Source organism: Maylandia zebra, linkage group LG14 (assembly GCF_041146795.1).
Source record: "Maylandia zebra isolate NMK-2024a linkage group LG14, Mzebra_GT3a, whole genome shotgun sequence".
Classification (NCBI taxonomy): Eukaryota; Metazoa; Chordata; class Actinopteri; order Cichliformes; family Cichlidae; genus Maylandia; species Maylandia zebra.
The window spans coordinates 12723894-12994793 of NC_135180.1; the positions used below are offsets into that span (position 1 = coordinate 12723894).

General features: G+C 41.8%; 10 protein-coding genes and 1 long non-coding RNA gene across 20 annotated transcripts in view; 5 read left to right on the forward strand and 6 right to left on the reverse strand.

Annotated features, from left to right (window-relative positions):
* Window positions 1-5069: 5069 nt before the first annotated feature.
* Window positions 5070-7896, reverse strand: fzd9b (frizzled class receptor 9b). Its single transcript, XM_004561415.5, has one exon. It carries the CDS (start codon window positions 7335-7337, stop codon window positions 5580-5582), a length of 1758 nt encoding a protein of 585 aa, XP_004561472.1. The 5' UTR covers window positions 7338-7896; the 3' UTR covers window positions 5070-5579.
* Window positions 7897-41038: 33142 nt separating this feature from the next.
* Window positions 41039-43682, forward strand: LOC143422036 (uncharacterized). The gene is made up of 3 exons (XR_013101637.1): window positions 41039-43335; window positions 43418-43494; window positions 43596-43682. It is a non-coding gene; the product is annotated as an uncharacterized LOC143422036 (long non-coding RNA).
* Window positions 43683-63281: 19599 nt separating this feature from the next.
* grk7b (G protein-coupled receptor kinase 7b) lies at window positions 63282-71825 on the reverse strand. Its single transcript, XM_004561414.3, has 4 exons — window positions 71036-71825; window positions 70123-70560; window positions 67180-67451; window positions 63282-65663 (listed from the first exon to the last, which is right to left on the reverse strand). The coding sequence occupies exons 1-4, from the start codon at window positions 71633-71635 to the stop codon at window positions 65336-65338; spliced, it is 1638 nt and encodes a 545-aa protein (XP_004561471.3). The 5' UTR covers window positions 71636-71825; the 3' UTR covers window positions 63282-65335.
* A 959-nt stretch (window positions 71826-72784) lies between these two features.
* rnf7 (ring finger protein 7) lies at window positions 72785-78169 on the reverse strand. 2 transcript variants are annotated; one of them, XM_076892241.1, is made up of 4 exons: window positions 78152-78169; window positions 73812-73987; window positions 73663-73710; window positions 72785-73287 (listed from the first exon to the last, which is right to left on the reverse strand). In XM_076892241.1, exons 2-4 carry the CDS (start codon window positions 73975-73977, stop codon window positions 73169-73171), a joined length of 333 nt encoding a protein of 110 aa, XP_076748356.1. In that variant the 5' UTR covers window positions 73978-73987; window positions 78152-78169; the 3' UTR covers window positions 72785-73168. The 2 variants fall into 2 exon arrangements, with proteins under 2 accessions (XP_076748356.1, XP_076748355.1); XM_076892240.1 differs by lacking the exon at window positions 78152-78169 and adding an exon at window positions 77959-78002.
* On the forward strand, window positions 77002-90609 carry LOC101475975 (transmembrane protein 255B). The gene is made up of 11 exons (XM_024804817.2): window positions 77002-77047; window positions 77181-77350; window positions 78514-78616; window positions 79432-79571; window positions 79871-79933; window positions 81667-81756; window positions 81997-82077; window positions 82223-82308; window positions 82986-83145; window positions 87793-87903; window positions 90180-90609. The coding sequence occupies exons 2-11, from the start codon at window positions 77279-77281 to the stop codon at window positions 90279-90281; spliced, it is 1008 nt and encodes a 335-aa protein (XP_024660585.2). The 5' UTR covers window positions 77002-77047; window positions 77181-77278; the 3' UTR covers window positions 90282-90609.
* Window positions 90610-91915: 1306 nt separating this feature from the next.
* Window positions 91916-123950, reverse strand: rasa2 (RAS p21 protein activator 2). Of its 3 annotated transcripts, none has more exons than XM_004561409.5 (25): window positions 123602-123950; window positions 120650-120773; window positions 113280-113383; window positions 113084-113178; window positions 111159-111235; window positions 109282-109365; window positions 107602-107674; window positions 107432-107502; window positions 106747-106848; window positions 102770-102923; window positions 102503-102651; window positions 102085-102199; window positions 101409-101483; window positions 101120-101243; window positions 100564-100670; window positions 100374-100457; window positions 100157-100234; window positions 99999-100072; window positions 99637-99743; window positions 98863-98945; window positions 98372-98580; window positions 97619-97722; window positions 97349-97384; window positions 96077-96254; window positions 91916-95394 (listed from the first exon to the last, which is right to left on the reverse strand). In XM_004561409.5, the coding sequence occupies exons 1-25, from the start codon at window positions 123657-123659 to the stop codon at window positions 95364-95366; spliced, it is 2496 nt and encodes an 831-aa protein (XP_004561466.1). In that variant the 5' UTR covers window positions 123660-123950; the 3' UTR covers window positions 91916-95363. The 3 variants fall into 3 exon arrangements, with proteins under 3 accessions (XP_004561466.1, XP_076748357.1, XP_004561467.1); XM_076892242.1 differs by having other exon boundaries at window positions 97334-97384; XM_004561410.5 differs by lacking the exon at window positions 97349-97384 and having other exon boundaries at window positions 123602-123949.
* Window positions 123951-125846: 1896 nt separating this feature from the next.
* Window positions 125847-137417, reverse strand: zbtb38 (zinc finger and BTB domain containing 38). 2 transcript variants are annotated; one of them, XM_004561406.5, is made up of 3 exons: window positions 137270-137417; window positions 136457-136722; window positions 125847-130205 (listed from the first exon to the last, which is right to left on the reverse strand). In XM_004561406.5, the coding sequence occupies exon 3, from the start codon at window positions 130203-130205 to the stop codon at window positions 126549-126551; it is 3657 nt and encodes a 1218-aa protein (XP_004561463.2). In that variant the 5' UTR covers window positions 136457-136722; window positions 137270-137417; the 3' UTR covers window positions 125847-126548. The 2 variants fall into 2 exon arrangements, with proteins under 2 accessions (XP_004561463.2, XP_004561465.2); XM_004561408.4 differs by lacking the exons at window positions 136457-136722; window positions 137270-137417 and adding an exon at window positions 132871-136389.
* A 546-nt stretch (window positions 137418-137963) lies between these two features.
* On the reverse strand, window positions 137964-139278 carry fbxo36a (F-box protein 36a). Of its 2 annotated transcripts, none has more exons than XM_076892245.1 (4): window positions 139063-139278; window positions 138659-138767; window positions 138347-138519; window positions 137964-138210 (listed from the first exon to the last, which is right to left on the reverse strand). In XM_076892245.1, exons 1-4 carry the CDS (start codon window positions 139180-139182, stop codon window positions 138064-138066), a joined length of 549 nt encoding a protein of 182 aa, XP_076748360.1. In that variant the 5' UTR covers window positions 139183-139278; the 3' UTR covers window positions 137964-138063. The 2 variants fall into 2 exon arrangements, with proteins under 2 accessions (XP_076748360.1, XP_076748359.1); XM_076892244.1 differs by having other exon boundaries at window positions 138335-138519.
* Window positions 139245-167934, forward strand: trip12 (thyroid hormone receptor interactor 12). Of its 5 annotated transcripts, none has more exons than XM_014408664.4 (42): window positions 139245-139259; window positions 142799-142945; window positions 143362-143487; window positions 143678-144462; window positions 149574-149679; window positions 151695-151831; window positions 152581-152664; window positions 152748-152843; window positions 152935-153086; window positions 153300-153335; window positions 153444-153539; window positions 153634-153726; window positions 153823-153984; window positions 154126-154194; window positions 154319-154484; window positions 155019-155136; window positions 155437-155593; window positions 155837-155990; window positions 156727-156955; window positions 157118-157236; window positions 157680-157887; window positions 158250-158350; window positions 160038-160212; window positions 160334-160475; window positions 160674-160865; window positions 161051-161202; window positions 161316-161473; window positions 161631-161704; window positions 161813-162012; window positions 162641-162768; window positions 163031-163182; window positions 163373-163515; window positions 163626-163782; window positions 163902-164000; window positions 164087-164201; window positions 164502-164656; window positions 164769-164933; window positions 165150-165314; window positions 165400-165513; window positions 165753-165847; window positions 166123-166226; window positions 166356-167934. In XM_014408664.4, the coding sequence occupies exons 2-42, from the start codon at window positions 142848-142850 to the stop codon at window positions 166550-166552; spliced, it is 6174 nt and encodes a 2057-aa protein (XP_014264150.1). In that variant the 5' UTR covers window positions 139245-139259; window positions 142799-142847; the 3' UTR covers window positions 166553-167934. The 5 variants fall into 5 exon arrangements, with proteins under 5 accessions (XP_014264150.1, XP_014264148.1, XP_014264147.1 ...); XM_014408662.4 differs by lacking the exon at window positions 139245-139259 and adding an exon at window positions 139410-139696; XM_014408661.4 differs by lacking the exon at window positions 139245-139259 and adding an exon at window positions 139410-139675.
* A 2388-nt stretch (window positions 167935-170322) lies between these two features.
* Window positions 170323-242463, forward strand: dner (delta/notch-like EGF repeat containing). Its single transcript, XM_004561402.5, has 13 exons — window positions 170323-170941; window positions 208971-209315; window positions 209402-209499; window positions 215556-215719; window positions 218666-218814; window positions 219598-219751; window positions 222477-222590; window positions 232257-232490; window positions 236512-236634; window positions 236729-236842; window positions 237012-237143; window positions 240174-240420; window positions 241137-242463. The coding sequence occupies exons 1-13, from the start codon at window positions 170597-170599 to the stop codon at window positions 241246-241248; spliced, it is 2331 nt and encodes a 776-aa protein (XP_004561459.3). The 5' UTR covers window positions 170323-170596; the 3' UTR covers window positions 241249-242463.
* A 3515-nt stretch (window positions 242464-245978) lies between these two features.
* pid1 (phosphotyrosine interaction domain containing 1) overlaps window positions 245979-270900 on the forward strand; it is a 34835-nt gene continuing 9913 nt past the window's right edge. Inside the window, exons 1-2 of the mRNA XM_004561401.6 lie at window positions 245979-246190; window positions 260080-260226. Of these exons, the coding sequence (XP_004561458.1) occupies window positions 246161-246190; window positions 260080-260226 (177 nt within the window). The 5' untranslated portion in view covers window positions 245979-246160. The remainder of the gene's footprint in view (window positions 246191-260079; window positions 260227-270900) is intronic.

Sequence of the window (270900 nt, forward strand, 5' to 3'; positions counted from 1 at the left end):
CAAACTTTCACTTCCTGTAAAGTGCTCCTACTCCCATCCGTACCTCTTATGTTTTTATTTGTTCTGACCTACAGCGCTGTTTTCCCTGCACTTTTGACATCTTTAACTTAATTTGTCCCAAAGTAACTTCACAATTAGAACCATATCCTCTCGGTAATGCCACTTGCTCAAACCATCTTTTGTCTTTGGTGTCTTGAATATTTCAGATAGAGGTCCCGCTCTAGAGACCTGTGGCAAAACTGGCAGTTTTATAAACCAGGAGATCACGTACTGGTTCACTCTAGTAGAAGATCATAGGGTGAGTTAAAATACACCCTTTCAGAACAGCAACACGTTTGAGAATAATGATTGTAGCTCTCACTAATTCTATAACTCTGAACATCACAAAGAGTGGATTTTACAAAACATTGTCATTTTTTCATCCCTGGACTTGGAACAACCCGAAGGTCCAATGTGGTCGGATTGGATATTAAGCACTAGGGAAACAATGGACTTGTAGTCTTGTTGCATTTGAAATGATTGCTTCACAGACGGAGACCAGGTCTGCGATCATTCAGTTGTCCTCCTCGAAGCCACTTGGATGCATCAGGAAGATGATAAAAGATGAAGTCTGCGATCAGTTTGTGTTTGAATGGGGTCAAGTTGATAATAGCATGCAGTCTGTTTGTGATAATACAGCAGTGTGTCTGTAATAAATCACTGAAAGTTGCAAATCTGATGTCTACATACATAGAAGATCCCAATAAACAGAAATTCACATGAACTACTTCAGCGTCCAACCAGAAACTTGCAGACCGGGAACAGACAATTCAGAAATCCTCCACAAATAACAACATAGTTAATGCAGGAATGGGCTTAAACAGTAGTCTTGGTAACCTTGCTTTCCTATGGGAGTAAAACCAGAAAACAACCAGTTGGCAACCAGTTGAACCGAGTTTCCTATTGCAAAGAGATGAGCTGCCATTGGACAGACTAACTCCAATTGATGTGTTGCCAGTCTCTCTTAATTTATAATTTAGATATGCTGTAGTTATCTGAGTGACTGCAGTCACTCCTGGATGGACTGTGATTGGCTGCAGAAGAGTTCTCTCCTAGAGGTTGTGGCTGTTCATTGGTTTCCAGGTGTCTGAAAGGTGCAGTCACTTCCTGTTTCTTGTGCACTCTTTAGTGTCAGTGGATGACGCTAAAGAGTGAAGTAAGGGCATTATTAATTATGATTTCAATACAACAATAGTCACCCATTTTTACTTTTTTCCTTACCGTGAGCTTTCCTCACTCACTGCTCCTTATTATATTTAACTCCTCTTATATCTCGGCGCGAGTCGACACTCCTTGTTAAGGTCCTGAAACAAAACTTTAGCTTCTTTCTGTAATTTTGCCATCTCAACAACGCCACAAACGTGTGCACCCGCTTGTAAGCCGTGCTGCAGATTGTTGCTGTGCCTGCGTGCTCTTCATTGAAGTTTTAAATGTTGATTTGAGTCCCTTTTGGACGATGTTTAATTCATAGTTCATTCTGATTTTAATTCAAAGGAACACTTCCTCCTGTTCGTGTCTCTACCCTCGTTAGATGAAGATGAAAGGATGAAGACTGAAGGTACGTGTCCTTGAGCTCACATCAAGCACAGTTACAGCTGAGACTGCGATCCACAGAGTAATAAATATCAGGTCAGTGTGATATGGATATTTAATATCTGACTTGTTAAAACTGACCAAACCTTCTAGGTAATGGATAATATTTTAAATACAAACTGACTTTCTTTCCTTTACTGAAGTGAGGCAGATGGGCCTTTTTCCCCCAGACAGCAGCACTGAAAATATTGACGTGAACTTGGACGAGCAACAGCTGGACTTTATCCTTAAAAATATCTCTCAAACAACACAGAGAGGTAACTGGAGATGGACTTTCAGTACCTGTATACAAACCTCCAACAGATGTATGTATGACACAGTAATTTTGAATGGTGAAAACACCTTTAAGCATTCCCTCTGTGCTACATTAGAGGTTCTTAAACAATAAGAAACCCTCTGCAAAATGGCTTTTCATCTCTCAGTCTGCCTGCTTTCATTAAACCGGCTGGAAAACCTCAGCCCCTCAATCTCTTCCTCTGCCACTTGACACTGAAATCCTCATTTTAGACAAAAAGTCACCATCAAACTTGCCTCAGAGGTCGCCGCGCGGGCCGTGATATCAGCATGCGCGCGCGGTCGCGTTGTGTGGTTTTTGTGCGTGTACTGGGCGTCTGATTGGAGTCCGGTTGCGAGGACTGGTGAGCTGTGTGAACTTTGGTGCTCTCTGACTGCCGCATTTTCATGGAAAGCATCTCTTTGGGGGCCTGCAGGTTTTCAATGCGCTCATTTACACATCAAAACAGCACAGGAAAGGGATAGTGCTCAAGGGGGGTGAGGGGCTGCAGAAGGGAGGGAGGGCAGGGTAATGAAGGATGCTTTATTTTCTCTTTTTACCCTCAGGGTTGGGCAGGGGTTTTAAGTCTATGAGGGAGGCGTACTGATGCCATAATGATCGCCTTTAATCAGACCCATGACCAGATGGAGGGATTTCTCCTCAGCAGACAAAAACACAGTGTCAGCAGCTAAAGCGGGATAACCGCTGAGGTGTTTTTACGCCTTTTAGTCGAAAACAAATTGTACAAATCCCGGATAAACAGAATCAATAAATACTCTGTAAAGCTCTCAGCGCACACAATGAAATTTCCCTGAGAAACCTATAAGGGAAAAGTGTTGCCTTTTCTGGGAGTAGCCTCACTCTTGGCCCAGACAAACTTGGTGCTCAGTGCGACTGACTCTGACACTATTTAACCTCCTGAGCCAGAGGAGAAGAAAAACAGTGCCGAGCCTCAGCCAAACTAAATCTTTCGAGCGAGACCGGGCTTACTTACTCCTGAAATTGGACATTACTGGAGATGGGGTGGGGTCTTCTTCAAAACAAGCCTGCTGCTGATTGGCTGGCGCTCCTCCAGCCCCGCAGACCTCAGGTGTGTGCGCGTTTGTATGCGTGTGTGAAGGCAAGGTGTTCCCGGCAGCCACATATCTGGCGCCAAAAGAACCACAGCTCAAACAAACTGTTTTTGGAATGAACCTTTCTTTCGTTCGTGCCTCTATCTGAAGCGCTGTGCTGTGTGATTCCTTTCCTCTGTGAAAGAAAAGAGCTAAAAATAGCTCTCAGTGACCTGGAAATGCAGCGATAGACTTCATACTTGTGGAAAAGAAACACATTAAAGACATCCTGTCGCTGTTGCTGGCCCCACTTTTTTATTTTAAAAAAGAGGCTTTTTATTCAGCACTACATGGAAAAATATATTTAAAAAAAGCTCAAGAGGGGCTTAACCCTCTGCAGCTCCTATCTAATCAGAGCAGCTCAGCGCAGGTGGGACAAGCTGGTTTGTGTCTCACACGGCAAGTGTTTGGCCTCTCTGGGTCATGTCACTGGAGTGTGAACCGGGGAGGAAGCACGCGCCCCCGATCAGTCGCTCGTGAACTGGAACATGTGGCCTAAAAACACCACCAGCCGAGCCTCGGGCCGCGAGGGCTCTCCAAGCAAAACAGCTCTTTTTAATAGTTAAATGTGATCCACACAGTGTCAGAGTCCAGGACTCGCAGCGCTCGCCTGCCAAAACCGTGGACAACATCTACAATGGCTGAGCAATGAAAACAAAAGAGGGGAGGATATTGGTAGTTAACCCACATCTTCTTCCAACGAAGGAAGGAATAAGTAATTTAAGTTAACTCATGCGTTGCACAAATCCACGACAACACCACCACGCCAAGTGGAAATGTGGTTAATTTACTGCAGAGACACAACTTGCCTTTGATTTTAAAAATGCTGTGCGTGTCATAACTGAACAGTGGAACAAGCTGTATTACATCCTTAATGACTCGGCTGAAATTCAAGCGGTGGAGAAAAAAAATGCAAACGACACAACTTTTAGATGTGCGGAGATGGTCAGCGAGCTCACCCCTGCTTCACCCAGCTCACATCCCGGTAACGTTCCTGGTCATCCCACTTTTACCAAACTATCACTCCCACAAGCTGCTCCTGCTGCTGCTGGTGATTGTGGTGACACAGCACACAATTACACACAAACATAATAAACTCCACCGCTGTCAAACACTAATTTCCACACAACTCGCTGTGTGTGTGTGTGTGTGTGTGTGTGTGTGTGTGTGTGTGTGTGTGTGTGTGTGTGTGTGTGTGTGTGTGTGTGTGTGGTTGCAGTTTACGTTTGCGCTTACACTGTTAAAGTCCAGTAATGTAAAAGCTATTTATTTTCACTTTTTTATGGACCGTGTGAGGAGATGGTAGCGCTCATGCACAGTTAAAATCAGGTTTATTACTGAAAAGTTAGCTGCAGAGGACCAACTTAGAGTATTTGTTCAATGAAAAATAATGCTATGCATACCTTCTCTCTGAATCAGCCAGTGATCATTTATACCTCGTGTCAGTTTCTGAGAGCACGTCGTTGCTTTAGCCAAACAAAATGCACTGCTTAGCGGAATTCCTTAATTCATATCACAAGCGCAGGCTCCAAGAGACACAAGCCGCATATAAACTCGAATATTAAGTTAATAATCCATCTACTCGATGAGCAACCACAGTTTTGGCCGCGTGCGCTAAGCTTCAATCTGTCAGTGAAACCATGCAATAAGGCTGAAATCCACTTCAGGTCTGTCCTCTCACATCAAAGTGCCGAGTGTTTGCACGGGGATCAAATAGAGCAGCGAGAGGGCAACAACAGCGATTCGGCGGAAGGATTAAAACAGCTATTAATTAAATATATTCCTCTGATGATGCAAACATTAATACTTGCCACGGTTTGTCACTCTATTCATCAGCAATTCTCTTTGAGGATTATTGTCGGGGACGCCTCTGGGATGTAGCCTGCGCTTTGGAAGACAACACACGCGGCAGCAGTCCTGCTGTAAAAAAAAAAATCCCTGAAGAAGAAAAGCTACGAAATCTATTCAAACAATCATCTGTAGCCACGAAAACTTATTAAAGCTTGCTGAAACTGTTAAACGGTCATCAAAACAACAAGAAGACAAGAAAGTTGAGGATGAGTTCCGCAAATTTATTATCCTTCAAAAGGCCAGAACCAGAGGTCTTAGAAAAGGCACTTGATTTCCCACGACCTTTTTAATAAATGTATCTAAACAACAAATCCTGTAAGAGCCAAGGTGAACTTTAAATTAAATATATTGACAATAAATAACACATTTATACACATTTATACAGTTAATCATGCCACTTTCAGGGAGGAGAATACGCTAATATTTCCCAACATACCTCCCCTACGAGTCTCTTTTTCCCTCTCTTTGCAACACCGGGCATGTCTACTGCACAGAACACTATGAACAGGAAACATATGGATAGCAATACTGAACATTTTTCCCTTTATGCACTGAATACTGTTTATAGTTTCTCATGGTGTAGCTTCGTGTCCCTTGGCAGCAGCACAGAAGTAAGTGACAGTTCAATTCAATGCCTCATCTTCATATTAAGTCTTTTAGCAGCTCCTTACACAGGGCAAAGGTGTGTGAGTGTGTGTGTGTGCTCAATCTCAGACGTGTGTGGGGTTGTCTGAGTGCAGGTCAGTCTTGGCCATGTGCAGAACCACAGCAGGAGATTTGTAGTGGCAGTGTGTGCTGCCGCAGCTGACACCGCTGCAGGGTTTCCTACTACTAGTCCTGTCTGCCAGCTTCCTGCTGCACAGGCCCTGCCAGGTCTGCAGGGTCTTGGAGCTCCAAACCCACACCCCGCTGGTGATACCGACCACCAGCGACATGAAGATCTTCAGCATGAACACGGCCACTGTGGGCACGGATGTCTGAAGCGAGCAGTCGCTGCCGGGTCCGTTGAAAGATCCGCACTTCATCTGCAGCCCCCTCAGCTTCCAGTAGTCCATGTTGAGCCTCTCGTAGAAGTAGCAGACTATGACGCAGGTGGCCGGCACGGTGTAGAGGATGGAGTAGATGCCGATTTTCACCATGAGCTTCTCCAGCTTCTCCGTGTTGGTGCCCTCGGTTTTCATCACTTTCCGGATGTGGAAGAGCGCCACGAAGCCCGTGAGAATAAAGGAGGTGCCGATGATGAGGTAACATGACAGAGGGATCAGGACGAAGCCCGTGAGGGCGCCCGAGTCCATGCTTCCTACGTAGCACAGCCCCGTCAGCTCGTCTCCAGCCACCTTCCTCATAGTGAGGATGACGATAGTTTTGAGAGCAGGGATCCCCCAAGCAGCCATGTGGAAGTAGTTGCTGTGAGCTTCGATAGCCTCGTGGCCCCACTTCTTCCCTGCAGCCAGGAACCAGGTGAGGGTGAGGATGACCCACCAGATAGACGAGGCCATGCCAAAGTAGTAGAGGATGAGGAAGACGATGGTGCAGCCGGTGGACTCCAGCCCCTCTTGGATGATGTACAGCTCGCCGTGCTCACGGTCGCAGGCGATGTTCTCGGGCCCAGCCACTGAGCGGATGATGAAGGCCACGGAGTAGACATTGTAACACATGGAGAGGAAGATAATGGGTCGCTCTGGGTACTGGAAGCGGTGAGGCTCCAGGAGGAAGGTCAGGACGGTGAAAGCGGTGGAGACGAAGCACAGGATGGACCACACAGTCATCCAAATGAAAGCAAAGTCTTTGTCCTGCCTAGACCAGAAGACATCCACAGCAGGGGAACAGCGTGGAGCGCAAGACTGGCTCTTCTCCACAAACTGGAACTTGTCTGGGTTCTCGCAGGAACCCACGCTGCCCGGAGAGCGGTTGTTGCCCGTGCCCGGCTGCCTGGGGCGAGGGGGCACTGGAAGCATGCCCTCCCCTTTCTTCCCCTCCGTCCTGGTTTCGTTCTCCGGGGCTTCCATGCACAGAGCGTTGGGGTCATTCCTGGTAGGCAGCTTTTCGCAATTAAGTGACTCCGGCCAGGTGTAGCTGAACTTCTTCATGACGGGAGCGCACTTCTCCTTGGCCTGCTCGCACATGGGTCTGCATGCGGGGATGGAGGTGGACACTTTGTCCGTGCACATGGGGGCGAAGAGGGAGCAGAGGAAGAAGCGGAGGTGCACATGGCAGCCGTAATGCACCAGGGGGGCAAACTCTTGCAGTTTGATGGCAGCCTCCTTCTGGTCGTCGTGGGCCATGAAGTTGGGCATCCGGGTCAGGTTGTAGCCGATCCCCTGGCACATGGGGATCGTGATGAGCTCGCACTTGGCCGGTCTGCCACGCTCCAGGTCGTAGGAGCCAATCTCAAAGCTGGAACCCGAAATCACCAGCAGACACCACAAAAAAATAACCACCTTCAGCGGACAGCCGTCCATACTCATCGTTTCGGCCAAAAAGAAAAGAAAAAAAAAGGGGTCTCTGTCTTTCAGAAGACACACGGGGTCGGGTAGAGAAGATCCCCGCTATTTCCCCATGTCGAGGGCAGGTCGAAATTCAGCCAGCTCTCCGTTAGAAAACCTCCCCAGCTGCACTCGGAGCGGCTCGCTGTTATGATTTAGTCCTGAATTAAAGCGGTTACTCCCACAGTCTGCCGAGATAAAGGTCCGTGACTAAAACGTGACAGAAACTTCGATACAAGATTGAGGAACGAAAACAAAAACAAAAATCGTAAAATCAAACGCCGGGGAGCTGTGCGTAAATCCTCAAAGTGGACCGAGCGAAGAGAAAAAGAGAGGCAGCGATCACAGCGGCTGTTTGAGCTGCTGTGAGGCTGTTTGTCGGCTCCAGCTCTTCCTCCTCCGCTTTCAGGCTCGACACTGAAGTTTGAAAGCCGCTCAGTGGGACTTCACTGAGGGAGAGACGGAGAAGAGGAGGAGGAGGGTGGGCGCTCCGTGACGCTCACATTTCAGCCCGAGCACTACACAAGGAAAATTATCAGACAGATGCTGGAGGATGGTCAAATACCTCTGACATTTCTGCCCTGAATAGTATGCCTACCCTTTCAGGCGCTTTGCCTGGAGGGTGGGGGGAAGCTGCAATGTCACGACGAATATAGTCGTTTGCACACTCGAGTAAAAAACAAAATTATCGATGTGACAGAAAAGCTGCTGCACTTATTTGGCAACTTTTCAAAACACGACGTAGGGCAGCAGTTAAAAAAGGCAAAAAATCTCACTCAGGAACAGCTATAATAATAAAAACTTACATGCAGTAATGAGGATACCATGGATTTCTTTTTCTTTTTCTTTTTTTTTACAGCAGGCTATTCTACATGTTTGCAGTGTGAAAATACATAAAAGGTATTCATGCATTTGGTCATTCATTAGTAATGTGCCAAGTAAACCTGCAGAGGCCCCCTTACCTGGGACTAGAAGTGCTGCTGTGTTGCCCAGCTTGTAGAATAATTAAATGCAGCATTTAACACATTTAATATAACAGGAAAGTGGGTCACAGAGCAGATAGTTCTGTGCCATTCTGCAAATTTTGGTGTTGATCGATACCAAATTAATACAGGGTCAATATTTCGCAGACCAGTATCGATACGTTTTACTTATAGAGGCAGCTTATGTAGGGGAAGAGCAGTGCGTCATGACGTATGAGATCAATTTGAAAATTCTGATCATATTTTAATAATCACCAAATCACACCTTTCAGCTTTTCATGTATTTTGAAACCTTTTTGTAGACCCTGAATGTAAACACAAAAAAGTTAAGACATTTTTCATAGCGCATGTTTGGGGTATATTTTTTCACTCCCAAAAATATAATTAACTCAACAAAAATCATTGGCCTAAATACTGAGGATCAGATGGTATGATACTAGTGATATCTGGATAGATCCGCCCAGCTTTAGTACCAGGTTTAGACAAAGGAAGCTTCAGGATTTGGTAAAAGCTAAGGTCTGTCTTTTCTAGAAGTATCACATTTACAGCAGATACTTTCAAGCAGTTGGTTAGTATTAAATATTAGTTACAAACTAGCATTCCAATGAGGACGTGAAGTCATATAAAATGCAGACCATACAGTCGGATATGAAAACAAGGGGAGCTGGAATGGTGGTTATGTGTTAATAAGTAATTTTGAGGACTCCATAAAAATGACATATGTGAGGCAGGAACGTTCCCCCTCTGGATCCCTAATAAGGAACCTGCTACTACTGCTCCTTAGAGTTTATTTTTCTCCAGCGGAGTTGTAGAAAATAACCCGCTCCTATGGTAAAGTGATAGTCCCAGTGGCGTTTCACTGTTGCTGACTCACAAATTACTCTGTCACCATTTCTGCTAATGTGTTCATGCAATATAATGTGAAACTTTATTAAGCTCTGCGGGCCAGTTTCTATAAAAGCAAAGCAGTTCTGCAGCTGTTTTTTTTCTTTCCTTTTTCTTGCTGCCTTGCTAAAAGATGCTTCAGAAGAGGCAGGTGCTTGTATGCAGACCAGTTGAAGGATCTACAAACACAAGACCCATGCATACCCAGAATACATAAACAGGATGATTTCACGGGCATGATGAGACGAGACAAAGCGGTGCACGGAATCAGGCATAACAGGCAATAAACGAATGCAGTGGTGGTTGTGCAGAGCAGGCTATTGTTTCCATCTAGTGGCTGATTGGGAAGAGCCTGCAGCTCCACAGCTGTCGCTCTGAGCATTTGATCTTTTCTCAAACAGGGCTGGAACTCAAGGATTTTGGCCCCTCGCCCTGCGGGACTGAATGGGTTGTCAACTGCATACTGTCTCTATTAGCCCCTGTATTAAAAGTCTGTCTGCTGCAGCGAGATGCGTTCATGCCTCGTCCTGCCCCTTTCTGAAGGGTTAACATTCAGGGCACTGCACAGCAGGTTAAATACATTGAAAAATTAGAAAGATGCCGTGGAAGTTCATGGAGCGTTCTTATTTGCTTCAATAGAGCTGATAAGAGTTATATGAAATACCACTCCCATATCTAATGTTAAATAAAGGGTTACCAGCAGCAGCAGCAGCTGGTAGCTAAGCAGCATGATAAAATAAAAAACTTTTTTTTGCTTGAGTTATATTTATGTATTTATTTATTTTATTTAGGACAGTGCATGTTAATGAACATAAATATAAAAAAAAATTACATGAATGTAAACATACCAGATTATAGCCAAGGGCTATAAAACTGAAAAGCAAACCACGCTTGGTTAGGCCAAAACAAAATCTGCAGCTGCTAGCTTTGCTTAAAACTCATATGTGCAGCTCGATTTCAGTAGTTAAAATGTTTTAAAATCATAACCAAGAGGCAAACTTATAGGCTGAAAAATGAAGACAACCCAGAAGCACCAAAAAAAATGCCATTTATTCAAAATGTGTGCAGTGCAACCCTTACAGTTTACTAATGCAGGACCCTCTCATATGAACATGGTTACTTCCAGCCATCGTTTACAAGCTGAGCTTTAGCCACTACAGGTCAGACGGATATAATCTTTGATGTAAACAATAAACCAGAATGTCAGTGAGTTAGCAGCTCATCCAGCCCACGATCCTTCACAGTTCACCTGCCACGGGCTACAAATGAAAATTAGCTTGTGGGTCTAAATCTGGCATTGTTTACACGGTGTATTAAAGTGCTCATGTGAATTAATATGCATCGTCCCTTTCTGATAAACATAAATATAAACACAAGGTACTGTATTTCATGAGATGCAGGAAGAAAGTGATAAGTTTTCTTGTCATCGGGTGGCTGTATTGCACAGAATAATTAGACTTAAACTCCTTTGAGAAGTTGAGGAGACACAAAAAAATTCAAATCTAAGACAGAATAACCTCATTTACTACCAAATCAAAGTGTCTGAGTTCAAGCGTATTTAGGAATATTTATATTATTATATATTTCCACAGTGGCCATAAATCATCTGCTATAATTAACTTTAACCTGTAGTTTTTCAACTCTTGATGATCTGGTTTCTTATTATAATACCAAACATCAAAACCTTCTTAATACATTCGCTCCACTCAAACGCAGATCTGTCTCCTTTTCTCAGCACCTTGGTTTACATCCACCTTGCGCCTTCTCAAAGCTAAGGGGCGCCAACTGGAATGCCTCTTTAAGAAAACTGGACTAACCATACACAAAGAAATGTATAATAATCACATTTTGTTTTACAAGAACTGTATTGCCTCAGCCAAATCTGCATAATATTCTTGTTTAATCTGTTCTAGTGCATGTAAAGTTTCTTTTCTTGTTTAACAACATTACTTGGCCTCTGGACTCTTTTCCTTCTCATATGTATGTGCTGGCTTTTGTAACTCTCTCATGTCCTTCTTCACAATCAAAATTTCTAATATTCACCAGAAACCTAATTCTGCAGGAGGTGAAGTCTTTGAAGCTGACTTCCTGCTCCACTCTTTGTTTACCATTTGTCATTTTCGAGTTTCACTCTCCCCTCAGTATCTGATGTATCAATAATGGTTCAAAAGTCTAAATTAAAGCCTATCTTACCTCACTGGTCCCCCTTATTACCACCATTAGTCACTCTTCCCTCAGTACTGACGTTATTGAGAACTACTTCCGTTACTCACATTGTTAAAAACCTGGTACAGATCTCCATAATTTCAGTAACCTTTGACCACAGCACAGAAACAGCATTATTAAAAATCACCAGCTGATGGCAGCTGATGCTGGTTCTCTCACCATCCTCATCCTTCTTGATCTGAGCTATCCTTCTGAAAAAACTTGCATCCATCGGTATTAATCATAACTCCCTTGCCTGGTTCACCTCATATCTCTTGGATCACACTCAGTTCATTTTCTGTTTCTGCTGGTGTGCCCCAGGGTTCAGTATTGGGGCCTCTTTTATTCATTATTTACATGCTTCCACTCAGTCACATATTTCGGAAATACAATATTAATTTTCACCGTTATGTGGATGACACTCACTTGTATATTTCTTCCAAACCCAATTTCACCCTTCCACCCATCTCCCCTTGTGACTGTCTCATGGAGGTTAAATAATGGTTCTCCTTCAATTTTCTCAAACTCAATATTAATAAAACTGAAGTTCTTGCACAGATTTCACTCCAACTGCATCCCACACATTTTCCATTAATATTGACAAACCCATCTTTCCCTCCCCTCAGGCTAAGATTTTGAGTGTCATCCTCAACATTTCTTTATCATTTCAGTCTCTTATTAATCACATCACCTGATCCGCCTACTTCCACTTATGCATTACCAATTCCTCACCCCCCATGCTGTAACTATACTTCTCACTTCTAGGATTGATTATTGTAATTCTCTTCTCTTTGGTCTCCTAACAAGTCCCTTTACAAACTCCTCCAGAATTCTGCAGCCTGGATCATAACTCGCACCCCTTTTCTTCAGCGGCTTCACTGGCTACCCGTAGATTCTAAAATCACTTTCAAAATCTTGTTTCTCACTTCCAAATGCATCCATAACCTTGCCCCTCCCTACTTGTGTTATTTACTCCACATTACTACTCCCTCTCGTTCCAGGTCACCTTATTGTTCCCTCTGCCCATCTCACAACTATAGAGAATTCACTTTCTCCTGATATCAGAAATACTTGCTCTATTCCCTTATTCAAGTCAAAACTCAAAACCCATCTTTTAAAACATGGACTCTAATTGTTTTCTAATGCTGTTTTTTTAAAAAATCATTTTTTCTGTGATCCTGGCTTTTAGAAAGGTGCCAACAAATAAAATGTATTATTATATCATTATTATTAAAAATAAAGAATATTTATGTATAATATATGAGAATCAGCATGTCATTGCACTGACCGTATTACTGATATCAGCATAATGGTTGATAAGCAGGCCCAAATCACACCTTCATAAACCAGGAGGACCACTTACTCCATCATCACCACCAGTAAGATGATGTTCATCACCATCTGCATGTAGCAACAAGTATGGTGATTTTAATCCAATAATAATACTGTTCAGTACATCAGGAGCGAAGATTAGATGAATCTGTAAGTAGAGTGCGTTAAAGTCACGCTTTAAAAATGGAAATGTTGCCATAAAAAACACAAATGTGACCTTGAGCAGAATTTGAATGAAGACCTTTAAGGTGAACACTTGTGTGCAAGTTTCAGTAAAATTGGAGCAAACTCCAAAACGAGCTTCGATTTTTGTGAACCTCTCTATGTCATGAACTCATCGGTCCTTCAAGCTGGATAAGCTAAAAATAACTTTAGTAGGCTTAACTTTACTAACTCAGTTTTGGTGAGTCGTATTTTATAAGTATCCTGGACTACTCGGACTAATACCAATACCAATACAGATACTTAAATACACAAACTATAACCCCCGTCCCCCGAATCATAGCTGTTATACTTTTAAAACGTTTCTCTTTATCCAGCTTTAGAGCTGAAGTACTGCTTCTGTTTTTTCCTGTCTCATGCCTGCTAAGGGAGTGACTTCAGGCCTCTCTGAACAGTAAAGCAAATTTCCCCCAGTTTCAAACTATTTCTTTAAGATAACTGCAAAGCCTGATATTTTCATCTTGTCCAGTGAAGTGTGAAAATCAAACACTGCACTTTGTAGTATCAGACGTATTTTACCTTTGCTTTATGAAAGGAAATTTACTCCTGTGCTTCTATTTGACAAATCGGGCTAGAAGACGGTTTTATCAGATCTGGCTTCAGGTAGGAAAAAAAGGCTCCGACTTTAAATTAAGCCTGATCGAGCAGGGGAGGAAATGCATTCCAGACTCCGAGATGATATCTTATTGTACATCAGCACCCAGACCTCGGTGTATCAAAAAGAGAAGCTTTGACTGAAGTTCCATTACCACTCTCCACTTTAACGTTTTTTAAGTTCACACTTCAAAGACAGTGGGTCATCGGAGAGGGCCAGACTGAAGGCTGAGTATGCCCCCTGAAGGCTTCAGTTTATTGTTGGAGAGATTTCTCTCTGTAAGCTAAGCAACACATATCAGGATGCATTAGCAGGTCTATGCAAGGCACAAGGCCTCTCACGGTGGGAGCGCTGGTGGATCACGGTTAGAGTGGAGCAGTAGCCTGGATGATAGTTACTTGGCCCTCAGTCTGCATCAATCAGGATTGACCTTTTTAAAACAAATAAGGAGTCGTTCAACATTTTAAATGAGACGATTCATGATGCTCTCATGTATAACTTAGTTTAGCAAATGCAAACTAGATGTAAGCTATCAAACAAATGCGAGCATTGCTGTAGGGAGTTTTAGAGGAGCTGTTAGGTGGATTTTTGATTCATATCGGTTGTTTGTCTGAAATAACCCACATAAGGGTTCCTGAAGTAAAGTGAAAGCTCTTTCAGAGACTGAAAAACTCAAGCTTTTAAGTTTGGGTTCATTCCCTGGTTAGAGCCAGACAAAAGAATAGCAACTGCTTGGTATGGTCCCCTCACATAAGTAATTAAGTAAGTAAAATAAAAAAACACCTTTCAAGACAAGGATCACAAAGTGTTTCATAACAAAAAACAGAGAATAACAAAAGTTAACTAAATGCAAGTTACATAGAAAGCAGTACGCACTACATTGACTGTTGGTTTGAGCATGAAATAGCCCAAAACTTGTGTTGTGCTCTACCCATAATGTCTTTTTTTGTTGCACCTTTTCACAGCTTTAGTGGCCAGTCCAGGCTGTCCTAAAAACTTCTGTTAAGTCTTCAGTTAATCCAAAATACTGCAGCAAGAGTTCTGACAGGGACTAGAAATAGAGAGCATATTTCTCCCATACGTTGGCTTCCCTTCATTGGCTGCCTGTTAAATCCAGAATAAAATTTGTATTCCACTTTGTATTTGGGAGACAGACACTATGTCTACTTTTAAGATTGCAATCAAAACTTTCCTTTTTGATAAAGCACATATTTAGGGCTCGATCACATGACCCTGAATCCTCCCTTAGTTACGCTGCAATACTCCTAGGCTGCTGGGGTCTTCCCATGACACACTGCTTCTTGTTCACACACCTTTTTCACTCCACTCTATGTGTTTATACACCGATCTCTGTTCATCTCTGGTTCTCTTCCACAGTGTTTCTTTTGTCATGTTTCCCACCCCTCACCCCCACGTCGCAGCAGATGGCTGCAGGTTTTTTCCTATTAAAAGAGAGTTTTTCCTTCCCACTGTCGCCAAGTGCTTGCTCTGATTGTTGGGGTTTTCGCTATTTTATTATTGTCTTTATCTTACCATATAAAGTGCCTTCAGGCAAACGAGTATTTACCTGTCAGATCACCAGTTGTCTGTTAATTTTCCATGGTGAAAACCAGAAACCTCCAGCAACCACTCACTAACCTGTCAGGTGAGGACTAACAGGTGAGAAATTTCCTCAGAAAGTCCTCGTAACATCTTGTCCACGTAACATCTTGAACACACGGCCTTTGGGTTGGTTTCTAGGCATGTTAGTTTTGGATTTTCTGCTTTAACCAAGGTGCTATCCTAACCGACCATATTTGTAGGCTTTATGCTAGGCTAAGCTAGCTAGCTCAAGCTCTGTGTTTAACACAGAAAAATCCAGAAACTGATATTAATCTTCTCATTAAGAAAGTGCATTTCCTAAACTGCCTATTTGGAATGAACCACATCTTTAAATAAAACAATGCTGCAGCTAGCCTGTCTTTCAAAAGGCTGATTAATGGTTTCTGTGACTGTGTGGTCATTTACTATTATATCTCAGGACATCACTGAGCCAGAAATAGCTGCTTGGTGAACGGATGTCGCTTTATTTTTACTACAGAGTGCTATTAATCTTCTCAGCTAACTCCTGGCACAAATAAGCCGAGTGTGATGCAACTTACTGGGTTAATTTGCAAATTAACAAATGGGTCCTCTGAGTTTGGCTGTTGCACCTCCTTGGTATTCCTGCTGCGACTTGCATAAAGAATAAATGGCACTGTGCCGCTGATTAGCTTTGGAGCCACACGGTCTGACCACACTGCTGCTGTGTGTCCCGGGCCCTACAATAGGATACTATTGTGCTTTCTTTGTATGTTTTTATTTCTTTTAATCATGTTATTCCTTCCTGACCTGAACAGAAGACTGGAATAGAGTCGGAATGTGTGCAATTGAGTATTTTGATTTGGGCATTTTCTGGCTTGCGGCTGATTTGTTTTAAGAAGGTCAATGCTATTTACTTTGCTATTTGGTGGAAATGGGTATACGCTATTTATACCCCCCTTTGCCTGCTCATAATACTGCCGTATGTCAAGTCTCTGTATGTCTTTGTAATAACAAGCCTCCACAAAGAACCCCCATCTTTTATTTCATGCATTCATCAGGCGATCCGCTGGAGTGTGGGCCTTGTAATTACTACTTCTCACTTATTGGTTATCATATATCAGGCACAAAGCTATAAACAACCTGTGGAGAACAATGGGAGAGCCTTGCCAAAGCCCAGCATGACATTACTATCCCAGAGACACGGGCTGTCTGAGATTGTTATGGGTGTAATAAGAGGCACTTCACATGTAAAGCAATACATCTGGATGAGTGCGCTGCCTTTGACAGGGAGTATAATGGCAAATTGTTAAGGCTCGGATCGTCTAATTACCTCTTTGTTCACGTTGTGTAGCACTAATCTGAAATTTATGCAGTGTTGAAGGGTAAAGAAAAAGCATGCGGAGCAAAAGTCAGCATCAGCTGGGGCCGTCTTGTTTTGCAATCACGACTGCAGGATTTTGACGTCCACATTCGCCTCTTTTTGAACGCTCCTTTTGAAACAATCATTTGCTGTAATGAGAGGACAGCGTGCACAAAGTGTCTCAGTTTCACTGTTATGCAATTTTATGTAGTGCTATTAGGTGACTGAGTGAATGGGCCTGATTCTTCACCTCAGTCCATCTGCGTTCCTCATCCTGTTTTGAAATGAGATAATGTTCTTCACAGCCTGCGGCAGGTAGCATGAATGACGCCGCTGCCATATCCTCTGAATGTCAGCATTACTGGAATTAAACGAGCAGATAACTGAGCTGCTAAACAATCAAAATGTTGTGATTGTGATCCAAGTTCTCTTGAAATGCATTTATGGAAGCACGTTTTAATAGAAACGCATCTAAGAGGCAGCTAAGTCTTACTGTCCACACTTGAAAAATTTCCAGGGCTTTTGAAATGCCAGCATGGATATTAGAATCACTTGCTTTATGACTGCTCTGTAGAAATGTCGAAGTTTTCCATATGCATGCCTTAAATTTCCTTCTCTTTCTTCTTCTTGTGCCTTACAAACAGCCGATCCGTCTCATCCGACGGTAAAAACAGAGCTGCACAGCCACTGCTGCTTCCTGCAGCTGCCATCCTTCCTAAAACTGGCGTTCAACCCTTAAGCAAATAATTTGTTTAAACACTGATTATAGAAACTGTTATCTGTCTTGCTACCAGCTGACTACATGCAACACTGTGGCAACGTTGCCAGCTCTTTTTTCAAGGACAGTGGGTACTTGTTGCTAAAAACGTTTCCACAAGTTGGCTCTTATAAATAGGATATATTTTCTACAGTTCCCTGTTTGGAGTAAGAGAAGTGCACTACCCCTGAAGAGCCTGAGTGGTTCATGATAACACCGCTTGGGTTATGACTAGTATGTGACTGGCTTGCCAAACTGAAAGGTTGGGTTTAGACATAAGCTTAACACTGGTTATGTTTAGGTGGGAGCCTGAGATGCTTAAGTTTGGGTGCAGAGTTGGACGTTGTTCTGGTAGAGATCTTAGTTGACCTTTTCTGTCTAGTTAAAGCTGCTCTGATGCATGGTCATCTGTTCTTTTGTTTTTACTTGTTTTACATCACTTGCTCTTATTGCGGTTCCTGAGCTTCCATATCAGTCATTTCTATACGCAGGTATCTGCAGAAGAATATTCAGAATCTTAGAGTTAACCTGACTTGTCTTGTTTGAGCAGACATATTGATGTCTCTGCTGAAACTCAATCTCAAAATTATCTGCATTATAAGCAAAGTCTGGTGGAAACAGCAGGAAGTGTTGAATCTGATATCGTGGCTGCAGTGGAAGCCCTTAAAAGCTGGCCACTGTCTCCAGAGGCAGACTATCTGACGGGTTCACAGACTGTCTTATCATCACCTGCCTGCACACCTGTCCCACATTGCCTTGTTTTTATACCAGCCCACTGTCTTGTCAAAAATCCTGCTCCGTCAGTTTGACGGAGTTTGACTGCCTGACTACTTGCTGTTTGGTCTTGTTTGCTTTGCTGGCATCTTATCTGTTGTGTCTGACTGCATACGTCTGTACTTACACTTGCTTTTCTCATGCAAACGGGTGCTCACACTGACAAGTACAGTCATGTAATGAAAGATTTTATAGGACTCTCTGAAGTCCTGTGAAAAACTACATACACCCTTACTACTTCCATAGGAATTATGAGGGTCAGTAGCAGAAGCATCAAATGTGCTTGATAAACTGATCATCAGCAGGTGTGAGCACCTCCCATTGTTTGATTATAATGCATAGCACCTCGTTTGCAGAAAACCAAACACAGTATATCAGCACAAACACCTCATATTTACTCTCAGGACAGTGGAGCAGGGGTGAGTCCAGCATGAGTCCACCTGTCTAACAGCTAAAGCTTGACTCAGACTAAATCATGCAACAGGACAATGATCTCAAGCACAGCAGCAAATCTACAACAGAATGTCTGAAAAAGAAAAGAATGAAGGTGTTGCAATGACCAAGTCAAACTTCAGACCTCAGCAAGACTAAAATGCTGTGACCTTATAAGAGCTAAGCATGAAGAAATGTCTGCAAACCTCAACGAAATGAAACAACGTGCAAAGATAAGTGGGCCAAAATTCCTCCACAACATTGGGTCGTGCAGACTTTGTTGTTGCTAAAGGTGGTATTCGCCAAATATGTTCTCACCAGAGTACCAAATGGCAATCTAACAATTGTCAAAAGGTTTGGTGTGGAATACTTTAGACTTTACATCATCCATGGTCACCAGCATGTCTAGTTAGTGGAAGGGGGAGCACCAAACAATTTTCAGCCAATAGGTGGAAGATGCTTTTTTAACACAGCTACCAAATGGTTGCATAGTTATCAAACACTGTTGTGTAAAAGCTTTTTCATTGTAGAAGAATTTAGAATTAGCTGTGGCTCTTTTTCTGAGCACTTTCTGAGTCTCTAAATTGAGACAAAGTGCATGCAACCTTACAGTCTGTGCATACTGCGTTTGCGATGTCACAACAACTTAATGAAGCTAATGTAAAGTCATTATACATAAAAAAAAACCCTGATGTGAAATAAAACATACATAAAAGTTGTTGGTTATGTAAAATAAAGTTAGTGTCCTGGGAAATATGGACTAGTCCTGCACAGGCCTCATCTTTTTGCAGCCGTCCGTATTAACTCCTATCCTCCCGTTGCTGGTTTGTGTAGATTTACAAAGGAACTATTACAAAATGTAATTTTTTTAAAAACTCAGGTTTGTTCATTAAAACAAAGCTTTTTGTGACCCAAATGTATTTCTTACTTAGAAATCAGAGAAACGGGTCTACAGCACAATTATAACCGTTATAACAACAGCCAGCTGTGCTTCTGAACCATTCCACCCCAACTTTGACCTGAGTTCAAACCAGCCTCTGTGGGAAGCAAATTCATAGCAGCTCTGCAGCTGAATCATTAAGAAATATAAAAATAGATGCAAATACAAGAAAATAGACAGCAGCTCTGATTAGCGACCTCAAACATCCCGAAACAATGTCCGAATTAGGGCCTTTTTTTGATGAACATGTAAACATTTAGTTAAAAAAAATATGTTTCAGGCACAGGATGTTTATCCATCACGAGACATCACAAAGTCTCTCTCAGACTCAGGAGGACACACACAGCCACCATAAATGTGCCAGCGAGAGCAAAACATTTTTGAGATATTACAAAATAAATTGGGCCTGTATATTCATATGAGAGGGATTTGTGAAAGTATAAACATTGCCCCAAAAGTTTGCATTAGCTAAGAAGAATGAGATGGATTATAGTCTTCTTTCGTTCAGCTTTGTCAAACACATGAAATAAACGTATGATTCACTGGTGTATTAACAGGACGTCTGCATGCGGTGCGTGCATTCGTGCGTGTTTGCACAGGAGGGCTAATGCTGAATGGCTCAATTTGCAAACAGTGAAAAGTCTCTGCTTTGTTTTTAAAGGCTGGAGTTTCTGGGCATACACTTGGACACTCTCAGATGTCCTTGGGGAGCAATGCAGTTGAAAGCAATACCAGTGCATGGTCATACAGACGTAGTGGAGAGGGGTGGGGGTGTGTGTTTTGAATGGCTAAGGATTTGCACAGAGAGAAAGAAGGGTTGGAGGATTTAGGAATGTTTCAAGATAAAGTTTTTAGGGGAGGTGAGCCAAAACAATGATATTATGTTATTGAGATTGTTAGAATTTCTGTGGGAGGAGAAACAACAATGCCAGTTTGCCACAGTTGTATAACAGGAGATGATCGTATATTATTCTTCTTTCCCAGAATATGAATGCTCTAAAGGCATCCTGCTTGGGGATTGATTGTGTTTCACTACAGGTCGTAGTGCAGCTAGTGACCGACACAGGCTGTCAGCCAGCCCGGCATGGAAAGACTAAAAATGGACTGAGGGGTGTTGGGGTGAGCAAGGTTAAAGGAACAAGTAGCATATCTGACTTGAAATAACACATGCAGTTGGTGTTTATTATGTCAGGAGCCGTCAGTCAGCTTCAGAAACTTTCCTTACACAATGAACAAATCTTAGATGTGTTTATTCTTTAAGGTCGGCTTGAAATGTGTTTCGTAAACTGTCTGCTTTGTTGGCATTTTTAACACCATGCTGCAAGAGGCAACAACCCAAATGGACGCTCTTTAAGGGGCATCCGCACAAAAGCATTTATGTTATTGGCTCAGTTTACTTTCACACCTTGCTAAAACCTTGCTAACTAGGCAACTGGAGCCTGGAGTGTCCAAGAAAGCCATGATTATACTTTTACACAAACTGACACGAACAGACCCGATGCTGAGTACTCATTATCAAGTCCACTTGAGGTCCACTCAGGTCCGAGTGACAAGAATCAACTGTCAGGTAAAAAGCGATGTGCAATCTGAATCAGATGCTAAGGTAACCCTCAGTGTACTGTATTTACCTGCAAATGTCAGTCAGCTGTATTCTTCACTCTCATTGGTAGCTGCTTTCATTGCTCGACTCAAAGTTGAGACGAGTCTTAACTGGGACCCACCCACTTCACATGCTGTCCATCTACACCAAGCGGTGCAAGTCCAAAGCTAGGAAGATTATGATGGACCTCTCCCATCCCAACAATGGACTCTTCTCACTGTTGAGGTCTGGGAAGTGCTTCCGCTCCCTTAAGGCCAAAACAGAGAGAATGAGGAGGAGCTTCTTCCCCCAGGCTATTCGGGCCCTGAACCAGGTGTAGGACTGGACTCTCCCAAACACGTCACTATAAGACTGGACTCTCACACACGTCACCACACGCACCACCACACATTTCCTATAATCCTATAATTCCTATAATTTATAATCCTTATCTTTATAATCTCTTCTGCTATTTGCACATTCTTTACTGTAAATTCCTAAGTTAATTTGTAAATTTTTGTAGTAAACTGTAAATATTGTAAAACTTTTCTTTTGTCATTTAATGGTCGGGCATTGTACAGCTACAAGCATTTCACCCCCATGTCATACTGTGTATGGTTGTGTGTGTGTGACAAATAAAATTTGAATTTGAATTCAGCTTGTGGCCATTTCGTCCATCGCTGACATCACTGCCATGCCTTCGACTTTCTATAGTTGCTGCTAGTTGCTTTTATGTGGATGCCCTTAAGGGGTCAGGCTTGTTGGGCGTGAAGAAGGTGGAAATATGAAGCAAAACTTGCAAAAAAACTAAAGAGCTAAAAAGCTATGCTAAAGTGAAAAATATTGAGGATTGTCATGTGAATTTTGCTCAAAAGTTGTCCAACATATTGGATGTCTTAAAAACACCTATTCCCGGGCTGGTGGGCAGTGGTGGTTGCTGGTGGAAGTTGCTGCTTCTACCTGGATGAAACTGGCTGCAAAGAATGTACTGCACCAAAACCTCGCTTTTGGTTGCTTGCAGATTGCCACAGTCACCTGTAGTTTTTATCCCTCAGCTATAAAACACTGACATCATCCACCCAACTTTGTGAACATGATAACTCGAGAACGATACAACATAGGACTTTTAAATTGTTACCATAGGTGCATAAAAATAATCTTGGACAAGTTAGAATCTTGGTGGCAATGATCTCAAGCGCAAAGTTTTCTGAAAAGCTTGTGAATGCAATAACTCAAGAAGGATGTCGCCTACGATGTTCAAACTTATCAGTGCATCCACTGGGAGGCTGAGGGGTAGCACTGGCAGCATTTTTCATGTTTGTTTAGCAGATACTTGCTAACTGCTAGCCCAGCGATAGTAAAACTTGAAAAACTGCATTGCAAACAGAAAATGTAGACTGTTCACCTTCAAAATAAAAGTTGTTAGCAGTGCAGCAAACATGTTTCAAAAACCTTTACTTTGAAGGCTTTCATTTCTAATTTATGTCACACTGTTCCCAGTTTCACTACAGCTCGGAGAGTAGACATACAGTGTTTGTACCACTTCCATTGAAACTATGACTGAGCAATGTGATAGCAAACAAAACAACCACATGGAAGTTTCTGCCAACCAGCTGGACAATAACGTTTTTTCCATAGCGACAGCTGGATGCCAGGAAGTCACTGACTCATCTGGAGACCTGTGTGATGCGGGCGTTAGCAGTCAGTTTCCCAGCAATTACAATCAACCTCCAGCAATAGATAGACTGTTACTTAGAACTAATCAGCAGATATGGATACAGCTTGATGACATTTGCTGAAAACTCCCTTCTTTTCCTCCAAATATGGTAACACCAATAAACTTCACACCATCTACCAATAAACCAACATAGTGGCTTATGCTGAGACTTCGAAATAAAAATTCAACACTAATGGGTGACATCATGAAGGCTACATCCATGTTCAAAAGCGTCTGTAGTCTGGGGGCTAGCACGAGAGAAAGGAAGATGTTTTGCGCTGTTGGCATTGTTGTTTCCAGGAAATCTGACCAATACTGGATAAATTATTAATGCTAAACAAATAAATAACGCATCCAAGTTTAATTAGAAATTAAATCCAGTCGAATAATTAGCTCTGAACGTAGTTAAAGAAACCTTTCCCTCTAAATGGTGAAATCTGGTCCTGGTATGTGATTAGCTCTGTGAGTTTAACTAGTGCTCCAGTCTGTAAAACCCTCCCTGGTGTTCAGGTTCAAGGCCCTGTGGACGGCCCTCGGATTTCTCTCCTCTCCTTCTCTGTACTGATGGAAAACTAATAAAATACTGAAGGAGGGTGCATTGCTCGCTCTTCTTTGAAGAAAAAAAAGGAGGGAGGGGATTATTTCTCACAGCTGTGCAGTCCTCGGGCTATATCTAAGGAGCCGCCACCATAGATGTCAGCTCTGTCTCACACTAGCTTAAATCAATCACATGTCAAGGCTGTGAATAGCAGCCCAATAAGCTCAATTAACACTAAAATACTCCGAATCCATGCCCCTCTGCCACCCGTCACCACCTCCTGGGCGAGGCCTCTCAGATCTCGGGACATGAGAAGACGCCGACATCCCTGACTCACCATAGCTCCGGCCCAGCAGTGGCCCCCGTAGCCACGCACAGCCCCTATCAAGCTATAGCCGCATAACTTAAGCCTGCATTCACACACAGACAGCTCAGTGCCTATTTATACACCACATCCTGGCAACGCACACGAGAAAACAAAACTCCTGCAGTATCAGTGTATCCAGTGTTGTCTCCCTCTCAATGCTCAGTTCCCATCTGATGTCGGAGGGGGCACAGAGACATAGCTGCTTAGGATAACTGAAAGATGGCTGCTTTAGATAGCTGGAGGTACCAAAACAACCTGATTATGCATTTGGCTGATATTCCAATTGTATTCCCTGCATGTAATGCATTCCTGGCCATGTAACTGTCATTACCGACATTGTTAGCTACAATAAAACAGCAGGTAGGCGTGTGATTTAACTCCCACGTTCTGCTGTGAAAATAAAGACAGACACCTTTAACTTTACTAAAAAAGAAACTCACAACTGGGACATGAGGTTGGTAACATATCCAGACCTCACAGTATAATCACAACTATAGCTTTAGTTGTTGTGAGTGAACCAATATTCTGTGAACTTAATAAAAAAGATGTTAAAGATGCTGAGCACTTTCCTGGTTTGAGTTTAAAACAAAATACCTCCAAACTACTTCAAAAATGTTTCTTATGATGTGGATTTATTTTTATATTTACCAAAAAAACCACACCACAACAAAAAAAAAGGCTTACACGTGATTAGGTGAACATCAAATGGGAAAAAATAGACTCCTCAGATCAGAAAAAATGAAAGATCACAAAGAAGCACTCTTTATTATTCAATTTTATTTATATAGCGGAAAATCACAACAACAGTTGCCTCAACGCGCTTTATGTTTTAAGATAAAAACTCTACAATAGGACAGAGAAAACCCCAACAATCAAACAACCTCCTGTCAGCAAGCGGTTTGGCGACAGTACAAGGAAAAAACTCCCTTTTAACAGGAAGAAACCTCCAGCAGAACCAGACTCAGGGAGGGCGGCCATCTGCCGAGACCAGTTGGGGGTGAGGAAAAGAAAAGAGGACTTCTGCATAACGCAACTGATGCTCCCAACCCCATTAAGAAAGAAGAAATCCCATGAATGACCCCTGATAAGGCACACTGTGAAGTGGAAACCATTTCAGGTGACTACATCATTAAGAGAAGGCCAAGGGTTTGCAGCGCTGTCAAAAAAGCAAAGGGTGACTACTTTCAGGAATCAAAGATAAAAAACAAAACAACTTTTACATATCAATTTTATCTTTGTTAAATAACTTTACATCTTGCTTCATATATTTGATGTCTTCAGTTTGTATCTACAATATAGAGAGTAGTGAACAAAGAAAAACCATTAAATAAGGAGGTTTCTCCAAACTTGACTGGTAGTGTATATATAGCAGCATAGTGATGGTGGGTTTGAATCCACTGTCCAGCTCACGTCTTTCTGTGTGGAGTTTACATGTTCTCCTCATCCTTGCGTGGGGTTCTCTCCGGTGCTCTGGTGTACTCTTACAGTCCAAACACATGCATGTCGCTGGTGGCTCGAAATTGACTGCCAGTGTGAATGTTTGTCTGCCTCTCAGTGTTAGAACTGTGAAAGACTGGTGACCTCTCCAGGATCCCAACAGCTTGGTTGGTCTCTAGCCCCTGAGCTCACTTTGACCAGAGACTTGAAACAGAGACAAACAATAGCTTGTCCTCATATAATTTGTCTTTTAAAGGCATAAGCCTCTGAACCTTGGGCAGAAGCACTTCCCACCTTACGCTTAAAGACAAAAGTGTTTGCTGGTTGTGGAATAACCTGCCAGAGGAAATATGGTTCACCTCATTAGCATCTTTTATATCCCCCAAGTCTCATGTATACTATATACTATGAATTCAAGAGTCAAAAATATTAGGATTACGATTTAAGGATTAGCCTCCCTTGTTGTGCCAAGTAATGATATTTAGTATTTCTACTTTATTTTTTTAAACTAACATCTTTACTTATATTGACAAATAGTCTGTAGTGAGCATGATTTATGAAGGGGTTAAATATAAAATTAATAAATTACCTGATTAAGTCATTATGACTTAACCTAGCCATGTTTTGGTTCCTTGAAGTAGGGTTATAGAATAGTGATGTTATCTAAAATTTCTGCTGCCCTCTCGGCCAGATCTCTCTTGAAAAAAAACATTTTTGTTAATGAGATTTTTTTTTTTTTTTTTTTTTTTTTACCCAAGGGGGGAGGGGGGGAGAAAAAAAAAAAAAAGAAAAAAAAAAGAAAAAAAAAAAAAAAAGGGAAATATCAAAGTTACTTTGCCACAAACTCATTGCAGCTTCTACCTTCTCTTTGGGATGTTTTATTATGGATCAACAAGTCACTCATAACAGTTTAAATTCCTGGAGCAAGTTTTTGGCACAACACTGTTAAGGAGGAAAAGGGCAGATACAGACATTTATGCTGCAATCATTATAGTAAGATTATTATTGATCATTGTGTCACGGTGTGCAAAGGTGAATCGTGCGGAGAGAATGAAGGAGGGACCCAAACGCAGACAATGGAAATGAAGATGAAACTGAAAACGAGCCTTTATTTGTGGCTGAATGAACACTACAAAAAAAAAAAAAAAAAAAATTTAAATTGGGGACAGCCAAGCATGAAACTGGAACTAAACAACCTGAAACCTGGAAACATGGCACAGACTTTCAAAGTAACAGAGCACAGAGTAGACATAACACAGGACACAGGGGAGGCACATAAACAAAACCTAAAGACTAGAAATCATGAAATACTAAGAAACTAGGGAGCTAGAAATACTGAAACTGAGACTAACAGTGAAAACTTATGATAAAATCAAAGATTAATAATAACACAAACTCAAAACACTGGTTTGCAGTGAAAGTACCCACACCTCAAGGGCTGGCTCCAGACAGCCCAAACCAGAAGAGCATAACAATAACAACCCAACCAGGGCGGATGGTGGTGGTCCAAAACAAAAAGCACTAGAGCTCATGAAATAGTCGAAAACAGAATATCCACAACAAGCACTGGAACTCCAGAAACAGCCTAACCCTAACCCGGCCTGGAGGATGAAAGCGCAGGAGCCCAGGCCTAAAAAGTTCAGGGGGCCAAACTGCACGGAAAGCGGCGGCGCAGACACAGTTCAGGAGGCTGTCCGTGGAGCCAGCAGCAGCGAAGAAACAGTCCAGGGTGCCTGCCGTGAAGAAAGCGGCAGCGGCGCCAGTGTAACAAGTCCAGACGCTGACCACATGGGAAGCAGCTTTGGCAACACAGTTCAGGAGGCCGTTAATGATGTCAAAGATGCTCAGCTGATGGCCTGGAAAGTGGCTGGCGACAGTGTGGTGCTGGACGTGGACAAGCAGGCTGTGGACAGCTGGATGGACTCTCCAGAGCCCCCAGCGGGAGCAGATCCAGAGCTAGCAGTTGCGGAGACCTCTGGCTGAGATGAAGCAGGGCCAGCAGGTGTGGAGACCCCTGGCTGAATCGGTGGCCGAGCAGATATCTGAGCTAATACCTGAACTAATAACTGAGCTAGCGAGTAAGCTAGTGATAGAAGTTGATGTTGTTGTAATGGTGGATGAAGTGGTGGATTAGCAGGTGGCTGAACTAGTTCTCCTAAGCCTCCAAAAAACGAGGGAAACGGCTGGACAGGCTCACCTAAGCCTCCAGCGGAAACAGGAACGGATGCAGGCACCTGCTGGACACTAGCCGCTCCCACTCGAGGAGTGGGTATGGGTGCAGAGGTGGGCTGTGTCCTGGCTAGCATCGCCCTGGGAACTGGTATGGTTGCCGGGGCAGACCGGACACCAGTCACTCCCACCCGAGGGGTAGGTATGGGTGTAGCAGGTTGCTGGTTCATGGCCACCCTCACCCTGGGAGCCGGAATAGGTACCGGCAACGGCTGGGCAGCTGCTGTCCCCACCCGAGGAGCTGGTACAGATGCAGACACTAGCAGAGCTTCACCTGGCCTTGAATCCGGAGCAGGGACCAACCGGGCCCCAGCCCCCCTCACCCGGGAAACTGATACAGGTGCAGGGGACGGCCGGACCACAGCTGCCCTGGAAACAGGGGCACAGAGAGGCAGAGGAGAAGGCTCGGAAAAAACAGTCTCAGCAAAAATAGGTTTAAAACCTTTTTGTTCACTCAACCTTTTGGTTGAGTGAACAAACTGTGACTTGACAGAACCTGACTTGGTAACATGGCTTACAGTTTTTGATTTAACAGCGTTAACAGTCCTTGAAAAATGATTGTCTTTTACCTCCTCTGGAGGAGCAGAACGAAAGGAATCCTCCAAGTCCAACTCCTCATCAAAAAAAGAAATCCCAAAGCTTTCCTGGGTGAGTTCATAGTTTCTTATGTTTGTGGGTTCTGAAGGCGCGTAAGAAAAGGAGTCACTTTTACTCACCACTGAAGGTTGCTCAGCTGGTGTAGAGTGACGGCGCCGTGAGCGCCGCTTCCTCCGGGAAGAGGAAGCCGGTGATCCAGGCAACTTGGCCTCCAGCGCGCAGAATGGCAGCACCGAGGCTGGGGAGCGCAGGCATGAAGGCTTGGGTGCTGGTTTAGCAGCAAGTGAAGCAGCACGGCATCTCCGGGGTCCCCCCAGAGCTAAACGAGTCCCTTGAAATATGCTTTCGTAGTCAGGGGTGAGCCATGGCTTCCACCTGAGCTCGTCTTCCAGCTGGGCGAGAACAGCCTGCTGTCGCTCATGCATTTCGAAGGCTGCTGCGTCCATTATTTGTCAGAGCTTCCAAAGGCAAATTGTGTGGTGAGAATGAGGAGTGGACCCAAACACAGACGATGGAGATGCTTAACTGAAAGCGAGCCTTTATTTGTGGCTGAATGTAATACTACAAACTAACAAAAACCTTAACTGGGGACAGCTAAACTGGAACCCTAGCTAGCAAGAAACTGGGGAACATGAACAGAATGATGAGACACAGTCTGATGAAGAACAGAGGTAAATATACACACAAGGTAACGAGGGGAATGCACAACAGGAGGGAGACACAGCTGAACCTAATTAGACGTGAGGAGACAGGGAGGAAGCAAAACAGAATACATTGCCATAGGACACAGACTTTCAAAGTAAAACAGGAAACACACGAACACGGACGCAAGGATGAAGAAGACACAGAGAAAAGAGACGTGGAGCAGGAAGGCACAGGGGAGGCACATAAACAAAACCCAAAGACTAGAAATCATGAAATACTAAGGAGCTAGGGAGCTAGAAATACTGGAAACTGAAACCAAGAGACTAGCAGTGAAAAATTATGATAAAATAAAGATCAATAATAGTACAATCTTAGGACCGTGACACATTATTTTTAATATTTTTGCAATTATATAACTTTAAAGTTGTTTTTAAAGTGTGCTACTAAGTTTAGCAAGAAAGTCGTGATCTAAACTTAACCTTAAGAAACTGCAGAAAAAATACAAATAACCCGAAACAAGACTTGAATGTGCGTGTGTTGTCCCTCCTGCACCCCGCTTTCACCCTAATGTGGCCGTTTTTGGTCTTTTAAAGTGGAAACACACGTATACGGCATTTGTTTCAGGAACGCATGCATAGCTATTTTTTTTAAAACCTCATACATTGGTCAGACTTCAGTCTTCTTATGATATTTTACGTATTAGCCGCTCGAAGTTCCAAACTGCTGCCAGAACGGCTAAAGCGGCTTTTCTCTCTAAAATTATTACCACTAATGGTGATAATCCACGAATTCTATTTAAAATTTTTAACTCTGTGGTGAACCCCCGTCCCTCTATGCCACTGCTGTCTTCCCCGGGTCTTTGTGGAAAATTCTCAAACTATTTTTTTAGATAAAGTTTTATCCCTTAGATCTACTCTTCCTCTGGTGACTGATTGTATGTCTACTCCTGATTGTTCGGCCACTTTTTATCAATTTGAACCCGTTTCTCTCTCCACTCTGAAGCGTCTAATTGATAAATTGAACAATACTAACTGTGTACATGATGCTCTCCCATCCCATATTGTTAAGGATTGTTTCAGTGTAATTGGACCTTGTTTATTGTCCATATTGAACTTCTCCTTGCTTTCTGGCTATGTACCTTCAGCTCTCAAGCATGCCATAATCCAACCTGTTCTAAAAAAAAGGAACCTTGAGCTTAGTGATTTTGCCAATTTTAGGCCAATTTCTAAGCTTCCCTTTCTGGCTAAAATACTTGAGAAGGTGGTTCTGCTCCAACTGCAGACCTACCTTGATGAGAATAATATAAATGATAAATTTCAATCGGCCTTCAAACAACATCACAGCACAGAATCAGCATTGCTTCGTGTTTTCAATGATCTCCTACTAATGGCTGACAACGGACGCCCCTCAGTCTTAGTGCTTTTGGATCTATCATCGGCATTTGACATGGTTGACCATAATATCTTATTAGCGAGACTTGAGCACACTGTAGGCATCAAGGGCGCTGCCCTGGATTGGTTTAAATCCTATCTCTCCAATCGGCTCTCTACGGTACATCTGGCTACATCCTCTTCCTCGGCTGTACCTGTTTGCTGTGGTGTCCCCCAGGGATCTGTGCTGGGCCCTACCCTTTTCTCATTATACTTGCTTCCTTTAAGTGCCATCTTTGAGAAATACCATATTGCTTATCACTATTATGCAGATGATATCCAGCTCTATTTTGAGCTAAACGACGATCTTGCTCTGTCTCTGAATAGCCTCCGAGAATGCATGTCTGAGGCCAAGAAGTGGTTGTTGTCGAATTCTCTTATCCTTAATGAGAAGAAAACCGAGATTATGATTTTTGGTAGTAATGCCCTTCGTGCCAAACTCCGGGATGCCTTTGGTTTTCTTAGTTGTTCTCTCTCTGATACTGTCAGGAATCTGGGTGTCTTATTTGACAGCTCCTTTTCACTTGACAAACAAGTGTCTGCTGTTGTCAGATCTAGTTTTTACCAGCTTCGTCTTATCTCTAAGGCTAGGCGCTATATCCCGCATAAAGATCTCGAAAAGCTCATCCACGCCTTTGTAACATCGAGGCTAGACTATTGTAATTCACTTTATTGTGGTCTCCACTCTTCCCTTTTACAGAGATTACAGACAGTTCAGAATGCTGCAGCTCGCATTCTAACCAAAACCAGCAAGTTTGCCCACATTACTCCTGTCCTTGCCGATCTGCACTGGTTGCCTGTCAAATATCGTATTCAATTTAAAATTTTGTTGTTTACTTTTAAAATTACTAACAACACTGCACCCAGCTACCTTAAGGACCTTTTAAACCCTTATGCTCCTGCTAGGGCTTTAAGGTCATCGTCACAGTTACTGCTGGCTCAGCCCAGATCTCGACTTAAGACTAGAGGTGATCGATCGTTTGCTCTTGTTGCACCTGTGCTGTGGAACAATCTCCCGATTGGCATCCGGGCATCTGATTCTATTCATTCTTTTAAATCACAGCTTAAAACATATCTTTTTAAACTTGCCTTCTCCACCTTTTAATTGCTGGTTTGTTTGTTTGTTTGTTTGGTTGCTGTGACCTATTGACCTCTTGTATTAATTCCCTCCTATCTTTCTACTGGTGTCTTTTATTATGGTGGTACAGCTTTTATCTTGCTATTACCCATGTGCTGTAGTCATTCTTATTGGTAGCTTTTATCTATGAACATAACTCGTTATTTTTATTTATCCGTTATCAATGTTTGAACCTTTTATTGTTTTATGTAAAGCACTTTGGTATGCCCAAGGCTTTTAAATGTGCTCTATAAATAAAGATTGTTGATTGTTGTTGGTCGTTTCCTGCAGCAGGAACAAGCTGGCCTGATGGTACAAAGCTTCTCCAATTCATGCTTCCCAAAAGCTGAGCTATTCCTTTAATTCAAGGTCAACACTGCTAGTTTAGCTAAAATGCTGGGGGTAAGTATCTAATGGCATTTGTGGTTGACATGAGGGACACCGAGTGCCCAAACCAAACATATGTTATCAGTGTATGGTGATATACTGTCAGAGCTGCTGATCAGACCCAGGTCAGTGGCTCAGCATGGTTCCCCCTCTCTTTTCCTAATTACTTCTTTATCTCTGTTTTCTTAGTGGAGGAATCCTCCGACACGGCACCAGGAAGTTTGATTCTCCAGGCTTTCTTTTCCTTAAGATTAAAAGTGCTTCAGAAGTGGATAAACAGTGATCACACAATCTGAGCCAAAAACTATACGCTGGGATTTAAAACGGGTTTAAAATCAATTTGTTGTTCTCCACTTACTCAGGCATCACATTTAATCTGGTTGATCATCTTTAATCTCGTTAAGCTGCACATCCCGTTTCTCAGGGACTCTCTGTTGGGAAGTACAACATGTGCAGGCTAAATAGTCACAGGTCATATTTTAACACATGTTGACTCATTCTGCGCTGCAGCCAAGTGTGTAGGTCCTGCTGGAGGGGAGGAGGGAGTTTGGGGCCCGTTATAATTATGATGATGAAGCACAAATCTCCTCTCAGTCGCCTCACCATTTGCCGTGTTGCCCATGCAGTTTGGCTGCAAGCTGTCAACTGAGCTGCAGCTGAACGAAGTGCAAAGGAGAGACCGCTCAGCAGCAGCAGCAGCGATGCTGATGATGGTGCACAAATACCTCCTTGCCATTTGTCATGTTTTCATGCGTTTGACCATTTCAATTACATGCTGTCAGCTGGGAGGGACGGAAAGCTAGAGAGAGCATGAGAGACGGAGCACATGCCGGAGAGAGTGCGAGTGACACATGTTGCACAGAGTGAGTGAGGAAGGACACATGGCGGGCCGAGCACACAGACAAGAGCACAGGGAAGAGAGGAGGGGGGAGGCAGACGTGCATGTGAGAGAAAGCTGGCAGCAGAGACAGGAGGGGGTTTATAGAGTGGTTAGGGGACAAGCACAGGGATATCAACTATCTCTGACCCCACACCCACCCCTGCCTCATCTGCCCACCCTGTAGGCCTCTGCCCTGGTACGTCAAACGAGTCCTATTTATAACCTGTGGATGGATGAGAGAATCAGGTGGACTCTCCTCTGGAAACTGTCCACGTCTGAAGGGTGAATGTATGTGTTAATGTTGACGCGCCTGCGAGTGCGTGTGTGCAGGGATGGGATGCTGGCATATGTCCATTTGCTGCAATATATGTGCACAGGAATGTATCCTAAGTCTCACTGATCTGCAGTGCTAATGTGCTATAAATGTTTTGTTTTGTTTTCTCCATATTAAAAGTGAATTAAAGGTAAAATAGTAAAACAATTTAATTTTCCCTTATCTGCACTATGGGTGAACATAAATACAGACGAGTCTTTAAGGCTATCCAAAGGTTTACAGATGTGTCGCACACCATCAGACGTCAGCATGGTTTGGAAGTAGCTGCAAACTTAATTCAACTTAAATTTAGCTAATAGGCATCCAATAAATAGATTTGAACTATCACATTGTCTTCATCAAGCTCTAATGACACTGGACAAATTCCAGCTGACACTGGGTGAGAGGCAGGATACATGCTGGGCAGGTTGCTGCTCTGTAACGGGGGGGAAAGGACCACTTGGTCAGTATTGTTTGTATATAACAGCATAATGAAATAATAAAGGCATAAGGAGTGCTCCTTGGTTGTAGTAAATGCAGGATTAAAGAGACTGTTAATTTTTTAACTCTCTGTCACAGCTTACAAGCTTGTAAAGTCTGATCTCCCCGCTCTGTGGTGGTTTCTATCAGTAAATCATGATACATAAAAATAAGATGGCTTCAAATAATTCCATTTATATTCTTGTCGATGTTCAAGAAGAAAGGAAATTTCATTAAAATGCAGGATGTTACCCAAAGAGGAATGACATAGTATTGATGATAATAATGCTCTCATAGAGCAGGTGCTCCATACTCTGTGGTTCAAATCCACTTTGGGCTGTTTGCTGTGTGTCTTCTCCAATGATTTTGGTCCATGTTGACATGACAGCATCACACAGCTGCTGCAGATTTGGCGACTGCGCATACATGATGTGAATCCCCTGCTCCGCCACATCCCAAAGGTGCTCTATCGAATGAGATCTGGTGACTGTGGACGCCATTGTCGTGTTCAAGAAACCAGTTTGAGAAGCAGGGTTCAAAGATGGGTATGGTGTGGTCATAAAGGGATGGCTATGGTCAGCAAGGCAGGCTGTGGTGTTTAAACGTCTATACTAAGAGGCTCAAAGTGTGCTAAGAAAATATCCCCCAGGATGGATCCAAGCTTTCACGATGTTTACACCAATCATCTGAATGTTGCTGCAGAAATTTAGACTCATCAGACCAGGAAGCATTTTTCCAAACTTCTGTTGCCTACTTTTGGAGAGCCTGTATAAACGTTATCCTCAGTTTCCTGTTCTTAGCTGACAGGAATGGCACCTGGAGAGGTCTTCTGCTGCTTCATGTTGTACATGTTGCATAGTCAGACCTCTAGCAAGTGGTTAGTTGAGTTATTGTTGCCTTCCATTTTGGCCATTCTCCTCTGACTTCTAACACCAGTAAGACATTTTCTCCCAGAGAACTGCTGCTCACTAGAACTTTTTCAGACCTTTCTTTGTATTTAAGGTTATGTAGCAGTGGATCAGCAGTTTCTGAAATACTCAGACCAGCCTGTCTGGCACCAACGACAATGCCTTCAGAGTTTCTTAAATCACCTTTCTTCCTCATTCTAATGCTCAGCTTGAACTTCAACAGGCTGTCTTAACCATGTCTAAATACTTAAATACACTGAGTTGCTGCCACATGACTAGATATCTGTGTTCTGCACGTTCATGTTTATATATATTTACATTGGTGCAGCTGAGCAGGTGTACCTAAGTAAGGGGGCACATTCAGGTGGATTAGAAATACCATACAACAAACTCCAACTATGGAAACAAACAATTTTCCTTTGGTTTTAATTCTTTGTTTCTCCAAGTTGTTCTTTTTAGTGACGTGCAGCATGCACAGGTCATCTGAGAAGTACAATGTGGCCATTCGTTAAATTAAACATGACTGCCAATCGTTTGCAGGAGCAGATGTCGATTCAAGCATACCCCAAACGCGATATCATCATTTCATCCCGCTCCCTCTCCCTTTGGTTGCTGTAATCGCCCGTGGTGTGCCATGAGGCGAGCGCCGCCGAGCTGTAAAGCTAAACCTGTGCCAACACTGGGCAGCTAATAGGCTCATCCATCATGGAGGGAATGAGACAGCCCCCCCACGCTCGCTCCCTCTCTCTACCCTCTGTGTAAGCCAACTCTCGAGCCCAGACATACTCTCACACACTTACAGGCAAAATTACTCCAAGGTTCTCCACCAGGGTATCCTTTCTTTATTATTCTTTAGTGAACAAGGGGGCCCTTCATAGTCAGCGCAATTTATCCCCTGTCTCGTTTCGAAATAAAAAAGTTTAAAACGAGGCAAACGGAGTGAGAAGGTCATTGTGGTTTCAAACCTCCAAGCCGCAGGCCTTCCTGAGCGTCCTGAATGTGGAAGCGAGGCCAGAGGGTCATGAAGAGGCCCGTTCAGTCCCAGCTCTGTTTGCCACAAAAACAAACCCATCAGTAGAAATGTTTCTCAACTCTCACATTTCCACAATTTACAATTTCTTAATAATTTGCTAGTTTGTAGTTTCAGTATTTTTTAAATTTCACAACTTTAAGGGAGTCGGTGATTGATAATCGGACAGGACTGCAAATATATTAGACGCCTTCCAGGCGTGTTTTGTGTTTTGAAGCTGACACCTAAAAATCAGTTTGAATGTTTCAGGTTCATTAAATTCAGCTTGTTTAATATTTCATTATCAGTGAGGAGAGTAAACATTTTGATGTGTCCTTACTTTTAAAAGGCCAACCATCTGTACGTGGAGATGGACGCCGAGCGGTGACGTCGGCTTTAGAGAACGATATTAACTGACTAGTTTGTGTACGGTGGTACTGTGATTTATGTTTAATATCCTGCTTAAATGTTTTTTTTAAAAAGTAACTTGCCAAACTGTAACAATTTTTAAAAAGGAATATATTTTCTAATTTCACCATATTATTAGGTATTTTCAGATAAATGCAAAATATATGATGACTTAAGGATGGATTAGCAACATGTGTGTGAGATCATTCGCTGTTTTAACAAATTGCTTCATTTTTTTCCCTTCTGTCAATTAATTCCCATAAAATCTGGTATTCCATGGCAAAATTCCATCACAGGAAAACTGTAATGCCCTCTTTATCAAAAACCTTGATTTCAACAATGAAGAGATTGTGCGGCTGACACGTAGTGTAGCTGACATTCGGTGGTTAATGGATGATGGTTATATAATAAATCCCAAAAGTTCTACCACATTAGTTAATGCTGGTTCTCACATTTCAGTCCAGTGTTGTGGTGGTAAACAACCCCCCTCACACAGGTTTTCTGTTGACATAAAACAAACATTTTTCCTCTTCTGAAAAACTTTATATTTACTTGAGAACATCGGAAGAACTTAAACCTACATTTGTGTGGTGATTGGTTCACCGTAGCCACACACACACACCTTCTCATGGTAAAAGATGCCTTTGATATGGTCCCAAGTGCTATACCCCGAAGTCTGTATGTTTTCCCAAAAGGAGGAAAGTCATAAAAAGTCCAGGTTCCCAAATTACTGTCACTCAAAGAGTTTCTTTCTCCTTCTCTCTCTCTCTCCCCCGTCTCCATTCACCTCTCCTCTCGCCAGCCCCGCAGTCTCCAACCTTTTCCTGCTTCCACCACTACCAATGGGGGCTTTCTCTTGTTTCCTGGTGCTCGAGCTGCTGGATAAACACACAAGCTGCCCCTCGTATAAAGGCTCAATTCTTCTCCATCATGTTTTAAATATGGATACAAAGAGAAACTTGTATGATAATTTTTGGCATATGGTGGTGGGGGTCAGCGGGTGGGGTGTGTGTGCATAGAGGGTGTGGGGGGCGGGCTAGACAAAGTTGTGCCTTGTTCTGATACTTGTCTAAGATTTCGGGGTTTTTGTTTTATGCAAGACCAGACCGATGCCATCTGATGGAGTGAACGGCAGTTTGTGTTTTAACGTGCCCGAAAATGCGAGGTTGAACAAACGTTTGGCTCCCTTCAGTCTTTGGCTGATGTGATAAGTGTTGGCAGGGTGTGCTGCAGCATAAGGCAGCACTGTTATGGAATTCGGGTGGCGTGTGGAAACACTGAGGAGCCAGAGATTAAACAAAGACGTAATTGCAAATCTCAATCTAAGAAGATCAGGCGCTCCTCTCCGACGGCGAGCTGTCGAAAGGCTGGCAGCTATCTTTGATCTTTGATTTCGTGATGCAGGAGTGGAAATGGAAAGAGAATCTGGCTCCTGGGTTGGAACATGCCAGAAATGACACAGATACCCGAGATGATACCGATGGCCCGCTGATAGCCTGAGGATCACCTTACTGCCCCTGTGCCAGCAGCACTGCAGCTGGGCAAGTACAGGCCTCTGAGGAGAGTGACGTTACCCTCCGATGATGCTTTAAACACATTATTACGTTAATACAGAGAAGGAGATGAGGGTGGTTGTATTTTCAAATAAGTACATTTTTACACTTATGGTTTCTTAGTTAAAAAATAGAAATGAAAGTTTGAAACTAAGAGCATCAGGATGATTAACTTTGCTTTCATTTTAAACTTGCTTGTTGTTGTTTGTTTTGGAAAGCAAGTCATTTGTAAAGGGTCATTATACAGGAAGTAATTTTACATAAAAATAATAAAGTGCTTTGTTTTAAAAAGTACCGCTTTTACAGCAGTGTCTGCAGTTTTGTTCTGCGATGATTGAAGAAAGCTTACTCCAGTCACACCTGGGAAAACAGTAGTGGGAGTCCACAGCACGACCTACATTTTTATCTCTTTTTCAGTGGTTGCCCTGAAGACGGGGACCAGATCTGCAACCAATCACAGTCAGTTGCTGTCTTCAGTGCAACTTTGGTGCGATGAGACAGTGACAAAAGCTGGATAAGACGGAGTCAGACTGCTGTCTGCTATCAGTTTGTGAATGAATGGGGTTAAGCTGACAATTACATGCAATCTGTTTGTGATAAAGTGGCAATCACCTGTGATGGTTTGGAAAAAAAACACAAGTCTGTTGCCACTTGTCGCACGTCTGTTACCGTATCATTACAGTCAGAGTCCAAACAGAACCTCAGAGATTCCTCCAGAAATAGTGACGTAGTTTCTAGGGGGCAACAATTTAACTGCAAAAGGACATATGCACTCAGCAGCCTCACGTTTATATAGGAATATAATGAGGATACAACCAGCTTAGACAAAGCCCTATTAGAAAGGGACAGGTTGCAGATGAGCTGCACTCATACGCACAGACTGATTGCAGTGTGTTGGCAAACTGCCTGCATTTAGAAATTAGACAGATGGTAATTATCTGCAAACCTTTGCCAATCTGCCTTGGCGAAGGTTTGCAGATAATCGCCGCTGGTGAAAGACGATTGTTTCGCCTTCGATCAGGCAACCGGTGCGGTCACCTGGTTATCAAAAGCAGTCACAGCAACTACTTGCAATCATTTTGCGAATGCAGAAAATTGAAATGCGATGCCTGTGCAACCAACCAAATGTTTCCTAGTTGCAAGGAGGATCCCGTCATATTTTTACTCCAGTGACTGAGCCATAAATAAAATCATCTAGCGGTGTAGACGTGCCTGGATTAAATTCATTACTGATGAGTCACATTCATAACCTCCTCAGACAAGCCTGTGTGTGCTTGTGGTAAACTGTGTTTTTTACAGTCAGTGTACAGCGTAAATATCTAAATGTCTGGATTTGCTACCTTGTGTCATGCCTTGTTTTGGCAATGAAAGGGCCACGGGCTCTGCAAAATAACACTACTGATTAGGGCTGCTCGATTATGGCAAAAATGATAATCATGATTGTTTTCACTGAAATTGAGATCTCGATTATTTGACGATATTTATTTAACCCTTTAAGACCTACTATAGAACCAAGTCCGCCAGAGCTTATATTATATTTTTACATGCTGTAGTGCCATTTGTGGGAGCATTTCAAGTTGCTATACAACTGTTATAGCCCATATTTTAATAATATGTATGCATTAAGTCCATAGCAACTACATTAATTGCAAAAAAGTGCAATAAACTACAAAAAAATTGAAAATCGTTTGGGTTTTTTTAACATATATTTCTACTTGGAGAAATTTAAGAGGTTTATCCCTCGAAACTTTAAATACAAAAAAGTTGCAAAAAATAGTTTACAACAACAGGAAATTTATTTTGAGTGTCTTCATAGTTTTATTTTGGAGATACACCAATTTTTATATACTGCAGAAAAAATGAAAAAACAATCCTATGATGCAAATTTGCAACGAAAACAGCAGGTGCATCAAAATAAACTATTTCCAGCAGTGCAATTTGAGTTCTAAACATCCCAGCAACTATTCAGAAAGGTCAAACATGACCAGTATAGGCTTTTAAGGCCTACAAGTAAAAAACTACATTTTTCGCGAAAATGACGTCACTTCCGGTTTCGGGCAGGAAATGGCGGACATGCGATAGTTCGGGCTGATGTCTGTTTCACTGTGGGAAGTGTTACGAACAGCTGATCAGATCGGCAAAGCGTGTTTCTGGAATATTATGTTTTTGTTCCTGCAAGCGCTTTTTATGCAATTTTTGCAAAGCTTTATGTGGAAGGAAACCGTGACCGAGGACAAGCTGATGGCATAAGATGTAAGTACAACTCCTCCGGTTTCATATGCAAAACAAATTATTGCGCTAGCTTACGCGGTTCGGGTTCTACAGGGATTTAAAAATAGTTACACAAAACGGAGCGTGCTGCTCTGACCGGCTTTAAAGGGTTAACAATGACTTTAAAAAATAATATAAAATAGTGTGCAACACCACTGAAGTTTTTTTTTACCTCTCTTTTCAACCAACAGCAGTCACTCTCCTCGCCAAATAACTTCTGCTTAGCTTTCCGAGCTTCCCTCGGGTCCTCTTAATCAGTGGTCTCCAACCTTTTTTGCGCCACGGACCGGTTTATGCCCGACAATATTTTCACGGACCGGCCTTTAAGGTGTCGCGGATAAATGAGGGAGGGGCTAATAATCGGCTCAGTCATTTTTAATGATCGTTGAAAGCCCAGATCGTAATCGTGATTAAAATTCGATTAATTGAGCAGCCCTACTACTGATCAACATGCATTAAAAATGGCTTCACACCTTAATGTAACAAGTGTCACCTGGCAGTTTGTTGCTCTCTGCCAGGTGATTGGCTGAAGAGCTGTGAAAAGGTAGTGGGTGTGTGGGGTGAAGTCAGCGCTCTTCTGTGGAAAAAACCAGAGGCAATTAATTCACTCAGGTGCGAGTGGGTATACTGTCGGTAAGAGACTTTTGCCATTTTTTGTTTGGATCTTTTGCTATTGCATGTGCCTATTTTTTAATGTGTCAGTCTTGAGGAGAGCGAGAAACGGCAAGCAAAAGTTTTATTGCAGAAGTATAGCGGCGTGTTTGCCAAGAATGAGTTGGATCTTGGTTGTAGTAAATTGATCACTCATGAAATTCCTTTGATAGATGAAACACCAGTGCGACAACCATACAGGCGAATCCCTCCGTCTCAGTATGAACTGGCAAGGGATCATATCAAACAGCTGCTGCAAGCTCGCATCATCAGAGAAAGTAGTAGTCCGTACTCATCCCCAATAGTTCTTGTTCAAAAGAAGGATGGAAGTCTACGCATGTGTGTCGATTATAGACAGTTAAACGCCAAGACCAGAAAGGATGCATTTCCTCTGCCAAGGATTGAAGAATCCTTGGATGCTTTGACTGGTGCTCAGTGGTTTTCCACTTTGGACCTGGCTAGTGGTTATAATCAGGTGGAAATGGCTGAGAAGGATAAGATTAAAACTGCATTTTGTACCCCATTTGGTTTGTTTGAGTTCAACCGCATGCCGTTTGGTTTGTGTAATGCACCCAGTACATTTCAGCGCCTGATGGAGCGTTTGTTTGGAGATTGCAGACATCAGTCGGTGCTTTTGTATTTGGATGATGTGATTGTTTTTTCATCCTCCGTGCAACAGCATTTGGAGCGGTTGGAAGAAATCTTCTCTCGTCTGGATAAAGAGGGGCTTAAAGTGAAACTCTCCAAGTGCCAGTTTTTCCAGAGGCAAGTGAAATATTTGGGGCATGTGGTGTCTGCCGAAGGAGTTTCTACTGATCCAGATAAAATAGCTGCAGTGCGGGATTGGAAAACGCCCAGCAATCTAGCAGAACTGCGTTCCTTTTTAGGATTTGCTAGTTATTATAGGAGATTCATAGCTGGTTTTTCACGCATGGCTGCTCCCTTGCATAGATTGGTCTCTGCACTCCTCCCTCCAGGTAGAAAAGGTAGGACCCCCCCAAAACCGTTATTGGATTCTTGGGATTTGGAGTGTGAACAAAGTTTTCATCAGCTCAAGGCTGCTCTGGTTTCTGCACCAGTGCTTGCTTTTGCTGATTTTCAGAATCCATTTACATTGGAAGTAGATGCAAGCTATGGGGGTCTAGGGGCAGTGCTTTCCCAGGAGTATGAGGGTAAATTGCGGCCAATAGCTTTTGCCAGTCGGAGCTTAAAGCCTACAGAGAGGAATATGAGAAATTATAGTTCCATGAAGCTTGAGCTTGTAGCTCTCAAGTGGGCCGTCACTGAAAAGTTTAGGGAGTATCTTTTGGGTCATCGTTGCACTGTATTTACAGATAATAACCCACTAAGCCATCTGTCCACGGCAAAGCTAGGTGCCACAGAACAGAGGTGGGCATCAGAGCTGGCCGCTTTTGATTTGACCATAAAATATCGGCCTGGGGCTCAGAATGCTAATGCAGACGCATTGTCCCGCCTACATGGAACTGTAATGGAATTGGATGGTCCATTATCTAATGATATTGGAGTGCAGTGTGAGATGATTCCCAGTGTTCAGGCAGAGATAAGTGTTTTACCTGGTTGTTCTTTCTCTGATCTCTGTACGTTACAGAAACAAGACCCTGTGATTGGTCCCTTCTTAAAGTATTGGGAGGTGGCCAGGTTGCCAGATTCAAAGGAAAGAGATGGTCTTGGTAAGGGTTCGAGGGAATTGGTCCGTCAATGGGGGCGGATGAAACAAAGGGAGTCTGTGTTGTATCGCTGCACTCATACTCCTGATGGAGTGGGGGAGGTTGACCAGCTGGTGCTGCCACAGTGTTTACAGGGCCGCGTCCTTCGTTTACTCCACGATGAGCATGGCCATCAAGGGGTTGAGCGTACACTGCAGTTGGTGCGCTCGCGATATTATTGGCCGCACATGTATGCAGATATTGAGAGATGGTGCAGAGATTGTGAAAGGTGTGTTCTTTCTAAGGCTGTTGTGCCAAAGATTAAAACCTTTATGGGTAGTATTTCTGCATCTCGGCCTCATGAAATTTTGGCAATTGATTTTACAGTACTTGAACCCTCAACTGATGGTAAAGAGAATATTTTGGTAATGACTGACATCTTTTCTAAATATACTCAGACTGTCCCTACAAAAGATCAGCGAGCCAGTACAGTGGCAGAGGCTTTAGTGAAGCATTGGTTTCATTTATTTGGGCCTCCAAGCCGTATACATTCTGATCAGGGGCGAAATTTTGAAAGCGCTTTGGTGCAACAGCTGTGTAAAATTTATAAGATAGAGAAGAGTCGGACGACACCCTATCATCCACAAGGTAATGGTCAATGTGAACGATTTAATCGTACACTTCATGACTTGCTGCGTGCCCTACCTCCTGAACAAAAGCGCCGGTGGCCGCGGCATCTCTCCCAAGTCACATATGCGTATAACACCACAGTACATCAGTCAACTGGTATGACTCCATATTATTTGATGTTCGGGCGAGAGCCACGGTTGCCAGTGGATTTTTGGTTGGGTGCTGGCAGTGAAGTTGATGAGGACGTCACTCTTGAAGAGTGGGTACAGGAACACCAAAAGTCCTTGGCTGCTGCATATGATGTTGTGCAGCAACGGTTAGAAAGGAGAAGGGTTCAGAGAGATTTGAATTCCTCTAAATGTGCTAGTCCTGATTTGGAGCAGGGCGATTTGGTGTATATGAGAAACCACTCTGTAAGAGGTCGCAATAAGATTCAAGATTTTTGGGATCCCACGCCCTTTCAAGTAGTGCGACCTCCTCCTGGTCATGGCGTAGTATATTCAGTCGCTCCTGCTGGGCACACTGGTCCACTTCGACAAGTACATCGAACTGAGTTGAGAAACATTCCAATCAGGGAATTGGATGGAGACCAAGATAGTGGCCTACAAATGTCAAAACAGGATGATCTAACCGGAATGTTGGCCACAAATAACAGTATGGTTGATGAAGTGGAACAGATGTTTACAGAACAGGGAGATGGAGGCGATTCTGCAGTGTTGGAGGAAGGGACGTTGAGTCCCACACATGTGGGGGTGCCCCATTTGGATTGTTCTGGGGACCTAGAACCTGGGGAGGAAGATGTTGCCAGCTTGACGCAAGGGTCTCGTAGGTCAATGAGGAAGACTGCTGGACAGCACTCAAACCCATTTAAATTGCCACAATCCATTATAAAATGAGCAAAATTTTAAGTGTGCTCTCTTTTCAGCTCATCGTCGGGTCGCCGATGCCCTTTGAAGGGGAGGGTTGTAACAAGTGTCACCTGGCAGTTTGTTGCTCTCTGCCAGGTGATTGGCTGAAGAGCTGTGAAAAGGTAGTGGGTGTGTGGGGTGAAGTCAGCGCTCTTCTGTGGAAAAAACCAGAGGCAATTAATTCACTCAGGTGCGAGTGGGTATACTGTCGGTAAGAGACTTTTGCCATTTTTTGTTTGGATCTTTTGCTATTGCATGTGCCTATTTTTTAATGTGTCATTGGACTTTTTTAGTGTGACCACGAATTTTAATAGAAGAATTGATCAAGCCCTAGATCGACTGCGCGCAGGGAAACTGATCAATATTGCAGGTATATTGAGTGTTTGTTTTAGTTTCATGATTTTGAATGGTTTTATAAAATTGCTATTTTATTGGGTAATATTTTAATTGATAATGTTGTTTGTTTTTCAGCTGTGCTGTCTCTGCTGTCCTTTTTTTTTTTTTTTTTTTTTTTTTTTTTTGTTCTTTTGATTGATTTGTAATTTTGTTTTGGTTAGTCCATCCAGCCGTAGAGGCGGTTATTGATTGAGAGTAAGTTTTGTAAGGGCGGACTAACCTCTCTTTTGTTTTTTTTTTATTTTAATTGTTTGTGCCACTTCCCTTTATCTCTTAGATCACAGGCCATACATAGCACTGATTCCCAGCTGCGCTGAGACCCGAATTGTTTGCAGTGTGTGCCACGATTGCAGTGTCACTAAGCGGGGTGTGACGGGTTGTAGTGTTATTTCGCACAGTTTGTGTGGTAAGTCTCATGTGCAGCTGGGATATCAGCAGGATGTGTTGTAAGTCCTGTCTGGAAACGACTGGGAATTTGTATGTTTAACTCATGTAATAAATAAATGATCAATTATTTCTTTGCCCCGTTTACTCATCCCTTGTCCTCGGTTACATTAATAATTTAACAATAAGCAAGTTCTATATGTCATTCAGTCATTCACCCTGCATGACCCTGCTGTCTCTGATCACTCACCATTGTCTAAATACAGTGAAGTATTGGTTAATGGTATGTTGCTTATTGAGCCCTCAGTATTCAGTGAGCATCCGGATGGACACCATAGTCTTAAGCCAGTACTTAAAAAGTACTATGAATGAAATCCTAACAAAGCAGAGAGCTTGAACGCTAACAGATCCATCTTAGAGTCACCTTAGCAACTCCATCCGCTGATAAGGCCACAGAGATAATGACAGGGTCATTTTGGTTGGCTCTCATGATCTGTTTTGTTGCGTACATACATTTAAAATTTGATGCTCATCAACAATGAAAATCAAGGAAGGCAGCAACTAAAACCATCAGATACGAGCTTTCTCCATCGCAGTGCGTTTCTTCTGACAGAGCGGGATCAGCAGGATGAAGCAGGGAGCGTGACTCCAGGAGTCGGCGTAGTGTGGAAACGGCTGAATTCTCACTGAAAAAGTGAAAGAGACGTGATTTGATGCGAGATAAAATGAGGGCGGTGCGCTGTAAGGTCAAGATTAAGAAATCCCGCCTGTGTTTGGGGCTTTTGTATCCATTGCAGGATCACTGTATGCAGTAAAGGTCATTATATTAGTAAAACACTGAATATCTGTTCAAATGGAAATATATATTTTAATACATTATACTCCATTTGTTTTTGCACTAGTGTGAGGGGATACCCGCCGTATGATGATTGGCAGCCCTGCGCAGAGGTAATAAAGCAGCTCATTCTTCTGTCTGTCAGGACATAGAGCGCGCATTCACCGGCAGCCAACGGACACAGCTTACTCTGGTTTGCTGAAGAGGACGTATAAAAACCCTGTTTCTTTTGTAATGAGCCCAAAAGCCTATTTAATATTTTAATCCTGTCTCACCTTACCCCCGTCTCTCAAAATTCAAGCCTCCAGAAATCTGGAAAAACAACACATTAAGTTTACATTTGACCATGTCCTTTCCATTTTGACCCGTTCCAGTCAGAAAGTTTGTATTTTTGTGGAATGGCTAAAAAGTCCGCATCAAATGGTTATAATTACTCTTGCGTGGTTCAAAGGGAACTACTGACAGTCACAGTTGGATGATAAACTAGATTTCCAACCAGATAACTACAGAAAATCTTCATTCATGCATTTATTTTCTCTGGACTGTTGATGTTTGTATATTAAAAACTCACAAACTGGCTCAGGATCGTACCTTTTCACCCCGTGACCCCACGCCCACATCTAAAGCGGAGACTTGCTGTGAGATTAGGAGACTTGATCCGGTGAGGACGATGTGAGATAAAGTGCCTCTATGCCAAACTGTAGACTAGAAAACCGATCTCAGAGATAATAAAGATTTCAAACACTGAAGTTTCGACCTGGTAATTCTGACTCATAACAGCCGCCTCACTGGAGCGGGCATGAAAGAAAAACCTTGAATGGATCTGACGTGTGGGGGAGTGAGAGATACGATTAGCAAAAAATAGCAGGAAGAAAAGCAGACAAGGCTTTTAGTGTTTCCACTGCAACTCGTCTGTAATCTTATGTTGTCTTTTTGATAGAGACAAATCTCTCTAAACAAATAGATACATGACTGTCTGAACAGCATATTAAGTTACTAAAGTTTTATTTTTTGCCCATGTGATCACTTGATAGTTACAAAGGCCTTGTCATCCATAAAGAATGAACAAACATTTGATATAAGGCTTTTTTTGCTTGTTTTTGTTTATGTATGCTTAAATAAATCTCCTGCTGCTGGTGTTGGCTGTGCGACTGTATTATATTTATTTATATTATATTTAGGTTTACAGTAAGTCACTGCTTAGTAAATGTTAGAATGCTAAAACACTGCTAAGTACACACATTCATAACTTAAGCAGAAGTACTGATACTTGTGTTAAAAGTACCTTGGTAAAAGTTGAAGTATTAATTCTTTACTTAATTAAAAGTAAAATTAAAAAAACATACAGACTCTGAAATGAATTTTAAAAAGTATGAGAGTAAAAAAAGGCTCTTTGAGATACCTTGTCAGATGTACAGTGACAAAGACGGAAATGCAATAGTCAATGGCATTAAAAGATTTGAATGGAATACAATCTTTATTTAAATTATAATTATAACGAAAGTCTTCAGCTTGTACATCGGTTTGCTAGAACATCAGCAGAGAAAAACAAAGCATTATTAGCTGTTGCCTACATTGTAGATAGGTAGATACTGTGGTTATACTGGTGTATACTCAGGGGTTAGAATGGGATGTTTTAACTTCATTCATGGGGCAACTCTAAGATTGGTTGTAGTGGTGCAGCGTGGGGGGAAACAATCCCTCAGGAATAGTAACAAGATATAAGCAGCAACCCTTAGACATTATAAAGCTAGCATCCAGTGCGTGACTCTATTCAGCATCATTAGCTAAAATTTAAATGGTAGCTGACATCAACCAGCTAACACTGACCATGAACGCCACAGCTTCTCTGCACCGGTGCATCGTAGTTGCAGTACTACAAACAAACCTGCATTAAAGTTCTTACTATTCATACAACCTTTGAATTCCACTAAATTATTATACTTGAATTTGTTTTTTTAAGACTTCCCACAGTATGAAATCTTTCTGACATCTTTCTCAATTTCTGAGAGTGAATTGATCACACATTAACGTTTCTTTTGTCCTTAAGGTAAATACAGAAACTGTACATTTAACATGCACCTTTACTGACAAACTGCACAGAAATAGTTTGTATGATTGCTCATATTAGCTTGGGTCATAAGGGAGGTTAGCCTCATAGCTAAATATATATTTAAACCCAGCTAAGGCTACTGTTAGCCTGCTATACTCGGGTGGTCTTGTAGAAATAATATTTGGACAACTTGAGCAGTAGCTGTAGCCACAATCCAGAGGTCAGGAAGTGGATTAGTCACCTGAAAGTTGCCATTTTAAGACCAGAAACTTGGCATTTTGTTTCCGCTTTGATACCATAAAACACCAGATTTATTCCATACAGAGTTTATGCGTGTCTGAGTGTGTAGTGTTTCATTAGTGGTCGGACAGTTTGTGAGCCATTAAACATCATCCCGTTCAGTGGAAGTGTCTTTGAACACAGCAACAGAGCTCGGCAGTGACCGTGAATTTCCTATTCATTTTATCCACTGATGGTTCAGAACACGTTATATGCGTGTGTTCTGAACCATCGGTATAAAAAGAGTTTTAAGCTTTGAACCAGCTGCAGGATGAGTCCTGATCCTAAAAAATATTTGATTTGGTTTAACAAAAATAAAAGAAACTGGAAAAAAGGGTTTATGATTGAGGATAGACGTGACCTCCGCCGAGGAGGTTATGTTTTTGGTAGCGTTTGTGTGCATGTCCTTCTGCTTGTAAACACGATAGCTCAAAAAGTCTCGAATGAATTCTGTGGAAACTTTGTAAAGTGGAGAGTGTGGTCGTTATAAATCTGTTAAAATTTAGCTTACGTCCATCGAGGTCTTTAAGGTGAACTCTGTAATTTATTGGTCAAAAATGGACAAAAAACCTTATAACTTAAAGACTATGATTTGTAAATGGGTCTTGTGAATTGTCAACATATATAATTTATAGTATAATAAAGTATAAAACAATACAAGGTTGGTATCATACTGACTTGGAGCTCCAACAGGAGCAGCTGCCATCATTTCACCAGGTTGTAGCTCGTAGTAGGTCTACTTTCTATGGTTTTAACTTGATTATGACTCATTATCAAAATCCCTGTGGAGAATATGAGAGTTTTACTTCATCATTGAGCTCTTTAAGAGGGGAAGGGCAGTGGGCGATATTGGCGGTAATCTCTAGGTTTTCCATCTAATCAGATGTTAGGAATCGTTCCAGTATTTCTTCTGATATTTTTCCTTTGGGTAAAGAAATGTATTCTTTGTCATGGTCATCGGCCAGTTGACCCAGTTTTATGGAGACTTTCTAGATCCCGGTGTTGTGTTATGTTTATGTTATTTCTTATATTCATTATCTTTGTGTATTTACTCTGTTCTAAATTCCTCCCTAGTGTTCCTCCCTCCTCTTTCAAGTCTCTCGTATTAAATTAATTCATGTCTTTGTCTTCCTGATTTAATGATCACTTCCTGTTTTCTGAGTTTGCAGTCCCGATTCTTTGCTTTTAGTTTTACGTCGTTGGTCTCGTCGCTGTGATTTGGTTCACCTGTGTCTTTTTCTCTGTCTCCAGCTGTCTCTCCTCCCCGAATCACCCTTTTGTGTGCATATAGTTGCTGTCTTCCCCTTTGCCTTTGTCACAGTGTCTGTTCACCTTCCCCAGTGCTCCTGGTTGCTAGCGCTTTTCCTTAGTCTAGGTTTCTGTTAGTTGATGTTTTTTAGTTACCCTTGTTAGTTTTTGTTTAATCTGGGTTCCCCTCTTCACTAAATATGACATTCTTTTGATTGGGCGGGCAAGATGCACATCCAGGTGGCCTGAGTCTCCTCCATCCATGGTTACCACTATGCCAGGCTAAGTGTGAATAACCAAACAAATGGTACCAATGAGAGTTTTGTGAAGGTTGTGATAAGCAGGTACCCGATCGGTCTGTTGACTATGTGCACAGGCAGTCCGGTTGTGATTGATGAATGTGGCTTCTCGTGAAATACGGCAGAACTTATTGGCTCATTAATGTCAGATCTGCAGTCAGTTTCCCGTGCTACAATACTGGGATTTAAAGAGTTATCAGAATGGTTCCAGATCAGTTCCATTTTCCAGCTTTTTGATCCAACTGAAACAAATAGGATCATAAATAGGGAATAGGCAATAAATAATTTATAGATACATTTGTGCCAGTTAAACAACATCTCCTACAAGCATGCAGGTACATGTGTATATATACTCTGTCCTCTTCATCGTGTTTGTTTTGTACAAATACGCCAGTGTACCTATTTGATTTTAGGAGAGCTGCCACTGTGCAGGTCATTCATCAAGCAGAGCTTAGCCTGTAAACATTCAATAATGTACTTTACTGAGCCCTGATCTTACAAAGCTCCAGCCAGCATAGAAAACTGTCTATTTTCCACAACCGGCTACACGATGGGCTGAAATATTGATTGCACTTACGTCTCCTCATAAATCCCGTTAACAAGAACGCTTCATCTATCACAGCTGCTGGATGGAGAACCTTGTGTGTTCAGGAGAAAAAAAACATGAATATTGCATGTGAATCTCAGCCATAAATTCTGAATGCAACATATTTCACACTGCCGATGAGATACTGAGGCCATAACAGGCTTAGTTAGTTAGTGCATATAAGGTAATGAAACTTCTCAGCTTGGCTCAGGCGTTCACTCCCGTTCGGATCAGCACCTCGTGTCTTCCCAGGTTAAGCAGGTGTGAGTTATGGTGCGCGTTCACCATCAGGAGAGTTTAGCTTCCTCAGGTGTCATTGTTCTGGCCTGCTGATTTTACAGCACATGCCTCAACTGTTTCCCCTGAACTAAGAGAGTCCTGACCCAGGGCTTTTAAGCCAATCATGTAGTGGAGCGATCCAGGTCAGGCTAGGCAATGTGGTCCAGAGGGAGTCTAATAAAACATGTCAGGGAGCGGAGAGGCCCCAGTCCATAGGGGGGACTCAATCTGTCATGGCCCGTCAGCACAGCCTTAAAGCACAGCGATGGCTGTGTTGCTAACAGTAATGAAGTTACCTGAGTTTATTACTGGGCAGGCCAGAACTGCTACTGCCTGGATAATACTGGATGAAGTCTGTCTCATGAAGGTGGCTGTAGGTGGCTGACTGTGCACTGCAGGTCACATGAATGGACTGGTACTAACATTGTGCTTTCCTGCTCCATTTGAGCACTCAAAGTACTTTCTTACTACAACCCTCATTCACACAACCATCTTTCTGGTTGAAGTTCTTGCAACCTATGTAACACACGCAGCCCGACAGATGCATCGGGGTAACACAGGGTTCAGTATCTTTCCTAATGATACTTGGACATGTAGACTACAGAAGCACCAACTTTCCAATGTTTGTATTTATCAACCACTTTGCATGCAATCATAATCATCCCCTCGCCCCCAACCGGTCACAGCAGATGGCTGCCTCTCCCTGGGCCATGCTTTGCCAGAGATTTCCTTCTTGAAGGCAAAAAGGGACTTCTTCCCACCGTCGCCAAGTGCTCCCTCATAGGGGGTCGTTTAATTGTTGTGGTTTTCTCTGTATAGTTGCAGGGTATTTACCTTAAAATATAAAGCACTCTATCTTCTGAGCCACAGCCCCACACCAGGCCGAATAACAGCGCATAACAACATATTCAATTTTTATGTGATTTTAGCAATTTCTTTTCTTTTTTGTATATCTAACGTCGTAAATTATGGTTTTTGAAACTTTTTAAACAGGTTGGAGTTAGCTGACCCATTTAAAAAGTTTCAAAAACTTTATAAATGGGCATTTGGGTTTAGTCCAAAAAGTCACAGCAAGCAATGAGAGAATTTGTACAGTCTGTCAGGGCAGTGAAGGGTACAAACAGTATGAACACAATCAGTTACAGACATCAGGTAGCTTGCACAAGAGCTTTCCTGTTTGAAAAGTACAGAGAGACTTCAGGAAACCAAATCCTCAAACGTAATTCTTCATTTTTTTAATTGTATAAACACAGAGTGACCGTCTGCTGTCCAGAAAAATTTAAAATGAATTTCAGAGACTTAGTGAGATGTTAGTACATTTAAAGCTTTAATCACAGTTACAGGTAGCGGTGGGGAATAACACATAATTGGTCTTTTCTGCGTTTAATGGATCCGTGTGCTACACTGTATGATTTATACACCAGTGCTGAGGAAATGCAAAGCAGAGACTCAGACAGCTTTTTCCAGGACACTGCATCACATGTAAGCCTCCACAAATGGACAGGTAGTGTTTTTACTCCAGCTGCTCTCATCTGCCAAAACAAACCAAGACTCTAAACTGCAGGTTTAGAGGAACAGAAACAAGAGGCCAGCTAGTTCAGTTTAAGTGTTTCTGTTGAAAACTCCTTTTTAAAACTCTTTATAACATCTCAGACTATCTGCTAAAATCTGCCAGTGTGTGTTTTACCCTCTCCTCCCTGGTCACAGTAAACTTATTGTTCAGTTACATGTAGTCTGCACTGTGCACGCTACGCTTGACTTGTTTGCACTGTGTCAGGTGAACGGAAACGTTTTTTTAGCACGTCTGATAAGACACGTATGCAAACAGCAGACCACCTGTGAACTGTGACTGGATTTCATGTTACCAGCTCTAAACACCATCTCTCTCCACACATGGAAGAGATTATCTCTTCATTAAGTAAAATTTAGTATTATTTGCGTGATTACCCATGATTCTGCATGCTACCGCTGGTATCACCTGACTTTCTTTTTATGCTGTGTTTGGGAATAAAGCTAGCAGTGGACATCCCAGTAAATTCACCCCGAGATCAAACCCTGCAATGCTCAGAGAAACTGCAAAAAAACAGAAAGAGCTTCATCTCAGACTCTACAGGCCTCAGTTAGCATGTTAAATGATAAAGTTCATGACATAATAATTAGAAAACAACTGAACAAATCTGACTTGTTCAGAAAGGTTTTCATTACAAAGCTCTTCTCTCAAAAAAGAACATGACAGGATGACTTAGACTCGCATAGCTGGATATGAACACAAGACCTAAGTGGAGATGTTTTGACCACAATGCACGGCATCACATATTGAAAACACCATACCAGCACTAACAGCTCATGAAAAGCCCGTCGGTGAGGGGGTGGTGATTTGGACCTGTTTTAGGCTCCTTGCAGTCATTGAATCGACCATGAACCAAACAGCACAATGAGTCTGAATGACTGGAAAAGAAGAGAACCAATTTGTTGCAACGGCCCAGTCAGACCTCACCCTGATCTAAATGCCATGTTGGGACCTTAAGAGAGCTGTGCACAAATGAACGCCCTCAAACCTAAATGGACTGAAGCACGTTGTGTAAAGACTGCAGCAATTTCTGTTGTTTTCTTTTTTCTGATATCATTATGTTTACATATTATATTTGGCAAATTAAAGGAATTGCACATGCCAGGTTTTTTCCTGCATTTTTTTGCTCTTACTAAACTTTGGTATAGTTTTGTATTTGCTTAAAGTGGGGGAGAAAGTTGTTTTCCTATTTTAGCACAGCTGATAGCGAGCAAGCTCAGACTTTGCACCTCTCCTACCACTACACTGCTGTCCACTATGTTTTCAGCATACTGAGGAATGCTAGCTCGGGTCACTCGATGTGAGATCTTCCCCTCTGGCTATAAAGCCCACTTTATACTGCTGCACATCTGTGCCCCCCGCTCGTGGAAATATCACATTTGGCTGTTTGTGACTTGTGTGCTCTTGCTGGCGTGTGGGACACATGCACAGCTCACTTACACCCTTTTACCCGTGGATGCCAGGCCAGGCTTCTCTAATACATGCTAATGCATTCGGGGTGGAACATGTGCTGTATTTCCTAAGGTTTAATCCAAGCTAATGTTTAAAACATTTGACCTTCATGTGTTGATATCACTGCACAGCCAAATGAGTTCATTCCGGCTTCAGTCACTGCGACTGCTTCAGCGACCTCGCGTAGCATACTTGCGAGGGATTACATCGATGATCTGTGATAAAGTGCTCGACTGTTTTCCACATGCTGCTCTCATGGCCACGAGGGCATTAGAGATGGATAGAGACACAGAGAGCGCAAGAGAGAATGAGGGAGGGAGACGGAAATAGCAAGCGAGTTAAAAGGACACAAAGAGGGACAGAGCGATACTGAGAGCGAGAAACACAGGAAGACAGAAGGCCGGGTTAGAGGGAGGAATGAGCAGAAGCAACGGACTGCGAGCATGAGAGGGAGAGGGAGTGAAAGAGGGGAACAAAGAGCATATTGTCAGTGCTGGGCGCTAATCGTCTCCTCTTAGGCTGCCAGAGACAACAGGTGAGAGCAGTTTGACTCCCTGCAGGCTCCATGAGGCCTTCATGGCTCTGTGTGTGTGTGTGTGTGTGTGTGTGTGTGTGTGTGTGTGTGTGTGTGTGTGTGTGTGTGCCGTGGCCAGGGGACCACGGGAGAACTCACTCAATGCCAACTCAAACGGCAAATGAGGGCCGCACCATCAAAGTGTTCTTTTCAGACATGCCAGGGCCTCGGCCGTTTGTGTTTGTGTGTACGGGCGAGTATGCACATTGTGCGAGCGTCCCCATTTGCATCATGTGCAGTATCTCCTCCCACCAGCCGTAATAATTGTATATGTGTTCAAAGCAACAACGGAAAAGGACATTGCACCGGCTGGAAAAAAATATATATATGAGAGAGGAGCGCCTTTGATGTTTACAAGAGTGCGTGGGCTTATTATGTGTTAACAATCTGACAAAGCATGCGACCCAGAGCAGCTGTTTGAAAAAGTCTCACCTTCAGGAGGATGGAAGTGACTGCAGAATATCAAGCAGGAGTGATTAAGCAAGGAGAGCAGCTGTAAGTGATGCGGGTTTAAAAGCAAATTTCTCAGGAAGGGGAGAGCTCATGTTAGTGTTGCATTTCAGTGAAGTGACTAGCAGACCTCGCCGCGTAGATGCTTCTCAGAGGTGAAAATTTGAAGGTGAGTATTTTTTCGGAGTTCATGTGTATCAGGACTGGACCTGGAGTTAAATCACATGAAGAGGAACAGATCACAGGGGAGGGGGGAAACTGATGTAGAAGTCTCAAAAATGTTCATTTTGTCACAAAATTGTTTTCCTTTCTCCTCCAAAAGTCGAGTTTTTAGGTTAGTTTTAGTTTACTATAATAACCTTGGTATGGACTTTGTGACAGTAGGAAGGAAAAACTCGCTTTTAGCAGGAAGAAAAGTCTGGCAGAACCAGGCTCACGCCCACACATGTGGCCCACACATGGGCCAGCACAAGGCCAGTTGCAGACACACTGGTGGTCCTGTGCTGGCCCATGTGTGGATTACCTCTGGCAAACCAGATCTGGGCCACCAAAGGGCCGTCATTCTTTGCGGTATGTGGGCCTCGTGTAAGTTGCGTGCAGCCACGGGCCAGTTGCAGACACACTGCTGGCCCAGTGCTGGCACAGATGTCAGCCTAATGCGTACCTTAGTGAAGCCATGTAATAACAACATGTACCGGAACATATTAGCGCAAAAGAAACATGACAAAACTCTGTTCAGACAGTGAACGGACTGATTCTTATATACTGTAGCACTTTTCTACTCTCCCAGATTACTCAAAGTGCTCCATACAACATGACACATTCACCGAATCACACACTTTCTCTAAACTGAGAACTTCCTAACTACATTCGTACACATCAAAACAGTTGACATGCAGACTGGAGGAGCCAGGGATGGAACCACCAACCTTTCAATCAGTAGATGACCCACGCTACCTCCTGAGCTACAGCCACCGGGTGGTAACTGTAAGTAAATCGTCACTAGGTTTTGGATAAAGTGTACACTCACAAACCTGTCAAACCTGCATTTGAAACGTTGGATACTACAGCAGTATAGTATTGTAACATGGCATTTGGGTCTTCTAACTAAAATAGGAAAATAAATAGCACCATTATTGCCAGACCTGGTTGACATACACCCCGCCATGACACTGGTCAGTCAGAAGTGCCAGATTGATGCTGGACCTGGACCAGACCTGTCTTCATTGAGCCTGGGCCACATACACCAAACTACAATCTGGCCAGATGTGGCATGCCATCACATAAACAGTGCCATCTACACCAGGCTTGGCCCATATCTGCTTGACACCAGGTCCGGGCCTGACCTGTCTGCTATGTGGGTAGGATTGGGTAATTGGGTAAACATATCCAATTTTGGGGGAAGTGATTGGGGTATTTTTCTACTTCAAACCATTAACTGAGTAAAAAAATGAACTTGTAAAGCACAAAAGCTGAAGAGTGTACAGACGTGCATCTCTCCTTTTCACTGTGTTGTACAGACGTTGAAAGATCTGGTAAGACCTGGTATTGTATGCGGACTGCAGACTTACATGAGTCATTAAAAAAAGTTGAAATAAACCAGAATTTTCCATTAAAATGAATAATTTCTGTGTCCTGAGAATTCACTGGTGTTGTGGCTGGTGTGATCTGTCTAGTTTGGCATACAACAGGTAAAACTCTGACTTCCAGAAAGCTTCAAAATGATGTAACATTTCTGAATGCTTATTTGGCCCTTTAGCTACAGCACTTTTGATAATGCAGTTATGGAAATATAATCACAGTGACAAGTTCTGGCAATACACAGGCATCCGAGATGACGTCACTTGTTTCAGCCTCATTTTAAGCCCTTTGTGATAAAATCATTTGACTTCCAAATAGAAGAAAAACAGCCATCAGTACCATTTTAGGTGTACTAGCCATTGTGTTGGTCACTCTGAGAATGGAAAAGAGCTGCAGTGGAAAACAAAAAGCAGTGTAAGCTCTGTTGTGCAGGGCATGTAGCATTAACTATGCATGCAGGGATAAACAAATGTACCGGAGTCACAGCAGACCATGTCGGGAAACATCTGGGGGGAGTGTGTGCGTGTATTTATGCTGGCATATTTATGTGTGCGTGTGCATTTGTGTGTGTGTGTGTGTGTGTGTGTAAGCCGGCAGACCACAACCTCCTGATCATCACAAGATAAAGCCCGGCCCTTTAATCCATCGAACATGGGAGTACAAAACGTCATTCACTGAAGATAAAAATAAGCACGATAAGGTTACAGTGTGGAGTTTTTAGATTTGAGGCGTGTCACCACTGAAAGCACTCTCAGCAGAAGTTGTGGTCGGCGTTAGTGAACCTGCAACTCGAGCTCAGTTTTCTTTTAAATGCCAAAAAGATTGCCGGCAAACAAGAAAGAGCCAAAAGTAGAACCTCCTAAATTAGCCCATCAGTCAAAACAAGTGGTAGTACCTCCGAGGACGCCAGCGTCCAGAGAGTGTTTAAAACTGGATGTTTCATGTGGGAACTAAGATCAATCTTTTTTAAATTTTTTTATTTTTTATCACACACAGTTTTCAGTTTTCAGGATAAATAAATATCTAGTTTTTCTGGTACTGTTGGACTGTAGTCCTTTATGTGGAAGACACCGCTACAATATAGTTGTAACATTTTGATCATTCCTGAATCCTGATTTATCTTTTTTTAACTATTTCTTTTGCATGCAAACAGCTTTTTTTTGTCAGTTTAAGGGGAATTTTTCCAAGAGTTGACTGATTTTAGCTACCCTAACAAAACACGGCTTCAATAAATCTGTACTAAAGGCTGCAAACTCCTTTGTGGTTGTCTGGCCTGTAGCATTTAGCCCGGAGTGAATGTCACACACACCTTCTGTGGGTCAGCAGTGTACTTTAGTACAGATATCCCCTTTTCTATTTGTAGCTAAAAAAAAATGTAAGGTGTGGTTTACAACTGCTCCGTCTGTCTCAACAAACATTAGGCTAAGAAACAAGGCTGGAATAAACTAAACAGTGTGGGCACAATGGCCTTATTCAGGCCTGCAAGTCTTGGTTAATTGATTGATTAGAGCATATAAAATACATGTGACTCTTCACATCACATTTTAAACTTAATGCATTTTTTCAAAAATATAAACTAGAACACAAACATATTATATTTGCATTTATTACAAATGTTACCAGCCAATTTATCAGGTACAGCTGTGGTCACAACTGTGCCACTCTGGTCAGCTAAGAGCAGGAAACTGAAATACAGTTTTGCACAGGCCCTTTAGTACCAACATTTAGACACCACAGTCTACCTGAGCATATTGCTGCCCCTTCAATGCCTTTATCACCACAGTGTACCCACCTACTGATGGCTGCTTCCAGCAGGATAAAATGCACCGTGTCACAAAGCTTAAATCATCTCAAATGCTTTCTTGAACTTGACAATGAGTTCAGTGTACTTAAAAGGCCTTCACGGTCACCAGATCTCACTCCAACAGAGCACCTTCAAGATGTGGCGCAACGGGAAATTCTCATTATGGATGTGGAGCCGACAAATCTGCAGCAACTGTTTGACGCTGTCATGTCAACGTGGACCAAAAACTCTGAGGAAAGTTTCCAGCACCTTGTTGGATCAGTGCCATGAACAATTAAAGCATCTCTGAAGGCAAAAAGATGTCCAACCAAGTACTACCCTAATAACATGGCCACTGAACTATTTTTGTGCACCAAGATTGAATGTGTCTGAATACTTTCTAAAGCAACTGCCTAATGAGAAGGCATGAGGAAGTTAGGCCTCGTTCTCTGGCCTAACTTCTTGAGGCCAGAGAACAAGTTCTTGATGTAGATAAGCTCAAAGTGGACAATGCCCAGACCTCGCCTGCTCAGCGACATCTCCCCCACAGTCAGTACAAAGTGCATTCCTGTAAGAGTCTAAACATTTCGCCAAATATCCGAGTGTACCTCATCTTCTTTCTTTCCTGCTCGTGTGGAGTCACTGTGTGAGAAGTACCTGTGAGGAAATTCCACAGAGTTTGGTCATAATAGTATAGGAGCAGTTTAATTATCTTTTTTTTTTCCCCCAGCTCTGTACTTTATATAAACAGACTTCATATTTCAACAGAATCCACACATCGGCCTCTTTCTTTGTTACAGTCGCACTATCCATTAGCAGCATCAACACACCCCAGATGTCCAAGGACGGCCGCAGAGGAGTGAATTTAGCCACACACACACATGCCAAGTGATATTGACAGACTGGAAGAGGTAGATTAGAGAGTCTGGGAACACACACACACACACACACACACACACACACGCACGCACACGCACGCACACTTAAAGCAGAAAAAGACTTGGACTGAGTCCAGACTGCCTGTCGCGCCAACTGTCAGTCATATTACACTGCTAACAAAGAATGCAAGAAATACCAGCAAATTAAATCAAACTGGATACACTCTTAGAAACTAACACCGCCTCACAGATTACATTTCTGGTTCTCTGTCACCATTACCCAACGCCGTGATGACTTTTGTACCTGCTCCTGAGCACACACACATACACACGAGCAGCATATCTGTCCACACAAACACAGATGCCAGCAGTCCCCCCACAGTCGGTGACCCCTGAGGCAGCACGGTGCACTGCAATTAAAGTACATTAACACATGCACCACAACTGTTTCTTTCCTTCACTGTTTAAGATGAGGAGTTGTAAAGTGTTTCCCCGATACAGTATTCTGTATCATTATATCCCTCTCCCTTCGTTTGATGTGCTGATCTTCAATCACCCTGCACTGGAGGGGTGAAGGAACATCAGAAAGCTTAACGCTCTGGCCAACTCCGGTTTCAGGATGCTATAACTTTTTGAACTTTAAGCTGTTTCCTTGGGATTTTCTACTTGTGGGAGAGAACTTTATTCCTAGTGACAGGTGACCAGAGAGATGTGGCAGACTGCTGAACAAGGAAATGGCTGAACTGTGAAAGTTAAGAAGCAGGATAACAGCTTAAAAATTTACTGAGGCCAACATTAAAAGTAAAGGATTTAAGATAGAAACAGCTAAGAGTGCTGTATGAAGTGGTGAAAAAATACACTGTTTACTAATTTGTTCACTTTAAATAGATGTAGATGCAGGTCCTCTTTGAGAGGACCCAGAAATAATGAAGGACACCTTTTGATTGTCAACAATCCTGAAATTAATCATTTATGGAGAATATAATGTATTCAGTAGCCTAAACTAGGGGATTCCTGATGTGTCACTGATGTTGTTTTGTCCGGCCTTCCTCCCCTCACCCCCAGCTGGTCGTGGCAGATTGCTGCCCCTCTCTGAGCCTGGTTCTGCCTGAGATTCCTTCCTGTTAAAAGGGTGATTTTCATTCCCACTGTCGCCAGGTGCTTGCATGTACACTGAAAACAAAAGAACATGTTGGATTTACTTAATTCAACAGTGGAAATTTTTTGCACACAATTGTTTTGCTTTGGAAGAAACTTAAACAACTGAGTTAAATCAACACAACTTATTCATATTCAATAAAGCTGTGCATTTTGTGTTGATGAAATGTGGTTGAAACATGTTTAAATGAAGTAAGTTGAGCTCTTGGAACATTTTAATTCTTCACAATTTTGTCACTTTATTCCAACACTATTCAATAACTTTTACCCAAATACTACTTGGTCATGTAAATACTACATGTTGTCTTCATATTACATAATGTTCAACAAAGTCTAGATAACGTGAAAAGTTAATGGATTCACAACAACTTCCACTGTATCCATCCTACTATCTTTATCCGGGAGCTGGGGCATAACCCAGAAGTGATAGGGTAAGAGGCTGGGTACACCCTGGACAGGTCACCAGTCTCTCACAGAGAGACAACAACTATTTGCACTCACATTCACACTTATAGGTAATTTTGAATCGCCAATTAACCTAACTCAAATAACTGCATGACTTTTAACAGTGGGAGGAAACCAGATTACCCAGAGAGAACCCACTGCAAACTATCTAGATTGGGGATTTGAACGCATGCCCTTCTTGCTGTGAGGCAACGGTGTTAACCACCACGCCACCAAACTGTCAAACCAGGCTTAACAAAAGTAGGAAAGCTATGATTACAAGGCTTCATGCAGAGTTTTTGTCCTTGACAGGTTAAACCACAATAAATAGCGATAGCGTAAATGTGGTGTGTGTGTGTGTAGTTGTCTGCCTCTTATAAACCCAGTGACTTTCCTTTTCCCCTTGTGAATTTCAGTCCAGCAACTAATAATAATAATAATGGATTGGATTTATATAGCGCTTTTCAAGGCACCCAAAGGCACCCAAAGCGCTTTACAATGTCACTATTCATTCATTATTCATGCCCTGGGGCAGACTGACAGAAGCGAGGCTGCCGTATCGCACCATCGGCCCCTCTGGCCAACACCAGTAGGCGGTAGGGTAAAGTGTCTTGCCCAAGGACACAACGACAAGGACAGAGAGCCCAGGGATCGAACCGGCGACCTTCCGGTTACAGATGCGATTCCCAACCCCCTGAGCCACAGTCGGGCGTATATAACTACTCTTACTAGATCCTATCGTGTCATCTTAACAAGAACAAATTAAGTTGTTGAATATTATGCAGATCCTACATGATTTAATTACGTTCACCATAGAAACATGAAATAATTTGTTCAAATTACAAGTTATACTTTTGAAAATGCAACAACCGCCCAATTTCCTTTTTATGAGTGTAGGGAACTGTCTGATTGTTGAGCTTTGTTCTGTGTTATTGTAGATTCTTTACATTATAAAGTGCCTTGAGGCAGCTGTTATTGTCAATTTGCATTATATGAATAAAATGAAATTAATTGTTGGCATTTATTTAAAAACAAAAACCTTTGTTGACAAATAGGCAGCCAATGATAAATGGACTACTCTACCTGAGCACTCTTTACATTCACACAAGCAGGTTTTTGGTTTTTTTACTATACTTTACTGGAGCAGTCTGAGATCAAACCATCAACCTTACAATTAATAGATGACCTGCTCTACCTCCTGAGCTACAGCCATTAAAGAAAACCATTAAAACCACCTTTGGAACTCCTCCTGCCTTTATGCCACCACCACTGTCATGGCAAAATGATGGTTGTTAGATAATTTCTGTGCTGTTGCAATGACACGAAGACTCAGTACATCCATCTGTTCCTCCGTCCGTCCATCCATCCATCAATCCATCAATCCACCTGGATGGGCTTGCAGAGGTAGTAGTGCAGAGAATCTCTGGACCAATATCCTCTTGATCCTCTAGTTCTTCTGGAGGGGACACATCAAGCCATTCAAGAGATGATCCCCTCTGTGTGTCCTGGGTCTGAACCACAAACACTGCTTGCTCTAATGTCTACGTATCGCCGATATGACAGAAGGTAAGGATGATTGCTGGAGGATTTCTGTGCTGTAGCAATAACACAAAGACTCAATCCGTCCATCTTTCCATCCATTTATCTGCCGATATAACATTAGGTAAGACTTACATACTATACCAAAGCTTAGGATCCAGACACATCAATGAGTGAGTAAAGTCTTCTACATATGTGCTCCTGTAAGTAATTTTTATCCACTTCTAAACCTTAAGTGGCCTTTTTTCCAATCACCTGACACTGATATGTTAACCCTTTGAGGTCAGAACCTTAACCCTAGCTCTATGTGTTGGGGAAAAGCAAAAAGAACTTTTGCGGACAATATTTAAATAGCGTTTGATGAGTCAGAATAATTATTTGTTTTGTCCTCTAGTTGACAAGATTTTGGAGTAATCACATGGGCTTGACAGGGTTGATGTCTTGGGGTAATTTTCGCTGCTTTCGATATAGCTGTGCAGTCATGGTTCAAGACACTTTCCCAAGACGTGAGTTTGGAAACCGGTGCCATCATTTGGTCTCACTGGCAGCTTTTTTTGTTTGTTGTTGGAACATGAGATTAAATCACATAAACAGATGATTCTTGCAGTAAAGGGACCAAACATGGTGCAGAGATAGGATGAAGGCTAAGACTGTTTATAAATGTGTGTGTGTGTGTGTGTGTGTGTGTGTGTGTGTGTGTGTGTGTGTGTGTGTGTGTGTGTGTGTGTGTGTGTGTGTGTGTGTGTGTGCCTTGTCCATGACGTTGTCCACCCCCTGGCACTGGAAGGGGTCTGAGGTCTGGGCACCATGGAAACTACCCACTGGGCCTCAGTGGGGAAGAACATCATGCACACACACGCTCTGTTTCTGTTGGACCGCCAAGCACGAATTCACTTATTTGTGGAAATGTTAAGAATTCAAGCAATGAAGCTTAGAAAATTGAACGTTAACCAAAAGAGCAAAAGACTTTCTGGGCTGTAGCAGTGAGGCTCACACTGGCAGCTCAGCGGGATGAGGATCTCAGTCTTGATCTGGTGCTCGATTCTCGGTTCAAATTTTTCTATATTTTTGTTACGCTGAATGGCGTGAAATTTGCCTAGAAGGAAGAAAAAGAAAAGATTTCAACCATTTAAAAACAGACTTTAATCCTAAAAATATAGACCTCACACCAGCTTTGAGTACGAGACAGCTCTCTTCCTTCTTCATTCTCTCCCTCATGGCTGGCTCTCGCTTTCCTTCAGCAGACAATGGCCTCTCTGTCTCTACTATTTAACCATTTTCTCACCTATCCCAAACACTCACACGCACACACACATAGAGGTGCGTATATAAACATCGCTCGGTGTAATTTTCATGTTTACGCCTTTTGAAGAACACGCACACATACGCACGCAGAGCCAAAAAAGGGGAAAAAGCAGCGATATCAGTGGTGTGATACCATCCCGAGGATGCCAGGGCAGAACTGAAGTGTGGCACATGCCTTTGATGTGAATCCAGAGCATGGGCATGTAACAAACGCAGATACCAAATTACACCCTGTCCTGCTTTGATCTCTAAAACCCCACACCTGCTTCTACAGAGGTAATAAGATTGTGTGTGTGTGTGTATGTGTGTGTGGATCAGAGAGAGAGTGCGTGAAAGTCTTCTGTGGGATCTGTGCACATCTTCTTCTGCACAATCGGTGCTACAGATGCAGAAAGGTGCGTGCACCAGTGTGTATCTGCATGCCTGAGTGCAAATGTTTTATAGTACATGTTGTGTGTGTGTTGCAGAGTTGTTTGTGCTGTTTGTGAATTGGAGGGCAGCATTACAGCGCTGGGCCGTGGGGAACTAAACCCTGGCAGCAGCTTGTACGCGCCTGGTAAAAACATGTTCCTGGCGACCTTCTGCCGAGTTTGCCTTGTCGTCACGTCGTCCACAGTGGACTCCCCACTCTGCCTTCACAGCCACAATGATCAGGTTGCGTCTTGGATTTCCATCTTGAAGCACCCTCTAATCTTGTGACAGTGGAGCGTGAAGGGGGGGCCACTCCTCCGCCCTGTAAGGTTGCCTCTCCCCTGCGGGGTTTGTTTTTTGTTTTGGAGGGTTACGCTGACAGTGACAGATGAAGCAATCCGAATCAAATATTGAAGCAACATGATGTAACTGAAGACAAGCTCTGTTTTTCAGATCGACACCGGGCTGCTTGGATAAATGATGACAGATGAGATCTGCAACCGTGAGATGAGCAACAAGAGGATAATCACAATGACTGCGTAGCTTTCGACCTGTAACTTCACATGTCATCGCTCTTGTGACTCACTTGTTTGCAGAAATCATCAGCGGCAGGAGGACAGGGAAATAACTTTATTTCACTCAAGCTTTTTGGAAATTTGCTTTTATTTTCTTTCATCACAGCTTGTTAAAAAAAAGGTTTGCCAGCATCAGTAGCAAAAAAGATGATCCATAAAATCCTTGCAAACCAAAATATGTTGTTGAAAGTACAAGAGCATATCATCTAAACTGCAAGAAAAGCACATTTCTGTGTTCAGAAATGCATTACAAAACATGATTGGCATTGTTTGGCACTAAGGTACGGTGGCCCTGAGAGGTCAAATGCACTGCAACTTAAGAAAACAGAAGCAGATAGAAAAACACAACGGAAATGTTTTCGGGGACAGAATAACGTGACAGATGAGCTGTGATGCGTGTCAATTTTAGTCACATGATTCATGTAATGCTGTAGAAACATGTTTGGTATTAGCTATTTACTGTTAGCTTGTCACATCCGCGTCTGGTCCATCACCTTATTGTCTCCCCAAAAACTGTTCCGTTGTGCTTTGTGAAACTTTTTGTTTTGTTTTTGTTTAGTTATTGTGATGTTTTTTCTATTTGCTGGTGTGCGATACTGCAGTAGTAGTATGTACTGATCCAATACTAAGTATATACTAATACCAAGTACCAATACTTTTAACCTATAAAGCCAGCTTCTGTAGGGGAGCAGCGTGCCATTATTAATGAGAACAATCAGCATCAATTTGGAAATTCTGAGCACATTTTAATGACCACTAAATCACTGTGATTTTTACTTTCCACAATAATTATTTTACACAACAAAACACAACTTTTAGCTTTTTATGTATTTTAAATCTGAATGTTTTTGGAGACTGTCTTGTGCCTGTCTTTAAAGCAGTTTGGGTCAACTTCTGTTGGTTATTACATTCACAGACATTTTTGGAATTTATTTTTTCATTTTCAAAAACTAAAGTATCGATTCTATAGTGCCAGTATCGGTCGGATACCAATACCAGCATTGGTATCTAGAATATCGATATCTGGATCGATCTGCCCACCACTTTTCTTAAGTTGCAGTTGTTTAAAAGTTTATAAGTAAAAATAAGTCAAAAATAAGACACCTAGGGGATTCTGGTAGCCTAAAGGCCAAACCTGCCCCCCTGAAATCTGCTGTTTTCCAAGCAGAAGCTACAGTAGACTCTGCAACGATTGATTAGCAGTAACAGTCCGTTGATTTACTTCAACCTGAGTCTTCAGTCATGAATCAGAAGAAACTATGGATCCTTAAAGGCAACTTGTGTGTGAAAGGTTTTCTCAAACAGCCTACTTTTTGTTGTTGTTGTTGCTGTGCACTGAGCACAGTAACAAGGGGTTTGTGCATAAACAAAGGGTGATTTGAGGGGGCTGTAAAGGGGTTTGGCGTTGGCTCGATGGTGCCAGAAAATCTATGTTAACATGTTCTCAAGTGGAAAAAACTTTGTGCATGTACGACAATTTGTCTCCCTCGGTCGTTAAAATTAGTGAACGAGTCATCCAGTGCTTGTAAATACCAAAGCAGCGCGGGATAATGGGGATGATGATGATGAGTGCCGCGGGAGGTTGAGCGAACTCCGTGAGTGTCTGGCGGCGCTCAGTGGTGCGCTGAGAGACTTCATCAGCGCGACCCTGAGCAGGAGCTCATCAGAGGGGGAAAGAAGAAGGGCTCTTCAGAGGTCCCGTGTGAAACGTGGGCCACTAATAGAAAGGTGGCGCATTAGTGTGATGACACAGCCATTATGGAGCTTGTTTACAAACACACGTAAACAGCTGCCTGCCAAAAATTGCCAAGTGATGTAATGGAAACTATGAAGGTGCTGGGATCTGCTGTCTCACCGGGAACAGAGGGCAAAGTATAAAGCCGCAGCTGCAGTACAATGTCAGCATGTTTTCCATCTGGGCATTAATACTGCAAGTTTATTTTACTGCAGCTACTAATGTCCTATTATGTTTGGCTGTGGCTGCATAATGAAATTATTTATGTGGGGAAATGTACTGAGGTTAAGGAAAAAGGGCACGCGTAAAAAGGTTTCCGAGGCACATAATTGAAGGCACTTCGATTTAAGGACATCTGTGCATATTCAAGTGTCCAAAATTCCTCCTGTGAGTGTGCTTAGAAAAGGACGCACAGCCTGGTTTTCCACGCAGTCTCTCGGTCGCGTTGGATGACCGCGGCGCTGTTCAGCTCGTCAAACACGCCGCTGTCAATCATCTCCTTCTGCCACTGCATGGACACTGCGCCCGTGCTGAACTCCCTGAAGAACTTCTCATCCTTGGTGTCAAACGTGACGTCCTTGATGTCAGAGTTGTCCTTGAACTCGTCCGCGTCTTTGGCGTAGACCACGTTGGGCTTTGGCACCCAGGGGGCCTCCAGCAGGCCCGCCTCCAGTCGGTGGAAGTTGATGCTGTTGAAGAACTCGTGGCTTCGTGGGTCATCGCCTCTAAAGGTGATGGATTAAGAGGAAGTGTTACTTTGAGGCATTCAGAGAAATGCCTTGTCCATTAACACAAAACATGTCAGAAATATGTGACGAGAAGTTATTGCCACGCATTCAGAATCATCTGCCTCGCTTCCCCTTCTGTTGATTTTTTATTTTTACACCCATATTCTACACCACTCCATCCAGCTTCAACCTTTCTGCACTTATCTTGACTCAGAGGTTATAATGAAGGTGACACATTACTGAGGAGTTTAAATAATTGAAATTATTGAAAACACGTAACTCCAGTGACCTAAAGTTTCACTGTCAATACAATAAACACATGTTCTTCTTGCATTTATGTAATTACAGAGCCGCTATGAAGCTATACCTATAAGCGGCTCTGTAAGTTTGTGCAAATGAAGCGAATTAAAAATAGCCTTCTTTGCTAACAAATAAAACTCAGAGCAGCTGAATGGCTTTAAAAATAGTAAAAGTAGAAAAATAAATGGGTCCAGCTGCAGATCAGCCAGCTGTGTTGGCAGGAAAAGCAAAAAAATCTGTTCGTGCTCTGTTGTTAAATTTTCTCATTGGCTCCTTGGGAAACTCAGGACTGACCATGAACGTTTATGCATCCAATATATAAATATAAACATATGAAATTTGTTTCATAGGCTACAAATTTTTATAATTGGAGAATGTAAAGAATCACACAAAGTACATTTTTGTCACATGGAGCTGCTGGAGAGGACCAAAAGCAGAGCTGATGGTCACAAAGTTCCTCTGAAAGGCTTCGAGGACACACCCTCCCTTTGTTGTGATGCTTGGAGAGAACTTAAGACGACAAGTTAAAAATATAAAAATAAACTGAAGCAGAGAAGTTTGAAAGTCACAAAATAAAAATCAAAGCACATTCAAGTCGGTGCCTTCGTTTTCGCTCAGGTAATAATTTCCTTTTTGAACAAATTTAGCGCCCCCTTGTGTTGGTGTGGTTGTAGTACTTCATCAGTGTTCACGTTGATGCTTTTTTCTATCATTTGTGGTCGAAATCGAGCAATCTCTACTCAGGATTGTCTTAAGTGCTTCTTATGAAGGCCCCTTTGGTTCGTGGAGATGTTTCACCTCTCATTCAAGAGACTTCCTCAGTTCTGTAAACTGACTGGATTTGGTGTTGGATAAGTGAGCGCAGGAAAATCTACAAGCAGGGGTTAAATATGTCGGACAGTTCTTAGAACTGAGGAAGCCTGTTTGATGAGAGGGGACAAAGCAAAAAGCAAAAAGAAATCCAGCTGCATTCGTTTCAAGCGCTTAAGACAAACATGAGCTGAGAACCCACACTACACTGTTTCTCCTCAGAATGCTGAAATATTTATTTCTGTTTATTAAAGACTTCCTGGTCCCATTTCTTGTAAAAACCACACCAAGAGCCATGGCATGTTTTCATAAGTAAAAAAAAAAGGAAGTGAGACTTTTTCTGCTGCCGGGCGACTTCGCTCCATTACATCTAGACCATTCAAACTTTCAGTGTTTTTCTTACTGGCACCCAAAGCGACGCGCCACCCTCTTCTTGAGGAAGCGGCTGATAATATCTTTGGTGGGAGCATCGAAGGATTTGTGTTCAAACTTGCACTCGTCCTCCAGGGTGCGGCGAGTCACCTCATCGTTCTGCACCTTCTCCCTGAAGTCTCTGAAAGGCAAGCGGGCGGCCACCATCTCATAAATGCTGCATCCCAGGGACCACCAGTCCACAGAGTAGCGGTAGTACTCCTGCTTCAGAACCTCAGGGGCCATGTAGCCAGTCGTACCAGCCTGACCACACACAGAGGGCACAAGAAGAGAATTTAGGTTTTCATTGTTTACAGGTTTTTGGGTTATTTTGTTGTGGCATTCAACTAAATTAAGCTCCAAAGAATTGTCAGTCATTTGCTGAGGTGTGTGAATGTAGTATGGGGTGGGAGAAATGGGGGGAAATGGATAATCACAGTAGGAAATTAACAAAAGGCGACAAAACATTGCTGCTTCCTTAGCAATTTATGATTCTGATAGGCACCTAAAGGCCCAAAGTGTACAAGCTGTTCAAGAGTGATTCAATATCAAAACATGACGTTGTTTCAATATTAAAAAAGGGTGCAAGAGTGACGTTCGGTCAACATCCGATTTCATCGTTGATTCAATGGAATCACCTGATATTGACTAAACATTGAAACCACGTCTCCTTGCTATCTGGGTTGATACAAGCCAGGATGGATCCAGGCTTCATGTCCTTCACACCAAAGTCTGTCGCAGCAGAACTCCACACTCATCAGACCAGGAAATGTTTTTCTCGTCTGATGCAAATTGTAGCCCCAGTTTCCTGGTCTCAGCTGACAGGAGGGGCACTCTGACATCATCAAAGTATTTTCACCCAGAGAACTGAGAACAGGATGTTTTCTCTTTTCAGACCATGCTCTGCAAACCCTGCAGATGTTTGAGTGGGGAAAATCCCAGCAGATCCAACAGCCTTTGAAACACTCAGACCAGCCTGTTTGGCACCAACAACCACACCACATTCAAATTTATTTACATCACCTCTCTTGTTCATTCTGGTGCTCAGTTTGAACTTCACTAGGTCACATTGACTCTCTCTCTGTGTCTAAATGCATTAATGATCGGCTAATGAGATATTTGCATCACTGACGGTCTTGTCAGGTGTTACAATTTTGTCAAAGGCTTCTGTGGGTCTGACTTCCTTTGCATACAGAGGAGTTGCCCCCTGCTGGCCATTGAACAGAATGCAGGTTTAGGGCACTTAAGTATTTATTATTTTGCTCAAGAGCTGGTTGTGGAGCTGACAGACAGCAGTCTCTGATAGCCAGAAATACTAAAGTCCGAGATTCAAAAGACACAACTGTTAAAAAAAAGACCTTTTTCTGAAACCATTATAAAGCAGGGAATGAACGTCAACATGATAATCTACTCCAACAAATCATTTATAGTTTGAATAATTATTTCAGTTATCTGCAACAAGAAGAAGCTGGATAAGATATACAGCTTCTGTTTAATTGAATGTAACAAAAAACAATAAAACATCAAGATAAAAATGAAGATGCTAGAATGCACCAAAACAAGATAAAGAGAAAATGATGATCCTTTAAAGCGGGGGTGTCAAATGTAAGGCCCAAGGACCAGAATCGGCCTGGTAAACACTACAATCTGGCCCACTGGATGGCTTTGGAAAATTTGGAAAAAGGGTATAAATTTGCAATCTTTACTGCAGAAATGTAATTAAATAATCGATAAATAACTGAATTTCTGAATTTCCCGGAGGAACCCACCCGAGGGATTAATAAAGTTTCATCTAATCTAAATTATTAAATGACAGCTGTTTTTTCAATATCTGCTCTATAGATTGTAGTTTTTTTTTATTCAGTCCACAGTAAATAAAGAAAGAAAATGAGATTTTTTTTTGTAAATGAACTAAAGCTTTGAATTTTAAAATTACAAGACTGTCTGAAAAATTAAACAACCACACAGTTTTCTGTAATCTTACACATTTCTTACAAATTTAAGCCCAAAGAGAGATTTCATTTCCTACAGCAGCGTTTCTTTTTCAGGTAGAAAAACCAAGACATGTGATTGAAGTTGAACTTCTCTACTTATATTGAAACGAAATAAATAAACGAGTAGTTAAACTCTCTGGTCAGCAGATCGAATGCTTCTGCTCAGACGACCCCACTCAGACGAGACCGGGTGTTCTCTTTGGTTGCTCCCAAACTGTGGAACAGCGTTCCCCTCACAGTCAAATCTGCTTCCTCCACTCAGTCCTTTAAAACTAGACCTAAAACCTCTTTTTACACACTGGCATTTGAGTCCTCCTGTACCTGCACCTGCCAACATATATTTCTTGCTTATTACTTTCCCTTTTTTTTTCATTTTACATTTTGTACAACACAAGTTGTACACCTCAGATCAAAGTGGGCTGTATGTGACCATGCCTGCTTTAATAGGCACTTGTGAGACTCATCCAGTGAGTGGAGGCCTGCTGTGAATCCTCTGACTGTGTTCCTGGACTGGCAAAGCAAAGATTAGCCAGCGAATGCTAACAGGCTCTGGTCAATCTACCTTACATTTCTCAGGCTACGCAGCGTCCAACCGTGGATGAGGTCAGGCACCTTTTAATGAGATTCATTTGGGTTACACAGGGCTGTGCACTTATTCGTTGTTGGCCTGAGCAGGACTGGGAGTCAATAAATCTATTCCTGGTAAGCTCCTTGGAATGGCAGGTGAACACACTGTGAGAGAATTCAGTGTTAATGTCAGTGAGGATTTCCTTAGTGAAGCAGAAAAATAATACAAAGCATTGGGTGGCCATGCAGGACAATAAAACAAGAGATTCTCTGGTATGGAGAGTAGAATTTCTTACTCTTGCACAAACCACAGAGAGCCTCTGATCCTGCACATATCTGACACTGAAAGTCAAGGCTAATCTAGAGACACTCACCTTCTGGCAGATCATTTTGCCCTTGGACAGCTCCACAGCCAATCCGAGGTCTGACAGGCGACATTGTCCTTTACCATCCAGCAGCACATTTTCAGGCTTCATATCACGGTACACGATGCCCATGTTGTGCAAGTGCAGGAGGCCACTGGTTATCTGGGCTGTGTAGTAAACCACACGCTCCATCCGTATGCCTCTCTTCCCTAAGTCGTATATGTGGAACCTGAGGTCTCCTCCAGTCATCAGGTCCATTACCAGGCACAGGTGGTGTCTGCTGTTGTAAGCGTAAGCCAGGTTTACGATAAAAAGGCTGTTGACCTTTTCCAGAATCTGCTTCTCCACGAGAGCCATTCTCTCACCGCCTTTCTTCTTCAAACGCCTCTTATCCAGCTTCTTGCAGGCGTACATCTGGCCCGTGTGCTTCACCTGCACCGCGCACACCTGACGGACAAATTTATGACAAATCAATATGAAACATGTTTGAGCTACTTTCTGCTCTAAAGGACAAACTAGCCATGTTGCTATCACAACAGCCTAAAGGTGCTTTATGTTGCAAGATAAAGACAATATCATAGAGAAAACCAACAATCAGATGATTCCCTATGAGCAAGCACTTGGAGACAGTGGGAAGGAAAAACTCCCTCTTAACAGGAAGAAACCTCCAGAACAAGCCTCGGGGAGCGGCAGCCACCATTTAGGATTAAAGTGAGGAAGACAAGACAAAGGATACAATATAATACACAATAATAAATTGTACGACATAACATTATTCTGTAGAGGTGATTTAGGGGGATTATTTAAGTTAGTAGCCTGCCTCACTAATGTGAGTCGCACTTTCGTGCTATTGGGCTGTAGCAGGAAAATCCGTTGACTGTCCAAACACTTTTATTCTGACATTAATGTTTTTGGCACTCACCTCACCAAAGCCACCTTTTCCAAGAGTCCTGAACTCATAAAAGTATTTGTCAGTGATCTTCTGCCTCTCGTACTCCTTCCACTGCAGAAACCTGTAGAAGAACTGGCTTTTCAGGTACTCTGAGAAAGGTCTTCCCTTCAGGAACTCTCTAGTGGCTTCTCTCAGCTGGTCCAAAATCACCTCATCAAAGTTACTGTCTGATAAGTCCTTGCATGTTTCAGCATCCTCTTCGGTGAAGTAGGACAGGAATCCCGTAGACTGAGACTGGCAGAACTTGGCGAGGATCGTCTGTTTGGCTTTTTCTCTTTTTTCATCTTCGGCAAAGCTCCACTTGCTCAGCTCATCCAGAAACTCAGCAGCAGCCGCGTACTGGTCGTTAGAGGTCAGGAGAAACTGCTGGAACAGCTTGCTCCCGATAGGCTGTTGCTCGCAGAGTGACTCGTACATCTCTCCCTCTGCTGCCTGGAGAGCAGAGGTCTTCTTCAGCTTGGGCAGCGTCAGGGAGAGTCTCCGTTTCCTCAGCTCGTTGCGATCGATCTGCTGGGCCTTCAGGTAGGTGGTGTTGGCCACCAAGTTGTCCAATCCTAGCAGGTCACCCATGCTGGATGGATCCTGTGGCACACCAGCGGGCAGTGGATGAACTTAAAACGCTGACGTTAACCCATCTGCAAGTTCTACGCTCAACTGAGCACCTGCATCCTGAGCATCCCTCACTTCTTGGGCCATGCATGTTTGAGTCCTTAAAAGCACCACCGTCCTTAGGGATTTGTTGGTGGCTAAGGGTTTATTCGTATGTGGCACACGGGGAAAGCAACTTATGTGGTTTGAACTTAAGAGGCTTTATCCTGGTCTATTCATAGGAGTTACAAAGTGACTGTGTGCAGTAATTGGGCTGCCAGTATAACACGATGAGGTGGCTGATAAGGACCCTAACAAGTTATTGTAGAGTTAATGAACTCTTCATGAGAGTATAATGCCACTGACAAGGCTATATGTGCATGCAATTTGGTATGCACACTTGGTTTATTATAACTTTATTATAGTCTTCACTAAATGAGTCATAATTGGCTCAGGAATTGATTTTTCCCAACAGCTAACAAAGCGTCTAAAGACTTAAACGCCACCTTGACTCACTTTAATATCTTTGCTTGTTTTAAAACAACCAACATGTGTACTAATTCTGAATATAATTTTTTTAAAACCTCAGATTATACATGACTGGATTTTCTGTTTCCTCTTTTACTTTATGGACAGAATAGCATGAAAAACTGGATGAATACAGTTTATAATTTATACCAAATTCTAACCCTACCATCGGAATGTTCGCAGCAGAAATTGAGACTCATCTGAACAGGGGACTTTTTTTCCCCCAACATTTTGTCATCACCCAGTTTGAACTGGAGCCTCAGCTTCCTGTTCTTAGCTGACAGAAGGTGGTGGTGGTCTTCTGCCGCTGTAGCCCATCTGCTTTAAGGTTCAGCACCTGCATTCAGAGATGCTCTTCTGCATACTCTGCAGTCTGACCAAACTCCTCTGACATCAAGAAATCTTCCCAGAATATTAGCATTTTGTGAAATACTCAGATTACCTTGTTTGCCACCAATAATCATGAGACATTCAAAATCACTTCACCTTTCTTCCTCATTCTGATGCTGTTTGAATTTCTGTAGATCACAGACTACACCTACATGCCTAGATATGATGATGATAACAAGCATCTAAACCTAATAAAGTGTTCAGTGAGTCATATCATATCATACAGAGTTTATTCAAACTTCTTACTGAAAACCCCCCACATATTACAGATCTTCAGTCTTTTTTTTTTTTTTTAAAAGAGAAAAGGGTCACATATTCAAGGTGTGCCAAACACCACCACAGACACCAATGTAAAGCTAACAAGTGACCAAACAATTCAACATATTTCATCCATCTTCTTCAGGGCTCCATGAGTAACCAGTCTGTGCAGCTTTCATTTTGTCCTTCCTCTGGTACCGGGACTACTGAAAACATGCAATCAATAAGCAGGAGGACAACTGCGGTGTCAGCGGCTCCGCACAAGGCTCTGCAGTGATCACTGCCAAGTCTGTCACCGCTTTGGGGTGCACGCAGGTGTAATCCACCTGGATGTGCAGCTTATTTGCCGATTCTCTGAACCACCCAGTCCTGCTGGCAGAGGGGGCAGCGGTTGTTCTGCTTCACCCACAGGGACATGCAGCAGTTATGGAAGGAGTGGTTGCATTCTCCCCACACAACTGAAACACAAAGGCAGAGCATAAGTGGCACATATTGAAAAACCATTTACAATAAGCTAAAAACAAAACACGACAGTCCTATTCATTAAAGGCATTTACCATGCAAAAATAGCACCCCAAGGATTAGATTAGGTGCCCTTTGATACCTTATATTTATATCAAAATGCTAATAAATTGTCATATAAAATCTCTGCTTTATATTTTAAAAGAAAGAAGTAAAAGGTTATTATCTTGTATTTTGCCTGGCTCAACGAGTTTGTCTAACAGCTCCAACTAGCTACTGTTAGCTTCTTCTTTTTTTCCCCTTTTTTCTATAGATTAACCTGCCGAGTGTCTGTGCTGCTAATAAATATGTCAGTGCTGGCAGGGTCTTACCAACACAGTCCTCCTGTTTATTTTCCGCCTGGCATCGTAGACACGCATCTGAAAATGAAGAACAATGTTAGAGTACCTCCACACGCCGGGCCGTTCGGGTTTTAAAGGTACAAGTAGCCAAGTTAGCTCCGTTAGCTCCTTGGACTCACCCATTACTTGTACTCGGCAAATGGCACAAGTGTCACACTCAACGTCCCAGCTCCACATAGCTACAGCATTCCACTTCTTCAGGGAAAACATCTTGTCCCCACCCGACTTGGAGCCCGACGAAGTATTGTGAGAGAGGACTAAACCTGGCTCGTCGCCGTCATCCATCTCTGCCGCACTGTAAATACACGCAGCTTAGCTAGGCTAAACAAAATGGATGAAACAGCTGGGTGATGCTAGCGCCAATGCTAGCAGGTTTAGCATGTGTCTTGTCTCCATAGAGACAGAAGAGGGCACTGTTTACCAGGAATTATCCACGTCCCAAAGGAACCGCACACTGACTAGTCTCTGCTTCACTTTCTCATTTTGCAGGAAAAAGTTTAATCTTTGAAATACTGAATGTCCTCAATACTTTATGGTAACATAAAATAATTAAATCTTAAGAAGTATATTTAAAATACTGTGTAAAAGTCTTGAGGCGCTCCCATTTTTTATGTTTCTCAAGAAAATACATTTGAAAAAACAGCATATAAGACAAAAACAGAATTAGTACAGTTCTAGCGAGTTTAAAAGTCAACCTTTATTTCTCAACACATTCTGAACTCTCTTAGGCAAACTTTCTTTTAATTTCTTTAAGCAGTCTTCAGGAATAGTTCTGCAGGCTTCTTGAAGGACATTCAAATCTCTTCTTTGGATGTTGGCTGCCTGTGTGTAGTGTTCTCGGTTAAAATGATCCCACATTGCCTCAATAATGTTGAGGTTCGGGCTCTGGGGAGGCCCATCCATGACTGATGGTCTTACAATGAGTGAGTCCAATATGTTTTTTGTCAACTAGATGTTTTCCACGTGGTACTGAATAGTGGATCAAAACATGATGGTATTTTCTGAGTTCATAATTACACCTATTTTGGTGAGATTACCAACACTACTGGCTGAAATGCAACCCCAGTTCAACAGTCGTAAACACTCACTGTTATGCCTCTCTCCTGACCTCCCTGTTTCACTTCCTTAACAATGGCTTCCTGACAGCCATTGTTAAGGCACACACACATTGGCAAGCTACATTGTAGCCACAGCTGCCCTGGGGCACACTGACAGAGGCAAGGCTGCCGGACACTGGCGCCACCGGGCCCTCTGACCACCACCGGTAGGCAAACATGGGGTTAGTATCTTGCCCAAGGATATTTGGCATGCAGCCAGGAGGCAGCCTGGGATCGAACCACCGACCTTCTGCCACCTGAGCTACAGCCACCCCACTGTAGCTCACCCCACTACCCAACAGTAGGATCAGCTGAAGGGCCAGTTGTCAGGTCTTGGTTGAATTTCATTGTTTATACATTTAACTAAAGACGTGTTTAAAAATGTTCAGGTACCAGGATTGGACTAAAAATAAATAAATAAATAAATAAATAAATAAATAAATAAATAAATAAGGGATAAGCAAGAAGCTGTTTGATATTTTTGCTAAACTGTGTTTGTGATTGTTTTTTTTTATAGATCTCTGCAATAACCAAGAAGAAACTATAAAAATCTGTAGCCTACATATTCCGGGAGCTTTGAACCTTCCATTTAGACCCATATACTGATCAGTAAAGTGTATACTTAGGTCACAGAGCAACAATTTCAAGGATCATTTTGTGCAGCAAGGTGTGCAGAAACTGTCAGTTTTTCACCAAGAGATTAAATACACACCAATCAGGTCATTATGACCACTGTCATGAATTACACTAATCATCTCTTCAACACGGCACCTGACGGTGGTTGGGATAGATCAGTGAGTAAACACTTTGTCTTCAAAGTTGATGTGTTGGAAGAAGGAAAAATGGGCGAGTGTAAGGATTTGAGCGAGTTTGACAAGGGCCAAATTGTGGGAGCTAGACAACTACGTGAGAGCATCCCCATAACTGCAGCTCTTGTGGGGTGTTCCCAGTCTGCAGTGCTAAGTATCCTTCAAAAGTGGTCCAAGGAAAGGATAGTGGTGAACCATCGACAGGGTCGCCCGAACCAACAGATAACCTACTGCTAAACTGCTGAAAAAGTTAATGCTGGTTTTGATGGAACACAGTCAGAATACACATTTTGTTGTGTAGTGGGCTGTGTAGCTTCAGACCGGTCAGGATGCCCATACTGACTCCTTTCTACTGCCAAAAGCATGAACAATGAGCCTGTGAGAATCAGAACTGGACCAAGGAGGAGTGGAAGAAGGTGGTCTGGTCTAATGAATCACGTTTTCCTTTACTTTACGTGGATGGCTGGTGCATGTGTTGCTCACCTGGAGATCACCTGGCACCAGGATGCGCTATGGGAAAAAAGCAAGAGCCAGTGTGATGCTTCAAGCACAGTTTTGCTAGGAAACCTCAGGACCTGCCATCCATGTGGATGATAATTTGACACACACCACCAATATTGTTGCAGACTGCGTACACTGATTCATGGAAACGGTACTCCCTGATAGCTGTGGCCTCTAGAAGCACAACAATGAGTTTGAGGTGTTGACTTGGCCTCCAAATTCCACAGTTCCTCAATGCAATCGAGGAACTGTGGGATGTGCTGGAAAAACAAGTCTGATCTGTGGAGGCCTCACCTCATGACTTACAGAACTTAAAGGTTCTGTTGTTAACATCTTGGTGCCAGATACCACAGCACGCCTTCAGTGGAGTCCATGCCTCAATGGCTCAGTGCTGTTTTGGCAGCAAAATGGGGGCTGCCACAATATTAGGCAGGCGCTTATAATGCTATAAATGATTGGTGTATATACCTCTGTCAGAAAGATTTTTCTGTGTTCTGAATGCATGTTTTACAGCTGCAAACGCCTTTCACAAGCCTCCAACAACTAAACGCAGATAACGTTTACCAAACAAAGATGGACTATGTTTAACATATGACTATACAACCTCCAATACACCAGTGCAAACACGCAAATGAAGAGAAGCAGTGAAATCATATAGTTCCTTTCCCATCCTCTTCTCAACTCAAAATTTAAAAGCAAGCAGACAAATGCTCCTGAAGGATTACATGTTTAAAGAATTTGAGGTGAAGCTGGAGCTTTGTCTGATGTCAACACTAGAAGGTCTTTAAATCACTTAAGATACTGCTTTTACCTCCTTATGTCACCTCATGTGACATCTCCATAAAATACGTTTGTTTCCTATATCCAGCTAACTGCTGGGATTTCTTTAACCACCGCTAATCAAACTCAGGTCGGTGGGGGACTGGAGCCTATCCCAGGCGTTACTAGGTGAGAGGCGGGGTACATTCTGGACAACTCAGCAGTCTATTATGAGCTAACAAGGAGAGGCAATCAGTCATGCTCACACTTACAAGTATGACCAACTTATAATCAGCAATTAACCTAACATGCATGTCTTTAGACTGTGGCAGGAAGTCGGGGTACTCGGGGAGAACCTGTGCAGACACAGAGGGAAGTATGCAAACTCCACACAGAAGTATCTGAACTGAAGACATCATAATGAGGTCAAGGGAGAGTGTGCTATCTGTGAGGTTCAATAGGACCCCAAGTATGAGACTGCTGCTCATCAGAGTGAGTAAAAACTCTGCAATCACAATTAGTGCATATACATACAGAGATTCCTTGATTTGTCAGTCAGATGTCACCTTGTTTGTGATCATTTTTTTTGAAAGTTAGTTTAGGATTATGAACCTGAAAGGACCACATCAGCAGACAGGTCAGGCTCTTTATTGGTTCAGCAGCAAATCTACTGTCCTGTCTTGAAGAGGAATCCCCAGTTAAAATCTAGAATTAAAAGCTTATTGGCCTAATTAAAAGACAAACTGTTGTTCATTGAAGTAATCTTTCCTCCAGGGCTATGACTCAAAACGGGTAACTTCTGATTTTAAGTAGAACTTTTTATATATATATATTTTAAGATACAGAGATCAATAAATTTAGAAATACGAATTAATTACCTTGTATTTAAACCATGGATTTTAAACACTGATTCCACACTCTGTGGTTGTATTTAAATGGCTGTATGATTGATATGATTAAAAAAGACCATAAGCCCCCCACATCTTTTAAAAGACCCGCAGTCTTTCTGTGCAAGATTTTCCAACAGGTACCCTGCGCAATAGTGAGCACGCCACTGTAAACGTGAGAACAAAACTGAACCACATCGATATCAAACTCACTCTGAACTGCTCTTCATTTTAAATCCTGATGCATGCTCGATCATCCATTCAGCACCAAGCTAGCCAGCGCATGGCTTTAGCTTGCTATTTAAAAGCAGATGATAGATTTTAAAGGACTAATAATGTGTGACTTTTTAATACAACAACACATATAATTGCTCTGATCTATAAAAATGACAAAATACCTCCTCACCTCAAAGTTTTTGACCGCGGTAAAGTGAGCCGTATGAGCGCAAAATGTACACATAGTTAATAAAACCACGCCTACGCGTGCAAAGAAAATATGTGACATTAATACATTAGACATGCACCAGCTCTCGGGCAGCCACGTGCTTTTATTTGATTTACAACTCGGGATTGTAAAGGGTCCCAGTGTTATTACCTAATTTAACTGTCAAGTGACTTTCCAGCTGAAGTTCACGGTTCCGACCGTGCTTGAACGCATCGGACGCAGGAGCTCTCCTCTCTCACTGAAGTTGAGCTGCTACACTCATGCAGCTGATGCTTGTGCAGCTCAAACGACTGTTCAAGTGAACGGCTGTTTGCATTCATCAGAAGCTGTCGGAGGGAAATCTGTGTTTCAAAGGAGGATTTATGGTCTGGATTCAGGGAACAGCACCGGGTCGGGACAAACGGAGCCCACAGAGCCGAGCAACAGGTAAGAGAGCGGTGGTGGCATCACAGCTGGATGGGACAGGAGTATTAAACTTGACTGATCATAATAATTCAAATCCCCTTGGATCCAGTTTACTTAATTGTTTTGTTGCTTTTAATCCAATCACGTTTTTGATAAGGCAGGTGAAGTGTTATTTGTTGCAGCACAGTTTGGGGTTTTCACAGAAGCTCAGTGATAAAGGCTGTCAGTAAAACTGATGGTGGTGTTGTAATCATGTCCATAAAGTGTGAAGGTCACGGGAGGAGATGAATCTCACTGCTCCTGTGCTTTTAATGTCACATAAACAAGGAAAGAGACAGGAAGCTACATGAACCCTTTCTGCTGTGTTTGTGTGAGCTTTAACTTTTGTCAGTAAACTTCACTAAAGTTTATCTTTCCTGCTTCCTTATAAGAGCTAAAAGATGCTGAACTTTGCATTGTTACACGTTCTAATGTTGTGCTCCAGTGTAACCCTGATATTGTTCCCTAAATTGTGTTTTAAAGTGCACAGATGTTTCCTTTGTTGGCTGCCACTGATATTGTGCGCGCTTTCATGGTTTCTTTGTCCAGTGTTCAGAAACCGTGGATTCAAGTCCATTTCCATGCCTCATTTTATTGAGCTGTAAATATTTCATGGCATGTGAACTAAACAAGATGGGTGTCTGTGGTTGGGTAATAGTTTTCGCAATAAAAGTCAAATAAATGAAATCCAGATAAACAAAATAAACTAAGTTGGGCAGCTGTCGAGATTTGAACCGGCACTGTAACGTTTTAATATGACTGAAACTATGTTTATTTCTTTGTTTGCTGGCTGGCAGACATCATGGTGAAAGTCAGGCGAGCTCTACGGCTGGTGCTGGGCATGCTCAGTCTGTCCCTGCTGCTAGTGGTGCTGGGGGTCTACACAACGACCCGAACAGAGAGCCTGAATGTGACTGGCTATGCATCTGGAGTTATTGTAAGCTGTTTTTTAAAAAAAAAAATCATATTTGATTTTATTTAGTGAGACATCTGGTTGATACGACTAAAGAAATGTAAAAAGTTGTCAGGAGGAACAGGAAAGCATCTCAAGCTGCAGTAGCCAAAGGTTTTGCCTCACTCGGTGCAGATTTGGTAACCTTCATCTGAGTGTGAAATTAATTATGGACGGCTGTATTGATTTATATATATTGATTGATCATTTTAAACTCTTTGCATCTGTTTGGTTTGTAACAAACCGTATGCTTTTAAATTTGGTCCTTTGGATGATTTCTTCAGCTCACCCTTGGATCCTTCCTGGGACTTCTGGGACTCTGGCTGGAAGAAAACCGCAGGCAGCTGGTATGTTCAGCCCTCCCTGCGTCTCTTTAATAGGAATAAATGCAACACGTACATTAAAACAAAAAGCTCTGAAGACGTCTCACTAGTGACAGCACATTATTTTACAGTAACAATGTAACCAATTATAAGACACTGTCATTGGGCTGTTTTCAGTAAGTAAAAAGAAAAAAAATGTATTTTTTTAGGAAAGCGGCACTGATCTGCCTTTATCCAATGGGTGTAGAGTGAGCTAATCCTGGTTTTGTCTGCAGTTATTTGAACTTGTGTGTGTTTCTCTGATAGAAATTCTAATATAAAAAATCCTAAACTGTGAAAAACACCATTAAAAAACTGAGTGTAGCACAAAAGTTGGTTTAAAAAAAGGCAAAATAATGTGAATATCGTCACATGACCTAGACTTTACTACTCAAATGAGGAGAAATAATGTGAAACAGACAATAGATGTTTTTCTGGTTTCTTTCAGTTTAAGTATTCATCACCCACACTTTACGATATATCAAAGGAAGCTTTCAAAACACTTCTAGGTTATGTGAAAACCAGCAGCTTATCCTGTCAACAAAGAGAAAAAAGGCGTTGACGACTTTCACTCTGCTTGGATTTGGTCCAGTTTGGATTTTGATCATATCATCTTAGCTGGTGAGCCGCCACAGAAACAGAAACATCATTTGATCCTATTTTGCGTTGAATCGGTGAAAAATGCCAAAGATAAACACAGTTTGACAGCCTTAAACAGACAAGTGGAGGACAAAAGAAGAAGTGGCAGGTCTAAAAACAACTATCTGAAAATCGTGTTTTTAAGAAATAGGGAAAAGAAAATCCAGCAAAGAGCTGACACATGACCTGAGAGACCTTAAGCTGATCCGTCCACTGTTCACTGAAGCCTTGGCAGTAATGATCTCAGTGGAAGTTTGAAATTTCTGGTCCAAATCATCTTCAAGAAAAAGTCAGAAGAGGTACAAAAGTGAGTGTCTACAGCCATCTGTTAAACATGGTGGAGAAAATAGTAAAATCATACTTGGATAGAAAAAGCACACAGTGGAACACCATCAGTCATGGACTGGCCTCCACAGAACCCACAGCTCAACATCACTGAAGCAGAGTGGGATCATCTTGACAGAGAACAGAACAAAAGGCTGCCAACATCCAAAGAAGAGCTTTGAATGTCCTTCAACAAGCCTGGAGAACTGTTCCTGAAGACTGCTTAAAGAAATGACAAGAAAGCTGCCTGAGAGAGTTCAGCCTGTGTTAAGAATAAAGGTGGTCATACCAAAGACTGACTTCAAAAGCTCATTGGAATTATCCACATGCTGTTTTTGCCTCATATGCTGTATTTCCACGTCTGTTTCCAAATGTTTCAGTAAATCGATGCAGCTATTTCCCATTTTCCTGGCAAAATATAAAGAAATTAAGTTTGGCTCAAGACTTTTGCACAGTACTGTTTATATAATTAACAGGTTCCACCTTTAAAAAAATGTCTTTCATAATATTTTACGCCTCTCAAAGTTCGGTTTTTCAAAAAACACGGTTTTAAGTGCTTTGTGAGGAAACCTAATAGCTTCACACCTACGATACATGATCCACATGAAAAAACGCTTATGTGTTGGAGAGAAAGAAAAAAACTTTTCCTCAGCTTTTCTCTGCATTCCTGTCAGGCTTCCCTCCAGCCTTTCATCTGGCACAAATCTTACATTATAGCGCTCTCATTTGTGTTTTCACCTTTGCTTCTCCTCCAGCTGACCGCTGCCATTGTCTTTCTCAGTTTCGGGATCGTCGTCTCTTCTGTGTGCTTGGTGATCGACGGCGTCTGCATTGCCTTAAATATGGTGAGATACCTACACTTGCTTGTAACCTCAGCAGATGGCTGCACAGTTAACTGAAGACTGTGAAGCAATAATAAAGGACCATGCTGACCTCGTGTTACAGTTTCAAATCGGACTGAGTGAATTTTGGAAGAGACCGTTTTATTCGACTTCAAACTTACCACTGTTTGCACCGAATAAAGATTGATTTGAATGGTTCTGGGTGAAATGTTGTGGATTGTTTCTCATGTTAACTTTTGCCAGGACATGCGGCCACTGAAAGCAGGGAAATGTCAGTATTACAGCAGCGGCAACTGCTACATCTATGAGAATTTCTACACTTCTGTGAGTAGAGACACGCTGAAGGAAAACATTATCCTGTGACTAATTCAGATACATAGTCACAACCAGTCTGGATAGATTCGAATGTGCAGGATAAACCTCCAGTTGTGTTGTCTGTATGTTTGTGAGCTTGTGGTTCGCTGCCCAGGTGTTGTGTTGGAGTCTAAAGGAGTCTTGTACCATGACGGTAAGAAGTGGAACCTGTTACTGCTGCGACCTGTATGACTGCGCCAAGTGAGACATTTAATCATTAGTATTCAGTAATCTATGTCATATGTGATCACAGATTGAACAAAATGATAGACACGTTCATATACATCCATACGTTTTGGGGCAAAAACACCTTTTTTTGCATTTTCTCTGTTCACCATCACAGTGGACTTTAAATCAAACTATTAAAGTGTAAATTTGCAGCTTTAATTCAAGGGGTTTAACCAAAGTACTGCATTAACTCTTTATGCATTATAGTCGTTTTTGTACAGTCCCCATTGTGAAATGCCCAAAAGTAATCACATAGTTGTGTGACGAGCAGGTTTATGGTCAGGTGAAGCCTGTTTCCTTATTAATTCATGACAAAATCAGCAAACATCTGAAGTTGATTCAAATTCTTGAAATTGCATTTGGTTGCTGTTCAGTGGAGAGCTCGACATCCAATGAGTTGTCAGCAGAGATAAGTTAGGTCATCATTAAAAAACTAAATAAACCTACAAGACAGAGAGATGGGAGTGACCAAATCATTGTTAAAATGAATTGGATTGGATTGAGCAGCTCAGCGACACCATAAGGCTTTAACCCCTTCAGTTAAAGCTGAAAGTCTGAACTTCAGTCACAAATATCCTGATCATCCGACTTTTATGTGTTTTGTCTTACAAATCATTGGAACTAACCTGCTCTGTGGCTTTGTTATGCAGTGGAGGCTACCTCAGCAACTACTATGAATTTGTTGGAGTAGAAAGCTGTGAGGAAGTCTTTACAGTGTACATTTTAATTTGGACCCTCGCCGGCCTCAACCTCGTGGCCTTCTTCACAGGAATACTCACCACAGCAGTGCTGGGCAGCATTAGAGAGTTGGTAAGACATTCACAGCAACCTGTGTGTCATCTACATAACAGTGAACCTAAATGTTATATTTCCTGAAAATACTGCAGAGAGGAAGGAGAAAGAAAATAAAGAGCAGAGGTCCCGGGACTGAACCCTGTGGCACACCACAATTAATTGTAGTAGATTGTGATCTGTGTGCATGTATTTACACAAACTACCTTGAACAAAAAAGTGCAACAACACAAAATGTGGTGGATTTTAAAGCTGCACTAGTTGATTTATGACCTGTAAAGCAGGTAGCAAACTGACATCAGACGTCAAACTCACCTTTTTGCACCACGGACCGGTTTATGTCCGACATGACCGGCCTTTAAGGTGTCACGGATAAATACAACAAAATAAAGCCAGTACCGGTACCCAAAAAATTACGATTTATTCATCACACACGGGAAAAGACCCAGGGAAACCAAGTTAATGATAAAAACGATTTTAAAAAATAACAACCGTCAAAATTTCACACCCGTGTGACTTTCTCACAGATTGTTGTTTCAACTACAGGTGGACACATAATGACACCTACATTCATTGAGGAGACCTTGATTCAAATAAAACGTCTAAAAAAAAGTGTTGCCTGCAAGGTGTGGGGAGGGGTGTCTAAATAAAGTTAAGGGAGAAATTTGCCCATTATGTCCTCCTTCGAAGATGGCGGTTGATTGCTAGCAGATATTTCAGGCTAAGGTAACCCTCTAATGTATTTATTACTCTGTCATATCTCAGCCAATGTTGTCCTGTCGCTTCAGTTGCTCTGCTCAGATTTTTAAAAATGTTTAATTTTTAAATTTTCCATTTGGAAACATAAAACAGCCAGCAACAGTTGCAAGACTTTAGCGTAAATAGCACGATAGCAGGCATGTATACTGTAGGGGAGAGATTAATGTTTCGTCTTTACCCCTCACCAGTGCAGAGAGAGCAAAACAGAAAGGAAAAAGGATAACAGGAGAAGGAAAACACTGGAAAGCGAGCGTGGATCATGGCACCATCTGCTCTCACGTTCCTGCTGCACAGTATGCAGTAGCCTAGTGCAGTTGTTCAAAAGGCCAAAAATGATTCCCTCCCAAATATAAAATAAAACCGTCTCACTTTTACAAATTCCCTAGATACTGGTCATTCAACACTGAGTCAGACTAAACTCAACACTGTGAAAATGGAAAAATAATTCTGACTGCATGAAGTGCAGCATCTTAAAGCCAAGCCAAACAGCCATAAAGTCTGTCTCTCATCTCTTTGCGTGCCTTGACTGTAAGAAGTGATTACATCCAACCACAGAATACAGCCTTCCCACTCCTGACCTCCCTACCTCACTTTCTGTACACGGATAAAAAGATCCCAAAAAAATAAATAAGTGTCAAAAAGTATGTTATTAATGATGAAAGGTGGTTTGATATTATGGTTTTTCTAATATTAAAAAAAGAAAATCACACAAATCATGCAGACTCCATCACATTTTGAATCACGGGCAGCACATTGTAATACTCACATGTGCTCCTCGCTTCAAGATCATTCTCTCCTGTTTAAAAGAGAAAAACTCTCGCACTGGCTTTACTCATTCATAAGTAGTTTCGTCATCTTATTGTAGCTGCATTTCTTTTTCTTTGTTGAAGTTTCCACTGGAGCGTGCCAGCTTTGTGGTGACTCATGCTCTTCCCTGTTGTGTGGGCAGTGAGATCAGGCTGACCCCAGATGACAGCCTTATTTATTGTTGTAACAACCTCTGCATTAAAGAAAAACTTTAGGAAATGTGTCTGAATTGCAGCGCTAACTGTTGAAAACTAGAACCAATCAAAATTTGGGACGTGCGGGATGAGAGGCAAGAAATAAAAGTGCTAGATAAGATAAGATAAGATAACCTTTATTAGTCCCACACGTGGGAAATTTGTTTTGTCACAGCAGGAAGTGGACAGTGCAAAAGTTATGACGCAAAAATTAGAATACAATAAGAATAAATACAGTACACAGCTGTACAGAATAGAATAAAATAATATACTATATACAGTAGAATAAAATAGAATAAAAATATACAATAAGATAAAAATAGAATACGAATGCTATATACAACTGAGTAAAATACAACGATGACAGAAAGGATTATTGCACTTAGTGTTATTGCACATGTGTGGATGTGTGTGTTTGTTCAGTTAAAGTCTTTGTTGTGGAGTCTGACAGCAGTGGGGAGGAAAGACCTGCGAAATCTCTCCGTCCCACACCGTGGGTGCCGCAGTCTCCCACTGAAGGAGCTGCTCAGTGCTGTCACAGTCTGCTGCATGGGGTGGGAGACGTTGTCCAACAGGGATGACAGCTTAGCCGCCATTCTCCTGTCACTCACCACCTCCACTGGGTCCAGAGGGCATCCTAGAACAGAGCTGGCCCTTCGGATCACCCTGTTCAGTCTCTTCCTGTCCCCAGCAGAGATGCTGCCGCCCCAGCAGACCACACCATAAAAGATAGCAGAAGCCACCACAGAGTCATAGAAGGTCTTCAGGAGTGGGCCCTCCACTCCAAACGACCTGAGTCTCCGCAGCAGGTACAGCCTGCTCTGCCCTTTCCTGTAGAGGGCGTCTGAGTTATGAGTCCAGTCCAGTCTGTTGTTCAGATGAACACCAAGGTACCTGTAGCTGTCCACAGCCTCAATGTCCATACCCTAGATGTTCAGTGGTTGCAGTGGAGAATGCTTGTGCCTGCGGAAGTCTACCACCAGTTCCTTGGTTTTACTGGCGTTGATCTGGAGGTAGTTCAGCTGGCACCAGTCCACAAAGTCTTGAGTCAGTCCTCTGTACTCCTTGTCGTCCCCATCAGTGATGAGGCCGACTATTGCAGAGTCATCAGAGAACTTCTGCAGGAAGCACTGGGTGGAATTGTGGGAGAAGTCTGCAGTGTAGATGGTGAAGAGGAACGGAGCCAGAACCGTTCCCTGTGGGGCCCCCGTACTGCAGACGACCCTGTCCGACACACAGACCTGAGTCCTCACATACTGTGGTCGGTCGGTGAGGTAGTCCAAAATCCAGGTAGTGAGGTGATGGTCCACTCCAGAGTTCTCCAGCTTGTCCTTCAGAACCGAGGGAAGAATGGTGTTGAAGGCACTGGAGAAATCAAAGAACATGATTCTCACAGTGCTTCCAGCGGTCTCCAGGTGAGCGAGGGAACGATGTAGGAGGTGAATGACGGCATCATCCGCTCCAATGCCAGGCTGGTAGGCAAACTGAAGTGGGTCCAGTGATGAGCTTATTAGGCGCCGAAGCTGAGCCAGGACCAACCGCTCCAGGGTCTTCATCAGGTGGGATGTCAGAGCCACCGGCCTGTAGCTGTTGAGGTCCTTGGGGCGTGAAGTCTTTGGCACTGGTACAACACAGGAGGTTTTCCAGAGCTGTGGGACTCTTCCCAACCTCAGGCTCAGGTTGAAGAGGTGCTCCATCACCCCACACAGTTGGTCCGCGCAGGACCTGACGACTGAGTCCCGCATGAAGCGGACACCTGATTGCTGTGCAGCCAGAAAATTGTAGTCAGACCACGTGTTGCATTGACACTGTGGTGTACAAGAGCATTGATTTGTCTGCATAATAAACTCTCCCTTACCTCTCATGCATGTCTTGAATGGTCTCTCATAAAAGTTAAATACAAGGAGAGTGATGCAATAACAATGTTCCTGAGACTGCTTGGCAGGCGGTTCTATCAGCAGAGGCTAACAGAGCTGTCTCTGATCCGCTAAACCTCAGTCCATCGGTAACGTTTATCAGTTCAAAAGACTTTTCCCACCAAACTAAAATCAAAGCTTAGAAAAAAAAAACAATTTTCAGAAGCGTTATGTTGCAGCTTCATCACATCGGTGTTGTTTTCACTTTGAGAGATAAGAACAAGAACAAATCAAAGACAAATGTTTTTCACTTCCTTCAATATATCATGTTCAGTGACAGTTTCCACAGAAGACATTGTTGATGCATAAGATAAGATGCAGTCAGTCTGATGTCAGTTTGCTAATGAATGGGGTCAAGTTGGCAATTATATGCAATCTGTTTCCAATAATAGAACAGTTCCCTGAGATAAATCATCAAAAATCACATATCTGCTGTCCTGCTACCCTGAAACCAGAATACGGCCGCTGAGTCAAGCAACCTTGACAGCCAGAGATAGAGATTTTGTAGAGACCCGACACACTGTTCCCGTGTTGCTTAATCGTTTTTATTGATTTTGCACACGAACACTGTTTCCCTGGTTCGGCACAAGCGTCCGCTAGCGTTCCAGCTGTCTCGCGCTATCCCGTCTCTGATCTCCAACCTCACTATAAAAAGGGAGAAACCTGATTAGTTAGATCATGTCCACCTGTCGCTCCAACCTCCCTGGCACTGCTCCTTGAGCTCACTGTACCACCCCTCCCCTGCAGCTGACCCAGGGACCACACCTCCGCCACAGTCAAGATAAGTGTGCCCAGTGTTGGATGGTTTATCAGTTTAGTGGATTTACTGTAAGTTATCTCAGGATGGTGTACGTGTTCGTACTATTCCCAGTATATTTTAATTTATTTAATAAAATATCAATATTTGGTGTCCCAATATCAACTGATTTTTTCCCCTTCTTTGCACTTACCTAATATCATGTGTGTGTGTTTCCCTTTCTTTGCCTCAGTGGAGCAGCAGCCCTGTGGCTGATCCCTCTGAGAAAACAGCATCTTCCCCAACAGCTCCTCTGCTGATGGACGCCAATATACACACAGCACACCAGCTCCACCCAGTCAATGTGAGGTCAACACCGTCTCTCTCACACACACACACGCCAACACACAGAGATACAATTACAAATATATAGTGGCTGTGTGAAGTCTAAACTGTTTCTCGTGTAAACTTCTCGACTGGCCAGCAAACCTCTCTGTTTCCTCCCTATATTAAAAATTCCTTTAAAGCTAATTGTGGTTTCAAAGTGTCACACAAAATGATTTCATGCAGAATTTTTCAGTGTTTCTTTATGATGGACTTTGGAGACCATGGTGTAACTTATCAGCCACAATACTAAAACACTCATAGGTGAAGTGATTTTCTTGTCATGATAGTACCTGTTAGGGGGTGAGATATACATCAGTCAGCAAAGGAATAAATTTAGAAGGTGAGGCGGTAGAAGCTGGAAAATTGGGAAAATGTAAGGATCTAAGAGACTTTTCCAGGGGGAGTCAGAGGACGTCAAAAATGGCAGGCCTTGTGGAGTATTGTGGATATGATGAGCAAAAGTGGATCCAGAAGGACAGCCGGTGAACCAACGAGGGCATCAGAGGAAGTGTGATGATCTGGGCAAACAGATTCTGCCAGGAAACCATGCTTGTCCTGGCCTTCATGTGGATGTTACACTATATTCCAAAAGTATTTGCTTATCTGCCTTCAAACGCATATGAACTCGAGTGACGTCTATAACAGCTTCAACTCTTCTGGGAAGTCTTTCCACAAGGTTTCAGAGTGTGTTTGTGGGAGTTTTTGACCATTTAAGGTCAGACACTGATGTCGGAGGCCTGGATCACAGTCTAAGCTCTAATTCATCCCGAAGGTGCTCTACTGGGTTGAGGTCAGGACTCACCAAACTCGCTCATCCACGTCTTTATGGACCTTGCTTTGCGCACTGGTGTGCAGTCATATTGGAACAGGAAGGGACCATCCCCAAACTTTTCTCACAAACTTGGGAAAATGAAATTCTCCAAAATGTCTTGGACCATTCTCATGGCAACTGCCAAAGCCAGGCTCATCCATCAGATTGCCAGGCAGAGAAGCACGAATCGTCACTCCAGAGAACACATCTCCACTGCTCTGGAGTCCAGTGGTAGTGTTGCTTGCTTTGAGGAAAAAGAAAAAAGTCAGAGGAAATTCTTTACATCTCAATCCAACCAAACATCTGACAGATGTGTCACAAAAACAAGTTGAAGATTTTACAGGATCGGCTGCTGAGATATCAAAGACCGCTTTTAAACTTTTACCTGAAAAACTATTCTTACAGTCATTCACAGATCTGCATCCTTCACTGAGGCCCAGTGCAGGCAGTAGTGTTTCTTGTTTCTTTGCATGTTGGCATTCGTTCATTGTGGCTACAGCAATAAATTCCTGTTCAGTATGAATGTTTTTTAAAGGTCATGCTGTGATTTTCACTACAGATACAAGTTTGTTTTGAATGTAGTGTACCCCAAAAGAGCTCAAAGATCATGGCTAAGACGATGTAATAATAGCATCTAGTTCTGGTTCTGACAGGAACACACTCAGAGGTGAACCTGCAAGTGTTTAGTGACAACCACAGTAATGTCACATCGTTTCCAGCAGCACATTTCAAAAAGAAGTGTGCTTTGATTTGCATGAGTTGTGGTTCTGATCGATCCAAATCCAGATGCAAATCTTGTTTGTTCACATTTAAAACACAGCACTGCGTTCAGTTTTTTTAGTACCCTGTGGGGTTTCGGTCTGTTAATTATGCTTGGAGAAGTGTTAGTTAGCTAGTATGAAGGAGATTATAAGTTTAAAATAAATGAGGAAATTCTTTTTTTTTTTTTTTTTGAGAAGGCCACACACAAGTGTTTAGGTGGAAAACAATCAGGGGAAGCCAAAGCTCTGTTTTAAATCTTCACGGGCCCTTTCTAATCCAGAAACCTAGTGTTTTCCACGAACCGCAGCTCTGTTGACCACCCACATCGGAGCAATTTATTGGCTGCATCTTAATAAAATAAACCCACGTGTTTACAACCAATAATGCTGAATGTTCCATCAGAACAATTAACAAGGCTTCTGCAGGTTTGATCTTAAACAACAGTTCGACTGAAACAACGAGCTGTCTGTGAAGGCCCGTGAAAAAGGGGGCCTCGAGTCGGGGTTTTAAACTCAAATGCATCAAAAGGGACCAGGTAGGCTCTACAGTGCTTCAGCTGTTTTCTTTTTTATAACATAACGGGTTATAAAACTAATAATTTATTTGAAAAGTGTGAGTTTTCACTCAGAAGCTGTGAAGTCTGTGGTTAATGTCTCTTTTCCCTTGTCCTGCTCTCCCAGGGAGGATCGTCGTTTTGCTCTTCAGCAGAGAAGGCCAACCCGCCTCCCTTCGCCCCACTGGCCGGCGTGCCGCCTTGCAGAGCCCACGGCATGTCTGTGTGAGCAGCAGATTCACGGGACGATGCCTCGTTATTGTTGGGTGCATTTTAAACAGCAGATGCAGCTTAAAGCGGACATGCAGAAGTTTAATGGAAAGCGTCTGCAGCTACTTTACATTATATGCAAAGAAGAAAACAGCTTACCTAAAGCCTTTGAGTGTAAAATGTTTGCAAATGCAGTGCTTTGTCCTATAAATCTTTTCATTGTGGACTTTGTGCGTAAAAGGCTTCTTTTTTCCCCTGACACCAGGCAGAGTTAAAACTTTGCATGACCTAAATGTCTCATAGAAGATATATCGCTGATATTACTCGATGATGAATAAACAGATTGAAACAGATCAGTGTGGTTTATTTAAATTACAACAGACAGTTTTTCACCCTCTCTGTGGTGTAGCTGGAGCAGGAGATGCACACGTAAGAAGCGCAACACATAGAAAGACTGCACACGCACTTCAGGGACCACAAAGCAGCATCCTGTATGATCTGTGTATTTAACCTTAAACTCCTGTCTGAGTGTGGGTCTACCTTCCCAGATGGAGCTCTTTGTAAGGTGAGGACGTCTCACGCTGTGGTATAAATTCAATCCTCTAAACCCAAATATTTTTCCACCCAGAGACATTCAAAACTTGCCCCCTCCCCACCAGAGGAGCGAAAACATGTCTTTCATGTTTGATGTTTATTATCTTTTACTGGTTATTAGCTCTTACCCTTAGCGACCTTGGCAAAAATCACACCAGCTTATCAAGATCTCGCAGATGTGCGCTGAGCACAGGCAGTTAAAGCATGCCTTACTTGTATGATAAACAGGTTAAACTGATATCTGGACTCAGACCAAAGTAATAAAAGTCCTGCTACCAACACTTTTAAAGTGTTTCTAGGCAGCCAAGCTAGTTTCCATCTTTTATGCTAAGATCTACATTTCCAACTGTACAAACGTCAAGCTCGCTCATCACAGTTTGCCACAAAGCCAGCTTAGCCTCGCTCTGAAAACTAACTTTCTACAGTTAGAGGGCATGAGATGATACCTGCAGCCTATTCAGGTTGCACAGGTAGTCCAAGAAGAAGGTTTTTGCTGCATCTTCCTCAAAGTCTCAAGAGTGTGGAGGAGATACCAGGGCGCAAGCTGTGGCATAGGGCTTTAGACGGGTATCAACCCAGCAGCAGGACAGGTAAACGCTCCTTTGTGCGAGGAAAAACAGCATGAGCACGCTGTTAGACACAGGGTGGCGAGAGGGTCCAACATATTTTTGAGTCGGGATGAGAAATTAATTCAGCAGAATTTAGTTTGTCTTATTGGTGCAGCCCATCTATGCAATCCCTCCTTGCTAGCCAACAGTATCCTGACTGCTGTTATTATGGAGATAATAATCTCGACTGTCAGACTTTAAGTTGGCACAGTGAGCCCTGGGTCGCTCCTGGTGCACGGCCTAATGAGCCCAGTCCGTTGGTGGTTCCTTCACGTTGAAAACATTGGTGCCATTGGCTGGCCCTCAATCTGCTATAGACCTGAATCCAATTGCAAACCTTTAGCAAGTTATACGCAAAATTAGACAACTTGTTTCTTTGTCTGAATCGTGGAGGACACTGTACGCAGGTCACATCAGCGCAGTAGGAAAACAGACACCTAACAAACAGAAGAGGCACTGGCAAAGTGTTTTTATTATGAAGAGACACAGAATAGACCATTTATGGAAAAATAAAATGTTTAATGTGTATAAAAATAACAGACATTCAGAAGAAACGAGCTGGAGATGTGACGATAACATCGAACTGCTCACCGTTTACTGGACAAGAAGAGACTTTAGCTTTAAAAAAAAAAAGAAAGAAAAAAAAATTCTACAAAGCCTTCAGACGGTCATCTGCACTCACACTTTGCTTTGACACAGAACAATCTGATTGGCAGGAGAAAAAAAAAAAAAAAAGATTGTTTCAGATACACCTGCAAAAACAAACTGCAGTGATATCAGATTTTGGTCCTTCTTAAGAGCCATATCAGATCTGCATGTTGGCTAATACCTTAATTTCCCCTGTGTTCACCTGATAGATCAAAGCACATATGGACATTTCCCTTCCTGTTTGGTAATCTTATGAAATGAAGCTGGCTGTAGTCCAACAGGAAAGTCACATGTTTCCACATAGAGATCGTTTATAACAACAAACAAATGAAGAAACTTCCCCTATTAAAATCAGACAGATTAAAACAACCCCACCCCGTTCACGTTTTATGAAAATAAGCACACATACACCACCCTCTAGTTTACTGGCCTTATTAAAACTAGCAATGGAGTTAGCATGCAAGCTTATGCGATACAACAACAATTGATTCTACGCTAGCTTTCCGATTCAGATGTCGAAGTTTGACATCAGAGATTTGTTTTTATTCAGCGTCACTCAAATCATAAGCAAAGTCCATTAACCGAATCGGCGTGAAATCACTTTACAGTTTTATTTTGGCTCCGATCAGGCACGTTGTTCACTACTGACGTGCACGTGAACACGCGACATTCACCGCAGTAACACTGTGTTAATCAGCTTCAACGAGAGGGAGTTTTGAGGGAGTTATGGCCACGAGGAGCCAATAAGGAGTGCGCACGGGCATAGAAAACACACACAAAACAACAACAACAACAAAAAAAACAAAAACAGAAAGCATCCAGCCTTGACGAAGTCGACAGACTGAGAACAAAAGTACCAGCTGAGTAATACATTAAAATCAGTGTTTAAAAGAGAGGAAAAAAAAAAAAGGTACAAAACATTTTCCTAGAAAAATATATTGTTAAATGTACAAGACATGCAAGTTAGAAATAGATAATGGACCAAAGACACAACTCATGAAAACAATCACAGACAAATAAAAGAAAAGACACAGTTAACCCTGTAATATCAGCATTCAATGTCTAAACTTTAGATGTTCAAAGGAGACCCGTTATGCTCTTTCACTGCTCCATGTTTGTATTTCTTCTCATTTGATCGTCTACCTAAAATAACCTGTTTGAGCGTTTGTCTCTTTAAGGCTTTGTGAAATCCTTCCTTCTGATTGGATGCCCTAGATATCCCCCTATATGGAGCTGAGATGACCATATAAGGGGATATCCACTCTCTGACATCATCACCATCCATGAGTAGAAAAAACACAACAAAACAACCTCTGAAACAGTGAATGTAGAGCAGTGTGAACTTTTAACTCTGCATACACTTGTTTATATGAGCACCCACAATTAAACCTGTAAGTATATGAGAGAATTTAGAAGCATAACAGGTCCACTTTAATTTTGTCTCTATTCAACACTTCATCGTTCAAATGGGAAGCAGACTCAAAACCACAGGAAGGAACAAAAAAAGAACTCAAAAATCAAGACTGAATCAAAGTGATTGTTCACTGGTTCTTTCAGAGGGAAAAAATGAACAAAAATCCCCCCCCAAAAAAAACAAAACAATCCTCCGACTGATAATCAAAATCAGCCTAACTGGGGGGAAATTTTGCTGGTTACCACTTAAAAAATAAAATTGAGGAGCTGGTTTGTGTCAGTTACAAACAAACTGAATTCAATTAAAATGGAGTAAGACCCACAAAGTAAATTTGATAATCTCTATTTTACGCAATCAATCTTGATTATTTGCTATTGCTTTGTTCATCTGATGCAACCCTACTCCTGCAGGACATGCATGCTAAAATATGAGTAACTTTAAGAGTCTGACAGTTTGTAATAACATCATATTTTTCCCTTTACTACACAGACGTTTCTCTACTGGTCATTGCAGCAGAGTGCTGTGGCAAACAGCTGTGCCACATTTCAAGAAAATTCCCTAAAGACGATGAAACAGAACAGCTGGAGCCACGATAGTAAAGAAGGAGGACATAACGTGCGCACTGGCGGAGATTGTCTGGACTAAAGCGTGAAAGACAGGGGCGATTTTGTTATTCCAATTGGTTCCTCTCTGCAGGTTGAACATCATTTCTTACATAAGCCACTGTTAGTAAGGTTTCAAGGCTCTCAACACGACAGCACAGATCTGACGCACACCGTACCGATACGATTCACAATCACAGGGAAATACAACTCTTCACTACAGTCGTGCTATCAGGATTCAAAACTGAACGCATGCAAACTGCTTGCCTTAAGTCACTAAAAAGTAAAGGATATGTTAGCAAAAACGTACACATAAACCAAACATATATATATTTATATATATTCATCTTATTTATCTCCATTTTTAAACCATTTGTATTCAAAATACATTAATTTCTTCAAGTTCATGTTCAAACCTATGAAATCGTCTTTGGTCAAGAAAAATATCTTAAAATCTACAGGCTATAAATGTTATTGTACAGGAATGAAACAAAGGATCATGTAACTGATCAAAATGGGGAAAGCTGATACCAAGTATCCAATCATTTTCTATTTGGAGTGCTCCAAATATTTAAAGTGCTTTTGCATTATTCCCTCAGCATTTGATGTGAAAGAAACATCCGTCAAAGTAAGGCAGACCGGTTTAAATGTTCTTTGAAAATATACATTTACATTTGTTCAGGAGGAGGAGAAAAGACTGAAGTTTACGGGGGGGAGGGGCCTCCAGATTGGTGATTAGGAATCAACTGTAAAGACAGATGTTCACAGATGAGAGGAGAGCATCATTACAGCTGTTCGTATAAAACTCTGTGAATAAAAGAAAAAATTAGCAGCCTATTCACACACCATCTAATGATGCCCATTTCACACAGCTGTACGTAAAAAGGGGGACATAAGTTAAGACACGGATAGAATCTGTGACCTTCACTGCAGAGGACGGGGAGGAGATGAGGCAACATACTTCAAAAAAAAGAAAAAAAGAAAAAACACCTAAGGGTTCATTCCTTTCGAGGATGAAGGTGCGATCCTGGTCAAGCTCACAAGCTTGTTCTGGCTCCCCTTCTCGGGCTGTCACTGCTGTAGTGGACTCATGACATGTGGAGGTCAGGTGGCGTATCATTCACCTGGTCGCACCTTTTCTCACTGGCACAGCTCCTGGGGCTTCTAATGGACAACGTAGGCGCTTTGTTGTGATGCAGGCGTGGCTGCTTTTGGACCAGATCGCCCCAGCCAGGTTAAGAGGTTTTTCCCACTATGGGGTTGTCACTGAAACGGGAAGGAAGACAAAGATAATGAGTAAGTGATCTTTCTGAGAGTCCTGGGCCACAGCTGTAATAAAACATTAAAGTTAGGGCGTTAGTCCCTTTAAGTCAAACTTTCTTTTGTTATTTCTGCAAGCTTCCCAGCTTTACTTTTAGTGTCCAAAACTTTTGAACTGATCCTCAGGTGTAGCGGAGATCCAGGTGTTCGTCCTGGATCATCATTATCATTATAGGGCAGGGATAGAGGGGCCATAGTCAGAGCTAGGATTAAGGTTTGGCTTTGCTGTGTGACGTGATTGTGTTTCCATGTCGAAAAACTATGACATCACAACAGTATTAATGGTCCCTTGCAGTATTAAAACCTGGACCAACATCGATGATGATGATGATCCAGGGACAACAACAACATGGGGATATCAGATGCTGCCCTGTGCACCTGTGATGTCCTTTGCAGGGCTTTAGATCACAACTTTAGCGTCTTATTTTGAAAATTTCCCATTTTTCTTTGCCATCGTGTTCTGCACTTCCTCTACCAATTTAGATCACATAGTCCTACTTTCAGCATCCACACTGCAGAATGTGTTTTAGTATTATTAATACGATTTCCACATCATTTACCGTCACTGCATTATATACTCATACTGCGTAAAACTGGTGTATTGTAATAATGTAACATGGAGACTTACAGGCTGCCGTACTGCCGTACGTCATTCCTGCTATTGTGCTGCCGCTGCAGCTCCTCCATGATGTTTCGGAGCTGTTTCAGTGTGTGAAAGGTCTCTTTGGGTTCCTGAATGGTGAACTTTGAGTATTCCTCCGGCTCTCGCTGGGGGCCCTGATACACTGCCAAACTGGCACAGGCATCTGTGGAGAGGACAAACATTACAAAGTGCAACTTCAAGTGCTCGGAAGTGAGATGGTGAACACGAAGACGGCAGGAAACAAGTTTTTATCTACGCGACGATATAGTGAAGTAACAGCTTCATTAGCAGTATGTGCAAAACAGTTTACCCTCGCTCTTTTACACAGACACCAGAGTGAAAGTAGAAAAACTGAGATGGCAGACTGGGTGTCCGAGGTGTTCAGCCCAATGGGGAAAACCATGTGATACAAAAAAAGGAGGCGTGTTTAATAGTTTGTATGAAACGTGGATGCAAACAGTGGCCCTGAGAGGTCAAATGCACTGCAAGAAAACACCAGTACATAGAAAAACTCCTGCAAAAGCACATAAAACACAAGAAAAATAATAATAATAAAATTACAAAACAAAACGGAAGTGTTTTCCTCCTGTAAGCGCGTCCCAGTGCAGTCCGGTGCATGTTTTGGTTTCTGTCACTTCCACAGCTCGTCTGTCCTGTTATTGTCTCCCTAGAAACACTTTGTTGTGTTTTGTGAGATTTTCCTGCTACTTTCTTATCTTGCAATCCATTTGTCCTCTCAGAGCCACCGTAGATTTAGCTTTAAGGTCAGATGAATGAAGCCTGTGTAAAAGTGCCCTAAGTTGGCCACCAGATGGCGATAGCTGTGTCTGTTAAAGGACTTCTGTTACTAGACAAGTCTGTGGGAAAATGTTTATTGAGATAACCAAACAGATTCCCGATGACTTTATGGGCTTAGTCACTCGTTTTGGGTCACACTGAATAATAAATTAAATCTATGTTGTAAAGTTTGGCGATACTGTGTTTGAGGAGGATTATCTGTGGGATGGTTACCAAATGCTCAGCAACAGATGATGTCACAGTAGCTACGTGACCATTTATACTGTCTGTGGTTTTGATTTAAGATGTTGGTGCTCTAGTGGTCCTGAATTAGACCAACTTCACCTCTAAATCACCAGATGAAGGCTGAAAATGAGTTGTCCCGCCACACTGGAAATTAAAAGTTTTGCCCTCAGTGGTTCGTGTGAAACACACCATAGTGTGGAGAATGAATGAATTTAAAACCTGACATCTTCATACGTTGATTGCTTTGATGGCTGATCCCACAAAGGACAGCTGCTGGTGTTTAAAAAAAAAAAAAAAAAAAAAGCTCGCAAATGTCTGAGAGACAAACACCAGCTGATCTGACCTCACTCTGCACAACACTGGGCCTAATGTATACATAAGGCTTGTAGTTTTATACGATTAAATACCCTAAACTGAACGTCATATCATGAGTCAGCTGCATTTATATGAACCATACCCTGCTCTCTCTAATGAAGCATTTCTGAAAACGATACTGATACTGACCCTCCATGCTCTGAAGCTTTGTGTCGTTTGCTGAGAGGAGTGAGAAAATTCTCTCTGCTTCTCGGTCACAGTCTATATCCAGCTGCAGGTTGGCCAGCATGGTGCTGAAACAGGAGAGAACACAAGTGTAGAGAAATCTTTGCAGGAAAAAGCAGCAAAAAAAGGAAACTCACAAACTAAGAAAAACAACGTAAATACATGCATCTCTCCACACTCGCACACATCACTTACACTACAGACGTTAGCATGAAAGTGCACCATCTGACTCATCTTTGTAAACTTGCTAAACATCTACAGAGGCGGTGAAGAAGATCGACAACATCAGAGCAGCTAAATGACAGTCCTCAAAGTCAGTAGCTGATAAATGAAATCAAACACTTCTCAATTAAAGCTCAGTTTAGTCCCTACAAAGCCTCTTCCTTATTGAAAACTTCAAACTTAACCTGCTTTGATGCCACGCTGAAAAGACTTTTCTTTTTTAACATCATATAAAAATCAGCACACCTGAAAAATCCTGCTTTAGAAGTTTTCTATTTTCCATTTGAAATGTCCTCATAACAAGAGATAATGATTAAAAGGTTAAGGTTTGCTCGTGAGCACCTACACAGTCAGTCAAACTTAAGACCAGCAGGCAGTTTTATTAAGCGTTTATTGTGATCTGCAACACACGCCCCACGTATGGCAGCGAGGGTACTGAACCATTCCCCCCCGCCCCGCCCCTCGCGGTGGTGTTGATGTGGAGGAAAAACTCACGTTGTGCAGGGCTTGCAGCCTGGAGCGTTGCTACTCAGGCTTTGGCAGCACTGCCAGGCCCCGCTGGTGTAGTTTGACGGGTGGAAAGTGGCCAGGCGTCCCTCGTTGCAACGACTGACCTGGCTCAGGACCTCCAGCCACTCGCTGGCTTCCACACAGTTTCCAGCCTGGACGTAAAGAGGCTTCTCAGAGTGGACCACCTGAAACATCTGACGCAAGAGAAACAAAGTAGTTAAACTATGATGTGACTGTTTCGTTCCCATAAAGGTCATTCTGAGCGCAAGAAACAAAGCGCCCCTCTACACCAGCAACAACAACATTGTCATTTCTGTACTTCATTTGAAAGTGAACGTGCCCATGAGACCAACAATGCGCCGTTTTCACTGTTAATAACAACAGGAGGAAGTGACACTGGCACTGACGTTTCCATTTTAAACGGGTAATACATGAGAAGTGATGACGGGGCCATGTGAGAGGGGGAACTGGCTTACATTTTTGCGGTTAAAGGCACTTTCATCCACTTTCTCCACCGCCCGGATATTTTTGACATTAATGGTGCGGTCGGCATCTTTCCCTGGGGAGAACAAGTCATTCTGTTAGGTTTACGCACAAACAGCCTCCAGTCTCAACAACATTACCGTTTAGCTTAAATAATGAGCAGAAGAAAATAAAACATTTTAACTTCTCCTATGAAAGTAAAAGCTGCAGTTTTTGAACAGATTTTTTGGGAAATTCCTTGAAGACTTGAAGTTTTATATTCCTATCAACTGGCTCCAATGATTGATGATCAATCTTGTTTATTATCACACCCTCTCTCTCTGACAATTTACTGAGCACTCGAAACGTTCCTTAAGTATCACAGAAAGGCAGTATTTACTCTGCAAAGCCCTCAAAACATGCATTTCATTAATCAGCTGATGCAAAGTCAACACGCAAGTAATCAACACAGGAAACTACAAAAACAAATCAGGTCATTGTATATGCTTATTGTCCAGTACTTTAAAAGGCATAAACAGAAAAAAAGTGCTTGTATGAATGGGTGAATGAGGCAAGTATAAAGTGCTTTGAATACTCAGTAGAAATGCACTATATAAAAGAACCAGTCCATTTAATCTCTTAATTTTATAAGTAATATACAAGTAATTACTTTAGCTCCATCTAGTGCTAGTATCGGGAACTTAGCATTGCGTGTAACCCGTGCATACGTGTTTGTCTCATTAGTTTTCATCACATTCGAGTATGAGATTACAGTAAACTGGTCTCACCTTTATGTTTGTGGTAGGAGAGCTCCCTGTTGGTCAGTCTGAGCCACCTCTTCTTAAACGTTTTCATTCCAGGGGGTTTTCTCCCCTGAGCACGTTTCTGTACTTCCCTATAAAAGGACAGGCTAAGGGTTCAAATCTGAGCTGATTTACTTAAGGCAAAAAAAACATAAGTACAATTTATTACTTCAGAGTAATCTTTATGCTCAAATGATGTAATTAGAGTCTTCTAACAGGACATAGTGAACGCCCTCAAACGGTTATCGTGTCATAAAATTCACTTGTTGTTTTATGCCTACTCTCAAGGCTTCTTTATTACCAAGTGAGAGTTCTCAGTTCTGCCCAGACTTGAACTGAACACTCACCCCTCCTTGAGAACGACAGCGTCTTCCAGCCCACTGGACTCCTTACTGACGTTGGAGGAGATTTCATCCAGAAACTGGAAACAAAATGATAACAGCCATTAGAAATGATGAATCCTTTTATAGACCTTTATGTGAGTATGTGAGGGGGGAAAAAATACCTTTTTAACTTTTTCGATACACTTCTCTTCCTGGAATGATTTGAAGAAGTCATACATATAGGTTTCTTTAAAACTGGACTAGAAAGAGAAAAAACAAAGTGGGTTTAATTAGCATAACAGGGAAAAAAAATGCATTTGGAAAGTGCCTCTGTTTGTCAATTACTATAAAGTGGACAACACGTAGTTCACACTAGAATTTCAGCAATATAAATCTTACCAGCTTTTTTGACAAGCTACCCCAGCTGCCGAGAGTCTGAATGGTTTTTGAGATGAGTGTGAGCGTCCGGGAAATCTCGGGATCCTGCAGTTACAGAAAATGTACAACGGCACCGAGGTTAACCGACTGAGAACGTAAACTGCAAATGCTCACTGGTCATTAGCGCTGAGAGTGGGTGACGTGTACTTACAGGATGATGGGAACGCAGTTGAAAGGAGTGAGGAGAGAGAACAGCGACAGCAAAAAAGCGCAGAAACACAAAGCTGCTGACGGCTGAGTACTGAACATGTGGGTCGCCTGTGGAGAGGAGAAAGAAACACCTGAGAAACCAGCAAATTCAATTCAATCAGCAAAAAAAAAAAATGGCGTATAAAATAGAGATATTTTATATGAGAAAAGCTCAAAACTGTCAAAATAGACCAAAACCTCAGGAATGTATCGAGCACCTTGCTGAATCTATGCCATGAAGAATTAAGTTAGCTCATAAGGCAAAGCAAAGGTCCAACCCAGTAAAATCAAGGTGTATGCAAAGAAAAGACTGGTGAGTGTATGTATAAATATACCAAATATCATTTGGTTTAATATACTGCTGTGGACTACTAAGGCATTTAGCCAGCAGCAACATCGCAATCTGCTAAAAGCCCGGCATAATGACATTTACGTCACAATTTACACACCTGCTGTGGGTGTGCATATAACCTTTTGTCACAGCAGTTTTTCTTTTTAACACTGGCTCTACGTTTTACCTGGAAAGCGTTTGCAGGCCAAATGCCTCAGAGACCTGAAGACGTCACACATTAGTGGTGGGCAGTTAGAACTTGACTGGGTGATGGAGGAGAAGACTTTCTGGACGTAACCCTGCAGGTTTTCCTGCACAGGTAAAGTAAAAAACGCACAACAACTTAGCATCACTTTAAAATGTTTTAAACAGAAGCTAAAAAGTGGATAAACACTTTTTTCGCAGTTTTACGACAAGCAAAGCTTCAATTAATCCTGTTACAAGACTGATAAATCTAGTGAGATGGGTGCACTTACCTTGTTGACCTCTACATTGTCACCTTCCTTTAGTTTAATAGGGTCTATCTCACAGGTTTTGTTGGATTCACAAATCTGTTAAAGATACGAGGGGGGAAAAAAAAAAAAAAATCAAGCAAGCAAACAAAGAACAATTAGTACAAACCAAATCTTTAAATTTCAAGTGAACAAGAACTGAGATTTGCTGCTGTGTGGAGCTGCACGTTTATTCAGATTTTCTTGAAATTGGAGGGACACCAGCTGGACACGGTGAGTGAGAGGAGGGACTGAAGGCATTTTCAACACCAGCTGTGTCTTTTTGCTTTATGTCGAAGAACTCAAATTAACTAGCAATTGTAAGTCACAGATAAAAGAAAAGACCAAATACACAATAATGCACACTCTGTAGATACAGTTGCAAGAAACTGTGGTAATTACAGTGGCCTTCAACCTGTACATCTAGACCAGTGTCAACAAGCCAGACAGGATTAAAAAAAAAAAATTACAGTTTTAAAACCGTTTAAAGGAAAATACCCTGCGCCTATCCAAACCCTCCAATTACATCTGCACATCTGCAGACTGAGGCTGAAGGGCAGATGTTTAAATGGATTTTTCCATTCTAACCCCAGTGATTCATGACTATTCTGGCATCGACACAGGATGTGTGTGTGTGTGTGTGTCTCCTTTTTACTCATACCTCATCTATTACAGGCTTCAAGGTGACAGATAGGTAATTCTTTCCCACAATCTTCATCATGTCATCGATGCAGCGCGTTGCCAGCGAGTTGCCACGGAATATAGTGTTAGCCTCCCTGTATGGACACAGATATTCCACAGACACCAATTAGACTTTATTTTGTGACTAGAATTTTTATGAAGTTTCAGAATCAGACTGTCTGAGTCAAGACGAGTAATTAAAACCACATTCACTCTTGAAGCTCTATTGTATTTTAGAGCTGCTTCCTGTTTTATTGCATTAGTCATAGCCAGAAAGTTGAACTGTTTGTTAGGGAAAACACAGCGTGACTGCAGTGCAGTAACATCTGTTTGCATGTTTCTATCCGGTGTATCTACTTGGCTTGGTGTAAAAAGGTATGTGCCAGAGGAGTACTCACTGAGTGTTGTCCAGCTCCAGTGCTGCCACAGCAGAGACAAAAGGCACGAAGCGATTGTTGTGGAGCAGCAGTCGGACCATCGGCAGAACGACCTCGTATCGCTCTCTGCAAATGTCCCCCAGGATGTGTGCTGCTGATGCTGAGATGGGCTGAAGAAGGGTGAGAAAAAAAAGTGAAAAGAGAAAAGACAACAATATCGATCTCTGCATCGTCTCAGTGTGGAATTTTCTCATCAGGATTTGCTTCGACTTAAAGCGTCTGTCTCACCTTCACATCTGGGGATTTGAGCAGCAGGGTGCAGAGTGGCGTGTAGCAGGCAGATGGCAGCACTGTGTCTTCTATGTAGGTCAGCTTCAAACGCAAGGATCCTAAATCATCAGACTTGGATTTGTTGCCGTTCCCTTTTGGCTGAAGGAGATACCTTATGGGTGACAATAAGAGAAACAACACATTACTGTGCTGTGACTAATGAGTCATCCTCTGAACACATGGAACCTGCGACTTATCACATAACCAAGACAGAAACCAGATAACTGAGAACATGTGTGTCAGTCACAGACAGCCTGGACACTTTCATAAAGTATTAACTCTACAACACAACCCACCTAAGATTACACATAATTTAAAAAAAAAAAAAAAAAAAAAAAAAAAAAAAAAAAAAAGCTGATCCTGCTTGTTTGATACCAACTGTTTAACACATCACAGACCAACTGTACCAGAAAAAAGCAGCAAAACGAACACTGAAGCTTCCAAAAACACTTTGCAGGACAGAAGAAAGCATCTTCATTTGTCAAAATGTGCTTTTATCCAATGTCTTACCTAAATATATGATGAGTTGTGCACATATACTCATGCAGAATACAGTTGTCTGAGTCAAACACAGAGTTTAAACCTGCAATATTTTTTTTCACCCCTCCACAGCCAATTGAGGAAAGTGGAAACAAATTTTGAACAAAACAGCTGACATGTTATTATCTTCGATGCAGATAAAGATCGAGAGCTGCTTATTTGAGCACGCAGCGGTTTACATCTGGTGTGCATCCATCCAGTTAACTTAAGACTTCTTAGCTCTTTGTTTTAATGCACAAACTTCTAGTAGAGATGCCAGATTGTTGTACATGTACTACAAAATTGTGGGAGCGCCACACCATCTGAGCATGGTATGAAAACATAACTAGCAGGACAGCAGGAATAAATAACAGACATGAGGAGTATATACACAAAACAGGAGGAAGGGGCACAATACAAAGTCACACATTAGAGGACAGGGTTGAGAAAGTGACGAGGGTTACATAGGCCATGACTGATATTGGTGGGTGTGTGGGTGGCAGGGATAGGGTGCGGTGTGGTGGAGGTGGGAGTGCTTGTTTATAGTGGGGGTGGTCCAGGCAAAGAAGCAGCTTATGACCACTAATAATTAATAATTAACAACTAACACACTCTCCCATTTTCATAAATCAGTAACAGCCAGTTGAAACAGCAGATGAAGTAACAACAGAGATGCATGAGATCCTCAAAGTGGGAAAATATTAAAAAGACAAACAAAAAAAACGCAACATTGAATCAACCAGGAACTGCAATCAGCCGATTCCCAGTGTACTCAGCTCGCACCAGTGACCCTCTGACAGCCTCACGTCTGATTACAAGACACTATATCTCATAAATACATAACATGTGCACAGTGGTATATTCACAGCCACAAGCTTACACGGTGTTAGCACAGATGGTCTCAGCTCTGAGTTCGGCGACAAAGTTCTCCAAAGTAAACTGCGGGGGGACCACCACGAAAACGATCCTAACAACAAACCTAACCAGACACTTAAATCGACCTAACTTAAGTGAACAAGGACAAGTTTAAGAAGGTAACAAAAGAAAAGTGGTTGAACCTATCCAGAGGTCAGAGCCAGCCAAGAGTCGGCAGCTTCGGTATGAGCAGAACGATTAAAGCAGTTAGGAGAAAAATTATGGAGACGGGAGAAAAAGAGACGAGAGTTGATCTCCGGTTATCTAGTGAAGTTATAAATATATTGGAAAATTATGGAAGTACCTGACATTTATTTTGTTCTATAAATCTACTAGACCCTGCTTTTGTCTAGAAAGATTATACATGTCAGGTACAGAAACTTATTTTCACCTCTTTGCAGTAGCAGAAAACTTTATACTCAGTTGTTTCAGCAAAAGAAGATCCTGTAACTTACTGCAGAAACTGTAAAGGTTTTATAGTTTCTTTTACTATTTAAGAAAAAAACAAATCAGTGAATAAAAGCTGATTAGCTTGTATGTGCTGGTTTTAGAAAGAATATCGAAAGTGGAAAATGCTGGTATCGGAAAAAGGGAAATTTGAAATAAGCCAAAAAAGTTCAATGGATGCATCTTTAGAAAATATGTATACTATAAACATGAAATAGAGTAAGTATCAGGAATAGTGCAGTAAATATGCAGCATCACAAAGGATTTAAGTCCACTTTACAAAGGTTTTAAGCAATGAGCATAAAATCTTGAAAATCATAAAACCATGATAAATAGATTGCAAAGCAAGACGATAAACTAGAGGATATTTTACAGCAACAACTGAGAAAAACCAAAAAAAGTTTTCTAAATGCTGCTCAGTACAGATATACCCACCTGTTTATCACAGTATATCAACTAAACAGCCGTCTTTGCTACGCTGCCAATTCTTTCCTGCTGCTCTAACAGCTTTCACTTAAAATAAGAGGAATTCAATCATTAGGCTTGTTTAACAGCATATAGGGGTGTAAACCAAAGCACACAAATATTTCAGCTTTATCTCGACATAAGCATTTAAAATGTTCAGAAAATGCTTCTGTCTTTATTACAGGTATATGCCTAAACGAGGGATGATTTAACTTTGAACCCCTTTTTCAAAACAAGGGGAAAGAAAATCTAAATTTGTGAGGCTGTTCAACCGCTAATCGGCGTTTTTTTTGACATTTAAATTAAGAAAGAAAAGATCAAAATGACCAAAAATCTGGACATGGGAGGAAAAGTCTTTTTATAATATCCATTTAGACGAGGGGTGGGGGAACTCCAGGCCTCAAAGGCTGGTGTCCTGCAGGTTTCAGAGGAGTCCTTGATCCAAAACAGGTTTTAAATTACTTCCTCAACATGTCTTGAAGTTCTCCAGAGGCCTGGTAATGAACTAATTCAGGTTCATTCATTTGATTCAGGTGTGTTGACCCAGGGCGAGATCTAAAACCTGCAGGACACGGCCCTTAAGGCTTGGAGTTCCCCCACCCTTGATTCAGAACATATTAGTCAGCCTAGTGATCAATAAATCTTCCTCCCATAGTGCCTGCACATCTCTCCATAAGCCAACAGGTGGGGTAAAACAACATTATACATGTCGAGTTGGCCTGCAGTCACTGCAGGTTTGCCCGTAATCCCCTTGATCTGTAATCACTGCACACAGACAGAGACACTTTAACAGATCACCTGTACCCAACACTTTTTATGAATGCAACATGGACGACTTCCAGCATAAACACAGGACATGAGGTACTGCCACCATGCATAAGCCACCCACGCACTCGACTCAAAGCCCTCATCTACTAACAAACTGCTATCTGGCGTAATCCCACATCTCCTACTCTGACGCAAAGCAAGGAAAACACCCACACAGTGGAAAAACTGCTGAACTCTGAGAAATCTAGGAAGAGTTTTAAGATCACCTTGTAAAAGCAAGAAAATGCAACAGTGCAAACAGACATGCAAGACTGGGTTCCTGAACAGTGAAATACCAAAGGCAGCGGCTCCACCTTCCAGTGTTTAAATAAATAAAAAATTTAAAAAAACCCTGTTCGGTAAAGAGGAAGGTAATCAGGCCATGACAGATTAATGATCATGTTTTTTGTTTTTTTCCCCCCTGTAGTAAATTTTTAAAGGCACAGACGCATCAGACTGTGCTGGATTTAGTCGAGCACATATAGGTAAAACTGACCCTTCTGAATCTATTTTGGAAAATCTTTTAGGAGTTATGTAAACAGGAGGTAATAGGGGTGTAAACCAAAGCTCATGAACATTTCAGTTTTATCTCAGTATTGCCATTTAAAATGGGAAGAAAATGCTCTGTCTTTATTACAGGCATGTGCCTGAAGGGGGGAGGATTCCACTTTAAACCCATTTTCAAAACAAGGGGACAGAAAATCTAAATTTGTCAGCCTAGTGCTCAATAAGTATGCATAAATACGTTTAAAGATAGCGAGATACTTCCGTCTGCTCCTTACCAGGCTTTGTGAATGTGGTCGCTTTGTAGGATCTTGACAGGAACCCGTGTTTCCCCCAGAAAAACATCCTGAGCCAGATTCTCATTGTTCCACAAATCAACTCTGCAAAAAAGGGGAAAGGATGTGGACTGAAAGAATGTTTTTCATCTGCAAATATACAACTGTTACTACAAACTACATGTACAAGTAGCAAGGCAAAATAAATGTTGCTCTTTCTGTCTGTGTGTTCAGCACAAAACAACCACCCACTTCAAATATGGCAGAAAGGGCTTAAAAGAAAAATCGCTACTAAGCAGTGCTTACCTGCTTGGTGCATAAAAACCAATACAATGTGTGCAATGACACCACCTCAAATCCAAACCTCAACACCATGCACGAGTGTTTACCTTCAGCTCTGACTAGTCTTACCCAGTGAGCTATGAATCCACTGTGATGGAAGCCCCACATATCCTTAACCAGAAATCAAAGGCTCTCCATCAGTAGTCAGAATACACCAAATAAAAAGTTTTTTTGTTTGGGTTTTTTTTTTTTTTTTTTTTTTAAACCTGAAGTCGTTAAGAAATTCTTCTTCTTTTGTCAAGACTATAAAGGGGAAGCGTGTACATGTATGTGTGTGGGTCTGTTAGACAGCGAGAGAGAGCGTTAAGCGCACACAAAAGGGGGGAAAAAAACCTTCAAAACGCACTTGATCTCAAGTTTTTCGATGTCCTCCTCCTCCACGTTGAATTGAGTCCTCCTGGAGTAGGACCTTGTGACCTGCAGATGAACATGTCATGGTTAATATATACAATTATCTGCTGTAACCAACAGACCATTTGAAACCTATGATGTGGTAACATGTGTTACAAGATTTACCTCAAAGAAGAAGGTCTCTTCAAAATGAGGGTTGCTGGTTTTCTTCTTTACCTTTGTTTTCTTCTGATCAGACCTTAGGGGAGACATTACAGAAACTGAATGCCATTTTCTCTGATAATTTAAGGATTCAGCTATGGATACGTTGAGAAGAAAAGGGGAAGAGAAGCATGTGACTCCTATCGCACTGTCAGGGAGTGACTTAAGATGACTAAAATGTAATCTTGCCATCTGTAACAAGGTTCACGATGGTGGCAAGCTGTAAGTGGATGCTCATAGTTGAGCTCATAGTCTTTGTATTCTTGGAAAGTTTAGTCAGCTCACTCATGACATTCATTAAAAAAAATAAAATAAAAATTTGTTTAAACCAGAGGCTAGTTCTGAGTCTTTGATTTTGATATTGTATTTGTTTCAAGAGGTGTGGTTTGTTTCAGATAGTTTTAATTAGTTTCAGTCTTTCTAATCTTACAATAGCACAAAATCTCTGTCTGCGTGTTTGCTCTTTGTCTGCGAGCTCCTCCTGCACGATCAGGTGTTGAGCAACTAAACCTGGCACGCAGGTACAGCTCACGCTGCTCGAGGTTCCCAACTATATCAGAAATCCTGTCATCATGCCTAGCAACTAAAAAGACCTGCTTTTAGCATCTATAACATGCACCCTGTTACTTTAATTCATGACAAAAACAACTCAATAAAACAACTTTATATTCACAAAAGTCGAATTATAGATGCCTAATAACAGCCTTGAAAGCATCTAGCTAAAAACGCCTCCAAAAATAATATGGAGGGTACTTGCTGGGAGCAAGATTTAAGAAAGTCCAAACAGATATTACAATGCAAGCACAACAACTTGTAAAAGCTGAAAATGCCCCACAGAAGGTTGTTAGAATTACCTAAAATTAAATGAAACAATTTTGTAAACTTTCAATAACAAAATATTTAGAGGAAAGATCCTTAGTCTTAGTATTTTTTTAGTTTGGCTCAAAAAAATAAATTTAAAAAATTACAATTTCTCAAGGAGGCTTTGATGGATTTTTTTTTTGTTCTAATACCTGCACCGATTTTCCTAAATCTTCCTACATATTTCCTCCATACAATGATAGTTTAAAAACAAACAAAAAACTGACTAATACAGTGAAACCAATAAAAACTTTCAAACAATAAAAACTAAACTGAAAAGAAATCCACTCTGGAAATGAACTGAAACTAAAAAAACCAAACAAACCCATAATAACTCCCACATCTCAAATATGTGTGACAAAGCCTCTTCAGGCAGGCTGAGAAAGACTAAAACTAACGACATTTGTTGTCTGTTTGTACTTTATTTTAAGTCAGCTGTGCAAGTTCACGATGTTCTTACAGTTAGTTAAAAAAAGAAAACTACTTCAAACTTTTTCCACAATTAGCTTTAACCATAACAACCTTGGTTTAGACCGGGCGTGCTCCTAAAGATGAGAATATATGTAGGGACCTTACGCTTCAAGTCACACTGCACAATATTTCTGCACATATTCCTCAGTAGTTTTAAAGGCAGTGTGGAAAACCTGTGCACTGTTTATTTCAGGAAATTGGTCATTACTTATGTGATTACACAAAGCTAAAAAAAAGGAACAAACAAGCTACTTCTATATTCTGTAACACACTAAGAACTTATTTTGTTATCTGCGCGAAATTCAGAGTTACCTGGCAGGTCCGACAAGTGACACGGTAGCATAGGGGTCACAGTTCTGCCCACTGATCAAAGGCAGTTCCTTGCACTCAATTATCCTGAATAAAAACACAAGAAAAGAGAAAGAACATAAAATAAAGGCAACTATATTACACCGTTATAGCATTCTTGTTACATCTTATGATTCCACCTTTCTAAACACTGAGGAGCTGCTCACCTTGGACCAAAACCGTCAATATTTCACACAGTAACACTTTGACAGGCCCTAAAGTGACCCAGACCTTGGGAGAGATTAGCTTTTAATGCCGTGCCGCGGGTGCGTGAATGGTAAATAATTTCTTGTTGGTTCAACAGACGCCTCAGTGGAAATGCTTTTAGTGTTAAACCTTGTATGGTTTGCACTACCGGAACAATAAGAAAAACACCCCGTCTTCAAAACAGAAACCGTAAATGCTTTTGCACATTAAGCTTAAAGACAATCATTAAAAATGTCACTGCATCACCCTATTTATTGTTCACAAACCTGCTTAGTTATGTTAGATGTCAATGACTCTGCACCAAAAGAGGAATCAGGCTCAACTGACAAGCATATACTACAAACAAAGTTTATATAGTATTGTATTGGAAAAAACAAAAACAACATGAAGCGTGAACTATATTTAAATGTAGCACTGGATTATTAAACTAGATTACAGTATATCATTAGAAACTCTGACCTCACGTTTGACTGGCGTCACACAAGGATCTTTTTAAAACAAAACAAAACAGGTGTTTCAGGTGACAACAGGCACTGTGAGCAGTCTAAACAGGATGTGGCTGCTAAGCACAAGTCAGCAGAGAATAAGAATGAATTCAGCCTGCTATGCTAAGCGGGGCCGGAGGGAGAAGCCAAGCAGCTGAATGTAAAGATGTTTGGGTATCATCTTCAAGGTTGTCATAACAATATTCCCTAAAGCCTCACTCTTACATCATTTTTAACTCGACGCGATGCAACTTTGCTCCGATTAGCTTCCTGCAACGGGACGATGAGCCTCACGCCCTTCGTGGACTTGTCTGGTCGACCCGATGGAGAAAAACAAGAGCAATTACGCACAGGTGACAGTGAGCAGGCCGACGGTTTAAGCAAACAATCCGATTCAAACACTGAATGACAGCAGCAGAAAACCACAGCGGTTGCAGAGTGAGAAGCGCACGCTTCCTGCTCAGATGCCATCACTTCCTTCTCATTACCCTGCTCTCCAAGCATGAATGGTGGGGGTGCAAAACAACATACGTAAACAGCAAGAGGTCTGACATACACATGCACATACGTGTGTGTAAATTTACATGCTCAGCCTAATCTGTCAATGGGCGCTTTCTTCCCCCCCCTCTCTCTCTCTCTCTCTCAACATCCTCCCACGTCATTATCTGCCCTTATATCGGTTTGTGCTTGTGAAAACTGTGTGATGTGAAATGTACAGCTCGGAAGTAAAGGTGAATGATAAAGGAATATTGTGACACACTGAAAACCACACAAAAAATAAGCTACCGAGACCCAAGATTAGCAAGCAATACTGAAACTTTTATCAATGATGACTTCTTTTTTTTTTTTTTCCCCCTTTTTTAAACAACTTTAAACATATTTCTTTCTCAAACAAGTTGTTGCTCAGAATGAGAAGTGTGGACAGTCAGTTTAGGATTGTATGCTATGCGCTATTACTCAAACTTTTACCTAACACCTTTTATGTTGGAGACTTGTTTTGCTGGGCTTAATGTGAAGGTTTGATCTTTAGCCAGTGAAAATACTCACTTGACTCAAGCTTTGGAGTTCTGTCATGATTTCCCTGCAAAGTTTCAAACTAACTGTACTCACAGCACACTTGACAGGAAACAAGTGACTCGTAGAACTCACCGGACTGATATGTGTTGGCCTGTTGATCCGTTCTCTGTGATCACTTCACTCAATCGCATCTCCAGGTGAACCTTGCCCTGTTGACCATGAGGAGAGGAGACGTTCTAAGAAGTTACACATTACTAAGGCCATGAGTCTACAGTCTTTAGTGAAGGCACAAGTCAAAAGTTATGTAGGCCGTAAACAAGATAAAAATCTGGCTTGCAGTACTGATGATATGCGATACTTTTGCACACCATGTTTATTTGTTACTAAGTTGCACATTTCTCTCGCTGTCATATTTCAAAATGGGTTCTGCTTATTCTCCAAGACCTGCAGTCCTGCTCCACCTCATACTCCATCTTGATTTAGGTTAATGGGAGAACCAGGAGAGTGACAAGAGCCACAACAGCTGTGAATTTTAAAAATGTAAAGGAAAAAAAAAAATGTTCAAAATCACTCATAAAGATCTTTAGGGGAGTCGGATGTGGTGAAGGCTGCCGGTCTTGCCTTCGGAAGTGTCAGAGAGAACGAGAGAGAGAGATACAGAGTGAGAGAGTGAGCAACAGAGGGTGAGCTAAACAAAACGCCCCCACACTTGCACTCCGTCTCTGCAATTCAGCACTTGGCTGAGATGGCAAGTACTCCTTTCTCATGCAGCACCGGCCTTTAAGCCAATATACGTCCAAATGAACCAGCATCCTCACCAAATTAACGCTCACGTTCCAGCCGTGACCCCTATTAACTGAGCAGGTTACCTAAAATTAATACTGCTCGCAGGGTGTTCACACAGCCCCCCTGTTTGGCTGCAAATCAAACCAGAGAGGTACTGAAACAACACCTCCATCGCTCACTGATGTAACTTTGCTGTTGAAAGTGTCTACTTGTGAGTGAATCAGTGTAGCGGCACATACCCAGAATAGTCTTGGCGTGGGCTAATGGCAGCTAGAGTCAACATGTTAGCTGCAGCAGCACAGAAGTGGTAGTGTGCTATAGTTTCACCCAATACAAGCACGCCACAAAAACTATCTGATCAAAGATAGTGATGTACAGTTGAAACAGAGCAGCCCACATATATGCCCTATATGTGACAGAAACTAGAACTGCACTCATGAAAAAAAAAAATGATAAAAATAAAATGCTGGAAAACAAAAAATGTAAGACGATGGACCGAAAACACCTGATAAGTCGATCAAGTATTTTAGCCCAGGATCATTTTTAGCAACAGCTTTCTCCTCGTGTGCATGCATTCTTAATTATACATCATATAAATGTGCAGGAGAAGACTTGAAATTACTCTTTTCAAAGTGTGCTTACATTTCAAATACAAATTTTAAGACTTTTAGTCTAAATCATGAAGATGGCTAGAACAAAACAAGTGGGGGGGAAATAGTATCAGTTATGGAAGCAATTATATTTTTCTGGTGGTGTTGGTTAAAAAGCTTCTTGCTGTCTATTAAACAGGTTAAATGTGCAGTTAGACAAATGTCTTTACTTCTGTGCCACAAACATTGCCTTTTTTCAGCTGCCATCGTGCGATGACATTAAGAGTCTGCCACTAATAAACTGGACACTTGCGTATTGCTTTTCTATTTCCATGCAAAAAGACTCGGACAGTGTGTTCTTTGGATGGTGACAGTCCGGATGTTAGTGAGAAGAGTTGAGTTTGTAAGGTTATTAAGCCTTATTTTGACATGGAAATGATCTTATCTGCATGCAAATTTCTGACTACGTGCGAGCAGATTTCCTGCTCGCTATGTTGGGGTACTGTGAGCTGTAAAAGACTATCATCATTAACTGTGCTGTGCTGATGACCAAGCGAGTGGAACTTTATGCAGTACGAGTAACCTTGCAGTAAAAAAAAAAAAAAAAAAAAAGGGGCAAGGGTCAAATACAGCAGGGTCAAATTTTTACATTTGTGAGTCATCAGCTTTCCTAGAAATTACCTGGACTTCTGAATTAGGATCTACTGTTTGAAGGCTAAACCAGTTCTCCTTCCCACTGTATTTACATAGGTCATCCTTCCGGATGGACACCTTGCCTAAAAGAGAAAGCAACACAAACCCACACACACACGTTAAAAATCAACACATTCATCGAGATGAGAAAATATACTTGCTTGTCCTCTTAAATGTTACTCACCAACAGGTAGGTCCCTTTGGAAAACACTCTTGGCATAAACATAGAAGGATAAACACTGAAATGGGCGTGGGATCTCAAAGTAGAAGTCCTCTCCGTAGAAAGGGCTGTAAAAGGGAGAGGTCTAAATTAGCTAACAAGGTTATCTCTTTTGGTAGAAAAGGGAACAAGCGAGAATGAGTATAGTCAGTGGTCAAAGGTTCTACTGTGAGGTAAACTGACCTGCAATGCACCATTTCAATATTTATTTGACAGGAATTACAAAACGCAGAAGTATTTTGTAACAAATAAATAAAATTAAGTACTGTTTCTATGCAAGTAGCAGCCTGATGATCAGTTAATCAAATGCACTTGATTAAATGATCATCAGCAAGTGTGAGCACCTCTATGTAAGCAGACGTACTTGAACATTCAGGTGTGTGTATACACAATGCCAAGAATGAGAGACATCAGCAACTGTCTCAAAGCAACTGTTACTTCTCTTCCACAATCTGGGAAGAGTTACAAGACCATCATTCTGCCATTTAAAAGATCATTTCTCACTGTGGAAACCATAAAAGGCAGTTGCCAGTCTTCCTAGGAGTGGACATTTGGGCAAATTCGCCTTAAGAACAGACTGTGCGATGCTCACAGACTGCAAAAAACCAAAGAGCTACATGTCAGACTCTACAGTTCTTAGGCAACAGGACAAATGCTACAGTTTGTGACAGTACAATTTGGAAAAAGAATGAACAAGTATAGCTTATTTGGAAAGATTTTCATTGGAAAGACGAGAAGATGGTGGCAAGGTTTGCAAAACTACATTGGCACGCATGGTGAAAACACAGCATATCAGCGTTAACACCTCACAGCAACTGTCAAGCATGGTGGAGGAGGGCTAATGATTGCAGCTTGTTTTACAGCTACAGGTCACTGGGTCAACCATGAACTCCTCTGTATACTAAAGTATTCCAGAGTCAAATGTGAGACCATCAGACAGCGAGAGCTTGGTTGATTCTGATTCAAACTTCTTGATTAATCCCAGATGAAATAATGTCGTGAAACTGGGTTGTGCAACAGGACAATGATCCAAGCACAGCAGCAGATGCGCAGTAGAAATGCTGAAAAAGAAAAGAATCGAGGTGTTGCAATGGCCCAGGCAGAGTCCAGACCTCAACCCGGATGAAACAGAGCTGTGCATAAACGAATGCCCACAAACCTCAATGAACTGAAGCAACAGCGTAAAGAGAGGGTGCAATCGTTTTCTGTAAGACAGATAAAGTCATACAGAAAATGATGACTTCAACGTACTGCTAAAAGTGGTTCTAGAAGCTACTGAATCATAGAGTGTACTTAGTGTTTTTCCCACTCACACCGTTTCTGCATTTTAGCTTAGGTTTTGTTAGGTATCCGTTTGTGTAACAGGTCATGTTTTCTAGTTGACTTTAGGTTGCATTTACCCAATTTGAAGACCTGCCAAGCACCAGATTATTTTTTATTATGCCCTGATATGCAAAATCTAAGAATTTAAAGGGGATGCATTTTCTTTTTTCTATGGCTGAAACTGTTTGTGTTTCACTTTTCAGTCTAAAAATCTCTCACTTATGCAATTCTTGCCATTATGGGTGTCAACTCAAAATAACTAAAGACAACTTTGATATCACTGTGAACGCAGAAATGTTCCACATTAAAACAAGACCAAACATTCAAAACCTGATAGTTGCTATAGGACCAAAGCTGACTTGCACAGCTGCACTGGTAAATGTGACAACAGGCTAATCTATTGACTTCTGGGTATTGTTAATGTTTACTACGTCACACATCAGTGGCAATGCATTAGTAAACCCAGAGGGTATACTTTGATCGACAAAGAGTTAGCGGCATGAATGGACATAAAAATAACGAGTCAGCACTTTGGAACAATTTCAAATCTGCTAACTGCTGTAGTAGCTTATGTTTTACTTATGATTTATTGACAAACAGCAGTCAACTACAGTTGACGACTTTCCCTTTCTTCCATTTCCTGTTTGTTAAGTTGGTTTTAAAGCTTTTATTGCACATTATCATTGCATCAGCATCATTTTATATATCGCTCATCTGCTCGGTGGTTGTGGGGAGGGGGACGCTAAAATAGAACAGAGGATGAGATAAAGAAAAAAAATTAATACTGTCACCATGAATGACAGAAGAAGAAAAAAAAGCAGTAGAGACTTTTATGCTGAGCTTTTATTAAATGGGCACCAATAGGTTGGTTAATAATGTAAAAAACAGTTTTTACTTGCATCCATTTGTCACGTACAGTCTAAAAATTGCAGCTTTATTGATTTTTATACTGTATTTGATTCATACTTCATATGATCATGGAGTGAAAAATAAAATAAAAACGGCAAATTCCTAGTTATTAATATTGTATTTTACTCACCAACAATGTAGATGTGGTGATTATTAAGTTTATTCCTCTACAGAATAAATCTCTTTATCTAGCAAGTGTGCATGTGTGTGCCGTGGAAACATGGTTGGGGTTATTTTTCCATGTTAAGTAGTAATTTTAATAATGGGCAATTATTGAGTACATGTAACATTGTAACAGGACATAAGCGTAATAATAATATCACATGACTGTCATAAACACCGCCAGAATTTGTTAAAATACTGGGAAATGAACTGGTTGAGCAGAAGGTGGACGACACAGGGTGCCCTTATGACTCATCGTGACTGAGGGGAATGTTCTTGATATCTTGTAGGTTTAAATCTGTCACTTTTACCAGTTTTCTTCTGATTTCCTGAACATACAGTGTAACTTTATTAAGAAAAATCAAAATCTATGTATTTTTTCCCTCTTGCATTATATTCCTGTGTCTTCCATAAATTACATTTTAAAAATTAAATGCAAAAACTGTGACAAGTAAGCTATAAGAGTAAAATGCAAAGAGCTAAAATGCAAAAATGTGAATAGCTGAGATCACAGAACAATGTGTTACATTGTCATGTTACATTGTTACAATGTTACATTTAGATACAATTCTGCATGTATGCCCAATGCTGCAACCAGAGAAATGCAGTACTGTGCAAAAGTCTTGAGCCAGCCCTCATTTCTTTTAAATTTCTGTTTCCAAGCTGCCAGACTTTCTCAAATATTTTTATTTTTTTTAATGGTCTTGAGAATTAATTTTCCAGGTTCTCTGACAATGTTTCAGAGCTTTTCTTTGGACATTAGCTGCTTTTTCACAAATTTTCAGTCTAGTCCTCCTACCTGATGACTTTCAGAGGAATGTTTTTATGTTTATAAACCTACTTAACACTGACCTATGAATCATAACCTACTCACGACTTATATAAAAAGGCACCTAACTCAAGGAATGAACCAGTGTTGTGTCTACACATAACAGACAACTTGAACAAACCAGTTTTAAATTGTATCTTTAGGCACTCTGGTACTGGCAGTCCGTTACAAAACAAATAATTTGTTCTCATTTCTTTAGTTGCGTCTACAGAAAAATACCAAAAGACAACACAGTTTAACTTAAAAAGTATTTTTGAATCAAAAAGGTGATTCCCACAGAGCTATTAGCTGAAAATTTAGCACATCTTGTTATGATGTTGAAAAAAATTTGAGGAATCTCAACAAGTGGAAGACAAAAGAAGAAGTGGCACGCCTTAAACAAAACAAAAACAAAAAAACAACATCTAGAACAGACGACCAGCATCTGAAATCCATGTCTTTAAGAATTAGGAAGGGACCATGTCAAAATTGATGGAATTATTAACTTAGAAAAGTTCCATCAAATGTAAACCACCATTCAATATCATATAGAAAGCATCTCATTGGCACCAGTTTTATTTTTCATCGTGACAATGATCCCAAACGCCCTGGCAATGCAGTAATAGCATACCTGGACAGAAAAAACACACAGTGGGACAATATCAGTCATGGATTGTCTCCAAAGAGCAAAGTGGGATCATCTTGACAGAACAGAGCAAGTCAGCCAATATCCAAAGAAGAGCTTTGAATGTCCTTCAGGAAGCCTGGAAAACTATTCCTGAAGACTACTTAAATTATAAGAAAGCTGCCTAAGAGAGTTGAAAAATAAAGGTGGTCATACCAAAGATTGTACAATTCTAACAAGCTTGAAAGTCAAACAATTTTTTTGCCTTATTGTATTTCAATGCATGTTTGCACATTTCAGTAAAACGCTGCACCCATTTCCTATTTTCCTAGCAAAATATAAAGAAATGAAGGGTGGCTCCGGACCTCTGCACAATACTGTGTTCTGCAATAGTCATCCCATTACAAAATGCCAAGTACACCCTGTAGAGCTTTGTAGCACACTGCTGGGATATCACACAGACAACATATTCACTCTTACAGTCAAATGCCTTATTCACCACAGGATTGACTGCCCCTTAGAAACTGGGGGATGGAGAGAAGGTCAGAATATCTCTGCCACTCAGCTGCCTCGTGACCAAGACTTTGAGCCAAACAGCTAGCAGACTGTAGGTTAAACGCTACCTTAATATGTGCTGCCTGCCCACCTGTCCCTAAACAGACTGAACAGTACTTGGCTAGATAAACTGTCCACATGTTCAAGTAAAAAAATGCAGTCCTTCTCTTTTAGATTTACTGAGATTGAAGCCGACAATGCTTGAGAAAAAAAAACAAAAAAAACGTAATAGCGCACTAATTGACAGCCGGCATTTCAGAATCAGAATCAGAATCAGAAAGGGTTTTATTGCCAAATGTTGAGCGGGTTTACAACATTAGGAAATTGCTGCGGTGCTTCAGTGCAAACATACTGTTATAAATACTGTTATAAATTAAGCTTAAATAGACATGAAAATAAAAATGAGAATAAGAATTAAAAGTGCTAAGTAGATAGATATATACATGGGTGCAGGTGGTGATCAGTGCCAAACATAGAATGATGCAGTGAACACAGCGTAGGGTCATGTGTTAGTGGCGGGAACAGTCATACGGTTATTGTTCATGTGTTCAACAGCAGAGGGGAAGAAACTGTTCTTATGGCAAGAGGTTCTGGTGCGAATGGACCGGAGCCTCCTGCCTGAGGGGAGCAGGTCAAAGTGTATTTAGTGTATTCAGTAGATATACACTTGCTTTAGGTATAGATAGGCCAATTATAAACACATTGTAAATAAGTAGCTCTCGAAAGTGTGTGTAGAGCTTGTTGGTGTATTTATGACTTAATAAATTAAATTTACAATGATATTTCCTCATTAAAAAAAGAAACTGAAAATAAGACTTGTAAACAATCACATATGTATCAATATTTATTAATGTGTAGCTCTTTAATCTGTCCGCCTCTATAAAGTAGGAATCTTTTCACCTACCCATACCAGCTGTCATAGGACTTAGACGCAGGATACACAATGGACACGTTGCCAGTCTTTCATAGGGCTAGCATGGGCTTACATTCTCAGTCACTTTAGCCACTTTCAAAATTGGACTGTGGGAGGAAGCCGGAGTACCAAGAAAAGCCAGGCACACACAGGGAGAACATGCAAATGCCACACAGTCCATTAATGCATCTTGAATGATGTAATCTTTCTCAACACTTCCACCTTGGGCTTGGCCAGCCAATCCAATTTACACCCACATATCTTCTTTAACATCAGAGAACTATTTACCGTAACCCACCCATACACCCACTTGTCTCTGCTGTCATCCTAGTTTCCAAGTAAATTGAGAAAGCCAATTGACCACAAAAGGGAGCAATCATAGTTATTAAAACCCGAAGGCTGGAGCACATACACACCAGGCATGAGTCAAACAGAGCGCATACCCATATAGATTAAGATGCGATAAATAGTGGACTTGTGCAGCTGAGAGTGACAGAGGAAAAAGCCTCTAAAACTGTTGTTGAACTGCACTAAAAAAACCAGGACAAAGAGGGAAAAAAAAAAAGAACAGTTATGAAATGCCTAAAGAGGGCAGGACTATGTTTAAAGTTAAATGTGCAGCAATATAGAAAAAAAACCCTTAAAGGTTTCATAATATCCACACCTTTCTCTGAACTGGCTGTGAACATGTAACTATGGCATAATGTCTCATTTCACTCAGAATCACACAACATTTCCCAGCTCAAAGGGAACCGAACACACACACACAGCTCTGAGTCATGTTTCAACAGCTTCTAAGTATTCGAAAGACTGCATTTCATCCATGAAAGACAGTATGACTCTGTCCATATAAAATCTGATCAAAAGGAGATTTTTTATTTTATGAAATTATTTTTTAAAACAAACAAAAAAAAGAAAAACTTAAAATATGAAAACACAAGTAACAGCAGCCAAATGTAATGTTCTTAATGACTCTAGACATGCAAAGTAAGCAGTCTAAACTTTTACCCCACAAATAAATGCCTAGTATTTGTACACGTGGCTCTTACTCACCAATAAATTCAAGACAGCATAGCTGAATAATTAAAATTGGCTCCAAAACATAAGTCTAAATATTATCTTAATAATCATTTTAAGGACAAATATCCTGGTGTAAAACACTGACTTAAAACAAAGACATTTACCAGACTGAAAAAGATGAAAAGTCAACCAGGACGTATTCAATATCTAATGATACACAGCAGCTGGAGAAGAGCTTTTTTTATTTGATGGAAAGGATTTTTATACTGCACATAATGAACCAAAGAAAGATTTTTTTTCTACGTTAAAATGTTTACAGTGAGGCGGAAACACCAAAACTAAAATACTAAACCCGAAACAGATAATGTTTGGATTTCTTGAATAGCCAGCATTACTTGTAAAAGAAAGGCATTGTTTTCTCAAGAAAAAGTTGACATTTTGAAGTGTTGCAATGATCAGGAAACATAACTTTCTTTTATAGGTGACAAGTCTATCAATGTGTGTGAGTAAGAATAGATTTTTCACACCTTTCACATCTACCATTTCACATATTTTTATTGGCCTTCCACAAAATCTGTGATGCAGCTACTGTGATCTCTTTCAATTCTACGTTTATATTAATAAAGGTTTAATAAATATCTATAATGATTTAATGACACCGTGGACTAGAAAAAAAAAAAAAGCTAATCTGTACTCTACATCAGTGCAAAGACAAAAAATCTGCACAGTCTATCAGAAAAAGTCTCCTAAGTTCCTTTAGCTGCATCTAGTCAACTTAATGTTTAGCCGTCTCCCACCTCGGCGTTCACGCAGCCATAATGATTATGTAGTTGCATTTAACTGAAGCCTACATGTGTAACTAATATTTATGAAACTAATACAAGTAATGTTTAACCTAATCACAATATGATAGCACAGTAACAGGTGCAAACTGCAACCCTAACTGAAACAGAGAAGACAAAAAGGCATTGGGATTTGCAGCTGTAATCAGCATATTAGTACAAGATTATCCTGCTTACCAGACGCTCTTGTCAAACACCTTAGTGCGGAACACCTCCTCTTGATCCAGACTTATGGTGCAAAAAGTACAGAGATCCCTTTGTCGATTTGGACCCGAGACAGAACCCAGGTTTTTAGCTTCACCTGCAGCAAACAGAACATCATTAGCATCCTAGCATTATAGCAAAAATATTTTTTTTAAAAATAAATAAATTTTTAAAAAAGCTGTCTTCAACACAAGTAGCAATATCAGTAATATTTCTTCACCTCTGTAGCTCTTTTGGTTTACAATTGTATATCAGAATTTTAGTGATAAGTCCATGTATGTGCTAATATAATTAAGCTTAAGGTTTGGACCTCTAAATAATACATCTTCAGTCTGATAATTAATAATAAGCTTTTAATTTTGCAGCTACTTCTACTAACAAGCAAAAAAATCGTTATGTTTACATTAAAGTGATTTGATTTGCTCGACTTAGCACACAGGAATCCTAAATTAATAGAAGATTTATGATTGCAGTCGTTTTCAGCACACTTTTAAAATTCTGCTTTGATGTTCATCATCCCCTGTTCATTCGGGGGACACAGACTCCTGCCAGTTGCCAGGGTAGGCTGCAGAGCGGATGTAGCTGAAGTAGACTTGATGCTCAAATGTGGTTAAAAACATGAAACATCGACTTCCTCAGCAGAACCAATGGTGACAGCACAGCGCTGATTCACAAATGACAAACACCTTTGTAACACACTACTTCCATATCATTGCAGGCAGGCTCAGATTACATATCATGGAGTTTTAGTACAACATATCTAAACAATTCACAAAAGCTGCGCCACATAGGGTAAAGCTGATTTCCAGTACAGCTAATTGTTACCAAAAATACAGCACTATAAATAACTTCACAATGTAACATATTTAGGCCATTTACTGGATTAGAGGGGTCATGATGGTCTAAATTAGCCCTCTAGCTGCTGACCGGTACCCTAAGCCCAGGTAGGGACCTAATTAAGAAACGCTGCCAGTGAGATCAGCTTTTTAACAAGTTATTAATAGCAGTTTGTGTCTAATCTTAGGAATGGCCAGTGAAAAGGGTCAAGCTGTCACTAAACTTGGACCAGGATGTCGTGGTGGGAGTAGAGCACAGAAGCACATATGCAAAAGAAGAAAAAAAAAGACAAACACATAAGGCATCACTTGATCCATCTTTGCCCTTTCATAGCATTTTCACTACAACAGAAGTGCGTCTCCCTGTGGAAAGAAACCACGACCTAAAGGGTGCGTAAGCCCTAGGACCTTTAATATGAGAATCAAACAAGGACACAGATGAAAGTACACTGGAAATTTTTTTGTCACAATAAACACATCTTCACACAATGCCACCTCCACTGAAGTAGGCTAAAGGAAAAAGGACAAAGTGTGAACGAGGAAGAATGGAGTTTCGCAAGACTGCAAAGTGAGTTACATGCCATGATAGTTCCTCTATTTTGTTCTGCTTACTGTTTTTTCATTAATTCATAGTAGTGAAACTGACATTTGTCTTCCTATTGTGTTCCTAGCAATACAAGCATTACATGGTAGCTGGCCTATACTCGTCTTACAGTAAATACACACCATTTCACCCATTACTCATGAGTGCCTACTATCAATTTGGAAACTGAAAACGTATCACGAGTGGCTATTAAAAAGAATGAACACACGATATAATTTCAGTAATACAGCAGTAATAAATATTGCTCTCATTAAATACAAATGCATTCATTTAACCAGTCGGTTAAATTTCATGTGATTAATAGAAGCAGTGCCACACACAAACCGAAACCTGAAGACGGAGACAGGATGGTGGGGAAGCGGATGAAGGCTAATGAATGGGTATTAACACTGAAAATAAGCAAATCTACTGCGCCATATGCAGTACCCTGTTATCTAAAACCAAAAACTTGCAATGAAGGAATCTACTCGTGTAACGTTTAAAACATTAAAAAAGGTGGTTAAAACGCTCGTAGAGAGAAGCCGTAGAAAACAAAACGATAAATCCATCAGGCAGATACCCCCACACAGGAGCTGACCCGCGAGGAGAGGACACCGAGGCTCTGCTGAGGTATTTTACTTTAAAGTCGGGATTTCCAGTTTGGACGTTTGACAAAAACGGGATGATTGTGGCATTTAAGTAACTACGATGTTATTTTTATTTATTTTTTAAGGAACAAGCATCTGTTTTTCAATCAGTAATTTAGTGGCACTTGATGACACGATAATCTGTTTTATGACGATAGCCTCCACATGCATTTCAAACCGCAGAAATGGCTTCAAGAAACCGGTTTATTTTTTATTTTAACGCCAATAAACAATACTGGATTTATTAGCAAAAATAAGTTAGTGGTTCTCAGTTAAGTTAAGGTTGGTGTCCGGCTAAAAATGAGCAACTAACGTGAAACTTTAAAGGGTTGAGCAGCCACTGCTTTGCTGCCTTTCAATCCGATGTGCGTTTAAAGTCTGTGCTGTAGCTGGAAATAACGTTATTGCCGTCTAATATTTAGCATTAGAGTTGCCTGACTGGTAGATGCCCGCAGTGAGAATAGCTGAATGGGCTCCTAGCTTGGTGACGACTGACTGAAGAGGCTGGTGGTAGTAGCTAGCCCGACGCTGATTTAACTTGGCTTCAAGCTGCCAAAAAAAATAATACGAATAAAAATAAGAGTCACAGTTTCAAAATAGGCTCGGGGGTATTAAATGGTGGCGGCGAGGCTCTGCGCGATGAATGAATGCATTCACAACAAGCTAGTAGCCTCTACTAGCATGCTAGGCTAGCTTGACGTTAGGCACCAGCCAGCAGACGAACCAGCTCGCCTGTCTCTGCCTTCACTCAGTCGACTGTTGATAGCACACCGCACCCCTCCCGGTCTCCGTCTCACAGCTCTCGACCTCCTTCCCCCCCTCACACTGTGCGAGACTCTCAAAACGTCGGTTCACTTACATATTTTACCCCGCAGGCTCTGTAAAATCCGTATCTTAGCGTCGTCGTCTTCCGCCATGGTCAGAGCTGACTTTTGTCGCTGCTCCGGTGCATTCAGAGCTGGTTTATCATATCCGTTTATGAATGCAGGCAGAGTGGAGAAAAAGCCAGTCCCACTATAGCGTCACGTCAAGTCCCGCACACGCTCCAGCCTTGAAATGTTTGGAGCTTCCTCTAAAGTCGAGCTTCCTTTGGCTGGCGCAGCAGTGTGATTAGTAGGAGTTTTAAAAGGAATTTAAGGTCCCCCTCTCTCTCTGTGAGTGTTTGGTGTCATTCATTATGCAACCATAACGCTTTCGGATAACACGATAATAGTTTGACTTGTGGCACTAGCTTAGCTTAGCTTGGCTAATCTCGGACGCCAGCGCTTTAAGTTAACCCTGTACGCTTTATGCACGCTTTTAGATTTCAGACAGATAAAGGTGTCACCGGGTATGAATGAGTTAGCTACCTCTGCCCCGGATAAAAACTCATTTCTCGGGGCCACACACTGACTAAAACACTTTATTTTGAAAGCATTAACCAGAGGAAAGCTGCACACTAAATGATTGCACCAAAACATAAAAATGTCCGCGAACGTCACAGCTGCTTTATGAGTGTGTTACTGAGCAAATATTTATTCGAGTTTGTGGGTGTGTCATACCTGGTTTGCATTTATTTATTTTCAGCAAAACAGGTAGATGAAAAAAATGCAATATTATACACTCTGGTTTTATTATCTTCTGTGTGGATTACAAGATACTGTAAGATACACAGTTCAGTGTGCATTTCACAGCTGTTTTTTTTTTTTGTCGTTTTATTCTCTTCCCCTTTCAAGGTGGTGTAGCTTTTTTGGTTGGGTGTCATCGTCAGATGGTAGTAGCATGGAGCCTGAAAAGCTGTCAGGTATGCGGTTTCTAAACAGCACATGCTGCATATGCTCACTACACATATACAGTTATTATAACATCGGAACCCAAGTGTTTTCCTTTGTTAATTTTGCACATGGAGTTCACCTCAGAGGGGTGTGGCAGTAGTTTCCCAGCTGCACAGGAGATTAAGATTCAAAGTAAAATACTTTGTGTATTTTTTAATATAATAATTCAGGAGTGGCCATGTATGTAAATTTTCTGTCTCCAAATAACATAAAAAATGCCTTTGTGATGTATGATACTCAAACAGAAAATATATAAGATTACTAATGATCATATTTAGATATACTAGATTTAGCTCATATTTATTTTAATGACCACAGTACTCAGTGTAGCTTTTGGGCAATATAGTGAGCCCTCTTCACCTGAACACTGGAGCTATTCCTAGATATAATCTGTCTTTCTTTCCTTTCATAGTATAGTGGTTTACACATTTGCTAGGCAGATCCCTGGTTCTGTCCCGAGGGGAGACACAAGTCCCTGTGGGGTTCTGCCAGGAAGGGCATCCGGTGTAAGAAAAAAATAAAACAAATTGCCAAATCAAACATGCTGAGCTACCAGCTGTAGCGACCCCTTGTGAACAAGGGAGCAGCTGAAGGTAGCTCACATACTTTGTCTTTCTTCCATCTTAATTTATAAATGTAAATACTTCTAACTTACGTTTGTAATCCCTATTCAGGACACATAACTCCACAATATTTAGTTATGCTCTTATATAATATGATGTTATAATTTGACCCTGCATGAGTAAAATCCGGTCTATTTCCAAAGCCGTATGCAGCAATACTTACATATTTAAAAATGAAAAGAAAAATCTGATCTGGAGTCACATCGCTGCCATCACGATTTGCTGCTTTTCCCTCATTAAAGTTTACGGCAGGACAGGCTGCCTCAATGTTACTATTGGTGTGTTCAACAGTGCCTTATACCTGAAAATGAAGAAAGGAATTTCTTTTACACATCTGGAAATTGTGTCTTGAGCCTAAACTCTTAAAAACAGATGCAGTTTGTGTGGAAGAAAACAGGGAATTAACTTTTCAGATGGTGTGCAGGTCCCCGAGGACCCATGAGGAGTGCACAACCATCTCGTGGCTTGATGGAAGAAGGCTTTGCACCAATAAGCCTGCTTAAATCCTTCTGCCTAAAAACATCCACCACACTTAAACACTATGTTTTTCTAGCTCCTCAGTTATAATTAGTTTCACCAAGTTTTAGCATTTAGGCGTAGATTATGCTATGAAACAATGGTGAAGCCTTTATTATAGTTTTGGCCAAAGCAGGACAGGATGTAACAGTTTAGAATATCCAACAGTATTTATTTAAATAATTTTACATGTTTTATACATATTAAACACACAAAAGTATTAAGTTTAATCTCAGTGGTGCAATGAGTTAATTCAAAAATTGAAATTACATCAGTGGTGCTTCAAATTGAAATCGACTTATCCAAAGTATTAAATGAACAAATTAGCATAGTCTACCTATAAAGTGCAACTCGCCATGTCCAGCTAGCTGACAGGGAGATTCAGAAAGGTGACAGTCAGAAAATTCATATGGTTTTCTCCAGGCTTAGAAAAGTGAAGACTAGACGGATTTTACATATTTTCCAACACTTTGTCTCTCTGCTTTGATATTGCACATCGTTTTGAAGAAATATCACCAGTAGTTGTATTTATTTATTTTGTTTCCATGAGCTTTCTGTCATGTCACTGAGTCTACCTTACATGCATAGACAATGGACAAAATACAGTCTGTGTCAAGAGGTCCTATATTATGCAAGAAACAAAAAGAAAACTTGAACAAAAGCTTACTGAGTCTGGTTTAGGAGGGAAGAGATTACATGGATAATTAGATCATCATGTTTACTGTTTGCTGTCCCTTCAAACACTCTAAGTTGCAAATACAACATTGCAAATCCTATGTTCCCTAACCAAATTGCTTTTTTTTTTCTTTTCTCCTTAATCTTCCCTGTAGCTGGTTGCAGTCCTCATGGACCTTTAAAAAAACGGCTCCTCTTTGCACACCCATTTCTCTGGCTTGTGCATGGAAATGTGGGCACCTCTAGAATCAGAGTCATTTCTTCTAAAGAGTTCACTGTGACTGTTCGTTCTTGGTCCCGTCACAGCGTCCGTGTTGCTGTCACTGTCTCTGTCGCACGCTTGCCTTTTTGAAACCAGGTGACTTGAATGCTGTGTGTTTAACCTCTTTTTTGGTATTTTGTGTTTCAGCTTTGAGGCTGCAAGGGAAAACAGTGGGTCAGTGCAAGGTGATAACGGGCTTTTAATGCTGGAATATGACACATCTTGATGGAGAGTCGTTAAGTCAGTTTTCTCCTCAGTTTTAGGCTGATTCTCATCAACGGAAAAATGTTCCCCTTCCACTCTTTCATGTTTTATGTTCGTCGCCCCGTGATTGTCACTGTCCTCTGTTTTGACGGTTGCCTGTCTGTTGGCTTCGCTCTGGTGTGCAGAGTATTTCGAACACGGTGCGAAGTCGTCAAAAGTGTAGCCCTCCTCGTTCGCTTCCTTGTGTTTTTTCTCGTGGCTTCTCTTCGTGGCGAGGTAGAGAAAGCGCTGGGGACAGAAGGAGCAGCGGTACCTTTTCTCTCGGTTGGGGCTCTGGGGTGTGTTATCGAAGCAGGAGCCATTTTCCATACAGCTGCTGCAGATGTAATCGCGGCCGGCGGGCGCCTCACTGGGGGGGCCTTGTTTACCGCAGGTTCGACAGAAACAGGGGTGAGAGCCAATGACATGAGCCCTCAGACCGGTCTCCGTGATAAAAGAGCTGTCACAGATCTCACAGTTGTACGTGGCCCTTGGGCTGCAGTTCTTGCCAACGCTGTGCTTCACCCTCGTGCTGCTCACCGACACGCTCTCTTCTCTCAGCCAACTGCTTCTTTCCAGGTGGGCCTCGCTAGCAGCAGTTCTATCTACTGATGTTTCAGAAAAATGGTGAAACATGGCTTTTCTGTGCTTATATCTGAGCTTCTTCCTTTTCTTTTTAGCTTTATAGGAATAGTAGGGGCGCCAGAGCTTATCTGCTCCCTCGCAATCAGACGGGTCATCGCATGCCTCTGGCTCTCTGGTGGCAGCAACTTCTGGTCTGAAGCGGAGCCTGGGACTCTCTGAGTCTTCCCTTGTTAGAGGGCACTGGCTTGGGCTCTGCTCCACACTCAGTTCTCGAATTCTCCTTTTTTTCCTGGGAAATAGTTTCGATCCTTTGATTTGGCGTCGGATAATGGCTTCGTTGCCAATTTTGACTGTTATCTGACACAGCGGCATGGCATCGCTGTCAAAAGATGGACCTGGGCATGCTGGTTTAGCGATGTATGTTTCTGTTTTTGCCCCCAATGTTTTATCACACAACAAATTCTCTGTGTGCGATTGAAGGATCTCCTTGGTCATGTCCTCGACTCTTTTGGCAGAAGCTGACAGCTCACCTAGCTTTTTAACAGTGTTCAAGGACTTTAAGAAGGGCATATTATGACTCATGTGCTCTGAGTTAATTAACGGAGATGGATTATCTTTGTAACCTGCAGGAGATTCTGCATGGGGTTGCACAGAAAAGGAACCGTCATAGCTAAAGAAGGGTGGACCTCTGTTTTCTGCCTCTTTTCTTGTGGCCCCTCGAATTTCCACCTCACTGTTTAGATTTTGGTCGCCATCCTGGTCACATGGCTTGTCAAAGCTGATGCGAGGCATGACAGGTGAAATCATCTTTGTCGTTGCCATGAACGTCAGAGGGAATGAAGCAGTGTCAGAGTGGCTGTTGAGACCATTTTCTTCAATTTGAGGGATAACAGAGTTACTGTCTGTTGCAGACTGATCACCTCCTTCAGCTCTCTCTGAATACGTGTGACTGTACGTCTTGTATTGTCTTTTTCTAAACTTCATGGGTAGAAGCCTGTAGAGTTTGAGAGGATAAATGTTGGATTTTAGCCCACCGTTTGCAGACTTTTTCTTAACAGACAGACTGGGATCAATGCCATGAAAGGACTTCTGATGGTTCTTCAGGATATAGTATGTCATGAATGTCTCCAGGCAGAAAATGCACTGGTAGCGGCGTTCACCTGTGTGCCAGATTTCATGCTTAGTGCGATACTCTGCCAGGGCAAATACTTTGTTACAGTAATGACAGGGGTAGGCCCTCTGCCAGGAATGTACATTCTCATGCCGCTTTAGACTGGATAGGGTGACGTAAACCCGTTTACACACACTACAGCTATATCTCCTCTGACCACCATATATCTTCATTGGCTTCTCATCGTGTGGAGGCTCTGATTGGTCCACTTGAAGGGGCTCTGGGGTGTGAGGGCTTGGTAGGTCGGTGGGAGGAGGCTGGGATATGTTGGTTTCCATTTCTGATCCGTCATCGGAATGGTGATCCACCTCTTTGGTTGAGCTATCCCTGGCATCTAGTTTAGGTGGGCCTCTCAAAGCCTTAGGACAGACCTGCTCATGGTTGCGCAGACGTTTGAGGTGTATAAACTTCCTGTGGCAAAACTTGCAAAACAAATGACTAACAAAACGCTTTTTATGTACCTCTGAGTGAATGGTGAGAAGAGCTTTATTTGTGAATATCTCCGGACAGTGCTCACAGCCATAGATTGATATACTGTCCTCTGTCTGAGGGGAAAGTGTTGGCGGACCCAGCTCCATTGGAGCTGTGTCTGTGGCCATAGGTGGCCCTGTGTCTATGCTTTTTTCTGCCTCAGAAAAAAGCGGAGGCGGGGTCATAACTGTGGCAGGTGTTGCAGTAGCACCGTCAGTAAATGTGGGGGTCACTGTATTTGGTTTGTCGGTTTCTGGTTCGGCTGGTGTCGGAAGCATGCTTTTACCCAAAATGCTTCTCAGCTTGTGCCGCTTTTTAAGCGGTCCTATATTCCTGTAAATGAGTTGCTTTGGCTGTGGTACAGCTGGCTTACAGACCTTCTTGCTGTCACACTGACTGCTATCTTTGCCTTCAGTGGATTTGCATACTGCATATGAGTGCTCGGAGAGGGCGTGGGTAGTCTCATTGTTCCCGCTGAAGCAGGATGTTGTAGAACAACTTGATGGGAGCTGACCCAAGTCGGGTGACTGCCTCTCTCTGTTTGCTTGATCCAGAGGGGTGAAAGGATTGTTTCCAGGACACACTTCAGTGATTGAGAAGGCATTGGTGATGCGTGGTCCTCTGCTGCTGTCTACCTCCTCAAGCCCAAGAGGTGCTTTCTTTATTTTTTCAGACACCGGGGCAGTGCAAGAATCTGCTGGTTTAACACATTCATCCTGTCTCTCTTGTTCTGCGAGCTTCTCCAAAAAAGCAATTCCGAGTCTTTTTCCAGCTGCTACGACACCCTTGGTGTCCTCTGCATCAGATGATGTCACCTTCGAGCAGTATATGAAGTTGAGGATACAGGCAAACACTTCAGACTTAAGGTCCATCAGCTCCAGCACTTGGCTGGAGTTCCATGGCTCAGAAGTCGTCAGAGCGTTCCTGAAGTACCCACTGCAGGCTGCCAGTATGTTCTTGTGGGCCCGAAACTTTACATCCTCCACCACAATGGTAACATCACAGAAGAGGCCCTGTAAACGCTGTTCATTAAGCTTGCTAAGCACAGTTTGAGGGTGAGCGTTATCCATCAGGTTGTGAGGGCATGGAGACACCACAGTCATCTAAACATAGGACGAGAAATAATCACATTAGAGTTTTGCGAAACAGAGAATCTGAATTCCAAAAGAAGACTCAGGAGTGAAGTGTGTACATGTATTATTTGAAGCTATCAAGCTCTTTGTGTGATTTAACACTAGATGGCAGTAATGTCCTGGCACATGAGCTCTAATGTCAACAAGCTGGTGAACACTTCTGACTCAAGAAACTATATTTTCACTTGCATTTTGCATAAAATGTAATTTTCTAACAATTCAAAAATGGCTTACACAATGACTTTAATGCAAACTGTAGGCTCATTGAAATATCAGACCTATAAACTGTGGCTGAATTGTCTTAAGACTGTGTTGCTCTCTGAAATCACTTCTGCTTAATCCCAGATGTGCTTCTCGTCTGTAGAAGAGCTCTTTAATCTCACATTTTTAAAAGTTAATCTCCCTTTTTATGTCGGGCACACGTAACTGTTAATGCACTTTGTTATTTCAGGCTGTAAATCATTAGACGGTGCAGCAATAGGGAGGGTGTGAGTAATTACTTCAAGGAATGGAAATTTGAGCTTTAAGTGACAACTGTAAGCTACTACAGCAAAGGCTGCAGAGGAGCTGCTTTGTGGCTTATAGTTTGTACTAGAAAGTGCTCTGGTGGGAGTGTGTCACGCAACCGCATAGAAGTACTGCGAGCGAGCATTTTTATTCAAAGGCTGCGTTTAAATATGAGCTAAAACCAAAGAGACCGGCTTAAAAATTTGGCGGAATGGCTGCAGTTAAAAAAAATCCTGAATCTATAATGACCTAATGGTTGACAGCTGGTGCACCTGGCATTCTCAAACAGTCGGCCCTTTTTGTTTTTAGTTGTAATTAATGATGAATAAATTGAATGGTAATCCAGTCAGTGTGATGCCACAGCGGTGCACAACACAAAGACCAGTTGTACAGTCATCATGACTGCCTGTTGTTTTTGGTTTGTTTTGCTTCGGTTTTAAAGTTAATATATGAATGTTACCCATAGAGTTATGAGTCATATGCTCCCATTTTGTTTTTCAGTTTGTTGTGCAGGCACCAAAGGTTGCTTTTAATTCCCAACTATTCATCAATACCTCGTTTAAGGGCAACTAACATAAACAATGCTATGAAAAGCTTATTTATTGCATGTGTTAGTATATAAAATTGATAATGCATTGATAACAGTAATGCAGTAGTTACTCTTGAGGAAATGCCTTTCAGTTTCCGCATACTGGAGCTAATGGCGGCCTTGATTGTACAGACTGGTATTTTTGAACGCTGCCAATCCAGCGTTTATGGATTAATTTGATTCTGATAATGACTTAACGCGATCTGCAATCTGCAAACCCTAGATGAAGTTAATTCTGACTTTGAAAGAGGATGACGGGTTAACTGTGGCCTACTCATATAGAGTCAGGGATGAGTCGTTACTGAGGCATTTAGCATGTGTTACACAGTGCGCTGACTGTATCTGCTAAAGCACACTCAGCTTACACTTGCAAGTGCTGAATCATCACGCCTTTTGCAAGTCAAGCTCAGAGGTCACCACTTTACATTGATGCTATTTTCATCTTTGTGGCTGCATTGAAAGTCGCGCAGTGATGATTGTACATATTAGCATTAGATCCTTTTTTTTAGGAGTTTAATATGTTTTTATCTACACGCCAGCCATCTTTATCGGTTAGCTCTGTTTTAAATTCACAGTTCAGTTTGATATCTGATATTGTGTCACGTTTTGTTAATGTCTGCCAGTGGTGCGCACCATTTGGCAGCCTGCTGTTGTGAACGACCGGTATTCTTTACTCCCGGGACTGCAGGTGATTTATCACCGAAGGTATTTTTTGTTTACGTTTTGTTTTGTTTTTGAATTCTCGTGCAACAAATATGGCCGCCAGTCTTTAAAGCATCCCAGACTGATGAAACACAGCCACCCTGCTGCCGTCTTTCTCAGACAGGCCTCTGTTGTCATGGCAACATGCTATGGCGCAGCTCTTATTGGGATTCAGCTGGATGGCAAGTGACTGTATTAGCCGTCCGAGTATTCGGTCCCCTCTCTCTCCCACAAACAAGCTGCCCTCTCTGAGAACCTGCACCGCGCAGCAATCTGCAGAGCAATCGAGGTTTGCCTTTGTCTCGGCTTGAATGTACTTTGTGTCTGTGTATTGGTCTGTGTGTCTTTGTCTGCAGCAAAAAAAAATGGACTTTCTCACCTAGCGCAAGTGATGTGCCACGCATTTGTTTTAATTTCGTACTTTGTGCTTCATCAGAAGCGTTTCATCCTTTCCTCTGCATCGTTATTCTACTTCACCGCATTCATTTTTTCCACATTTTGTATGAGTTTTCTCGGATTTATTCCCACCACATGCTGAGCGGAAATTAGAATTTCTCATCAGGGCTTATGAATTTGCCACACCCCAACTTTAGTTTACCTTCAAAGACAAAGTGAAATTATTTTTGTTACATCTGTAATGAAAAAGTCCCCACACACTAAACCACAAACCAAGAAATGACAGTACAGCATACAGACAGCATTGTCAATCAAAGAGCGAAATATCAAAGCAAAAGACACTTCACTCATCTGTGCGAAGCGAACTTCCGCAAATAAAAATTAAAAACCCCAAACAAAAAAAGAGAAAGAAAAACGGTTAAAAAATCATGCAAAACATACCTTAGTAAATCAGAGAAAGTGATGCAGGGCGAACAGGAAGCAGTGTCATGCAGTATCCCTTTTCTACAGCCCCGTGTATACCAAACTATACATGAAAAACAGTTTCGTGAGACCAAGGCGAAAGTAGTTTTCTTTTTCTATGATGGTCGCTGAACAGTGGTGTTGTCAGAAGCAGAGCTTTTTCTGACGTCTTTCTTCCTCTCCCTCCCTCTCTGTATGAAGATGACTCCGGCTCCAACGTCCTTCGCCTCTATCCATGCAGCCCAAGTCCTGGGCTAGATCTGCCCTGCCCTCCTCTGGCTGTCCCTCTTCTGTCCTGCTACAAGCTATAGGAATAACTCACGGTTTAAGCAGCGTGTAGCTAAATCGGACTATTGGTCTGCTTTTGTGCTGGCTGGGCAACTGAAGCTTTCGTTCTGGAGCCACTGAGCAGGAAGCGGCAACTTTTATTAAGCATGGCAGAGGGTTGTAGGGAGAGCGGAGAGATGCAGGGTGCTACATCACACACCAGCTCTGTACTCGAATGCACCGCCAGAGAAAACGCTGAGCTGCATTGCTATTAGCAGCATAGAGTGAAGGGTTCCTCTGCTGTACAGCAGACGATCTATTAAATCTCCCCAGCACCGCACCAGCGGGATCTCGATGCAGCTCGATGTTGACCAAAAATGCATGACATAAAATCATCTCCAGCCCACTTAGAAAGAGCATGCACCTTAAATGCATGACGCTACACTATGTCTGTCTTTGCCAGTGCAGCAATACATTACACCAAAGGTTTTCGTCTGTGCTTACGCAGTCACTGTGGTTAGGTAATGCACAAGCTAAGAGAAGATGGCACTGTCCTATTTGTGTAGCTTTGTTAGTCAGCGGACAGATGTTCATCAATGCTTTTTCTCACAGTTGCATCGAGCATGCAAACCGGATGCAAAGCTAAGAGAGAGTCCCGCTTTCAGCGGAGACTCTGCTTATACCTACACAGAAGCTGCTGATTGATGCACCGGCAGCAGATGCGTCAGCAATGCAGACGAGGAGGGGGAGGGGAGGAAGCTAAACACGACATGGCTCTGTGAGCTTCTCACTAGCCTCTAAGGACGGAAGCACTGTTTTATTTACGTGGCTGAGAGTGGAGTCATATGACTGTGCCCTCCTCATCCTGACTGAGATCCACTTTAACAAACAGCAAGCATCAAAGCTTTCATTTTTATGGCACTATTTAGTTCAAAAGACAGAAATGAGGCAGGTGCTGTATCACCATGCATGCACTTACTCATCGCCCTGAAGGGGGGAATGTTTTCTTCATTAAGTGTTTGTGCTTTCCACACTTAAAAGACCGAACTTTAAAATCTTAACAGCCGTGACTGCTGCCCCCTTTTTTGTGTTTGCTGTATGACATTAATTTGGTTTGATGAATGCACACAATAGCCACCATTTCTGGGTGGCGTGGCACGCAGCCCTCCGCTCATCGCTGTTCAGTTTTCTTTTCAAATATCATCATCTACATATCTGCTTGTGTGAACTTACAGTGTAAAGCAACAAAAAGACAGATTAAACATATTTTTACTGTAGCAGCAAACATTAAAACGTGGATTAGTTGTTTGATTCAGAGTAAAAATTAGAAAAGCAGTCAGTTTGAGAGTGACAGCGGAATGATGATGTTTTCTTTTAACCTTTGTAAAGCAAAGAAAGTAAAGTTTATGTATATGAAGACACAAACTGCCTGACACCAAAAGGAAAAAACCCCCCTAAATGATAGTGGTATTGGTTGGACACTTTAGTTCATGCTTGGATCAGACTGATCCTTTAAGGCTTTTGAACAATGCTTTGTGGTGAAAACGCCATAATTACAGCGTGTGTTACTGTAAAGTTTACTTTGTATTCTCTGGTCTGACTCTCAGCAGAGTCAGCCTACAGGTTCGTTTGACCTTCATCATGCAGCGTCAAACTATCCGCCCATTCTGTGAGAAGTTCTTATCTACTCACTCTCACGCATGTGAATGAGAGAACCCTGCTTTGGTGGGAAGAAGTTAATTTGTGTGCATGGATGCATTTAAATCTGCATTTAAATAAGTCTACACAGTAACCTTGTTTTGCTTTGATTGTCTGTGCCTTACACCGTACAGTAAAACTACTACATGTCAAAGTAACCTTTAAACAGAATAAGGTGGTCACAAAAACACGTGTACAAAAAATGAAAATGAAATAAAGTTAACGGTTTGCGGAGGCTGCTCTTGGAAAGCACCAGAGTGTAATGAAAAAGCTGTAAAAATGATTTCACTTTCATTTGGCATCATTTCTGGGAGGGAAGGTGGTTTAATACATTTGTTTTTAGACTCTCACCACTACTTAAGCCTTCTTCTGGACTAAGAAAGCTAGGAGCGTTTAATCCGGCCCATAACGTGCTAAAACTGGAGTAATCATCGCTACCATGAAGGCATTTTTTGCATCACTGTAGTGTATCAGTAAGTCCCCATACTGAGAGTAAGAAATAACTTGATGATAAAAAGATGGAGATTAGAATGGCTAGACATTTATTGCTTTATAACAAATTAAACCTAATCCATGTAGACCATTTAGGTTATTGTTTGCCACCATCTTTTTCAATAGACACGTGTGATTCCACTGTGTGCAGAAACCATTAAGAGCTCTTTTTCAGTAAGCTGCATTTAATTAATATTTATAGACTGCAAGATATTGAAAAGAGGAAGAACAGCATCAATTTCTTACTGGTCAGACAAGTTTATAAGCTTTTTTAAATAAGCTTATCGAGATTTGCATGTCACAAAGTGGGCGGTACATCAAACAGATAATTTTTGATCACGATTGCCTTGAACTGTCAAGACATATATACATATATGTATTTATATTTTCCTTCCTGGTATGACATCTCTGTCCAATCATAGCAGCCACCTGTTGTTTTAGTTAGCGCCTGTGTGGTTCTCGAATTCACAGCAAAGAGATATTAGACGTCAAATTAAAACCCTGGTTTCAGTATATATTAGTAGTTTGTGTCTAATTTCAGGTTTTCTCCTCCGTAAAACCTGACAGCAGATTCTGATGCTGGAAAAACGAATCATTTCTTATTTATGAGAAAAAGCCCATTTTGTGGTCTTCTTATTGTTTTAACCTAAATAATAACTCATCTGTATGAACAGCCTAGATACCCTTATTAGGGTTTTTTTTTTAATTTATTGCTTGGCACAATTGCTTTGGGATTTACGAGGTTAGGTCTCAAGCTAAAGCTTAAAGAGGCCTGCAAATTATAAGAAAGAAAATAACTGTCCTAACTGGAAGTTCTGTGCTCATATTGGTATTTTGTAAACATAACCCTGACATTACAGCTAGGATGTGTTTAAAACCATAGGACAAAGTTAACAGGCCTCTTCGCCTCTGATGCTCAGTGAGCTCAGCTGCGGCCTGCAGGGACGCTCTTCGGGGAAAAGGCTGAGAGGAAAAGACTGCAGCAGAAGGCTGAGTAGGCCTCATTCTCATTCTCAAAGCATTCACACTCTTTAGCATACAAAGACATTCATCCCTTGGACAACTTATGTTGCTGCTGCAACAAGCACTCGTACTTTGAGATGCCTACCAAAACGTTTGTGTGGAAGGTCTTGCCGGGCCTGTCCCTTCGCTGTGGAAGCCTCTCTGGTGTTTGTTTAGAAGGAGGAGAGCGACTACCCAGCTCCCATTCTTCCTCTAGCCCGGATCAGGTCATTACCACTTTCCCTTCGTCACTGCCGTCTGTGGACTATGGCTCTGGCAGAGGTTCCCGGTTCCTGCTGTGCGAAGTTGCCTTCTGGAGGCTGCTGCTACTGCTGCGTCACTCCCGCTGCATCACTGACCCACAAAGAGGAACTGAGAAGGAGGGGTGGTGTTGTGAATGTGTGCAGTAAATGGATAAGCATGAAAAAACCCACACAGCCCTACACCAAGTCAGTAATCAAATGGATGTGGCTGATGTCTCTGTGCCTCAGAGTGAGGCCTAGCTGTTGCTGTGGTATTTGGGAAGTGGGTCTGGGAGACAGATTCTTTATTGTTACGTAATGAATATTTTTCCTAGACCAGACTCAGCTGAGAAGGCGGTGTCAGGGGCTAATAATAGGTCATGGTACCCACCATTCAGGGCTGTATGCTGTCATGTCAGATCACTCCAGCACACAGCTATCATTTGGCCACAGAAATATTTGATATTGCAGGAAGGCGCGGTCATTTATGTTAAACTACCTGCAGTTTAACACGTGTTCTACTTTTTGTTATAACACAAGGGCTTACTTAGGTTTTGTTTCTTTTTTTGGCATTCTTACATGACAGTAGGACTGTATTATGTTATTCTTTTAAAATTTACTATAACATGCCAGCTCTGATTCTAAAGTACCTGTAAACAGAGAAAAACAGTGCATACCTTTGTCTTATGTTACTGTAGCTTGCTGGTACAGGTTTCAGGAGAGGTAGGTAGGACTGCTGTGTCAGATGTCCTTACACACGTATATGTACAAGCTTTTAATCCAGAATAAGTAAGTTGGAGTCTTTTAGGCCTTGATATGGTAACCAGAACTACAGCACTTGTTTTGCACACGTTACCTTTACATACTTGATTTCCCCCCTCCTCCTCCTCCTCCTCCTCCTGTCATCTGACTCATTTTGACGTTTTTATTGTGACATTGCTCCCTCTGCTGGCTGCTTCAGTGATCCCACAGAAAGCCAGGCTGCCTTGTGTATGCAAAGACAGCGGAGGCCGGTTGAGGGCTTTCAGCAGAGGGCGCAGCCAGCAGTTCACCAGCAAATGTAAACAGGAAGTATGACATGATGTCAGCAGGACTTCAGTTGCTTATGTATTTTTCTGTAAGTTTGTTTACATTTTAATTTCACCAGGTTGTCATCCAGACATGAAGTGCCAATTTAATGTCATTTACAAGGAATCTTACACAACGCACACTCTTTGAAACAAAACAAAACTTGCAAGCAAGAGTTTCCTTTGTAATGCAAAAGTAGTGACTTCCTTTGGAGAATATTCACAACATTTTTACACACACACACACACACACACACACACACAGACACACACACACACACACACACACACACACAAAAAAAGCCCTCATTCATTACTGAAGTCTTTTTTAGTTTGCTAATGAGCCAGTGTGATTTTACTTGTTTTGCAACAATAATAAAAGGGTTTGTTTTTGAATATATATTTTACTGCTGTTTTTTATCATCACTGTTGTGGAAAAAAGTTAGAAAGGTGCTCTTCCAGCCCATGGCACTGGCTATGTCCTCAATGTCCCTGTTAAACCCAGCGCAGTTCCTCACAGTCTGCTCCCAAAACTTCTCAGAGCTGAAGAGCTGGTACAATCCGGTTAGAGCACAGCACAACATACACGTGAACACAAATGAATTTGAACACAAGAAAAAAACAATAGACACTAAAGCATTATTTCTGTATCATCGAACAAATCCAGTACTTTACCGTTGTCCTCACCGTTTTGAATCTGCGTGACGTCTGTGCCAGCAGTGCCGTGTCTTTCAGCTCGAGGCAGTACATGATTCGGAGCATGATGTCATCAGGTAAACGCTCCAGGTAATCAAACTTTCCTTGGCACAGTGCTGCTGTGTAATCCAGGATCCTTTGCCCAAAAACAGCACCGACTTCATCTGCAGATGATAAGTCGACAAACACAGCCCTTTCTATGTCAAATTATAAACCCAAACAAGATTCAGAAATAGGTTAGAAAAGAATATTATCAAGAACTTCATGGAAGTGGGAGTGATGATTTCGATGAAGAAAACTTACACTGTAGAGTTTTATCATTTTGGAAGTCCTGATGGGATGTCTTCTGCTGATTTGGGGGAAGACCTCTGCATTCAAGTCGCAAAGAAATCCTCCATGAGGTTAGTATTACCTAAATTTAGAGGGGAAAAACAAAGATGGGACTTCAAGACTTTAATCCAGGAGACTCTCTTGAAGTAGTGGCTACAAGATGCCGATATGCTACTGGAACAGGGCAAATGATTTTACTAAAACATATTGCTATTAGCTTGTTATTTGTTAAGCATAAATATTAGAAAATAGTAGCAAAGCCATATTTAAAGCTAAATAACGTGAAAATTAAGCTAGCCTCAAATAGAGGGATTGTTTTTATAAGCACGCTTTATACAGTTACTCCTCGAAAGTCTGTTATATAAATAATACATAACCTCGTTTTTGGTAATGACAAGTTGAAAAAAATCCTTTTGAGGCGGCGGACCCTGACCACTAATTTCAAACAGTCTATCCCCAAGCAAAGACGCCATTTTGGACGCAAAAAATGTTGCCATGACAACTAAAAAGCAACTAAAACTGTCTTTGCACAACGACTCATGAAACGGACCGATTGCTTTTTCATTGATGTTGGGTAATAACAAAAAGTTATGCGGGGCATATTAATTTTACATATATGTCTGTTGAAGGGGGGAGGAGGGGGGTCACGACCCAGCGGATTGATACTTAATATTTATGACAAGCTAATGTTACCGATGACTTCAGTGATTCAGCGACTGTCTCTGGATGCCTACAAAAATAGTTGAATTGTCTTCATTAGAAACCCGTCGCTTTGTTTCGAAAGAGCAGCCGATCCAGTGCTCGCGCTCGCTTTGTTGACTGAAAGCAAGCAGATACAGAAAATAAGGAGAAAACTAGTCCCGGAGCGGATGAATCACGCGGAGGTATATTGCGGTTGTAGGCCCCTCAGCTGATGTGAAACTAGCAGTGGTAGAGAGAAAAGAGGAGCTGGTGCACTGTCTGTTACAACTACAACACTGGAACAAATAGGTAACAACATTATACCAAAAGGTAGACATTTTCACTGACATTTAAACCTGTAGTCTTTTGGGATTTTGACAGTATTTAACCTCGAAATACATCGGAAGAATGGGTGTTGCGAAAATAACTCGAATCCCGGTCCTGCTTTCCTGTTTTTTTTGTGTCTAAAGGTATCAGGGGCCATTTCTTTTTGCTAGTTAGCGTTTACTTGCTAACTGCTAGCTAGACAACTTGTTAATGTTTGGGAAATTTTGATCAAAACTTTATCATAAACACTGAATTGGTGCGGTGTTGCCAAAAACGCTGTTTTCAACACAAATCATTTTAACCATCCTGTCGAGCTGGCAAAATGTTAGCCATCGACAACAAGGCTCGCTAACGTTAATTAGCTGGCATGCCAAGGTTAGCTGGTAACAGCTATAACGCTCTTGTTTGATTAAACATCGTAAGCTGCGCGACAGTCCTGTAGCTGCTAATTCGGTCTCGACGGGGTTAGTAATGTGGTGTTACCTCGGCTCCCAGCTTAATTGAAAACAGCGAGGTATTTTAAAGCCAATAGCCGGCTGTTTATTTATTTTTTTTGTCAGCTTACTGTTTGCGAGAGAACGGTCATTGAAGAAACCCTCGCTGTGGCTAGGCTAGTATTAGCTTGCTAATGATAACCTAGCCGTGACGCTTTGAATTCTGAGCAAGGTACTTTAACGGTAGTTGAATGAGTTGTTTGGCGTTATGTGTCCCATTTACCCAAGTCTTAACAAGAACCATGTGCTGTGTTGGCACGCTGTTTGTTAGTGGTCAACTTGTCTTCCTGGCTAACAGTAGCTAAAAGGCTAGCCAGCGCTGTAGTAGTGAGAGGGAGGCACTGGCCTTAAGTCAGCTCAGAAAATATTGTTAGCCATCCTTATAGCTTACCAACATTAGTTGGGAGTCTGTCTGTACATAACAATTCGCGCTGACAATTGCATGGAGAGTGTAGAACTGTATCAGCGTCGTTACATGTCTAGGTGACAGTTGTGTATTTTGGATTTATTTACCCCCATCAATCGTAGACGGTGAGCTTGCTTACGAAACACAAACGTATTTCTCTTTTCTCTAAACTTGATTGTCAGCCCCCACCACCACCACACACACACACACACACACACACGCACGCGTACACGTACACGTACACAGAGCTGTGTGTCCTGGCAATCTGACTGCCAACTTAGCTTGCGTTAGTTTACTTGTAGCCTGCTAGCTTTATTACATTAAACCGCTGTCGAAAGACGGGTCTTGTCGATGTTGCCTTTTTTTCGACGTGAAGCTAATTTCGGATGAACCCGATCGTTATTCGCCAGTTGGAGGGGCGTATTTGCCATTTAGTAAGCATTATGTCGTTTCGTAACCCAAACAAGCTAGCTTCTCAAATGTGACAATTTGTTTGGCTAGGGTACTAGCTGAATAGGTTGACACACCGGCACGCCAACTACGCATTTCAGTGTAACCGTTGCTACGTTAGCCAGCGTAACTTTAACTAACTGCTGGCCCGCAGTTAGCAAGTCTTCTAGCGTTTTCTCTTTTTTAGATTCAAGATGTAAACGCCACAAGCTTCGCTTTTGGATGTGTGAAGCTTTTCTGTATAAATAAACCGATACGATGGAGGTATTGTTAAAATGTATGGGGCTTGCTAGGATATTAAGTGGCTAAACATGCTAGCGTTAGTCGGTGGTGGACAACTACGTCAGAAATATAGGCCTCTGTAAATCATGGGTATAAAAAATCGGACACTTCAGTTCTTGTTTTAGTTATGTGGTAAAATAAACTGGGTCGATGGTCTATGTGAGGCTGTAAATCATTTGATGAGCTTAACTAATACCATTATACTCTAGTGGGGAACACCAGTTGTCAGAATGGACGAATAACAAAGACTAGGATGCACTGTCAGTGCAGGCCTAACATGGCCCAGTGAGCTTGGCAAGTGTGTCGTATTTTTATCATCAGTATCCGTGATATCATAGTTTAACTTGTGACTTAAATAGTCAGATGCTTTTGAAAAGAAAATTAAAAACATATTTATTTAGGGATTCAATGGTTTTTGTCTAGCAAATAATGAAATCATCTTCCTGTATGTGTTTAGATCAAGTTAATCAATTGTCTTATCAGTACTGTCACTTTATTGACTCCTGTGAGTTAGATACATGCATTCACTTCTAATGTTAAAAAGAAAACTTCTGTACTATTCTGATCAATTAAACTGTTAAGATTGTACTGCACCCCTAACACTAAGCACACTGGATCAGATATATAAATTTTATACAATGCTGTAGTCATTTTGAAGCATAATTGCTGTTGGCAGTTAGTTTAGGACTTAAACTGAAACCAGAAAAGAATTAAATTATAGTCTACCGTATTGTATGTTTATTTTAATTAGGCTGTGACCTTGGTTAATAATACACAAAGGAATCTTTTGCTGTTGTAAGGAAATTGTAAAATGATCCTTTTGATGATTTTAAGTATGTGAAAAGGTTCCAGTAGTGCTTTCTGACAAAGATTTAAAGGTACCAATGTGTAAAAATGTATTATACTGTGCGTAAGTAGGGTACTTGATGATATTCATGGAGCACAGGGAGGGGGAAAAACTAAAACATTTCAGTAAAATTTGATATTGGCAGTAAGGTTTAATATTAACAGCACTGCTGTATTTTACTGAATGTTATTCAGAGAAGTATACATTTTGTTATGACTGTTATTGAGAGATTAGGAACACGAACTGTGCTCTGTGCTATGATTTAGTTATTTTTAACGGGTCATATTGGGCCACAGTAATATAGTTAGCATAAAGTCTTTAAAAGTTCTTAGTTCCCCATTTTTGATTTTCAGCTGTGAGGGGATGTAGTTACTAGCATGTGGTGTTGCTGCCAACCCCCACCCAGATGTTGTATCTTCATGTACAGTCTTGAGAAAGTTTTGCCACTGATCATCTCAAAGGGGCCAGAGTGGTGAACCTGTGGTTCAATGATACGCAATCTCAATAGACGGCAGCTTATTTTAAACCACAGACAACTTGGTGGTGATGGTGAGAGGGTGCAGGTTTAAGGGTGGTCTTTGTGTTTTGTTAATGTTCTTTTGTGGTCTCTTTTTCCTTTATTACAGTGAATGGTAGTGTCTAGAAAGGGTATGTCCCTTCAGGAGAGAGGTGCCAATGTCCAACCGGCCTAATTCCAATCCAGGGGGGTCACTGCGCCGTTCACAGAGGAACACTGCTGCGGCCCAGCCACAAGACCACACAGTTGCTGGAAGGTGAGTGTATCTGCATCCTTACTGTCCAGTTAAAATCAGAATATTTAAAAGGCAGCCGTAGTTTGTGGGCAGCAGTTGTTGAACCTTTCTTGAAAGAGCAATAGATGAAATGATGTTTCGTAGAGGGGAATTTGTATTTGGGTTGTGTCTCTTTGTAGTTAATTGGTATTTAAACTTGCTGAATGGTAAAATTGTCCTATGTAATCAAAGGAAAAGCTTATCTTTGTTCTTTTGTCATAGTCGGTAATTAACCCTCTTTTAGCTTTATTTTTCATTAATCTCCAGACGTGATAATGGCCAGATTATATGCAGAGGGAGACAGGCAAAGTGATTTGGAGATTGATCAAGTCTCTTTATAAGTAACTTAATCACAGACACCCACACTGTTACGTGCTCTTTAATTTCCAACCTTACAGGTTGCAGTCAGAGCAGGTAAAACATAAAGCAAATTCCCCACCTGAAAGTAGAAGACCTAATTCTAAGGCTCCCAAAGCCACAGCCAGCTCAGCCACTGGCCAGTCCAGAGGGCACAGCTCAAGAAGGTACCTGTGTTTTCTACTTGGTGCTTAGTGTGTATGTGTGTGTAAATAGGGTCATGCATTTTTTTTGTCCTTTTGGACTTTGATCAAAATCTGAAAAAAAAAGGGCAGTGAATGTGGCATTGCAATGCTCTGCTTTTTAGGATTCATAAATCTTCTAAGATGGACTTCTGTGTCTTTTCCACCCTAACAGAAGCGGTCTTACTCTGTCCGTGGCTTCATTTGTATTGCAAGACGACCCAGAGGCTGCAGGAACATCTGAACAAGAGCGACCAGGCCACCAATCTAAGAGTGAAGGCAACCGAGGGCTGAAGCGAAGTGAAGCTCCTGACCAAATAAGTACCTTTGGCCCAACCCCTGCCAAGAAGCCGAAATCACTCCCATCACCCCGAGACAATACCTCAGAGACCAAGAAAGGCCCAGTTAAGTCCAAGAAGAGATCACTTACTTCAGAATTGCCTGCATCGTCAGGTCGAGGCCAGAGCAAGAAGAGTGTGGCCGCTGGGGCCTCGCCAATCCAAAAACGGAAAAAAGCAGACTCTCTCCCCGGTCTTAGTAGCACCGCTGGGTCCCTCCCCAATCGTACCGAGGGCAGAACTGCAAAACCCACCAAGCTGGCGTCTAAATCGGCCGCCTCAGCCAAAGCTGGGTGTAGCAACGTGACAGACTCCTCCTCCTCCTCTGCCTCCACCTCTTCCTCTACCACAGGCACCAACAGCACCACCACCCAAGGCGCCCGAGTCAAACAAGGAAAAGACCAGTCCAAGGCACGTCGCTCCCGCTCAGCATCTAGCCCCTCTCCACGCCGTAGTACACGTGACAAAGAGCAGGCCAAAGCTGCCAGCTCTTCAAAATTTGAGTGGGCAGCTCGCTTCAACCCCAAAGTCAATCTGCCAAAACCCAAACTGTCCTTGCCTGGATCATCCAAAACTGAGACCTCCAAACCTGGGCCATCAGGATTACAAGCTAAGCTAGCAAGTAAGTTACATTTACTGTGTACGTCTGCATTATTAGCTCTATGAGGACAGCATTTGTACTTCAGAAATTTTTCTTTCATATTTGTTTTTATATTTTTTCTATTGTTCAGAATAGTTGACTATCACAGAGGGAAGTTGTTTTTTTTTTGTTTTTTTTTTTTGTTGTTGTTGTTGTTTTTTTAAATAGAGCTCTCCTTTAATTTTTCTTTCCATTGAACTTAATACTATAAAGAGGGTTAGGATTTGGCTTGTGGGTTTATTTTTCTTATTTGTTTGTTTTTATCTTTTGGCACATTGGTCTTTGATATTTGAATTGAGGTGTTATTTTCCAGGGATTAAGTGTTACATCATGAGATACAAAACCTTATTCTGAACTGCTGGGAATAAATGTATTTGTTTTTGTATTAGACATATTCCAGCATAACTGGTAAAGCATACACATGATTTTAACTTCAGATAAAATTGTGCAGAGAAAACATTCAAAAAGGCCCATATGCAGACATTAGTGTAATTCATATATTTATGATTTATAAGTACAGTTGGTGACACTGTAACACAGTGTGTATAAAAAAAGTTTGTGTCTTGACTAGGATGTCTCATGTACACATGTTGAGTGTGGACTGCACAGAGCTGGTTCATATTTCAGGCATAAGTACCAGTAGCCTGAAACCGGAGATGTATAAATACTGGTGGTCATTCAGTTGTCAGTGATTTCACAGGTATGGCAGGCTCAATCAGCAGTAAACAAGACTTTTTGTAACATGGTCTATATCGTGGTAGTCCTGTAAACTTAGTATAGTCAGTTACTGCTCTGTAAATTACTATGAATGCAGATGTTTTGAGTTTTAGCACAGTACACTAAAGCTGGTTCTCTTGCCCCTCCCCCAAAAGAGCAAGTATCTGAAATGGGAAACACATTGCTCCACCTTTGCATGTGTGCTGCAGAAGTTCACAACAGTTTCAGCTATATTGTGGCAAACATGTCTTTAGTTATCATAGAAGAGAGAGAGGTCAGTGTATTATTATTTTTTGTTTTACTTTTTGTGGCTTATCATATCTATAACATGAATTTGCATGAAGTTTTTTCTCCTCAATTGACATTCACAACACAGAACAGCACTTTAAGAGGAAATTCAAGAGGTCAGTAGTTTCAACAACAGTATTAAAAACGGTTATCATGAATATTGGAGCTAACGCTGGCGCACACATTAACGTTAGGTAGACACAAAGAGTCGAGGGTCACAAGGCCAGATAAAGAAGGGCACAACGGATGCCCTTCTTGCTGCGTTTTATTTCAAGTGGGAAGTCAAAAATCCCGTATTCCAAATTTGAATTATCAGCTGGAATACTGCCTCAGTTTGGATTTATATTTCTAAAACTTGGAACAGGCCTGTTAATCTTGACTTAACAATTCAACATGGCAGCAGTGTAGTAAAACTGTAAAACATGTACTCTGTCCTGAACCAGGGCTCTAGACTAACGTTTTGCCATGGTTGCACTGGTGCGCCTAAATTTTTTTTCTTAGGAGCACCAGCACAAAGGTTAGGCGCACCCAAATTTTTCAACCGCATCACTTAACAGCGCAGTTTTACATGTGCACTTATTTGGGGGGTAAATTGCTGTCCATACAGACAATATTCATTTGTAAATGATTAAATAACAATCTTGTGCTTGAAGTGCTTTGGCACTCCTTGGCAATATTGTAGACAATGTTAAACTTGATGGAAGCGCATCTGTAACCGGAAGGTCGCCGGTTCGATCCCTGGGCTCTCTGGCCTGGTCGTTGTGTCCTTGGGCAAGACACTTTACCCTACCGCCTACTGGTGTTGGCCAGAGGGGCCGATGGCGCAGTGGGGAGAGGGGACACTTAGGCAGTGCATTTATCATGACATATAATGTATTTTCTGGATACACTGTGATTTTTCAGCATTCAGAGATTGATGACTCCGTGTCAGAGCACTGGCTATGAATTTCAGACGGATCAGGGTTTAACTTAACAAAAAAGTTATCAATAGTTATTTTCATCTTTTCTTATTACCCATAGCTCTACATCCACTTCTGTCGGGCCTAGGCTACTCACTAGGGCTGGGTATCGTCACTGATTTCTATAATCTATTAGATTCCGATTCACAAGGTTTCGATTCGATTCAATTTTGCCTCAGACAGTCAGTACTGATACTTGTGAGACTTCATCAGAATTGTGAGCATCACAGCAGATGCCTTTGTGTTTTATTCAGTAACTGAGAATAAAACTTCCTGGCCTGGCTTTTTATAGCATATAATCTTAAAAATATTCTGCAGTATTCTCCAATTTTGCATAATTTCTTTAAATTTCTTCAGTATTGGGCAGCAGAAATTAGGCTTTCCTGTCCGAGGACATTTAAGTAAAAACACAAAAAAAACCCCACAGCTGCCGACAGCGCTGTAAACAACGGTAGACTGGTGGGTAATAAGCGAATGAATAATGCCAAAAACAGAGATTTGAGACGGGAAACTGTTCTTAAAAGAGAGAGAGCTGTGCATGAAGTGTGGTGGGGTTTTTTTTTTTTTTTTTTTTTTTGTTTTTTTTGTTACTTGAACAGTTGGTCGCACCAGTGCGACCTAAGATTTTATTTTTTATTTTTTTATTTTTTTTGTCACACCATTGAAAAAATTTGGTCACATTCTAGAGCCCTGTGAACTGTTGTGTATTTGTGACTCGATTAATAAGTCACATACAGTACTGACAAAACTACCTGTAAGTGCTGCAGGAGTGGTTCGAAGCTAAAGAAAAATGGGCCTTGCATATTATTGCTGCTGGTGTGGTATAGCTTTACCTTGTTAGCAAAACAATGGCATCTAACTTCCTTGATAAAGTGAACGCAGCTAGTAGCTATGGCTACTAGTACTTAGATACAGGAGCAGCCCCCGCCCCCATGGCACCAAAAATGGCTTTGCGTATCTTCCTGGGTATTGACAAGTTTGAAATTCCAGTATTGTGACAACCATGTTGTGTATATGTAATAAAAGTACTACTTAAATGAGGTTTAGCTAATAATTATATTTGGTGAGTTTTTGTGTCCCGGTGACCATCAAAATTTATACTCAGGCTTTCTCTCCAATCATTTACATAAGGACTTCATTTAACTGCCTCAAGGTGTTGCCAAAATGGCCACAGAGTTGCAAGAGTTGCTTCTAGGAAGACATTGGCTCTAGTATCCAGCTTGTCTGATAGCCTATATAGACCATTTGCACAAATGTATTAGTGAAAATCTGGTATGTCTGGTGAAGTGAGTTTGAACTCAGAGGGGTCAGTGTGGGGTCAGTCTGTTCTAGATGGGTGAAAGGATAGTAACTGAAGTCAGCTCTGTTCCATGGGCTATGGCCCAAATAGAGACCCCTCCTTCGTAGGCTTTGGTGTGTTGGCCCACCAGCTGACCAGAGTTATGTTTGAGGGCAGGGAAGGAATCATGAGCTGGTTCTGTCAAAAGGAAAGTACTTCATCTCTCCTGCCATATCCATATCTGTCCGCCTCTGCCTTTTAATACACAGATTCTGTTACTTTATGCTGTAATGGTGAGTAAGCATGTACAGTGCTGCAGCATGTTTTTGTGTGCTTTTCAGTGCGAAAGAACATTTTGATCATATTAAATTAGTCACGTTACAGCAGCCTGTGTCATAGGACAAGTATGTGCTTTTAGTGAATTACCCCCCTGGAAGACTTACTGAAATAAGTCTGATGGACCTTTTTGTTTGACATGTTGTAAATCAGTAGCAAGTGGGACATGAAGATGAGGTCAAATGAAGTCCAGAAGTCAATTTTTAATGTTTAATTCATTTGGTTTTAACTCTGTTAATATTTATTTTTATGCTACTGAATTATGAGTCACAGACCTAGCATGAAGGTTGTCTTGTCATAGTGCCATAGGTGTTGCTATTAATACTCACTGGTCTGTGGTGCAGGGCTCTACACAGGCAACACCAGTGGGCCTTTACTATAGCATCAGTCTTTGCTTTTATGTGTTGACTGTGTTTTCACAGATTTTTAACCATAAACCTAATGTAGTGGCATGTTTTCTGTTTTCTTCCACAGCCCAAACTTCTTACATGTTTTACTATTGAATAATTAACCCTTTAAAACCGGTCGGAGCGGGCACGCTCTGTTTTGCGTAACTATTTTTAAATCTCGGTAGCACTGCAACCACGTGAGCTAGCGCAATAATTTTTTTTGCATATGAAACCGGAGGAGTTGTACTTACATCTTATGCCATCAGCTTGTCCTAAGTCACGGTTTCCTTCCACATATAGCTTTGCAAAAAGTGCATAAAAAGCGCTTGCAGCAACAAAAACATAATATTCCACAAACACGCTTTGCCAATCCGATCAGCTGTTCATAACACTTCCTACGTTGGAATAGACGTCAGAGCGAACTTTCACGTCCGCCATTACCTGCCCGAAACCGGAAGTGACGTCATTTTCACGGAAATGTAGTTTTTTACCATCGGGGCCTCATGAGCCTTTACTGGTGTTTTTAAAAGTTATGTTTGACTTTATAACTTTCTGTGTAGTTTCTGGGATGCTTAGGACTCATATTGCACTGCTGGAAATAGTTTATTTTGATGCATATGCTGCTTTTTTGCAAATTTGCATTATAATATTTATTTTCGTTTTTCCTGCAGTAAAAATAAAACTATGAAGACACAAAATAAATTTCCTGTGGTGGGAATCTATTTTGTGCAACTTTTTTGTATTTACAATTTTTAGAGATAGGCCTCTTAAATTTCTCTAACTAGAAATATATGTTTAAAAAAACAAAAATGATTTTCAATTTTTTTGTAGGTTATTGCACTTTTTTGCAATTTATATAATTACTATGCACTTAATGCAGACATATTATTAAAATCTGGGCTATAATGGTTGTATTGATGTATATCAACTTGAAATGCTCCCAAAATGGCACTACAGCATGTAAAAATATAATATCAGCTCTGGTGGACTTGGTTCTATGGTAGGTCTTAAAGGGTTAATTAAAAAATTTGATTCACCTCCTGTAGAAGATGTTTTTAAATGAAAGAATTTGATGCCACTGTTGGGGCCCAGTCCAAAAGTTATAATCACTGTTTTCTATTTTAGGTTTGAGAAAATCCACTAAGAAGCGCAGCGAGTCTCCTCCAGCAGAGCTCCCCAACTTTCGGCGGAGCACACGCCAGAAGACCACGGGCTCCTGTGCCAGCACCAGGTACACTACAGTGACAAAAAACAAAAATGCATGTTACTTCTGGATATTTATTTTTAAGGAATGTGCACATCATTGAAGCTATACTAAAGTTAAGAAATGCATATTCATGATTTATTCAGCATCTAAAATGATTGCAGTCTAATTTTAATGATGAGACCTAGTGCTGTGCTGTCAGTCTTTTCTCTTAAGCCAGAATGATGAAAAGAGCCTTTTGGTCAGGAATATCTGTCTAGAAGTTGGTCTATAAAGGTTATCTGCAGACAGATCATTAGTGGTGGCCTTTCTGTGCCTTTGTCTCTGAGGGTCCCTCACCTGGTCCACTTATGGTCAAGTGTTGGTTGGTACCTTTTGTCCTACAAAGTTCTTCCTGTAGATCGCCCAAAGCAGACCAAGGATTGTGCTGCTTGGACCTCTTTGTGCCTCTGTCTGCACCTGCAGAACTCTCACAGAGGCTAAGGTGCCAAACGCCAACAGTAGTTGGCATTTCAGAATAGGCTTTACTAAAAAAAACAAAACACACATCTGCTAGTTTATGCCATTTCTTCTACCGCCTCTGTTTCTTTTCTATTTCCCCAATAGGACATTAAACTCTTAAAAATATAAAAGATAATTTACATCCTGGAGTCCTGCTCTCAAAAATTGACAAATGTGATGCTGTCTGTGAAGCTGAATTTAAGAAATAAGCGCTTAAAGATTTGAGAACATGTGTAGTGCCATGTTCTGTCAGGACAGAACGCTGGGTCATGTGGTTGGTCGGCTGGTTTGCGGCTAATAGACTTCTATTAGTTTATGTTAGCTAACCAGAGACAGAAACCTTCGTGAGAATAAGGACACTAAAACTAAAAAAAAAAAATCACTTGTACAGCCCCTAGATGATGCAATCAGTTCACAGACAGTGTATCTATGTTATGTTATATCTAAGTCTACATTGTATCTATTTCAGTTTTTGAGAGCAGGGCTCCATGATGTAAATTAGCCTTTATATATGTAGTGTTTCATGTCCTCTTTAAGGTTGGAATGTTTACTATATTACGGTAATGACTAATCATGGTAAGTAGTTGCTAAACTTTTTTTTTTTCTTTTTTTTTTTTCATTCATTGGACTCAACTCACCCAAACACCTTAGCTTACATATATTAAACTCTTGGTTGTAGTCTACTGGGACCTAACTGATGCCTTTTTTGCTAGTGTGACTGCTTTATTCAGATGGGTGGCCAAAGGGTTGAGTTTAAACTTTTTATCAGTTTGCATATTAAAACTTTTAAATAACAAAAGATGAAAACTTAAAGATCCCTTGCTTTATTTCATGATGTTACACCAATGTTGCCATTTTAAAATCTGCTTGGTCTAATGATATTTTATTTTAAAGCACACGCCTCATCAGCTCCAGTGTCTGTCAGTAGCAGAGCTCCACCCAGACTGAACTGGATGTGAAGCCACTTCTCATCAAAACAGAAAAAAACTACTCAAAGTCTGTTGTTACGATTTCAGTAAAAAAACAAAAAAACAACAACAACAAACATCAAGGCTGAAACGATTTTGTGCAAATGCTGTGATTGTGTTTGTTTAGAGTTCATTTAAGCTGAACGGGTTAGCAGCTTGTATCAGCTGAGTGGCCTTAAATAATCAATATTTAGGTCTGCAAATTGGCATTTTGGGGAAAAATGTCTCCATCACAGAAGGTACAAACTGGTATTTCATTGTGTTTATAGATCAGACCAACTGACCCCAATTTATTTTACCACCCTTTACAACATGAGGTGGCACAACAATCCTGCACAATGTACATGGTTGGCAGTATGCCCATGAGTTTAACATGAAAACTTCTAACGTGCATTTGATAAAAGGGCAATAACTATGCATGGAAGCCTCTGTTTCAGTTGCATGATCCAAATTTACCATAGTAGAATCACTAGCCAAGGGAACCACTGCTATGTATTCGTATGATACAGAATGCATTGGAGTTTGACACTATAAAAGTATAATAATCAGAGTCTCTTTGTACGCATGTAAAAGTCGGCGGGGCTCAGGCCTGGGCAAGCGCGGGGCAGCCGACGCTCGCCGACAGGAGAAAATGGCCGACTCCGACAACAACCAAGATGGGGCCAACTCATCAGCCGCTCGCACTGATGATGCATCACAAGGGGCTTCAGGTACTTTCGCTAACAAATTAAGATTACTTATTGCAACCAGAAATAACTCAAATGTTGGAATGATGTGTGATTGGGGTGTAGCTGAACATGTACTAAGAGGTTTTTCTAAAGTAAAAGGTGAACTACTAAGATTTCTGCTCCGATCTTTCTCATAATTATAGACTAGAAAAGTCGGACTAACTAACACCATGTTTTTATAATAACTCACATTGCAGTTTGAAAATGTCAGTTAATTATTCACTTCATTATTCAATTAAGCTTAAGACTTAAAAACTCCTTTGTCCCACACGCCATCAAACTGTTTAACTCCTCTCTGGAGGGGAGAGGGAGGAGAAACAGGAGGACAAAGCAGGGGGGAACGACTAAGCTGTAGTGCCTCTTCACCTCACTGTACAATACCTTGTGCAATACTTTTTGTAAATAGTCAATGGTGCAATAGACCTAAATACTTGAAATGTGCAATTCACTTGTATTTTTATTCCTATTTATTCTATTTATCCCCTTCGTATATTTTATTTATATTTGTCTCTGTATTCTGTAACTTCGGTCGTTGCTGTGCTTTTTGGAAATCGAATTTCCCAGAGGAACCCACCCGAGGGATTAATAAAGTTCTATCTTATCTTAAGATGATTCAGATTTCCATTCATTTATGTGAAGATGAAAACTTAACACAATTATGGCCATTTAATACATTGTTTTCACTTCAATAAAAAAAAATTAAAATATGAATTTTTACGGTTTATTTCCAGCGTCAAGCTCGGTTGCTGGAGCAGTGGGCATGACCACCTCTGGTGAGAGTGAGTCTGATGATTCTGAAATGGGAAGGCTTCAAGGTATGTTAAAACCACCTTAGAGATTTCTCATATTACAAAAAATATTTGACCTTTTAATACATAAAGCTTTGTATGTCCTTTAGCTCTACTAGAGGCCAGAGGTCTCCCTCCACATCTTTTTGGGCCCCTGGGACCCCGCATGTCTCAACTCTTTCACAGGACCATAGGCAGTGGAGCCAGTGAGTAATGTCTTCTAACATTGACATCAGCGTTCGTGTTGCACTCAAAATATTTTAATAAAAAAAAAAAAAATCGCTCCCTTGTTTTCAGGTTCCAAGGCTCAACAGCTTCTGCAAGGCCTCCAGGCCACAGGTGACGAGTCTCAGCAACTCCAAGCCGCAATAGAAATGTGCCAGTTGCTTGTGATGGGCAATGAGGAAACACTTGGTGGATTTCCTGTGAAAAGTGTCGTTCCTGCCTTGGTAAGTCCTATTTTCTTTGGCTGTTTAGCTTCCTGTACTCCACAGCCCTGTTTCCTGGTTTTGAAGCAGTGTCTCACCTATTCATTGTTTTACAGGGAAAAATTCCTCCCACAGTTATGTGTAATGTAAATATTGGTTGACAGAAAATCAGTTACTTTTTATTTTTTCACATGTATGCTATTTAATTCCATGTAACTGCTTGCTCTTTCGCAGATTACACTGTTACAAATGGAGCATAACTTTGATATTGTGAGTATGACTGGCTTCTGTTATTGTAAATGTCGTTGGTTTATTTACTTTTTGTTTGGGGGGGGTCATGCAACTGATTATCTTCACATCATTGCTCTGTGCATTCAGATGAACCATGCCTCGCGTGCACTCACTTACATGATGGAGGCCCTCCCTCGATCTTCTGCTGTGGTGGTCGATGCCATTCCTGTCTTCCTGGAGAAGGTAAAGCATGGCACTTTCTGTCAGTAATCACTTGTTAATTCATAACAGTGACCTTCTCATATGCTAATGGATTGTTCGACTTTCTTGTCTGCAGCTTCAGGTGATTCAGTTCATTGACGTAGCAGAGCAGGCCCTGACTGCCTTGGAGATGTTGTCAAGGCGACACAGCAAAGCCATTTTGCAGGCCGTAAGTGTTACGCTGTCTTTTTGTTGTGCCATTAATTTGTCTTTTCTCTGCTAGCCGCATTTAGTCGTAATGATCCTCACCTGTCATCCCTTATAGGGTGGGCTTGCTGACTGCCTCCTGTACCTGGAGTTCTTTAGCATTAATGCTCAGAGGAATGCCTTGGCTATTGCAGCCAACTGCTGCCAGAGCATTACTCCAGATGAGTTCCACTTTGTTGCTGACTCTCTGCCACTGTTGACTCAGAGACTTACTCATCAGGTACAGTTTTCATATAAAGGATACTGATCTGACATTAGCAACAACGGTACATTACGTCTGATTTGGGTCAAGCAGTGAGGTCATTTATTTAATGTGGTAAATCTTTTACTTATCCACCATTTATTCTCTTGCCTTTTTTAGGATAAGAAGTCAGTTGAAAGTACTTGTCTCTGTTTCGCCAGACTGGTGGACAACTTTCAGCATGAAGAGGTCTGTACCTCAGTTTGTTTTTGGTAGACCATGTTTGCTGTTTCAGTTGTTTCTTGCCATTTAGAGATTTGTAGTCCACATGCCCTCTTAATGTACATTTATGCATCTCCGTTCAAATCAACAGAACCTGTTGCAGGAGGTGGCATCAAGGGACCTGTTGACAAACATCCAGCAGCTGTTGGTAGTGACTCCTCCTGTGCTCAGCTCGGGGATGTTCATCATGGTTGTGCGCATGTTTTCACTTATGTGCTCCAACTGTCCATGCCTGGCAGTCCAGCTTATGAAACAGAGTGAGTAACATTTGCACATAGGCCACACATTAGTAGGCCCCCTGACAGTATTGGCTTTTTCCTTTTTGGTTTTACAGTGTATTTACTTTACGGGATAGGATATTTTTAATAGATTTAAGACGTGCTAGTTACTAGATACAGTTTGGTAACTTGTTTCCCCCCACAAAATTACTGAAATCCAAATTATGACTGCCTGTCAATAGTGGTCCTGCTAACAGCTACATCAACCTACATGATAAAGCTTTTCATTTTCTGTTTCTCATCTTGTGAACTTGCAGTCTTTATTTGCCAGCAAACCAAACAAATGTGACACTAAACATGTACTTAATGCTATTTTTGTGAACGTTTGCAGTCCTATGGCTCTTTGTAAATGATTTAAAAAGAATTGCCATGTCTTGAAATTAATTTATTTTATTCATTGCGCAACCCATTGATTTATTTTTATCAGTAGTGTTATTATGGTGTGTATGAACTTGAAACATAACACTTAACAGAGAAAATGTTTGTTTTTATCTTTTTTTCTCTTCTAATTAGACATAGCAGAAACTCTGCGTTTCCTTTTGTGTGGAGCGTCAAATGGCAGCTGCCAGGAACAGATTGAACTGGTACCCCGGAGCCCCCAGGAGCTCTACGAGCTGACCTCACTCATATGGTATTGTTAAGGTCACACTGGGCAGTGTGGCAAAAATTAAAGACTAGCAGACATACAGACACCTGAGCAATGTTTTTATTTTGTTTGCTGCACATAGTTTATCAAAACTATGGGCGTCAGTGTGTTTTACCACTCTGTGTGTGTGTGTGTGTGTGTGTGTGTGTGTGTGTGTATATAAACGTGCATATCTTTCTCATGTAATTTAAGGAATCTTCCTTAAAACAACAGCTTATTACTTTGTGGCATTTTTGTCTATAACATTTTTGTTGCATTGGGTAACCTCTGTATTTTCCCTTTCAGTGAGCTGATGCCCTGCTTGCCCAGAGAAGGCATCTTTGCAGTTGATGTAATGCTTAAGAAGGGCAGTGTCCAGACAACAGAGGGAGCAATCTGGCAGTGGAGGGATGACCGGGGACTGTGGCATCCTTACAACCGCATTGACAGCCGCATTATTGAGGTACACATTACTGTGTTGTTATTATTATGTTATGTCATATCAGTTTAGTCATTGTTGAAATTTTATTTATTTTGTAATATATTATAATGATTTAGTAGGATGCTACAATAAAGGATAACTAAAGAATGAATAATGGGTCGACTTTTAAACCTTGTGTCAGAATATTTAATGTGTTAGGATCATGTGTGGGTATAGATCTGTATATCTCTCACTGATATTGGGTGTGGTTGTCTTGCTCTGCAGACAGCCCACCAGAATGGGGAAGATGAGATCAGCTTGTCAACCCTCGGCCGCGTATACACAATTGACTTCAACTCTATGCAGCAGATCAATGAAGACACAGGAACAGCACGTGGTATCCAGAGGAAACCTAACCCTCTTGCTAACCCCAACACAGGTATTTTACTATTTACTAATGATATGTGACGAAGATATGTGTGAAGACGAGTGTATTTTAGCAGAGAATAGAATGGGAACAAACTCCTTGGGTTGACTTATTTTAGGCTCGTAAAAGGAAAAGTCCTTTGAAAATCTAAATAAGCTCTCAGTGCCTAATGAATGAAGATTTATTTATTTTTTGTCTTGTGAGGGTGGTAGCTATAATCAGCTTGGAGTCGCACAGCTATATTTCTAACAGTGACAGGTTAACGGCCCAAAAAATAAAAGCAAAAAAAATTCCCTGAAACAATTCCTTCGTTGTTAAATGCAATGTTTTAGTGGTGCAGCAGCACGAGCATTTGCCCCAGATTGTTTGGTATGCTTCATTGAAATTGAATTTGTTTGCTTCAGTACACACTGTAAGCTTAACAGTTACTCAGAAAAATGGCAATAACAATAGTTCAGCTAGTGCTAGTATGGTCGGACACATTAGCTAAACTTAAATTTTGTAGCTACTGCTGTTATTATAGCTTAAGGATAGTGTGTGTGTGTGTGTGTGTGGGGGGGGGGCTTTACAGCTTCCTAATTGGCCACAGCAAAAAGAGAACTAAACTATGACCCAAACAGTGAGGTATATACTAAACAACTACTATACTCTACTACAGACCCCTGAAATATTTCATTTTATCATTATGCAGTTATTGAGTGCATATGGTTAATGGCATTAATCTGACCCGTTCCATGTCTATCATTAGGCAGCCACCAAGAGGTCCGTCGTGAAGATGCACGAGCCCAGTTGATGAAGGAGGACCCTGAGCTGGCAAAGTGCTTTATCAAAACTCTGTTCGGGGTCTTGTATGAGGTGTACAGCTCATCAGCTGGCCCAGCTGTCAGACACAAGTGCCTTAGAGCCATCCTCAGGATCATCTACTTTGCTGATGCAGAGCTGCTGAAGGATGTGCTGAGGAACCATGCTGTGTCCAGGTAAGAGTCTAGGCTACTGGCTCCTGTTAGCACTGATATTAAATCTGGTTGTGGTCTTACAGTAGGCTAAAGATGTTGGAAAGGAAGAATTTTAAAGAAACAACAGGGCCAGTGTTGGGATTTTAAATTAAATTGACCTTTGTCTTGTGTTTATTTCTACAGTCACATTGCCTCCATGCTATCTAGTCAGGACTTGAAGATTGTAGTGGGTTCACTGCAGATGGCTGAGATCCTCATGCAGAAGCTCCCAGATGTTTTCAGTGTTTATTTCAGAAGAGAAGGTAGTGTATGATCCCATGGAGAACTGTGGTTTCTTATCTGTTCATCACACCAATAAGACAGTATAAGCGTTTTGTAAAAGAAGTATGCTCTGAAGCTGTCACTTTGTGTTAGTTTTTTGTATGATGTCATAGCTAAATTAATGTTTGTGGATGCAAATTGTTAAAGCTTTAAATGCAAAGATTTTTTTTAAATAAGATAGTAAAATGTGACAGTTAAGGCTGACTTTACCTAAAACCTTACTATATTGCAAGTGTGGCAATGGTGCATTGATGCTAATGGTTTCCTTTGCATTTTTTCCCCTGATGCATTATTCCCTGAATTACCTGAAATGTGAATTGAGTCCCAGTCCTCAGCCAGAGCTCTATGCTGGCGTGGAGCTCTGTATTGTGCTTCTTTTAAGGCTTTTTTTTTTTTTTTGCAATACTTTCTTTTTGTCTTCAAGGTGTCATGCACCAAGTGAAGAATTTGGCAGAGTCTGAGAGCTTTTTGGTCACTAGTCCTCCAAAGGCTTGCCCTAGTGGCACCGCCAGTCTCTGCACTACCACCATCAGCACTGCATCCACCACATCTGCTAATAATACAACTCCTGACCTGGGCTCACCCAGCTTCCAGCACAGCATGGACGACTCGCTGGACCTCAGCCCTCAAGGGTGAGTTTGAGGCCATATGTGGCTTTGGTTTGGCTATCTAAGGAAACAATATACATTTTTTTTTTTTTTTTTTTTTTTTTTTTTTTTTGTAGCAAAGCCAAACATCCAGTGTGTATTTGGAAGAAAAGCTCATAAACACAAAGTAATTAAGTCATTAAGAGCAAATATTGTTGTCAAATAGTTGCTCAACTACTTAAAAATGTAAACAGAGCACAGATAATGTATATTGTCTGCAATTAATACATGTTACTATTTATCAAAGCATTATAGGGTATGTATGTATGTCTGTAGTTAATGGAAGAGCAAATATCTTTATAAATAACCACAAGAGCATGAAATAAATAACTTTCTCTTGCACATAGGCGGTTAAGTGATGTCTTAAAAAGGAAACGACTACCTAAAAGAGGACCTAGAAGGCCCAAGTACTCGCCACCAAGAGATGATGATAAAGTAGACAATCAGGGTGAGTGTCCCAGACACACTTTGAGACACAAATATGTTACAATAATTTTGTTGAAAAAGTTCTGAACCATACTCTTGAACTCAGATCAGTATGAGACTAATTATATTATACAGATTGACAATATTATTTGAACGTGTTTTTTGCACATTTGTTACTGTTTTGATGCATATGTTAAAGCAGGGGTGTCAAACATTTGCAGGCCACATGCAGCTCACTTTGATCTTAGGTGCTGTCAACACTGTACACAATGCAGAATGGTGCGTAACAAGCAAGCAAAATAGGCAGAAAAATATCATCATCTATTTTTGATGGAAAAGTGATCTGGAAGCACACTGAGAGCAAGAGAGCTGTGCAGGAAGTGTGGTGTGGATTTTTCTTTTGTTTGTTTTGGTTGGTTGTTTTTGTTTTTTCCCTGTTAATACAAGGGTAAGATAAAATTCATGACAATGTTTTTTCAAACGTCTTCTTTTGCTGCTGGTTCAGTGAATTTTTGTCAGAGGGTGCGAAACTTGCGGTTTCAGAATCTCTGAAATGTCGGTTTTCAGCTCCTGGGGGCACATCTGTGTACGCGCCGTCGGGTAAACAAGCCCACTTTGTGTTTGCATCTTTTTGCGGAATCTGTTTACCTGCTCTTTGGTCATTTGGTTTTTTTAGCGGTTTAGTGGTTTTGAATCCGTTTTGTGGGCTTTTATCTGAGATTCTGAGATCTGTATTAAATTACAGATCTGGGAGTAAAACCAGATGTTCTCCCTTTCACCTCTGGGGGCATTGGGGTTCAACAGGTTAATTGTTTATTGCTCAATTACTTTGTATAGTATGAATAGCCATGAGGGAGGTTTTTTATTAGTAGGAAAAGTTGTAAAACTTTTGAAAATACAGTCAAGTCTAGAACTTCTGCTTGTGCTTGCTTGTGGTGAGCAGCAGATCAAAGAAGTTAAGAATTATAAATGACTTCCTTAGCTGTGAGACTCATTTAAACACTGAGCCATGGCTCTGTGCCACATGCAGACATTTCTGCATCTCTTCCATTCAAAGACACTTTATATAATTTATTTTATGTAATACTTAACACTGAACTGTGAATGTAATACTTTTTGTCCTCCACAATGGAAAATGGCTGAAAATAAAAGCATGTATCACTTTATCCAGCTCCTAATGTCATGTAGCCTGTGCTCGTTTCTTCATTTCCTGACTGTCTCTCTGTGTAGCTGGTCTGCACCACTACACATGCTGTCTTGGGAACATCTACCTCCCTTCCTCCTTTTCACACAATGGGATGATCCCAGTCTGTCTTTGCATTTGATTGGTTGGATTGCCCATCAAAATAAAGTCCCACCCCCTGCCTGCATGGATTCTCAGCAGGGCTGAAGTTTCGGCTCCTATGTACAAACGTACCATTAATAACTGACACATGAAATTATCTAGCGGGTCGGATATAATTGTAGGGCTGTACATTTGACATCCCTGTGTTAAAGTAATACCTGCCGGCTAATATTTACAGTGTTGATCAGAACCTGTTGGTGTACAGTAACTTTTGGTACACTGAATTGTTTAGTCATAATCCTTTTATTTATTTTTTTGTATTATTAAAAAAAAAAACCCAAAACCAACCCCAAATGAGCTAAATCTATAATAATCAAATATTTTTTATGTTATTAGTTGATAATTCTCCTGTTCTTCCTTTTAGCTAAGAGCCCTACCAGTACTCAGTCACCCAAATCATCCTTCTTGGCCAGTCTCAATCCCAAGACATGGGGCAAGCTGGGTGCTCAGACCAACAATGCCAACTCTGAGCCCTCGCGCACAGCAGGAGTGAGTGGCCTCGCAAGGGCCCCTCCCAAGGACTCAATTTCAAATAACCGGTACGGTTGTGAGTTAACGAAGACAGCTTAGCTTTGTCTTTACTCCTATATTATCCAAATCTCCCGTCGTGGGCTAAACCATCGTCCTTAACAAGTGAATTATTTATTTTGTCATTTGTAGAGACAAAATTAAGGCCTGGATCAAAGACCAAGCGACTAAGTTTGTGGAGCGCTACTTCAACTCTGAAAATGTGGATGGCAGCAACCCTGCACTGAATGTCCTCCAGAGACTTTGCACAGCCACCGAGCAACTCAACCTCCAGGTAAAACATGAGCGCTACCTCGAAAAAGAAGTTATTGAACAGCTAGCAACACCTTGTACAGGGTTGGTTTGTTTGAGGTTTTAAAGTTATAAGATGTATTCCAAGAAGAAGATGGTAGTTGTACTTGTTGAGTACAAAGTAACTATCAATAGTTAAACCCCATACCTGAAATATTTTATCATCTGATGCATTTCACAGGTGGACGGTGGTATGGAGTGCTTAGTGGAGATCTCCAGTATTGTGTCAGAATCTGATGTGTCGTCTTTTGAGATCCAGCACAGTGGGCTGGTGAAGCAGCTGTTGGTCTACCTGACCGCCAACACAGACAGAGAATTGCTGAGTCGTGATGTGCGGCTCAAAAGGTTCCTCCATGTGTTCGGTGGCTGTCCGGTGAGACTAAAACATATATTATTGTTAAATTATCTTATTCTGCTCAAGTCTGAAAGTTCTGCAGTGATCTGTTTTTAGAATCAACGGTTTCCTCTAATAAATGTGTTTTACAGGAAGATGGTGGAAGCATGTTTGCTGGGTTTGTTTCTAACTTTTTATTTTTAAATTCCCTCATTTTGTCTCAGCCTCCAGGAATGGAGCCCATAGGTCGCCTGGATCTAGCTGAGAATGCACCTTACTTGGCCATGGTGCACAAGATGAACAGCTGTCTGAGCCAAATGGAGCAATTTCCTGTCAAGGTGCACGATTTTCCCAGTGGCAACGGCAATGGCAGCAGGTCTGTGGCTTTACGTACATTTTGTTTCCAGCTGTTTGTGCACATTTTGGTGTGGTGTACTTTTTTTTTTTTTTTTTTTTTTAATTGATATGAATCTCCCACTCTCTCCTCAGGGGGTCTCAGGCACTCAAGTTCTTCAACACACATCAGCTTAAGTGTCAGCTGCAGAGACACCCAGATTGCACTAATGTTAAACAGTGGAAAGGGGGACCTGTAAAGATCGACCCTCTGGCTCTGGTGCAAGCCATTGAGCGGTATCTTGTTGTCAGAGGTGAGAGACATTTGCAGAATGTTTATGTCAACTTGTGCTTCAACCCCACTGCAGGGCACTTTGCATTGTCCAAGAGACCAAACGTTTTTCAGCTGTTAGCCATTTTTCAGAACTCGCTGTTAGGTTGCATTGTAAATTTAAAATCTTGTCTCCACAGGATACGGCCGAATCAGGGAAGAAGATGAAGACAGTGATGATGATGGCTCAGATGATGAAATAGACGAATCACTGGTATGCGATTCCATTCATGCCAAATAATGGTTGTGCGTGTGCTTCTATATAATCCTCTGTAGATATGCATCTTTTTAATCCCTCCTATGTGATTTCTTGATTACTCAGGCGGCTCAGTTTTTGAATTCAGGCAGCGTACGTCACAGACTGCAGTTCTACATTGGTGACCACCTGCTACCGTACAACATGACGGTGTACCAGGCTGTGCGGCAGTACAGTCTGCAGGCAGAAGAAGAACGGGAGTCAACAGATGATGAGGCAAACCCACTTGGCCGAGCTGGCATCTGGACCAAAACACACACAATATGGTATAAATAACCACTTTTTATACCAACTAAATATCTCATGACAATCAAGATTCAAAGTCTCTTAAAGGGTTTGGGGGGGGGTGACCGTGGCTCAGGGGGTTGGGAAGTGCATCTGTAACCGGAAGGTCGCCGGTTCGATACCCGGGCTCTGTCCTGGTCGTTGTGTCCTTGGGCAAGACACTTTACCCTACCGCCTACTGGTGTTGGCCAGAGGGGCCGATGGTGCGATATGGCAGCCTCGCTTCTGTCAGTCTGCCCCAGGGCAACTGTAGCTCTCCTCCACCAGTGTGTGAATGTGAGAATGAATGAATAGTGGCATTGTAAAGCGCTTTGGGTGCCTTAAAAAGCGCTATATAAATCCAATCCATTGTTTGTTGTTTAAAATATTGGAGTTTACTGCTTTAGTTGCTCTAGGTCAGAGTGACAGGGAAAAGGCATGAAACAGCCACTTAAAACCAGTGAAGATCCTTTACAGAGGCTTGCAACACACCAGGATGCCCCGCTTTTCAAAGACGTATTCTTCTCTGTGGCCTTTTAGAAGTAAAACTGGGACTGTACATGTTTTTTTTTTTTTTTTGTTTTTTTTCTTAAAGCATGGAGACCATTTTCTCTTTTATCCTGTAAACAGGTATAAGCCTGTGAGGGAGGACGAGGATGGAAGCAAAGATGCTGTGGGTGGCAAGAGAGGCCGAGCCCAGACTGCTCCCACCAAAACCTCACCCCGCAACGCCAAGAAACAGGATGAGCTGTGGCATGGTGAGAATTTTGGATATCTCAGGAGTAAGGCTTTGTTCGTTTTACATTAAAACCTCACCTGCTGACTATGAAATACTTGATGTCACTGACATTGAAATGTCAAGCAGGCCACACAGACTTGTACATCTGACATTTGATGTCACCTTTGCAAAGTTTAACTGTGAAATCAAAAAGCAAGTGAGCGGATCTGTGGTCTTATTGTTCAGTTTCTACTGAATCTAAATGTGTATGTTTTGATTAAAACTATTCCCATTGCTCCCAGATGGTGTATGTCCCAGCGTCATCAATCCCTTAGAGACATACCTCACTTCGGAGCCACCAGAGACCATAACTTTTGATGACCCTTCTTTAGAGGTCATCCTGCTGCTGAGGGTCCTGCACTCCATCAGTAGATACTGGTTCTACCTGTATGATGTAAGTCTCCTTTGGACAGGATTCTGACAGTGAGGAACTTTGTGTGTTTGTTTCTGATAGAGTTTTGAACACCAAATATCGTCCTTAAGAAAATGTTTTCACAGGCCTTTACACAATTAGGATTGTTCATTGTGTTGGGACATAAAATATTCCAGTAACATTGACTTTAATATTTTATTTTGTTGTACAGAACGCTGCGTGTAAGGAAATTATCTCTACCAATGAGTTCATTAACAGTAAACTGACAGCCAAAGCCAATCGTCAGCTGCAAGACCCTCTGGTCATCATGACTGGGAACATCCCCACGTGGCTCATTGAGCTTGGGAAGTCCTGGTGAGTTTCACAAGAATAGTCTGTGATCTGTTTTGCAACGCCAAGATTACATTTGTTGGGGTTGTTGCCTGGCTGTAGTAACACACTTTTCTCTCTCTTTTCCTCTGCAGCCCCTTCTTCTTCCCCTTTGACACTCGGCAGATGTTATTCTATGTAACCGCCTTTGACCGTGACAGAGCAATGCAGCGCTTGTTGGACACAAACCCGGAGATCAACCAGTCAGATTCTCAGGACAGCAGAGTTGCACCACGTCTGGACAGGAAAAAGGTGCAGTGTGTTACTTCGAAGCATTGTGCTGTACTTTTTCTACCTTGGAATCCACATCTTGTGTCGTGTGACCTGCTAAATGTGATCACGTGATTCCCTCTGTTATGCTGTGTTTTCAGAGGACGATAAACCGCGACGAGCTCCTAAAACAGGCAGAGTCTGTGATGCAGGATCTCGGCAGCTCCAGGGCAATGCTCGAGATTCAGTATGAGAATGAGGTATTTAAGTTTCTCGTATCTGAATACTCAAACTCTGAAAGAAAATAGGAGGAAAGTTTGGACTTTGTTTTCCCTCTCCTTTTCAGGTGGGCACAGGTCTCGGTCCCACTCAGGAGTTCTACGCTCTGGTGTCTCAGGAGCTTCAGCGCGCTGATCTTGGTCTTTGGAGAGGCGAAGAGGTTACTCTGGCCAATCCAAAAGGTACCAGCTTATATCCTGCAACTGTGAACAGACGTGCGGGAAATGATGAAAAGTGTTGTTAAATGACGCGAGTCTGTTAATACAAAACTCATTATCGAGGTAGTCTTCATCTCATTAGTCAGGCGTTAATGAAAGTGCTTAAGTTTGGTTTTTGAAGGATGTCGTTATTTAGGGGCCACTGATTTTAATTGATAAGTTTTCCCAAGAAGATATGACTGGAAGCGAGAAATGCATTTTTATTCATATTTAATGTTACAGTATCTTGTATTAACTTTCAGTGACCGCCTTCTTGTTTTGCAGGAAACCAAGAGGGAACCAAGTACATGTTCAGCTCCAGAGGACTGTTTGCTGTTCCCTTCGGCAGGACGACCAAACCAGCGCACATAGCCAAAATCAAAATGAAGTTCCGTTTCTTAGGAAAGCTAATGGCTAAAGCCATAATGGACTTCAGACTGGTAACGGCCTCCATTTTCATCTCTTGCACACCGTTTAGCATGCGGAGGCTGTAAACATTTACATGTTAAAACAAACTTTCTGACCTGATCCTGTCCTCCTCCTCGTCTTTAGCTGGATCTGCCCTTGGGGCTGCCATTTTATAAGTGGATGCTACGGCATGAGATGTCTATAAGCTCCCACGACCTGGTGAACATTGATCCCGGTGTTGCCAAGTCAATCCAACACTTGGAGGATATTATCCGCCAAAAGAAGAGGCTGGAGCAAGACCGATCACAGGTAGAGCGCAGAGAGCTTGTGTTTAATGAAATTAGCCCAGAGTATTGTTCTGTGGAACGATGCCTCTAAACTTACTTAGAGATACTGCTGTTGGTAGTGCTCCCCCTTCTTTGTACATATTTTGGTGTCTCTTACCTTTAGATCATACTTTATACCCAGAGCAGTTCTCCCTCACTTTTCTCTGCTAACCTGTTTGTCCTCGTTTGTTTCCATCAGACGAGGGAGACGCTACAGCAGGCTCTCGAGAGCCTGAACATGAATGGCTGCTCAGTGGAGGACCTGGGTTTGGACTTCACCCTTCCAGGATTCCCAAATATTGAGCTGAAAAAGGGCGGCAAAGACGTCCCAGTCACAATCTACAACCTGGAGGAGTACCTCAGGGTATTTGAGTTTTTCTAACAACCCACGCTTTTATCAATCCTCCCCCCGTCCCCACTGTTCTTAATGTTTTGCTTTGTCCCTGTAGTTGGTGGTGTACTGGACTCTAAATGAAGGAGTGTCCAGACAATTTGAGTCTTTTAGGGAAGGGTTTGAGTCGGTCTTCCCGTTACATCACCTGCAGTATTTCTACCCAGAGGAGGTAAGAAACTTTGTTTTGTTTACTGCGTGGTAGTCATTTTAAATCTATCTGTAATGATGAAATTCAGCAGTTTTCAACAGTGTGTCAGCATTGCTTACAGCCGCACTCGGTGTGTTTTTAGGAATGCAGGGTAGACAAAAATGGGTCAAATATAGACACGAGTTGTTTACACTTTTGGTAAAGTAAATCCTGTGCTCATAGTTTGGATTTTCTCATTCCGTTCTCACTTTAACATTTAGCTTGACCAGTTGCTGTGTGGCAGTAAATCGGAGACGTGGGATGTCAAGACGCTGATGGAGTGTTGTCGACCGGATCACGGATACACACATGACAGGTGAGACAGTCTGTGGCTCTTAAGTTTTAGATCGTTGTAAATCTCAGCGTTCTTCAGTATTTATGCGAAGAATTTGGCTGATGGTGGCAAAGCATGATCAATTCCACATTCCTGGCTCTTACTGGAAATATCGTGACTCTCGTTTCTAGTAAACAGAACCCACAGTGCAGTCAGCTAGTTGCACCAGTTTTACCATCATTGCAAAGCAGAGGAGTATTTTTGATCATTTTAGTAACACAGTAACTTTTCTCAACCATTTCATCCCGTTTTTGCAGCCGTGCAGTTCGATTCCTGTTTGAGGTGTTGAGCAGCTTCGATGCCGAACAGCAAAGACTCTTTCTGCAGTTTGTCACAGGAAGCCCAAGACTGCCTGTCGGAGGTGAGGCGCATCATACACACACGCACACCATTTAATGAGCCTGACATGTGACTCTTAATCAAATAAACTCAGATGTGTTTGTACTGCAAGTCTGCCCCGCGCTCACCCGCTGTTGCCCTTGCACGGCAGGTTTCCGGAGCCTGAACCCACCTCTGACAATTGTGAGGAAGACGTTTGAGTCGACGGAGAATCCAGACGACTTCCTCCCCTCAGTCATGACCTGCGTCAACTACCTGAAGCTGCCTGACTACTCCAGCATAGAGATCATGCGAGAGAAACTGTTGATTGCAGCTCGCGAGGGCCAGCAGTCTTTCCACCTTTCCTGATCTCGCCACATCTCAACATTAAAATGCCTTCTACAGCAGCCGATGAAATCATGACTTCCTCCTTAGTTTTTTTGTAATCACACACATTAAGGCTACATGTACAGCCTTCTTGTTAGAGAAAGCAGCTTGCAGAAAAATTAAGACTCTAAATATATATTTGCTGCCCCCGTCTCTCAAAAAAAGGAGGGGAAAAAAAAGAAAAATGGAAGGGTGTTCCATGACGCAGAACTTAAAATATAAAGAGAGTAAAATCTTATATCAGTAGTTGAGTAATGTTAAAAAAGATGAAAACATCTGGGTGACATTTTAAATTGCTATGTGATATTTAAACAAGACAAAAAAGACAAAAAAAAAGGGATGTCTCCTCTCCAGAGTGGTGGACAGCATCACTGGGTGACGGGGGAGGAAGGGGAGCGGGGAGGGCGGGTTCCATTGAGCAAGCTAGGTTTACTTTAGCTCCAAAGATCATTTGTACAGACAAATTTGCAGACTTTGCTCATTCTACACATTTGATAGAATAGCTCTTTGTTTTCACGTCTCCCCCTCAGTTCGACTGTTCGCGTTCTGTTCTGTATTATATTCGCCCCCAGTTCGTGTGTTGCATTGTTATTATAATTTTTTATTTTGATTTGGTTCGGCTTCCCCCTCCCCCCAGTGTGTCTTTGCTTCAAGTTGTGGAAATGAAAGTTGCAGTTGGTTGAATGCGGGTAGTGATGAGCTCATATTATCATTTTTTTTTTTTTTTTTTTTTTTTTTCTCCCTCTCGCTCTCTCTCCCTCTGCTCCTTCTGAGATTGTGTTCTGGCCTCATTTCCGAGAGCTTCAGCTCAAATGAAGAGTTGTAACTAATGTGTTGACCAGGTAAATTTTTTTTGCTCTTATTTTAATAGAGTTGGCGTCTTTCTGTTGGATCCTACCGGACGCGTAGGGTTATCTTGGTAGACCAAGCTCTGAGCAACCCTCAACACATAATGTAGCTGGGCACAAAGTTTGGCTGGTCTCATTTTTATCGTTTCATAGCCAGATTAGCATTTCAAGTTCATTTTCTGGAATAAAATATATATGCAGTTTCACACCCCGTTTGAAGTGGGAATGTCTGCTTTACCTCTTTTTTTTTTTCTTTTTTTTTTTTTTTTTTTTCTATATTGTCTTTATTTCTTGCTGTAGTGTTTTTTTTTTTTTTTGTTTTGTTTTTTTTTTTCTTTGCACTGCTGGCTTGGAACAAACTGTGGTGTGCACCTGCAGTCTGTTGCCAGGGGAGGGCGCCACTGTATGCTCTCCTGGCCCCAACGTTCATGTGCTGGTTTCTAAGATCTGCAATAATTTACTGCATCAGGTTCATGTTTTTACCTGAACATAAATAAAGTAACTGTTTGACTCATATTACTGTTTGACTAATGCTCTTTGCCATTGCTTTGGCATGTTGGAACCAGCTGGGTTATTTCATAGTTCTTGAACAGTTTTCAGAGGTTCCCCCAAAGCTCAATGTTTTTCAACACCTGTCATTCTGGATCACAGGACTCCACGGTTTCCTGGTGGAAATGATTTGCTGTGGAGACGGTAACCATTTACAGGTCGCCTGTTGGGCATGGTTTGACAACAAAAGAGCTTAGCTTTAGATTTAACGTCGCACAAGATGTGTTTGGAACACAAAGCCATTTTCCATTTTGGACGTCTGTTTGTAGAAAATGGTTTCATTGATTAAAAATGTAAAAACAAAACATGTTGGTTTCATCTGACAAACATCTCCGTGGACTGATGTTTAAACGTCAACCTCTCTTCACGAGCTGTGCCTGCAGTAATGCCAGTGTTCAGAGCCACTTGGTGCATTGTGAGGTGAACATTTTCACCTCACAATGCACCAAGTGGCACCAGTGGACATTCATTATGGAAATGGGGAAGGTTGAGGCCAGGATGACATAGACAGCAGAAAGGTTTTGTATTGATCACATTGAGCATGCTGCAACAACCTGCAGCTGTTTTAAATGACTGACGGCATCAATCTTACATTATGGACAAGGTCAAGGACTGTTACAACTTTTGATTTCACGGCATAGGAAACGGATGTGTGCTTTAATATTTCTCCTGAATTACACTTTCCATGTTATTAGTTTTGATGACTAAAAAAAAATTATATTTGTAATAAATAAAAGATTGCTCAAATTCAAAGGTAACCCTGACACTTAGGATATTTGTCTCTTTCAAAGCCTTACTTGAGTTGCCAGTATAGTTGCAGGGGTGGGCAATTCCAGGCCCCAAGGGCCGGTGTCCTTCAGGTTTTTAGATCTCACCTTGGGTCAACACACCTGAATCACATGATTAGTTCGTTACCAGGCCTCTGGAGAACTTCAGGGCATGTTGATGAGCTAATTTAGCCATTTAGATCAGCTGTGTTGGTTCAAGGACACATCTAAAACCTGCAGGGACACCGGCCCTCGAGGCCTGGAGTTGCCCACCACTGGTAAGGTCTAGAGTTTGAGTACATGATAAAGGCAGGTATCGATCTCTTGTTCCTCATACTAAAGTTTTGGATGTACAGTGCATCAATGCTTCATTTGTTCCATATTCTGTCATGTTACTCCAAAATAGATGAAACTTGTTTTTCACTTCAAACTTTGACACTTGAGCCCGTAATAACACAGTAGAAAGACGTTTGCTTAACATTCTTGCAAATTTATAAAAATATATAACATGTACATAAGGATTCACAGCCTTTGTCACGACACTCAAAATGGATCTCTGGAGCATCCCCATAAGAGCACAAGAGCACCAATGAATTGTGTGTAAACCTCAGAGACAGGATTGTGCCGAGGCACAGATCTGGGGAAGAGTACAGAAAAGTTTTTGCACCACTGAAGGTGCCGATAAGCACGGTGGCAACATCATCCATAAATTAAAGTTTCTGTAACCACCAGGACTCTCCAAACAGAAGCCGCCACATGGCAGCCTGCAGGGAGTTTACCAAAAGGTACCTGAAGGACTCTCAGACCATTAGAAACAACAACTCTTTAGCGTGAATGCCAAGCGTCAGGTCTGGAGGAAACCAGGCACCAATCATCACCTGACCATTACCATCCCTACAGTGTGGCATGGTGATGGCAGAGAAACCGAGAGACTAGACTGGGTCGAGGGAAAGATGAATGCAATATTATACAGAGACATGCTCTTAAAGCTAAAAAGCAAGGGATTTGAACTCATTTTAAAACAGCTCTAAACATGTCTGTGCTGTTGTGATTTGGGAGGCCTAAATAACCCTTACTTTCAGTTTTATCTATGCACACTTTTTTGTTACAGAACTTTATGGATTAAGTTTTCGGAGCATACCAGCCAAACTCGATCAGCATGATTTTGCAGTATTCAAGCCCAGAGTGCATTATCTCCCTTATGGTAATGCCGCCTGTTATCACTCGAAAGCAGCCAATCTTTTGGCAAAGCTGATGAGTTTTCTCACCAACCCCTCCTTCTCTGCTTTCCCTCCTCCCTGCCTCCTTGGAGGCCAAACTCCAAGAAGAGGATATGGATGATGAGACTCTAAATGAGGAAGGTGCAGTGCTCCTCTTCACTGTTTTTCTGCACAGTGAAGGCAAGCCAGGAGAGGGAGTGTGCATGAAGTTGGTGATGATGATGAGGAGGGGGTAGCGGAGGATGGTGTGTGTGTTTGTGTGTGTGTGTGAGAGAGAGAGTGTCGTCAGCAATCATCGTCACTGTGACTCGGAGGCAGAAAGAAGCAGAGAGCCCTCCCCTTCTCCTCTCGCATCCCTACCTTCTCTCCATCAGCCAGTCTCCTCTCAGTCATTCTACCCGCGCACAGCTGAGCCTCAGCATCCAACCAGCCTGCCTCCTCCTCCGCCCCTCTCTCGCTCTCTCCTCCTTCCACACACACCACACACACATTTCTCATATACCTCTCAGTTGCTGCTGAGCCCGGTCAACAGGAGCAGCAGCTCTGAGCAAAGGCGCAAAAGAAACACACAACCTTTTCCCCCGCACCCCCCCCCCCCCCTAAACAAAGAAAAGAAAAGAAAACCAGAGTAAGAGGATCAAGATGAGGATGAGTGTGTTCAGTGTGCCGGCAGTTCCTTGTTGCCGTCCCACAAAGAACGCAGGGAGCTTCACGTCCCCCCTGCTTCTCACCGTCCTGCTCCTGACCAGCGGCAGCAACAGCAGCAGCATCGGGGCCGTCCCCTCTCCGTTCCAGCTGGCCCCGGACACCCCGGCACCGGCCGAGCCCACCCCGACCCAGGCGACACCTCGTCCGGACCCCTGCGAAGGCAGACCCTGCCTCAACGGGGGATTCTGCTTGGCCCTCCTCCCCTCGGCAGGCAGGCCAGAGGACATCTGGGAGTACGCGTGTACGTGTAACCAGGGCTTCACTGGACGCAACTGTGAGGTATTTAATTTTTTAACCTTTTGCTACCTGTGTTGTCACACGATGGACTGTGAGCAGTCCCCGTAAGCGATGCTTTTGCTGGAGAAGATTTCACATACTTAGTGAGCAGGAAGTGGAGGTCAAGGAGTAGCCAGTGCAAGTTTGGCAATTTTGTTGGTCATGTGGAGAAAACTGGCACCAGCTGTGTCACTTTCTGTAAAATCACGGTGGGAAAATGTAGTTTAGTTTGGTTTAGTGCGCACTTATGTTATTATAACTAATTGTTTTCAGTTGTGGGAACTTTCACTGCTATTTTAGGATCATAATCGAGGCTTCACCAAAGATGACGTCAGTGACAAACCTGCATCATGTGTCCGTGTTATTTCTACGTGCGCCTTTACACTAGATTAGGCTGAGGGTACACTGCGTTGTAGTGCTCCCCGCTGTTTGCCGACGGTGATTTAATCAAAGCATGTGCTATCACAGAGACATGGAGACGAGTGCTGCATTGCTGTGGCAACAGGAGGGAAGAGCGGCAGCAGTGCGATGCAAGCGAAAACTATAAATGTGTGTATTTTTATCTGTACCATATATGAAGCGTATATAAGTAGTTTATTATATGTTATAAAACATTATTTTGATGTTATTTATGTGAACTGCAAAGTTACAGTTAACATTGAATTTATCTGCTGCACACTAGTGAGCATGTTCACTGGGGTGTAAACTCAAGTATGGGTGAATTTATTAACACCAGGGATGCAGAGCCACACCGAATTCATTAACTACATCTGGATGGTGATGAATAAGAGAAGTGCCGTTTTTTTTCACATATTCCTGAAGATGCTCACGTCTGTCTTTTAAACCAGCACAGAGCTTTTATTAAGGTAAACTGAGAGCCCACTGGAGAAAGTGTCAGGAGCAAGGTTTTGTTAACATGGCATATTTAAAGAGTTGTTTTACTCCACTGGAAGACAGTTTTGATGAGTGACAAGCTGTTCGCTAGCAGACTTTAACAGAAGCAGATGCTCCTGCCTGAGCTCGGTCTGCTGAAGGTTTCTTCCTGTTTAAAGGGAGTTTTTCCTTCCTACTGTCGCCAAATGCTTGCTCATAGTGTTTCTGTACCTTACAATATAAAGTGTCTTGTGTTGACTGGTGTTATGCTTGGGGCTGTAAAAGTAAAACTGAATTGAATTTAAATGAACAGGACAGAAATTTTCCTCTATTTTCCTTTTCCTTGACGTTAACCTACACTTCAGCTCCACCTTTGTACTCCTGACTAAGCCCTCGTTCTTTTATTCAGTTTGGCACATTTCTGATTTTTGCAAAAATCGCGTCTGCTGCTGGATTAAACGAGCTTCATTTCGAAGCTTAAAATGAGCGAACTGTAGCTGAGCATCTGCAGCATTAGGCTCAATAGGCAGCCAGGCTTCTGAGTCATGCTGGGGTGAAAGAGAGCATCCGCCAGCGGCAGAGAGGATAAATGAGTCTGCCGCAGCATCACGGAGGGGAAACAGCAAGGTGACTGGGTGAACCTCAGCAGAATCACCAACAGGTGGCAGCCATATCCTCCCCCCAGAGTTAGCACCTTTGCATACTGAGTGCTTCCTTACAAAGCATATGCATCCATGTATGTACGATAGAAGACAGGCGCTAGCAGGATCTAAATAATTTAGTGGAGTGTTTAGCAAGGGACACGATCACTGTCTCCTTGGCTGTCCTGGTTTTAACTCTCAGAATAGAAAGCATTTTTTATTTTTACCTCTGCAGCCTGCTTAACTGTTACTCTGGCCCACACGAACCGCAGACGCCGGTGTCATCACACCACCCGAGCTGAGGGGTGACAATTTAATGCAAAGAGGAGAACGCACAACTGCCCAAGCACTCTGCACAGTGTTTTGTTGTGCAGGACAACAACATCCTCTTATGCGCCACAGCTCAGGCCCGGCACAAGACCCGAGCCGGGCCCAGTGGGGAATCATTGATTTTTGTGCTCCCCTGTTGCTTGTTTCTTCTCCATGGAAACTGGAGCAGCAGTCAATTGAGATTTAGTAAATGACCTGACTGGCTGAGCACAAAGCTGGTTTGCATCTCACGTTCTGTGCATGCATCAAAACGCAGATGGTCGAGTGAGAGAGGGGGAGGAGAGACTGAAGAAAAGAGACAGGGCAAAGCAGGAGGAGGACAAGTCATATGGTGGGAAGACGTAGTGGCCTACGGTAGTGCTGTGCCATACTGCAAATTTTGGTATCGACCCAATACCGAGCATACAGGGCCAATATTGCCAACACCAATGCAGAGATTGATGCTTTTAACTTTTAAAGGCAGCTTAAGTAGGGAACAGCGGTGTGTCATGATTTATGAGATGATGAATGATCATCAATCTGCCAAATCTGAACATATTTTCATGACCAGTAGCACAAGTCGATGGTGTTCCCACAGTACACGCAGAACTGTTTCCAGTGTTTTAATATACAGCTGTAAAGAACTTCTACACAATGCTATACTTCCTCATTCACTGCAACACGTTGCTGCTGTGCACAGCAGGGCATGGAGGAGGGGGCGGAGCAAAGTGTGCCTGCATGAGAGGAGCGGTGTTTGTCTACTTTCTGATGAACGGGTGCAACGCACTGAACTTAGGCGAGTGAAACACAGCAAAATATCGATCCCGTCACGCTAGTATCGATCTGATATCTGTAGCAGCATTGGTATCGATCCTATCGATATTTGGATCGATCCGCCTACTCCTAGCTTAAGAAATGAGAATGAAGAAAGGAGAAACAGTGACAGAAAGCTATGAAAAGTCCACACTTTCCTCCTCTTTTAGTCTAAATTCTACCTCCAGCCTGTGACGCTGCTCACAAAGCTGAATCTGTGAAACAAAACTTGCACAGTGTGCTTACTTTTAAGTCTTTGTTGTGCCTTGGGATATTTTGCGACATATTTTAAGTTCTGCGGCTAATCCTGCTTTGTTACTTACCTCCCTGGCAGTGTGTATACTGCTCTAATCAAAGCAGACTAATGCAAACCACAGCAGTGGGCAACATGGGGAAAATAAACCCTCTAAGTGTTTCTCTCTGGGTCTAATATTTGCCTGTACCTTTTTTTTTTTCCTGGATAGCGGCCTGTAAGCTGTCCTGATGGAATTTACTGCCACTGGCCTTTCTGCGAGTTATTAGCTGCTCAGCCGCTCACTTATTCATTACTGAAGGGCCTGTTGTGCACCCTGACGGATTTGCTAGCTTGCTCTACAACACAGTAGGGCTGTTACAGCACCAAACAGCCATCCGTCATGAAGCAAATTCACGGAGTGCTTGCTGCATGGGTTACTAAGCCAGTCAGCTACTGCATATTAAAGCAGTGGATCATAGCAGAATTTGCAGACTAAACTACAGCCCTGGCATTATAAACACAGAATTCATTTTTATTTGCTGCTATTCAGAGAGGTGATATATGGCACATGAGTTATTAGCCTCTACAGCAGGCAGGTCTGCCCCAGCTTAACAAGCTCATATGAGCATGTCAGCGCTGCGAAGAACTAGCAGCGTTTCAAGTCTTTTGATGATGATCTTTTTAGATCTCAGCTGGAAGATTTGCCAATCATTATTCTCTCTCATTACCCACTCATGCTTTCTCTGTTGTGCTGTTACATAAGCATAGTTGAAATCTTCAGGCTTCTTGCACCCTTTTCTAACATCTGTGGCTTCGTGGGCAGATCGAACCAGTGGAAGGTTAGCTTAGCTTAGCATGCAAGACTCGAAACATGAGTGAGACCCTAAGCTGCACCTATTCCTTATGCTGGCTCACTACATCCATGTACCTTCTAATCTTGTCCATCCTGGTCAGTCCCAGTGAAAATCTTAACACCTTCAGCTCTGCCTCCTGTCTGTATTCTATCTAGTTTCTACTACTCTCTCCAGAGCATACCTCCACCTCTCCAGGCTGTCTTCCACCTGCTCCCTACTGTCACTACAGATCATATTGTTGTCGGTTTATGGGCTCAGTCACTCATTTTGGTTCAATTTAAATACATGATCCAGGTTGTATATTTCAGAAAGGAGCTATACTTATTGGCTCATGACTTCCGATCGACCAATGAGCCCGCAGTTTCTCTACTCACAAAGATGACAAGGCTGGAAATGCTCATCTCGAGCCTTCTCATGTCAGTAGGTGACGTCATGCTGGCTACAGCTGAGTCTGTGTCTGTCATCAGGTCAAAAACCTTTACTAAATGTTCAAAAACCAGCGTATGAACATAATAAGTAACAATTTTACTAATGTGGTTGTTACATATAGCGTCTTTCTGTGCTAGAAGACATATCACAAGTCAAATAAAGCACTTCTCTGCTGCTCTGCTCCGTGTGTCATAAAGGAACAGACACGTGGAGCAGAGCTGACACCTGCACAGTGGGGAAGAGGAAGACAGGTAAGTAAAGGCAAAGTTTCCGAACTTGACAACTCATTTTGTTACTGTCAGTGCAATAAAAATGCAATAATCAGCTGTCACTCCGACGAACGATGTGAAATAATCCGCTGTTATATCATTCAGGTCATATGTACATATGCAGTTATACTATTCTGTTTTGCATTTATAGTTTGTATAGTTGTTTGTATAGTGAATTGTGGTCACATTCCTTGTTTTTGTGCACAAATTTGGCCAAATAAAGATGATTCTGATCCACACAGTGGGGTTGCAGGCAAAATAAATACATTTCCATATTCATAGAAGGAAAAATATCGGCTAAATATATGTAGAATCAGAAGCTTTTCTAATGCGCAAACAGATTATTTTCAGATATTACCTCTAGAGAGAACATAAGAAAACAAAAATCAAATGAAGTCCAAAGAAGTAACTAAACTGTACAAACAGTACTTTACTAGTATAAATAAAAGTATTCAAAGCTAATAAGAACGATTTGTTGTTAATTCTGTTTTGTTCTACAAATTATTCTACTGGAATAAGTCTTTCGTCATTCACCCTAATGTAATTTTTCCTCACAGTCTTTTTGAAAGCTCCGGTTGATGGTTGAAGTGTTGGACTTGGCGCCCTGCAGTGTTTGTGGTTGGTAGGAAAGGGAGAACCATCCCTATCACATTTTTATAGACAGTATAAGAAGACAACTGAATTGTGCAGCACCAACACATAATAATAATGTAAAAAGGCGAGGTTAACCCACTACATAATAAAACCCACGCTGCTGAAAGTAGAAAGCATTTACAGGACCTGGAAATGTTCCCTCCAATACAGGAATGACACACCACTTAACATTACTTACAATATTATTTGTATCTCCTTTCCGTAAAATACCTGACATTACACACTATTTAAAATTTACATACACACTTAGTCGCTTAGCCAATTTACTTAGGAGCTACAAAAATTACTCACAGTATAATTTGTGCCTCTTTTCCCATAAAGTACCTGAATTTAAGCACCACTTAAACTGTACTTATGAACTATTTAAAATTACTTACAGTATAATTTGTGTCTCCTTTTTGGGGGGGGATTCTACATTTTTCTAAGATCCAGAAGCAGGCTGAAGACGTTTATTAGACTTTAAAACATAAATGCAGCGAGAGTCACCAGCAATTCTTTCAAAAAGTTTCGAGCAGGAAGCAAAATTAATGTTCTAATGACAGACGGTTTCTTTTCTTTTCCAGCTGCATCTGCCAACTCTTCAATGAAAAGATCGTTCTCCTGACAGGACTCTGCGAAAGTAAACAAAACCAAGTCCTGAAGCTCTTTTTAATTGGAAGAGAAGGGAGTCTGTGTGTGGGTGTGTGGCGGTCAGCTCTTGTCTCCCAGGACCATTCACTCTGCTGCTACAGATACAGCCTGAGCTACATCCAATTAAGCGGAGCTCAGAGCTCATCACCAGCCTTTGGTCTCTTTGATATCCCTGGCTTGTTAGTCAGCGGGAAGACAGCAAGCATAAAGAATACATTTCTATTTATATATGCTGTATACTGTGCATCAGTAAGTTTGCTTATCCTCTTTATTTTGTAAAGAATGTGGTTGTCAGTGAATCGTTGTTTGTTTAGAAGATTTTCCACATGGCAAAGCTGATGATTCTGAATCATACAAGACTGCGAACTAACATTCCTGTGCATCACATCAGTCTCTATGAACTGCCCTGACTGAGGATCATAACTGGGACTGAAATGGTCAGAAAAACCTACTTTAGTGTTAGCTGACTGCCGATTCTAATTGCTTGAATAAATAAGATTTCTTGGTGGGTAATATCAGCGAATTTCTAACTGGATATTACACCACGTACCACTTAAATGCAGGTTCAGACCAGGCACAAGGATCAGCAGAACAAGATGCAAGGCTTTAATCTTTGCTTTACCAACCAGTCGTTATGTAAAGATCTCAGGTCACGCTGATGCCACAATGTTGAAAGTCGAATTTCCCATTAAAGGAGTCCATGGTTACTTTTAAAACTTTTTCTGTTTTATGTCCAGCTTCTTTGCCTCACTCTAATTACGAATAAAGACAAATTTTAAGGCTGATTAAATAGTTTTTCTTTCTTTCATTGGAAGAGAGATTCTTCTCATATTCTTAAAAGGTGTTGAATAGATGGATGCTGAAGTTGCTGTTACTACTGTTACCTTCAGCAAAAAGAGCCTTCTTTGAGCTATTATCACTGAGGTGTTGGTGGTGTTCATGTCGATGTCCCGAGGCATACACGTGCCGCCTTTGAACAGGAAGGCTTGAGGCCAAAGACTCTGGTCATTTCCATATCACACATCACCTGCTCTTTTGATCTGGGGAAAGAGTACGAGGAGACGCTGGTGTGAGGATTAGTGAAGCCTAATACAAATGCGGTGGATATGAGCTGCTCAAAAGCAAGTGCACATGCTGCCGTGATTTCAATCACACTGGTTGTTTCGCATGTGTTTTTTTTTTAGACAGACTGACAGTAGTAGTGTTGTTCTAGGTGGTGACTTCAATCTCCTGAGTCAAAAAGTCCACTGCTGATTGAACCATCTCTACAGCTGCTGCACTGGATGATCTGGAGACAGATATCTGTATGTCTGTTGTTTGGTCAGTGCTCAGAATGCACACAGTCTCAGAACTGTTGCCTATTCTCTGGTGATGGTTTTATCAGCTATTTTAAAACATAACCTCAATCTACTCACGCTGTAATCAATGAATGGTGCGCTGAGCAGAAGGTCTTGTACAGATATTAGATTACTGTCTGGATATTCATTATCTACACTCGAAGCCCCAAAATACTGGCAGCTGTATCCAGAGGTTGAGTCAAAAAAACAATAACCAGTGAGTTTTCAGGTTGTTTGAAGTATTGTAGTTAAAATTTGCACAAAGATTCAGCGTGCCCTGAAGACTTTTCCTTTAATGCCACCATCAGGTTCAGTTACGTGGTTCAGAGTGAAATATCTCCTCTATTGGATAAAATCACTTTAGCATTTCATCAAATTTAAATGTGCAGGCTTGTAAGGTTTTGGGTCATCAGGATTAAATACCTCTATGATAGGTTTACTAGCATGGTAACACGTTAATTTAAAGGGGCGGTGCACATTGCTGGGCAGTCAAGGTTCTGGTTGCCTAGGTAACCCTCGAATTTATTTGCCACTTTGTCATATTGTTACTGTAACCTGGTAGTTTAATAATGAATGACGACCAAAAGTTTTTATTATAGTCAAACCAACCAGTTATGATTCCTCATGAGTGATCAACCAAGGCCCCCATTCACAACCCACTCAGAGGCACAGCAGAGTGGAGTCTTAACTTAGCAGAAATCACTGTCATAAAGTACGGACTGCAGGCTCAAATGGAGACTTTTGAGACCAATTTCTTAAACAGAAAATAAACTTTTACTGAGGTAATCTGAAAAGGGGCAAAAAATAAAACAACAGAGCAAGCACATGAAGGAGGGCAACAGCGACAAAGGATGACTCAACAAAGAGGAGATGAAAACTGAGGATTTAAATAGATAAAGGAAGATAATCAAGGAGAACGGAAACGCCGCGTTAACATAGCTCAGCTGAAACTAATTAAGACAATGACAAGAGAAGTAAAACTTACAACAAAGCACAAGAGACAGAGAACCAAATGGGGAGAAAATGGGAGAAATTTTACATACCCCCCTAAAATTTTTGAAAGTGTTAGAAAATATGTTATTCATAATTCAATTGGTGGTTACAGAACAGCGCAGAATTCATTATTAAAGCAAGTCATCCACCGCACTGGTCAGCTAACAACAAGCAAAATATAATACCGCTGTTCAACCTCAATCATTTTTCTTTTCTTGTTCTTTTTCATACAGCCCTGCCCACTCGAGTATCTGCAGCCGCCCACCCCCCGGCGCGCTCATCGTGAATGGGGCTTTTGTGTCTGTGTCATTTGCTCTTTAATTCTTCTTTTGCCTGGCAGCAAAACATCCACCTCCTGTCCTGGATAGAAAAGTCATTACAATTCTCCCTGTGGTTTCGTGTTTTTTTTCTATTGCGTTTCATCTGCCCTCTTTTCTATTTATATATTTAATGGAGCAGCAGCCAGTTTCATCGCTAGTCACTGTATAATATAAAAATGGCTGTGCAGCTCTTACTCAGCACTAATTCCCCCCGATTATAACCCTCACTGTGACACCATCATTTTACTGTCGCTTGTAATGATTAGTCTTGTTGTTGCTCCTGTCAACATAATCAGGGTCTGTATCAGGGGTGTGGAAGGTTTGAGTATGTGTTTCATGAGTTTTTTTAAAAAATCTTTATTTGCAAGCTACTAGCTACTCCAGCTTTAAAGTGTATAAGTGATTTCTGCTGTATTTTTTTCCTTCTTGATTCTGGATGATGTAAGCAGGAGGGGTTTTCCTTATATGGCCATCTCAGAAACACACAGAGCCCAGTACAGCGCCCCCACCCACCACGGAGAAAGCACAAGACAGGAGAGCTCTGTATGAAGTCTTTCTAGCAGCAAAGAAAACCTCTAGCAGCTAAATACATGCAGACAAAGCCATAACTTTACTTTGAGTGGTCACTAGGACATACAAACTCCATATACAGAATCACCAGTCTGTAGCCCATCTCTCTTTCTTGTCCTCTCTATGAATGGAAGATGCAAAAAAAAAAAAAAGGTAAAACATATGTTAGCCATGCTAACCAGCATCGTTCTGCATTACTTTGATATTTGAAAAACAACCAACAGATTTCTGTGACAGACTCAGATTTTCATCATTGCGCACAGAGATTTCTCCAGATTTTGAGACCTTGTTGATGATATTATGCTTTATAGACACAGAAGACACAGAAGTCGTCCGCAGGTGCGCATTCACTGTCAAAATAAAAGAAGCGCACCAGATAAGAAGTTGCAACACGTGTTTGCGTACATAAGATTTTCTGGAGGAGGACAGACATTTGTTTAGAAGATGTCGAAGAAGCAAGCTCCTTTAAGCAATTACTTTGGTGTTCCTCCACCTCCAAAGAAATGTCAGAAGGAGTCCGAACCACAAAAGAAGCGCATATTCTCGGAAAAGCGGTTGCAGGAGGTGAGCTGGCTTCAAACAAATGATGAACGCACAGAGACGTGGTGCAGAATATGCCGAGAAAATCCCACTCTAGCGGACAAAAACAGTGCCTTTTTATATGGACGCAAATGTGAGCATGTGCGCGTTGGAACTTCTTATCTGGTGCGCGTCTTTTATTTTGCCAAAAAACCTAATGAGCTTCAAAATCTTCCTCCGGCTGTTTCTTTTTAGTTTCACTTGCTTTTCCAGTTTTCTGCTGCCCCTGTCCCAACTGTTCTTAGATGTGTTACTGCCACTGTTCATTCAATCCCTGCACTCCTGGCTCAGACATCAACACAGACCCAGTGTTAAAAATGTATCTTTTTTTAATCTAACTTGTTGTTATTTGTTCATAAATTTGCTGGGTTGGACTCTATTTATAGCTTATAAATGAAACTGTGAGTGCTGGCCTGTTTACTTCTGCAGCAGCTGCCTGTGACGTCTTTGTTATTTTCCTTTTCACGCTGACTGTTTTTCAGTCTCACTTTGGCCACATTTTAATGATAGTGTTAATAACCACATGTAAACAGTTAACGCTTACAGTGACAATATAGGAGCAAGATGCATTTGAAAACTGCTTGTCCTCCATGGTTTAGGGTAGTTTATAGGTTTGGGCTTGCAGAGACGTGTCCTGAGTTCTGATCCATACAAATGCCTTCGAAGAGAGACCGGCAGCAGAGCGAGCGCGTGAATCATCCTCTGCTCTGTTGCCCTCTATCTTCCAAAACATGGTGACTCAGTGACAGATGCACAACTGACTCCTGCCATCTCTTTCTCAAACACAACTTGTCAGTCAGGTTTATATGACAATATGTTATTTAATGAGGCCAGCTGGGAGACACGCCACCACGCTGTGGCAAGTGTCTGTGTACTGGTGTGTGTTATGAACGTCTTCTCTCAGCTGCAGACAATAAATGCCAGCTTAATCCAAAAAAAATCCCTTCAGGACCAGTCGAGCACCTCCGACAGAGAGACGAGCGGGGCGCAGTCACCAGCCTGAGGCGTTAGACACAGAGATTAGCTCGTATTAACAGCTGGGCCCGTCTTTCAGTTGATAGGAGAGGCGCTGTGGAAAATTTGGCTGTCTGTTGGAGATTGTGGTAGAAATGTATTCATCAGGAAGTACACAGATGACAATAAAGAAGTTCCACTTGTTTTTGTAGTGGAAGGGAGAGCTCTGACTCGAGCACATGCATCCAAATCAGTGTTCAAACAGACTGAAATCATTGTAACCAACTGATAATAGTATTATAGTAATAATAGTATCATATTATTTTTATTACTGCTACTACTTACTACTAATAAAAATAATGTATGTGATGCTAAATTGGTTGTGAGCTTGAATGTTGTATTGGTTGGACTGTATCAAAAGTCTCATTTTAGTTTAAGCCACTTTTAACAGTAGGTCACATGACCGTTTCTAAATTACCTAGAAAATGCTTTCTGGTTGTTATTACTATAGTTATACCATTACAGTTGGATGTCCTGAGACCGGTCTCGAGACCACTTTTACGTGGTCTTGGTCTTGTCTTGGTCTCGTTGTCTCAGGTCGAGATAGTGGTCGGGAGATTTGGAGTCAACAGCATCCATGACACACAACGTAACGTTCGATAATGTGTCATGCGCAAAAGCATCAGCTCTAAGAGCCGTGCTTAGAGAGTGCTTTGTAGTGAATCAGAAGAGTCGACTCCCATTGAGCGAGAGCCGGCTCCTCACTTAATTTCCTTTCGCTGCTCAGCTCTCACACAGTGGCTCAGCTATGCTCCAATCCCTGCATATTGTGGCCAATCACATGCGAGGATATAGGATAATATCATTATGTGAAAAACAGAGAGGGTGAGAGATGCGACAGTCAAGTGGAGCGTGCGTCTGTCCTCTCAGTACGCGAGTGAGACAGTAGACAGCGGTGAGGAGGGCTGTGCGAGTGCATAACACATAAATATGCCTGACACCAGTAAACGAAGCAGCATCTGGCTGCAGTTTAAAGACTTTTTGGTCTCGGTCTCGATCTTGGTTTCGTCTCGACATTGTCTTGGTCTTGGTTTTGTCTTGGTTTAGGCGGTCTTGACTACAAGTCTGTATACCATACATCTTAGGACTAAGCTGTTATTTATGCTCTAATTTACAGTTTTGATATTTCATAACTAAATATGTAATCAATTTAGGATTCTTGTTCAGTAAAAGTGATAAAGAAACTTTTTCTTTAAAATTCCCCCAAAGATCGCAGGGCTGTTAATCTTGAAGGTGTTTCACATATTATTTATATAAAACCTGTGAAACATAACAGAATTACTGTGTTCAGCTACTTTGTGCAATCTGTTTGACAGAAGTGTTGATTATTTTAACAGTTACTGTGAAAGCTATAATTTATGACGCTGTAAATTTTCTATTTCCGACTTTGACCAGCACCTCTGATTCTAACCTCGATTCTGCAAAACCTCATCCTAACAGATCCAATGTGCCTAAATCAGGGATGCTATACTTATTTCACATTGTGGGCCACATACTGACGACTTTGATAGCAAGTCAGCCCGAACCAGTGAAACTACATGAAAAATGTGCAGAATTACAGAAAAAGCTAGTTTATTGCCCAGTATGGGCTATAATTATAAAATATTAAAATATACCTTTTTTTAGGACTTTTCTGTAGACTTAATTACTTTTTGTGTAAAATGGATTGCAAATAGTGGTGCACTCCTTCATATTTGGTGAACTCCTTTCATATTTTCAAAAGCCATCCAGAGGGCCGGATTGGAGTCATTGCCTGGGCGATTCTGGACCCCAGGCCTTATGTTTGAGAACAATAGGACAATAGCAACAAGGAGATGGAACTGTGCGATACACCGTGGACAGTCTTGTCACGGGGGATAGTTTTCTCATATTTTCTCCTCTTCCATCACTTTTCACTGAAAACCCTTTCATACGTTTAATTTTACTTTCTTAGGGCCCGAGCACTAGTGTGCAAGGGAGCCTAAACAAGCTCACCTATGTGTTGTTAAACGAATTCCTACAAACACATTGTTTGAGGTACATGAATGAAAAATGTAATGAGGTACATCATTACATCAGAAAAGTGCAAAATGAACAAAAAAGTCTTGTGGTCCATAGACCCAAACCCAAAAGGAAGTCTGCTATTTTGAATTGAAGGTGACATTTTGGTGCCGATTTTGCCATTTCCAGGTGTTGTATTTTTGCAAACTCTTCCTAGGAATTTTATTGGATCAAATTCCTATTCGGTAAGATCAACTACACACCTGGGCCATATTAAATCGCTGAGCTTTTGAGTTTACGTCATAGGGCGTGGCCGTGGTGCCACTGCGAATTTCAATCATTCGACATGTAATCTCACTTTGCACCGTTGGCTATAATCCTCATTGATCTAGATCGGATTTTAACTGGTGGTTCCACACATTATATGCATCAGTGTGACATTACATCAGATGGTAATCTCTAACGCCACCTGCTGGGCGTAGGTGTTGGGCGTGGCTCAATGCGCTGGGATGCGAGGGCCCTCTCAACGCTGCTTGCAGCTATAATTTAATTTGTGATTGTTGCTGTTTAATCAGTGCTTACATACACACACAAAAGATTTTTCACCTTCAATAAACATGAAGCAACTAAAGTTTCATTTTTTACAAGGCACATTTTCCTTAATGATTAATTATCATTAAGGAAAATGTGCCTTGTAAAAAATGAATGTATACCAGCAGAGTACATTTCATTTGACCAGATTTCATTAAATGTAACATTTTAGATTAAAATGTTCAATTTTTACATAATTAATTTTGCATAAATTGGTAAAAATTTGTATTTTAAAATGGTTTTGTATTGTGTTCCTCTTCCTGTACCAAGAAACAATATGGTTTACAGAGCCTGAGTGTTTTTTCAGTTTCTGACTAAATAAATTGAGTGTTTATTTGAAGCCTCATATCGAGTGTTGGGTAACCAGTGAGCTGTAGGGGGTGGACGAGGAGGGTGTTGGTGGATGAAGCTCTCTGCCAGGAGGAATTGATCCAGTCTGGAGCTTCGTCTCCTGCTGATTCATCCGCCTCTAACATCTGCTCTGCTCACATCAAACGTCACTGATCAGCAGTCAATCGCTGTTCATCAGCAGGGTGCTTACGCACACCTATCAGGCTGGCCTTTTGTGTGTATGCTTGCAACATTTCATGAAATAGTGAAACAAGCAGAACAACTTGTTACTTGTTTGTTTGCAACAGTTATTGAACCCAAAAGAAGGACGTGTATCCTCACGTAGTTTTTAAATGCACAATCCATCGTAAAGTAAATAAGACGAGACTCCTGTGACAGTTTAAAGACGTTCAGCTGCAAACATTTCCGCTGTGACATTAAACGGTCTTTAACCTGCCAGCTTCCCCCGTGTGATGAGATCCTGTGTGACGTCTGAATGCACCCATGTGAGAATACGGTGCAGATGATTATCCGCTAAACATCACAGACAGCACATGGGCCTTGTGTTGTGCCTCTTGCCTACCAGCATCATAAAACTGAATACTGCAATGACAACATGTCTGGAGCAGATGAATCCCTCGTGTCTATGTGAAAACTTCAAAAAATGTCCTGAACTGATTCCTCCAACATTATTCAGATACTTCTTATGAAAAAATGACTTCACATTCCTGTCTGGCATTCTCAGCATTTTGTATTTTTGATTACTTATGAGATAGTGTTGTTCTGGGGTTATTATTAGTTCGTCTTAGTTGAAGTTTAGTCTAGTTTATGTTATCGTCCATCGTCTCTTTGTTTATGAGTCTTTTGCTGTTTATCACGTGTTATCTCCTTGCCTATGTAGGCTACCCTTGTGTCTCTCTCCTCTGTGTCCCTCCTCCTCTCTCGCTCGCTCCCTCTGTCTCTCGTGTGCCAGTTCATGTCTCAACATGTTTCCTGTTTTATATTGATAGTCTTATTTCCATGTTCAGTGTGTTTACTTTTGTTTTCCCTATGGTGATGTGTTAATTCGTGTCAGCTGTGTTTCCCCAGGTGTTTCCACTTCCCTCATTACCCTTCTGTGTATTTAAATCCTCTGTCTCCCTCTGTTCAGTGTCAGGTCATCTGTATTGCTTCATGTCTTGGCTCATGGTTTTTCATGTTTCTGTTCAGGTTTCTGTTTTCTCTGCCTCAAGTCTTGTTTTTTTTTTTGTTTTTTTTGTCTTGTTTAGTTTAGTTTCTATTTTAGTTTTATCCCAGTTCGTCTTGCCTTTGTTTTGTGTTTTTTTTCCCCTTCTCTTCCCCCTATCAGCCAAATAAACAGCTCGCTTTTTGTTATACCTTAGTTTTCTCTTTCCCGTGTCTGCTTTTGAGTCTGCTCTGCAAACAGACCGGCCATCCTGGCCGTGACAGCTTGTCTATGATCCCGTTTGTCAATTCCACTGTACTCCTACAATCAACTGATTTCACCTTGTGTGCTGGAGGAGTTCAGTAGTTCTGGACACTACTTTTACTTTTATTGCACATAAGAGGACAATGGTAAAGTAGAAACTGCAACCAGGTCAGAAACAACTGCATTTTGCTGCTAACACAACTTCTGGTCTTTTCAAGCACTTGCACAGAAAGCATGCTAAGGCTAAGCTAGCTAAATAGCGTGCTAATACTAAGCTAGCCAAGAGCCCAGGATGTTGTTAAAGTCGTGTAAATGCTGACCCCAGCCCAGCAGCCAGACCCTAATGGTTCATACTTAGTATAGTGACTTGTATCGATGTGTGGGTCTGTAGCCTAAAGGTTTATATATTTTATGGATCAACGCAAAAGTAATGTAACGAGTAGTATTATAAATTGCTTTTTTCTAAGTAACTTACTGCATTACTTTTAAGAAACATTTTGGGGTAATAATTACTTTTTTGAGTAAGGACTTAATTCTTAATGATGGTGGCTGCTCTCAAAGCAGAGCCAATGAGAACCCAATGATATCAATAATGGAATCAGAGTTGCTAAATCTTTTTTTTTTTTTACTTCTAAGTATATCAGCTGCACAGAGCAAACAACACTGTGGCATGGACTTGTACTAGTTAAAAAAACACGATATGAAACAGTAGATTTTTTCTTTGAGGAACAATGCCACTCTCTTCCTATGTTTTTTAAATATTTAACTCTGTTCTTATTTGTAGAAACTGAACAGTCGGGCTTCCTCACTTCCTTTGTAACGTCAGCCAAAGCCGGCTGAAGACCAGACTCCCCTGAATCATATTTGGTACTGTCACTTCAGATCATCCTCCCTGTCATCCTGCTCTCTCCCCCTGTCATGATTCAAGCGTGCTTTGTAGGTGTGTGTTCAGATGGTCCGGAGCTGCTCCAACAGAATCTCATTATCGTGGCTTCTAAAAGCGTTTGACAAAGCCAGTGGGAGGAGAGCGCTGATACATGTCCGGTGTTGCCTCCTACTACGAGGCCCAGTTTCATTTTCGGTGCCCTCATTCCTCTCCGAGGGTTTCTATGGCAACAGAGCAACGAGGGGGAGCCAAAAAGATCAACAGGTGGAGAGGACGTAACATCGTGCAGAAAATGTCAGAGCCGGCGCTCGGTCTCTGTTATTCATCAACGTAACAAATGATTTGTGCCACACTAAGAGAGCACAGAGCAATCTGCACAAGGCACGGATGCGTCCTCTTGTGCTCTTCTATAACATCCAATTTCCTACAGAAGTATTTCCTGCGCGCAACAGCTTCCCCGCGGTTACACCGACTTCCTGAGAGGCAGGTGAAAGGAACGCTGATCATTCACGGTCTCATATTTTCATGACAATGAGAGCAGGATGTTCCACTTCCAGTGTTTCAGGGGCTAATTCCCAGTGGCAGCAAGACCAGCTCCAGACCCATTTTTAGCTTCACGCGAAACCACAAGGGATTTGGGCTATTTTAACATCTGCTACATACCTATTTAAAAACAATAAGATGTGACCTGAAAAATCATTTGCCCAGCTTTCAAAAGCTTGCAAGACATCTTGTGCCTTTTGATTTAGCTCCAGAATCTGCTTTGCTTTCATGCCACCGCCCGCTTAATCATGTCAGCGGTAGACGTCACCTTTCTTTTTCTTCTCTTTTTTTTTCACAGAGTGGGTATCTTGTTCTGCAAGGAGCCCTCTGTGTATGTAGGTCACAGTGAACAGCGAGCTCGTAGATCACCACGCAGAACGGCATCCATCTCAAACAGCTGCGGCCTGAAAAAAGACAGAGACAAAGAGTTTTACGTCGATAGCTTGATAATCGCTCACCATTTTCACTCCAGGTGCAATCTACTGCATCCAAACCAGTTTAGGCTAATTTGCTGTAAAGTGTTATAAGTAACGTTCCCACTCAGTGGGAGCGTCACAGCGGGTGGTAATTTTTTTTTTCTTTTTACGCAGACGGTAGTGATGAAACAGCGTGTCACACAGATATGCAGCTTAAAAAGCCAGAAGGTGGGCTTCTGTTCAAATCCAACAGTTTTCAATGTTGTGCAGCAGAGTCTGTATCTGATTTGGTGAAACTTGCAGATAGAAAACAGGGAGTATCAGCTTCTAATCCAGCGCTGTTATTGGTAAAACACTGGTGATGTACACACATGTCCATCTGCTGTCAGACCACAGCTGCCCGCAGCTTTGACAGCTTGTCGTTTTTCATACTGAGCAAACATGTCGGTGGGTGAACCATCAGCCTAAATGCAGTTTTGTCTCATAATAAAACTTGCCAACAGTATGCATAGATTTGCCTTTATGCCATTCTTACTTGGAGAACAAGACATTTATGTCAGCTGACGTTACAAGTTTTGTCTTCCTCCATCAGATAATGTAGCATGTCGATCAAAAGCCCGCATGATTCACAAGGGCCGCAAATTACAGGACATGATTGTGCAAGATCTTTGTGAGGGCTGGAGGGGCAGCACAACCGGCTTTGATGTCTGAGCTGCGGTGCTGCTGTCAGATACAGAAGTGTAAACAAGTGCCAGAATACTAAATGTAACTGCAAGTGTGTCTGTTGTTGTTTTTGATGAACGTTGGAAGGAAGGAAAATGATGGGCCCAGTGCCATAAAGCAAACATTATGCATAATGTCTTAAAGTGTAATGAACCGGGTGACGGGTAGCCGCTCTGCCGCGTCTATCAGTGTGTTCAATCAAAGAGCTAAGCTTGAAAAATTAACAAGAAATGACGCAACACGTGCAATCACTGCGATCAGTCACACTGAACATAGATAATGTACTTTGCAAACTGCCATCTTTCTTCCGTCGCACCACAGTGTGAGCTACGCTCTGAGCCGATGCGATTATTTGACAGATTTTTACAAATGAAACTTGATTCACCTCAGTTAACTCAGTGAAAGACGTGAAAAGACGCGAGGTTCTGTCAGTCCAATCGGTCTAATGATAGACGCTGTGGCTCAGGAGGTAGAATGGGCTGTCTGCTGCTACGTGTGTGCAGAAAAGTGCTTGTGTTTACTATAAAAAGGACTTCATGACTGTGGACATAAATGAGTTAACGTGGGTGTAAAGTATTGCTAAAAAAGTACTATATAAATGCAGTCCTTTTATAAGCCATGTGATGCATATTACAGAGTAAAAGTCAGGATATCACATAAATATGCACACTTGTTTCATTCTGTTATAGAGTAACAGAGTAACTGCTTTTTCAGCATGATCACACAACGTACTAAAAATCTGTTTTTAATTAGTAGATATGGAAATTGAACTATTACTTTTTTATTCTTCATTAGATGTGTGCTTTTATTTTGCTTAGTCTACTATAAATCTTAATGTCACAGTAGGCTTCATAGGAACTACTTTATGGATGACTGCACAGCTTCAAAAACCCTGCATCTTCTGACATCCTGACACTGGATTAAGCTGCCTCTGACGCCAAGCATGCGACAAGCAAGAGGTCCGCCTGAGATATTTTCCCAGAGTCAAAAAAACGGAACTCTGTAAAATGAGGTCCAGAAACCCTGTTCAAATGGATGAATCTTCATCCATCCATTCATCATCTTCTTCGCTTATCTAATTCAGGGAGGAAGGATACACCCTGGTCAGGCTACCAGTGTGTCACAGGGCTAACAGAGAAAGACAGACAACCATTCACATTCACACCAACGGCCAATTAAGAATCACCGACCTCATCGACCTCACAAGAAGCGCAGAGAGTGCAAACATTCACCAAAGTAGCTCTCTGCGTGGGTGCTATTCACTTTAAGGCAATCGTATTGTATTTTGTATTTTAAGAAGTTTGCAGTGCAGTAAAAACAAGTGCATTTGAATATACTTGACATATTAACACATTCATTGTAATGTTTAGTAAATTCATTTAAATGTTTACTGATAAATATCAAGGGACTGAATTTTTTGATCAAAGGTGAAGATTTTGCATTTATTCAGGCTTTATGTATTGTTATAAAGGAGGGGTCAAAGGTCACATGCAACCTGACATTTTTAATCTTTACACAGTAACAATGTTCCCTCTAAGCTGCGCGCATGCGCAATCGTGCACTGCTGGCACGGTCTCTGCACACAGAAAATCTGCGTTGCGCACAAAAAAAAATCTAACCTGAATTGAAATTAAAATTAAAACTTTAACAATTCTGTTTTGCAGTGTTAGTCAGTGAGTGACTGGCTGCTCCCGTATGGGATTACAACGATGCCACCTTATCCCATAGTCCAGCCAATAATGCGATTCACATTCATATATACGCAGCTAATCAACGTCATTGACAGGCTATGACAGCGTCCTTATGTGCCACACCGGTGTTTTAGCTAGGAAAGCGGCGTGGCTGATGTGGAGTGAAGCCACGTTAATGACAACGTGTACAACCATTGGAGATGTGAGCAGGACAGACGGAACAATTGACAGAAACAGTGTGGACTTTATACCAGTTTTTAAATTGTGTTGATAGGTCACGTAAAACCAGAGTTGTGATAAAAATATCTGCAATGTTTGGTTTCCTTCCTGAATACTATCATTGTTTATATTTCCTGCAGGGAGAAATGGTAAAAACGGCGTTTTATAAGGAAAACGCTCGAAAGCACTGTCCGCCTGTGAGCAAAAACAAAAAACCCCCACCCTTTCCTATTGGTCGAAAAATGTACCATGTTGACCAATCAAAAAATGATATGGCAACATGGCATTTAGTTGTTTAGGAAAGGGGGGAAGTTTTAGGAGTGACGGTGTTTTGAGATGTGAGAGATTTGTGACGTTTAACGCAAATCTTGTGTAGTTAGTGTGTAGTGTAGTCAATAGTTTTGTTGTGCGTCCGAACAATGAGGCGACTGCTGAATGTTACAGGTGTTACAGGAGTGATACATCTCCTGCTGTCAGGCCTGCAGGTATCAGGCTGTTGTTCTCCTGGACAGAAAGTATTTTTTGGAGTGGCACAAATAATTTGTGTGGCATCAAATTTGATGCAGAACAGCTGATTGTTCTGTAAATAGTTTGAAATGTTTATTTAAAAAAAAAAAAAACCCCGCCTTGGCTGCATTTTTAGGCAAACAGCTGCAAAAAACTTTGTTGTTTGCATAACTCAGTTACTTTTTTTGAAGAAGTAACTATATAATTAATTGCCCAACATTGGTCATTATATACTGTATTTTGCAGACAGAGTTACAGGACTCTCTCCCAGACCACAGACTCATAATACAAGTCAGAGCTTTATTTAAAAAAAAAAAAAAGTTTTGTTTTCAAAATTGGAGTTCAAGTTATTTTTACTTCCAATAGTGCCATGAACAAGATTTATTTTTTTTTTTTTTAATTTTCATTGTAAGTGGGCTAAAGCAGTTAATTAAAAGTAGTCTAAGATAAATGTAAATGCTGTAATTTGATTATTTTAATTAACCATGTAACTTGGATGGATTCTATGCTGGCGTGACCACAGTGCACACGTCTGCTGTTGCTCACAGTGGTCCAAGGGATCACTCAGGGAGTTTGTGTGTTCGCTCAGACACATGAAAAATTAGAGGGAACATTGCACAGTAGGTATATTTTGACAATACACAGCACATATAGTTCCTAAGTTATAAGGTTTTTGTCCATTTCTGACCACTAAATAGGTAAATTGATCCCTACAAGGTTCTATCAGAATTCCTTCAAAATGATCTGAGCCATCATGTTTACAGACAGAATGACACACATGCATTCAAACACCGCCGAATACATAACGTCTTTGGCGGAGACCACCAAGACTGATCAAAACTAAGCAGTGTTAATGCAAGGACTGCATGGTAACATCAGGTGGAGTGCATAATAAGTTTGGAAAAGGCGGATGTGGTAAAAGGGCCGGCGTCGTATCAGACATCGGGAGGAGCGTCACAACCGCCTATTCTTTAACCTTTCTGAAAAAGATAACCCAACGTTCAGGCCGAGGCTCAGACTTCTACCTCCTTTCTCACTCTTCTTTCTTATTTGAACAAAAACTGCGAACGCTTTCTCGGAGACAGTGTCAGATTAAATGATTATCACATCTCAGCTCTCTCTCACTCTCAGCGATGTTCGGCTTTTCTCTCTCTGCCGACATCCTCCCCCTGCGCTCGATTTAGTTCTGTTTGAGCATGACCCAACCCCGTGTCCTCGATCCTCAGTCGCTGCTAGGTTTACATGAACACACAGCTGCATGTGCTTCCAGATGCCTAAAATAAAAATCAGTGCAAGACTGATTTAGCTTTCGCTTTCAGACGAAATCTCCAAATGAAAACATTTTTATTCTGTCTTTCACAGAGGAACTCTTTCTAGACCGTCTGCTCTGGTTGTGGCTTAAAACAGTGCCGTCTCAACACTGACACGGGGCTCATATTAAAGTCTCAGCTCATCCACTACAACTGTCGCGTTGCGAAGTGTCCTCACCGGAGAACTTATCTATCAAGCAGACAGATTGTCGCTGTAATGTGAAAAATCTGCATATGGGAGACGTAACACCAAACAACGAAACGCCGTCAGTGCATCTGCAGCAAGAGATGTTTCGGATCATTTCACAATGAGCGCGAGAGCTCCTGATCCATTTTAGTTCCTGTCTGGTAGCATAAGAAGACAGACAACTGTGTCCTCAAGGAGAAACGTCTGAATCCCCTGCAGCCCCGGCTCTACTTGGATAGGTATAAATAGAGCCATGCAGCACCTCCTCTCTTAAATCATTCTCTTTCCACTTAATATTCTCCTTACTCCTCTCCTCCTCCTCTTCTCGGTCTCATTTTCTTGCATCAATCCCTCTCTATCACTCTGTCTGTTTTGGCTTTTGGGAAAGTTGAGTGGTAATTGTTTTTTGAGGGATGATGTCGGGCAATCATGGCAGGTTATTTAATGTCATTTGCATAGGGAGCCTGGTGGAGTAAAGTAAGCGTCGTCCTGCTGTGGGCTGCTTTTTGAGTGACACATTTCAGAGAGGGGGAAAAAAAACTCCAGAAAAGTATGACAAGCAAAGATATGTAGAGATAGAAGAGAGACAAAGTGTGATGGAAATGGAAATTTATGGGCGTTGATGGCAGTTTCACCTCATTAGCATTTCCTCCTTCTCATCTTTCCTCTGCATTTACATCTAGTTATGCATCAAGGCGAGATTGAAATTTATCAAGGTGCTCGGCCATGTTTGTGTAGGCCTCATAGATTCAGATTTTAAAAGAAGGATTGCTCTTTGAAGCCACGGCGGCCAGGAAGTGATGGGGGAAGTTTGACGGAGAGGGGAGGGATGGATGGATGGAAGGCGCTTTGATGTGCAGAAATAGACAACATTAAAAAGCCCCCTCACTAAAACACAACGTGGGCAGTGTCCTGCGTCTCCGGACATCAGCTTAGGTAAGTATAAAGTGCAGATAGTTGCACGTGGTTTTTATGGCAGATATGATTTTAGAAACTGTGAGCCTATTGTGCGAGGACTGCACAATCCAGGGTGCCATTTTTTTTCTTTTTTTTTACTCAGTGAACATCCATTGCGTCCATGCATGTTTCTCTCCTCCTGTTAGAGATGGCACTTCATCAATAAGCGTGCTAATTAAGATGCATCACATGGCTCAGCCTGATATACACAGATATAGCTAGAATATAAAACAAGAAAAAAAAATCAGTTTCAGGCCCTTGAATGCCTCCCATAGATGGAGTAATGTCTATTTTGAGCACTGAAGGGCTTTAGTGGTATCAACAAACAGCTGTTAAGAGTGAGTGAATGAGTGTAATTTATCTTTCTTGTGCTACACTCCCCCAGGCTTTACTGTGAATAGTAATATTGTTTATTTTTCGGAGGCTGTACAGGATGTTTGTTTGTAACATGGTTGTGTCCCCTAATGGATTTTGATCTGGTCATCACACGGGGCCGATGACCTAAGTGTACAGCAGCTATGATCAGGGGTTAATGTGGGCCGGAAAGACGTTCCTGCCCTTCGATTAATCAGCAGTTAAATCTGATATATTACTGTTGATCCTGGCGTTGCTTCCAGTGACGCCGTATTAGGTTTTTGATTCATACCTAATAGGAAAATAATGCCATCTCGCAGTCCGGTAACATCCAGTTTACCTCCCCTTTTTCTTCCTTTCTTTCCTTTTTTCCTTCTCATCCCTTTGATGCGTTCGCGGAGTGATATCGATACAGCTGTGGCTGCGGTATCTAGGTATTGCATCCATATTTAACTGGTCACTGGATTATATTTGTGTGAAATATGGTGTTAAATAGCTCTTTTCCTCACACTGCAGCATTACACCTGATCTTATTGTCCTCCCACCTGCCAAATCCCACTTTATCTCCTGCCTGTAATCAATATTCTCATATGAACAGTGCCTCATATGATTATAAAATCTACAACTTTAAACTGAATACTGAAACCACTAAGGCCGTCTCTGCTGGACAGAAACAGTTTATTTCACATGTCAAAATCTTTCTCTTTATCGATGAGTTCAAATTTCATTGGTCCTTGAGGGAAATATATGGAGACAGGTGCTGTTTCCGCTGCAAAGTGAGAGTCCAGTCCTAAATACCAGTAAGGAAGCTACTGGTAAACAAATAAATAAACAAACAAACACATAAATAAATATAACAAAGTTAAAATCAAAAAATTGTTTTGCATTGTATGACTGAAATGATTTACTTAAGGAATCTTTACTTAAGGGTTAGCAACATATGTGATAGGGAAATCACATTTTGGGAAGGGCTTTTGCCACCCAGTGCCCTCCCTCTGGATGCACCTCTGACTTTGAGGTCAGGGGTGAAGACATTAACAGTGGGAGTGAATGTTTCAGGATTACAGGGTCTGACTGCATCTAACTGCGATAGATGAAGGGAGGATCACCTCATATGTGGGCGGAGCTTTACAATTCATACACATTCATCTCCTTTGTCAGGCACAGTGGAAACAGAAGCAACAGGTGGAGATAAAAGCAGAGCTACAGAGAATGAATTTTGTAGAGTTTTGTGTTGTACAGTTATCCAACTCAAAATGAACCATAAAATAATGGTTTTGAAACACCCGAGGACAGTGACACAAGCTGTAAACAACTCTGACATATCATCATCTTATTGAATTGTTATGACAGCAATTCTAAGAACCGCTTTCCCTAAAAACGAACTACACCCTTACTGCTTTCATAGTAATTAAGAGAGCAAGTAGCAGCCAGGTGATGCTAAGCACCTGATCATCAATAATTGTGTGCACCTCTGTAAAAACAGAGGTTTTGGTAGTTTGAGGTTCTGAGAATTCAGATGAGTGTTAACACACAAGAAGAAAGACATCAGAAATTGGGACACTTGATTGCACAGCTTAAGTTCACAAAGTTTTACCTGAACAAAGCACGGAAAGACTTCTGGATCACTAACCTTTAGACGGATGATACTAAAGTGGAGATGTTTGGGCTTAACGCACACCACTACATTTGGAGAACATACCAGCTGTCATGCATGGTGGTGTACTGAAGTATTCTGGAGTCAAATCTCAGGCCATCTGTCTGGCAGCTAAAGCTTGGTCCAAACTCAGTCATGCAACAGGACAATGATCCCAAGCACAGCAACAAGAATCAAGGTGCTGCTATGGCCCGGTCAATGTTTAGACCTCAACTCAACTAAAGTGCTTTGGCAGGACCCTGAGAGAGCTCCGCATAAACAAATACCTGCAAACCTCAATGCACTGAAGCAATGTTGCATAGGACAGACAGACACATTGTTTTCTATGTCACTCTAATGTCAATCATTTCAAGTTTTTGCTGCTAAAAGTGGTTCCACAAGCTAACGAATCCTGTTTTTCACAGGACTGTACGTAATCTGCAACATTAGTAACTACCAGGTGTGCTGAATTGTGGAAAAAATAGATAACATACCTCTGACATATGTGTATCTCATATATTACTGTACCTTTAGCTTCTCTCATACAGTAAAAGCTGAAGCTGCCCATGGTGTGAGTGAGATCACCACCTGTTCCTGCTTTAGCTCTGTCTGAGGCTCTTCAATCATCCCACAGATAGCAGAGCTGACAGCTGACATTTTTAATTTCAGTTTAACTTCATAGCTAAAATGGCTCATGGCTTGATAAAAGCTTGTCGGAACAAGCAGGCAAACACAGCACCCTCTTGGAAGTGCATGCAAATGAAGATGAATACTCTTTCTGACCAAAGAGAGGAAGGTGCTGGAGCTGAAGGTTTTTACAGCTGGAGCTCTGAAGCTCACACGGACTGCAAGAAGCACATATGGGTATTGATGTATGAAAACATCCGACCAGTCACCCCCCCCTCCCCCGCCCCTCCTCTGTTCAAGACTGTCGCAGGAAGGGGAAAAAGTCTCCAGGTGTGAATCTGAAAAGTGTCTGTGCTGACAGCAGAAGTGATGAGGCTGGATCATGAGGGGGTTTCATGCTGGGTGGTTTTCTGACTGATGGGTGTAATAAATCATAACAGCAATAAAGTCTGCCTGGAATACTGACAGGAAATCGCTGAACTCCTAAGGCAGAAGCTCAAAACAGCGCATTACAGCGTCTTTGAATATTGTTAAGTTGATATTGTTGACAGGGCGGGACAAGGGTGGCGGAGTGATTACTTTTTCATTTGGAGAAGTGGCGAATAAATTTGTCATTTCTTCCGAAAAATAATCTCACTCGTCAACTTTTCGGTATCCTCTTACTCTAGTCAGACAGGGCAGCGTCGGACACTTGACAGCTTGTCAGTGCATAACATGACTTATATACAAAGACACACTTATTAAAGACTAACACTGACACTGAAGAGGAGATAGCTGGGGTTTCACCTGACCTGATCAGTTTATGAACTGCGGGAAGAATCCAATGTGTTTGGCATGCCAGCATGGCATGATGTGAGGTGAACATTGTTATGTTAAGCAGTGAGGTAGTCTTAAAGGAAATGATTTACTCTCATATTTGAATTTGTGACAGTGTAAAACTGAAGAACTGAATCCTCGGAGAAAACTGACACATTACATCATTTAACACGAAGTATGTAATGTGCAAATCTCTTCTGCCATGGTAGATGCTTCTGATCTTTTTATCTTTTTTTAATAATAGCACTGTTTTAACTCATGCTGAAAGATGGTCGCCAAAATGTGGTAATGTGGTGGCCCACCAGAGGGCTCCACTCACACCCAGGTCGGGAGGAGGGGTTCTGCTGGTTTTTGGCGCAGTGTGTCCAGATGTAGTTTGGAGATGAATAAAGTCAGAATGGAAAGTTACAGCTCTGAGTTTTTTAAATGGACTAACAATGAGGTGGAGTTGTTGCTGCGAGTAACACAAAAGAACAAAGTTGCAAAAGCGAGTGAGTGTTAAAGAATTTGAAAAAAGCTATCTGGAGCATGTACATGCTGATATTAATCTTTAATAGGGCTATCAAAATTGAGAGCAAACAAAACAACTGCTGTATAATGCCCTCCGCTATCTTAGTTTAATTGGTCACATGATTGCATCACATGACTAACATGACAAACTTTTAGAAAGTCTCCGTTTTCGCTGTCCACACTGCGACGCAATAGCACCGTTTTCAAATGTATGCGTTTTCGAGAGCGTTTTCAAAACGCTGCGTTTTCCATGAGTGAAAACGCTGTCTCAGTGTGGACAAAAGGCCAAAACGGAGAGAAAACAATGCGTGAAAACGTGTGGACGTAGCCTTAGGTTGGTAGGGAAAAAAGCACACTCTCTTTGAGGGTGAGGGGTTGCTGGAGGTTGCTTGGTGTTGATAAGTGAACCTGGTCGTGCAGAGGTGTAAGGTACTGCACTGAAAATCTCCTTACAATCCGGACTCCAAGTCTGATGCCATTAGCCGTTTATGGGTCCAAACTCTGCTTCAGTTCCCAAACTCAAACAAACACTGCAGCATCACTGCGAGTTACAAACTAAGTTCTTTCATCTTTAATAAAATGATCAGTGTGGCTGCTCTACCAGGTGTAACAATTAAGTTTAACATTCAGGAATCCATGAAAACATCATTTGTGAAGTTTAACGGAGTTAAAAGTTAGCAGGGAGTTTGCTCACTAGTTTCCATCTAAAGATGATATAGCATGTTCTGACTGAGGGATTTCTGAAAATTCAAAACGTACAGCTTTGCTATCAGTTATAATAGCAGACATAAATGAAGACAGAAAACTAAACAGTAGTAAGATTTGTAGGGTTACTGAAGTTGGGCTAGCTGGTGTATCATAGCGTTTCGTGGTGGCTAGCTACACAGCTATGGTTAGCATAATATAAACACATTAGCAAAGTGAGGCTGGAGGATGAACGCTAATCTTTTTCCACTCGATAAAAGTTAAAGTGAGGTATCCCAATGGTTAGGGACAAATGTAATCGCATGGCAGGATGCTGTAAACGGACCAAACTTAAGTCAGGAGAACAACTGAGATAATCCATCCACAATACAAGGTTAGTCATTAATATACTGCTGCATGGGCTGGGCTGTGGTTACATTGTAAGGTTTTAGAAAACTGAGCTTTAAAACGTGCTGCCGAATAGTGGTAATAAAAGCCAGAGAGGCCGACAGCGACACAGACTTTTTTAGGGGCTTGTTCAGATTAAATAGAACAAGATACAAAGCATTAAAACATGTTAAAAACACAACAGCCTTAATAAACGCAGAGTAGTTTGGATCCAGAAGCAAAGTTCATACGTCATCACTTAACAACCAGATTGTTTTGGTTGCTAACAGGTTTTCACGGTTTCCCATAGTTTGCATGGAGGACCCCAACTTGTCTGCATACAACTGCTCCCCAGGTGGTAGTGAAACTGAAAAGTGTGATGCAAACAGGAAACAGAGAACGTTTACCTTCAAAGTTAAAGTTGCACTTCTGAAACATGTTGGTAAGGCAAAACCTTTACTTTGATAGCAAACGTTATTAAATCTTTTCAAGTTTCATGAGTGTTGGGAAATTCGCTGACAAGTACTTGAGAAACAAGTCTGTGTCTGCCATGCAAACTACAGCCAGCTCTGGCAATGCACTAGTAACCAAAGCAATCACAGTGGGGGTTTTGGTGCAGCACCCGGTTGTTTGCAGTTGATTTCATGCAGTTATGTCCAACAATCACCAGCCAACCAGTCAGGGAATACAAATTTTTCTTAGCTGCAAGATGTTGTCAAGTCCTTAGCAACCAGTTTCTAGGCATGCGTGACTGAGGCATCAGTTCGCATTGTTAAAATTCAGCAGGAATTACAATTACAGGCACCTGAGTCAAACTCTTAATCTTAAACTTAAGCTGGATTCTGTCTTTACAACTCTACAAAACACGTGTCTAGTTTAAGCCTTTTCATCTTCATCATTCTGTCTCTTTATCAGAGATATTTTGCTTTGTGTTTTCACACAGTGAGACTAGATTTTTATACAATTAGAACATTTTATCTTCCTCTTTAGCTTTTAAAGTAAAGCAGAGGATTTACTGTGCTTAGTCATATTAGCATTTTACCACAGTGTGCTTTTTTCATGGATATCTAGCCTCACATTGCCTTCATATCACCAGCAGAGTTTATTTAGCAAATATCACGGCACCATTTTTATATTTCTTTTCAAGTTTTTACCAAATATAGACTTAAAAACAAGGCAAACATGTTATTCACAGGATTAGAAATTAACACCAGCTAAAGGCCCAGATCCCAAAATATACAGTGTGACTCATCGAGTCTTTCACTTTTTTGACAGTTTCTCGGCAGCATTTCCATCAGTTTATTGTGTTACAAAATGGGTGAGTGATTAGACTCTCTTCCAGAGATGTTGATCCTCTTGCTAACGTGGCCTGTTAAAATAAAAATCACCACTTTTCTGCCAAGGACAGGAGAATTTAACGCAGTTTTGCGTCACGAGAGAAATACCTAAAAAGACTCAAACCGAGCTTCCATCCATCCATTCGCTTCCGCTTATCCTTTTCAGGGTCGCGGGGGGCGCTGGAGCCTATCCCAGCTGTCACAGGGCGAAAGGCAGGGTACACCCTGGACAGGTCGCCAGTCTGTCACAGTCAAACCGAGCTTAAACATTTGAATTGTCTGCAAGACCCCACATGCTTCCTTTTCCTATATTCCGATTAGGAGGTTCGTTCTTTCTTGTCCATCTTTTATTAGAAGACAAAAACAAAGCTCCTTCTTGTGTCCAAGCCATTATCCTGAGAGGTATTCAGTATGGGCTCAAGAAGTCCTATGTCTTCATAACATATTTGTCTGAACTGCTTTCCTGCTTCCTCGTTTCTCGGTTTGCTTATTTTATTTTATGCCTCATTTGGTCTGTTTTTGCTTCTCAGCTGTATTCCCTCAGTCACTTGGCTCATAAAGCAGGAGTTCACCGAAGAAGACATTTCGAGGCTTTCTGTCTGGACAGCGGATCCAAAGGATCCAAACCAGAAGAGTCGTGTGAAGTGAATTTTTCACTTGATTAGGCCGATTCAGCGTGTATCGGCTTCATGGATTTCGGCCTTTTTTGTGCCGTGTGTACTGCGTACATTGAAAATCACTTTGGGCCCAAACCTCAGAAGAGAAGACTTCAGAAAGTACCGCAGGGAGAAATGGGTCCATTGAGGGATGATTTCCAAGTATTATTTTGTCACTATCATGAATTAAATATTTTGTTTTAGCTGACTTGCGGGTGCTCATTATGCACTGCACATTTCATATAAAAATGACTGCTGGCTACATGAAAGTTTAATTTGGTTCATCCAGCTAATTGCTGTGTGATTGATTATATAATTACAGACTGTTTGTTGGCTGTTGCAGTCACAAAGCTCTGGTTTTAATTCCCCAAACTGCGGTGATGCCGTGTGTTTCACAGCTGTCCGTCTGCAGCGTATAGTGCCGTAAAAGCTCTGTTTGCGTTTGCGGTGCTAAGTACACGGCCTGAATGTTGCAGGGTTGTATTTTCTCCTCAGCCTCATATTCCCTGATATTTGTACTGATCCTCTGAGATTACACAATGCAGAGAGAGCAAGCAAGAGCCAAAGAGACTCTAGTTTTCTCTCTGTAGCCTTAAATTCAGCTAACAGCAAATGCTCGACAAAAAACAAAGAAGAAAGAAGATGGATCTAGTTCAGGTGCATCAATTTTTAACTTTATCACTCATTAGTAAAACATTAAATGAGAAGAATCGTGCAGACACATCATGCCGTAATCTCTGCTGATATTCCTTCAGATCAGATTGCAGCGAGAACAAATGTATCCAACGAGATCCTGATTCTGCTATTTGTAAACAAATGTTTTCATGAGAGAGAGAGCTGAAGAGAAACTGGATCCATTCTCCCTCTATGGAGGCCACGGGAGGCTGCTGACACCCTGACTGAGGGTTGTAAAATGGTGATAAACAGTCCAGGTGAGGAACTAAGTGGATTATAAGATGGATCATCTCTCTGCAGCATGATGGGACACTCTGGGCAAAAGAACCGATGAAGCACACTTACAGTACTGCCAAAAAACAAACACACAAAAATCTATCTATCTATCTATCTATCTATCTATCTATCTATCTATCTATCTATCTATCTATCTATCTATCTATCTATCTATCTATCTATCTATCTATCTATCTATCCATCCATCCATCCATCCATCCATCCATCCATCCATCCATCCATCCATCCATCCATCCATCCATCTATCTATCTACCGGTATCTATCTATCTGGCGCAGCACTGAGGCGCTTCTGTGTTACTATCTTACATTACAAATAAAGTACAGAGAAGTCTACATAAATGAAACTTATTTTTACCTTTTTGTGATAAGTGGTTCACTTGCTCCGTTGATAATATTCTTCACGTACGCGTTTCCGTCGTCTTTTTCGGTGTAATTCGCGGAACAAAGTGAACCATCAAACTGAACCCCTGCAGTATTGTCATCACCAGCCACTCGAATGAGTCGCACTTAAACAACAAGTGGCCGATAATAATGGTGAAATGGCGCACTCAGTCAGTTGTTGGCATTACGATTGGAGGCTCACATTAACTTGTTGAACTCTGTTTAGTTAAATTACATTTTTGAACTTAAACCCTTGAAAAGAGTCATTAAAACCACAAGGAAGCACAAATATTCCCCTCAAACCTGAATGCGATTAATAGTCTACTAATATTCTACTTCACATTATAAACTCGCCAGACACTTTATTAGGTACACCTTGCTAGTACCAGGTTGGATCCGCCTTTTGTTTGAGATTTTGGTCAATGCTGATATGATAACATCACACCTGCTTCACCTTCCACCACATCCTAAAGATGGTGACCGTGGAGGTCATTTGAGTACACTGCAGTCACGGTCACGTTCAAGAAGCCAGTTTGTAACACAATTCTCAGTTCAGCCTCTATGTTGCTACACTGACTTGAAGGATTACGTACTACTCGGTTATTGCACAAAATAATTTGTTGAAATCCTGAAAGCTTTGCACTTTTCGTCCAAAACCACTTTGCAGCATCACTTGTAATAGAGTAGCTGTTGAGTTATTATGCTTGATTCTTCCTTATTGCATCACCTTTTCAAATAACACCCGTTGCCCTCAAACACAGCAAGCTGCAAAACAACTTAGCGACTCAGCTTGGCCCCCTGGTTAGAGTGAAATAACAAAAGCTTTGGAACATTTATTAATCTGTGTTGAGTCTTTTCATACTCTCTGAGGTCAAAAGGTACAGTAGCTTCATATTGTGCAACTTCTTGCTCAAGTGCACTTCTGCCGTTCACTCTGAGCTTCTTAAAAGACTCGAAATGTTCGAGAACCCATTCCACAACCTTCACAGTTAATTTTTCATGGCAAGTAGTATCAATATTTTCAATATACACTACGCTGACTTCTACATTCTTTACACTGAGAGTTACCAAATGTTACTTCCTGAGGATGTTTCACAGCCCACACAAAGCCAATAAAGAGCACAATGAATATAGACATCGGCTTTAACAAACATGCAGTTTCATGTCTTCCTAACTGCTACAGCTCACTGACACAGCTCGTCAAGTCATCGCAGCATCAACGTTTGCTTCCTTGTCACGGTGTCAGAAGAAGCCGTTAGCGATGTAACACTCCCTCGTCACACCTCTGTTAATTATCATGTTAAGTTGTGGCGATACACAGATAAACTGCCACTGTAAAGCATGAAGACAGACCGTGCATACTTCCCAGGTTTAGTTAACTACTTGCGTCAGCTTCTGCAAATACTGATGCATCACAGCAGTGACATGCTTACTTTTAAGTAAAACTTTTGCTCACTTTCCTCATGCTTTTACTTTCTTTCACCTCTTTGAATCTCCAATTAAACAATAATGTTCAGAAATATATAATGTATGTATGTACATGTAAATGTGTCCCCCCACCACGGTTGGAACAACATGCATTACATTCCAAAAGTATTCACTCGTCTGCGTTCACATGCATATGAACTTGAGTGACAGCCCATTCTCAATACAGATATAACAGCTTCAACTCTTCTTGGAAGGCTTTCCACGAGGTTCGGTGTGTTTATGGGAATTTTTGACCATTCTTCCAGAAGCACATTTACAGTGGGGCAAAAAAGTATTTAGTCAGCCACCGATTGTGCAAGTTCCCCCACCTAAAATGATGACAGAGGTCAGTAATTTGCACCAGAGGTACACTTCAACTGTGAGAGACAGAATGTGAAAAAAAAATCCATGAATCCACATGGTAGGATTTGTAAAGAATTTATTCGTAAATCAGGGTGGAAAATAAGTATTTGGTCAATAAGAAAAATACAACTCAATACTTTGTAACATAACCTTTGTTGGCAATAACAGAGGTCAAACGTTTTCTATAGGTCTTTACCAGGTTTGCACACACAGTAGCTGGTATTTTGGCCCATTCCTCCATGCAGATCTTCTCGAGAGCAGTGATGTTTTGGGGCTGTCGCCGAGCAACACGGACTTTCAACTCCCGCCACAGATTTTCTATGGGGTTGAGGTCTGGAGACTGGCTAGGCCACTCCAGGACTTTCAAATGCTTCTTACGGAGCCACTCCTTTGTTGCCCGGGCGGTGTGTTTTGGATCATTGTCATGTTGGAAGACCCAGCCTCGTTTCATCCTCAAAGTTCTCACTGATGGAAGGAGGTTTTGGCTCAAAATCTCACGATACATGGCCCCATTCATTCTGTCCTTAACACGGATCAGTCGTCCTGTCCCCTTGGCAGAAAAACAGCCCCATAGCATGATGTTTCCACCCCCCATGCTTCACAGTAGGTATGGTGTTCTTGGGATGCAACTCCAAACACGACGAGTTGAGTTTATACCAAAAAGTTCTACTTTGGTTTCATCTGACCACATGACATTCTCCCAATCCTCTGCTGTATCATCCATGTGCTCTCTGGCAAACTTCAGACGGGCCTGGACATGCACTGGCTTCAGCAGCGGAACACGTCTGGCACTGCGGGATTTGATTCCCTGCCGTTGTAGTGTGTTACTGATGGTGACCTTTGTTACTTTGGTCCCAGCTCTCTGCAGGTCATTCACCAGGTCCCCCCGTGTGGTTCTGGGATCTTTGCTCACCGTTCTCATGATCATTTTGACCCCACGGGATGAGATCTTGCGTGGAGCCCCAGATCGAGGGAGATTATCAGTGGTCTTGTATGTCTTCCATTTTCTGATGATTGCTCCCACAGTTGATTTTTTCACACCAAGCTGCTTGCCTATTGTAGATTCACTCTTCCCAGTCTGGTGCAGGTCTACAATACTTTTCCTGGCGTCCTTCGAAAGCTCTTTGGTCTTGGCCATGGCGGAGTTTGGAGTCTGACTGTTTGAGGCTGTGGACAGGTGTCTTTTATACAGATGATGAGTTCAAACAGGTGCCATTCATACAGGTAACGAGTGGGGGACAGAAAAGCTTCTTACAGAGAACGTTACAGGTCTGTGAGAGCCAGAGATTTTCCTTGTTTGAGGTGACCAAATACTTATTTTCCACCCTGATTTACGAATAAATTCCTTACAAATCCTACCATGTGGATTCATGGATTTTTTTTTCACATTCTGTCTCTCACAGTTGAAGTGTACCTCTGGTGCAAATTACTGACCTCTGTCATCATTTTAGGTGGGGGAACTTGGACAATCGGTGGCTGACTAAATACTTTTTTGCCCCACTGTATGAGGTCAGACACTAATGTTGGATCAGAAGGCCTGGCTCATAGTCTCCACTCTAATTCATCCCAAAGGTGTTCAGGTTGAGGTCAGGACTCTGTGCAGGCCAGTCAAGTTCTTCCACACCAAACTCCCTCATCCATGTTTTTATGTACTTTGCTTTGTGCACTGGTGTGCAGTCACGTTGGAACAGGAAGGGACCATCCCCAAACTGTTCCCACAAAATCGGGAGCTGAAATCGTCCAAAATGTCTTGTTATGCTAAAACATTAAGAGTTCCTTCTACTGGACCTACGAGGCCGAGCCAAACTCCAGAAAAACAACCCCTCACCATAATCCCCCCTTCACCAAACCTTATAGTTGGCACAGTGCAGTCAGGCAAGTACTGTTCTCCTGGCAACCACCATACCCAGGCTCGTCCGTCAGACTGCCAGACGGAGAGGCGTGATTCATCACAGCTCTAGAGTCCACTGGTGGTGTGCTTTATACCACCGCATCTGACATCTGATTTTATACTCCTGTGGCCATCAACGTGATTGAAACACGTGAACTCAGTGATTTGGATGACTGAGTAAAACATGTTGGCAATGTAGTGTGTCTTCGTGTGTGTGTGGCATGTCTTTAAAAACAGACTCATCCAGCACCTCCACCAGGTTAAATTGTGGCTGTCAGTGCTTAAGTATTGTGGTTGTTTCCCTCCATCCAGCTGTATTGATCTTTTCTCCTCAGGGCGGCTATCTCAAATTAGCAAATAGATCACAGCACCTTGAGAAGCAATTAATTTGGCCTCGGAGGATCTCTTTGTACTGTGTGTTGGAGCATGTGGGGATATAGATAAAGGAGCTAATGTGGGTTATTATCAGCTGCTTAGAAGAAATTGATTCACATGGTTAGCCAGACCCCAGGCATATGAGCGGTCTGGTGCAGCAGAACAATCAGAAAAATGATGCAGGAAGACACGTAAAACACGAATAGCTAACACCAAGCATGTCAGGACATCATGATCAATCTGATATAACTCTGCAAACCTGTTTTCAGTATATGCAGCTGATAAGAGTGATACTGGGCAGAACTGTGCCCACAGGGTCACCAGCATCTACGTACTGAAGTGATAAGAGTTACTGCACACACCTCCCCTGTCCTGGTAAAAGATCTGATCAGGCAGATAGGTGGTCTGTTTTAAATGCTTGTGAATCTATTCCAAGGCTAACTTACACGTTACAAAAACAGACTAAGGACATTTTTATTGAATTAATCAACTGCAGCTCTACACCTGTACAGCTTCCATTGGAATTAAGAGTGTAAGCAGCAGCCAGGTGCTGCTGATCAAATGCACTTGAGTAAATGATGAGCAGCAAGTGTGAGCACCTCCATGAAAGCAGATGTTCTGGCGGTGTGCAGGTCTGGAGCGTTCAGGTGTGTGTAAACACAATGCTAAGAAGGAAAAGCATCAGCAACATGCTCAAACTATTACCTCCCTTTAACAGTCTGGGAAGGGTTATAAGTCCATCATTCTACCATGAGAAACATCATTTGTCAATGTGGAAGCCATAGATGTCCCAGGAGTGGACATCTGGGTAAATTCACCCTAACAACAGACTGTGAAATGCTCAGAGACAGCAAAAAACCAAGAACTACATGTCAGACTCTACAGGCCACAATTGTTCTGACAGTACAATTATAAAAATACTTAATCAGTATAACTTATTTGGAAAGGTTTAGACTTAGATTTTCAAAATTGGATTTGAAGAACCACAAGACTTCTGGAAGACTATCCTTTGGACGGATGACATAAAACTGGAGGTGTCTGGTTATAATGCACAGGGACACATCTGGTGAAGTCCAAAGACCATCATACCAACTTTCAGCACGGCGGTGGAGGCGTGGTGATTTGGTCTTGTTTTGAGATCCTTGCAGCAATTGAGACTACTATGAACTCTGCTGTATACCAAAATATTCTAGAGTCAAATGCAAGGCCATCCGTCTGCTTGGCTTAAATTGGGTCATGCAATAGGACAATGATCCCAAGCACTGCAGCAAATCTACAACAAAATGGCAGAATAGCAAAAGAATCAAGGTGTTGTAATGGTCCAAAGTCCAGACCTCAATCGAAGTGCTGTGGAAAAACTTAATGAACTGAAGCAATGTTGTAAAGAAAAATGGGCCAAAATTCCTGCACAATGGTGTGACAGACGGATACAGTAATAGAGGAAATGATAACTGCAAGTTATTGATACTACGAGGTACTGAATCCAAGGTGTGTTTAGTTTCTCTTCTTTGAAAAACTAAGAACATCCAATCAAGTATATTGTCTTTTTGTAAGTGAATGAACAGATTTGGAACTTTTGTTTTCCAGATGATCTACTCAGCATCAGAAATTTTCAGACAAAAATGACCAAATCTCCACAGCTGAGGAGCTGGAGGCATTCACTGCAATATTTCTGTAGATTATTATCAACCAAAAAAACATTGAATAAATTCTGTTGGCGCTAACGCAGTCGTACAAATGTAGCAAACATCTAAACCTGACAGTTTTTTAAAGAAAGCTCAAACACGAACTTAACTTTATAAAGATAATAATGTTCACTTTGATCAACCCTGTCAGAGAAGCATTGCTATAACTATCTCTATACTGAGGCTTTAGCTTGAGGTGCTTCATGCTACTAGAATACTAGAAGACGAGGCAGCGCAGGATTGTATTACCTCTACTTTCAGCCTTGGAAAGTCTTCACAATAAGCGACAGGGATTTTTTTTGTCATGCAGGTTTTACCTCATTGGGTCTGGTCCTGTTGTGCTGTGCTTGAGCACATTTCGTGCAGCCTGGATGGAGACATTTGGGATGGAGGGGGGAAAAAAATCAGGAGTGACACACGAAAAAGGTCATGAGCCGGACTCTAATGCTTCCTGCAATAAGGCAGAATTGCTGTTCTCTAAAGGTTGATAAACTCAATCCCCGGTGCCGTCTGAGTGCAGATAAGAGCAGCAGACTGTGCAACCACTGCTGAGCAGCTCGCTGGGACTGCTGGGACTCTCTGAGCTTCGGAGCAGGGAAAGTTTGATAGAAGCATTGCTTGTAAAAACCTGAGAGAGATTAGCACTAATGAGCTGTGACTTGCTTGCGGAGAGAGTGGACTGTTAATGATGCCTTGTTGTTCTGCTGCTTCTCGCACATACTTAATGCTCACATCTTTATGCACTGAGGGTTTTTGGGGGTTTTTTTTGGTGTGAGCATCATTCCCCTGCCTCTGTTCACCCTGATTTTCTGTTTTCAGCTGCCTTTAATAAAACTGCATCTACATTCATTCATATTAGACAGCTGGAGTCACAGATACCTGAGGATGTTGCAGGGAAATTGCTTTAAAAAAGAAAAAGAGGCAGCGGGATTAGAGAAGGCTCTGAAAGCCAAACACAGTGTGAGACAGCGAGCTTCATAAACGCGGCTTTGTCCCTTTTCACCTTCAACATCCACGCCTCAGTGTTTTCTCCAAATATGATCAATTATTGATGGGGGAAACCAGCATGAAGGAGGCTGTCAGGGTGCATTTTTCTCTTTGCTGCACGATGAGGGGGAAACCGTATTTTGGGACAAAGTGTAAGTGGGTCCATGCTGTGAGAGTGGAAGAATAAAATTATATATGCATAAGAAGGGATGGAAGAAAAGCCGTCCCTCGACAATTTACTGGAAACAAAGAGTCCAAAATTTAATAAAAGGTAAAAGCAGAGATGAGGATATAAACAGGGAAGCTGAGTCAGAGAGCAATAAAAGAAGACGCTGAGCACCGAGGGAAAAGGAAATGATGAGTGCGAGCTTGGACTACTTATAAAATGTCCTCCACATCGTTCAAGGGCCCGCTCCGAGAGCCCATTAAAACAGAAGCTGACTACTCTGTTGACATTTTGTGATTTGGATGTAAAAAATGATGTGGAGGCAAAGAAAGAAAAAAACGAAAGGTGCTCGGGCAGTGAGGACAGCAGTGAGAAGCATCTGAGTGTTTTTCGTTCTGTTTCTTCCTCTTGATGTTTTGCCGGTTATTTATTTTCTCCATTATCTCAGTTTTTCACAGACCCCTGTGCCAGCAGCCCCTGTCTCCATGGAAACTGCAGCCAGCGCAACGGCAGCGAGGAGGGGGAGCAGGCCTACACCTGCGAGTGCGCCGAAGGCTACGAGGGGGAGAGGTGCGATCAGGTCCTGCTGGACCTGCCGGCCACAGACTGGGACCCCGCCACCCCCTCCGCTCCTGAGCTGGCCACCCCAGTCGCCTCCACGACCACAGCCGCCACTCAGCCGCCGCAACCGACCACCGTCCCCACCACCACAACGCCGCCTCCTCCCACCCTGCAGCCATGGCAACCCAAACCTGGGCAGAGGTTGCTGGTAGTGCCGTGGGAGGCAGACAGGGTGAGATAAATTTAAGCTGCTGTAGAGCTTAAATTTAAAAAAAGTACAAAGATTTCATGCTGTGTGGCGATGCGTGTGTGTTTCAGGTGACCGAGGGTCTGCACTGTGTGAGTCCTGAGCTTTGTGAGCTGACATCAGGAACTCTGACTCTGTCTCTGGAGGTGCCTGAAGAGACGGCTGTAAAGTAAGAGTACCATCAAGTACCTTTTATAACTCATTGCTGTCCCCTTAGAGCAAGCTCTGATCAACCAGAACCACAGCCCGCAGGGCGAGCTCTACCTGTGGGGCCTTGTTTATTCATCTCGCTCTGTTTCCGCTGTATCTGTCTGGTTTCTTTTAACTACTCGAGAGATGCCGTTTGCTCAGCAGACAGAATGACAGCTTAATTAAATTTTCCCAATAGAGATTCAGAGACCAAATAAACTTGCTTGGGAATACGAACCCGGAACATGTTTGTGTACATGAGAGCTTCTGTAAATTCAATAAACGCACACATTCATCCAACTGAAATAACATCGATAGCAAAAAGACAGTTTGACACCAGTATTGTGTTTTAATCATGTGTTGTTGCTGCTAAATTACTCCAGACTAATATTAACACAGGGACTACGATTTCTTTCTTTCTTTCGGTAAACCAGACTTTAAAGGGCTTTGGAGGTTAGCCCTTTAAAGTCTGAGCTGTAAAATAATGGCCAGAAAATTCAGATTTTTTTGAAAATGGAGTGTTTATTGAACCTTCTGCCTTTTTTTCATACCTTGGTTCATGTGATGAGTGGGTATAAGTGGGTCAAAACCCTGTTAAGGGATTACCACTATGGTTTAAATACCTGGGACTCTCCATCTTTCAGTTTTAGAGGTGACGAAACTTAAGATGAGAAACATCTTCCTGAAACTTAAAGAAGTCCAGTGCTTTCTTTCCAAGCTCCTTAGACTCCCATAACGTGGACAACTGAGAACCTACACAGACGAAATAGCGCTGATTTTAAATAAACTAGTTTTCAACTAATCGTGAAGACACTGCTTCTGTCTGCTCAGCTGTGGCATGCACTACACTGCATGTAATACACACATGAGAGTACGAGAGTGTTGCGAACACTGGAGCTGGAGATGCTCTGCTCAACAAACCATGTGATGACATAATTTCAGAGTTCCCTAAGGATAGTCTTTTGCTTTTTATGCTGTGAAAAAAGTCTGTTTCATATCAGTGCTCTATCTGTGATAGGCCACTGTCAGCCAATAATATTGACAAATGTCTCAGGCATGCTCTGATGGAAACACCTGTTTGTGTGCAGTGCTTTGGAATGATTAGTCTTCTTCGATCCATCGTGGGGGAGGGCTTCAGCATATCCCAGCTATCACAGGCCGTGTAGACAGGTGGTCAAAGTATTTTGTAGTGGTGCTATAATGGGAAAAAAACTCCTGATAAAGGGGTTTGAGCTGTATGTATCCTAAATCAGCTATTTTCCTGCCCTCATAATTCAGAGTGCTTAGCAGTCTAGTTGTAGCAGCAGTAATTTTTTATGTTTTTTCTGATACTTACAACTCTTTCATTTACAACCAGGAAAATTTCCCATCTCAGCTTTTTGTAATTACCGCGTGAACAACATGACATGAACTTGTGGCATTAGCTCAGTGATGTGGAAATGCCCTCAGGAGAGAGTGTTGTGGGGAAAACTTTCACCTACAAGTGGCCAGCGATAGCTTTTCACCTCTGTGTTATGTGAGCACACAAACACCAGAATCGAGCTTAAAAAACCATCTCAGCAAAATTAGCTCAGCTCTTTGGCTCCTAATCAGCAAGAGGAACAACAAAGCACGCTGTCCGGTATATCGGGCGCATAATTATCATCAAGATACATTAAAATAGATTCTACTTTGTGCAGCCTTTCATCTGCATACTTGCATGCAGAAACTTTCCTTGGAAACCGAACACAGCTCAAAGATTTTTAAGCTAATTGCCTCCCACTTGAATCCCCTCGTGACTCGGCTCTTGCACGTAAGACTTTGGCGTTACGTGACTGAAAGTGCGTTCTGTATTTTCGGAGCTTGTTTGCTCGCAAACTTTCTTCCTCTTGCTCAGTAAATAAGGGTCAGTGAATTATGCTGAAGGAATGGTCAAGGTGAATGCTGGGGGTCCTTTATGTAGAACCTCCTTACATATTGCAGGCACGACTCGGGCCCCTCATCACGACCGCAGAGCTGCGAGTTAATCAACTGCTGCTGCTTTGTTTTCATACTGTATAATTGCACATGACATCTGAACGCACGCCCAGATGCAGGCAGTGAAGGGCACTCTTACAAACCTGACGCACCGCACTTAGGAATGAAGCAGCAATCCCAAAGTGGCATCGATTTAGAGATGCTGATAGTATGATGATGAAGCTTCAGATCCCAGAGAAGCCGGAGAGAGTAGCTGTCATGTCTCTAAACAGACGTGCGTACGCTGAACCTGAGTATCACTCGCAAGACTATGAACTGTTTTAATGCAAGCGCTTTGAATTAATAATAATCACTCTAGGTCACAATTATTCACTGGCCACGAAAAATGAGACAAATGCCAACATGAAGTCGAACAAAGCCTTACACACTCCCGACACGCATGAGTGTAGAGCATTCAAATGCAGGACTAGCTGTCAGATATCACCGGGCACATTTTCATTAAAAAACCCCCGGATATCTCGACTCCTCATGTTGCGCCTCAGGCTGAAGCGAAGGAAAACTCATTTCAGCTACAAGCAGCCCGTCCACCATCTTATTACTGCAGTCACTGCTCGTAGCTTCACCTCCAGGCTCAGCCCCCCTCTTTGCCGCAGCGCTGTGGGACAGCCATCGTATTGATTCATCCAACCTGCCCTCGCTCCTCAGCTCAAACCTACAATATATCCTTATGGACCACAAAGTGTGCCTGGCAGATTTCTTTTTAAAAGCAAAATTGGCTTACTTAAGCAGTTCTGTCCTCTTTTGAATAATAAATTTAGTGCTGTGTAAAAGTCTTAGTCTTTAGTGATGTTTAAAAATAGTTTTCCAGGTTTTCTGAAGGTCTTTTTTTGGGCATTGTACGGTGGCCCTGAGAGGCCAAACAGACAGCAACTTAAGAAAACACCAGCAATAAGAAAGCACACAAAACACAACGGAAACAGGAAAAAAGAAAACAGAAATAGGAAAAAACAGATCTCAAAAAGCACAAGGGAAGTGTTTCTGGGGAGACAATAACCCGATGGACCAGTTGCAGGAACCAAAATATGCTAAGGATTTTGCTGGGAGACACTTAAAAGAAGTGGAGGATTTATCGTTTTTGTGAGGAAAGAAAAGATGAGATGTAAGTGTGTTAGCCTGACTGTTAGCCTAAAAATCTGTCATCAGTATTATGTGAGTCATGATAAAACACGCCTACCATGTTTTGGGTTCCTGCAACTGGTCCCTCGAGTTATTGTCTCCCCAGAAACACTTCCCCCTTTTTTTTGTTGTTGACCTATTTCTGTTTTCGTTTTTTCTATTTCCGTTTTGTTTTGTATGCTTTGGCAGCATTTTTCTTATTGCTGGTGTAGAATTGGCTGCTTTTTACTAGATTTCAGTCCACTTTATGTACCTGACCATTTTCAGAGGAGTGTTAAGCCACTTAAAACTCATGAATCATTCAAGCCCCAAAAGGCACCTAATTCGAGGTATATCTTGTGTCTACAAAGAACCAGTTTTTAATTGTATCTTTAAGTGCTTTGTTACTAGCAGCCTGTCATAAAACACGCAGCAAAAAATGCCAAATACAGCACAGTTTGACAGGCATAAGATAAAATATTTGCACCGGTAAGGTGAGAGTTGTTAGTTGGATACCTGGCATAGTATGGCGTCTATCCTTAAGAAATCTGAGGAAACTGGAGAGTGGAAGACAAAAGAAAAGGTATCTACAGCAGATGAACAGAATCTGAAAGTCATGTCCTTAAGACAGGAAAAAATCCAGCAAAGCGACCAACAAGACCCGAGAGATGCATCTGAGCCTTCAGTTGATCATCTACTGTTCACTGAAGCCTCATCAGAAATGGTCTCAGTGGAATATTGGCTGTCAAGAAGTTATTCTTAAGGAAGGGAAACAGGGAGAAAAGACTGACGCATGCCAAATTACACAAGAATTGGACTGAAAATCAGTGACAAGAAGTCTGATGGAGCGACGAATCCAAATGAGCAATCATAAGGATGTATGGAGGAGATGAGGAGACAGGTACAGCAGTGAGTGTCTGCAACCATCTGTCATGGTTTGGGGCTGCGTTTCAGCCTGTGGTGTTGTGGATCTTGTCAAAACGATGGAAATACAGAATAAACACAGAAAAGTAGCATCACTTGCAGCAATTTGCTTTTTCTTCATAACAATGATCCCAAACATGCTGCCAAAGCACACCTGGATAGAAAAACACTGAATGAAACACTGCGTGTCATGGATTGGTCTCCCCAGAGCCCGGACATCAACATTAGTGAAGCAGTGTGGGGTCATCTTGACAGAGAACAGAACAAACAGCAGAAACATCCAAAGAAGAGCTTTGGATGTCCTTCAGGAAGCCTGGAGAACTATTCCTGAAGACTACTTTATAAGGAAGTTGGACTAAGAGAGTTCAGACTGGTTATTAAATATTGAGCTTATTAGAATTGTATAAACTCTGTTTATGCCTCATATACTGTATTGCCAAGAACACTTACACTTGTTATAATAAGTCCCTGCACCTATTTCCCATGACGGGCTGGCTCAGTATGTTTACACAGCACTACAAATATCAGTCTTTAATTCTGAATAATTTATTACCATTTTATATTTTTTCATGCCAGCAAAGTTGACTCTGATTTTTTATGTTTTAGTAATGAATCAAACAGCTTGTTACAAACACTCCTGTGTGCTTATTTGTCACGCCAGGCACATCCTGTATCTGTCATTTTTTTATCCTAATTTCTCTGTAAATCTGTTTCATCTGTGGCTGAGTGTATGAAAAGCACACAGAGGTAATAATAACAATTACTGCTCTTATAAGTAACAAGCGTTCATTAGAACAGATACGTGACGGCGGGAGCTGAGAGCGTAATCAGATTGATTTTTGTTTTTGTTAATATTGGATGGATTAGGTGTGGGAGTGGGGTTAGAGGGCTTCTCAATTGCATTTAAACAAGAGGAAGCTCATTGAAGCTGCTGCCTCTCACAACCCCCAGTGACAGATTTCACTCTGCTCTGCGTGGTGATCCAGCTCGGCTCAGCTCGGCTTGGCTCTGCTCTTTACTGTCTCTTCAGCAAGCAGCTGGTGGAGCTCGGCGTCTCTGGCATGAAACATGGCGCGCATTGTTCTTCTCGCTCTGCCCAGAGGGATTAGATCATCCTGCTGGCAGCACGATCCCCAGAACAGTAGGCCTCCAGATACGGGATTTACCCTCATGGTCCGTGTTGGCTGTGGCTTTGGTAGCAGTGAGAGATGGACTGAGCTCTGTAAATAATACTTTGTCTCATCGATATCATTTGGGTTGCTGATCTTGGCCTCTGCATAGACATTAATTTGGAATTGCTCAATAATAGGTTTGTCTAAATAAGAGACCAAAGAGATCATTTTGGTGTCACTGGTATTTTTATGTGACTTATGTTTGAATTATGTGGTCTGCAGAGACCTCCGTGTCCCCGGGGGTCTATTTAATGGCTCAGTGTGAATGATGGATGCCAGCAACACTGATTGTATTTCACAACTCTATTCACAAGATTCACAGTGTTTCCACAAGAAGCATCAACCTCTCTGGCAGTCATTACTCACAGACCTGACTATGATCCCAGCTTGGACTCACCAACAGGAGGACAGTACTTTAATCATCGGGTACGCCGCACAAAATGTCCTTCGGTACAAAAACTGACTGACTGTTGAGCTGCTGTCGACCATGACGTGTGCACACGGGATGATATTTCACCAAACTTCTTCTTTTGAATAAAATAATCATTAGCAGAAGCAGGCAGCTTCACATAGAAGATTCATTCATGTGTCTAATATTTCAAGCTGACATGCTGACATTTTAAAAAGGTTCATGGCTGGCAAGATGGATTAGACCCTCGCTAGGTATACAGTAGCAAAAGCGTGCACTACGTGGATTGTGTTTGAGCACTGAGTCTTGAATTTTCTTGTGCAACCTATGATTTACACACTGAAGGCTGTAAGCGTTCGTCACGAGCTGGGAAAGCAGCCTCATCATACTTGATTCCCTTCCTGTCTCTGCTCCAAACAGGGTCGTGGTGAATGCCAGTGGAGCTCCCGTGCTGTGGCGAGTGAACGAAGAGGGTTTCCTCCGTTCGTCCATTTTGAACGGCACCACCATGTGGTTCCTGCAGACCCCGGATGGACTGGTGGTGCCAGACCACTTGCTTCCCCTGGGACAGAACTACTTCCTGAGTAAGCCTCTGGTGTCCTGGTACTTTTTAATAATGCCTTTTGGGAAATATTAGCATGCAAACACAGGAAACTACAATAGTGGACATGTGCCAAACATCAGCATGTTAGCATTTAGCTCTTTGAGGCAACCAGCCCTGAGCTGTATTTCTGGACACAGAAGCCAAGAATCTGGATTTGTCTTTACTTAAAGGCATCAAAATTAAACAGCCTTGAGAAGAACAGAGGATTTAGTTTGTTATGAATAATTTCTTTAAAAAAGCTGGTAAATCCGGTTTGAGTATGTTTGGCTCAGATTGCATAGAAAATATAGGCATACGGTGCTTAACAAATTTATTCGACCAGCTGCCATAAAATCAAGAAAACACTTTTTTAAAATTGAAAATGATGTTGTTATTTTTTAAGCAAATATTAAACTGAATTCATGTTTTCAAATCCAAATTTGAGCAGAAACACTGCAAATGAATTAGGCGCAACACTCGACCACTAAAAACAAATGTTCAGGAACACAAGTAAACGGATGCAGTTTGGCATCTTAATCAAAAATAATATCGCACTTGTACTATTTTTCTGCTTTTTTTGGTAAAAACATTTAATTTGAACATTTCTAACCACAATGATTATAGATATTATAGATTAACGAGCTTGTGCTTATTGGCGGATTAACCATGACAGAAACATAACAAACAAGAGCTCAACTCCTCCTGAAGGACAGGGCCTATATCAAATCTGTGATGTCAGCATTGGTAATATAAAAATCTAGTGTAGCGAATTAATTAATGTCAAAATATAAAGTTAAAGAGCTCAATGCCCCCCTAGTGACTAATATATTGGTTCAAAGTTTGGAGATGATCCAATAGAAACTAAGATTTTTCCCTAATTCGTGTGACTCTGGCCCTTGACCCTTAACCTCGAAGCACTACATACTAAAACTGCCTATTTTATTAACTTTGCCGATATGATTGCAGCAGAATTAGTTGAAACCTTTAGCTTCTATAGGCTGTAAAGATTTTAAGATTCGAGTGTGTTGTACAGCGGTCTCCGTGCCCTGTCATATGATACATTACTTGATATGGTTTCTGGAATTTCGTTTTCAAGGTCGACTTTGACCTTGCTGCCTGAGAATGAAGGCCAAGGTCAAATGTTTAGCCCACCTAGGTACTCGTGTCCCCCAAGGCTTGGTGTATTGTTGTGAAGTTTGAGGATGATCTATAAAAAAATTGTGGGAAATATAAATAGATAGTCCCTCGATGACTCCAAACCAGCCATAACTTTATTAAAACTAGATACATATTTACAGAGAATCGTGTGTTTTTTTAATTATTTAATGTGTATGGCAGTTCATCCAACAACCACAGAAAAGCTGAATTTGAAACATTGTCAAGAAGCTCCAAATAGATCATTTACAGCCGAGCCAAGAACATCAGAGGATTAATGAATTTAAATAAGTTGTAATTGCGACGTTTATTCTTCAGTGTCATCGGGGGAAAATAACATAACATTTGCATATGTGAGTCAGAATGTTTTATTTGCATACCGAACAGACATTTATGCTGATATTCCATCTGTGTTTTAATACCGAGCTTCACACGGGCAGTTTTTGAGTATTCACAGAGTGGTGCCAAAAAACCATGGCGTGAGCTGCAGCGGGTGCCGCCGGGGGTTAATTGGAGCCTCGCTCCTTTGACTGAAGGGCTGGCTGACCCCTGCGTGTGCTCTACATACCTGATGCTGTTTCGCTACTCTTCCCGGCTGCTGACCTTGACACGTCTGGTAACTCGGTGGCAGCTTCACCGGAGAGAGACGGAGGGAGGGAGAAAGAGAAGGACACGGTGGCGGTGGCAATGACACTGGGGAGTTAAATCAGAGAGAAGAGAGGATGAGGAAGGATGGAAGAAGGAGAAAGAAGAGTTAGATAAGGAGGGAGCAAGGGAGGAAAGGAGACAACAAAGAAAGGGATTAGAGGAAAGGATAAAGGGGCGTGAAGGAGGCGTGAATGAAGGACAATTTGTGGGAGAAGGATGAAGACGCAGGCGGTATCGCATTTATTGAATAAAAATGCTTGCAACAAAACCAAACTCACATCTACGCATGATTTTAAGCGTGCTGCATGTTTCCCTGCAAGATCAGGGGACAGGAGGAAAGACACAGGCACCCATCTACACATGGGATGGAAGTGCCATGTTTGTGGCCATGTGCTTTCCTCGCAGTTTAAAAGCGCAATGACTGCGCAGGTCCGACTTTCAGTGTCATTGTGCTGATGATGGTTCGGTCGGGGATGACGGAGGAACACGCGTCGTTTTATCAGGGCTCCGATTGGCCGAGGAGCTTGCATCATCGCTGTCGTCACCGGTGTTGCTCCAAAAGAATGGCAGGTGATATCCACTACGAAGCTATTTTTATCCGAGTGCCCGCGAAGCTGTCAGCTTTGATTGAACCTATAATACGACATGTTCTACATTTATAGATCCAGAGATGGGGAGAGACAAAGACAGAGAGGCACAGTCTCTATTTTGGTCACTGTAATGAACTGAATCCATCAATTCTTTTATTACCACTTAAGTTTTATGCAGTTTTGGGGCAGCGGTGTGTACTTTTACTAAAGCATTGTTAAATGAAAGCTGTGTGCGGCTGCTGCAGGCCGATGTTTGATGATTCACTCAACATGCTAAAAGGCTAAAAATACAGCTGAGCGCTAGGCGAGAAAAGAGAAGGGCTTGCCAACAATTCATCCTCTGGGGACCAGGAATCCTTTTAAAAACTCTCCAAAAGGTGTTGCGATATTTATAAATGAAGAGCCGTGTCTGAAAATAGAAAAAGAAAGTACATCTTCAGACTGCTGTATGGTTAAAAACTCCACCACCGAGTCCAATTATCCATCCAAATTATCCATCACATATTACTGTACTTGTTGTATAAATGAGCAGATTACACACTCTCTTGTGGCAGGTGTGATTCGCGTTGGCGCTCCCACGGCCCCGGAGGTCACGCTCCGTCTCAACCTGACGGTGAAGGCCAGCAGCTGTGTGGAGCCCGGCAGCAGCTTCAGTGACCCTCAGTGCTCCGGAAAAGGCAAATGCATCACCCAACCCTCTGAGGTGAGAACGTTTCTTTTCTTCACCCGAGAACACATTTCAGTGCTCGCTGATACAAGAAGCTACTTTCAGCAGTCAGTATGTGACTAAAATGAAGAATCCTTGCTTTAATTCAAAGGGTTTTTACAAATTAAAGCCTTTTTTATGCACAGCCCTCCAATAGGTTCACGTTTTATGGGACAAACTAGCATAAATTAGTGAAATAAATAAAGGTAGCACCGCTGAATGGGCACGCTCATTGCTTTAGTTTTAGCAATCTCTTTATTGCTTTCTAACATCTAAAACATGCAACTTCCAAAAAAGCTGAATTCCCATTATCATCATCATCAGAGATGCATTATTGTGCTCTGTTTTGATCACTGAAATTTAATAGCTGGAAGAACAAACACTGCGGTGCTATTTTTGATTTATGCAGGCCTGTTTTAATTATCCGTTGCTCATAGTTAAAAATGGATCCACTGAGCCCCAACATTCACGTACCGAACCAAAAAAAGATGTAGCGGTTGGTTGTGCCTCTTAAGCGTGAATGAAAGTGTAGAGAGGGAGGTGTTGGAGAGGTCATCTCACCGTGTCTGGTTTTGTGCCGTTTCTTCTGTTTTCCCTCGTTAGCTGAGAAAACCAAACTGTGTCACCGCTGCTCATAATTGCATTGTTGTGTCGCTGAATTATTTCACAATCTGCGATCTCATTATTACTGTTTCACAAGTTTTTCCTCCCTCCTGCCGTTTCGCCGTTAGGGCTCCCTGATTTGACGCGTGAAATCTGTGTGCTGTCGCTTTTTTGCAGAGCACCTTCTTCTGCGAGTGCGAAGACGGCTACACCGGGATTTTTTGTGAGGAATATGACGCCTGCCACCACCGACCTTGTCGCAACAACGGCACCTGCACTGACATCAGGCAGGGGGGTGAAGGACGCAACTTCACGTGCACCTGTCAACCAGGTGTGTGTGGTGAACTTGTTCTCATTCCAGAGCGTCAGATATTGCTGCTTGGAGGCGGATGCTTGTGCTCGTGATTTTCACTCACTGAGTTGTTTTGTTTTCATTCACTTTTTTCACCAAAGCTGACTTTGCAAGGTTAAGAAAAGATTGTGTTTTGGGTTAAAACTCACAGCATTAACCCTTTTGTGTGTGGCCTATCACACTATCAGTGTTTTTATGCCATATCGTGTGGTTTTACTTTCAGTGCTGTTTTTGAGATAGACTGTTTGAACATCTCAATTCAGGTTTATTTATATAGTGCCAAATTACAACACCATTTGTCTCAAGGTGCTTTATATTGCAGTGTCAAGATACAGTACTCTGAAGAAAGCTCAAACAATGAGCAACACGTGGTAAGGATGTTGGTAAGGAACAACTCCCTGAAAAGAGAAAAAAGAGAAAATAGAGAGATGGGACAAAAGGGAGGGAGAAGGTAAATTAATGATCTGTTCAAATGGTGAATAAAGGTGGTAAATGGAAAGAAGTGCTCAGTGCATCACATCAAGTCCTGCATCAGTCTGAGCCTATAGCAGCATACCAAGAGGGTTCAGGGTCACCTGATCCAGCACTAACTATAAGCTTTATCAAACAGGAAAGTTTTAGGGATAATTTTGAAAGTAGAGAGGGTGTCTGTCTCCCGAATCCAAACTGGGAACTGGTGCTACAAAATACTCGTCTCCCATTCTATGGGCAGGGATAGCTCAGTAGGTAAAGTGGTCGCCCCATGATCGGAAGGTCGGCGGTTCGAATCCACTTAACGGCTACCCTGAGGTACCCCTGAGCAAGGTACCGTCCCTACACACTGCTCCCCGGGCGCCTGCTTAGTGGGCTGCCCACTGCTTCACTGAGTGAATGGGTCAAATGCAGAGAAAAAACAAGTAATTTCCCCATGGGGATCAATAAAGTATCCATTATCATTATTATTATTATTATTACTTATAGAAACTCTACACAAGTAAGCCTGCAGTCTGAGAGTGCAGTGCTTTATTTGGACAATATGGTACTATGAAAATCTGTAAGATATAATAGGGCCAGAATATTCAAGATCTTGTATGTGAGGAGAAGGATTTTAAATTCAATTCTGGATTTTGCAGGGAGTCAATTAAGACTCTCTCTTTTTAGACCCTGTCAGGACTCTCACTGCAACATTTTGCATTAACTGAAGGCTGTAATAAATTACAGTTGTCCAGCCAATGAGTGATAAATGCATGAAGTAGCTTTTCAGCAGCACCCGGAGACAGAGATGGAAAAAGAAAAGCACACCCACATATTTCTTTAAAATGCAAATTAAAGGACGTACATTCCTCACAGTGTTACTGGAGGCCAAGGTAATGCAATCCAAAGTAAGTATCAGCTAGACACCATGTTTCTAAGAGCTTTTGGGCCGAGTACAATAACCTCAGTTTTATTTGAATTTAGAAACAGAAAATTTCATCCAGGCCTTTATACCTTTAGGACATCTGGCTTGATGGATAAATATAGCTGGGTGTCATCTGCATAGCAATGGAAATGTATGCAATGTTTTCTTGTAATGTATAAAAACTAGAAATTTAAAAAGTAGTGGTCCCAGTATGCTTTTGTATTTGAAGAAGATTCCCCATTCACATATTTTGGAACCTGACTGTGTTGTCTTGGCTGGGAGGTGAGAGCTTCTTTCATTAAGAAAATGTCTGAATAAAAAGAGCAGCAGAGAGTAGCCTGAACTTTTGATCTTGTCAGATTTATTTTGAGACGGGAACTGGAAAAAAAGACCCTGTGGTAGGAAGGTAAATGTCACAGGTGACTACTGATTGCCAGTCACTTCTCATTAGCATGTTGTGCTAACGAGCCCTCTGTGAGCATCTGTTTTGAAAAAAATTAAGAAAGCGGAAACAGACAGCAAACACCACCGTCTTTACTAGGTGGCTCAGGTGGTCTTGCTGACATTATTCTTTAATTAGAAACCAAATTAGGCACAACTCTGAGCAGCCACTCTTAATAATATTAAATATTACTACGATCATGCTGTAGTTAGGCGTTGTTAGGTGGTTGCTAGACAATGTGATGACATCATAATATAACATGCCTAAATTGCGTTTACATTAGGTGTCATTACAGTAAAATTAATATCAGGCTTTTTTAATAAGGTGTTGTAAGTGCACAAAGGCTACAAATGTGTCAATTTAGCCAGCTGGTAGGTTGTTGCTAGGCAAGATGATGACATCTTAATGTATCATGCATCCCTCAAGTTACGTGGATATTCATTATTTAGTTATTACCCTAAAGTGAAAATCATGTTATAGATGGCATTACAGCCTGTTGTTAGGTGGTTGCCAGGCTGGTAACATAATAATCATGATATCTGATGTAGATAAAGACTCTCAGGGGTGTAAGGTGTACCTGTGTGCCATTTTTGGCTGTTGAACTGATTGTGTGGGAGCAATTTGCAGGCAAACAGAGATTTCATGTATTGGAATAAAACAGCTAAAAGGTCAAGAGTAATAACACAAATGTAATAACACAGTACTTAATTAGCAATCCAACAATCTAACATTGAAAGCAAATCATTTCCAGCTTTTCCATGTATTCATCACTTTAGTCTTCTGCAGATGTATAAATATTTATATATCACATCCTTGTATGATAACAATACACAGAATGTTAACTCCAGCAAAAGCAGTGTGATCATAAACCTCGTGTCTCTCAGGTTATGAAGGAGAGCGTTGCCAGTTGTTGGTCGATCACTGCGTCTCCCAGCCCTGCAAGAATGGAGCCACTTGTTTCAGCAGCCTGGCCGGGCCCAGGTGTTACTGTCCCGAAGGTAGGAAGCCCGTTATCGCATGCTAGAACCAATCGTGTGCCGTAAGTGAATCAGAAGGAATGAGTGAAGCTGCCAGAAATGAGTGGTCTGTGTGCTTGAGATTGCCAAGAAACCTCACAGCTTATGGTGTTTGTGTGCCTTTGTGAAAAAGAAGGAAAAAGAGAGAAATCTGTAGAAATACGTGTGCCGCAGTAGTGTGTGCAGCTTTTAGCTGTTATCATAGACGCTGCGTGTGCGTGCGTGTGCATGTGTGAGAGTATCTGTGCCACTGACATGCTTAATTTGAGCCCTCCTCCTCTATTTTAATTAGTCTTCATAGCCCAATTGACCTAAAACCTGTGGCCACAAAGCAGTTGTCAAAACAGCATTTCTCAACACTGCGGTTTCCAGTATGTACACAGACTGTGAAAATATTAGCCGACCGTGGACATCAACATGTGAATAAAGAGAGCCTTGAGTGAAAATTGTTTTGTTGTTCCAGGGATAAATCCCAGCAGTCAGTTCATTCTCAGTCTGGAGGAGGCCTCACACACATTATCAGTCTACAGCTGCCTAAGGAGCAAGGTCTCCAGAGAGGAAAGGAATTCATAATCCACTGCTTTTATGAATGTTGTCTTAAGATTAAAGCAATATTGGTGAAAGCTCAGTCAAGAACTGTGCCAAAGCAGTCACTGTGCTGAGATTTTGTGAAGGGAGAGGTTTGAAAAAACTTCATGCTGCATCTGAATTTTGACTTGTAGACAAGTTTGTTGCCACATGTTGTGTAACCTTAGAAACGAATTCAAAGTAGCGACAAAGGAAAAACTGCATATTTTACACACAAATCTCAGTTCGGGAAAGGTGATAGATTTCACACTGCAACAGCACCTGGTTGTTGGAACAAATGCAAAAATAATGGCAGAGAAAATCAGTAACAGCCTGGAAAAAAAATGTTCCACCCACACAAACTCAAAATGACAAATCCATAGAAAAGGGTGTTTCATTACAGGCCATGATTTCTAACAAGGGATTAATCAATATCTCAGTAATCATTCAGAACTACAACACCTGCTCACACACTGCATGAGCAAATATTCTGCTTTTCATAAGGTAGCAGGTGGGGGTCAAATTGAGAAGTGCTTGCAGGGCTCAAAGATGACCCCACGATGTCTTATTATCTGTATGTCAGAAACTTTAATGTCTTTTGTTTTTTTTAAGTGTGTTTGAAAACTAGGGAAGACTTCAATTCAAAGAATTCAGTTCAAATGTATTTATACAGCAACAAACTACAACAACAGTTGCCTCAAGGCTTAAGGAAGGAGATCCTTAATAACAGTGTTAAACTGCTGTGTCAAACATAAGGCCCAGGGGCCAAAATCGGCCCAGCAGAGACTATGATCCAGCCCACTCGACAGCTTTGCAACAAGTGAAGGACGGCATGAGTTTTAAATATTTAACTATATTTATTACATATTATTCAATATTATTACCTTCCTGTTTTATAGGTATTTAAAATAAAAATTTCTGTAAATGACCAAAAACGATCTGTTTTATAGTTAAATGACATTCTGGGCAATGAGTTACCAGAACTTGTTCCAAAATTTTATACATTTATTTTTTACAGTTTATGCCCAAAGAGTCATTGGGACAGACTTCATTCTTTTACTATCACAGCATTTCTTTGTTATGCAGAAAATATACTGCTGAAATTGCACTTTATTTTCTAATACCAACATATCTTAGGGATTAAGTGTGCAGTTAAACTTCTTCATACCGATAGACCGGGGGGATTCACTGGTCTGGCTTACTTGAGATCAAAGTGGGCTGTATGTGGACCACGGTGTGAGTGAGTTTGACATTCTCAGGTGTAAAACCTCTGAGTAAGAAATCATCAAAGGCTTTTATTCACAACTCATGGAGGTGGAAAAAAAATGTATTCCACCTGTTTCAAATTGTTATAAACCCAACAAACAGCTGTTACTGGCTTCCTATGACAGCCAGCTGGTGCCGTCTTGCACCTTCTAGCAGGTGAAAAACAGAACAAGTCAGAATGGCACTACATGCAAAGAGTCCATACAAACATTTCCTTGGTGAAAGTTATCTGATTTCTGCCAACTCCACCATTCTCACACAGATTTTAGTTGCTCTTTCAAACTGGAAACACTCCACCTATGTCGATGCAGGAACACCGCACAGTTAAATGAATTGACAACAGCCTACTGCGCCTTGTAGCTGGGGGAAAAGTTTGCCTACTGGTAATATCAATGGCAGTGATAACAGCTGATAACAACCATTTAATGGACCGATAACACTGGCTTTCCAGCTTTTCTTCTCTCTCTCTCTCTTTTTGGGAGCCAGTAGAGCAGAAACGCTCTGCAATCCATGATAAATGAGACACTCTGTATTTATTATTTTTCTCCACTGGCAAAGAAGTACAAGCAAAATTAAACAGCCAAATTGGCACATGCAGAGGATGCGTGTTCATGTTTTTAAATGCTGCTTAGAGCACAGATAGGATCTCTTCCCATATAAGTTTTCTTTCAGTGTCTGCACAGACACAAGCAATAAGTAAAAGGATGGGAGGCATGACAACTCCAGTAGCTGTCATCAGAGATGCATCAGCTTTGGGATCAATAGGGCAAATACGACAACATGAGCTGCATTTTGATTTGCTCGATTCGCCTCACAGGGAAACAAGATATTCTCATCCCTGTTTGTTTTTCCTACCGGCAGCATTTGACAAAAACAAATTTTCAGAGAGAATTTGAGCCAAGAAACAGCCAAACTGGTGTTTGAGATCTCTATCCACTGGTTTTTATTGGTTTTAACCCACAGTTTTTACTGCAATCAGCATCATGTTATCAAAAATATCTCTACATTTTTCCAATCTATACCTGCTTTTCGACTCATAATAACACAAAGTATGTACTTAGTTCCAGCTGCAGCACTTTCTCTGATGTAGAAGTCATAAGGGTTCACTTGCAATTTTCAGTTTTCAGTATAGCACCAAATTGCAATAATACTTGCCGCAAGCAGGGGCGGATCTACTGTGATGGCATGGGGTGGCATGTCCCAACCTAAAAATAATCTGTTGCCACTCCTAGTGTCACTCTAGCTTTGCATATGACAACATTGTTTATTAAAATAACCTAGCATTAAGAGTTTGAGCCTCGCTACAATTAACATTGAATACATGAAAACATCGCCCACAGGTTGATATAGATTTATTTTTTGTTTTAAGCAGCAATCGACCCTTGATTGTGCCAGAGTACATTTTAAATCAACACCAGGGACATTTCAGATCAACACAGGTGGTTGATTGTTACAGTCTGGAAATGAATGAACGTGTGTGTGTAATAACCCAATAACTCATGAAAAATGATGTTTACATTTTTGGAGAAAATGTTTTCATGATAGTGCAGGTTTCTGACATTTTGTGTAAATTTAAGCATGTGACACTTTAATTATTTGTAATAAAAAGAGCGTTAGACGTGTTAGAAGAGTTAGACTTGTGTTTCTAACACGAGTTATAACACGTTGTGTAGCTTTCTGGATTTTAAACTTACTGGGCTACACACTTATTTATTATATAGGCTAGAACAGTACATAAAATCAAAAAATATTACATTATTCATGTAACTGAAATGTCTAATTATTTGGGTTAAAGTCAATAAGAAAGTTACAGACTATGTTTATATGAAACGTGTATACATGCTGTATTTAATGTATTTTAACCACATATACATATACAGTCTGAAAGAAGGCCTCACACACATTATCAGTCTACAGCTGCCTAAGGAGCAAGGTCACCAGTGAGGAAAGGAATTCACAATCCACTGCTTTTATGAATGTTTTCTTAAGATTAAAGCATATGCGTAAAGTAATAGCTTTGATATCCATGCCACCCTCAGATCTGCCCCTGGCCTCAAAGTACCTTATATTGTAGGTAAAGATTAATACAGAAAAAAACAACAATTGACAAGCATTTGACAACAGTGTGAAAGAAAAACTCCCTTCTAAGAGGAAGAAGCTCAACCATAATTTCTCCTGAAAACAGTGACTTCCAAAAAATCTATCGTCCCTATTTTATTGCTATATTTTAGTGTGTTTAAATTTGTGTGGTCAGAAGCAGAGAGTTTAATAAACAATGAACCAGGTGTCCAGGTTTGCAGCCCAGTCTTACTAAGTGTCCTTACCTACCTGCTTCATCATTTCCCTGTCACATGGCCATAAAGAAAAAACAAATCTTCAGTCCTGACTGGCAGATAACAACCTGTAGACTGTGGATCATGACAGCAATCATGCCTAATTTACAGGGAATGTCTTGGGTTGTTTTTTGTGCATGTTAGTATCAGTTGGAGATTTATTATCTGGACAGAAATTGCAAATTTTCAAATGTTTTGAAATGAAAATCTAGTTGTTTGGACGTAGCCTTGTTTTAAGGCAGACTTTGAGAAGAAGAATGCAGGAAATTTAACTTTGATCCAAAGTGCTGGAAAAGTCAAACCTGTAGGTCTCATGTTTAATCTGAATTTCATGTGTAAGTAGGCCATGTTTCGCACTCTGAATCCTCAACAGAGACAACCACCGTCATATTAACTTCTTCTCACTTACACACACCGACAGAAAAGTGTGAAGTGTGAACGCCAGCACTGTGGCTGCCTCCAGCCAAAAGTAGAAGGGTGGAGGAGTGAGCAGGCTAGCTAAATTTATACTGTTAACTTCTGGCAGTTTGAATGCTGGCAGCAGGAACGAACAGACTCCTCTCTGTCAGCTGGGACCTATGTCACAGTGTAGTTGTGCCTCTTTAGATAAATGTACGTGTTACCGAAAAAATAAAAGCTGAACCAGACAAAGAGAGAAATGAAGCTCAAGTTCTTAAATGGAGCTAATATGTTAAATACGAAGGAAAGCGGGGGGATTAAACCACAGCAGAACAAATGCAAATCAGGAAATTAAATTTATGTGTGTGTTCGGTATCAGCGGCGCTTTTGGAACTGTATGAGAGAAACGGGGAAAGGAAGATGAGATGAGGGGGCTTGGAAGAAGTCAGAGGACCAAAGAAAGGAAGGGATGAAGCAGAAAGAGAAGGAGGCAGCAAAGGGAAGAAGAGCTGTGGTGATATTTTCCCTGCCTGCTCCTGATTGCTCCTGTCCGCTCTGCTGAATGATAAATGTCCTGCTCACACGGTGAAATAAAGTCTTGCAGATCAATGGATGCTTCAGAGAGATCTCTTCATTAGTTCAATTGAGTGTGCACTCTGGTGCAGTCAGCACAGGGAGTTACTACGCTGTGAATCAGAGGACCAAGACATACAAAGAAAAGGTATGTGCGTAGAGACTGTGTCTTTCTGCTCTCTGCAGCACAATGGTGGTTCTCATGGGAGGTGAACACGGAGGAGGAGGAGGAGGAGGAGGAGGAGGAGGAGAAGGGGTGACGGGAGGAGGTTATTTTTAGAATCGGAAGATAGGTGAAAGAGGCAGAGGCTCACAAGATAATGAGAGGAGGCGAAGAAGAAACACGTGAGGCACATCAGCAAATGAGATCATGGATGTGCACAGGACAGAGCCCCCATACAAACACGGAGGAGCATGACGGAAACAGACTCAGCCCCTTCAGAGATGCTGGTGTAGCATTATAGATGTCCCTGTCAACACAATATTTCGGTGTGCGTTAAGGTGCTGTCACTCTGTTTTTTTGGTGACCTGACTAAGGAAGAGGGACTGATGAAAGAACATTTTGAGTCAAACCATTTGCTCTCTCTTTCTTTCTGAGGATATTATAGAAAACAAGCCATTAATCAGGCTTCAAGGTGTAATTTAACATTTTTCTGAATATGCTGAATTGCTTCTTTGAGGACAACTGTTGGGCAAGTTACTTTGAAAAAGTAATTAATTATATTTACTAGTTACTTCTTCAAAAAAGTAACTGAGTTAGTAACTGAGTTACAAGATTCTAAAAGTAATTAATTGAAAAGTAACTATTGCGTTACTTTAAAAAAAGTTTTTTAACTACTTTCCTCTACATTTCACCTTTAAAAACTATTTACTTTGCCTTGTTTCGTATCATCCTTTAGTTTACAGTTATGTTTTCATTTTGACACACTGTATTAACACAATTGATCTAAATTCAGACAAAAAACATAAAAGTTGAAAAAGTTATATTTTTTACTGTAACAACCACAAACATGTTTAGGGAATCATATTTCATAACTTTAAATGCAAATATAAATTGTCAATTTTAAAATCATATGCACAAGTTTTGCAAACAACAAAGTTATTTGCAGCCATTTACCTTTTACCCATTTTTTAAATAACCATTCAAACTATTTACAGAACAATCAGCTGTTCTGCATTCAGTAAGATGCCACACAAATTATTTGTGCCACTCCAAAAAAATAATTTCTGTCCACTATAAAGGAGAACATCACAGCCTGATACCTGCAGGTCTGACAGCAGCAGGTGTATCACTCCTGTTTCTACCTGGAGACAGCAGTCGCCTCATTGTTCTGACACACAACACAAACCTATCCACAACACTACACACTAACTACACAAGACAACACATTAACTACACACTCCAAACATGCTAAACGTCACAAATTTCTCAAAACTCGCTCTCTTTTTTTCTGCTGTCCTTCTTTCTTTCTCTCTCTCTCTCTCTCTCTCTCTCTCTCTCTCTCTCTCGTGCCATCACTCCTAAAACTTTCCCCTCTTCCTAAACAACCAAATGTCATGTCGCCACATCATTTTTTGTTTGGTCGACATTTTTCCACAAACACGAACGGGCTGTTTTTTGTTTTTTTTTATTATTTTTTGGTCATAAGCAGAGAGTGATTGCTGCGCTGTCCTTAGACAGTAAACGTGGCGAAACTATTGAGGAAAAAACGCTGTGTATATATTTTTATCATGACTCTGGTTTTACGAGGCTTATCAACACAATTTAAAAACTGGTATATATCACCTTGTTGCTTTGTCTTGAAGTGGTCATGTGATTGGCTTACCACGACTACTTTATTCTTCCTCAGTCAAACAGCAGCACTCATGCAATTGTTTTGCCCCCTTAGCTCCAGGTGTTGTGCCAAAAAGTGATCGTCTGCCAGAAAGTGATTGCTGCCCGCGGGAGCGCGTTCTCGATTACTTACATAGACAGCTGCTTCCATGCAACTGATATAAGGTGCAGCAAGCTAAAGACAGCTGCAACCGTCTGTTTGTTGAAAAATAGTAGTGCGACCGCACCACATTTTCCTGTTAGTAACGGTAACGACGTTGTAACGATAGAAATAGTAATTAGTTAGATTACTCGTTACTGAAAAAAGTAACGCCGTTAGTAACGCCGTTATTCCCATCACTGTTGAGTACTGATTCTGCAGCATCAAAACTGTTTTGTATTGATCATTGCATACAGGTGCTGTTTCTTTTTTCAGTCACATTGAGTAGATACAGTTAAATTATTGCATTCTAATTTACACTCACTGGCCACTTTATTAGGTGCACATTTTCAGGTGGTCATTAATGCAAATACCTAATCATGAAATCACATTGCACCAGCTCAATGTGTTTAGGCATTTAGACATGGTCGAGACAACCTGCTGGAGTTCAAACTGCTGATCTACTGGGATTTTCACACGCAACCATTTACAATTCACAACGAGAGAAAAAAAGAGACATAAAAGAGAAAATCTCTATTTAGCAGCGTTTCTCTGAGAGAAAATGTCAGAGGCCAGGAGAGTGGCCATACTGCTATAAGTTGATAGGAAGGCAACATTAACTCAAAGAACCAATCACTGCAACCAGCGTATGCAGAAGAGTGTCTTTGAATGTGCATCATGTCAAACTTTGAAGCAGTTGACCTGCACCAGCAGAAGACCACACCAGCTAACAGCTAACAGCAGGAAACTGAGGCTACAGTTCACACATGCTGAGAACATTGGAAAAATGTTGGTGTGATAATGAGTCTTAATTTCTGCTTTAACCCCCAAAGTGTAGGGTCAGAATTTAACATACACAACATGAACGCATAGATCCTGCCTTGTATCAAAGGTTCAGGTGTAATAGTGTGCTGGATACTTTCTTGGCACAGTTTGGACCCCTTCGTTCCAACTGACCACAGTTTAAATATCACAGCCTACCTGAGTTTTGTTGCTGACCATGTCCATTCCTTTATAACGACAGTATACCCATCTACTGATGGCTGCTTCCAGCAGGATAGCTCACCATGTCAGAAAGCTCAAATAATCTCAGTCTGGTTTCTTGAACATGACAATGAGTTCGCTGTACTTAGATGGTCTCTACAGTCACCAGATCTCAACCCATGGGGTGTGGTGGAATGGGAGATTAGCATAATGGATATGCAACCGAAAAATCAGCATCAAGTGTGTGAGGCTGTCATGTCAATATAAAATACACTGAAGGCACAATGGGCTCTTGTCAGGTACTAGCAAAGTGTACCAAACAAAGTGGCCAGTGAGTATATAAAGTCTGAATTAGTTTAACTTTCTCCTGAGCATTTTCTCTATTAGACCTACCACATATCATACAAATACTGCCCTTTGTTTGTTCTGTTTGAGGAGTGTTAGCTTAGCTTAGCAGAAAGCTAGCACTGGAAAACGGCTAGCGTAAATCCCTCCAACCACTGAGACACACTGCCATTAAAAAAAGTTTGATCTTTTTTACTGAAACATTTAAAACATAGTTTTACACTGACAGAGTTGTGTTACAAAAGAATTAGACTTGAAAACATTAAAAGCACATATATAATTCAAACTAGTTTTTCTACATATGTAATGTTTAATGTGTTCTTAATTTATGATGTATTCAGTGACGCAAATAAACAGGACCTGGCTTTGTGTTTCCTCCGTGTGTAGTTTTAAAGGTAAATTGACTGTTTACTGACTTTAGCTTCACTCCCTCTTTTGACAAAAAAGTAATCCGGTGTGTTTTCTTGCATACTAAACTTTTCTTTTCAGTAAATAATAGCATGTAATCTTAAACTGCGCGCACTTAAATTATATAACCATACGTACCAAATGCACAATTTAAGAAGTGAAATAACTGCGTCAGAAAAATGCTTTTAAGTCTAAAACATTACAGGAGTATAATATAACCAGGACTGTTTAATGCACTCCTGCATTACTTACTGTGGTTTTCTTGCATGATAAATGTCTTTATTTATTTATTTATTTATTGCTTTAGGGAAAGCATTTGACTTCATCCTATTGTCCTGCTCTGTACATATTTTTGGTTGCTGGTGCTTTGTCATCATATTTAATACACCGTATGCAGCATGAATAATTGAAGCACATCCCTTTAGTTAGTGGTTATAAATGCAATAAAGTTCACTCAAAGAAAATAAAAACAAAACTTATGATCCCCTTTAACTGTAGAGGAGTTTCTTTTATCCCATTAACATTTTTCTGCAAAGTTCCATTTGCATTAAGAAGCGGCTTCAGTGGGCAGTTGAGTGGGTGCAATTTTATGCCAAAGTAGATGCCACATATTGGATTGCAACACCCGCCTTGCATAAACACAGCCCCTGCTGTGTCACCCACTGTTGAAAGCAGGTTCATCTGAATCCCAAAGCTTTCCCTTCAAAACTAACAATTTACCAGTAATAGCGCAGCTGTATGCTTTAAGCCTCTCCTTCCAGCAAATTAAGGATATTTGCTCCCTCTCTGCCCTCTCACAGGTTACCAGGGTGCTACATGTGAGCAGAAGGTGGACCCGTGTGCCTCCAGCCCCTGTCACAATAACGGGACATGCTACGCCCAGGGCCCCGGCCCCCTGGGGTTTGGATGTAGCTGCACAGCAGGGTTCACAGGACCCACCTGCGCCCAGCTGGTGGACTTCTGTGCCCTGAACCCCTGCGCTCACGGGGTCTGCCGCAGCGTGGGAAACAGCTACAGGTGTCTTTGCGTGCCAGGTAAGCTTATAGTTAACATAAAAGGGCTCGGTCTACTTAAACTAAAAGAGTTTTATGACATCTATGAATCCTCAGATAGTTTTACTTGTTATGTGAGGAGTGGAGGTAATTCTTTTAAATGATCTGATTAAAAATTAAACCAAATCAGCTACAAAGGCTGAATTAAACTGCACCAGAAATATAATAGGCTGATTCATACAAGTAGAAAAGTTGAAACTCTGTTTACTTAAAAGCCTGAAACCTCTGAGAGTAGAGTGGGGAGTAGAGTGAAGCTGGACTTTTTATTTTTAAATAAAACTACATGTCCACTGAGTTCCTGGACCGATGAGATTTTGACTGATGTCACTGAGAAATTCACATTTTAAGAGCCTTCATGAAACCTCTTGAATCCTTACTTTGATCAATCTCCACTCTGTATCTGGATTTACCACCAGCACATTAAACTTTGTAATAAGTAAAAGGATGGTGACTTGTAGTCCTGGCTTAGACTCAGGTGTGTTTAAATGTCATCTGCCCCAACGATGAGTGTTTTTTTTAGACGATAGCACGGCGCTGCTGGTGCTGAGGCCTCACTGATTAAATCAATTGAGTGGAATGATGACTTGTCATTATCTATTGTCTTGCAATTACCTTGCTAGGATGGAGAAAATGATGACTTTCCCAATGGCCCATCAACATAATTTGACACTTTGCCCCTGCTTCTCACTGTTTATACACGCTGTCAGTCAAATGTACAGAGGAGTAACCATCTCAGTGTCATATTTTATGCTCCCATTCACGCTCCTTTCACACGGCTAATCTAGTTCCTGTCTCTTTGGAAGAATGGCAGAAAGCAATTAGAGCTTAAAGTGGATCTATTTGGAGCTGATTTCCTGCTCCGTATATGTGATTCACAGACCTAAACTGATAGGAGCAGCTCGTCGCTCTGTCTGAAACACGCTGTTTTAGCTCTTCTTCCTTTAAGTTTACTTTATTCTGATTGGCTGCCCCTCACAAATAAAAGGTTTAAACAGCAGGTAGGTGGGGCTTCTGTATCTGAGACGACCATTTTAACTATATCACCTCTGTGTGATTCACACTGAGTCAAGATAAAACGGTTGAAAACAAGAGTTTAAGTAGTCTGGAGATTTCCACCTGTACACACGCTGACCTCAATATTTGAGATTTTAGCCCTTTTAATATTAGAATCCATTGTTGTAACAAAATATGTCTGCCACAAAATAAGGAAGAGCAAATGGTCCGCTTTGACCCTTTAAAGTCTAAACCCTGAAATAATCGCCAGAAAATTGTATTTTGTGACAATGGAACTTTTCATTAATTTAATATGAATTTGAATATATGACTTTTAATTCCTATTATATTTGCCACATTCATTTTTGCAGCATATTTATTGCTTAAAAATGTAGTGTGGAATTTATTTATTTTAATAAATACATATAAATCACACTGATAATGTAGAAGTGGAAAACTCACAGAAACTGTATGCGTGCATCAAATATGATACATTAAGCATTAGGGGCTAAGATTATGTTTGTTTTCTTATGTTAATGTCATTTTTTGTGAAAGCGCCTGACATTTCAGTACAAAGAGTTTTAAAATTTACATTTTGGTGTCTTTTTTTAAATTCCTGAAACGAAGCAGTATCAATGTTGAGCAGCAAGACTTGGATTTGTAATAATGCCTTCTTATTTCATGTTCTTCCCTTTTATTCAAACGGCTCTTACTGTGCTCTGAGGCAGAGCGGGCGCCCACTTCTTTTCAATTATTGCGACACCACCTGCATATTTTTCTATTTTTCATAACGTTGTGTTACTTTCACGTGTTCTTTTCTTCTGCTTGTCCTTTTGTCCTTTCTCATCATCATCCTGTAACATTTACCGCACCTCATTTCCCTCTTATCCTCTGTTGTCTGGTTGCCATGGAGAAGCTGTGTGTGTGTGTGTGTGTGTGTGTGTGTGTGTGTGTGTGCGTGTGTGTGTGTGTGTGTGGCTCCCAGTCTGTCGTCTGTGTTTGTGTTTTGTAGCTGAACAGATGCTGCCATCCAATCAAATGCCTCTGCTCCCTCTGTAATGGGACTGGTGAAATTGGTAATTTGTAATTAGCATCCCAAGCATCACACTCACACACAAACACACACACACATGTGCGCGCACACACACAGATACACACACATTGCAGTGTTTTGGACCAAAACGATCTTTTCTCCCCATCATCAGAATGTCAGTTGCTTGCGGCATGTTTATGTGTCTGCATTAAAGTTTTAATTTCAGTGTGTGTGTCTGTGTGTGTGAGTCCACAAATGCAGCAGTGTGACCGTCTCCATGGTGTCGGTGTGCGGATGTGTGGGGTTGTGTAAATGCCTGTTGGCTGTTTGAAAGAAAGCTTCTGGGGAGCTGATATGTTGAAGGATCTGTCCTCCTGTTTCCTGTAATCCTGCTCACATGAGAGGCTGCCAGCCCACAGAAAGCAGGCAGAGTCTTGGAAAGGCACTTGACATTTCACTGACATTTCACAGAGAGGGCCCTGGAGGTTCTAACTGGGCTCCTCATTAATTGCTCTCCTCTCTTTTCCCCAAACACACGTTAGCTGTAGCCCGAGGAGGGCTTGTTGATGCTTCAGTCAGTACTTGCACCCAGCCGAGAGATGCAGTCAAAGTTGGAGACGAGATAATGAAAACACTCGATCTGCATCTGTTGTAGCCACAAAATCGAAGTGCAAGTTACACACGTCCTATATGAAAAGCGCAAAACACACAGCTGAAGAGGCACTGATGCTCTGATGCGCTGACCATGTTAATGCTGGTCTCAGTACACAGCTGCCATCCTATGGAAAACACGGTGCACTGCATGTCATTTGACATTGATTTAATATGCGCTCATACCCCTGTTGGCTAATTTATAAATCCCTGTAAAGAAATACAGAGGCACATACGGTGGTCCAGTTGTTATTGTGTACGCTGTAGTGTGCGGTTCAGTCAGGTAAACACGTAAAATGTTGAGCTTCTAGCATTGATGGCAGTAGGTCTCAATGCTGGTGTCAAGTGCGACTTAAAAGGTTGAAATATTTTTAATCTGCTCAGAGCACTGAGAGCAAGAACAGTGACCGAGGAAGGGCGCGTGAGGAAATTGCTTCATAGTGCCACAAGATGAATGCTACGGGTTGTTTGATAGGCTGTTGCTGTGTGAACTGTTTTTGAGGCGCTATTACAAGGACCCTCTGCTCAGCTTTAACTCGTGCTGGGGTCGTTACTGAAAGAAAATCACGTGTTACACATTACGTGCTACTATAATGAAATGTAATGCATCACTTGACATAATTACTCCCTGAAGAAATTAATTTGTTACAATAGAGCCCGACTGATGTGGGATTTATAAGGCCAATAAGGATACCAATATTCAGTGATTTTAAAATCCAATACGTCAGCCAATATTTTTTTTTTAATTTTTAGGCACACGAAACATCTATGATGGAAGAAATTCCAGGAGAGTGAAAAAGTGGTCTAATTTGAGCTTTCTACTACTATTCATTTCCATATTTTTGTGAAGTGTGGGGGATTCGAGCCTTTTGCGATCAGTTTCCTGTGGAATTGAAATAGCCGTATCTAGAGATCTACTTAACATGTCATTCAATATTTCTAATCCAAACATCTGCTACTATGGAATTTCTAAAGTGTTGCTCAAGTTCAAAATAAAACTTTGAGAGCTTGGAAAATTTTGTAGTGTGACCCACCATACCATATTTGAAGGCCTTTAGAAAGAACAGCATGAAGCTACTCAAATGTACATGTATGGTCTTAAAGATATTAGAGCCTGAAAACTAAATAAAAAATATTTTCATGCATATTCACAGTGATGCAAAGAAAATCAGGAAAATCAATTTGTACCATTACTGTGTTTCACTGCAGAAGGATACACACTTTCTGTCTCTGTGTCTCACATAAACACAAACCCTTTGTTATTACATAATCATTCATAAAGACTGTGATTTTATTCTGAACTGTATGAATCTGTGTCCTGTTAAGGCTACCATGGCTTGTACTGTGAGGAGGAGTACAATGAGTGTCTGTCTGCCCCTTGCCAAAACTACGCCACCTGTAGGGATCTCATCAATGCCTATGAGTGTGTCTGCACACCCCAGTTTGAAGGTATGTGTGTGTGAGTGTATCCGAATATGTTTTAGAGTGCTAAAAGTGCTGCCCGGTGAATTATTGAAAGCTCTTTTTGTATGTGTGCATGCAGGCAGACACTGTGAAATCTACAAGGACCCATGTCTGAAGATGCGCTGCCTGAATGGAGGCCGCTGTGAAAGTGCGGGACTTAATGCTTCCTGTTCCTGCCCGCCTGGATACCTGGGTGAGCACAGCCTGACGACCAGCTGCGTGTTTCTGTGATTATGGCTGGTGATGAAGATGAATGTAGCTGCGTGGAAAATGAAGTCAGGCTGTGATCCATCAGCCTCACTTTGAGCTGTTGACGTTATTGCTAAAAAAGTCATTTAATTCCACCTTACCTGTCTGCTCAGGGGAAAAATGTGAGGTCGACGTCAATGAGTGCGACAGCAACCCTTGTCACCACGGAGGCACGTGCATCGACCAATCAAATGGCTTCACCTGTCACTGTCCACCTGGGTGGGTGGGACCCAGCTGCGAGATCCGTAAGTCACCCTGTCAGAAAATATCTCATCAGATATTATTCTAAATAATAAAATGATGATTGGGCCGCAGCTAGTACACACACACACACACACACACACACACACACACACACACACACACACACACACACACACACACACACACACACACACACACCCCTGGACCCATGCAGCAAACTCTTAAATCAGAATGTGTCCGCTCTTTAACCTGTGTAGAAGCAGATATGCTGCTTGATAATGAGCCAAATGCTTCAAAGTTTTCCCCGATGACGTGATAAAGAAGTGACCTTCCTCCTCCAACTACAAACAGGAAGCTCACGGGCAGCATCAGTGTTTGTATGACACTCACGAGGAGACCTCTGAGCAGGAAGGCTGCAGTCACACAGCTCTGCTTCTCCCTGCTGTTCACTCTCACCAGCAACATTCACGCAGAAGAATTTATCATCGCAAGAAGAAGGAGGCTCTTTTGAATTCAAGCTCCCAGATCAAAACAGCTCCTGCAGAACCTCCAAACTTGTTGGTGAAGATACTCTTGTCCTGTAGAACATCTCTGACCCCTGGAACAGAAACAGCGATGAAGAAAATCAGTGTTTTATTACAATTAACTGTGCATAATTTTTCTTAGATTCCTTACCTTTCACGATGACCAAAATAAAGCTGTTGGGACATGATCATCTGAGCTCCTCACACCACCAAACCCACCATACCTTCCCCCTCCTACTGACCGCCCTCAATTCCTCGCATTTTCTATTTGTATTTCTTTCAAGTCTCGCTGTAAGAAAGATGAAATTAATGTAAGAAATCATTATTGGATATATTTTAACTCAAGTATAGGATACCAGATTTCAGTATAAAAAAGGGAAATTGTACACTTAATTAAACTAAAAACATGAGCTTTGAAGAAAACCTGACGTGATGGAATATTTTTCCAAGTTTCAGTGAGGAAAAATAAGAAACAGTCAAAAAATCCTCTGCAGTTTTTTGGTTGCAGACCTGTGTTATTGTCTGATGCAGCATACACCTTATTAGGAATCATTTCTGAAATAAATATATCAAAATCTAATTTATAAGGCTGTATCTCCAAAAGTTGATTCTGTTCATCTGGACGTAGCGTTTTGTGGGAGAAACGTTTCGTCACTCATCCAAGTGACTTCTTCAGTCTCAGCTGACTGCAGGTTTCCCCAAATCTTATAAACAGTACATTTGCATAATGACTGAAACCAGCCCACTGAAGGAACAATGGGCGGGGAGGTCAGTTCCTTAATCTTATTTATGCAAATTCTCATGACCATTGATCAACAACCACTGACCAAAACCCACTGATCAAATGACCACTGATCAGTGGCCATGAGTACCATTCACAGAGAGTTGGGGAATGGCAGCAATCAAACATTGTAAGATGGTGAAAGATGTACCCATAGGCCCCCTCCTCGATTCAGGGATGGTCTTTCCCTTTTCATGTAAATGGCCTCCTTGACTCCGCGTTCCCACAAAATGCTACGTCCAGATGAACAGAATCAACTTTTGGAGATTACTTACCTGGATGATTGAGAATCCATCAAGACGACATAAGGCTGTATGTCGACGCGCTTCTGTCAGTGACTCCATGCTGACTTTTAGGTTTAATAAACAAACAATCCTCATATTTCAGTGCAGGATTTACAGCAGAGTATATTGGCAAACTGGATGGGAGTGCCTAAACTTTGATTTCAAATGATTAATCAGCGTTTTGGCCTAAACATGCACCCAAAAACACAATGCAGGTCAGCACACTTTAGCACGTCTCTGACTTAGAGCGAAATATTTTACAGAAACGCGGAAGAAAAGGCAAACTTCACATGGTCATCATCATTTCATCACTGGAATATGAGTTATTATCCATCCATCCATCCATTCGCTACCGCTTATCCTTCTCAGGGTCGCGGGGGGCGCTGGAGCCAATCCCAGCTGTCATAGGGCGAGAGGCGGGGTACACCCTGGACAGGTCGCCAGTCTGTCGCAGGGCCAACACACAGGGACATATTAATATTAATATTATTGAAGACACTAAGTTCATAGAAACATAGAAATCATTGCATACAGTTTACATGAAACGTGTTTGGCAGAATTAAAAAAAGATGCCTGCCAGCAGATTTGGATGCAACACAAACTTCTGACTACACACAAATTCTACTGACGACACGATGCACAGTTTGCACTGCTGTAACTTCACTGCTGGGCTAATTCAGTGTTGAGCTCCAGAAGTGGCTTACTCTGTCAGGCAAGACAGCCAACTCTTGGGGCAACTCTCCAGGCAAGTGAGGGTCCCCTTCAGGGCTGACAAACTTGAGACTCCAGCAGTGGTAATGTGCAGAGTCTGCAGTGACAGTATGCTAAACCTGACCTCATATGACTCCACTCACTCACCTCTGGCGAGCAGAAACATGTTTTCTTCAGTGGTTTGAGCTCCATTTCCTCCCACATTTCCTCCCATGTTTACTACAAATGAAAAAGCATTTTCCCTGCTTGTGCAGGTACATATCTACGTGAGCAATCATATCAAAAAACCTTTTGATATTTCAGTGTTTTTCCTGGGGAGTGAATGGCACATGAGCAGAACATGGTCGTTAAGACACGCTTGCAAAAGAGATTTTATCTCAAGAGTTGTATTTTTCTGATTCAGTGAAGGTTAAACAGTTTAAAAAATTCAATTTGTGACTGATCTTTATTAACTTATACACACACACAAATTTACAGTAACAGATTTATATTTTTTTTTACCATTTCTTGTGTGTTTCTGTAATGGTTAAACCAGGTTTTTAATGCTAAAATATAATTAAGGCTGTTATCTTTCAACTTACAAATTTCATGTTTATAGCAACCCTGAAAGAAATAGTAAATCACATTATGCTGAGATTAAGATGCACTGTTACAGCTTTACCTGCATTTCTGAAAAGAATTTTTTTTTTGAGAGGTTGAATCTTATGCATGAATAATATAACACAAAGATCTATCCCTGTGTGTGTGTGTGTGTGGGTGTGTGTGTGTTAGACCTGCAGTGGAAGCCTGCACACACTGAGGACACCTTGACCAACATGCCCCGCCACTCCCTCTATATCATAATTGGAGCTCTGTGCGTGGCCTTCGTGCTCATGCTCATCATCCTCATTGTGGGCATCTGCCGCATCAGCCGCATCGAGTATCAAGGTTCCTCCCGCCACGCCTACCAGGAGTTCTACAACTGCCGCAGCATTGACAGCGAGTTCAGCAACGCCATCGCCTCCATCCGCCATGCCAGGTCAGTGACAGGATTTGTGTGTCAGCGTTCAGTTGCTGTGATTAATGAGCTGTTTTTATGAGTGCTTTGCATTTAACATTTCTTGGATGTTAGTTTTACCATCCACCCACGCTGCCCCCCCTTTTTTTTAGAAATCCAAAATTGACCAAGTTAACTCAGAAATATTCTTTTTAATTAACACAACTTTTTGATGCGTTGTCGCCGTGTTTGTATATCTCAGAATCCAGAAGAAACGGGTACGGTAACCTTCAGTCATAACAGTTTTTCTCGATTGCTGCTGCCAAGGTCAGGAGTGATCTGTCAAAGCCATTTTACCGGTCACCAGCAGCTCTGTGGCAGCACTTAATCTGAAATTCTGCTCTGCACACTGTGCATGTTCAGTTTAGGACACAGTGACATTTAACAGGCAGGCAGAGTCTAACTGAAGACAGCACCGAGTCAACTTTTGGGATTTTTTAATTAAAGCTAGAGCATCTTGGATTCTTCCACTTGTGCTTTTTAAAAACATTTTTCAGTATTATCTGTCTTTTGTTTGTCTTTCTTGAACAATAATTAACTAACTCTTTAAAGTAGGGTGGGTAGTCAGGATGTTTTGTACTTTTTTTGGTACTTTTTCTGGGTTATTATCTCCTCCAGCTTTAAAAGCACTTGTCATTCTCTCAAAACACCTTCTTACGCTGCAATATTTGATAAACATTCGGCTTTTTTTAAATTAGATTTGGGAAAAAGTCCAGACCTGCGATGTATGACGCCACTCCCATCGCCTATGAAGACTACAGTCCTGATGACAAGCCACTGGTTACCCTCATCAAGACAAAGGATTTGTAAAACACGACTGCGTTTCACCATTACAGGCTGTACACACACACACACACACACACGCACACGCACATATACATAATGCCAGTACAAATCTAAAATAAGAGCAAAAGAAAACTGAATGTAAAGTGGAAAAAGAAAATAATGCAAAACATAGACTGTAGATTAAAAAGAGCAAATCTGGAATTTGATACATCTATTTTCCTGTCCAAGTTCACAATAAGGCTTTATTGTAGCGTAAGAGCATTCTTTGCATCACTTAAGTTATTAATGATGACAGGCAACACTACCAGTAATCTCTGCTGTACAATAGAGTGATGACTTTAGTCTGCACCAGACTGTCTGTCTGCAGGTGGGGCCAGCATCCCGGGAGCCCACATTTCTAAGCGACAGCGCTGACAACAGTCCTTACAGGTGTTGTAGAAATAGGTGCACTTGTCACTGTATCTTTTTCTATATTAAAAAAACATGAAAGAATCTGCTGTAGGTTGCCTTACTTTGTGCATGGTTAGATTTGATGTTCTCTCTGCAAATATTTTAAAACCTTTGTACTCAGTTGTTGGTTGTTCTTTTCTTCCCATTGCACTTGTATTTCTCTCTGTCAAGATTGTGCCAAATGTTTTCTTTAGGGAATTTTGTGGTTAGTAGACAAAATACATAAATGTATAAAATACTAGTCACAGCCTTTCCCCCTCCCTCCCCCCCCCCTTTATATTATATTGTCCTGTTCTTTACATGCAAGTTTCTAAGTGGTGTTTGAATAGTACAGAAAGTTGGTTTGCTGGAGTACTGTGACCCTACCATCCTACTGTATGTTTTTAAGTGATATTTAGGATAATAGGTAGGTATACTTCTCACTGCACAGAAACATAGTTGGTTCTACTCAGTGTACCTGTTCCTCCCAGTGTACAAATTCACCTCTAGTGTTGGCAGCATCGATTAGTTTCTGGATGTGAGTTTCTTTGCTAGAGTGGCCTCTTGTTGGCTTTAGTTTGGAGAAGACGGAGGAGATGTTATCTAGTCCAGAATATATGTGCTTCTGTGTTCTGCCAGTGGAAAACTTTCTGTCTGTGCAGCTCTGTTGTTCCTCTCGAGATCAAGCAATGTTTTACCAATAGGCTCAGCTAATCCTACCATTTTTTTCTCCCGTTTTAAACCGCAGCAACATGATAAACTATTATCTCTGTTGAATTATGTAAACAATAAAGATTCAAGTGAACATAAGTGACTTCTTTATGTGTGTCTCATGTGTACTGTACCACATGCATCATATTTGGGGCAGGATACTTGTTTGAAAGCATTTGATTTATTGACCTTTATTTAACCAGGAAGTCCCACTGAGATCAAGTCTCTTCTCTCTAAAGGAGGCCTGGCCATGAAAACTCAAGCAATACTGAAAATGAAAGAAATATAACAAAAAAATGGGAATTATGTGCAGCGATTTATTAAAACATGTGCAAGCCTGACCTTTCTCAGTAAGTAGTCTTCAGGAATAGTTCTCCAGGCTTCTTAACGGACATTCAAAGCTCTTCTTCGGATGCCGACTGTCTTTTGTTTTGTTCTCAGTCAACATGATCTCACATGATCTCAATTGAGGGGAGGCCAGTCCATGACTGATAGAGTTCTGCTGTGTGGTTTTTCTACCCAGGTATGCTTTTACTGAATTTGCAGTGTGTTTTACTATCACTGTCATACTGAAAAATGAAGATGTTGCCGATCAAATGCTTTCCAGATGGTATTGCATGGTGGCTCAAAATCTGATGGTACTTGTCTGCATTCATAATTCCATCAAATGTAAAAATTTTAGGCCTGCCACTTCTACTTTTGTCCTTCACTCACCCAGTTTCCTCTTTTTTTTGCATCCACGCTGAGATATACCAAGTTTTTACCTGATAACTCATCGGGAACCATCTTGTTGGTGCGAGAATACAAATTAATGAATGTCAAAACTGTAATATTTCTGGCATTTTTAAAAATAGATTCGGTTAAATGATGGGGTAAGAAACAGGGTACTAGTAACAAAGTTTTTTGTTATGTGTAAACGCAATGCTGGTTGATCACTTGAGCTAGGTGCCTTTTTTAAATGTTTGAATGATTCATAGGTCACAGTTTAGTGCAAGTACACCAAACAAACAGTTAAAATTGTTTTAAAAAACATACAACCTCAAAGAAAAACTTGGAGAACTTTTGTTCAAGACAACATTGAAACATTAATAGAAAGTCTGGATCCTTGGAAGCAAAATATCAAGAAATAAGCACTGGCTCGAGATTTTTGCACAGTATCATAGGTTTCGAAAAGGGAACTCTGCACGACACTTCTCATTAAAGAGGGAGAGAGATTTTGGGCCGTCTACACAAACATCCTGAGTTTGATTTTGAAACCAGTCAGCCTTAGGATCAAATCCAGCGATAATAAGTTTGCTCACCTGTAAATCACGATCAAGTGAATCAAAACGCCTTAAACAGATCCACCGACGAGGAAGTGTAATGCTGTCTTCTGTCCAGGGCACCTATGAACCTATGAGCTCATTTGTCACAGCTGTAGCAGCAGTAATGGTACTGTGCCCTTTTCTACAGGCAGTGTAAAGATTTATTATCAGATTGAAAAAGTGTTGTGCTACTAGTACCAGTGCTGTACCTGAGGCCTGAGGCGCTTTAGAACTCATACCAAAACAATACTGAGAAACACGAACATGGTTTTCTACCAAATAGCGTTCTATACGTACAAAAAGGACTTTGTTTATGTTTTTTAACAGAGCACCTCCAGTTCATCAGTTTGCATCTCGCCCAAACACAACATAAAAAAAGGTGGCAGCATCAGAATTTTGAAGTGTGATTACTGAGCGAGCGATGCTGCTGCTGTTCTGCTAATAATCCAGCTATGATGGGCGGACACATGGAGCTACAGCGATTAAACTGTTTTCTGAAAACGTGGATTCTAGCTATTTACAGCATCTGTTTTTCTGTTCCCAAGGTCATACCCACCACACTGAACCGTAAGCCGTGCGACAGACCTTTTATGGAGTGTTGGTAATGCGAACACCCTCAGTGACCTCAGGCTTTATCCAGATGTTTCCCCGTGTAAACATCTCTAAATACAGACTGCGACTGCGGAGTCATGTCGTTCCTCACACCTACGTAGATTATGTGTGTCGACCCACATACACACACACATTGCAGGAGGACCAGATGCGATTGCTGGCTCTTGTCTTTTCCTGCAGTCTGTTTCCGAGACTTTGTGAGGTTGACCTCTGCCCTTTGAGCGGTTTGGAGGGTCAGGCTGTTTCACATGGCGCCGTCTACTGCTAAAAGTTTCATTTTAACACGACAGCAGATTAAAAATTATCCAACTTTTGGCGGCAGTAAAATGAATTGATCAATTTTCGAGAAAATAACAGATGATGTTTTTCACGAATATCTCTTCCAGACTGAGCTCGTAGAGTAACAAGGTCATTCTGAGCCGATACAGTCAGCCTTTGTTTTTTAGGCGCTTAAGGAGATCAAAATGTGTGGGCAGCATAACATTCTTTGTCCTTAGCTGCCTTTGTTCAACTTGGGATTTATGAGACCGGAAGACTTAAACTAACCACGTTTTCATTGCTGCTAGCCGCTGAAATAATGCTGTTTTTGTTGGGTTTACATAACGTTTCTTTTGATTTGACTGCATTCTTCCACTTCTGGCTGTTTTGGTCCAGATGACTAATCTTCGAGGGCCTTTAATTCATTTTTGTAATGAGGCTAAATTTCATTATGGGCGCCTTTTGATGTTCGTGTTGCTTCACAGAGCTGGGTGGAAAAAATAGGGCCTTGGAAAAAGGATGTATGTGGAAATGGGAAATGCAGGACTTTGGGAGTATAGAATTTACTTCACTGAGGCCTGCAGTGACGGGATCTCCAAGAAGAACCTTGATGTTGCACAATCAACCAAAGAAAATGGACCTGGAGATCAGGAAACCAGAGTGATTATAGTTCCAGAGTCAGTTTAGTCAGTTTAGCTTTTATTGCCTAGAAATGTTTAGTTTTGATTGAATTTTTATTAGTTTCAGTCTTTTTAATTATTACTGTAAGAAGGGAATATGTCAGAAGCGAGATTTAGGATAATACAAGTATTACAATAAAACATACATCTTTTTGAAAGCAGTTACAGTAAGTCACAGTCTTGTCTCAATAAACACATCCATCAATGCCTCGTCAGGTAAGCTGTAATAAATGTTATGTAAATGTAAATAAACTAACAGGTGCTAAAGGGCGTTTCTTCCATATTTTTATTTTAGTTTTCCAAGTTCACAAAATGTATTCGGTTATCTTTTCCTCACAAAAGTCTAGTTTTAATTTTAATTTTATTAGAGTTATTTTAGTTTATTTAGTTTTAATTTATAGTTTCATTTTAGTTAACTACAATAACCTTGCATGAAACCAGATTAATAAACTGGAAGATGCTCCAAATGGAAGAGGAGAATTCAGGGACGAATAGTGTATAATCTGATATGTGCAATATTAATATTTAAGGTGATGGATTTTTCAAAGGAAATTACAAAGTGAGAAGTGTTAAAATGTGTATAAAAGAAAGAAACAAACAAAAAAAACTAGCTAAAGCAGCATTTATACTCTCAGATTAAACCAACAAAAAGTCCCCCTAAGAATCAGGCTGCAGATTCAAAGCATCAGCTTAACCGTATCGATCCTCGATTTCCCACCGCACTTGAAAGCAGCACGAAGCGCCCCATCGTGGATAGCAGGTACCTCCACCTGGTGGCCACTGCGTTAACTACAGCCAGGCGGAGCAACCTATCCTTCATTATCGACCAGTCCAGAGAGAAGGAGGACGGAGAGGCAAGCAGTGAAGGCGAACAGATGTGAGCCGGACTACGGGAGGAGAACAAGCTGTAGTAAGAGACGGAGAACCTCTGATTCTGCGAACATGTGGCAACCTGCGTCGGAGCGACTGCAGGTAAGGATGTGAGCGGCTTATGGTCGGTGGGGTGGCAGAAATAAACGGCTCACAGCAGCTACCGAGACCCGCCGTGCTGGTGCCGTGTGCGTGTGTGTCTGCAGCCCAGGCAGAAACGCTCCGTTACAGATGTTCCCTGTGCGCCGTGACGCTTCACCGGGGTGCCAGCAGACTTCAGAAAATGACAGAGACGAGCGTTAAAGCGAGCATTTTTCTGCCCCTGTCTCTGTGTGGTTACCTTTTGCTGCTACGTTTCACGTTACGCAAGCCAGTGGGGTGGCTGGGAAGAGGAGGGGGGAGCAGCGTGCAACAATTTGTGTCTCCACTGCATTCCTGTGCAAACCCACCGCTGGAGAGCCTTTTTTTACCCCCTCCGTATAAAGTCACAGACACGCACTTTGCAGCTGTGTTTGAAATATCCACACGTTGGCCCAGAGGCCAGCTCGATCCAAAATCCACCTTCATTGAGCGCAGGCCTCCTCATCCTCCTGCTGTTGTCACTTTTTTCCGTTCATGCTGCCACATCAGGATGCTTACCCTCTGTCTGAAAGCATCCCGTGATCTGTTAGGGTGTAAAAAAAAAAAGCGACGTGGTTAATGACACGTAGTGTGATATCCACGGGTAAGTCGTGCACCGACCCTGGTTTCACGTCTCCTGCAGACGTAATGTTCTCCAGATGTGTGCCTGTGGACTGCCTGCCAAGTGAACTTGCACAATCCCCTCTCCTGCCCAGGCGTCAAGAAGATGGAATCACAAAGTATTAAAACCGAGAGTTCCGGTGTTTGTAGGGAGTCAGATGTGGGCGCTGTAAATTATCCCCTTAACACACATCTGCCCTCTAGGTGATCCAAACAGGCTGCAGCAGGACGCGGTTTATAAACTGCTATTGATCCGGGCTCGCTGAGCACACTGCGCTGTCGCTTTCGGATAAACTCAGATGTGGTCATGCTCAACAAGTGTCGCAAAGTCACTCTCATACTTTCCATGGCTGGTTGCTCCAGTACGTTTTGGTAGTGTTGCAGCAAGTGAATCATCATTCAGGTCCCTGCCAAACGCAGTGAAAAGAGGGAAAAAAACGGCCACATCAACAGCCCAGATTACAACCAGCAGGTTGTAATCCTTTTAGGTCAAGTTATTTTGTTCATTAATTTCTCAAACTGCTGGCCTACTCCTGGTTTATAGAGTAGAGTGGGCCCCTCCTCAGTTTGGATTCATGGGACAGACACCCTTTAGGCTTAAAGCTCTCCTTTTTGACCGTGAATCCTCCCGTAGTTATGCATTTCTTCTTCTCTTGTCTCTTTTCAGTCCATGTTTGTTTATACACCACTTTGCATTTAATCATTAGCAATCATTAAACTCTAGTTCGCTCTCCTCTAGTGTGTCTTTTGTCCAGTCTTCCTCTCTCTGCTCACTCCTCTTTCCCCTCACCCCCGGCAGATGGCCACTCCTCCCTGAGCCTGGTTCCAGTTTCTTCCTGTTAAAAGGGAGTTCTTTCCTCCCACTGTCTCCAAGTGCTTGCTCATGGGGGTAGGGGGGGATTGGATAAGGCTCACAAGATCCCCAGTCATTTTATGAGATGTTGTATAGGGGGAAATAAAAAGAAGAGCACTTCAATTTGCAGTGTATTGTTGTTGTGTTGGGAAGTGTGTTTTATCAGTTATATTATATCAGGTAAAATATACTCGATGTTAGTGATAGCATTATAAAGTGTTCTAGGGCTAAAACTCTCCACGTCTACTATATGGTCAAAAGTACTGGTTTCATCAACAGGTTACACCTGCAGAAACTGCTTGGCCTTGGAAACCCATGCCACGAAGCTCCCACTGCACCGTTTTTGAGCTGATGTTACTGAGCCAGACCCCCAGGGTTATGTAGTTCCTATGTAGGAACTGTAATTACAAATGGGAAATGGAAAATCAGATAAATCCAACTTGGAGCCTTTTAATGTGAAAGTGGCTGTGCTGTAGGCAAGTACAGAGGCCTCATGCCAGCTAACCGAGCCTTGTTTTCTGGGAAATGTAGAATCCAGGGATGTAATACTGAACTGCTTCAGGGAACAGGTGTAATTAAGGAAATCTTAACTTTGATAACCTGGGCTTAGTCCACATCAGTTTACCGCCTGGAAACCAGCTGTGGCTGGATGCTGATAAAAGAGTAAGGCATGTCTGAAAACTATCAAACGCTCCACGTTTCAGTTGACGACTTTATGAGGAGACTCTTGTTGAGGACAGCAGCCAGGCTGTTCTCTCCTTATGCTAAATAGCAGAAACCTTGCTGTGTATATTAATAAAAAAAAAAAGATATAAAAAAATAATGAATGACCCATACACCAAAAAGTGGTTACTGAACGATAGCAAATACCCACCCATTGCCTGCTTTGTTACCATAGCAACACCATCCTGTAGGCTGGTATCCTTCAGCGCTTTTGAGTCGGGCATGGTGGGGTTTGTACAGTTTAATGTCTCTCTTAGCTGATTTACCGTCGCTTATTATGTCCTGTTTTGTTGTTTTTGTTATTCACATCTGTCCATATTATTCGCACTTGTGCCGTCCTCTGTTGCCATAGCAACGTCTGATGTCTTGCTGCATTTTTTTTTTTTTTTAACGTCTTGCGCCCAGTCGAGAAGAGGAAAAGGGAGAAAAAGAGATGCGTTTATGCGTGTGGTTGAAGAGATATGGGGTTGTGTTGCCACGCTGTGTGCTGATGCTGCATCATGCCTCCCTGTTTTTCTCTCTGTTTGCCCTTTCTACCCCTCGCTGACCACATCCCTCGGTCATTTTCGACGGGCCCTTCCTCCCCAGCCAGAGGCCATGTTGGTTCACCGACAGATTGCACAATATGCAGTGGGCTGGGAACAGCTATGCGTGTGGATGTACGCTCACATGCAGCTTAGGAGGCAGGTTACAAGGCTGTACACATGCACAGCAGCATGCTTCCTTTGTGAAAATCCCTAAGCCTTCCAGACACGCTGTTTTCCGCTGTCAGCAGCTCTTTCTTTAGCCACGGTTTCAACTTTTTGACGCTTTCAAACTTCAGCGTGTGCGACTCTGACAAACAGGGCTGACCAGACGCAAAGATGTTGACCTGACAGTGCAACAGACTGAGGTCAAAAAGAGTCAGAGTCATTCTCTGCATTTCTGTCTCTTTGTCTGAGGTTGCTTTGTAGCCACAGTTAACCCTTGTGTGATGTTCGTATTTTTGTTACTCAGCCAGTGTTCATGGGTCTGGTGGACCCGCTAGAGTTTTGGCTTTCCAAATTAACACTATCAAACAATTTTATGTTAAATTACTCAACAGATGTTTACTTCATCCCAATTACAAGACATATGAACAGCAAACATGGTTAATTTTTTCCCTTTACCTTTGTTAGATCACATTTATGAATTAATGTGCTTCTCGTTTTTCTTTTATATAAAATGTTATAAATAAATCAGTTATAATCAAGTGGAGTGAGTGGAAAGACACAACACATTTACATGTGAAAAAATAATTAATTGTTTAATTTTTCTTTTGAAAAAAACTGAACACGGGTCTCACAGACCCGAACACCATACAAGGGTTAAGTTATAGTTGATGGCACAAGGAGACTGCCCAAAAATTCCCCATAATACCCAAAACCATTTTGTTATCCAGCAGACATTTCCTCAGTGTGCACATTTCACCTATTTGTGTTTTCTTTTGTTTAAAGATTTTAAATCCATTTCAGTTGAATACTTTGTACTGGTCAAAGTGCATTTGTCGCACGGTGTTTAATGTTTCTTTACTTTTACTCATATTTTTGTCTGTTTGAATGCTAACAGACTAGATTAGTAGTTCCCAACATATTTCAGGTGGCGTGCCTGTTTTTAGTTTAATTTGAAGTTGTGTTAATGGGATCTGGGCTGTTTTTAACAGTAATTTACTTTTAGCTTAGCACTTGTTAGCCATGTTTGGCTAACTGCTTAAAACAACCATAAATGCTAGCTTACCATTTCATTCACCTTCTATTTTTTGCTGTTGCTCCCGTTAAAAAATGTCATTAGCTTTATTAGCTCCGCTTAGCTGTTTATTGAAGTTTTGCACATACATGATCACTTTAACCACCTGACATTAACTTGTCTACCATTTTAGATATGTGACCGTCATGGTGACAGTGTAGGGCCCAATCAAGGACCTAGTCACACAGGCCTAGAGACCAGTCTGTGGCTGGTTGCGACTGATTGCTGGAGGTTGATGGCAGAACCAGGGAAAATTATTGCTAAAGCGCCCAGTTACACAGGCATACAGACCTGACATCATGTGAGAACAGTTAACCTTTACATTTAGCAAGTCATTTTAACAGCACAGGGATGTTAAATGCGTAGCCGGGCCCTTCTTTGTAAAGTTCTGTCTATGTTCTCCCTGAGCCTGTGTGGGTTCTCTCTGTGTAATTTGGCTTCGTCCCACAGTCCAAAGACATACATATTAACGGTAATTTATACTTTGGCAATGAATTTAGGTTGAGCCTAAGTTGTAGTTTATGCAAGTGGCCGATGTGGGAATTTATGCCTGTGGGGGCTGTGTCGATGGCGGTGTGTAGCTACATTTCCGGGGGGTGCATGGCAGGTTACGGTGGAGGGAGTCAGAAGGCTGTGCTGTTACAATGTGCCTGTGTTGTGGATTTATCACAGTGGAATAAAACCTCTGTTAGGGTGTTCTGGTGATTCTCACTTGGCTGTGGGTGTGAATGTGAGCTATTGCTTTTCTCTCCCCGGCTCCCTCTCTACCCCCTGGCTACAGTAGAAGTGCTCCCCTGCCAAGTTGTCATTTCTGGCCTTTCTTTTACTTTCTATGTCTCGTTTCACCTGGAAGTAGATCTCCATAGGATTAGGCCTTGAAATGATGTTAAACCAAGACAATAAATATGTATTTTATATAAGCTCCACAGCGATAGAGGTGAAAAAATTCTGGATGAATTTCTTGATGTCATTAAACTTGTCAAGTTAGCAAGTGTTTTTGAAACAATCTCATTGTTAATGATCTGCTGAATTTCTGTTACATGTATCTGTTACTATGTTTTAGAATTTTATTAAAAAAAATAATGAGAAAGTGAACTGATGATAATCAAGTGCATCCCTACGTATTGCTTTAAAGAAATAAATAAAAAGCATTGGGTCAGCAGTGTCTGAGTCTGCTTATTAGCTTTAGCTTGCATGAGCCAAAGATGTAGTGCATACATGTAATATACAGCTCTGTAACGGCTATTGTGACTTATCAAAAGGCAGTTAGTGCCCGTGATGGTTGACCTGTAGCCGAACAACGCACCATGCAGATATTCTTGGCAGCGAGGAGTGTTTTTTATCATTAGCACGTCCCGTTTATGTCCTCTGGCTCTAGACTCTTTAAGATGTCGCAGTGGGTTCGCTGTTTATGTCAAACGGTCGTTGATGTTTTTACTGCCAGCCAGAGAGTCTCCTTCAGGCCTTGAGGTTAGAGTGCTATAATGCCCACTTCCTCCTACAGAAGTAACAGACCAATCGCAACCTTCCGATCACTGACTTTCTCCCTCCTACACGCCTCGGCGCTCCAATCGTGATTGAGAAAAACAGGTTTTCGTCCATGTGCAGACCTCCCACAGTCTACTCGAGGTTGAGCTCATTCGGGCAAATTTCCTCTCATAAACTGCCCCAGGATCAGTGGAGGATGCTGTAAACACACAGAGAGACAGTTTTTTGAATTCTTACCATCCAGGAACTGGAGAAACGCATCCTACGTTTGGCTTTAGGAAGTAACCGCCACATGCTGGCCTACCTGTAGACCACAGCATTGTCCTTTCATAGGTTTACTGGGAAGGATGTGTTTGTGTGTATAAAAGGTGTCTGAGGGACAAACAGGGGTTGGATGGAGGTGGTTTCCAACTCAAGAGTTGCTTAAGGTATAAGCCGCAAGGTTTAAGTGTTTGTGAAAGACTCGCTTAATTGGCTGAGCCTGTTTTGGGAGCAAATTCATTTAATGTGCGACTTTAGCTCATTTCCTGTCTGCTCACAAGAGAAAGACATTTATATAGGTTTTTGTCTCACACTGACAAAATATTTCTGTATGGAATATAGTTTTTGGGGGGTTTCATGTTACTGTGGTAGTCGAAGTTACTGTGTTACTGTTACTGTGTAGGTGAAGGTCTTTCTATGTCTTTCGTGATGAAAAGAAAGAATGAAAGAGAGAGACAAGAAAGTGCCAAGAGCCAAATCAGGGATAGCATAGAGGATAGTTCCTGCTGGAAAAGTTGTAAAGGTGTTTTGAATCTCTATTTGGATGTTTTCTTTCAAACTTTGTGTCATAAATGATTCTGTCATCAGGAAAAGCACCTGTTAGTCTTGAGAACACGCTGTTTTTGCCTCACCTGGCTCCCGGTCGATATACGTAGAGTAGGACTAGGTACTGAAACCCAGTAAAATTGGTAGGATTAAGAAATACGATTTATTATTGGTACTTAAAGGTCAATTTCTCACATTTTATCTGACCAGATTTCATGATTTTTTGATATTCCTTATCCAAAATAAAGTTCTCGCTGGGCTTTGTGAAGATGGTGTCGAGAATTAAATGCTCCGAAGTGTGGTTCTACTTTGTTAGAGTCAGTGCTGACAGTGCTCATTGCCACAAATGCAACAAGTCTTTGGCTTGTAAAGGTGGAAACACGAGAAATCTAGCTCGTAGTTCATCTGTCATTGCTCCACGTATGTTATGCTAGCAGCACGGAACACACACGTAAGCGTTGTAGTTCTTTTTTTCTCAAATATGAATGTTGGTTAATGATTAAAAGTGAATGTTAGCAAGAGGACTGTTACCAGTGAGTGTATTCAGTCTGAATACATGGTTTAAATGTCCCAGTTCCAGCTTCAGATCACTCGTTGAGGTGAAACTGAGGATATGACACAGTAAATGTTGTCAGAAAATGGTAAATGGTCTGTATTTATATAGCGCTTTACTAGTCCCTAAGGACCCCAAAGCGCTTTACATATCCAGTCATCCACGCACACATTCACACACTGGTGATGGCAAGCTACATTGTAGCCACAGCCACCCTGGGGCGCACTGACAGAGGCGAGGCTGCTGGACACTGGCGCCACCGGGCCCTCTGACCACCACCAGTAGGCAATGGGTGAAGTGTCTCGCCCAAGGACACAACGACCGAGACTGTCCAAGCCGGGGCTCGAACCGGCAACCTTCCGATTATAAGGCGAACTCCCAACTCTTGAGCCACGATCGCCCAAGAAAAGGTCCTTAACATCTGTTCAAGGTGAAGGTTTTAGTTCTTACACACTGGATACATATGGATTTCATTCATATTGGATGATTTAATAAATATTAATGCATTATATTTTATTTTTTATATTTCATCATTAACCAGACCAGTAAGAAGCATAGCTAACAGCTTTGCTGTTAATGCTAAATGGCTAGCTAGCATTACCTAGCATGCCTTTCCTTTATCATGATTTTTTAAATTTCATAAGTTGAGTGCTATAATTTTGAATGTTTGGATTATTAATAGTTACCTTGGTTAGTTACATTAGGACTGTAGGACAGATGCACAGTTAATACAGGTTCTCCCTATAAATACAGAGGCCACAAACTTAACTTTAGCCTCCTTAAAAAGCCACAGTGATGTTTTTGTCTGTTTACAAGTACAACATCTTAAAAATACAGCTACAATTTGAAAAAAACTCTTATGGTTAGGAACAAATTAAGGTCGACTTTGGCAACAATAACTGGCAGACAAAATACATGTTCCTGCCAGTGTTTCTTACTGTGCACCGGTCATAGGTTACGGGTAAAAAAAATAATTAAAAAATAATGTGACAGCAAGCAATCGTAGATGTAAATGATCAAAGTTAAGAAATAAATAAACATCATAAATGGGATTTTCAAAGATTTTGTGGCGAATAAGAGCATGTGCTTTTGTTGCTGCTAACATACTTGTAATTCATTTTTAGGTTATACTAAATACTATCTATTTGTACATCAAGCTTTGTCACCTAGTATACGAGGACCAGACATCAGTGCGACCCTTGCTTATCTTTCCAGTTTCCTACAGTTTGATGGTGCTTTCCTAATTGGTTCATGGCCAGAAGTGTTTCTAATTCTGGATCGTGTCAGGCTTAATGATCACATGCGGAGCTGTGTATTCGCTTTAAAAAAATAAAAGTTCTGCAACAGAACAGTTTAACAAACAATGATGGCCTCCTCTCTTGTTCTTTATCAGCGCCACACACATGTTGAGCAGCTGGCGCACTGCTGTCTGCGCTCCTTTTTTTCTTCAGGCTCTCCACATGTGTGTCTGTGTTTGTGGATGCCGATGCGTATGACACAGACTGATGTTGTTGACTCGTATTATCTTGAGGTCTTGTGTTACAAGACTTCTAACCATACTTAACATAACTAACCAGTCTCGGTTGATTTCTTGGGATGAGCCAGTAGCCATTTGTGTATCTGGGGGGTTAGGTGGATTTTTATCAGTGCTTTTTGGACAAGGACATCTGTCTGCAGGGCTTAACATTATTTCCAGCTGTTTCGTAAACTTTTGTCATAATCCCATCCCCGTAACCCTGACTTTATGCGTCTCAGTGGGTGTGCCCGAGTGCCTGTTTTCACCCTGTTATGCAGTGACTCACCATGATATTGACCTGAGAGCCTCTTTTCTCTAAGAATGCTCCCTCAGAGGGCCAAAAGTTGAACTTACCATCTGTGATCTGTTAAACTCATCACTGTAGGAGGCAAACTGCACTCCCCAAAACTCCCTGTGACTTAATGTCTTGTGGTTGTGATTGTTCAAGTGATGTCTTACATTTGCATATTTTAAATGCACAATTCCAAATCATTTAGTATTAGAGACTCTTTAAGAAATTAGCACTTGTCTAGATAGCACTTGTGATTTCCAGCAGTAATCAGAGTCGTTGTTGGAGAGCAGTCATTCAGAATATATTGGCTGCACTGGGTCAGTTTGACTAAGATCCAGATCTTAATATTCAAGATTAATTTTAGTGTCATTCAAAACTATTCACAGGAGAGGTCCACAGCAGAACAGCGTGATTTTGTAATAGGGAAAAATACTACAAAAACTCACAAACTGACATAATAATAATCATGTAAACAGTCTCTAAATGACCATGAATACATTCTCACAAGACACTTCATTAGGTACACCTTGCTAGTACTAGGTTGGACCTACTTTTGCCTTCAGAACAATTTCTAGGTGAACTGTAGGAATGTTAAATTGGTGTTTTTTAGAAAGTCACATGTAACATAATTTGATGGGACGGATTCTGTTGTGTCAACCATTTGACTATTCCACAATCTGATTAGATCACTGAAAGAAAGCAGGGCAAGATCCTCAGAGCCAGTCAACTCTAGTACCAGGTAGGACCCACTTTTACCTTCAGAACTGCCTTCAGTGCCATTGATTCAAGAAGGTGCTGGAGACATTCCTTAGAGATTTTGGTCATATTGACATGAGAGCATCACACAGTTGTGCAGTTTTGTTGGCGACACATCCATGATGTGAATCTCCTGTTCACACATCCCAAAGGTGCTCAATTAGATGGAGACCTGGTGAATGTGTAGGCCATCTGAGTACAGTGTGAAATAGTGCTCAGTGGCACTAAGGGCCCACAGTGTGCCAAGAAAATATCCCCCACACAGGGCAGGATTCACCCATGCTTTCATTATGTTTATGCCAAATTCTGACCCTACCATCCGAATGTCACAGCATAAATCGAGACTCATCAGACTAGACAACATTTTTCCAATCTTCTCAGTTCTCATAGGTGAGCCTATGTTAATTGTTGGCAGTTCACACTGACTCACCAAGATTGTCGCATCAGTTTCCTGTTCTTACCCGACAGCAGTGGCGCCCAGTATGGTCCTCTGCTGCTATAGCTCATCTGCGTCAAAGTTGGATGTGCTATGTGTTCAGGGATACTTTTCTGCACATCTTTACCGTAGTGAGTTGTTATTAGAGTTACTAATTGCAGGTCTGGCCATTCTGCTCTGACCTTTGGCATCAACGAGGCATTTTCATCCAGAGAACTGCTGCTCTTTGGTTGTTTTCGCTTTTCTGGACTATTCTCCGTCAACCCTAAAGATGCTTGTGTGGGGAAATCTCAGTAGATCATCAGCCTGTTTGGTACCAACAACCACGCCACGTTCAAGTCACTTAAATCACCTTTCGTTCCCATTCTGATGCTCATTTTGAACTTGAGCAGGTCATCTTGATTATGTCTACAGGCCTAAATACATTGAGTTGCTGCCACATGGAAATTAGATATTAGTTGAACAGGTGTATCTAACAAAGTGGCTGGTGAGTATATTGCTCACACTCTGATAGTATAAAAACTAACACTCTCTTTTTGTGAGTGTAAATGAGCGGATGCATTGCTCGCCATCAACTACTTATTGTTGCTTTTAGCATTAAAGTAATAACGCTAAATGTGAACATTTCCAGCCATGAAGGCAAATATCACAACTTGCGTGCAAAAGACCAAATCATTTCACAAGATTAACGATTAGAACGAGCATTTAATAAGTCATGAACTAGAAATGCCAACTGAAAACCTGAAGTTATCCATCATATGATAAATCTTGTGCTTTAGGGATTTCTTCCAAATCCTTTATAAATGTATGTGCATGCTTTCATTTAACATTAATGCTTTAAATCTGGTGCTCCGGGGATGCACTCTGCTAACAAGTTTCATACCGGGCTGTCACGCCATCTTCATCATATGGCACATCGTAGCACAATGACAAGTACAAATGTGTTTCTTCTCCCGAAACGACGAAATAAGAAGCGGTAAAGTTGCTGTGTAGTTGCATTAACTAGTATTTTTGAAGTTTTAGAAGTTATGGCTCCTGTATACTCCAGAACAAACCTTTGGAGTGAATGTTAGAAACAAGGCAGACTCAAGCTGGACATTTATCCAAGTGTCTTGAATGATGGCACAGGGTATCGTAACTATTCTTTTGGGGTCTTTGGCGACTTGCAGCAATATACTGATTATCACTAAATGCTTAAATTAGAACTATCCCGATGGCAGAGCATCGCTAGTATATTAGGAGCCTGCTAAAATTCATTTAGGGTGGAAAAAAACCAGATCGATATTCAGCATGTGGAGGCTTTTGCTGAAGCCAAACATTTAAACACTAAGTATGGAGGTCAGGCACTTTGGTGATTGCTCAAGTGTTTACAGGATCCTCGCCTTATCCCAACTCACAACTGACTGTGCCCACACTGTCTGGCGCTGGAGGCCGAACACTTTTGTGGCTCCAAGTTAAAGTCAGAAATAGAATCAATAACTTGATGAGGAGACAGTTGGGACTTGAGAAATAACAAAAACATTAAGATACTGTGAAAATATTGTGAATAGAATTCCAGCATTGCTCCACAAGCAGCCCGCCGCATGTGGAAAAGTAATGGAGGAAAAAAAGCTTTCCCATTTCCTCCAGTAGTACGAAGCACCTCGCTGTGAACTGATAAGTATAAAACATGTACGTACATGTATAAAGCAAAGTTTTTTTGTTTTTTTCGCTTCTTTTATATACCTGCTTAAGCCTTGTGCACTTGGTGGGGGGTGCAGGAGTCATGGCACCCCCTCATCTCACTCCGTACGGAGGCCAACCACAGGAATGCAAGTCACCGTCAGGAAGCAGTAAAGTGCTGACGCGGAGGTCAGCGAGCGTTTACACACATGTGGCTTTACTTTCACAACTCCACCATTCTTCTTCTCCTTCATCTCCACGCCATATCTTTCTCCTTACCCCCGTCCCGCCTGCCGCTTCCTTCTCTTTATTATTCCTTTTCTCAGCATGAAGGTCCACTACGGTGAGTTAGAGGTTGGGGGTTACACTGTAGGGCGTCAGCACAGGATTAGGCGTTTCATAACAGAATGCTATAACAAGTCACAGACAGATATATTTTAAAACCCTTAAAACGATGGCAGCAGAAGACCCACTCAGGCGGGAAAGTGTTAATATAACCATAAACACTAACAATCAGATAGCGAAGCAGTGTTTAAATTCAAACGTTGATTCAGGATGTTCTGCTTGGCCTTATAAAGGCAACAGTGAAGATTGATGATAGATCGTATTGGCAGCATCGGCTGTTTTCATCGCTTGAAAATGTTGACCATCTGTTGCAGGAGAAAATGGCTTTCATGCAGTCCAACGTGGAAAACAGCTTTCAGCGCCACTGAATGCAAGACAAAGTATTGGAGAGCATTTGTTAAAGTGATCTGTACTTAACAAGAAACTCCAGTTTGTTTTTGGTGGTGCGCTCACAATAGCATCGATTGTATTGTGTAACCTAGAAGATTTGAGATTAAATGAAATTCTGAAGTACCGCTCGACTGTGACGAAACAGTCACGATTCTGAGAAATGTTTTATTCATGGACGTATTGCTGTAAATCAAGTGCAGACATTCAGGGTCCCCACATACTGAATTCCAGTGTCCGACCTGTTGATTATGATTTTCATCAGCTGCTGCCATGGTGGTTGGGATTTCTAGTGTAGGAAATGCAGGATCTGTCTCTGGAATCACAGTCAATCTTCTATACATAGTTTTTGCAAAGTAATGGATAGTTTTTCTAATAGGATCCACTGCAGAGCCACTTAGTTTGTTAAAACTGTTACCAAAGCGTAGAGTATGGCAGTGCACCAATTGATCCTTCTCTACAGCAACCCAGGCGGTCGATGGCAGGTTATGCAAACTTAGAACAGAGGTAAATTTTAATTATGAAACAAACTAACTAGCCAATCTGAACTAATTACCCCTAATTAGCTAATTAGCTAATTAGCTAATGAGCCCTTCTCGCGTGTAGTTAGCAGTCCTTAGCAGGGATATCACAACCTTAACACCGCTACGCAGGAAAACACTTAATGCAATTTTCGAAATCATCCTCCAACAACAGAGGTAACAGCAAAGTCATGTCTCGAAAAAGTGAACTTTTCCACTAATTCTCCCAATTCAATGAGATTTTACAAAATAAGCATTAAAGATTAAAGAGGTTTTACTCATTTTACCAATGCTTTAGCTGTTTTCTTTACAGATCGTGAAGGTAAAATGTTTCAATGCAGTGGATGAACATGCTAGCAGTTTGTAGCTAGCAGTTTCGTTTAAGTTGTGTATAACTGTTTATCGCAAAAAGCTACCTTGTTAGTCCCTGACAAGATCGATTTATATGAAGCCTGCTAATATGGATTTGGCAAGAAATGTCATTTTCAGGCCTTAATTCACCGATTGATGGAGCCAGAAAAATAATTGAGGTCAGGCTGCAGACACCGTTGCCCAGCAGGTGTGCTGTTTTCCCCTTAGTTCAGAAAATCGTGATTTAATTAGCTGCTCAATTTTGTTTTGATGGTGTCTAAAAATACCAGAAATTCTAACAGGCACGCTGCACATGGCCAGACGGGCCGTGTGGTTCTGCACGGCTTCAGGAAACACTTGCCGTGCACTGTAGTATGAGAGCAGGCAGCCCCTCTTGTTTTGACGGGGACAGAGAGGGCAGGGCTTCCTTCGTCTGCTCCTCACATTCCTCTCGGAGCAGACTAAATCTCTCACAGCCATCTCACTTCGAGCCTTCATCTTCCCTTTTCACCACCGAGATGTGTTTTCTATCAGTTGGAGTGGGCTCCTGTGTAAATATAAAAGCCTTGAAAGTCCTTTGACCCCTTGAGCCTGTTCCATACTTTCCTTTGCAGGACATGAGGTACACGTCTGCACACAAAATGCTGAAGTTTCTGGGGGTTGTTTTTTCTTCATACAGCAGTGTTGACAAGGAAACTTAATGCTGAACCACAGCCATAATTAGCTTTTTGCTGTTTGGTACAGATTGCATATTTGCCTAAAGCACACTGTGTATATATCTTTCTTTCTCCATCAGCACTTTCAGACCATGCTGAAGACCAAGCTGAATGTGCTGACGCTGAGAAAGGAGCCGCTGCCCACGGTGATCTTCCACGAGCCCGAGGCCATTGAGCTCTGCTCTACCACACCGCATGCAAAGAGCAGGACCCACGCTGGATACAAGGTAGGGGGTCACATGAACCTAATAATCCTCAAATCCAGTCCTGAACACTAAATCTGTAATAGCATTATTAGAGCCTTAATCCAAATGTTTTTCCTTTTCTTTTTGGTCACAAGTTTAATTAACTTGCACCGTGGATTTCCCAGCACAGAGTTTTTAAAGTTTTAACTTTTCTGTCTGAGCCACATACTTGAGAAATATTGAATGTCTGTGTGGGCACACACATACGTGCGTCCTGGCATGAATGTGTCCCCCCCCTCCCGGCTCTACTAAGTGTTAGATGTAGGGTTTCTAACTGTGATCCAACTCACAGCCCATATTCTCTTTTCTCTGTCCTGAAAACAGAAAGCAAACAGGGCTACAGATTAAAATAGCAGCCAGGCTCTGTTATTACACACAACACTTCTAACCCACTAACTGTGTCTTTGTGTATTTGCCTCCCTTGTGCCGCAGCACTGTAAGCCTAACAAATAAACTGAAATCATCGTGGAAGGCAACTTCAAGTGGTGGTGGTGGGGCATTAGGGTTTTATTTTGCATGTCTGATGTTGTTTTTGGTCTCTAATGCTGTGTCATTAACAAGCATGTTGGAAACGGAGGTTTTTCTAACTTCGCTAAACTAAAACAAACCTTTCGTATCTGGCAGCTGACATTAAAGAACATTCCTGCCAAAAACAACCGACGTGGAACACACAGTCCCAGCTCTTGTTGATATTTGTATTTGTTGGATCAGCGTACAGAACAGCGAACATGAACACACGCAGACTCATGCAGATGCACTCGTACTAAATGCATATACGTCTGTGGGGAGAAAAACATCTCAAAAGCAGCTACGAGGGCCAAAAGTGCTGAGTCCTCTTTGGCACTTCCCAAAAGCTCCAGAAGTTGAAGTGAAAGTCAGTAAGAGGACCTTTGCTGGCAGAGCAGAGCAGTTTGGTCTAGCTAGAAGAGACACAAGTTACCCAGCAGCGTTTCCACTGGCTCATATTGAGGTACAGGTGGGAGAAGGCCTCTTATGTGACTCAACATCATATGCTAGGAAGTTAATAAAATCAAACCTAATGCTGTGGAATTTACATAACTTTTATCCAGTATCCAGTCATGCATGACTGGGGCTCTCTGGTAACCACCGGTTGCTTGGTAAAAATATTATCGAGCTGGTTGCCAAGCGGTTGCTAGCTGTTGCTTGGTGAAATTGGCAGCAAAGAAGGGGCTGGACCAAAACCCTTCTTACAGTTACTTTGTTTGCCTACAGCTTGCTGCAGTTAGCTGCATTTTGAATTAAAAACATGCTGTTGTGTCTGCAAACTCCTTTTGAATATGTTGGTCTAGATTGCATTCAACTTTTCAAGTTTCAAGTTACTGCTTGGTGGCTAGTTAGCAATTGTTTGCAAACAAATTGGCAACTTCAGTGCAAACTACAGGTGAACATGGCAAATTGCTAGAAACCAAATCAGTCATAAGGAAGTTTTGAGGGTGGCACCCTCTTTGTGACAGTGGTGGTGCTTTACAAAAGGCCGGAGGCAGAGCTGGAGATGGCAGAATTGAAGACGCAGATTTTCATTGGGAGTAAACGCTATGGATGGAATTACAAATGAGTACATCAGAGGGACAGATCAGGTTGGACAGTTTTGGACACAAAGTTAGAGAAGCAAGGCTGAGATTGCTGGGACATGTGCAGAGGAAGGACAGTGGATATGTTGGATAAAGGCAGGAGGAAAAGAGGAAGACCTCAGAGAAGATTCACGGATGTAGTGAAGAAGACATGCAGAGGGTTGTTGTGACAAATGCAGTGTCACAAGTTACTGAGTCATCAGGATACTGGTGTTTCGCGTGTTACAGTTAATTTCCACTCACTTATTGTTTGTAATTACCAGTACATACACACATAAATAATTTCCTTCATCTGTCTGTCTGAGACTTCTTCAGATGTGAGTCTGCCTCGCTGCCTGCATCTGTTGGCTTCCGTAACTTCCTGTCTGAGTCACTACCTGCCTGTCTGCTAATCTGTCAGCCCACCTCTGCTTTTTGGATTCCTTGCCATCCTTCCTGCAGAATATTATAGCATTTATTATCCCCACGGAGTGTTTTACGTTGCCTTCCGTGAACGTCTTATTTCACCCTCACTCTCTCCTCTCACATTCTCCGGCCGTGCACCCAATTTACAGACAGACAGGCAGGAAGGCTGGCTGAGGACTGCTGTTCCTCTGCCAAAGCTAGCAGCTAGCGAGCATGAAAGGCCACCTCTCATTGCCCCGCTTTCCCCGCCGCTGTCAAAGCGCTCCACTTCACATCCACTGACAACGTGTGCAATGTACTTTGCAGCCATGCCAGCTTCATCACCACACTTCATGGCAATTGTGAAATTACTCTGGAGTCCGCTTAAAAAAACAATATAATTTTGTTGTGTTTGAACTTAATTTGTTCTCTTCACCTAAGAGTAGAAAGTAGCTTTTGAGAGTTGCCTGGCCGGGACCCCGAGGAGTAGGGCTGAACGATTATGGAAAATAATCTAATTGCGATTTTTTGCCCCAATATTGCGATTGCGATGCGATATGCGATTATTTTTTAAGGTCTTTGTCTTCTGTATTATTAAACAAAGACAAGCAATACATCATATAGTATGGCCAATACTATATTACATTAATTTTAAACTGTTCTTTCCTGGAAGACAGACCTCTGTTATGATGACATGAGGTGATGCATGAATTGATGACTGACATTTTTATTTAACTTCTTCAATCACAACAGTATATTTGAACATACACAATAGTTTATTTTTAGCTTACAAACATCTGAGCATAAAGTGCTGGCAAGGAACCCTGGTGTAAACATTAAAATGAAAGTCAGTACAATGTGCAGATTGCAGAAATATACATAAACAAAATCAGTGGCTTTACCACACTCAGTTTTTCGACATCTGTGAACTACTAGACAGTCATTCAATTAAAAAATAATATTAAATAAATAAAACTAATAAATAAAAAATACACACATCTTACTGATCTCTGCAGTCAGTAACATTACACATAAAGTGCAAACATAATAGCAATTGTATAAACACAAATTGGACGGTCTAGCCTTCTGATTAGCGTCACCGCTGTCTCGGTGGAGTTTAATAAACTCGGCCGTCTGCTTCTTGCTATCTAAAATATAACCAGACACTGGTGTAAATTCTCGACTGTCTCATACTTCTGTTTAATAAGTTTTCTGTTTGACGTTTAGTCAGCTGTGTGAAAACCAAGGAGGAACCCACCCGGGGGATTAATAAAGTTTTATTTTATCTAATCTAATAACTTTAATCTCAGCCAAACCGATTTACTCACGAACAAACAAAACACTGAAAAAAGCCCAACAATAACATTTTTAGGTTGTCTAAGTGACTTATATATTACGTTTAACCCGAGCAGCGAAACTCCGCGGTGATCTGAAAATGATGTGCCGGGAGTTGTGCCGTTCTCGGCCGCATCAGTAACCCTCGAGCTCCCGGCTAGCTGTCGAGCTGGTGGGTAGCAGACGCCTCTGAAAACGTCGAAGCACTTTTGCAAATATGGGATATCTTGATGAACCGAGCAGATATTTGATGTTTACACAACTACTTTCTCGCCTGAAAATATGTTAAAAGTTTATTTTGTGACCCAGAAAGATTAGTATGAGTAATTTTAAAACTTAGTAGCGGCCGCCATTGTTGGAAACTGGAGTTTGGCTGGGCCGCGCTATGAATTCTGGGATATGGTAGTAATTTGGACAGCCTTCGGCGCGTCGCTGTGACGTAATCGGTCTACAAATGCGGCCTCAGGAGGATGCAGCCCATGAATTTGGACATGTCCAGAGTAATATCGCAGCCTTTGCGGTTAGAAAATTGCACTTGATCATGTCGCGATATTATCGCAAATGCGATATATCGTTCAGCCCTACCGAGGAGTCAAACTGGCTTTTAGAAAAAGTGGGATTTTGGATGTGGCTATGAGGCACGAGCGCACAAGTCTCCAATTCAGACCCACCTTACGTATTTAACAGCCCAGCAGTGAGACAGACAGTGTGCAGTCTGTATAAGTGTTAACGTGAATGTCAAATGAAGGCTAATTACCCATCATTCACTGCTTTAAATTATATTTGTCCTGAAGACAAGAAGAGCAGAGCAGGAAAAAAATGAATCTGGGAACCTCTGGGAAATTGAACACTATATCAACGAGCAAATTCATTCAGCTTATGTTAGCCTGTCTGTCCAAAGGCAACAAAATCCTGCTAACAATATATCTAAGGTTTGCAACTTACCATATTATATTTCATTTGTTGGGGGAAAAGTGCAGAAATGAGATGTTTTGGATTTGCTTCTGTAGTGCACCAAAAGGCACGGGGCATTCAGGCTCGCTGTAACACCGTAACATTGCTCTGTATTGACATCACTATGCTATGTTATCAGCTACTTCTGCTAGTCATAATTCCCCTCTGTCACTGACGTCATTCACGTCAGCAGCCCGTGCAATGCAGGCTGGTCCTACCATGCCTTTATCTAATCTGTTAGGCAGAGAGCCTTTTTGTCTGTCTCCATACTTGATATTCTGATGTCAGATTGTGCGCTGGATGCGCTGTCACTCCTCCTCCCAGAACAGAACATGCAGTGATGACATTTAAATCGTTTTTACCATGCAGTTGAGACGACTGGTGCTTCCAGCTGCCTGCGCTGTGGAATGTGCCAGCAGATTTGTATCAGCGTTTCTGGCATTTATGTGTATTTGTGTGTTCGTAGCTCGAAGCATCAGAATCACTGATGTGCAAACATTCCCGGGTTGTTTCATCCTCGTTTTAAAATTCAGCGATTGGTTTTCAGACCTCACTGAAAGGACAAGAGATGTTGATGAGAGCAGTATTCATGCTTCTGTTTAAAATTTAGCTTTACTCTGACCACCGAGAAACTGGAACTGTTGTAGAGAATAAGCTGAATTCACTCAAGTCCATGTCTTTATAAACTGCTAGTGGTGACAGTAGATGGTATAATTTGGCAATGAAATGAGAAGGTGCCAACATTTTATCACCATTTAATGAACATTACCTAAAACAACTATTAACTAAATGTGTGTGTGTATTTGCCAAGTTTCAAAGATCTTTCAATTTAGAGAAAGTGCTGTTTTGCTACTAGTTTAATTACTTTTAAGTTCTTTATTGTTGTTCAGTGAGAGAAAGCTAGTCTGTATTTGGGCTAACCAGTGCATTAAAGTCTGGTTCACTCTCCGAGGTGAAAACGTGGAGTACAACGGACACGCTGGTCCACTGTGTGGAAAAACCCCCCAAAACAACAGTGATTTGTACAAGGACCCATTGGAACACCTGCCAGTTTTTCCCATTTCAACCCCAGCCTATAAAGGATCAGTTACCTGTGTCACACACGTGACAGCCAGATCCAGGAAGTTAAAACTGTGATGACGCATGGCACATGTCCATAGTTATAACTATAGTCATAACTAACCCTGTACTTTTGTTACCACGTCTGGAATTACTGCTATTCTTATGCTACACACCGGCAAATAACTCACGAATTGCCGCTTTGTAACCATATATGTTTCGATCGTTACCAGTGAAAGCGCTTTGAAATCAGATTGTGCTTTTTGATAAACCCTGTATATTTCTTTATTTTAAATAAATAAAGAAATATAGACAAGCAGAATAAAGAATATTCTGCTTGTCGATTATTTTTATGTGAGCAGAAGTTAGTAAAGAATTGGGACAGAGGAGTTAAGTTATTCAGGCGTGTTACCTCTGCTAGCATCGCGACCAAATACTGTCTGTGGCCATGTTTTATTTTATTTGTTTCCCTGTGTCACCCACTTGATAGTCATTTAATGAAAGCAGGGAGGGAGCTTTTGTCATTTGCATACAATACTACACCCTTGGTTTTCAATGCATACAGCTACTGAGTACTGATCCAATACAAGTGTTACAGCTTCATCATCATCATTCATTATTTGAGGAGGAAACGGGTTATTCATGTGTCAGGTAATGACTTTTTTGCGAGTACTATTGTCAGTGTAGTTGTACATAGTTGAATGGTGAGAAGTATATGCGTACAGTTTAGATAAGTTCCACCTTGCTCCATCTTTGGACTATCGAGAGTCTTGTGCTGCAGTAGGCTGTACGTAAGTGAGAGTGAATGAAAAAGCTCCTTTCATTTACACCAAAGGGCTTCTGTCTTGGCACTGAACCAGTCAGAGTAATTTCTTTTTTTTCCTTTTTTTTTTGGGCTGATACATACCACATCATCTCCCAACACAAACAAGCAAAAAACACACAGCGCTTTGAATCGGGATAAAAAAAAGAAGCTGATCCATCTTCGCGTGCCGTGACTAGCACAGCCAGCTGGACTGTGCTGATTCAATACATTTAGAGGAATTTTAACAACCACTTCAGGAATGCTGAATTCGCAAGCAGTGGATTCCCAGTCTTGTTGGAGACACAGAGGCTTTACAGAGGGAGACACCTTCTACTGTCAACAGTTGCATAGTTGTGCAAAGCTAAAGGATATACAGTACCACTTTGGTGTCAGTAAATATCTTTATCATACTGATGTAAATATTTTGGGCCAGTACAGTACTGAATATTTGACAACAGTGTGTAACTGATATTATTTCCCTTAAATGCAAACCAATGTATGACTGCTGATGAAAACAAATGAAAGGACAAACCTGAACCTTTGAAAGAAGGAATGCTTTCGGGAACAATGGCATTCCATCTCTCAAGTAAAGATTAGACTTATACTTTATGTTGGTTCGGGACATTTTCCCTTCACAAGTGTTGTTTTTTCTGCAGTTCTTTTTCAAATTACCTGCTAGTTTTCTTTCATCCATAGATAATAGCAGGTATTTTGCTAACTCTTGGCAGCCAACATTCAAACACCACCGCCAGAAACAAATCTGAAATGTTTCCAGATAGCCGGTGATTGTGGCGTGAACAAAAACAATTACATTTTCATGCCGATATTCTATCTTTTATCATTTGGAAAAGATTGTAACATTTGGATGGAGCAAACTACAACCAGCTGGGTTCGTGGGGGGACTGTGTGTTTAGTCTGCACCACCTGTTTGCCCTTGGACCGGTTTCTGAGAAGGTGGCTTAAATGCAGAAATGACAAGCTCCAGAAGTGCTCCTGACCTGCCTTCACATCACAGTCTGTTCCCAAAGCTGATCCATCAAGACCAAACAGCTACTCTCAACAACCGCGTCTGTGTTCTGGTCTCAAACTCGCTTCCTTGTCCTCTCAGCTCCTTCCTCTTTCTTCCTCCATGGTCCCAAAGGGAACGTCTGTAGGGACAGGTATCTCTTTATCGAGTCCTCCCTCATCTTTCTCTCATACTACCCGCTCTTCTCTTTTCATCCTTTTAGATCCTTTCTCTAGTGAAGGCCGAACCGGCTGTGGCTCCAGCGGCACTAGCTCTACACCTTTCATCCACACAGACATGCGTGTGTGCTTACACACGAATAACGACTCACACTGAGATAGACAGGCGCAGACAGGATGTTCCCGTCTCTTCCCACCGGCTCACTTGCTGGGCTGCGGATGTTTTTTCAGTCCCCCTCTGTGTGTCCCTTGCTTTCTTCTACCCTTTTTTGCATTCACTCAGCTGTTATTAATAAACTTCTCTTTTCTGTCTTTGCATGTCTGTTTGTTCTTTACCCTACCACAGTTGTGGCTTTCATTGCATTGTTGTGCTTGGATCCACTGATTCATTCAAAATGGGAAATGTCAGAAACAGTTTGTGGTGCCGTGCTACACGATTTAATGTGTTTGCATGCATGTTCTCCGCAGTGCTCTATGATTTTAATTAGTAAGAGATGCTGAGTCCTTTGTAGTGTTGTAAACACAATAGGGTAACACCTACAGTTTTTATGCTCATTTTCCGATTTATTAAGTCTACCTCAACCAGTCCTCAGAAATTTCGCTCCATTGATGAGAATCACCCGTTCCACCACATCCCAAAGGTGCTCTGTTGGACTGATATCTGGTGACTGTGGAGGACATCTCTCCAGTGAACTCTGAGGGCGTGAGTGTTGTCCTCAGTGATAGGTGGCGCCACTTGGACAAAACCTCCACATCAGCGCTGGTATGGGAGGAGAAGAAGTCAACACTAGAAGCAGAGGAGTCTCAGACGGTTTTTTTTATAAAGTTCTGGAAAGAACAGCGATTGGCTTATTATGATGTATTCCGTTTCAAGTCAGAACTTCCGAGTTTCCTGTTGGAATTTTTCAACTGGAATGTTCCCTCAAGTCAGACATCCAGCTAGAAAAGCCCCATCAACTCCTGCGTAACAGTCCAGGCTGGCGATAGTGGACATAAGCAGTAGTACAACAGCAAAAATTGTAACAATATACTGTATTGATACAGCAAATAACCACTGCAAATTTTTTTGTGTGATGATGCTTTATGAATACAGGAGTACCAACTTTTGATATTAAATAAATTCAAATACTCTGAAGACGGGGTCTCATCTCATTCGTCACCATTCTGAGATAACATTGGTCGATTGTTATCTCGAATCAGCTCAACTGAAAAACAAAAAAACAGCTATTGTGCTAGTTTGCTAGAGATCCATGAATGGGTCAAACTTGCTATCGATCAAAACAAGTCTGACTTTACTGGAATGTGCTCAGCGTGCTAGCTCTGACTTCCAAGGCAAATGAAATGCAGTATTGGTTAGGACTGACCTTATGTTTCTTACTAGAATTTTTTGCTGTACCATTTTAGCTCTTTTTCTTTTGTCAGTTTAACACCTAGCTTACAAGCTAAATGGGGGTGTCCAAATTCATAGGCTGCATCCTCCTGAGGCCGCATTTGTAGTCCGATTACGTCACAGCAACGTGATGAAGGCTGTCCAAATTTGTAGACTCCTCCAAATGCAGCCGACAAATGTGCTCCTTTTCCCCAGATTTGAAGGATGGGTCGGGTATATCCTTTGTGGCCCACCATATCCCAGAATTCATAGCATGGCCCAGCCATGTCCAGTTTCCAACAATGGCAGCAGCTACTTACGGGGAGATCATGGCTCAAGAGTTGGCAGTTCGTCTTGTAATCGGAAGGTTGCTGGTTTGAGCTCCGACAGTCTCGGTCGTTGTGTCCTTGGGCAAGACACTTCACCCGTTGCCTACTGGTGGTGGTCAGAGGGCCCGGTGACGCCAGTGTCCGGCAGCCTCGCCTCTGTCAGTGCGTCCCAGGGCAGCTGTGGCTGCAATGTAGCTTGCCATCACTAGTGTGTGAATGTCGGTGTGAATGGGTGAATGACTGAATTTAGTGTAAAGCGCTTTGGGGTCCATGGGGACTAAGTAAAGCGCTATACAAATACAGGCCATTTTTACCATTTACTTACTCTTTCCAGGTCGCAAAATAAACTTTTAACGTACTTTCAGGCGAGAATGTAGCTGTGTAAACTTCAAATATCTGCCCGGTTTATCAAGATATAACATATTTGCAAAAGCGCTCCAACATTGTCTGTTACCCACCAGCTCGATAGCTAGCCGGGACGAGAACAGCAAACTCCCGGCAAACCCCCCGTGGTCTTTTGCTACTCAAGTTAAACATCATATATAAGTCACTTAGATAACTTAAAAATGTTATTGTTTGGCTTTTTTCAGTGTGTTATTTGTTCGTGAGTAAATCGGTTTGGGTGAGATTACAGCTGAATACACAGAAGTGTGAGATGATCGAGAATTTACGCCAGTGTCCTGTTATATTTTACATAGCAAGGAGCAGACGGCTGAGTTTATTAAACTCCACCAAGACAGCTGGTGAGACAAATCTGAAGGCTAGACTGTCCAATGTCACAGCTGCTCACTTCTGGCCTACCCGGCCTGTGGAGGACCCGGCCCATGTAGACCGCAAAGGCCGGGTCCTCAGGAGGATGCAGCCTATGAATTTGGACACCCCCATGTGCGCATTTGAGCAAAGCTAGCTGTTCCCCTGTTTTCAGTGTTTGAGTCATTCAAAGTTACCCATCTGGTGGCAGGAGCTTCAAGCATAAACTACAGACGTCTGAGTGGTGTCAGTCTAATTTAACTCTTTGACCTAATGTGGATTCTACCTCGAGTTTTTTTTTTACACTAGAAGCAGCCAAGCTAGCAGTGCTACCAGAAACTAGCCAACGAACACTCCAACTGCCTCAGATGATCATGAAGCCCATCGGTGCTGCCATTATCCTCACCATTCTTCGAACAAAGCTGGACTATAAAGTGACATCATATCTGCTGGTGCAAGTTGTTGCTGTGCACCTCTCGATTTAGATTTTTATGACCTCGCACGTTGCACCTTGAATGATAACAACAGAAGCACTGAGATTCAGCTATTTTGCAGAGGGAGACTTTCTGGGGAAAAGAATAAAAAAAATCTGCGATTTCTTTGTTTTTGGTTTTGCACTGATGTGCAAGATTTTGTCTCAGTGGCGCCACCTATGGTTCAGGAGAATACTGCAACAGGAACTCGAACCCTCTGCGCTAACATAAATGGTATGAAACTGTGCAAAGCAACGACTGGGGCTCTTGCAGTCTTGCAGGTGGCAGAAGGCATTTGAGATTCTCGCAGTGTACAGTAAGAGAAATGGAGAGTGAGAGAATAGAAAAGGACAATGGGTTAAACCAGAGTTGGTAATAGCAGCCACATGTCGGCACACATGCAAATGTTTAACCACGCTCC

Coding starts and splice junctions, on each gene's coding strand:
- rasa2 (XM_076892242.1), bottom strand. CDS start 123,659: ATGGCGGAAGACGACGACGCTAAGATACGGATTTTACAGAGCCTGCGG. Junction 102,200..102,502: donor CTGGAGCTGGACAACACTCA/GTGAGTACTCCT, acceptor GTGTCCATACAG/GGAGGCTAACACTATATTCC. Junction 100,235..100,373: donor GTAGCTTGTCAAAAAAGCTG/GTAAGATTTATA, acceptor TTCTCTTTCTAG/TCCAGTTTTAAAGAAACCTA.
- grk7b (XM_004561414.3), bottom strand. CDS start 71,635: ATGGGTGACCTGCTAGGATTGGACAACTTGGTGGCCAACACCACCTAC. Junction 67,452..70,122: donor GCAAAATGATCTGCCAGAAG/GTGAGTGTCTCT, acceptor GTGTGTGGTCAG/GCTGGTACGACTGGCTACAT. Junction 65,664..67,179: donor GCGCGTCGCTTTGGGTGCCA/GTAAGAAAAACA, acceptor CATCACCTTTAG/AGGCGATGACCCACGAAGCC.
- fzd9b (XM_004561415.5), bottom strand. CDS start 7,337: ATGAGTATGGACGGCTGTCCGCTGAAGGTGGTTATTTTTTTGTGGTGT.
- LOC101475975 (XM_024804817.2), top strand. CDS start 77,279: ATGAGGTCAAGGGAGAGTGTGCTATCTGTGAGGTTCAATAGGACCCCA. Junction 79,572..79,870: donor GCTATGCATCTGGAGTTATT/GTAAGCTGTTTT, acceptor TGATTTCTTCAG/CTCACCCTTGGATCCTTCCT. Junction 81,757..81,996: donor TCTGCATTGCCTTAAATATG/GTGAGATACCTA, acceptor AACTTTTGCCAG/GACATGCGGCCACTGAAAGC.
- trip12 (XM_014408664.4), top strand. CDS start 142,848: ATGTCCAACCGGCCTAATTCCAATCCAGGGGGGTCACTGCGCCGTTCA. Junction 163,516..163,625: donor ATTGAGCTTGGGAAGTCCTG/GTGAGTTTCACA, acceptor TTTCCTCTGCAG/CCCCTTCTTCTTCCCCTTTG. Junction 164,001..164,086: donor AGATTCAGTATGAGAATGAG/GTATTTAAGTTT, acceptor TCTCCTTTTCAG/GTGGGCACAGGTCTCGGTCC.
- rnf7 (XM_076892240.1), bottom strand. CDS start 78,002: ATGATCGAGCATGCATCAGGATTTAAAATGAAGAGCAGTTCAGA. Junction 73,988..77,958: donor AAAATGAAGAGCAGTTCAGA/GTGAGTTTGATA, acceptor GTGTATTTACAG/TGCGGCAGAGATGGATGACG. Junction 73,288..73,662: donor TAAACAGGAGGACTGTGTTG/GTAAGACCCTGC, acceptor TTTGTGTTTCAG/TTGTGTGGGGAGAATGCAAC.
- fbxo36a (XM_076892244.1), bottom strand. CDS start 139,182: ATGGCAACATTTTTTGCGTCCAAAATGGCGTCTTTGCTTGGGGATAGA. Junction 138,768..139,062: donor TTGTCATTACCAAAAACGAG/GTTATGTATTAT, acceptor CTCTAAATTTAG/GTAATACTAACCTCATGGAG. Junction 138,211..138,334: donor TCAAAACGGTGAGGACAACG/GTAAAGTACTGG, acceptor GGATTGTACCAG/CTCTTCAGCTCTGAGAAGTT.
- zbtb38 (XM_004561406.5), bottom strand. CDS start 130,205: ATGACTGTGGTGTCTCCATGCCCTCACAACCTGATGGATAACGCTCAC.
- dner (XM_004561402.5), top strand. CDS start 170,597: ATGAGGATGAGTGTGTTCAGTGTGCCGGCAGTTCCTTGTTGCCGTCCC. Junction 209,316..209,401: donor TGCCGTGGGAGGCAGACAGG/GTGAGATAAATT, acceptor TGTGTGTTTCAG/GTGACCGAGGGTCTGCACTG. Junction 236,843..237,011: donor CTGCCCGCCTGGATACCTGG/GTGAGCACAGCC, acceptor CTGTCTGCTCAG/GGGAAAAATGTGAGGTCGAC.